Source organism: Capricornis sumatraensis, chromosome 19 (genome assembly GCF_032405125.1).
Source record: "Capricornis sumatraensis isolate serow.1 chromosome 19, serow.2, whole genome shotgun sequence".
NCBI lineage: Eukaryota > Metazoa > Chordata > Mammalia > Artiodactyla > Bovidae > Capricornis > Capricornis sumatraensis.
In genome coordinates, this window is record NC_091087.1 from 64,281,000 (window position 1) to 64,569,357 (window position 288,358).

The 288,358-nt window shown below is 46.7% G+C and overlaps 3 protein-coding genes, 2 non-coding genes and 2 pseudogenes across 5 annotated transcripts; 4 read left to right on the forward strand and 3 right to left on the reverse strand.

Annotated features, from left to right (window-relative positions):
- Positions 1-6,302: 6,302 nt before the first annotated feature.
- On the forward strand, positions 6,303-127,358 carry RIN3 (Ras and Rab interactor 3). Its single transcript, XM_068990986.1, has 12 exons — positions 6,303-6,409; positions 9,354-9,445; positions 34,168-34,231; positions 35,005-35,212; positions 53,902-54,019; positions 86,877-86,949; positions 93,250-93,341; positions 100,616-102,190; positions 104,656-104,964; positions 118,120-118,251; positions 123,104-123,267; positions 126,191-127,358. Exons 1-12 carry the CDS (start codon positions 6,303-6,305, stop codon positions 126,509-126,511), a joined length of 3,255 nt encoding a protein of 1,084 aa, XP_068847087.1. The 3' UTR covers positions 126,512-127,358.
- On the reverse strand, positions 20,036-20,154 carry LOC138095559 (5S ribosomal RNA). The gene has a single exon (XR_011146318.1). It is a non-coding gene; the product is annotated as a 5S ribosomal RNA (ribosomal RNA).
- Positions 127,359-132,864: 5,506 nt separating the features above from the next.
- On the forward strand, positions 132,865-132,936 carry TRNAY-GUA (transfer RNA tyrosine (anticodon GUA)). The gene has a single exon. It is a non-coding gene; the product is annotated as a tRNA-Tyr (tRNA).
- A 2,507-nt stretch (positions 132,937-135,443) lies between these two features.
- Positions 135,444-175,936, reverse strand: LGMN (legumain). The gene is made up of 14 exons (XM_068991092.1): positions 175,877-175,936; positions 165,264-165,431; positions 151,024-151,121; positions 149,843-149,924; positions 148,396-148,481; positions 147,208-147,283; positions 146,544-146,606; positions 144,401-144,467; positions 143,392-143,510; positions 143,215-143,304; positions 140,962-141,162; positions 138,933-139,103; positions 136,810-136,877; positions 135,444-136,519 (listed from the first exon to the last, which is right to left on the reverse strand). Exons 2-14 carry the CDS (start codon positions 165,399-165,401, stop codon positions 136,477-136,479), a joined length of 1,302 nt encoding a protein of 433 aa, XP_068847193.1. The 5' UTR covers positions 165,402-165,431; positions 175,877-175,936; the 3' UTR covers positions 135,444-136,476.
- A 44,785-nt stretch (positions 175,937-220,721) lies between these two features.
- LOC138095323 (serine/threonine-protein phosphatase PP1-gamma catalytic subunit A-like) lies at positions 220,722-221,663 on the forward strand (annotated as a pseudogene).
- Positions 221,664-236,352: 14,689 nt separating this feature from the next.
- Positions 236,353-237,103, reverse strand: LOC138095381 (pre-mRNA-splicing factor SPF27 pseudogene; annotated as a pseudogene).
- Positions 237,104-240,284: 3,181 nt separating this feature from the next.
- GOLGA5 (golgin A5) lies at positions 240,285-269,495 on the forward strand. Its single transcript, XM_068991326.1, has 13 exons — positions 240,285-240,396; positions 242,479-243,055; positions 248,329-248,556; positions 249,482-249,701; positions 250,157-250,280; positions 251,730-251,933; positions 257,576-257,746; positions 260,106-260,234; positions 262,426-262,524; positions 263,254-263,479; positions 265,458-265,563; positions 267,725-267,788; positions 269,089-269,495. The coding sequence occupies exons 2-13, from the start codon at positions 242,509-242,511 to the stop codon at positions 269,167-269,169; spliced, it is 2,199 nt and encodes a 732-aa protein (XP_068847427.1). The 5' UTR covers positions 240,285-240,396; positions 242,479-242,508; the 3' UTR covers positions 269,170-269,495.
- The last annotated feature ends 18,863 nt before the right edge of the window (positions 269,496-288,358 follow it).

A 288,358-nucleotide genomic window follows, 5' to 3' on the forward strand; every position in this document is an offset into this window, starting at 1 on the left:
GGGTCCCACGCTGTTCGGGGGTTTGAGGTTTTTTTCTAGGGAGCAAGTCCCTTAGTCTCCCTGGGCCTCAGTTTCTCTACCTGAAAAATGAACTCAGTAATCTCTAAGACCCTGCTCTATCTGACTCAGTGATTTCCTGAATTACTGGCCAACAGGCAGTAGAAGCTGGTATCCTGGAGTGATATGGGAGTGCCAGTTGGAGATGAGACAGCTCTTCCTTCCTCTGATGTTTCTTCTAGAACATACTTTCATAAGAAGCAAAGACCCAGAAAGGAGACTTCTGGGTCGTCACCCTGATCAAGTGCCTGGAAGAAAGTGTCTTTTCATTGGTTTGGGTGATTTTTGAAAAACTCATTTTGAAAAAAAAGTGTACTGGTTTGGGGAGCCCGCTTTGGGGAGAGGCCCCTGGCTTCCTGGTAGCACTGGCCGCCTGGTTGGTGAGTTAGGAAGGCTCCTTGGAGGGGCTTCTCTGAGTGTGAGTGGATGTGCGCGAGTGGGCCCTGCTCTGGCCCGCTGGTGTGGGAGCCATGGGGGTGCGGAAGAGGTGGCCGGCGAACTGGCGTCATGGGGTTCCTGGCTGGGAAGGCTGCTCCTGACAGGGTTTGAGAGCGGCATGGTCTGAGGAAGGGCTCAGGACGGGGGGCTGGACAGGCCCTTCAGCTGAGGGAAGGGACTCCCTGCTAGGCAGGCCCAGCCTCCTCGCAGCAACCCCACTGTTGCCGCGACAGAGCCAGGCTGTCCGTGTGCAGAAGGGAGGGAGGCCCAAGGACACACACACACAGAGTTACACAGTGAAACCAGCTCTTTGCCTCCAGCCAGGGTGGCCTTAGGAGAAAGGAGGTAGGTAGGTACAGAGGAGGCCTTCCCTTAGCTGGGGTGTCTACAGGGCAGTGGGACGGCCTTACTGACCCCATACCCGTGTGGCCGCCAGCCTCAGGCCTTGGATAGAAGGATCTGGAGGCCGCCGGCATGACTGCTGCCTCTGTCTCTCCCCACCTGCCATTGAGGCCCCCCAAGCAGCCTCATGCTGGTCCCGAGCCCAGAACAGCCCTGGTGGTCAAAAGCTCCGAGAGTGGCGGCAGGGCCCCTTGCCCCGTTTTGCCGATAGCTCCTGGGGGTGCCCCTAGCTCAGTCTGTAAGTGTTTGAAGACCCACCCAGCCTGCTGTGAAATGTCGGTTCCCTTTTAGAAGAAACAGCCTCTGGAGCGGTTGTGGTCAAGGTCTGTTGTTGCCGTCTGTGCAAGGCACCACCACTTGCTCAGGCCACATCCTATGGGGAAACCAAGGCCCCCTGCCTCCCCTACCTGGGGCCAGGCAGCGTGCGATTCCCCTAGAACCTGGCTCTACCCGCCAGCCTGGAGCCCTGGGAGGCTCAGGGTTCCAGGAGAGGGAGCCGGGAGCGGTGAGAGGCTGCCCTAGAGGGGCTCTCCTAGGGGACAGTTAGCTCCATGAACATGGCCCCCATTTAATCACTGACTCTGGGATCTTTATCAAAGCCAAGAAGTTTTTATTCCCTAGTTAAGAGATGGGACTTCAAACGCCAGACACCATCCCAACTCCTTGACTAACATCATTCAATATGAGGTGTCAGGGCTGATGAAAGGGCCTGTTTCCTCAAGGCAGAAAGAGAAGGAAGGGGGATGGAGAGGGACAGCCCAGTAGAAGAGGAGACCCCAGGGGTAGCAGAGATACATTCCCCTCCTGCATGGATTTTCCCAGAGCTGGGTTGTTTCCTGGGTTAATAAATGTGTATCTTTACCCACCTCCAGGGACCAAAGAAGTAAAGGACTTTGCATCTGAAATTCACAATCTGACGATCTCTGGCAGAGAAAGCTCTCAAGAAGGAATACACTGGGGATCTCTTTCCCCATCCACCGTAGCCCCAGCCCCCTTAGTCTCAATCAGTGACAGGGACGGATACTGTACATTTCCCCAGGGATGCCGCAGTTCAAGGGCTTCCCAGTGGTGCTAGCGGTAAAGAACCCACCAATGCAGGAGACATAAGAGACGCCGGTTTGATCCCTGGGTCAGGAAGAGCCCCTGGAGGAGGGCCTGGCAACCTGCTCCAGTATTCTTGCCTGGAGAATCCCCAGGGACAGAGGAGCCGGCGTCCTGGTGGGCTACAGTGAGTCACAAAGAGTCAGACGACTGATGCAACTTAGCACGCACGCATTGTGGTTCAAAGCAAAGACTTACCTCTCTACCAGTGGCACCTGATAACAGCATTTGTGATGCTTGCTTCTTTCTGTTCATGTCATTTTGACAGAGCAACTGTCTAAAATATATTCAGGGTTTTAACCACTGGGGAAACTAGTGAAATCTCAGCCATTCTCACCTATCCATCCATGCACCCAGCTCTCCATCTCTCCATCCGTTCCCCCACTACACCCATCCATTCAGCAAATATTGGTTGGACATCTAGGATTTTTCAGTTCATGTACTAGGGAAAGTAAGCGAAACATGCACCTAATTGTAGGGCTCTGTGTACAAAGGTGCTGAGGCTCTGTTACACTTGGCTGTGGTGAGCAGGAAGGATGCCCTGCAGAGGTGGCATCTGGATTAGGTCTTGAAGGATAAATAGGAATTTATGAAAAATGATTTGTTTATTTGCCTGTTTCTTTTCAGCGGTGCTGGGTCTTGGTTGCTTTGTGCAGGCTTTCTCCCGCGGTGATGAGCTGGGGCTGCTCTTCGTTGTGGATCACGGGCTCTAGGGCCTGTGAACTCAGTGGCCGCAGCTCCTGGGCTCTAGAGCACAGGCTCGGCAGTTTTGTGCACGGGCTTAGCTGCTCCACCGCATGGAGGACCCTCCAGGACCAGGGATCGAACCCGTGTCTCCTGTATTGGCAGGCAGATTTCTTTACCACTGAGCCTCCAGGGAAGCCCTGGATGAGTGGGATTTTAACTGAAATCCGGAAGGGTATCTTAGGAGAAAAGCACCCAAAGGGGAAGTAGAAAGGACAGGCTGTGCGCGGGAGCTCTGAAGAGCCTGGTTTGGGGACAGGGAAGAAGGGTTCTTTGTGCGATGGGCCTGGAAAGGGAGTCGGGGCCATCTGGCTACAGGTGGAGAACCTGAATTTGACCACAGGTCAGCTCTGCCTCTTAGAGCTGGGCAACCCTGGGCAAGTCACTGACCTGTACCTGCCAGGACGCCTTCCTCTTCCTCCTCTGCCAAGCAGAGCAGTGATCCCTGCCTCTCAGGGTTGTTACATGAGAGGATGTTCTTAGTTATTTGGGCTGTGAGACCAGGTAAGGGCTGCTGCCTATCTGTACATGGTGTGTGTGTGTGTGTGTGAGCCCGTGTGCACACGCATGCTGTTGATTTTCAAAACAATATTTTATATCTGAAAAAGTTCACATATACACATAAAAAATACTCAAATGTAACGCATCAAGCACATCGTCTTTTTGAGGCTACACCCTGTCCAGCTGCCTGTTTGGTTAATGTCCATCTCTGGTACCTGGTTTTGAGCTATGTGTATCTGTTTGTGTTTCTCTTTTTTTCACTGAGTGTTATTTCCTATACGTATTTCTGCATGCCGCACTCTGGAGGTTATGTTGCCTACCTATCATCTTTGATGACCTCATCATATTATGATCATATTAACGGTTGGAGTAGGCATAGACATATGTGAACTTTTTTTTGAAGTTCCCTCTGTTTTAAATAAAGCTCCTGAAAACTTTTATGGGTCTAGGGTTTGGGGACCATTTCATTGTCATCTGCCATCATCTTGCAGTATTTGAGTTCAGGGGTGAAGCAGAGCCTGTTGATGGGCCCCCTGAATTTTAGTTGGGTATAAATTTTTAGCTAAACATGTCCTAATTTCCTTTCAGCTAAATGTGGCTATGAGATTACATTTGGACAGAAAAATATATGGGGAATAATATTTGCTTGGTGATGTCCTTAAAGGGAAGGCTCATGCCTTTCTATTTTCCTCTTTCCTCTTGGCTGGAATATAAACATAATGGCTGGACTTGGGCACCCATTTTGGACTCTGGGGTGAATTTGAGAATGGAAGTTATGCAGAGTAGAGCAGCAGTATAATATATAAATACAGTAAGGCTCTCAGACATGTTGGTGTATCATCCCAGCCCTGTATTACTTACTCAGATTTGTGTATGAGAGAGGAATACATATCTACCTTACTTAAATCACTATTGTTTAAAATTTTCTATCACAGACAAACTTAATCCTGACACACACAAAAATTTATCCCTTGTCACATGGCACCAGAGTATATGCCAGAAACGCTAAGGCTGCTTTTCAGGGTTACATGCAAGCCTTTATTTCCTAGTGGAGGTGAGAAGGAGGAAAAGGGGGAGAGGGGAGAGACGTTTTGCATAGGCTAAGACTCTTATTTCAAGGACTAAATTGCAAACTTGTTTTTCCCATTGGGTGTTTGTGAGTTTTAGATTTCACCGGAAGCTTCAGACTAGTTGTTCTGGTTTAAGTTCTGACTCTCAAACTTCGTGCTTTGACAAGGCTAAATACTGCTGAGCAAGGCAGCCGTGTCTCTTCCCTCAGTCTCAGTTTCCTCATCTGTACTTTATTTCTTTCCAAATATGTTGGCTTTTAAAAAATATGTGTTTATTGGCTGTGCTGGGTCTTAGTTGCAGCTCACAGATCTTTGGTCTTTGTTGCGGCATGCAGGATCTCTAGTTGAGGCATGTGGGATCTAGTTTCCTGACCAGGGACCAACCTCTGGGGCCCCTGCATTGGGAGCCCGGAGTCTGGGGGCCTGCAAACCAGCACAAGAAAGGCTGGGGGCCTGCTCCGAACAGTGCTCGCTTGTATCCCTGATGGCTGCCACCGTTCATTCATTCTTTCCTTGCTGCTTTATTGAGCACTTACACGTGCCAGGCTGGCTTTGTGCTGACTGCTGGCCTCTAGAGGTCTTGAGTGGTCACCTCACTTCTCTGCTCAGCCTTGGGAAAGGTTTGCCCTGAGATGGCCAGGGCTGGCCTTCCCTTTCTAGGGGTAGCAAAGACCCATTTGGAGCCTGTAAGACCCTGCTCTGAGCTGCCCTCCCACAGCCCAGGATCATGCTGTCCGTCCACCCCCCAGGTATGGGGAGGCCTTGAGAACCTTGGTCTAAGAGGCCACAGGTATCCTGGGATTGAGCAGGGCAGGCCGTCTTGAAAGGCTATGCAATTGCTTTTGAAGTAGTTTGAAAGGCAGGCGGGGGCTTCTTTCCATGAGCCAAAGTGGCCCCATCCTTGGCCCTTGTATTGTCAGGCATCAGAGCTCAGTGTGAGTCTGGTGACCCCATAATCCAGCCTCTGCTCACAGATAAGGCTCAGAGAGGGGATGTGGTTGCCCCAAATTCTCACATCTGGACCCAGGCTGTTTCCACGGCTCTGTGCAGGTGCCTACGCTGCCCCTTCACGTGAGGCCCTAGAGGTGGGGGGACAGTCACATTGGCCGTCACTGGCTGCCTCTCCCTCCAGCCTCTGGGTAGTGCTGAGCTCTTTCCTGCCTCAGGGACTAAGCATACACACCCCACCTCCAGCCTCCTGCAAAAGCCTTCCAGGCTCTCTTGCCCCTAGGGCTGTTGCGTACAGTTGTGCAGGTTGCTCACTGCACAAAGGCACCTGCTGAGAGAGGAGCAAGGGGCCCCTGAAGTTTCACTCTCTTGCCAAGCCCTGTGTGATGTCAGGTGTGTGTGCGGGGTGGAGGAGGGGTTGTCTGTATCCATGGGGAGCAAGAAGCATCTTTTCCTAATTTACACAGAGGTACCAGGACACCGGTCAGCAAAGACCCATCAGCCCTGTCCGAGCCTCGCTTCTCACGCTGTCATGGTGTATTCTCTCTCTGTGGCCCTGCTAGACTGTAAGCTCTCCGGGCAGAGAGAGTGACTCCTCCTGACAGGTGTGGTTGCCAGATCCACACTGTCCTGGGCATAGAGTGCTTGACTCAGAGAACGCTCAAGCTAAGCAAGAGTAAGGGCTGGAGAGGCGTGTCCCACGCAAGGCTTTGTTGAATGAATATATGGCAGGTTAATGCCCAGTAGAGAGGTGGGGAGGGATTAACCAGGATAGGGGGCCTCTGGGAGATGGGAAGGGGCCTGCCAGGAGCTTGCAGAGGAGGCTGTGGCTATGCAAGCTTGAGCAGTAGGGTGAGGTGTGTGACTGGGCAGGCCTTCGAGCTCAGCTCTGGGTGGGAGGCCCTGAGGGTAGAGGCTGTGGCAGGAGAAACCTGAGCCACGCCTGGCCCGGCCCTGGCTCCGATCTGCAGGGCCAGGCCTGAGCAGGCTCAGCCCTTAGACCCCCACCCAGCCGAGTCCCAGAGCTCCTCTCCAGCCCGCATGGCGCTGGTCCGCCAGTTACCTGACAACTCACCCTTGTCCCAGGATCCCAGTCTTGTGGGACTGCAGGAGCGGCAGGCAGTGCAATGCTCGAATGATGCAGCATGGTCCCCTGGAGTGCTGGGGTCCCTGGCTGGCTCAGGGGTGTCCCACTCAGACTAGAGCACATCTGGGGGAGCTTTAGCGGGGAGGCGAGAGCTGAGCTGAGCTGAGTGACACCTGGGAGTTTCCCAAGTAGCCGTGGGGGATGGGGGAACCAGCATAGCCCAGTTGTGGGTACCACGGCCCAGTGTGCCTGGTGTTTGTGCTGTGCATGGACCAGAGGTGACCTGTGCAAGAAGAGGGGACAAGACACCTGAGGCTCTTAGGCTGGAACCTGTAGACCCTGGAGACTGAGACAGTCTCGTCCCCCCATTTTTAAAGTTGGGCTGTGTATTGGTTTCCTAGGGTGGCTGGGACAGTCTCGTCCCCCCATTTTTATTTTTATTTTTTATTTTTTTCCCCCATTTTTAAAGTTGGGCTGTGTATTGGTTTCCTAGGGTGGCTGTAATAAAGCAGCACAAACTGGGTGGCTTACAACAATCAGAGTTTGTTCTCGCCGTTCTGGAGGCTGTGTGTTCTGATCACGGTGACGGCAAGGCCGTGCTTCCTCTGAGACTCTGGGTGGAATCTTCCTGCCTCTTCTTAGCTTCTGGTGGCCCCGGCGGTCCTTGGGGCCCCTTCGCTTGCAGCTGCATCACTCCAGTCTCTGCCTGGTCACTGGGCCCTGTCCTCCCTGTGTGTTGCTCCTCTGCTTATAAGGACACCAGTCATATCAACTTAGGGTCCCTCCTGCCCCCTTTCTAAAATGACCTCATCTTAACTTACATTGGAGCTTCCCAGGTGGCACTAGTGGTAAAGAACCCATCTGCCAGTGCAGGACACCATAAGAGACGCAGGTTTGATCCCTGGGTCAGGAAGATCCCCTGGAGGAGGGCATGGCAACCCACTCCAGTATTCTTGCCTGGAGAACCCAATGGACAGAGGAGCTTGGCAGGACACAGTCCATGGGGTCAATCAGACACGGCTGAAGTGACCTAGCGTGCACATCTTAACTTACTACATTGGCAATGACCCTATTTCCAAATAAGGTCACATTCTGAGGTCCTGAGGTGCTGGGGGTTAGGACTTCAAGATGTCTTTCTAGGGATACAGTTCAACCCATAACAAGGAAACATTTATATGGAATAAGCCTCTTCTGTGAACTTTTCAATACATTCTGGTAAACGTCGACTGTCGGGTAACCACTACCGCAATCAAGATAGAGCAGTTCCATCACTTTCCGAAGTTCCCGTGTGCCCTTTGTAGTCAGCCCCTCCCCCGCCCAAACCCTGGCATCCTCACTCATCTCCATCCTTGAGTTTTGGTGTTTTGAGAACTTCACACGAATGCTGCCTTTGAGTCTGGCTTCTTTCACCTGGCTGAAGGCGCTGGAGACCCATCTGTGTTGTGTGTCTCAGTATTACTTTCTTTTTATTGCTGAGTGTATTTCATTGTATGCATGTATCACAGTTTGTTTACCCATTCACCCGCTGTGCCACATTTGGGTTGTTTCCAATCTGGGGCAATTGCGAATAAAGCTGCTGCAAACATTTATGTATAAGGTACAGGTTTTGCACAGGAATCACATGGATTGCTTGCATCGGGCTGCTGTGTGAAGAAGGGCATGGGGTTTGGGGAAGTAGTACATGGGGCAGAAGGTACTGTAGGGGTCGAGGTGAGCAGAGATGGAGGCCTGGACCAGGGTCTCGGCAGTGGGGATGGGGAGATAGGGCGCCCTCAGAGTGTATCTAGGATGGAACCTGGTGGTGGGTTGGGTGTGCATCATGGAGGCAAGCAGGCTGCCTTTATTACCTCCTGCCAGCCCGCCCTCCACCTGCCCAGGAGAAGGTGCCTGTTGTAGCCCAGCGTGGCTGTCTGGATATGAGAACGTTGAGAGGGGAAGAGTACAGCTTAGCGGTTAGGCCATGGAGCAAACCGTCAAGGTTCCCATTCTATTCTCTCCCTTAGTTTCCTCATCTGTAAAATGGGGTGCTAATAGTTCCATACTCTTAGAGCTGCTGTTGTATTACATGAGTTAATGCATGTAAGGAGCTTGGACAGAGTTTGACACGTAGTAGGTGTTCAGGAAGTGTGAAGCATGTCCCATGGTCTTTGGAAAGGCCTCAGTGCCTACCCTCTTGTGCACTCCACTTGTCCCCAGGTCTGTCCTGTCTTGCTGTGAGACCTTGAGCTGGCTCCTTGCCCTCTTGGACCATTGCTTCCTGCATTCATGCAATGTGGAGGCGCAGAGCCCCCACTGTGTGCCGGGCTCTGTGTGAAGCAGCACGTGGCCCAGCAGCCTCCCACAGTAGGTACTTCATGAAGACTTGGCTGTGGGTCCTGCTCACAATACTGTCAGGGGAGGCTGGTGAGAGGCTCTCAGGACACGGGTTTGGGGACTGCCAGAGGCTCCCCTGCAGCTGCTACAAATACCATCTTCCCCTTTCCCCGCCAAATCTGTTCTTTGCCCCTGACAGGAACTGCCCATGGTGGCAGCTGGGGAAGCCTCAGCAGCTGCAGGGTGGGTGCCAGGTGGGGGCCTGGCCTGGGCTCCAGGGCAAGAGGTATGCTGGGTCCCAGTTCAGATGGCACAGCAGCTCGCTCCCAGGCTGACAGATGCTGTGCTATGAGCAGGGTTCATGTCCAGGTGGGCCACAGTGGGGGCCAGCCTAATGAAGGGACGTTTGCACCCAGTCCTCATTACTCACAGATTCTGCATTTGCAAATTGGCCTGCTTGCTGAGGCTGATTCATAACCCCCAAATCATAGTGCTTTGGAAGTTGTTTACAGCCCTGCGCAGAGCGATGAAAAATCTGAATATTCTGACACGCACGTTCTCATCTGAGAACAAGGTGCCTTCTTGATTCCGTCCTCATCGTGGTCTGTTATGTTTTTCAAGTTCTCCTGCTTTGGGTTGATGGTTTCGCTGTTTAAAGTGTCCCCCAAGTACAGTGCTTCTCTGCTGTCTAGGGTTCCTGAGGGCGAGAAGGCTGAGACGGGCCCCGTGGAGAAAATATGGGTGTTAGAAGAGCTTCGCTCAGGCATGAGTTACACGGTTGGCCGTGAGTTCAAGGTTAATGAATCAACGATACGTATTAAATTAGGTATCTTTAAACAGAAACACACATAAAACAAGATGTGTCCTGATCAGTGGATGGAAATGTTGTGACTAGCAGTTCATGGGAACCTACCCCTGTGTTTTCCCCAAAAGCAGTGGTTCTGTTTCCACTAACTCAGTGTCTGTGGCGAACTTTGTGGCATGTACCGACCACAAATGCTCAGAGTGGACTGTGTGAGCATCGGGTAGATAAGTCAGTCCCAGTCTCTCTACTGCACTGTCTGAATGCCTATCAGCAGTTCATTCCTCTGGATTAAGAAGTGCCCAACTCATGCATGGTCTGTCTTTAAAATGCATGAGTCCTTGGGGGTAGGCATCATCCCTCTGTCCCCGGGCCTTGGTCCTCTCTCCCTCCAGTGAAATTCAAGGCTTGGAAAGAACAGTTTTCAAAGAGGGGAGCAGTCAGTGCTAATATGTCACATTCTGTGATTCTCACAGAAGCGTCCTTCTAAGGAGCAGAGTTTTGATCAAGGCATAAAAATCGGGGACCTGTGGTATTCATGCTGCTGCTAAGTCGCTTCAGTCGTGTCCGACTCTGTGCAACCCCACAGACGGCAGCCCACCAAGCTCCCCCCATCCCTGGGATTCTCCAGGCAAGAACACTGGAGTGGGTTGCCATTTCCTTCTCCAATGCATGAAAGTGAAAAGTCAAAGTGAAGTCTCTCAGTCATTCTTAGTGACCCCATGGACTGCAGCCTACCAGGCTCCTCCGTCCATGGGATTTTCCAGGCAAGAGTACTAGAGTGGGTTGCCGTGGTATTCATAGATGACACTAATAGTTACAGCAGTTATGTGAAGCCCCTTTGCTTGTTTGTTTTTGTTTTTTTTTGGTTACACCACAGGGCATGTGGGATCTTAGTTACCTGACCAGGAATCAAACCTGCATCTCCTGCAGTGGAGCGTGGAGCCCTAACCACTGGACTTCCAGGAAATTCCCCAGGCCCCTTTGCTAAGCGCTGTTTCTCAGTTAATCGTCACAGCCCCATGAGGCTGGGGTTGCAGTGCCCAATTTACAGGCAGGGAGACTGAGGCACAGCAAGTGACTCAGTGGAAGCCCTCAGCACTCTGTGGCAGACTCGGAACCTGAATCCAGGTTTATCCGAGTCCAGAGCCTCGGCCTTTGCCCCTGAATTCCCTGTATCCCTGTGTTGCATCCCAAGATTCCAGGACCTGCTGCCTGTCCTAGACCCAGGTGTGCCTGGTCCTGGAGGGAGGGATGCTGCTGGACCCTCCCCAGGCCTGCTGAACCCCACGGAGGGGGTGACCTAGCCCCCTCCCCAAGTTGGCCATACATGATGGACCAGGTGAAGAAACTCAGAGGTGTAGAAATGGGGGCCTGGCCCCACCTTCCAGTCTCTCCCTTGTCATCCACTGACAAAGTCACATCCTGTAACCCCCGCCCTTGGAGTTGCTGTTATTGTTGTTCCGTCGCTCAGTCGTGTCCAACTCTTTGCAACCCTGTGGACTGCAGCACACCAGGCTTCCCTGTCCTTCACCATCTCCTGGAATTTGCTCAGACTCATGTCCATTGAATTGGTGATGCCATCCAACCATCTCATCCTCTGCCGCCCCCTTCTCCTGGAGTCGCTGGGAGACACTTTAACCTGGGAGGGGTGGAGTGTGTTTCCTCTCTCCCCACCCCAGTGCCTCCCAAAGGTCCCCAAAGGTAATGAGCCGGTGGCCTTGGCCTCCTCCGCTCTTGAAAACTCACTGCGGCTAACTTCCCTTATGCTTAGGCATCAGGGACCGTGCACCCTGTAAAGTCTGATGGGGGAGGGGACCCAAGCCCTTAAAAGGACACGGCCCTGGAGGTGGGATTTTGGGGGCAGGGGGCGGGATGTCCATCTTGTTTTGGGAGGTGGGCCTGGGCCCAGGAAGCGCGCTGCCAGACAGCATCAGGACTGCCGAGCTGGGGCATGCACAGGACCCCGCAGAGGAAATGCGGTCACAACAGCTGTGAGGTGGGTCGCAGGGTGACTCAGTGTCGCCAGGGGCTGGAGGAATGTGACGCCGCAGCAGCTTCCTGCAAGGTGCAGATGTCCAGAGCCTGCCTCCTCAGGGTGCAGGCAGTGCCCCAGCTGGGCAGCGTCAGGGGTTGGGTCAGTGTTCACCCCTGAACCCTGGCAGGCGCTGGGCGTGACCCCACTTCTGGTTTAGAAATGGGGGTTCATTTTGTCAAAGCACACCCCTCTGACTCCGCTCATGTTTCACCCTTCCGGCAAGCCTCTGAAAGAGGGAGGGTGAGTATCCTTTCGCTTATCTCACTAGTGAGAGAACTGAGGCCCAGAGAGGGAGGGAGGCTTGCCTGAGGACACACAGCCAGCTGGTAGCTGAGGCTGGAACAGAGCCCGGCCGCCTTTCTGGGGCAGAGCGTTTCCTGCGCCGCTCAGAGCTGTCCAGCATCAGTCGTGTCCACAGTGACCACAGACAGAGCTGCTTGCTGTGAAGCTCCAGATGCAGTCGGCATTTTGTCCTCACTGCGGCCTTTCGGGGTCTGTTCTCAGTCTCATTTTACAGACCTTGAAAGGCCGGTCTCAGAGGGAAATTCAGTCAGGCTCCAGACACGAAGGGCGAGGGGAAGAGAAACTTAAGCGGAGGTCCAGCGGGAAGCCCGTGTCTCCCCTTCTGGGCTGAGACCTGTCCCCCATGGGGCCCCTGCTCCCTCCTCCTGCCTCTGGCTCCTAAACCCTGGGTCAGGCCCGGGAGGGGAGGGTTGTGATCTCCTTTCCATTTCCCCCAGATGATGGGGGAACCGCTGAGTAAGCAGCAGCGGGGCCAGAGGACAAGGTCACGGTGGGACTTGTGGGCTGCCACGTGGCGGGGGCGATTCCGGAGGGAGGGAGGCCAGCAGGGGCCAAGGACAGGCCTCCCCAGAACTGATGGGCCTCCTGTTTTCCAAACCTGGTCCACGTGGGAAGGAGAAGACAGCAGAAGGAAGGTGGGCGAGGACCCCAGAAGCTCTGTAGAGACAAGCCTGGGGAGGCCTGGGCTGGGATCCATGTGCAGAAGGGACCTTGACCTACAGCCAGCCATGGGGGCGTGGGCAACTCCTGAGAGAAGGGGACCTTAAACCCTGGAACAGACGACCGAAGACATGGTCTTCCTGAAGAACTTTCCAAATTGGGCGATGGCTAATGGTCATAGCACTGACATGTGTTGAGTTGTCTTTGTTTGTTTGTTTGTTTAATCTTTTTTCTTTCTGTCTAACTAAAAGCAAATCCCACACACAGTATATGAATTCTCACACACTGAAAAGATTTAAACGGTAGAAAAGTCTAGACCTGCATTGTCCAGTACATTAGCCACTAGCCTCATGTATCTGTTTTACAAATTAAATTAATTAAAGTGAAGTAACAGTTGAACTGATCATAGTGCAAATGCTCCAAAACCACGGGCAGCTGATGGTGACTGCCCTGGACGGTGCAGACATGGGACGTTTCCATCACTGCATTCAGTTCTTTCAGGCAGCACTGGCTGGACCACGAGCAGGGAGAACCCTGCCAGCTGAAAAATAAATTCTGGAATCAATTTGGTTCCTTTGGACCTGTTTTATGTATTTAACTATGTCTGGGTATCCACCTTTCCCAGACGCAATTCTTTCTGGTCTGCCCGGCTCCTTGGCCCTGTAAATAGACTGTAGCTGCCAGGCTCCTGTATCCACAGAATTCTCCAGGCAAGAATAGTGGAGTGGGTGGCTGTTTCCTGCTCCAAGGGATCTTCCTCACCCAGGCATCAAACCCACGTCTCCCGCATTGCAGGCAGATTCTTTACCATCCGAGCCACCTGTTAGGCCTCATGAGAATGATATTTTGCACTTTTTCCCAAAAGAGGAAACTGAGACTCAGAGAGCTAAGGGACAGGTTGGAGCACTTTTGTTTTCTAGGCACTTCCCTTGGTGTGTCCGGGGTAGCTGAGGGGCATCCAGGCTGGGGCTCTGATGATCTTTTCAACTCCCTGCACATTTCACTCAACTGTGTGTGAAGGAGAGACCCTGATGGGCACATCGATCTTCTGGGAAGTCTTTCCCCCGGCCATTTTAATTGTTTCCTCTGAAATGTTTGTCCATTATTTTCTGATTTTCATAGTAATACACACTGAGTGTAAAAATTTGGAATGTGGAAAAACAGTGTTAAGAAGGAGACAGAAATCCCTCAATCCCAAGATTAAGAACCGCTGCTGGACCAGTTTATACTCCCACAGCCAGAGCAGGAGCGTTCCAGTTCCTCCATGGCCCCGGCCCTTGGTTATGTAGGTCTGCCTCATGACAACCGTTCTCATAGGCTCCTGAAGTTTTAATTCCAGATTCTCTGATCTCTCTGCTCTTGAGAAGCTTTTCAGATGCTCCCTGGCCGTTTGGATGGTCTCTGTGTTAAGTGCCAGCTCAAGCCTCTTGCCCATTTTTCTATTTGCTCTTATTTGCCTTGTTTTTTTCCTTATCAACGTGTAGAAGTTCTATGTATAATCTAGTTCTGAGCACTTTGTGTTACAAGTGTCTTCTCCCACACAGGGCATAAATTTCACTGTCTTGATGGTGTCTTGATAAACAGAAAGTCCTCATTTTAATGCAGTCAAATTTAAAATTTTATTTAAGATTGAGGTGTGTGAGTGTGTGTTTGTGTGTACACTGTTAAAGAAGTCGCTCTTCCGTCAGATTATGAAAGTATTCTTTATTTTCTTCTAGAAGCTTGTTTTTGGTTTGTTTTGCTTTCTACATTTTATCAGAACAGAGTCTTCCTGGAACTGATTTCTGTATAAGCTGTGAAGAATGGATCACGTTTATTTTTTCCCCATGCAAATCGCTAGTTGTCTCAGCACATTTTGTTGCGAAGTTTGTCCTTTCCTCAATGCTCTACTGTGACCTCAAGTGACTGTGCTGGGGGATCTATTTCTGGACTTGCTTAGGCCACTGACATATGTGCCTGTCCCTGCCCCAATACCATACCTTCTTCACCTGTAGCTCTATCATAAGTCTTGATTTCCAGCAGCCCAAATCCTACCCCCTTCTTCAAGTGTGTCTTGGATGTTCTTGGCACTTTTCATAGAATACTTTTGGGGTTCTAATTGGAATTGCACCGATTCGTTCAATCAGTTTGCATAGGATTCATGCCTTGAGAGTGTTAAGTCTTCTGCTCTGTGGACGAGATCTGCCCTCCATCTCTTTCTTATATTGTATATTTATAATGTTTAATAATCATACATTGTGAATAAGAGTCTAGAGGGATTTCGCAGGGTGATTAAGAACACAGACTCTGAGATAGCCAGGGTTCCAATCTCAGCGCTGCCACTTTTCTGTAGCTTCAGTGAGTTGCTTAATTTCTCTGTGTCTCAGTTTCCCCCTCTGTAAAATGGGAGCAATAACCAGAGTTATCTCGTAGGGTTGTTTGAAAAAGTCAACCTATGTGAAGCAATTAGAGCAATACCTGGCACAGAAATCTCTGTAAACATTATTTATGTTCGAGTTGGTAAAACATTTGCAGGATTCAAAATAAATATATTTTTTAAAAGTCATGATTTTTTAAAATGGTTTAGGATTTAACTGGTTTAGGATTGAAAGGACATCTTTATAGAGGTTAATGCCACAGACTGCATCAAGGCTTTTTCTGCACTATTTCAATATTTTCATGTTTCTTGAATGAAAAACAAATGCAGTGAAACAGTATTCCCACCTTTGTCCCCTATGTGCCTGTTCCCACCCCTGCCCCACGAGTTATTAGTTTCTTGTGTGTTCCTTCAGAGTGACTTTTTGCAAATACAAATAAGCCTTAAAAAATTTTTTTTTCCAACAAGAGAGCACAGTCTAGACACTCTTCTGTATTTGCTTTTGTCACTTAACCACATATCCTGAAAGCCTTTCCATGTCAGTATACGGAGAGCTTCCTTATTCATTTTCTTTTTTTTTTTTAAGTTGCATAGTATTTACAGAGGCCTTATGTTTGTTGATTTATTGCTGTTGTTTAGTCACTAGGTCGTGTGTCTGACTCTTTGGCGACCCCATGGACTGCAGTCCACCGGCTCCTCTGTCCATCAGATTTTCCAGGCAAGAATACTGGAGTGGGTGGGTATTCCTTCTCCAGGGGATCTTCCTGACCCAGGGACTGAACCTGCATCCCCTCCATTGACAGGCAGATTCTCTACCACTGAGCCACCCCAAGAAGGCACAGTTCTCTAGATCTGTATGTACAGAACTCGGCTCAATTTCACATCTGAAACCCTGTTAACGAGAATTTTTTTTTTCAAAGTTCCAAACTGCTTTGATCATTTTTCAGATGTGTGATATAGTTCCATGGTTGAAATCCAAAAGGTGTGAAAGGATGTACGGTATTTATTGTTGGTCGTGCTGGGTCTTTGCTGATGCACAGCTTTTCTCCAGTTGTGGCAAGTGGGGGCTACGCTCTAGTTGCAGTGTGCAGGCTTCTCACTGCAATGCTCCTCTTGTTTCAGAGCACGGGTTCTAGTATTCCGTCTTCAATATTTGTGGCTCCCAGGCTCTAGAGCACCAGCTCAGTAGTTGTGGTACATGGGCTTCATTGCTCCGAGGCATGTGAGATCTTCCTGGACCAGGGGTGGAACCCACCTCTTGCATTGGCAGGTGGACTGTTTATCACTGAGCCACGAGGAAAGTCTGGCATCAGAGCACCTTAATGTGAACGTATCACAGAGATGCACGGGGCCTGTCCATTGCCCTTGGTGACTTGGGTTCTTGTCCCCACTGCTTTCAGCTTCAATCTCAGCCAGGAAGTTGGTACCCCAAATTCTGTCGTCTCTAGTAACCACTTCCATGTTCAGTGAAATTTCCCAGGAGTTTTTAAAGGGGCAGGGGAAGGGAGGGAATGTCAGTGCTTTTTTGCTGTGTGTGGCTATTATTGTAAGTATTATTGTGATAAGTCTAGAATGATGTTGGTCCATAGCAGATGCTCAATAAATTACTGGATGAATGAATGTATGATAATAACCTCAATGAATGTTTGCTGTATGCCAGGCACTATCCTCAACAATTCCATAAGGCAGTAATGCTTATATTTCCCATTTTAAATGTGAGGAAATTGAGACAGAATTGTTTGGTCATGTGCCAAGGCCAACATGCTGGGATTCCAACCCAGGCTCTCTGGTTCCCAAGCCCATGCTTAAACTGCTAGTCAGCATACCCCTCAAGGCCTAATCGCACATAGCACTGGGGCCAGAATGGGTATCATCACCTATGAACCAGGTTCTGACAGCAGACAGTCCTAGCCTAGGCTGGGATTGGGGGAGGGAGGTCAGCAGGATGAGCAGGCTGACCTGCCCATCAGGCTGGGTTCAAGGGCCTGGCTGGGGTATGGAAAGGGACTGGGACCCGTGAGCCAGAGGTTGCAGAGGGAGAATGGAGGAACTGTCCCCCAGTCCTGGGAAGGCTGTGGGCATCAGGCAGGCAGCCCAGGAGGCAAGGCTGGGAGCCAGGTGGGCCTGAAACACACCGGGCAGCAGAGGCCTGCAGCACACAGGTGTGGAAAGTTTGAAGGCCGTAGACCCGCTTGATCCCTTGATGTGGGCTGTGACGTGCGAGCTGAGACAGCCAGACCTGTTCTCAGCACTTCCGGGGCCCGGAAGACCTGCTCTAGCTGACTTCCCCTCAGCGAGGCTGTGGGCAGGGGCCCTCCAAGTCCGGTCCCAGCTTCCCGGGGGGCGCCCACCGAGGGTTGGGGACTTAAGGTGCACCCCATGCCCTACCTCATCTCAGAAGGCCTTTTGGTCTCCCGGTAAGGAGACACCTAGGGAGCTCTCTCACAACAGGATCCCAGGCACCGTTCTTGGAGCCCCAGTGACTGGGAGCCCACCAGGGCCTCATGCAGTTATCTGGCCCATGGAACCGGGCTGGAAGCATTGGTTGAGCATTTGCAGATGATATACATGTGAGTGATGCTGATTCTGCGACTGGCTGCCTCTCTTCCGTCTCCACGTGATTCCAAAGGCTGGGCCAGAAGTGGAACCACGCGGCAGCTGTGGCTCAGCTTTCACAGGTCCAGGAAAAAGCATTTGGTGGAGCGGAACCACAGAGAAGCTGGCCTGGCTGCCTACCTTCTCTCAGACTGTCTGCTGGGCCAGAGCCAGTCTGGCTTGGCAGAGAGACTTCAGATGGTATGAGCTAGGGGTCTGGTGAGTCGCAGAATCATGGAATGCATAGTGCTGGAAGGAACCCCAGTCTTAGGTCTCGTCCAGGCTCAGACAATGCATAGCCCAGTACCCAGCCCGTGGCTGACAACACTAGGCGATCCCAGCAGACTTTCTCTGCCGAGCCTTTAGTGTAACATTCTGGGCAGCTGCTGCCTATCAACTGGAGTTCACAGGGAAATTCAACCTACTTGCCATTCCAAATCTACAGCAGTCTTCTCATTTTACTGAAGAAGCCACTGAACCTGGAGATGGGAAGTGAGTGGCCAAAGGTCTCAGCGTGAACAACACAACCAGACCATGGTCTCTTGAGTCTGAGCTGTGTCATTTCCTTTGTGTTGTCCCTGTTATCCTGATGAAAACAGTATCTGCATGTAATTACTCATCCCCTAAGCTCTTTTTATCTCCTTTCATCTCCACATTGTGATCGCAACCTCAGAATTCAAAAAGGTTGCCCATAGTTCCCCAAGAATGTTGTGTACATAGCTGCAGAAAAGCTGAGCTGTCTTAGGTCATGTTAACAGAAGTAGACTGTCTAGATTGAGAGAGGTGATGGTCATGCTCCTTTATAAGCTGCTCAGGACACACCTGGAAAATTATTTCCTAGCTTGAGACTCTATATTTCAGAGGTAGAAAGACAGAAGGATACTCAGCACACTCAGGAGGATAAAAACAGTACAATGAAGGGGTTCAAAACCACTCCATAATTTACAGTCAATTGATTTTCAACTAGGGTGCAAAGAAGATTCAACAGGGAAAAAATCATCTTTACAACAGATGTTGCTGGGACAACAGGATCAGTTCAGTTCAGTCGCTCAGTCGTGTCCGACTGTTTGCGACCCCATGAATCACAGCATGCCAGGCCTCCCTGTCCATCACCAGCTCCCAGAGTTCACTCAAACTCACATCCATTGAGTCGGTGATGCCATCCAGCCATCTCATCCTCTGTCGTCCCCTTTTCCTCCTGCCGCCAATCCCTCCAAGCATCAGGTTCTTTTCCAATGAGTCAGCTCTTCGCATGAGGTGGCCAAAGTACTGGAGTTTCAGCTTTAGCATCAGTCCTTCCAAAGAACACCCAGGGCTGATCTCCTTTAGGATGGACTGGTTGGATCTCCTTGCAGTCCAAGGGACTCTCAAGAGTCTTCTCCAACACCATAGTTCAAAAGCATCTCCAAATGCAAAAGGAGGAGGTTGGACCCTATCTCATATCATATGCAAAAATTAATTCAAAATGGAACAAAGACCTAAGTGTAAAAGGTCTCAGAAGAAAACAGGGGTAAATCTTCATGATCTTGAATTAGATGTTGGTTTCTTAGCTATGACATGGAAAGTACAAGCAACCAAAAAGAAAATAGGTAAATTGGATCTCACCAAAATTAAAAACTTTTGTGTTTCAAAGGACACCTTCATCTTTTCATCGGGAAAATTAAAAGACAACCCATAGAATGGGAGAAAATATTTGCAAATCGAACACCTTATAAGGCACTTAAGCATATGATATATAAAGAACTTACGACTCAATAATAAAAAGATAATCTAATTCTAAAACAGGCAAAAAATCTGAAAAAAAAATTTTTCTAGAGAATATCTACAAATCATCATTAAGATTCTCAGTGTAGTTTTACATCAGAGAAATGTAAGTCAAAATCACAATGAGACATTCACTGAACTTTTGTGATGATCGTCTCATGATGTGAGTTAGCCAGATCATTATTCTGTACACCTTACACTTATATAATGATGTATGTCCGTTATATTGCAGGAAAACTGGAAGAAAAAAACACAATGAAATACAACTTTATACCCACTAAGATGGCTATAACAATAAAGATAGCTAATAACGGGACTTCCCTGGTGGCCCAATGGCTAAGACTCTGCACTCCCAATGCAGGGGCCCTGGGTTCAATCACTGGTCAGGAAACTAGATCCCGTATGCCACAACTGAGAGTTCTCACACTGCCACTAAAGATCCTACATGCCTCAGCAAAGAGCGAAGATCCCACATGCCACAGCTAAGATCCAATGCAGCCAAATAAATAAATAAATAAATAATATTTCAAAATGATAATAGCAAGTGTTGATAAGAATGTGGAGAAATTGGGACCCCGCCCTCCCCCCGCCCTGCACTGTCAGTGGGATGTAAATTCTTTAGCCATTTTGGAAAAAACAGTCTGGCAGTTCTTCACATGCTAAATATAGAGTTACCATGAAAGTCAAGCGACTCTTTGCGGCCCCATGGACTATACAGTCCGTGGAATTCTCGAGGCCAGAATACTGGAGTGGGTAGCTGCTCCCTTCTTCAGGGATCTTCCCAACCCAGGGATCGAACCCAGGTCTCCCACACTGCAGGCGGATTCTTTACTGACTGGGCCACCAGGGAGGACCAAGCCAACAGTACCTAGTATTCCCAGGAGTTCTCCCATCCAGGTACTAACCAGGCCCGACCCTGCTTAGCTTCCAAGATCAAATGAGATCGGGCGCATTCAGGGTGGTATGGCCGTAGACAGAGTTACCATATGACCCAGCAATTCTAGTCTTAAGTATATGCCCAAGAGAATTGAAAACAATGTCTATACAGAAACTCATACATGAATATCAGTGGTGTTATTCATAAAGGCCCAAGAGTGGATCAACCCAAATATCCATCAACTAATGGGACAAGTACCGTGCGGTATGTCCATACAATGGAATACTATTTGGCACTCAAAAGAAATGAAGCACTGGAGCTTCCCTGGCGCCCGGAAAGATGGTGGATTCGTAAAGAATCCACTTGCCAATCCAAGAGACGTGGGTTTGATTCTTGGGCCGAGAAGATCCCACATGCCGTGGAGCAACTAAGCCTTTGTGCCACAATTACTGAGCCTGTGCTCCAGAGCCCAGGAGCTGCAGCTGCTGAGCCCACATGGCCTAGAACCCATGCTCCACAACAAAAGAAGCCCTCACACCACGACTAGAGAGTAGCCCCCACCAGCTGCAACGGGAGAAAAGCCCGCACAGCAGCAAAGACCCAGCACAGCCAAAAATAAATGAATAAAATTTTTAAAAAAGAAAGGGAGGACTGAGGCATGATGTAAGTCGTGACAGCGTGAAAGTGAAAGTGTTGGTGGCTCAGTCGTGTCCGACTCTTTGCCACCCCATGGACTGTAGCCCACCAGGCTCTTCTGTCCATGGACTTCTCCAGGCAGGATTACTGGAGTGGGGTGCCATACCCTTCTCCAGCGGAGCTTCCTGATCAGGGATCGAACCTGGGTTTCCTGCATTGCAGGCAGATTCTTTACTGTCTGAGCCACCAGGGAAGCCCAGGTGAACCTTAAAAACATTATGCCAAGTGAAAGAAACCAAACATAAAAGACCACACACTGTATGATTCCGTATGGGGAATATCAGAAGGCAAACCTATAAAGACAGAAGATGGATTAGTGGTTGACACTGGCTGGGGCATTAGGAGGAAATGGGGAATGACAGTTAATGAGGACAGCATCCCTTGTTGGGATGGTGAAGATATCCCAAAATGAACTGCAGTGATAGTTGCATGATTCTGTGATTGTACTAAACACTATCTCAGTGTACACCTTAAAATATTACTAGAAAGCAAAGCACTCTGTATGCAAAGTCATGGAGACAGTGTGTGTAAACCAATGTGTGGCTCAGTGTCAGACACAAGGGAAAAGGTAAATGTTACCTATGGGTACCACAAGGAGAGGCGGGCTGATCAACCTGGAAAAGAGATGACCCTAGAGGATCGGGGTAGGAGTTGGGCTGGCCTTCTCCGCATAGTTGAAGGGCTGCGTGGGAATGGGGCGTGTTGTCCCAGCGGCCTTATACGGGGTAGAAAAAGAAACAAGAGGAAGGATTCAGAGGAACAGATTTCATCCCAGTGGAAACAGAGGACTGCTTCTCAGAATGACTTGCCCAGTGAGGTAGTGAGCTCCCTGTCATTAGAGGTCTTCAAACAGATACAGCTACGTATTGGGATGGTACAGAGAGTTCCCAGTGTTAGGGGAACCTCTGAGGTAGAGGACAGCTGATAGGCTTACAAAGTCTTGTTCAATATTCAGACATTTTAAGCTAGTTGTTAAATCATCGATAACTTCTTATTAGCAATGGTGGGAATACTTACAGCCATGGCAATCCTCATTCACTATACGTCAGGACTTTTGTTGTTGTTGTTGTGGACAGGTGCTTAATAGCACATCACTGATCCAAGCCAACTGCTGCAACAGGTCTTTTGGAGTGCTTGTTACTCAGCAGAACGTGGGTCCACTCACCCGCGTGCAGCGAAGTCGATCTACTGACACCCGGTTGTAGTGAAGGAAAGTACAGCATTTACTGCAGGTGGCAAGCAAACAGCATGAGCAGGTAGTGCTCCAAAGGAAGACCCGAAGTTCCAAGTGGCTAAGGCAGTATTGGGGGTGAGAACAGCAGCTCAGGGACTTCTGATTGGTTGGTGGTGAGGCAACAGGGTGCTGTTTTGGGAATCTTCATCATCAACCTGGTTCCAGCCAGTCTGGAGTCTCTGTGCTTATGTCAGCCATGTAGTGACCATCCTTTACCTGGGTGGCTGATCTTAGTTTCTGCAGAACAACTCAAAGATATGCATCAGATTGTTCCGCGTATCCCTTAAGGAGGGACTAGGACACTTTTTTTTAATCACTGAACTGCTAAGTTGTCATTGCTCTTCTTGATGGACTGCTTTCCCTTTGTTTCTGCATTCCTTCACTTCCCTAATTACTGACTGCTTAAGTCCGCTCTTTGGAACTCAGGGAAGGCCTAGGAGACCAAAGCCTTTTTCTACAAACAAGAAACAGGGCACAACAAGGGGCTTTTGTGCCCAGGAAGGCCCCAAAGTGTCCTACTTAGTTTCAGTTCCCCCATTTCTTCGATAAACCGCAATCCTGAGGTGAACAGGGGCAGGCCAAGAAAAGGAATCAAGTTTTGGATAGAGAGGTTAATCATAAACTCAGTGGGGCAACTCAGTTCCCGGGGGGGGCTTGGTTTCATGCTCATCCACCCCCAAAGTCCCCAGATTCTCCTCCTTCACCAACGGGTTCGCCTTCCCTGCCCTGTCCCAGGATCTGATGAGCCTTGACTTCTTCCATGAACAGTCTTGAGCTCTTCATCTCATCTAGGAGTTACCACTTAAGTGTCCACTGTGACTGAGTTCTTCCTTACCCTGTCCCATGACCTCTGAGGCAAGTGGTGTAGATGAAAGAATTAATCAATAATTGATCTAGGGGCTTCCCTGGTGGCTCAGCAGGAAAGAATCCACCTGCCAGTGCAGGGGACTCAGATTCAATCCCTGGTCCACGTGCTGCGGGACAACTAAACCCGTACACCACAACTACTGAGCCCACATGCCCGGAGCCTGTGCTCAGTGAGATGCCTGAACGCTGCAACAGAGAGTAGATCCCACTTGCTGCTACCGGAGAAGGACCTCATGCAGCGACGAAGACCCAGGGCAGCCAGAAATAAACACATCCCTTAAAAAAATAGTTGATCTAGAAGGAAATGAAATTTTTTATTTGAGCCGACCTGAGCATTATAATCCAGGAGGCTGTCTTTCAGAAAGCTCTGAGAATTGTTCCACTCTTTTAGAGGTCAGAGCCCAGGTATGTAAGTTTTTGAGAAAGGGCCATTCTCAAGTCATTGACAGGTTACACAGTCCAGATCTACACTACAAAGTGTGTAGCGGGTCTTGGGTGGCCCCTCGTGGCCCCTTACAAGATTAAAGAAGGAATGTTGTCACCTAGGAAGGTTTGCTTAATGAGGTTGCACAACATGCACTAAAGGGGAAGGAGGAGGCCCAAATCAGCAAGGAAAAAATTTATGTTTAAATTTTCTCATCTCGGGCTTCCCTGGTGGCTCACTGGTAAAGAATCTGCCTGCCAGTGCTGGGGACATGACTTTGATCCCTGGTCTGGAAAGATCCCACATGCCTCAGAGCAACTAACCCCATTTGCCACAACTCCAGAGCCTGTGCCCTAGGGCCTATGCTCCACAACAAGAGAAGCCACTGCAATGAGAAACCCCTGCATCGCAACTATTAATAGACAGTGGCCCCCATTCGCCGTGCAACAACGATGCAAAACCCTGTGCAAAAACCCTGTGCAACAATGATGACCCAGCACAGCCAAAAATAAATAGATCGGGTTATTTTAAATTTTCTCATCTTGCCCTAAAATATGAATTTTAATTTCATCAGTGGCCTAGGCTCCCTGTTTACACTGGGGGACACTGAGCCCAGGGTGGGTGTTTGTTCATAGCACTGGGGCCTCAGAAGGAGTTCTCCCAGCTCCAGATACCTGCAGCCAGTCTTGCATGTTCCTGCTGGCATCTTCACCTGTAGTCAGAACTCCAAGCTGTCTCTCACTCTGGCATCAGCTGCTGCTCCTTGGCCTAAGTCTTGTAGCTGCCACAGTGTGGAGTCACAGTCCCAGTGGCCTTCTCTGGCTTCTGCTGTGCTGTCGCAGCTGTCAGAAGATTTTCCTTAAAGTCCCCCACGGCCTGATTCTTTGGATGGACTCATCTTGATTACCTATCAACACAGGCCCTCGGGCTCCAGAACGGTCTTAAAAATGCCAAGAAAAACAAACGATGGGAGTCATCCCAGAGGAACTGGCCTGGCAGAAGGGACAGGCTTAGGTGTTCTTGTTGCAGAGAAGAACCAGGTCTGACTCCGTGCTGGAACTGTTTCTTTGACTTGCTTTTCATTGCTGCTGTTATGTGCATGCTCAGTCGCTTCAGTCATGTCCAACTCTTTGCGACCCCACGGACTGTAGCCCGCCAGGCTCCTCTGTCCATGGGATTCTCCAGACAGGAATACTGGAGTGGGTTGCCACGCCCTCCTCAAGGGAATCTTCGTAACCCAAGGATCAAACCCGAGTCTTCTGCACTGGCAGGCGGGGTCTTCACCCCTAGCGCCACCATTATAACAATACATGATGGCCTGCCTCGGGGGACCCTGCCCCTCTGCCTGACTGTTGGACTGTATGTGTGTAAGTCACTCAGTTGTGTCTGACTCTTTGCGACTCCATGGACTGTAGCCTGCCAGGCTCCTCTGTCCATGGAATTTTCCAGGCAAGAATACTGGGGTGGGCTGCCATTCCCTTCTCCAGGGGATCTTCCTGATCCAGGGACGGAACCCCATCTCCTGCATTGCAGGCAGATTCTTTACCATCTGAGTCACCAGGCAAACTCTGTTGTTGGACTAACTGTTAGCCTTTGTTCAGCTATTAGGAAGATAATCTGACCCTGCCCACTTGTGAATGGCTGCAGGAAAGAAGAGATTAACACACCCCTTCCACAGGCTGGCCTTTCCGGGAGATGTTTGGTAAGACTGATGGCCCTTTGTATTAATACTTCACTTCCTCACTGCTTCTCCCTCTCTATTCTGCCTTTTGACTTTAGTTCCTCACCCCTTCTCTCTCTGGTTCTATAAAAGAAGCTGGCATCCAGACCCCGACAAATGGTTATTTTGAGACATTAGTCTGCCATCTTCTCGGTCAGCCGGCTTTCTGATTAAAGGCATATTCCTTGTCTCAACACCTTGATTCATTGGCCTGTCGTGCGGCAAGCAGAGTGAGTTTGGACTCAGTAACATCCTAAGACCCCCCCCCCCCCCCACCACTCTACAATGCCTGGGCTTGTGGCAAGTTCTGGAGGACCTGGGGAGAAGGTGCGTGTTTCTGACATTTTAAAAATAAATAAATCATTGCAGAACTGGCCAAAGCCTCCTTCACACAGTTCCCAGATCCCATTTTCTTCCAGCTCCTCAGAGGCCACCATTGTCCTGGATTTGGTGTGCCTGTGTATTTACAAAACAACATAGAACTGTTGTGTACCCTTTTACACTTTATATAAGTGTTTTCATTCCTTCTGTAGTTTGCTTATTTCATTCAACATTGGGATTTTGGTTTGTTTGATTTTAAAGCTTCTTAACTTTTTCTTTTAAAATAACTTCAGACTCCCAGAAAAGTTACTGGAGTAGTACAGTGAATTCCTGTACAGTCTTCAGTCAGATTTACCAATTATGAACATTTTATCACATCTGTTGGTTTTCGCTTCACTTTTTCTGAACTTGTGAGAGTAAGTTGCAGACACTGTGCTTCTTTACCTGCACATATGTCTGTGAATATTTCCCAAACATGGACTTTCTCTGACATAACCTCAGCACAAGGATCAATATCAGGAAATTAACATCAATGCAACTGACAGGATTTTGCGATTTCACCCAATAGCAACTGGTTCCTAACTTTTAGCAGCTGTGTGGTAGTCCAGGGTGGAAGAATCACAACTTATTGATCATTTTCTCATGCCTGTTTCTCATGGATGGACATTGGTTGTTCCCATTTTCTTTCATTATAGGTGCTTCCATTATCAGTTGTCTCCTTATGCCTGCGTGTGTCCTGGGAGTGAGGCTGCTGGGGCCTGGCTACAGCATCCCTCTTTTAGATTTTGACAGTCTTTCAGAGCAGGTGCAATTGTTTTTGTTCTCATGGGGGTGCTTTTCCTCCTTGGTGTGCTGGTGGCATTCAGGGGGCTGAGCAATGGATTCTCCCCTATCTCAGGTCATTTCTCATGTTGGCATTCGTAGGAGAAACAGGGCAGGACCACATGTGTGGTTAGGCCAGCGAGAGTAGTGACATATTCAAGGTGTTCTTGTGTGCCAGATGCTGCTTCATGCACACGTGGCAGGGATTACCAGCTCCATTGCGCAGATGAGAAAACTGAGGCCCACAGAGGTGAAAAATCTCACCCTGGGTCACACGGCCAGATGTGGCAGGGCTGGGCCTGAAACTGCTTGAGTCCTAGTTTTCACCTTGGGGCTATGTGGAATGTGAAATGACCACCACTAATCGTAGTGAGAAGGTGGGTGGGCACAGCCACGAGTGACTGCCCCTCCCCTCCCCTGGGAGTGTCAAGGCTCAGCTGGTTCTCCAGGATCAGACACGAGGAAAACACCCCTGGGGCCTCTGGACAGTTTTGCCCCAGCTCGAGAAATAGCTGCCACTTCAAAAGGAGGGAGGCTTTGGACTTCTGGAAGCTCAGCTTGGGCATGGAAGCCCCACCAGGCAATTCAGTTATGGCTCTTAGAAGTTTGCTCTCAATCACTCTCAGGATAATAGCGCACAGTGTGCGCATCTGATCCTCTCTACTCCCGAGGGAAACCCTCTCTGCCTGTTATACTTACTCCCCATTTCACAGAAGAGGTGACGGGAGGTGAGTGTGGTTAGGCAAATAGACCTCTTAGCGAGTCAGTGCGGAGCTGGCTTTGCAGTGTGTGAAATGATCACCAAGCCGGCTCAGGAAATCCCAAAGCCACCAGCTCTCCACCCTGCATGCATTTATGTGACAAACCGGCGTATTTCTACACGTTGATTTAAGGTGATTTTAATCATAGAAGTAATGCATAATTGGCATAAAAATTTGAAACAACCCCCTACATGCACTTCTCAGAAATAACAGTTCTTACTGATGTCATACAGAGCCTTCAGGACGTTATTTCTGTGTATGTTTATATTTCTGTGTCTCTGTGTTTATATAAATTCCGAATGGGTCAACAAACTTTAATGAGCACTTTCTTTGCCAAGTACTATAAGGATACATACACATGGGAAATTTTCAAAGTTTCTTCAAGAACTAGAATAGTGTAGAGGTGAGTAGCCCAGACTCTGGGTTCAGATTGTCCAGATATGAAGCCCAGCTCTGCCACTTAGAGGCTGTGTGACCTTGGGCTTCCCTGATGGCTCAGCAAGCAAAGAATCCACCTGCAATGCAGGAGCTGCAGGAGGCCCAGGAACGTCGGGTTTGATCCCTGGATGGGGAAGATCCCCTGGATTGGAAATGGCAACCCACTCCAATATTCTTGCCTGAAAAACCCCCATGGACAGAGGAGCCTGGCGGGCTACAGTCCAAAGTGTTGCAAAGAGTCAGACATGATGGAGCACACGTGCACAACCTTGGATGAGCTGTTTAACCTTTCTGTGCCTCAATGTCCTCATCTTTACATGAGACTGTCAGGTAGATATGTTACTTTCCAAGAGCTGCAGCAGCAAGTCATCATGAACCTTGGAGCTATTAACAATAGAAATGTATTTTCTCATGGTTCTGGAGGCCAGAAGTTCAAGACCAAGGGGTCAGCAGGGTTGGTTCTGTCTGGAAGCTTTGAGAGAATAGGGCCATGCCTCTCTGCAGCCTCTGGTGGTAGCCGTCAATCCTTGGTGTTCCAAACTCCTAACTCTACTTTCTTCCCTGCCTTCATGTGATTTTCTTATATCTCTGTGTCTGTGCATGTGGGATCTTAGTTCCCTAAACTAAGAACCCCTGCCTCCTGCAGTGGAAGCTCAGAGCCCTAACCACCGAAGCCAGAGGATTCCTCTCTGTCTTTCTATGAGAACAGCTCTCACTGAATTTAGGGTCCACCCTAAATCCATAGAGCTTCCCTAGTGGCTCAGACAGTAAAGAATCTGCCTGCAATGCAGGAAAGCTGGGTTTGATTCCTGGGTTGGGAAGATCCCCTGGAGAAGAGAATGGCAACCCACTCTAGTATTCTTACCTAGAGAATCCATGGACAGAGGAGCCTGGCAGGGTACAGTCCATGAGTTTGCAAGGAGTCAGACACGACTGAGCGACTAACACTAAATCGAGAATGATGTCATCCTTAGTTACATTTACAAAGATCCTTTTTCCAAGTGAGGTCACATTCGCAGAGGCTGGGTGCTAGAATTTGGATCTGTCTCTTTGGGGGACACAGTGCTGCCCTCTCCAGTAGGCGTGAGGATGACTGTATGCCATGGGCTATTGAGGATGAGCAGGCACGTTGCTGCCCTGACTGGCATTTCCAGGGCTCGCCCCTCCCACCCTGGCCCCTCCATGTCTTCATGTACTCAACCCCTGTACGGAGTGATCGGGCCATCCCATGACACTGACTGCTGGGACCAGGTTTCTTTCTCTCAATAGGCTCACTTGGTCCTGGAGCAGGGGCCTGGTCAGGACTGCGGGTGGGACGGAACTGGCCTTTCCCCAGTCCTCCCCTTCCATCCCACACTCCCCCGCCACCCCCCGAGTTCCGGCCAAGTCTGCACAAGGGGGCCTTAGTTCTTCCAGTGATGCGTCATTGGAACTTTCTGAGCTGCTTCCCCGGGGCCCACACAGGCAGCCCAAGGCCAGCGTCCTCGTGAGCTGGGAACTAAGGGGCCTTCTCCCAGACAGGCAGCATCCAGCCAGGGGTCTGCACTCTTAGCTGACCCCACACCCAGGTGGGCCCCTCGGGTGGCCTCTCCACCCCAGAGCAGGGCTTTCCTTTCTCCTCACCAAGGTTTAGTAGGCCCATGACTCAATGCAGGCAGCATGCCAGGGTGGACACACCATGCCAAGTCCCTCCTTCCTGTGGGAGCTGGTGAAAAGGTCCCCAAATAAGCCAGGATGCCGAGCCCAGGCCTGGTCCCTGTGGCCCAAGGCAAGGGTTTTTCTTGGTGTCTGGCCACCCTGCACCTGGGTGGGGCAGCCTGGGTGTCCTCGGACAGCCCACCCCTTGAATTGAAAGGCTGTTAGGACTGCTGATTAGAGCCGTTCTCTATATTTCTCCTGTGCAAGCAGAAGGGAAACAAGTCATGGAATGATTTCTCTTTCCCGTGGAATTGCCCTGAAGTGTCTGGGCTCATTATTTTGTGCTAACAGTGCCATTCATTACTCGGGGTTCTGGTGGCTGCCTTCGCAGGGCCCTCAGCTGGAGCTTGGCTGGTGAGCAGGAGGGTGTGGGAGCTGGGGCGGTTGACTGTGCCAGCTGATGACATATTGGCTGTGGTGTGGGCTCAGTGATAGTCCCCCAAAGTCAGAGCTGGTGTGGCCAAGCTGTTTAATGACCGTGATCATGGCTCTGCAGCAGCCTGCACGATGCTGGCTCAGGGTGTTCGCACCTCTGCCATCCTGCTTGAGCCCAACAGTCCAGCCTGGAGCTCCAGCATCAGTTCCAGCGTTTAATAGTCACAAGCGGGCATCCAGAGAGCTCAAGTGACCTGAGGCTCAAGGTCATCAGGGACTCAGGGGGTAGGGGCCATCTTCCTGGCCCCATTACCCTTCCTTGGCCTTGTCAGAGCAGGTGTCCCTGCCACTCTGTCCTTCCAGGGCTCTGCTGCTCCTGTGACCTGGTGTAAGGCCCAAACCTCCCCCAGGCTCAGTTGCTCCTTCGCTAACTTATAGTCCCTGCTGCAGCCTTTGAAACTTAGAGTTTCCACTCCCAGCCTCCGATCCTGCCAAACCACCGCTTAGAGGGCCCTGAGCAAACCCTTGTTGCTTCCACCCTTGCCCACCCAGAGGGGAAGGAGAACATTGAACAGCTTGGACAATTCCTGGAAAGCAGCATCTTAAGAGCCTTTGGCCTCTTGAGTGTTTAGTCTGAGTGGCCACGCGTAGCCCCTTCAGTGCTCATCTCTGGAAGGTTTCTGCAGTAACCCTAGGTCTTATTTGTCTTTCCACCGGCAGAAGCTGAGCTCAAGTTACAAAAGGGATCCTCCAAGTTATTTGTTTCTGTGCCCCCAAATTGGCTTTTTTGTTCATGTCAAGCCGTGGTTCCCTAGCACTTGAACTTGGACTGGGATTGACTTGGGTATAAGATGAGTGCAATACACAAAGGTGTACCCCACTCTAAATGTGCTGAGTCCTACAATCAAGGCTGCAATGTGGGAGAACTATAGTGAGAAGAGGAAAATAAGAATTCCAATTAGCGAGCTGAAAAGAGAAGCAGTAGCTAGCATTTCCTGAATTGTGTGCACTCTGCCAAGTTCTTGACAAATGTCCCATCAAATTTTCACAATTATCCTATGAAGTATTTTTATACAAGTGAATAAATGGAAGCCCAGAGAAGTAAAGGATCTGGCCAGAGATCACACAGCCTGGATCCTAACCTAGGGCTTGCAGGGCCCTGAAGGATGGGAAAACTTTATCCCCAGTGGTTTGTTATAAAAAATACACTAGACATACAGAAGAGTCAAAATAATTTTGGAGTAAGCACTTACCCTCGATGTTTTTGTTTATTCCTCTGTCTCTCCACCTTATTTTTTCTTCTGCATTTTAAAGAAAGTTCTGGACACCCCAGAATATTTAGCACGTATATCACTAACTAGAGTTCAGTATTTCTTTATGGTTCTTTTTTACTGTTTTGGTATAAAATTTGCATATAATAAAATGTAAGTATACTTAGCTAAGTGTACCAGCTGAACTTCATATACATGGATACATATCATATGTATTTTTTGGCATCTGGCTCCTTTCTCTCAGCAGTGTTTTTGAGGTTTATACATGGGATTGTGTATATCGGTGGTTCCTGTTTGTTGAATTTTTTCCACTGTGTAAGGTACCACTTGTCTGCTGATTCTGATTGATGAATATCTGGACCAGTTTGGGGCTATTATGAATAAAGCTGATATGAACACTCAAGGAGAGGTCTTTTCATGGGCATACTTTTGCGTTTCTTTTGGGTACATATCTATGAATGGAATGGCTCAGCCATGGGGCAGGTGTATATGAAAGTTGATTTGAAAAGACTGCCTTTTTTCATAGTGGTCATACCAATTTGCATTCTCACCAATAAAGCATGAGCGTTCTGTTTACTTCCTATCCTTGCCATCATGTGATGTTATCAGTCTTTTTAATTTTAGCCCAGTGGTTGTGTCGTGGTATCTTATTGTGGTTTTAATTTGCATTTCCTTAATGACTAATGATGTCAAGCACTTTTTACCTGCTTCCTGGCCATGTCTTCTTCTTTGAAGCATCCTCAAAGCCCCTTTAAAAAATTAATTTGTGTGATCTCTATTAGATACATGCTTTACAGATATTTGCTCCTAGCCTGTAGTTTGAGTCTTCAGGGTGGTTTTTTATTTTTTTGAGTCTTCATTTTCTTCATGAGGTGTTTCCATGGGCACAAGTTTCAATGTTGATATGACTAACTTATCCATCTTTTCCTTTCTGGTTCTTGCTTTCTGTGTCCAGTCTAATGAATGTTTGCCTACCTGTTGAGAGGAAGTCACAGAGAATCTGAAGGCACTGCAGGTGGACAGAATAGCTGGAGCAAGAGTGTCAAGTGGGGATGTGCAGGTTTCGCAGGGGTGGTGGACAGCAGCCTCCTTCTGTGGGCTGGGGGCTCCCAGTGGGAATGCCTTCAGTATCAGGGACTGGATTGGACTCTTCCGGCAGTGGGAGCCATTGAGAGTTTTAGAGTGGGGCAGGGACATGATCACAAAAGGAGAGATGACACAGTCCCTTTGCTGGAGCCTGGGGCAGAGTTTCTACTTGGTCACCGTGAAAGCAGCAGGCTGTACCTCAAGAGGCAGGTGGGACTGCTGAGGGCTGGGGATAGGGGATTGGGTTCATGTCTGTGGGCCCAGAGGCCAGCCAGGCCCCACCACATCTTAACCAGTCCATTTCTTCTTGCCAAGAAAACCCAGGGGCTGGTGAGAGCAAGTTGCTAGCCGGAAGCCCAGGGAAGGTGCTTACTTATGTGGATTTAGAGGCGACTCTCCCAGTAGATCCAGAATCCTTAGAGAGAGAGAGACACACACACCCCCACCCCACCCCACTGTGGTCCCTGACCTCACCTTCTCCCACCCTCACCCTTCTACCTCCTGCCACCCCCAAGCTTCCTCGTGGTTCCTCCTGGACCAGGCAACTCAAGCCTGCTGCTCGAGGCCTTTGCTGCCTGAGTCTGGAATTTTTTCCCCAGCTGTCTGCATCCAGATGTTACTCAGTCTTTTCAATGAGGGCTCCCCTGACCCCAGCCCTTTGCTTGCCTGGCTGGTGCTCAGCACCATCTAACACCCCAGGGCACCCCTTCACCTTGTCTGTGGCCTGACTTCTCTCCCAGAGATGAGGGGTTTTTCTCCTTTTTAAGCTATTTTGTTCTCTGCTCTAACCCCATGCCTGGAACAACATCTGGTGCTTTCAGGCCCTCAGAAAATATTCATAGTATAAATGAATTCAAGGTGAACTTTCTCATTTTTTTCAAAGTTTGTTTGATCTTGGTTCCACAAGAGAAAATGGGGACCCTTGTCCAGAAAGTCCGGGTCCTACCTAGGCCACCTGGCAAAAAGAGGAGTCTTCTAGGCCACTTCTCCCCTGTGTACAGATGCAGAAACTGAAGCCCTAAGAGGGAACAGATGTTTTCACAGACTTCACTAAGCAACCTAAGCCTAGTTAGTGGCAGAGAGGAAATGGGAGCCAATTGCTCTCACTCCGGTGGCTGTTAGAGTCCTAACTGGCCTCTGAGAGGAAGCCTGGGGCCAAGCAAGAAGATTTTAGGATGATTATAAAGCCTTTTGGTGCCAGAAGATATTTTTGTGCTTCCAAGGAAGGCTAGAAGAACCTAGAAGACCAAGAATGTGTATTTCTGGGTGATTCTGGCCTCCGCTGTCTTTACTGCTTTCCCAGAGGAGATGTGGGCCATACTTCGGGCCCTGGGAAGAGGTCATGTCCGTATGAGCTGGGCTGCCCTGCTCTCAAACTCTAAATGAGACCCAGTTCCACAGCCTGTAGATGCCCCCCAGCTGCCCCTCCCAGCCCCATGACGCCTGCAGTTGCCTGGATACTACTGTTGGCCTGGTGACCTGGCACACTCTTGTGTGGACCCAGAGGAGAAATTCATAAGAACCCCTGACACACGCAGCTTCCAGGGAGGGAGGGCGGGCTTCTAGAAGGGTTTAGGAGTGAGGAGCATCAGAAGAGGGAATTTTTAGTACACTGACTTTGCTGGATCTCTCGCCATATATATCTTTCTAGTCTGGTCTCTGCAAAATCCAACACAACTGGACCTGTTTAACCTCACCTTCCCAGCCTCCCCACCACCCAGAGAACTGCCAGGACCCCTGCCCTCCCCTCTAGGGAATGCTGTTCCCTCCTCAGGACTCCTGGGTCCCCCACCTCCTCTGACCTCAGCAAATGGTTCCACTTTTCTGTGCTTCTAGCAGGGCTCATCCTGGCCTCATCCTACCCCACCCCCAGGTAGCTTCTTAACAGCAGATGCCGACCTGATCTCTGGTGCCCTTCGGCAGCATCTCAGGGATACAGGACAAAGGAAAGGCACCAGCTGCATCTTCCTGGTTTTATAACTACCCTTTTCTATCTGATTAAGGTTTTCACCCATGGGAAGTCCCTGGTGGTCTGGTGGTTAGGACTCCATGCTTCTACTGAAGCGGGCACGGGTTTGATCCCTGGTCAGGGCACAGCTAAAAAACAAACAAAAACAGCAACCACAAAGAAAAAGGTTTTCACCCCTGCAGATACCCTGAGAGATTTTGTTCCTCAGGTAACAGGCAAACAGACCACACAGCTCACACCCCACCCTACCCCCAACTCAGACTTTGAGGCCCCAAGATGCTGTTCCTCCTTTCCTGGAATCAAACTCACGTGCGTGTGTGTGTAGGGGGTTGGGTGGAGGAAGCATGTTGTGGAGAGTCTGGAATCTCTTGGGCCGGTCCTCTACTTGTCCCGCCATTTCTCAGGCCTGTGATGTTCTTCCTTTCCCAGGGACCCTGACCTGCTACATCCTCATCCTGGGGATTGACTGGGAGAGACAGGGAAACCTGGAAGTGTCTGTATCAGCATATCTAACCAAAATACAACGCAAGCGCCTTATGTAGTTTTACATTTTCTGGTAGTCACACTAAAAAAGGAAAAAGAAAGAGGTGAAATTAATTTTAATAATGTTCTATCTCAGTATGTCCAAAAATGATCATTTCAATACACAATCAATGTAAAATATTATTAATGGACTATTTTGTGGTCTTTTTTTTTATACCAAGTCTTTGAAGTCCTGTGTGTATTTTACACTTACAGTGTGTCTCAGTTCAGATGGCTGACTCTTAAGCGTTGACATGACTAGTGGCTATCATACTGGACAGCACAACTCTGTCTTGATCTGGGTGATGGTTACTTGGGTGCAGGCATATGTCAAAGTTTGTCTAATTGTATATTAAAGACTAGTGCATTTTACTGTGTGTAAATTACACTTCGGTTAGGAAGTTGTTTTTTTTTTTTAATTCTCTTCAGGTCTCTGCTCAAATGCCATTGTTTTCATGAACCCTCCCTGGTTTGGAATTGGCTCCTTCCATTGCACTGTCCTCTTGCTATATTTAGTCTGATCTTGTGCTACACCTGGTTGTGTCTGTGTATGTCTTACTCATGTTAAGTGCCTTAAGGTGAAGATCATGTCCATTTTTTTAACTCCCCTAAAGGCCCTGGCTATGCAGATGCTGAATAAGCAAGCATGATTTATTCAATCCAATAAGAATTGAATCCCCATTTGTTGTCAAGTCCTCTCTGGACCTGAGTCAGGATGCACTGATCATTCTGTTCTGTTCGCAGTCCTATTCCAGATGTTGGCAAAGGAGAAAGACAGGAAGAGGAGAAGGAAGACGGAGTGGGGCCCGGCCTGCCAGGCACTCCGAAAAACTGCCTTCCTCGCCGGGACATCAGCGTCCTGGAGAAACTCGTCAAGACGTGCCCGGTGTGGCTGCAGCTGGGTCTGGGCCGGGCGGAGGCGGCCAGGATCCTACACCGGGAGGCAGCCGGGGTGAGTGGGGTGGTCTCTCCACCTGGTGGCCGGTGGGCAGGTACAGCTGTACGGACGTAGCTGCCCTCTAGATGGCCGCCCATTTGCTCTCTTCTTAGGCTTATCAGCATTCCAACCAGAACTCAGGATTGAGGGACTGTTGGGCCATCTGGTTTCTGCTTTGGAGAGTAGGTGTCCCGCTGCGGAGCCTTGGGCAGCGTGGCTAGCGGGCTGTGTCTGGGCACTTGGGTGTCCCAAGCAGGACTGGCACTTCGAGAACTCAGCCAGGCATCCAGGGACTAGAGAATATCAGAGCCTGAGGAACCCGAGAAATCATTTTACATCCTCCTTATTTTACATGTGAGGATGAGGGGCTGTGGAATATAATCGAAAGGTTTCTCTTGTCTGAGTGGTTTTTTTTTTTTTTTTTTTTGGTTTTGAGTCAGGCTCTGTGAGTTGGGAAATGGCTTAAATTTTCTGAACCTCACTTGTCTCTTTGAAATGGGGCCATTAATAGTATTTTCCTCCCCACGGTACAAACGTTACAGAGGAAGATAGATAGGTACATAATAAAAGATGAGTCAGAGCTCATCAAATCCCACCCACTCTCCACCACCCCCATACATGCTACTTCCTTTAAATTTTTTTAATTTAATTTAAAAAGTGATATATATATATAGTAAAAAAAAAATATCAAGCTGGACAGAAATGATACAGTAAGAAGTAAAGTGTCTGATAAAGGTCTTTGCCACCTACTCTTTTTCCACCTACCTACTACCCAGAAGTCTTTTTTTGTTCAGGGCTTTTTAAAATTGAGGTGAAATTCACATAACATAAAATTAGCTTTTTTCAAGTGAGCGATTTAGTATGTGCACAAGGTTATGCAAGCAGCACTTCTATCTAGTTCCAAAATACTTCACTGCCCCAAGATAAAGCCCCATATCCATTAAGCAGTTACTCCCTATTCCTTCTTTGCCTGGCCTCTGACAGCCACTGGTCTTTAACCAGAAGTCATTTCTGCTGAACGTGTGTGTCCTGCTGATCTTGTGTTCAGACCCCCACATCTGTAATAGCTAGCATTCCCCAAAGGGTGAAAGGGTTAGTTGTTCAGTCGTGTCCAACTCTTTGCGACCCCATGGACTGTAACCCGCCAGGCTCCTCTGTCCATGGGATTATCCAGGCAAGAATACTGGAGTGGGTTGCCATGCCCTTCTCCAGGGGATCTTCCCAACCCAGGGATCGAACTCAGGTCTCCTGCATTGCAGGCAGATTCTTTACCATCTGGGCCTCCAAGGAAGCCATTCGCCAAGCACTTACTTATATTCTGGGCACTTACTTATATTCTGGGCACAGTCTAAGTTCTCCAGTGCAGGTTATCCTCACAACAGCCCTCTGAGATAGATGTTACTATTATGCCCATTTTACAGATAAAGTAACTGAGATACCATGCAGTTGAGTGTCCCCAGGTGGACACAGTGAGCCAGTGCCCGAGCTGGCATTTGAACCCAGGTGGCTGGGGAGCTCCCATGTACAGGTTTTATTTGACACAGATAGAATCACATCTTTCAGCCATTTGTGCTGGTCTCACCTTCAGGGTGGTATGCATCGCTACTCTCTGGGGAATAGTCCAAGCTCCTAAACACAGGAGACTCAGGTGGATAGTGGACTCATTTACCATGGAATGGATAAAAATCCATCAACTTGGCAGTTGTACCTGAACTTTGGAATTACTGGAACTTATGGAGAAGACAGTGGCAGAGGATAAGATGGTTAGATAGCGTCACTGACTCAATGGACATGAAATTGAGCAAAGTCCAGAAGATAGGGAAGGACAGGGGAGCCTGGCGTGCTGCAGTCCATGAGTCACAAAGAGTTGGACATGACTTAATGACTGAACAAGAACAGCAACAACAACTTGGGGCCTCTAGTAAAGTCCCACAGAGGCCCCTGCCGTAGTGAGTGGGTACCAGAGAGGCCTGAAGACCAAGCAGAATCCCGAGGGAGCAAAGGGAGGCCACCGCCAGCCTGTGGACCTGCCCAGCCCCACCACAGCACCAGGTCAGCCTGGGAGAGGGTTAGAGGGGGCAGGCAGGGAGACTGTAGTCCTCAGGAAACTAGATCTGTCGTTTCATTCCTCCCCCACCTAAAGGCTTTCCGTTTTGAACTGACTGAAGGCTTCAGAGCAGATGATGAAACTGCATAGAAAGTAAAATTGGAGACTCACACCAGCAGGTGTTCCGGTCAGCATTCCCAGGCTGCAGGCCTGGTTGGTTGTCCACTCTTCCATTAGGATCTGAGGGGAGGATGCAGCTGAAAAACAGGCCCAAGTGTAAGGTTGCAGTGGTGAGGGTGGCTGTTTTCTGGACCTTTCTGGGTCATCAGGAGAAGTGTGTCCAGGCCTGTGTGTAGATGGAGGTGGACCAGAGAGTGAGGACCCGTCCGAAGGCGAACTGCATTGGGTGTAAGTCATGCCCACTTCATCAAATGGTTCAGTCCTCAAAAAGTTTGCAATAAACCCTACTCAAAACAATAGTAGTGGTCTGTGTGGAGCATGCTTATTAATGTCAGGCCCTGTACCAAGTACAGTATAGTATATGATTGTCGTCTCATTGAATCCTCACAGCAATCCTGTGAGGTGGACTCTGCCATGATCCTCGTTTTACAGATAATGAAACTGAGGCTGGAGGGGGAGCGCCCTTGTTTGTGCTTCCCAAAGGCAAAACCTCAAAGGCTTCCCAAGCTGGGGATTTGATTGCAAGTGGTTTATTTGGGAGGTGACCCTAGTGACCACAAGTGGGGGAAATAAGACAAGAAAGTGGAGACAGATAATAAAATCAACCCTAACCCTAATAAAGGGCTTCCCTTGTGGCTCAGCTGGTAAAGAATCTGCCTGGAATGCGGGAGACCTAGGTTCAATCCCTGGATTGGGAAGATCCCCTGGGGAAGGGAAAGGCTACCCACTCCAGTATTCTGGCCTGGAGAATTCCACGGACTGTATTGTCTATGCGGTCACAAAGAGTCAGACACGACTGAGTGACTTTCACTTTCACGTTCATGCTGGTTACCCCGGGGGCACATGGAGCTGGCTTCTCCTGGGGCACTTTGGGAGCCAGGGCAGAACACATATCTCAAGGTCATTCCACCCCGAGGGCTGAGGGAGCTGGTGTTATTGACCACCTCCTGAGAGCCGTTGGTTCCAGGCAGTGGGGGTAATGGTTCATGTTCCAACACCTCCCTTCTGCTCTCAGTATGAGAAGCTCTGACTCTGGTCAGAAATAGCCAGTGGGCAAAGAGATGCCAATCTGGCTGTTGGAAGCAGGGCTGGGGTCTGCTAAAAAGAGTGGGTGGGACCCAGCAGCATCTGCCACTGGGAGTGAAGTCACCTGTCCACGGTCACACAGGTAGTGAGTTACAGGGCTGAGATTTGACCCCAGTCCTAGCTAAGCCAGAGCACACCCCTCACAAGGGTGAAAGTTAGTAGCAGAAAAGAAAAAGAAGTGACTTTCTGAGGTCAACCGATACCAGATGGGTGTGGGTATAAGACATGTATGAAAATGGGTAAACTATGATCTTAAACACATATGAAGATGGGTAAACTATGATCTTACCACTGTTTTCTCAGAGTGTCTGGGAGGGCGAGTTCTATGCATGGATATGAATGAGATGGCACGGGGAGGAGATGTCTGAGTGCTGTGTGAAAGGTAGGACAGCGAGGGACCTGGAAGAGGGAGGGAACATGTCCAGGTGGGCTGATCCAGGCAGACTTCCTGGAGGAGACAGATGCTGAGCCCTGTGTCCAGAGCCTTGAATCTGATCCTAGAAGTGAGACCACAGGATACTGTTAAGACCACAGGTTGGGAGCTGGAGGCCTTCCCACTTCTGCCCCCTCTGTGGCCACAGGGATTGGGGCAGCCCTGAAAACCACAGAACTGGAGGAGACGCCTTCTGTTCACTTCTCTGCCCTCCCTACTACTCCTCCCTGTGAGCTTCTGTATTTTCAAGCAGAAAGCAAAGCCCTAAGGCTCATGCTCTGATACAGACTTGTCCCACTTTTACCCAGTGTTCTTTGCATGATCTTATTGCTTACTCCTTGGAAGAAAAGTTATGACCAACCTAGATAGCATATTGAAAAGCAGAGACATTACTTTGCCAACAAAGGTCCGTCTAGTCAAGGCTATGGTTTTCCCAGTGGTCGTGTATGGATGTGAGAGTTGGACTGTGAAGAAAGCTGAGCGCCGAAGAATTGATGCTTTGGAACTGTGGTGTTGGAGAAGACTCTTGAGAGTCCCTTGGACTGCAAGGAGATCCAACCAGTCCATCCTAAAGGAGATCAGCCCTGGGTGTTCTTTGGAAGGACTGATGCTAAAGCTGAAACTCCAGTCCTTTGGCCACCTCATGCAAAGAGTTGACTCATTGGAAAAGACTCTGATGCTGGGAGGGATTGGGGGCAGGAGGAGAAGGGGACGACAGAGGATGAGATGGCTGGATGGCATCACTGACTCGATGGACATGAGTCTGAGTGAACTCTGGGAGTTGGTGATGGACAGGGAGGCCTGGCGTGCTGCAGTTCATGGAGTCGCAAAGAGTCGAACATGACTGAGCGACTGAACTGAACTGAACTGAACTGATTGGATTCTCACAGTGACTTCTTTCTGGTCGATGTTATTGGCATTTCCATTTCCAGATAAGAAAGTGAAGGCACAGAGAAGTTAAGTCACTTGCCTGAGGTCACACAGCTAGAAAGTGCAGAGTCTGCACGGTGTGATCTGCAGGGATGCTGGGAAGGCCCTTTGCTGTATAGTATCACTCTCAGGGAACTGTCTGAATTTCCATCAGTGCAATGGCTTCATAGTTTTTAAAGATTACAGACACTGAATAGCCACCAGGCTGTGAGAGTTCAGAGGGTCCTCAGAGATCACACGGCCCCACGCCTTCATGACACTGATGTGGGACAGTGCTTCCTCTGTCACTGTCTGGGGCCAGTGGTCAGGAGACTGGAGATCCCGCCCCTTTGTCCCAGTTATCTGTATAACCTTGACAACATCCCCACCCAACCACCCCCACCCAATCCCTCCCCATCTCCTGTAGCCTGCTTCTCTGATAAGGTGCTGGGAACGTATTGGCCCATTTTTGATTTGCATGGACTCAGAGCAAGGCAGTCAAAAGCCACCTTTATTCATTCTACACCCAAAGGGTGGGGTGTTTTTTCTTTTAGTTTTATTTTAGAAGTCTTCCGTTTACAAAGAAGTTGCCAAGATAGTACAGATAGTTCCCTTATGTGCTTCTCACCCAGTTTCTCCCACTGTTAACATCTAACATAAGTCTGGTACGCTTGTCACAGTTAATGAACCAGTATTGCTATGTTAGTATTAACTAGCACCCACGTTCTATTCAGATTTCCTGGTTTTTACCTAATGTCATTTTGTGTTTCCAGGATCCCCTCCGAGGCACCACATCATATATACTCACAAGTCTCCTTAGGTTCCTCTTGGCTGCATGTTTCTCAGACTTTCTTTGTTTTTGCGATCTTGACAGCTTTGAGGAGTACTGGTCAGGCGTTTTGTAGACTGTCCCTTACCTGTGATTTGTCTGATAGTTAGACAGGGATTCCCTGCTGGCTCAGACGGTAAAGTGTCTGCCTGCAGTGCGGGAGACCCAGGTTCGATCCCTGGGTCCGATCCCTGGGTTGGGAAGGTCCCCTGGAGAAGGGCATGGCAACCCACTCCAGTATCTTGCCTGGACAGAGGAGCCTGGTGGGCTACAGTCCATGGGGTCACAGAGAGTCGGACACGACTGAGTGACTTCACTTTCACTTTCACTTAGACGTGGGTATGGATTTGAAGGAGAAAGATCCCAGAGCCAAAGTGCCATTCTCATCCCATTGTGACTAAGGTACGTATTGTCAGCATGACGTCACTGTGGATGTTGACCCTGATCACCTGTCAGGTTCCACTGTGAAGTTACTCCTTCCCCTGCCCCTTCCGCACCGTCCTCTTTGGAAGGAAGTCGCTCTACACAGCCCGCACTCAGGGAGTGGGGACTTGGGCTGCCTCTCCCTGAGAGTAGAGCATCTATGTAAATTATTTGAAATTCTTCTGCACAAAGGATTTGTCTCTTCTCCTTCATTTATTCATTTATTCAATCAGTTGCCTTATCAGTATGGACTCACAGATATTTATTTTATGCTTTGAGTTTTAACTCAGCATTGTCATTGTTGTTTAGTTGCTAAGTCACGTCCATCTCTTTTGCAACCCTGTGGACTGTAGCCCGCCAGGCTCCTCTGTCCATGGGGTTTCCAAGCAAGAATACTGGAGGGGATTGCCATTTCCTTATCCAGGGCTCCAGCGGATCTTCCCGACCCAGATCAAACCTGCATCTCCTGCATTGGCAGGTGGATTCTTTACCACTGAGCCACCAGGGAGGCCCAATGTAGCCTCATACTACTATAATTATTTTGTTGCTCAAATTGTTTCAGCTTTGGCCACCGGGAGCTCTTTCAGTTGGTTCCTGTGTCCCTTTGATGAACTCCCATCATTTTGTGTGTGTTTTACTTATTTGTTTGTTTGGAGCACTTCCTCACTTTCTTACACTAAAAGATGCTCCAGACTCATATATTCCTTGCCCTAGTTCTAGGCTCAGCCATTTCTCATCGGAGAATAATACTGGAAACTAAGATCTGGGTACTCAGTGTTGCTATTGGAGTGTCATTGCTTCTAAACCTCAAGGTGGTCTTTTAATGAATGAAACCTCTTGTAAGATTGCTTTTTGTTTAGCAAGAGTTGCAGTAACCCGAGTTTTGATATGGACCAGCCACATTCAAGGCATCTTCCTCTACTGGGAGCCAAGGATACCAATTCCATTCAATATTAGTTTGGCAAAAGCATCAGCAAAGCTGTTTTCTCCCCTTGAGGGTGCTAGGACCAGGGAAGAAGACACAGCCAGCAAGTCTGCTGTGTTGCCAAGTACTATCTCTCATCTTTCCAACAGCCCGCAACAGGGGGCGGGCTCTCTATTTTATTTATTTTTAATTTTTATATTTTGGTCACACTGTGTGGCTTGCGAGATCTTAGTTCCCCAACCAGGGATCAAACCCTGGCCCCTGCAGTGAAAGCACCAAGTCCTAACCACTGGACCACCAGGGGATTCCCAGGGGCTCTCTATTTTATCAGTGAGGAAACTCACTTCTGACGTTAAGGAATCTGCCCTGAGTAATATGACTACTAAGTGATAGAGTGTGATTTGCACAAGGAATCTGCCCTGAGTAATATGACTACTAAGTGATAGAGTGTGATTTGCACTAACTGCCTTCAAAGACTTAAAAAAAAAACACCCACAATGTCTCAGCCTCATCCCCCCAAATACAGATTTCTTTGGTTTAGAGTGGGGCTCAGCCATCAGCATGGTTTTCAAGTTCCCTCGGTGATTCTGATGTGCAGCCAGGATTGAGAAACCCCGCTCCTTGCCAAGCTACAACCTCGTTGTATGTAAAGAAGGTGGGCTGCATGTCCAGACTGGGCTTCGGCCGCTGGACCCCCAACCTCCATTGGCACAGATGCCCCTGCACTTGTGGACTCCACGAAGAAGTAGCCACTTCTGTTTCAGCCCTGAAGAGTATGATTGGAAAATTTCCCCAAGCAACTGGAAAATAGTCCTAAAATAACAAAAGTGGAAAAGCAGACAGCTCTGGATTGACCGGGCCAAAAAGGGATAGTAAAAACAAAACCATTTATAGTGTATTTAGCTTTGGGTTTTTATGTATTTATTTGGAGGGAAGGAAGGGCATGCAGTAGCTGCATTCTCTCCCTAAGCATATTCTGTCCCAGCTGTTAACTGAAATCAGCTGGTCTTCCCAAAATTCATCATGCTGACTGAAGGTGGACAGGGAGGGGCTCGCATGCCAGCCAGGGGCTCAGCCCTCCTGGATTGCAGTGACTTACCTATAAAACTAACCCTGAGTTTTGGAAACATCCCAGGACACTGATGCTGGGAGAGAATCTTCTAGATGGAAGGAGTCCTGGACCCCTTTGTCCCTCTCCCAGACTAGACTGGAAAAGCCAGCTCAGAGAGGGGAAGTGACTTGCCGAAGGGCACAGCAAGCCAGGGTCAGCACTAGGAGGGACTCTGTGTCCTGCCTCATGGCCCAGGGCTCTGGCCACCACCCCGCTGTAGGCTTCAGGGGGTGGGGATGAGCGAATCCGAGCTCTTCAAAGAAAACTGGATCCTCAGAGCAGGGGGTGGACATGTCACCCATCGGTTTGTACAGTTGGGGGAAGAGGATTCTTCTACTTTTTTGCAAGTTCCTAATCTAGTGCATTGGGGGAGCTGACAAAAGGGAAATAAATAAAGAGGGACCAGAAGGAGTGGGCTGACTCAGATGTCGGCTCAACAAGGCAGCAGATGACGCTTCTACCCATAGAGGAGAGAGGTTGAGTGAGGACGCTGGGGCGCAGCAAGCTTTGGCCCTACTTAATCAGGGAAGGCTTTCAGGAGGACTTGCTCAGGGAGGGTCCCAGTGTGGGCATGAGTGTGACCTGTTCCATCCTAATAACCCTGGGCAGCCCACACGCAGGGATCCTGAAGGTAGACAGAGAAGGACTGGGGACCTGGACTTGTCACCTCGTGTTCCCTCTCTGCTCACCTTGAGCTCATCCTTTCACTCGGGGCTGAGACATGAAGTCTGGAGCTGCTAGTGAGGATGTCTTTCCATGTCCAAGGTGCCTGGTGCTCCGCATGTTACCTTTCTGACTATAGAGCCATCCATGAATGAGAGGATGGGAATGCCACCTCCACGCTGCAGGGGACTCTGAGGCAGGTAGAGACACCATACACTGTGTGCATGCTAAGTCACTTCAGTTGTGTCCAGCTCTTTGTGACCCTATGGATTGTAGCCCACCAGGCTCTTCTATCTATGGGATTCTCCAGGCAAGATTACTGGAATGCATTGCCATGCCCTCCTCCAAGGGATCTTCCCAACCCAAGGATCAAACGCAAGTCTTACGTCTCCTGCGTTGGCAGGCAGATTCTTTACCACTAGTGCCATCTGGAAAGCCCCATACCATATATTGGGTGCTTATTATATAGCCGGCACTCTACTGAAGTCACCTGGGCACTTTCAATAATCCTTTGAGGCGCTAGGTCATCTGGGAATGCTTTCAGTTCAAGTAATACCTGGCCTATGGTAGCTTCAACCATAAGGTTGAGAAATCTTACCTAATGAGAAATCTGGAGGTTTGGGGTCTAGGGCTAGTTTAGTAGTTAATGGATGACAGTGGCTGACTTTATTTTTGGGGGCTCCAAAATCACTGCAGATGGTGACTGCAGCCATGAAATTAAAAGATGCTTACTCCTTGGAAGAAAAGCTATGACCAACCTAGACAGCATATTAAAAAGCAGAGACATTACTTTGCCAACAAAGGTCTGTCTAGTCAAAGCTATGGTTTTTCCAGTGGTCATGTATGGATGTGAGAGTTGAACTATAAAAAAGCCGAGTGCCAAAGAACTGATGCTTTTGAACTGTGGTGTAGGGGAAGACTCTTAAGAGTCCCTTGGACTGCAAGGAGATCCAACTAGTCCATCCTAAAGGAGATCAGTCCTGAATAGTCACTGGAAGGACTGATGCTGAAGCTGAAGCTCCAATACTTTGGCCACCTGATGTGAAGAACTGACTCACTGGAAAAGACCCTAATGCTGGGAAAGATTGAAGGCAGGAGGAGAAGTGGACTACAGAGGATGAGATGGTTGGATGGCATCCCGTTCACAATGGACATGAGTTTGAGCAAGCTCTGGGAGTTGGTGATGGACAAGGAGGCCTGGTGTGCTGCAGTTCATGGAGTCACAAAGAGCCAGACACGACTGAGCAACTGAACTGACTGATGTCTTCAAGACCCAAGTTCTTTCCTCATTTCTATTCCCTCATTTTCAAGGTTGGCTTTCAAAGGTCTTGGGTTTGTCACCCCATGGCTACAAATTAGTGGCTGCAGCTCCAGCCATCTCATCCATTCAAAAGCAGGAGGTCATGGGCAAAAGGCTTTCTTCTCTTAGGATCAGTCTTTTTTTGTCAGGGAACAGATGTTTTTGCAGATACCTTATTGACCGCTCCTGACTGTGAGGGTAGCTGAGGAAGGGAGTGAGTGGCAGAGGTCAGTTACCAAGGAAAGGGAGGGGACTGGTTCTCAGGGAACTAACTCATTGTGACCATCACAGACAGGAACTATCATATTCCCATTTTGCAGAGCAAGGAGTAGCCCTGGAGCAGTCTCACAGCTCAGAGTGGCCAACTAAGGACCGAACTCTACGGAGTCTGGCTCCAGAGTCCATGGACTGAAGTCTTACACAGAAGGGCCCCAAGGCCCAACACTCTGGATCTTTCCCTTCATCTCTCTCTTTGCCAGTCCTCTGCTGTGCTGTTTTCTCATCTGTACAAGGGATAAAGTGTTCTAAGCCCCAGGGAAGGAGTTGCTGCGAGGTATTTAAAACCTTCAGGAAGGTGTCTGGCATAGAAACATGATCAGTTGCTACTTGGTGGGTTGGCTGGGTTGGAGGACACATAGGAGGTCACAACCCCAGCCTGAAGGTCGCTGGCCTTGCATTCTGGTCCTGGCTCTGCCACCAACAAGGATGTCTTTGCATCTCTGGGTCTTGGTTTCTTTAGCTGTAGAGTGAGGAGCTGAATACATCTGTAGCTTTCAAATTTCCCCACTGAGCTCTGGGGGCCCCTCAGTAGCACCTAATAGAAGGAAAGTAGGAGGTACCCAAAGGATGAGGTCCCATCTCCTCATACCCCACAGCTATACCATTACCTACTGTGGCATATGAACCACTCCAAGGTCCAGTGGCTTGAAACAGTCACCATTTGATTTTCTCAGGATTCTGTAGGTCAGCAGTGTGGGCTGGCTTCTGCTGAGTGGTTCTTCTGCTGGTCTCTCCTGGGATTAACCAAACAGCTGTAGTCATCTGGCCGTTTGACTAGGTCTGGATGGCCTGAGATGGCCTTGACCACCTGTCTGGCAGGTGGTGCCAGCTGTAGGCTGGGCCTCATGACTCCAGCAGACTCGCTCAGCCTTCTGCATATGACAGTTATGGTTCAAAAGGGTGAACATGGAAGCTGGCATGCCTTTTAAGGCCTAGGCTTAGAACTCAACACTACCACTGCTGCTGCATTCTTTTGGTCAAAAGCAAGTCCCAGGCCAGCCTACCAGGTGTAGGGAACTAGATTCTACCTCTTGATGGAAGGAGCTGCAAAGAATTTCTGGCCATTTTTAATCTGCCACATAGATGGTCTTTGCTTCTGTCTTCCTAGCTCTTTGTTTGGATAAAAAGATACATAGTAATAATCTTATTAATAAGTATCATTTATTTGTAAAATGAGATTGAAACTGAAAGTGTTAATCATTCAGTGTGTCCAGCTCTTTGTGACCCTGTGGACTGTAGCCCGCCAGGCTCCTGTGTCCCTGGGATTCTCCAGGCAAGAATACTGGAGTGGGTTGCCACTTCTCTAAGGGATCTTCCCAATCCAAAGATCAAATTCAGGTCTCCTGCATTGCAGGCAGATTCTTTACCGTCTGAGCCATCAGGGAAGCCCCTATTTGCAAATAAAAATCTTAGCATGTGGTTTAGTGCTCAGTAAATGGTAGCAGTCTACAATAATAATAATAAATATCTTTAAGTGCATACTCTGTGCCAAGCATTCATATACATGGTCAGCAATTCTCCTGGAAACCCTGAGAGATGGATATTATTATACTCAGGCTCAGATGAGGAAATTGAGGCCAAAGAAGTAAAAGTAGCTTGCCTACGGACACACAGCTGATAAAGATCAGAGCTGGGATTCAAGTCCCCCCTGGGGGTCTAAAAAGTGGGCTGCCAGGGGGTAGGCAGGTAGAAAGAGAAGTAAGATGGGCTTGGGAAATTTGCACATGGACCCCCCCCGAGGGTGCTGGAGTGGGAGCTCTGGGTGGCACACCCAGCCCATTAGCCTTCTGGGTGCTCACCTGCAGCAACCACTGTGGGCAGCGTCTCTGTAGAGGATGAGCAGTGGACACCCAGAGAGGATGAGGGGCAAGGGGAACATGGGCAATCTACTCAGATGCTCTTCTCCTGGTACCAGCTTTGGCTGAACTCTGCTGGATTGAAGCACAGGAGTTGCACCCTAATCTAGAACACTTTGCAGGAGTTCGCACTCTGCGTATGTTCTTGCAGTGAGTCATATAATGACACTGTTTTTGAGGTGCTATCTGTGAATACTTCCTGCAAGGGACCCTGTGACTAGCTGAGCAGCTAAACCTCCCCAAAGGGGAATGCAGAAGAGACCATCTTATTCCAATGGATAATGACCAATGCAGACCACTGACCGGGGTTCTGCCTAGAGCAGGCCCCTGTCAGTGTCCTCTCCCTCGCTGCCATCTGGGCAGGAAGGGTCAGAGGACTCCTTGAGCCTCCCTCCCTTCTCCCCCCTAACAAATTCAGCTCCCCAAACCGCTCACCCAGTGCATTATCTTAGTTTTTCAGATAAGAGGACTTGGCCATGGCAGAAGGAAGTGGCACAGGAGGCTCCGTGGCCATGCCAGAAGGGTGGGTGTTGGGCACTCAGAATTGGGAACCTGAGCCCAGCCTGGGGTACTTTTCCACCCCAGTCTGCACGCCTGCCCTGCAATGACTAGTTAACACAGACTCGATGGCAAGAGATAAGTGAGATGTTCTCGGCGACGCCCAGGTCTGCATCTTGCTTCTGCATTTCCTGTTTGCATGGCCTTGGGTTTCTTTAACCTCTCTGTGCCCTGAGTCTTCACCCATCAGAAGGAATGGTAATAGTGCCTACCTCACCCAGCCATGAGGGAACTGGACGATGCAAGGTGTAAGGTACCTGGTCCAGAGCACAGACGTCAGCTGCTGTTTAAATTTCTGCTCCTTACTTGCAGCTGAACCCCTTCTCAAGGAAATTCTGAGTCTTTTTCACAAGAAACACACGTGGTACACTGAGCCCCAGTTCTAGATGGAGCCTGAGACTGGGAGGTTGAGGAATGTAAACCAGCCATGGTCAGGAAGGCAGAAGCAGATGGAAAATTAATTCTTAGTGAGCATCGGTAGAAACCCTGTTACCCCACTGGGTGCCTCCCCACGTAGCATCTCAGTTACTCCTTCCAACACAGAAGGGCAGGGCTTTGGTTTCATTTCTTGTTTCTGCTAGGTGGTCATGGGTGTTATCCCAATTTACAGATAGAAACACTGAGGCTTAGAGAAGCTACAGAATGACCCAGGGCCACAGAGCTCATAACAGGCTGCACAGAGCCCTCTGGGAGCCCAGGAAAAAATGCAGATGGCGACAGATCTTGACTGTCAAATGCAGGTTTGACTCTTCCTGCAGCTGGAGGAGTTCCTGTTGGAGGGCTCTTATCTTCTTTCTTTCTCTCTGTGGAACAGGATGGTGGAGAACAGGGTCAATGTCTCAGCAGAGTAAGCAAATCTAGAAATAGTTACATGCTGGGTGTGAAAGAGCCAGTTAGGTTGCAGGGTGGCATTGCAGGAGGTCCCAGTTGAGGCTGCCAATGGTGATTTGTCACTGCAGTCACCCTAGGGTGGGATCGGTGGAGGTCAAATAGTCCAGGAAGAAGGAAACCATCAGTAGAATAAGATATCTACATTGGAGACTTCCCTGGCAGTCCAGCGGTTAAGATTTCGCCTTCCAATGCAGGGGGTTATGGACTCAATCCCTGGTTGGGGAGCTGAGATCCCACATGCCTCATGACCAAAAAACTAATCATAAAACAAACAATATTGTAACAATTTCAATAAAGACTTTAAAAATGACCCACATCAAAAAAATAAAAATTAAAAGATATGTTGTACTGTGGCCCTGAGACCCTCCATAGATCTCTCTCTCTCTCTTGCTCTCTCTAATAAAAAATTGTCCATCCTTCTGATAGGTATCCTTATTATCTTGTTTTGTTCTCATGTATTTTCTTTTGTTAAAAAAAAAAAAAAAAGCTGGCTGGTGGCATTTTCCCCAATGGGTCATGTTTGAAATCACTTCCTTGGCTTCTGTGCCATTCCTGACACTCCAGGATGGCAAGGGGCAGCTCAGCTATGTGCGTGTGCTTCTGAACAATGACCTGGGCTTGTGTCTCCTCCTGCCCCCACCCCAACACACATTTGTCCACCACCCTCATAAAGGGAGCTCTTGTCCTCCAAAGACAGAATTTATGCTAGCTTGGTTTCAGTTCAGGAGGGCACCAGCCTCAGCTCCTGCCTGGGCTCAGCGTTGAGGATCCAGCTTTGCTGTCTGCCTTCCCAGGGGCACCCCTGGCTCCTGCTGGGCATCCTTCCCATGCCCTGCCCCTCAGACCTCCAGGAGGGGAGCCCTGAGTCCAGTTCAGCCCAGAGTCCCCTCGTTCCTCGCTTACCCACCCCCACACACACATTCATTCCCCCATTGATGCACTTGTGGACACACTCACACACATTCACTCTGCGCTTGAACAGCTCTCTAATACCAACTGTCCTACGGTTGTAGGATGCCCTACAGTTCAGCTCGGACACTACCCAGAGTGAACACAGACCCCGTAAGTTAAAGGGAAGGTTCCTCCAAAGACTGCTCTTAACTGCAGATGCCACACACAAATGGGATCCCCAGGATCCTCACACTTCTGACTTGGCTACAAACATGGCCCCCTCTTTAGATCTGATAATTTGCTAGAAAGATCCAGAGGACTCACTGAAAGCACTAAGCTTGTGATGACAGTTTGATTATAAAACTCAAGAGCAGCTGAATGAGACACACAGGGATGAGGTCTGGGTGGGGAGGGCCACACGGAGCTTCCATACCCTCTCCCCGTGGAATCTGGGCACAGCACCCTCCCCACATATCAGTGTGTTCACCAACCAGGAGATTAAATCATTGCCCCGGACTTGAACTCAGTCTGCAGTCCCTCTTCCCTCCCCAGAGGTAGAAGTGGGTCTGTGTGTTCCAGTCCTCTAATTATGTGACTGTCTTTCTGGGGCAGCCCCTTCTTTAAGGTCCCACCTGAGCCACCTGTTAACATAAACTCAGATGTGGCCCAAAGGGGCTCTTTATGAACTGCAAAAGACCCCCATCATTCAGGGAATTCCAAGGGTTTCTGAATCTCTGTGCCAGGAACTGGGGACAATGACCAGATGTATTTTTTTTATAGCACCCACAGGCTTTTTCTCACACACACATACTCATTCTCTCTCTTTTTATCACACACACACTCACTCCCACATTGCCTCACACATGCTGGTTCCCATGGACCTGATAGGTATGAGGTACCTGGATCTTGATGAAATTGAAAGAGGAGAGTGAAAAAGCTGGCTTAAAACTCAACATTCAGAAAACGAAGATCTTGACATCTGGTCCCCCCACTTCATGGCAAATAGATGGGGAAACAATGGAAACAGTGACAGACTTTATTTTCTTGGGCTCCAAAATCACTGCAGATGGTGATTGCAGCCATAAAATTAAAAGATGCTTGTTCCTTGGAAGAAAAGCTATGACCGATCTAAACAGCATATTAAAAAGCAGAGACATTACCTTGCTGACTAAGATCCATCTAGTCAAAGCTACAATTTTTTCAGTAGTCATATATGGATGTGAGAGTTGGACTATAAAGAAGGCTGAGTGCCGAAGAATTGATGCTTTTGAACTGTGGTGATGGAGAAGACTCTTGAGAATCCCTTGGACTGCAAGGTCAAACCTAAAGTAAATCAGTCCTGAATATTCATTGGAATGACTGATGCTCAAGGTGAAACTCAATACTTTGGCCACCTGATGTGAAGAACTGACTCATTTGCAAAGACCCTGATGCTGGGAAAGATTGAAGGCAGGAGAAGAAGGGGTCAACAGAGGGTGAGATGGTTGGATGGCATCACCAACTCGATGGACATGAGTTTGAGCAAGCTCTGGGGGTTGGTGATGGGCAGGGAAGCTTGGCGTGCTGCAGTCCATAGGGTCGCAAAGAGTCAGACACAACTGAGCAATTGAACTGAGCTAATGCTGACCTATATCTCTGAAGAGGAGCCAAAGTGACCTCTTTTCTTTGAAAGGTGCATTCATAGGGGCAGTTCAGGTCCAGGTGGACATATCAGTTCAGAGATGTTGCTGCTCGCAGCAGGCGAGGCTGTGCCAGGAGTGCAGAGAGGCACCTAGAGGAGAGCCTGCCTCCTGCTAGGTCCCCGAGGAGGTGTCCTCCAGGTGGGGTGCCGGCACCCCCACCCACCTCCCATTTCTGCCCCAGAAGCCTCTCTACGGCCTTCCTCCACTCACTGGGTTCTCAGGTTCTCTCCAGCCTGCCCTGTGCGAGGAGAGGCTGGTAACCTCATTTCTGACCTCAGTTCAAGGACTAATGGGTGCCTTGTGTCCCTGCTCCCAGGAAGCACTCTCCCAGAGAGCAGATGCTTAAACCAAGAGACCACCCTCTGTGGGCTGGGCACGGGGCTCAGGATCTCAAGCTAACGGGCCTGAGCTCAGATCCCAGTCCCATCCTAAACAGCCTGGCGGGCTATGGTCCATTAGCAGAAAGTGTTAGCTGCTCAGTCATGTCCGACTCTTTGCGACCCCCTGGACTGTAGCCTACCAGGCTCCTCTGTCCATGGAATTTTCCAGGCAAGAATACTGGAGTGGGTTGCCATTTCCTCCTCCAGGGGATCTTCCCGACCCAGGGTTTCAGCCTTGGTTTCCTAAATTGCAGATAGATTCTTTACCAACTGAGCCACTAGGGAAGCCTCAACGGGTTATGGTCCATAGGGTCACAAAAATTTGGACATGACTGAAGCAACCAAGCATGCATCAACAATTTAATGACATTGAATTAACAATTCTAATACTATATCATTATCATCATAAATTTGTTGTTCAGTCGCTAAGTCGAATCCGACTCTTTGCAACCCCATGGACTGACTGCAGCACGCCAGGCTTCCCTGTCCTTCACTATCTCCCGGAGTTTGGTCACTTTCATGTCCATCGAGTCAGTGATGCCATGTAACCATCTCTTCTGCCTCTCTCTTCTCCTTTTGCCTTCAATCTTTCCCAGCATCAGGGTCTTTTCCAGTGAGTCAGCTCTTCGCATCAACTGGCCAAAGTATTGGAACTTCAGCTTCAACCACCAATCCAGTAGTAATCAGTTGCAATGGCAGGGAATTTGGAGCATCTCCCAAGAGGTGGTGGGACAGTGCCTTGAAGGGAGAAGGGAAGAAACACCATCTCTATGTTCTTGCAGAGCCACTTATGCGTGGGGCCATGTACTCTGGAGGTCCCAGTGGCCCTGCTTCCCAAATTTTTCTCAGCATCTTTGACCAGGCTCTTGGTCTTCAAAACTCCAGCCTGGGCTCTTGGGAGGGGCGTAGAGCCCCGGTTGGGGATGAGGTTGGAGGAGAGGGGGGACACGGTGACCAAGTCCTTTCTCAGGAAAGGAAGGACTGGCCCTACCCTGAGGGGAGGACCACTCTTCTGCCTCTTCCCCAGGGGGACGCCAGGCCCTGGAGGCTGGGGAGACTCCAGAAGGCCTCTGTTATCACCTGGAAGGAGGGATGAGCCTGAGTGGGGCCAATGGAGACGAAAAAGAACATTTTTAAAACCACAGAGGCTGTAAAGGAAGCAGGGGCTCCCTCCCCATGATGGCCTACTGGGGTTGGAGGCACAGCCCCAGGGCGGCTGTGGCTATGACAGGGGAAGACTTCAGAGTCACAGGCCCTTCAGCTGAGCAGAATGGCCGTCTGGAGAGGGGAAGTAAAATGAGGCATCTATAAACAGGCTGGCTCTGGTTTAGACTTCAGGTAATGCTTGGTTACTACAGCACGAATAGGTCCTCGGGGCTCAGAAGCATCATTTTCGACTAGAGTAAATCCACAGGAGAAGGACAAGCTCCCCCCAGGCGGGATGTGGGGAACAGAGAAGGGCTGCATAGCATGGTGTCCAGAGCATGGATACCAGTGACCTGAGCTGAATCCCAGCTCTACCCCATCAGCTGTGAGGCTTTGGCCAGGAACAGCCTTCAGGGTGTGTCCTGGGGCCCAAGCCCATACAGGTGTTTCCTCAGTCTGTCTTCACACCAGCCTGAAGAACCAGGTCCTGTTAGGATCAAGGAGCACCTTCCTTCATCTGTGAAGCAGGGATAACAGCAAAACTCACGTCACAGGGTTATCGGGACAATCAAGCAAGTAAACATATGCAGAGCATTCCTAACAGTTGCTGTCACAGCACAAGCTGTATATTAGTTATTTGCTATTTTTGTTTCCATGGGAAAAAAAATAGTGTGACTTGACTAATATCTATGATTGTTTCCAGCCTCCCCTAGAGCATATGTGCTAGGGTGTGAGTTGAAATTCAGCCGTTATGTTTGTGCTTTTCTAAAAGTAGTCCCCAGACCTCTACCTGTACCAGATTCAGCTGATTCCAGACCCGCCCCCACCCCCAACAAACCAGCATCTCAGAGGGTGGGGACACAGGAATCTGCCTTGATTCAGTTGACCTCCACTTCCATACACAAATGAGAAACTGAGGCTCGAGGATCCATGGCACAGGTACCAGGTGACACATGGCCCTTGGGACAGAACCCCTACTTGTCCTTGGGAATGCTAGACTCCACCACCCTGCCTCTTGGTTTCTGGAACCTTCCAGACGACTACTGTCTCACAGTTGTCCTTCCAACCTCCTGCTACATCTTTGACTCACAGAATGCCCTCTTCCTCCATTGCAGGCGTTCCTGGTCCGCCGGGACAGCAGCTTGAAGCACCTGGTGCTCTGTGTCCACTTCCCTTCCCTGAATGAAAGCTCATCCGAGGTGCTCGAATACACCATTAAAGAAGAAAAATCGAGTGAGTACCATCTTCCTGTTCTGCCTCCAGCCACACAGCAGCAGCAGATGCTACACCCTGTAACCACAGACACTCCTCTCAGGCCATTTTAGAAGGCTCTAAAATTAGAAGAAGAGGGGGAAGCTTTCATCTGCTGAAGTTGTTTGGCCCAGTTTGTTCTGAACTCAGGTTTATCACTCAAAGTCAACGTGTTTCTGCTCACCCGTGTCACAGCTCGATGGCTTTGCTTCCTCAAGGCCCCTGTGAAGTTTCCTTTTGTTTAGGTCATGCTGAAGACAGGGAAGGGAAAGAGGGGAAATGTCTGGGGCCCTGGATCCTAGTGACCGCTCAGCACACAAACTGTGATCTTGGACAAGTCACTGAACTTCTCTGAGACTCAATTTTCATATCTTTCAAATGGACAGAATAGTCTCTGCCTGTGTGTATCACACTGCCTTTGTGAGGGTCAAATGGGCAAGCACTTTGAAAAACAAAAGTGTATGCCCAGGGGTGCCAGGAGGCAGGCTTGGGCCTCTGTGGAAAAACCAATCAAGGGTTGGTTTGTGTGCAACTGAAAGTGTTTGGGCTTCCCCCTCCTCTCATGCGCCATGCCGAGTATTAAGATCCAAAAAGCTTAATAGAAGAAATCTGTAGACTACTCTGAGCACCAGCTCAGGTCCTCTTATAAATGGATCCAAGAGTGTGGGAAGCTTTTTATTCTTGGTTAGCAGCAGAGTAACGACAGTTAAAAAAAGATAAAATATTTAAGTGTTTAGGATAGAAATACATAAGGTAATCAAATGTTTGCATAATTGAATGTTAAATGTTGTTGTTTAGTCGCTAAATTGTGTCTGACTCTTTTGCAATCCCAGGGACTGTAGCCTGCCAGGCTCTTCTGTCCAGGGGATTTCCCAGGCAGGAATACTGGAGTAGGTGGCCATCGCCTTCTCCACAGGATCTTCTCAACCCCTGTATCTTATGTCTCTTTCATGGGCAGGCGAGTTCTTCAGCATTGAGCCACCTGGGAAGCCCAAATGTTATATACACACAGTAAATATTTTTAGAAATATTTATTCAATATTTTAGGGTGCTTGTTTCTTAAGAGACACTTGTGCCCAACACTGGGAAGATGCAAAGATGAAAAAAAAAGAGTTCTGGCCTCAAGGCTCTCCCAGTCTAGTTGGAGGGTGGGGGACATGGTGGGTGGGAGAGACACAGACCCCTGCCCTTGCTGTGCAGTGTGACAGTTGTAACAGGTAACCTCCAGCTCAGGGACACAGAGGCTGCAGACCATTGTGGGAAGGATTCTGGGAGGACGTGAAAGAGAAGGGAATACAGGCTGGATCCGGAAGAGTGAGGATGTTAATTTAATGATATGCTAATTTTCTATCTCAGAGACGGAGGAGAAAGCAAAAGCAGGGGCAGATTCTTGTTCTTGCCAAACACTGAATGGGTGAGACATCATCGACTCATTTGTGTATTTAACGATTGGTTATTAAGTGTCTCTGCATGGCATCGGGAGCTGCTGTGGCACTAGGGGCACAGCAGGGAACAGAACACAGGCCCTGCTCTGAGAGAGGAGACAATAAATGAGCAAGTGACTTAAGCTGATCATCCGATGGAGAGTCATGCTATGGAGGACATGTAAGTGGGAAGATTAGCCAGCTGCTGCAGTCACAACCAAAATTGGAATAGCTTGAGTTCAATCCCCGGGTTGGGGAGATCTCTTCAAGAAGGAAGTGGCAACCCACTCCAGTATTTTTGCCTGGAGAATTCCATAGACAGAGGAGCTTGGTGGGCTACAGTCCACAGAATTGCAAAGAGTCAGACAGCACTGGATGACCAACACTTTCACTTTCAAACTCAAAACTTTCCTGATCATGTGCAGGATTCCTGGTCAGTGGGGAAGGCTCATTCAGGGACCCCATCTTGCGCATGCAGGCTCCAGTTTCCTGTGGTTGCACGTGCATGCATGCTAAGTCACTTCAGTCTTGTCTGACTCTTTGCAACCCCATGGACTGCAGCCTGCCAGGCTCCTCTGTCTATGGAATTCTCCCGGCAAGAATCTTGGAGTGGGTTGCCATGCCCTTCTCCAGGGGATCTTCCCGACCCAGGGATCAAACCCTTGGCTCTTCTGTCTCCTGCATTGGCAGGCAGGTTCTTTTACCACTAGTGCCACCTGAGAAGCCCTCCTGTGGTTGACTCCATGCCAACCACATGGCATGCCTTCCACATGGTAGGCTGGAAGGGGAAAGGGGAGTCTTGTGGATGGGTCTTACCTCAATGCCTGCAAGTGGGTGAGACACTTGTGCTCACGTTCCGTTGGTTAGAACTTCCGCACGTGGCCACACCCACTGCAAGAGGGACTGGGGTATGTAGTCCAGACATCTGTCTGGGAAGGCACAAAAAGTCGGGATCTTGGTGAACTGCTCAGAGTCTGCTTTCTGGGTAAAGGGTAAGGAGTGTGTGGGGTTGTTAATTTATAGAGCAACCCATATGACTCCTGTCTTACAGCATCCAACAGGGAAGAAGACGTAGGGATCTCAGAGAAGAAGGAGAATGTTACAGTTTCCCCAGACCAAACAGATGATGACTACAGAGGCGTGAGGTTGTTTGGGGCACCCGGTGGCTACACAGACCCTGGGTGCACTTTTGACCTGGGAAAAAGACAGCCATCAGCCTTCCTGCTTATGGACTCATTTCGTCCTGCTTCTTATGAAGAGTAACCAGGCTTTTGGGGGCTTGGCTGCCCAGAGTACCTACAATTGTAGGAATCAAGTATGTACAATCCTTTAGAAACCCAGGAGCCAGTTGTGCTCTTGAATTTCAACACCAGCTTTGGGAAAGTAGCTGAAAATGGGGGTGTTGTGCTGAGGCGGTTACACGTCAGCACATGTGCAAGAAGTGGAAGGAGGGAGCACAGTTTCAAGGGCAGGCCAACCAGCGAGGCTTTGGGGAGGGAAAGGGAGTTGGGCTGGATGGATGGAATGTCTAGAAGCTCTGCTTTCTGAAATCCTTGGCCCCCGAGCTTCTTTTCCCACCTCGCTGCCCCATCTCCAGGGTAATCACTTCTCAGTCTTCCCACCCCAGTGACAGTCTGGCTGCCCCAGTCTTTTGGAGCTTGGTTGGGAAGCACGCACAAGGTCTAATCCATGGAACCAGATGTCACATCTGGTTGTGTGTCTCATTCTTGAGTAGGAGCCCAAGGAATACGCCAAGGCATTCGGGATGAAGGAGGCTTCCTTCTCTGATTTCATGTCTTCCTCCCGGGGCCACGTGGTAGAATCCCATTTTCCATTTTTAAACCTTTAAAAATGTATGCTCAGCTTAGCTGAAAAGAGCATCAAAACCCAAACCAAACATCCTTCGTGAAACATAACTCTTCTAAATCACAATTCGTATCCATTCCCTGTGACTGCGCAGATGTCGTCTGTACGTTTGTATGTGTTTCATTTTGCTTTTTTTTTTAAATTTTACTCCTCTGCTCCCTAAACCTCAGTCCTGAGATCTGACCCGAGAGAAACCAGACAACAGCAAGAAAGCAGCAAGGTGGCGTGTTTCTTTGCCACGTTGCTTCGCCGCTTCCACCTTTGTGCTGTTTTCCTGTGTGGTTGCTGCTCCTTAACATGATGGTCAAGCGCAGACCAGGGAAGCCGCACAGCCTGTGTTGGAATCGGAGTTCTGCCTTTAACCACCTGTGTGACCTTGGGCCCCTTGCCTAACCTCTCCAGGCCTCTAAGATGGGGATGATAATGGTGCTGCTCCCATAGCAGGCTGGAAGGAGGAGTTAGTGTATCTGAAGTGCTTAGGGTAGTACCCAGAGCACCCTAGAGGGTGATAACTGTGTTTGTTTTTATCACTCTTGTTGTTATTGCTGTTATTATTAAGGCTCCTTTAGGATTAAGGCAAAAAGGAGGAGTAGAATAATCCTGCACACTGGGCTCCAAGGTTCTGGGTATATCCCAGCCCAGCTTATGGGACCTGACCATAGTCCTTTGTGGGAGGAAGGAGCCACCAACCTCTTGCATCCTCCCGTGGCCATGGTGGCTATGGTGGGGGGTGGCCTGAGGAGGAAGTGGGCAAGGGAAAAGGCCCAGAGCCTGGACCTGGGACCTTTTGTTGGGATTCCCCACACAGAGCTGAGACAAAGGAAAGAGACAAGGGGATCTCCCAGGAAGTAGGCAGTCGGCCATATCTGTGGCCTCCCTCTGTTGGCCTTGAATGAGAGAGATCTCTGCAGACCCGCTCTGTGCTTCTGTGTGCTCGGGTCATCCTCTAGTTCCTTGTTAAGAGGTTTTTGGCGAAATCCTGAACCAGTCCGCTCAGGCTAGCTATGCTGTGGTGACGAACAGCCCTGCCCTGCAGAGGCTTCTCTACCCACACCACTGCACACACAGTAAGGTGAGTGTGTTTCTCACTCACACCGCATGTCAGCTGAGACTCTTTACAAAAACATTTCACTCTGCAGTCTGGGCTGAAAAAGCAGTGCTCAGAGAGGGGAGGGTGCAGAGGGGACGGAAAGAGATGGCAGGTTTATTCAGAGGTGGCAGAAGTCACTTCCCATCACATCTCATTGGCCAAAACAGGTTGAATGGCCAGACCAGACTCAGTGGGATGGAAAGTATGATCCTCCCGCCAGTGTGTGACTAGCACAGAGGGGTAGCGGCTATTTTGAACAACTGTTGTCACCTATTACATTCCCGATTCGCCTCTGTGCTGCTCCAAGGTGACAAGTGCGTCACCACTTAGCTTCATTAGGGACGCTCAGAGGCCAGATGTGTAAGTGTGGCGGGTAGCGGCTGAGAACTGGCAGAAAAGACATTGGCTCAGGGGATATAGGATGCAAAGGGACAGGACACAGGATGGATGGAGGTCTGACCAGCCTCCAGGTGCAGCCTTGCCCCTTTATGGCTGAAATTAACTAGCTGGCTGGGGGACACGAGCTATCTTTTTCATTAATCTGCACCCTTGAAGATGGCAGCAATGACTCCTTCATGTGATGGCATTTTCTCCTGGCTGATATATAACAGAAAGTCAGTTGGCCCCATCTGCAGAAGAGGAATCATGAGACAGCAGCGGATGGTGTGGTCTGGCTCCTACAGGAAGTGACTGCCCAGTACTCAGTCTGAGCCACTTGGCCTAGTTTCGGGGCAGCCCCACTTCCCTTCTTGCCTATCCTCTATTCCACACTGACCCCTGGCATTAGAAAGGTTGGCCTATTGAACTCAGTTAGGATTTCTTCTTGGTTTTGAGCAGATCTCTCACCCTTGGGCCAGTGATTTTGGGTCAAGTAGTTGAATGAGATAAGTACACTTGCACTTGGGAACAGAGCCCACCTCAGCGGTGAATGTTGTGCTGATTGGTACAGATGATCATCACCACTGGATTGGGGGACCTTTCAAACTAAGGAGGGGAGCAATTCTAGATGAGTCCTCCCAGGCAGTAGAGATCTGTACGTATGGGAGGGCAGAGTGTCACACAAATTGCCTTTGAGGTCCACACAGAAGATTTGCTTTGGTGCTCTTGGGTTTGACCCTTTCACAAACTGACCCACTATCCTAGAATGAGATTTCACCTGTATTTGGGCCAAAATATATTAAGTCCATAAAAAGGTAAGGAATTATTATGTTAAACTTAGGGTTGGTATGAAGAAGGCAAGCTCTTGATATTATGGTGAGTCATGTGCGTTTGTCAAGGCAAACCTCTTTTGAGATCATGAGCTTTGGGAAGACTGACAGTTCTAGGTTTTTATTCTGTCCCTGGCATCTTCTGACATTACACAAGTATCTTAACATCTCTGGGCTTCAATTTTCTCATCTGCAAAATGGGAACATCTGCAGCATGGCTGTTGGAGGGTTGATGGGTGAACACAGTAGGGATGAGAGGCAGTGCTGCCTGGCACATAGGAAGTACTCGGCCTTGGACCTGTGATATTGTGACCTACAATTAGAAATATACACGGTCTTCATTCCCATTCTTGGCACAGAGCTCCCTCAGAATTTTCTAAGTAATAAGAGCCATAACTGTGTCTTAAGACATGTAACAAACCCTTTCAACCACACCTGAGTTTATGTCCATGTGGTGACTTTGGGAAAGTACCTAAGGATGGGGGTTGGTTGCCAGGAAACCAATCATTCGATTGGAATGTTGGAAATTTCAGTTCCGCTCCCAACCTCTGGGAAAGGGAGAGGAGCTGGAGGTTGAGTATCACTGATGGCCACTGATTTGATCTATCATGTCTGTGAAATGAAGCCTCCATAGAAACCCAAAGGGACTGGGTTCAGAGAGCTTCCTGGTTTGTGAACACAATGGAGATTGGGGAGAGTGGTGTGCTCAGAGAGCAGAGACACTCTGGCCCCTTCCTGCATATGTTGTCCAGTGTGTCTCTTCCATTTGGCTGTTCCTGAGTTATATCTTTTAATACAAACCAGTGATCTTGTGAGTAAATGGGTTTCCTGAGTTCTGCAACCCACTCTAGCAGATTAATTGAACCCAAGTCATTAGAACCTCCAATCCCGTAGGTGATTGGTCACAAGCACGGGTAACAACTTAGACTTGTGATTAGTGTCTGAAGTGGGGTGGGTGGGAGAGTGTTGTGGGATCTGATGCTGTCTCTAGGTGCATAGTGTCAGCACTGAGTTAGACTGGGAACTTCCCTAGAGGTCCATTGATTAAGACTCTGCACTTTCAGTGCAACGGGGTGTAAGTTTGATCCCTGGTCAGAGAAACTAAGATTTCACATGCTGCATGGCTCAGCCAAAAAAACTATGTTTTTACATTTTTGAAAATAAAGAATTGAGTTAAATTGTAGGACACCCAGTGGGTGCTGGAGAATAGCTTGGTGGTTTGGAAAGCACAGACACTGGGATTGGTGTCAGAATAGAGGTAACTATAATATCCTAGTGTTTTCTCCTGGGCAAAATGAAGTCATGTATGGGGGAAAGCTGTCACAGTGTCTGAGTGTAGTAAGCACTCAATAAATTCTAGCAGTTATAATTAGCTGTGGGGTTGAGTAACATGCAGCTCAGACCTCAAAACCATCACTTCCTGCAGCGCCGTGCTCTTGCAGGACTTCTCTAAGAAGTTAATTCATTCTTTTTATCTCATATTGGTTATACCCATGCAGGTTTTGGCAAAAAAAAAAAAGTAACCGCAGTTTGTATCTTTCTATTTTCAGTAATTCCCCTTTCAGCTTCCAGAATTGAGGTTGGTCTAGGAAAAAATACATCATCAGATAATTGAACTCCAAGAACCTTACTGTAAATCTTTCGTGACTTTCTTTCTTTCTTTCTTTAATAGATTTTTGAATCATAGTGGTGCATATTTTTTAGCCTTCTCTTTTTACTTAAACATTTTATTATGAGCTTTCTCTGTGTTATTAAACATTTCATAGACTTTGCATCTAATGAACTGTGTGCCAAATGACGCTTAGGAAGGCTTTGTAAGACACGGCGCCTGACATTGGCCAACCTGAGCAGACCCACGTGCACTTAACCAGAAATGGAAGTCAGATGGTCATAAGAGCTAGAATGTTTACTGTGCACTTTGAGGGCACCAGCAGTTTGTCTGGCTCTGTGGACTTGGAACACCAGAGGAGGTTTTGACAGAGAGGAGAGAAAGATCCAGGACACGTGGCCTTGGAGGCAAGAGAAGAGGGAAGTGGGTTGTGGAGGGAGGGAAGTATCACATCGTCACCAGGCCCCAGCGAGTGGCCTCGGCCTGTGTGTACAGTGACTGCCACCTTCAGAGGCTTTGCAGCTTCAGAAGATGTGCCTGAGAGAGAAGACAGTCCAATTCAGTGGCTGCAGAGGGCCAGGGGCCTCTGCATAGCTACAACCCCTCTTTTCGGGGTGACTCCAGAGGGATTGGGCCCCAGGGCCTCCTGGGCCTCCTGTCATGGGAAAACTATGGGTTTGGATTATCAGTGTTTGTGTCTGGGGCTCCCACCTTCCTTTCCAGCTGTTTCTGCCTCCCTCTTCCACCTTCCATGAAAAACTGCTCTCTGGAAATTCTCTAGCCAGTAAACAGATTCATACTAACGTGTGAAAGACTAACACCATCATAAAGCAGTGCTCCCAGCCACAAGGGCGTGCATCTCAGTAGGAACAGTTATTGTACTGATAAAGGAGTGGAGCGCCAGGCATTGGCCAACAGAAGAGTGGGAGTTGGTTTGTCCTGGCCGTCCTGAAATAGCAGAGGAGGGGGGAACCTGCTTTCATTGAGGCTCATCTGACCTCCAGCATCCTCCCCATGCCCACCACCTGCCCAGGCCGCAGGCTTCCTGATGAGACTACTTAGGTGGACAGTGAAGTTCTTATGCGTCTGTTGCCTGATGGAGGCAGTTTCTCCCAGGTTACCCCACAACGAGGCCCCTGGAAACAACTGATGCTTGCATCCCCATCTGGCGCCACCTTCCTCCACACTCAGCATGTCACCCCGCGTCTGTGCTGTGCTGGCAGGGGGCTCGAAGCCCTCTCCTCTCAGCCAGTCAGCTGTACTCATCTACAGAAGAGTAGAGCTTCTGTCTGATACATCTGTTGTCCCCATAGCCTAGCAAAGGGCAGGACCACTGCTCAATCAGTTAGTCACACCCCACACTTGTGCAGAGAGTTTCTAGGACCCAGAGAGTGTGCTTTGGAACCCGATGGATCCAAACTCAAATGCCACCCTTAGGCGTTCATCAGCTGTGAGGTCTTGGCCATGCTACTCAATCAGCCACCTCAGTAAGCCTTGGTTTTCTCGACTGGGAAATGACCTCATAATCAGAGTGATGGCTAACTGAAACTACATAGAGTCGGTACTCATGAAAAGTTAATTGCTTCTTCCCCTTCTCTGCTCACCTTCACCCTTGACAGAGAGGTCTTGGAGTCGGAAAACCTGGATTAGCATTCATTTCTCCTGCTTGATTGGCTCTGGGAACTCAAGCAAGGTGTGACTGCTGGGCCTCACTTTCATCAGCCATAAATAGGGTTAAAGATGCCCCCAAGGAAATTGCTGTGGGGAATAAACATTCGAACGTACCTAAAACCTGACAGAGATTCTAGAGCTGCACACTACTGTATCCATCCATCCATCTGTTCCCGTGTATACATAACTAGCATCTATTGAGCCCTGGGCTCAGAGGAGACCAAATTCTACTCTTAGAAAGATCACTTGGGCAGCTGAGTGCATTGGAAGAAACAAGGCAAAGTGCTTTTTACAAGTGGCTTTGCAGTTCTCATGGTGTCCCTGTATGGAGCTTTGCTCTGGAAGGAGTGCCCCCAGTATTTAGGACTTCTTAGGGGTTGTTCCAGGGGAACTCAGATTTGAGGGTTTTTTTTTTTTCCAAAAGGGAAAGCTGATTGTTACCTCTGGACACTTTTTTAAAAATTTATTTGGCTGAGCCGGGCCTTAGTTGCAGTATTCGGGGTCTCAGTTGTGGCTTGTGGGCTCTAGATTCCTGACCAGGAATCAAACTCTGGCCCTCCACATTGGGAGCACGGAGTCTTAGCTACTGGATCACCAGCGAAGTCTACCTCTGAGGACTTCTGAAGCGCCTCACAGATTTGCCTGGCTCTGGAAGCTTCCAGGCAGCTTTCCCACCAGAAAGAGGAACAGCATCAGTGTCAGTTTATGCAAAACCATGTCAGATATCAATGAATGGGGTTCTAATCTGGCCCCACCAGTAATCTTCTGTGTTACCTTAAGCATGTCACTCAATGTCTCTGGGCCACCTGACCTCACCAGGCAAGAAATGGATATAAAATGCCTTGGAAAGGTGAAGCCCCATACAGAGAGAAGGTGCTATTCTTGGTTTGCCTGGCTCCAGACATCCCAAGCGCTAGGATAAAAAGCCTCACCACAGGTGAGGAAAATACATGTTCAGTGTCCCAGGCGACCGCACTGCCACTTGGGAAGCCACTGTATTATGCCTGTCCCATCAACTTCTCCTTTCTGCCCAAACTGCTTAAGGAAGCAGTCAGAGGTGAAACCTTCTGGAAAGTTCTGTAGAAATGGACTAGTGACTTCCATGATTTTGTGTGTGCGTGTGTCCGTCTCCCTGGATATCAAGTATCTGCCTGCGATGCAGGAGACAGAGGATATGCGGATCCAGTCCCTGGGTTGGGAAGATGCCTTGGAGAAGGAAGTGGCAACCCACTCCAGTATTCTTGCCTGGACATAAGTCTGGGGGTCTACAGACCATGGGGTTGCAAAGAATCAAACACGACTGAGCAATTACACCACCACCAGTTCCCTAAATCTGTTAGGAATCAGTAAATAGTTTGCATTGCGTTTATTGACAGTCCCGAGTCTGTTACATACATTCTGTTGTGCTTTTTGCTGTCTTGGCCTTGGTTTACACAGTGGAAACTTTCAGGCAACTCGCCACAGTGGAACTTCCCCTCTTGAGATGTTTCTTTAATGTAGTCATTGTTTGCAGTTCAAGACTGCCCTGGGAAGCCCCCAGGTGAGACTCAGTTCCTCAATGCTAGACCCTACCCTTGAAATCTTATATAGCCTTTGGCCCCAGCTACTGGGGAAACTCCCAGTGTACCCGACTGTGTACCGGACTCTCTGTGTACCAGGCATAAAGTGGTCTTCGTGGAAGCCATTCCTCATGTCTTTATCACAGCCCTGCGAAGCAGGTGCTGGACCCCCATTTTGCAGTGGAGGGAATTGTGCCCAAGGATGAAACGGACTGAAGCCAGGCTCTCAACTCCATGTTCAAAGCACCTTCATCTGAGCAGGTTGCTTCTTGTCTTGCCTCCCGTGGTCCTCAGGTGCATGGGACTCCAAGTTAGGGGGGCTTCAAGTTAGGGGTGGGGGGGGCACAGAGAGTGGGGCGTCAAGCAGACCATCATGGCGTATACATCAGAACTTTGAAATTACCCTCCGAGTATGTGAAAGCTGTTCAGTTGTGTCCAACTCTTTGTGACCCCATGGACTATACAGTCCATGGAATTCTCCAGGCCAGAATACTGGAGTGGGTAGCCTTTCCCTTCTCCAGGGGATCTTCCCAACCCAGGGATCAAAGCCAGGTGTCCCACATTGCAGGCAAATTCTTTACCAGCTGAGCCACAAGGGAAGCCCAAAAATACTGGAGTGGGTAGCCTATCCCTTCTCCAGGGGATCTTCCCGACCCAGAAATCGAACCAGGGTCTCCTGCATTGCAGGCAGATTCTTTACCAGGTGAGACTGAGCTATCAGGGAAGCCCACCCTCAGAGTATGAGGCTGGAGCTAAGAGTATACCCAGGTGCTAGTGCTTTATTTTCACTGCACAGAGCCAGAGCTGGAAGGAAAGTAGCAGACAGGGGTTGCTGCTGCTGCTGCTAAGTCGCTTCAGTCATGTCCGACTCTGTGCGACCCCATAGATGGTAGCCCACCAGGCTCCCCCGTCCCTGGGATTCTCCAGACAAGAACACTGGAGTGGGTTGCCATTTCCTTCTCCAATAGACAGGGGTTGGGTGGCTTCAATAAGGACAGCTATGGAGAGGAGCTAGTGGGATCACCTGAGTTCATGGCCTCTTAATGGTTCTGCCTCTTGATGACTGTCTGCAGGTGGGCTTGTCTCTGAGCCTCGGTTTTGGTGGGGTGCTGGAGCCGGGTCATTCCAGCCCGCGAGAGTTCACACTGCACATCTCTTCCCAGCTCGGTGCTTGAAATCAATGCAGTGGGAGCATTTACATCATGGAAATTGGAAAATGTCATAAAACTGGGGCTTTCTTTCCCTGGAAAGCTGGTTGTTAAACATTAGCAGCACACCACCATTCAGTTTCCTTGTCTATAAAATGGGGACGGTGCTGCCGACCTCATGGAACCATTGGGAGGGACTGTATGTGTGAGCATTTTGCAGACTAAAGCATGATGTGTTTTGTGTGTGTGTAGATATGCTGTGCATATTTCTATGTAGTTTGTTATAATTCTCACATGACAATCTGTGTCTTTAAAAGTGGTTGGGGGCTGTTTCTTTGCAGAAACAGGAAGTGGAATCAAGGAGTGGAACAGCAGGTGTGGTAGAAATTCCCAGAGAAATTGGGTGGATGATGTAAGACTGTAAGCCCATCCTGGGATAATGTTTGAGCTTGTGAGGTCCTTTCTGGTGGAAACCTGAGGGGTGGGACCAAACCCCTGTGAGTCATTGAGAAGATGTGATGGAGTATGTTCCACGGTTTCCTCTGTGCCAGTGGCTGTAGTAGAAAGAACCAACACACAGGCAGACTCCGATGTGAAGTCTGCTTTGTCACTTACTAGCTGGTTGAACCTGGCAAGCTCCAGAACCCTTTTTGAGCTTGGTTTCCTCATCTGTGGTATATGTGTTTGGGGAAACCCATGGGTTTTGGTGTCTGTGCACTGTGTGCTGAATTTGCGTTGGTTCTGTTCTCTCCTGGGCTCCTTCAGAACTCTGTTTTCAGCATCTGGGGATTCCAGGTGAACCCCTGGTTTGCAGAGTATAGGTCAGGGGTTGGTCCCAGAAGCTCCCCCTATGCAGCCCAATCTAGAATCTCTCTGCGCCTCCTCCTGTACTGAGTTATGACATGGAATATTTATTGAGAACTTGGCTAGGAACAGTGAGAGAATGCTAAGGAAGTAGGACATTGAGAACAATCATGCCTAAGCACTTTATGTGTTTTAATTCATTGAATCTGCACATCAGCTCTAGAATATAAACACTATCGCATGGCAGGTTGAAGGTGGATGTGCTTTTTTTGACACTCTTCCCATCAAGAAGTGGAAGCTATGCCCTCTCCCCATGAATCTGAGTCAGCTTGGACTGGGCGATAGAATAAGGCCAAAGTGACACCATGCCAGTTCCGTGTGTAGCACTTTTGAGAACTGGCAGCTTCTGCCTGGAGTCTGGGAGCCCTGAATTGCCGTGTAAGAAGCCTGATGACTCTGAGACCACCGTACTGGAGAAGCCTAGAGATTATATGGGCATAGAGAGAGGCCCAAGGGGGCCTGGCTGAGTCTCACCTTCCAGCTGTGCCTGCCAAGGCCCAGGCATGAGTAAAGGCTTCTTGGCCCCTCTGGACCAGACCACTCCCTAGCTAGTATCACTAAGTGACCTAGTCAGTGCTAGAAGGAGCAGAGGAATCTTCCAGCAGAGCCCTGCCCAAATTCACAACCGACAAAATCATGAGCTACAATAAGAAGGTGGTTGCTTTGTGCCACTAAATTTTGTAAGTAGTTTGTTGCACAGCAATAGATCCAGAACAAGTACGACCTCTGTTTCACAGATGAAGATACTGAGGCTTAAGGAGGCTAAGTATCTTGCTCAAGACACATACTAGTAAATGGTGGGGTCAGGATTTAAACCCAGGCAGCCTGGCTCCCCAGCACATTCTTGACACAATGCTGTACTTCTCTGGGGTTGAAAATAGGGCTCTGCTCTCAGGGAAACTTCTATCTACTTCGGGGTGCAGGGATCACATACACTACATAATTAAAGAATCACCTGAGACATTCAATTATTCGTTTATTCAACTTAAGGCCATTAAGCCCTAGGGATACAGAGATGATGATATTAAGAAAATGTTAGGATTTTACTGTACTCAGAGGAAGGACCCCCGACACTGGAAGGTGAGTGAGACTCCACGGCTCACCTCTGGGGAGTGAGGACACGTGAATTGTATCTTGAAGGATGACCAGAAGTGTCCTGTTTGAATGAGGGAGGAAGAGCACGCAAGGTGGTAGGACAGGACATGCAAGGATGTGGAGTTACAGGATATTGGGATGTGTCCAAGGGATGTGGTATCTGCTGGCACGTAGGGTGTGAGGAGGGAGGGACAGGCAGAGATGAGACCATTGGCCAGACTGGATCACAGAGGGGCATGTCCTGCAGCTCAGCCTTTATCCTAAAGGCCATGGGGAGCCCCGGCAGAAGGGTGTTAGGGGTGGGGCCTGGGTGGGGTGAGGCATGATCTGATGCACCTTTTAAACAGAAGTCCCTCACCACTGGGGGCAGTGTGGAGGCTGCAACACAGGGGAGACCCCAGGGGATCAATACCAGAGGGAGCTCAACTAGGAGGCAGCACGTGGGGCCTGGACCTGACAGTGACGGTCAGTGTGGGGAGGAGGGGACCAACCCAGAGACACCCAGGGGGAACACTGACTGCCAGTTGGCAGAACTGGCTGAGGAAGGAAGAGGATTCTGTGGTTCCTGGGTCCCCTGATGTCGGGAACCTGTTTCAGAGTCACCCCAGGTCCAGGGGAAGGCTGGTTGGACAAAGTGGCAGCAGGGAACACGGGGAGCCACCGTGCCAGGGAGGAAAGCCCACCACCATCGCCCCGGCGCCTGAAGCGGTGCCTGGCACATAGCTGTTCAGAAGGTACTTGATGAATGAAAATGAGTGAAGCCTTGGGTCCAGGCCTCTGGAGGGAGGGCGCAGCCCGAGGTAAAGCTCTGAGAGTCTCTGAGGGGTGAGATGCTAAGCCCACATCATCTCTCTGTAGTGGTCACCTCCTGTGGGGTCCAGAGGCCTGTTTCCACCTCTGGGCCTAGAGATCAATCCACTCTTCTTACTGGGCAGTAAAAATGCCACGTGGGGCCCTTCAACTAGATGACAGGCCAGAGGAACCCAAGGCTCTGTGAATCTGCTTGCCCAAGGACACTGAACCCTGACCCTGACCCCCGCAGGTCTCGAGAATGTCCCTGAGCCCACAGAGATGCTCCTCGGGCAGCCCCGCTGGTGTCCCTTCCCTGTTCAGGGGAGCACTCAGCCCTAGGCCTGCGGAGGATTTGGGAAATGGGGGCGGTTCTATAAATACCATTCCCTTTCTTCCACTCCTGCATTCAGAACCAGCAAGGGAATAAAGGATCATAACCTCAGCTTTCCTACCGATGGACTGATTGGAAGGATGCAGTTTGACCTACAGCCGAAATCAAGTGCCCTAGCATCACACCTCTCATTGAATTTGTTCCCTGGAACCAAAGGCCTCCTCCTGGCAAGGGCCAAGCCTGCTCTGAGATACTCACACCAGGGCTGGCAAGAAGCTGTGTCCTGAGCCCAGATGGCTGAGTATTTACCAGCAGGTGTTTCAGTAGCATCTCCAAGCAAGAGAAATATCAGTTGACTTAAGACTGGTCCCTTGTGTCTTTTTATAATTTATTTTTGGTTGTGCTGGGTCTTCATGCTACATGGGCTCTTTCTCGAGTTGCAGTGAGCAGGGGCTGCCCTCTAGTTGTGGTGCAGAGGCTTCTCATTGCAATGGCTTCTCTTGCTGCGTCTCCCAGGCTCTACAGCACAGGCTCAATCGTTGTGGCTCCCAGGCTTAGCTGCTCCCAAGCATGTAGGATCTTCCCAGATCAGGGATTGAACCTGTGTTTCCTGCATTGGCAGGCAGATTCTTTACCACTGAGCCACCAGGGAAGCCCTGATCCCTTGTTCTTGATTCCATACCCTGTGACTTGGCTGATGCAGAGGACGGGAATATGATTCCTGTGAGGCGGAGGTCCTGGGTTCTGAGTCTTGGTGGACCCTCCAGTCTTGCATTCACTTTCGTTCCAGCACTGATGTCAAGCATCCGCTGTGTGCAGGCAACTATAGTTGTGGCATCCACAGGGCTTCTGGCTCTTGCCGGTTGTCCCAGGAAGACAAGCAAGTTCACCCTCTGGTGCTGGGTTTCTGAAACTCAGCACTCTTGATATTTGGAGCTGGATCATTCTTTGCTCGGGTGGTGGTGGGGCTGTCCTGTGCGCTAAATTAGTAGGTTTAGCAACATCCTTGGAAAATCCCACGGACAGAGGAGCCTGGTGGGCTACAGTCCATGGGGTCAGAAAGAGTCAGACACGACTTAGCAACCGAGCAAGCACGGGCCTCTGCACACTAGATGTCAGTGATACCCCTCACCTTACCCCGCCTTGGATTCCCCTTAATAACCTGAGATGTGTCCACGCCCTGCCACATGTGTCCTGGGGGACAGATTTGCTCCTGGCCAAACACACTGCTTAAGGCTGTGCCATCTAGCTCAGCAACCTCGTGCTGCCTGAGGCTACTGAACACTACAGATGTGGAGTCTGAATAGACATGCTGCTGCTGCTGCGTCGCTTCAGTCGTGTCCGACTCTGCAACCCCATAGACAGCAGCCCACCAGGCTCCCCCGTCCATGGGATTTTCCAGGCAAGAGTACTGGAGTGGGTTGCCATTGCCTTCTCCAATGTATGAAAGTGAAAAGTGAAGTTGCTCAGTCGTGTCTGACTCTTAGTGACCCCATGGACTGCAGCCTACCAGGCTCCCCCGTCCATGGGATTTTCCAGGCAAGAGTACTGGAGTCGGGTGCCACCGCCTTCTCTGGAATAGAGATGAGCTGTAAGTATAAAATACACACCAGATTTTGAACACTGCATATGCAAAAAAAAAGGACTGTGATGCATCTCAGTAATTTTTTTATATTTATAGTTTGTTGAAATGATGCTGTTTTAAATATGTTGGGTTAAGTAGGCCATTACTGAGATTAATTTCACTTGTTTCTGTTTACTATTGCTAACATGAGTATGGGCAAAATTTAAATTGCACATGTGACTTGAATTATATTTCTATGAGACAGCAGGGTCTCAAAGAGCCAGTGGCCTGGCACACAGGTCGGGAGCCTGGGCTGAGTCAGTCTCGCTTCTGGTCACATCCTGGTACCACTTCCCAGCTCTGTGACTTTTGGTGAACCACTTAACCTCTCTGAGTATCATAGTTCTCATAAATGGCAGCCACTTTCTCCTAAACCACAGATAAGAGTTCTGACACTCTGAGGTGGGATGAACTTTATAAGCTCCTGAAGCTGAAGCTGGGTTGTTTTCTGGGCACAGTGGTTTCTTGCTGGGTCTTCCTGTGGCCCGTGGGGCTGTCCTGCCATCAGTGGTGCCCAGGGCACATCCTTTTCCTCCAGTCTTTTCTGTTCCCAGAGACAGCAGCGTCTTTTCATGATAGGTGCAAAGACGCCTCCCCGCCCCTACAGCCTGAGCAAAGGAGCTGGCGGATTGCTTTCCCAGCCTTGCAGCTCCTTCCCCGTGGATAACTCAAGCCCCAGGATGGTCAGCCTCTGCTCAGCGTCTCCCCCTACCCCTCCCCGTTCCTCCTCCCCCAACGCCTCCCTGTGGCTTTACTCTTTATTTAGTCTTCCCTGACACTTGACAGTTCGCGCATCTGTCCACTGTCTCCCCTTGTGTTTTGGCGTCTGAACCTATAAATAGTTCTCTGGCAAAGTCCCATCTGCACTGTGACAGCTCGTTCTGCGTTCCTTTTCCCACACTTAAATCCTCATCGACGCGGTTGTTAAAAACGGAAGTGTACTGTCCAAGAAAAAGGCAGTTTTTATTACAGTTTGGACGGTGTGGTGGCAGTGGCTGTGGAGATGGCTGCCAACGTGGATTCAGAGGAAATGCTTTCAATAATGGCAGGACCCATAAAGCATATGGTGTGATCCCGGCAAAGCCCTGGATCTGGGAAAGAAGGAAGGCCCGTCCCCCGCTTTCCAGAAGCTTTGGGCCAGCGTCAGGCCCGTGAACACATCGTGGTGTGGGGAAGTCGCGCTCTCAAGTGGAGTGTGTGTCCAGTGCTGGGCCAGAGGGAGAGGAGCTCGTTCTGCCCAGGAAGCCGTCTCCGAGGGGAACCCGGGGCTGGCCGAGTGACAGAGGTGAGGATGTGTGGTCCATGGGAAGGTGTCCCTGCTAGCTGACGGGTGAAGTCGGCACGCTCAGTGTAGGTATGAAGCCCTGGCATGCCCCTCCACCCTGCCGTATATCACTTCTGCTGAGCAAAAGGTGTCTCATACGCCAGGCTCCTGGGGCTGATGACAGCTGGTCATCATGACTGGGGCTATGCCCTCAGTCCAGTTACTTAAGCTCTCTGAGCCTTGGCTTAATTTGCTTATAATATGAAAATAGTGGAGTTATGATAGTTAGAAATACAGAGGCTAGCACATAATAGGCATGTGGTAAATAGTAGATGGTGTTATTGTTATTAAAACTTTGAAAATGATAACCCTCTATTACTAATCAGGAAGCTCAAATCTGGACAAAACCCACACTGTGAAGTTGGGAGAAGGAGGCAGAACAGCACCAGTCCAGGCTTAGAATCTAGGGTCCAGAGAGTGTCCGAATCTAACTCTAGGAAACACCCAGGCTAACCCTCTCTCATCGGATGATAATGTGCCTTCTCTGGACTTCTGTTTCCCTGTCTGTGCGATGAGGGAGGTTGGACAAGAGCTGTCTCTAAGATCCCTTCTGTTCTGGCCTTCAGTGGTTCCCCATCCATTGAGAGGCAAACTTACAGGTACTTGGATCTAGTCTGAGAAAACTAGGGGTCTGGTAGAGAACTCAGTAAGAAGGCATTGGTGCCTTTTTCATCCTAAAATTCTTAAGATGAAATCAAGAGGAGATGGCTCCTTATGCCAAGAACAACCAGCAAAGATGGCTGTGACTCATACCCAGGGCTGCCATGGACAGTTCCCCAGCTTGTGCACTGCCCAAAAGTGCCTGGTAGGATTAAATCCAGCTGGTGTTCTGCTTTTCCGGTTGTGCAGTTTTCTGCAGGGCTGCAGCCACCTGGAGGAAGAGGCCCTTCTTTGCTCGCTAGCCAAACCCTGCAAGGGGTCACTGGGAGCATGTGGAAATGGCTCCTGCTTGGACCCCCGACCGTGGCTGCCGGGTCCTCCCCTGTCCGTTTCCCACTGCTTCTAGTTAAAGGTGCACTGGGCAATGGCTTGCTGTGCCCCGCACCTAGTCCTGCCCTGGGAGTCCATATTTGATGGGGGAGACCGAGGGCTCAGAAACGATGATCTTACACTGAGGCTTCAGGGTTGCTTAGGACTTTACAGAGGGCAGGCCGGTGAATAGACGAGTGAAAGGACTCCAGGGCCAGCTAGTGAACCAGGGGCCAAGATGCCCACCCTGGACCATCAGTAACAGCCAGGGAGACAGAAAGGAAACTATTTTTGGCACGTTTGCTGATCAGCGTCCTCTCCCAGGTCCCTGAGCCTTAACTTGCGTCCCACCTACTCCCCCCTAGACCTTCCAGACCTCTGTGTCACCTTTGGGGGAGAGGCTGCTAGTCTTCACTCAAGGCCTGTCAGCGGGGTACCACCACTCAGCCTCTGCACAGCAGGTGCAGGGCCTGGGAGGGCCTCGGTTACTCAGATCCTCCCTTGGCTGTTAGAGAAAGCAAGTTTCAGAGACTTGAAGGCTTTGGTCTCTGGGCCCATGGGGGGTGGAACCAGGAGCTCAGGCCTGGTCAGTACCATAGGGGTTTGGGCTTTTCCTGGAGTGGGAACAGGCATTTGCTCTGCTCTGTGCTCCCGTCCTTGTATAGTCGGGCATCGAATCTGCTCTGAGACCACAGGAGATCGGCTGCCCGGCATGGGACTGTTTGTTCTCGCTTCTCTGGACAGCTCTGCCCTCTGCTGGAGCCAGAGCTTCCGGCAGCCCTAGTCCAGCAGCCTCTTCCTTCTGGAGGGGACAGGGCCGTTCTCTAGCCCCATGGGTGACCCAGATGCACTGCGGCAGCATCTGGAAGCAAGGCCTGGAACCACAAGGTCCTCTGGATGCCAGAGAAATTGCCACTCTCCTTAGTTCCACCACTGGGAACAGGGCAAGGAGTTCTCAGCTAACAAAGAAGATTGGGCCTGATGATAGTATGAAATAGTATATTTCCTCCTCTGTCACGTACTGTCTAGCTCATGGTTCCCATGGCAACCGTGGGGTTGCTGGGCAGCAGAGGTCCCTCCAGCCAGAAGGCAACTGTGTGAACTTCCAGCTGGGGAAGGCGCTGACGGCGGTGGGAGGGACACCTGAGAGAATGTGGGCGTGGTCACTGCAGGTGGGCCCCCCCCCCTTCCTGTTCCAATTAGAACCACTCCCCAGCCTCTGGTCATGTTGGCTTTTTATTCTCAGGCTCTGCACTCCTGACCTTTCCTATCAGGGACCCAGCTTGGCGATCTAGGATCCCTTTCAGGAAGCAGGATCAGAATCTATTAGAATCTGTCTGGCAACCCCTTCAGGGTGTTACATTTCAGGGAAGGTAGGCTCTGCAGTGTCACAGAAGTCTTTGAGGTGGGGGCCACTTCCCGGGCCCACCCAGATTCCCCCAGCCACTGAGGCCTTGATACCTACAGGGCTTTTTTTTAGATAAAAATCAATGAATATCCCTCCCACCCTTACCCAACCACATTTGCAATCCTCGAAAAAGAATGAGCGGGCTGTATTGAACCTCTACCCCTCAGGAGGGAGTTTCAGAAAAGTCCTGTGGCCTAAACCGTTGGCAAATTCCGCGTCACCCTGCTCAGTGCCAGGCTTCCTCTCAATTTCTAAATCTATTTCCCCTGATTTCTACAGAGCGCGAGCATGATAAATATTTGTCAATGGTTGAATACATAATGTCCTAGCTGAAGAGTAACTTGGACTCAGCCCTTCCAATGAGGGTCATACCTGGAAATTTATTAACGACTCCTGTTGTCAAAAGGAATGTGTTTGAACAGAGATCTCTTAGGTTGACAAGGCCGTCTGCCAACAGGGAAGACAGTTTACATTTCCTGAGTAATCTGTACATTTCACAGTGTTAATAACCTTGGCAAGGTGTATATTCATTCTTTTTGTGATGATGATCTTTTCCTCATCAGAGCCCAGGGTAAAGCTTAAGTGAACAGATGCTCACCTTCACTCTCCAGTAAAGACGAATCAGACTCTAAACAAGGCACCTGCCAACAGCCATCTCTTTTTAAAAAGAACATGCTGGAGAAGGGGTTCTCACTTGTCAGTTTCATTCACCTTAGTCACTGGGAGCATGTGGTAAAATTAAGCCAGTGTGGCTGAGGTTTACCTTTGGACCAACTATGAAGAAAATGCTTGCACAGGAACTTAAGAGTAAGATGGCACCAGGGACTTTGGTCTAGAGGAGAATAATAGCTGGTTAAAGACCCCCTCATACCTTAATTATAACAATTTGTCGTGGTGGTGGTTAAATTGCTGACTTGTATCCGAATCTTTGTGACCCTCTGGACTATAGCCTTTCAGGCTCCTCTGTCCCTGGGATTTCCTGGGCAAGAATACTGAAGCGAGTTGCCACTTCCTTCTCCAGGGAATCTTCCTGACCCAGGGATTGAACCCGCGTCTCCTGAATTGGCGGGTGGGTTCTTTACCACCGAGCCACCAGGGAGGCCCTAATTATAACAGTAGATATTACCAAATGCGAAGACGAGTTGTGAGTTCATTAAAGCAGGTGGACATATAACTATTGAATTATTTATGTGACACCATATGAATGCCTACTATTTCACAGATTTGGACAGTATTCTTTTTTTTTTTCACTCAAATAAATACTTGAAAGACCCTGTTCAAGGATGAAAAGACAAGTTACAACTGGGAGAAAATATTTGCAGATCACACATCTGACAAAGGCTTTGTATCTAGATCAGATAAGAACTCTCAAAACTCAACAATAAGGAACAAGCAACCCAAATAAAAATGAGCAAAGGATCTGAATAGACATTTTTCCAAATTCCATATGCAAATAGCCAATAAACCCATGAAAATATGCTTGACGTCATTAATCCTTGCGGAAATGCAAATCAAAACCACAGTGAGGGATATGTGTATATGTATGGCTGAGTCCCCTTCTCTGTTCACCTGAAACTATCACATCGTTAGTCAGCTATATACCCCAATACAAAATAAGTAAAAAACAAAAAAACAGTGAGATATCATTTCACACCCACTAAGATGATTCTAATCAGTAACAAAGTACTAGCAAAGGTATGGAGAAACTTATTTTTTTAATTTAAATTTATTTTTAAAACATTTTAAATTAAAAAAGTTTAAACTTATTTTTTAAATTTAAATAAATTTTAATTTTAAACCTTGTTTAATTTAAACAAACATTATGTGTTTATTTTTGTCTGCACCGTGTCTTCATTGCTGTTCACTGGCCTTCTATGATTGCAACAAGTGGGGGCTACTCTCTAGTTGAAGTGCGTGGGCTTCTCATTGCGATGGCTTCTCTTGTTGCGAGCGCAGACTCTAGGGCGTGTGGGCTTTACTAGTTGCAGCTCGGGGGCTCCATAGTTGTGGCATACAGGCTTAGTTGCCCTGAGCCATGTGGAACCTTCCTGGGCCAGGGATAGAATCTCTGTCCCCTGGATTGGCAGGTGGATTCTTAACCACTGGACCACCAGGGAATGAACGCCTGTGGAGAAGCTTAAACATCGTGAGTGGAAATGTTAAGTGGTGCAGTTGCTTTGAAAAACACTCCACCGGTTTCTTAAACATGCAGAGTGACTGTGCCTGCTGTGTGCAGGCTCCGTCAGTCAGTGCATCTGGCTCTTTACAAACACGTGGACTGTAGCCTGCCAGGCTTCTCTGTCCATGGACTTTTCTAGGCAGGAATACTGGAGTGGGTTGCCATTTCCTCCTCCAGGGGATCTTCCTGACCCAGGGATGGAACCCACGTCTCCTGCGGCTCCTGCATCGCAACCAGATACTTTACCACGAGCCACTGGGGAAGCCGTAGAGTTACTGTCAGGCAGTCAGTCCAGTCGCTCAGTCCTATCCGACTCTGTGACCCCGGGACCGCAGCACGCCAGGCCTCCCTGTCCATCACCAGCTCCCGGAGTCCACCCAGACTCATCTGCATCGAGTCAGTGATGCCATCCAGCCGTCTCATCCTCTGTCGTCCCCTTTTCCTCCTGCCCCCAATCCCTCCCAGCATCAGAGTCTTTTCCAATGAGTCAGCTCTTCGCATGAGGTGGCCAAAGTATTGGAGTTTCAGCCTCAGCATCAGTCCTTCCAAAGAACACCCAGGACTGATCTCCTTTAGGATGGACTGGTTGGATCTCCTTGCAGTCCAAAGGACTCTCAAGAGTCTTCTCCAGCACCACAGTTCAAAAGCATCAATTCTTCGGCACTCAGCTTTCTTTGCAGTCCAACTCTCACGTCCATATATGACCACAGGAAAAACCGTAGCCTTGACAAGATGGACCTTTGTTGGCAAAGTAATATATCTGCTTTTTAATATGCTATGTAGGTTGGTCATAACTTTACTTCCAAGGAGTAAGTGTCTTTTAATTTCATGGCTGCAATCACCATTTGCAGTGATTCTGGAGCCCCAAAAAATAAAGTCAGCCACTGTTTCCCCACCTATTTGCCATGAAGTGATGGGACCAGATGCCATGATCTTAGTTTTCTGAATGTTGAGCTTTAATCCAACTTTTTCACTCTGCTCGTTCACTTTCATCAAGAGGCTTTTTAGTTCCTCTTCACTTTCTGCCATAAGGGTGGTGTCATCTGCATATCTGAGGTTATTGATATTTCTCCCGGCAATCTTGATTCCAGCTTGTGCTTCCTCCAGCCCAGCATTTCTCATGATGTACTCTGCATAGAAGTTAAATAAGCAGGGTGACAATATACAGCCTTGACGTACTCCTTTTCCTATTTGGAACCAGTCTGTTGTTCCATGTCCATTTCTAACTGTTGCTTCCTGAGCTGCATATAGGTTTCTCAAGAGGCAGGTCAGGTGGTCTGGTATTCCCATCTCTTTCAGAATTTTCCACAGTTTATTGTGATCCACACAGCCAAAGGCTTTGGCATAGTCAATAAAGCAGAAATAGATGTTTTTCTGGAACTCTCCTGCTTTTTCAATGATCCAGCAAATGTTGGCAATTTGATCTCTGGTTCCTCTGCCTTTTCTAAAACCAGCTTGAACATCTGGAATTTCACGGTTCACATATTACTGAAGCCCAGCTTGGAGAATTTTGAGCATTACTTTACTAGTGTGTGAGATGAGTGCAATTGTGTGGTAGTTTGAGCATTCTTTGGCATTGCCTTTCTTTGGGATTGAAATGAAAACTGACCTTTTCCAGTCCTGTGGCCACTGCTGAGTTTTCCAAATTTGCTGGCATGTTGAGTGCAGCACTTTCACAGCATCATCTTTCAGGATTTGTAGGATCTAGCAATTCCACTTCTAGGCATACACTCAAGATATGCAAACATATGTCCACGTAAAAATTTGTACACAAATGCCAAGAGCAATATTATTTGTAGTAACCAAGGAGTGGAAACAACCCAAATATCTGTCAGTGATGAATGGATAAACAGAGTGTGGTATATCCATCTAAGAGAATACAATCAGACATAAAGAGGAATAAAGTGCCACTGATGGCACAGGCAGTGCCACTCAGTACTCTCTAACGACCTACATGGGAAAGAATCCGGAAAAGAGTGGATTTAAGTATTTGTGTACAGCAGAAACTGACACAACAATGTAAATCACTATAGGTGCCCAGTCGCTCAGTTGTGTCCCAGCTCTTTGTGGCCTCATGAACTGTAGCCTGCCAGATGTTTCTGCCGATGGAATTTTCCAGGCAAGAATACTGGAGTGGGTTGCCGTTTCCTACTCGAGGGGATCTTCCCCAATCCAAGGATTGAACCCCAGTCTCTTCCATCTCCTGAGATGGCAGGTGGATTCTTTACCACTAGCGCCACCTGGGAACCAACTATACTCCAGTAAAAGTTAACTTTAAAAAAAGAGAGTAGTGAAGTGCTGATGCTGACTCCTGCTACATGGACAAACACTGAAATCATGCTGCTAAATGAAAGAAGCCAGACCCACAGGACCACATATTGTATGACTCCATTTATACAAAAAGTCCAAAATAGGCAAATCCATAGGGACAGGAAGTAGATCAGTGGTTTCCAGAAGCTAGGGAGACGGAGGAATGGAAAGTGACTGCTGATGGGTATTGCATTTCTTTGGGGGGATAATGAAAATGTTCTAAAATTGATTGTGGTGATGTTTGCACAAATCTGTGAATATACTATCGTGCACTTTAAATTGGTGAGTTGTGTGGTGTGTGAATGATATCTTAATAAAACGATGTTTTAAAAAAATCCAACATTTGAAAAACTGTCCAATTAGAAAACAGGAAAAGACAGGAATAGACACTTGAGCAAAGCGGATGTACATGAGAAAGGGCATTCAACCTCTTTTTGAAATGCAAATGAAAGCCACAATGAAATAACACTCTATACCTAGCGGAATGGCCAAGATAAAAAATAGTGACCACACCCAGCTGGCAAGGATGGGGGAAGAAGCTGCATCCCTGCTGCATAGCTGGTAGAAATGTAAAATGGTACAGCCACTCTGGAGAGCAGTTCAGCCCTTCCATTGAAAAACAAAGGATGGCCTTACCATGTGACCCAGCAAATGCACTTTGGGGCATATTATCCCAGAGAAAGAAAAGTATATTTTCATGCAGAAACATGGACCTAAAAGGTCCACAGCAGCTTTGTTCATAATCACTAAAAACCAGAAACTCCCAGATGTCCTTCGGTGGGTGAATGACCTAGTTACACCCAGACCATTGGTTACTACTCAGCACTAAAAAGGAACGGGGTATTGATTCACTCAATAACTTGGATGACCCTTGAGGAAATGAAGCAGAATGGGAAAAGCCAGTCCCAAAGAATATGTCCTGTATGACTCCATTTATATGACATTCAATCATGTAATCACAGAGAGAGAAAACAGATTGTGGTTGCCAAGGGTTGGAGTGGATGTGATATGAAATACCTTGATAGAGATAGTGATTACAGGCAGCTGGGATTTACGCATGGGATAAAATTGCATAGTTCTCTACAAACGCACATTCATATGCATGAGAGCCAGTATAAACCTGGTAAGATCTGAATGAGCTCTGTGGATCACACAAAGGTTAGTTTCCTGGTTCAGATATTGTCCTCTAATTAAGCACCCTGATATTGCCGTTGAGGGAAACTGGATAAAAAGTGAAGAGGGCCTCTCTGTTTATCTCTGCAACTTCCTGTGGCCCTGTATTTCCAAAGAAAACATTTGCTAAAGAAATAGTTACATAAATATTGGAGAGCCAGCAATGTGCTAAGCACCATGCCTGGTGCTGAGGGTACCACGGAGAACAAAAGATACATACACCGTTCCTGCCTTGGCAGTTCATTTGTACTACTGAGTGATAAAATGGAATTTCCTAAAACATGAATCTTCCAACAGCTTTTGGTTCTTTGTGGATTACTCGTTTTGATGTTGAGATTGTAAAGGCCAGAAGCCAGGCTGGTGTGCGTGGAGCCGGAATCTCCACCTTGTCTTGACTCAGCCTTGATGGTGAGTCATGAGGTGAAAGGTTTCTTTTTCTCTAGGCAGGGGCAAGTCCCATTGTTGTCACCTGTTGTCAGCTGGGGACACAGCAGCTGGGACTAGCTGGTGCTGTTTTTTCTCCTCACTCTTTGAAAGAGAGATGGTTTAGACGGGGGTTGGTCTTTCCCACTGCTCTTTCCACTGAGGAGGCTGGAGGCTGTGCACAGTGGAGGAGTCACCGCTGCTCACGCTTTCAGAGGGGAGCAGAGGGAGCCGGCATTGTTGTTGGGAGCACCCAGTGGGTGACCCGGGGAGCCTGTCAGCCCTCGAGGGGCTCAGAGGGGAACCAAAGTAACATGAGCCAAGAGGACTCTGGAGACCAGTCAGCCCCTGAGAAACATTTACAGAGAAATTTAGAACATTCAAGAAAAATTTAGAGAATCTTCATAGTTTCTCTGCTTACAAACATCACATATGCTCATTATAAAAGTGCCAGAAAAACATAATACAGGAAGTGAAATTCAGTCCACTGTGTGTGTGTGCGTTTTCTTTTTTTTTTTTTAATCATGGCTTTATTGAGATGTATTTACTTCATGTATTCAGTATCGTACAATTAACCCATTTAAAGTGTACGATTCAGTGACTTGGTATATTCAGTTGTCCAGCCCTTACCAGTGTCAATCTGAGAACATTTTCAACACATCAAAAAAGAAGCCTCGTGTTGTAAAATGTGAATGTACTTAGGCCACTTGAGTGTTCTTTAAAAGTATTAAAATGCTAAATTGTATGTTTTTTATAGTTTGTGTGTGCTCACTCAGTCATGTCCGACTCTTTGTGATCTTGTGGACTGCAGCCTGCCAGGCTCCTCTGTCCTTGGAATTTTCCACGCAGGAATACTGGAATGGGTTGCCATTTCTTTCTCCAGGGGACCTTTCCGACCCAGGGATCAAATCTGCATCTCTTGTCTCCTGTGTTGGCAGGCGGATTCTGTGCCTCTGCACCTTCTGGGAAGCTGTATCTTGATAGAATACCCTTTTGCCAAGCATGCCATACAGAGAAGTTTAAGATACAGTCCTTGCCTTCAAGGCAAAAGACAAATGAGGACGATTAGCAAGGAAGGGCGAAGCTGGGTCCTCCTTGCCTGGGGAGAGAGCAGGAGCAAAGGCCTGGAGGCCAGCAATCCCAAGTCAAGGTGTGGCAGGGTTGGCTCCTCCTGGAGACCAGGGAGAATCTGTTCAGGCCTCTCTCCTGGCTGCTGGTAATAGCCGGCAACCCTTGGCTTGTGGCTGTATCTGCCTCCATCGCACATGGCTTCTCCTCTCTGTGTCTGTGCCCCAGGTCTTTACATGTTTTCTTGCAAGAACACCCATCATTGGGTTTAGGGCCCACCCCAATCTGGTCAGACCTCGTGAACTTGATTCCATCCGCCAAGACCCTGTTTCCAAATAAAGTCACACTTGCAGGTACCAGGGGTTAGGATCACAGTGTGTCTTTCTGGGAGACACAGTTCAACCCACAACAGACAGGTACTTTATTAACTCTGTTATACAGCTGAAGGGGCTTCCCAGGTGGTGCTAGTGGTAAAGAACATGCCTGTCCATGAAGGAGACATAACAGGCGCAGGTTTGATCCCTGGGTTCAAATGATGCCTTGGAGAAGGAACTGGCAACCCACTCCAGTATTTTTGCCTGGGAGATCCCATGGACAGAAGAGCCTGTTGGGCTACACAGTCCATGGAGTCACAAAGAGTCAGACACGAATGAAGCGACTGAGCATGCAGGCGCGCATGCAGCTGAAGAAACAGGCTCAGGGAGGATAAGCAATCGTGATGGAGATATGTTCACACTCAGGCCTCCATTGCACATGGAGGCCACCAGCCAGCGCAGGACACAGGGCTGTCCTGGAGTTTGAGCGCCTCCCCCACCCTCTGGAACAAAGGCTTGTCTAACTCCTACTGATTTGCGTTCACCTCTGCTCCAGAACAGTGTGAGGCTGCCTGTCGGGGCTCCCTCATGTCCCAGGTGTCCCTTTGGGCCCCTGGAGGGAGGGCATGAGCCACGTGGTGGGAGGCCTGAGACCCCAGCCAAGGCACCATGCCCCCCCTCACCCTGCCGAGGCCTCTGCTCCTCTGGGGTCCCTCTGCCAGACAGACTTACATGTTTTGAACTGTACTTTTATTCGTTTTTGGTTGCGATGAGTCTTCGTTGCTGCACATGGGCTTTCTTTGCGGCGAGTGGGGGGCTGCCAGGGTCCAGCCCCGGTGGATCCAGGGTGATTCAAAGGTGGGGACAGAATCGGCGTCCTAGGAAAAATCTTAATTACAGATATAGAGAGAGATTAGAAACGGATAGTGTAGTAGGAAAATTAGTGGAGAAAAAGAGGCTGAATAACTTGGTTTACGTGGAATAGCATCCATGCTCCAGATGGGAATTCAGCCAGAAAAACGGGGAGCAAGAAAGAAATGACATGGGGGAATCAGTCTTTCCAGAAACTGATCTGATTTCTTTATTTTTCAGGTTTGTTTATATACCTTTTTGTTATACATAGGGATGAATACAGAGTCACGCAGGGCTCAGCAGACCTGACCCTTGTCACAATCAGGTGCTTCATATAAAATTATACAAAGGTCTTATGGGTCTGACAGCATCTTCTGGCCATGAGACCTGCTGACATTTTATGGCCCTTTCTGATACTGGTCAGTTAAACAGAAAACTTATTTTTCCAGGGGTGATTTTTTCTTAAATCAGGCGCCACCCTCCAAATAAAGTTGCATTCCTATAGGGTGAGGGTGTAGTGAGTTACAACTAGGAAAGGAATTTACTTAGCCTAAGGTTTAACATGATTAATCTTAAAGGTTAATACTTATTTTTCCTATATGCTAGTTATATTCATTATAAGGGCAAGGAATATGGGGATTTAGCAGCATATATTGGCTCAACAAATGTAAACCCTTGACCAATGTTCCCCTTAAGATCTATTTAGTCTTAAGATAGTGATAAAGTTACATTTTTACATAGCAAGGACACAGTGATTTATAACAAAGTACAGTGATCTATAACAAAAGAGAAAATTCATTAACTCAAAATGTCTAGTATTGCCAACATCAAAAACTACTATGTTTCCTTTTCTATATTCCAAATACATTGATTAATATATTCCCAGGTGCCTAAGGATATGGAGGCCTGGCAGCAATCTCTGACTCAACAGTGAGAAAAGCCCTATGCTAATACTCCAAACTCTCCGTGCTGTTTATGGTTGAGAGGTTGTCACACAAGCTAGTCTGTCAGCAGAGAGGTTTGTCCTGAGACACCCTTGTTACACCCAGGGCAGGGAATTAGCAGTAATTATTGGCAGGACAAATGAAAAAACCCTTCACCAATATAATTTCTAATCAACCCACTATACTATACTAATAATTTTCTAACTTCTCAAAAGAGTCTGTATTTAGAAAGTTTTAAAGCATCTCATGCCTCTCAAGGTTGGGAGGCTGTAAACACTCACATGTGGCCTGACGAACCTGATCAGGGAGGCTAGAGGACCTCCAGAGGAATTTCTAAGTTGAAACACTCTTGTCACACCCAGGAATTTTTATTAACTGGAGCTGCAAGTTAACTCCTTCTCCGAGAGAAATGGTTATGGGGGAGAGCCCCCCGTAAAGTCAGAGGTGTAGGTGAGAGCATGAAACAGACTCTGGTTTTGGGGTTGGATGCTTGGGAACAGGGGGTTTCCTGAGGCTTGATCACGCCTTTGCGTATGCCAAGCCTCCTTCCTCATGACCTTTGCCATGGGCGGAGTTCCTCACGCTGGCCCCCCAGCAGGGGGCTACTCTCTAGTCGTGGGGCACAGGCTTCTCGTTGCGCAGCTTCTCTTGTCTCAGAGCTCTGGCTCTAGAGCGTGTGGGCTTCAGTAGCTGTGGGGCATGGGCTTAGCTGCTCCATGGGATGCTCCTGGACCAGAGATCAAACCCATGTCCCCCACATTAGCAGGCGGATTCTTAACCACTAGAAGAGCAGGGGATCCCCGATCAGACTTTTAGCAGACATTTATTATCTCCCAAACTGCATGCCACACAGTGTGCTAGGCCCTGAGGAGAGCTCAAGTGTGGGCAAAGCCCTGGCCCTGGCAGGGCAGGAGCTCCCCTGGGTGTGGCCTTGCTGTACTATTCCCACAAGCAAGATGGGGAAGTAGGAACTGGGGGCTGAGGGCGGGGCAGAAGAGGCCTGGTTACAAAGAAACAAACATGACCTTGACCCTCCCTTGTGCCTTGACAGATCTACTGTTTTCACTGTAAAAAGCGGACTGGGCCACTCTATCTAGAACTGTGCATGGCCCCAGCCACAAAAATGGATGAGCCCTGGTCCTTGCTCCTGAGGAAGGGACCAGAATGGGGGTAAACTAAGCCTAAAGGAAGTGAAGTCGCTCAGTCCTGTTCAACTCTCGGCGACCCCATGGACTGCAGCCTACCAGGCTCCTCTGTCCATGGGATTTTCCAGGCAAGAGTACTGGAGTGGGGTGCCATCACCTTCTCCAGGGAGTCTAAAGGAACTGTGGGCTTTATAGAAAGTCCCAGGGGCACAGGAGAGGAAGGGACTGCCTATCTTAAAGGTTTCATCTCTGTCTGCAAAGGTCAGACCATGTCTCAGTGGTGAAGGAAAACTGCTCATTGTTGAGCAGGCCTGGTATAAAGAGGCTCAGCTTTTTGCATACAACACCACTAATTCCTCTTGAAGGATTCATAAGAAAGGTTTACAGATGGAGCGTCCTCTCTACCTCTCCCAGCTACCACGGATCTTTTGACCCCAGCCTATAAATGGCAACCCACTCCAGTACTCTTGCTTGGAAAATTCCTGGTGGGCTGCAGTCCATGGGGTCGCAAAGAGTCGGACACAACTGAGCAACTTCACTTTCACTTTCCCTTGGCCAGTTGGTGCTGCTAAGGTCTGTGATGCACTGATGTGCCACTAGGTGGCGCTGTGGACCGCCTCATGTCCATTAACTCACAGAGGGTGGTAATTCCATGCCCTGATGTTTCTCTGATTTGTTGTTTATGGGCATCTTGCCAGTACCTCCAAGAACTGTAACCTACTTAATGTTTTTCTTTAAACTCCCTTGTAAAATTTTTATGTCTATCCTAATGAGAAACCGTGATCTCTTTGCTATAAATGAATGATGAATGTAATTCCCTGGTGGCTCAGGCAGTAAAGAACCCGCCTGCAGTGCAAACCCAGGGAGATCTGGGTTCGATCCCTGAGTCGCGAAGATCCTCTGGAGGAGGGCATGGCAGCCCAGTCCAGTATTATTGCCTGGAGAATCCCCATGGTCAGAGGAGCCTGGCGGGCTACAGTCCATGGGGTCACAAAGAGTTGCACAGGACTGAGTGACTTAAGCACGATCTTTTTAAAAAATCATGTTAACTGTTTAGAACTGTGCAGTAGCATGTAGAAAGAAGGGAAGTATTAAAGCTATTAGAACAAAAAAAATAAAATAAATACAGCTATTAGAACAAAACATGTTGTTTTGCGTATCGTAGATCACCAGTGCAGCAGAATGCTGTCCTAGGCTTTGGAAGCAGGCTGCAGTCAGCTAGATACAAGAGTGCTTATGGTTAGAAGGGCTCTTCCCTTTGCACATAGAGGAACTGGGGTACTGAGAGGGGAAGGGACAAACCCATAGTCATACTGTCCACCCCAGGGTTGGAGCCAGACCTGGGACCTGGCTCCGGCCTTATACCTCCACCCCACGGGTGCTCGGAAGAACCTCAGGAAGTTGGAAATGAAGTGTGAGGCACGCATGTTTCTTGGCCCTCTGAGGCCCGAGAAAGTTCACTGTGGGTCCCATGTGCAGAGAGCATCACTTGTCGGGCGCATGGAGCCCTGGGATGAGAGTCAGGCGGCGTGGGGGTGGGCGGCTGCCAAGACCCCTGGTGAGCAGCTCAGCATCTCTGCAGGGCATGATGTGGTACCATGCTCTCCTCTGGGCAGTCCACCCCGGCTTCGGGCCCTGACTGCCACATCCTGGCACCCTGCCACTCCAGGGAGCCACATCCCCCTGGGATGGGCTCTCTCTCCGTTGATCCTTCTTCCTTGTTAGAGCTGGAAAATATGGGTGTCACCCTCCCTCTTGGGTTACAGCCAAATCAAGTGAAGTTCTAACAGGCCCAGAGATTCTTGGGTGAAAGGCCAGTGGCCGCACTGGACCAAGGAATCTCCTGGAAGCTAAAGCAGAACAGGGACAAACCATCCTCTGCTGGCTCCCACAGTCCTCAGAACTGTCAAGTCAAGATGACCCTGAATGTTTAATTCGGGACGTTTTCAAGTTCTGCTTTTACAATCTAGAATCTTCAGTGTTATTTCGCTCAAAATGGTGCGTGTGTTATTAGTTAACACCAGTTGCTGTAATAAAGAGGCCTCTGAAATCTTGGGCTTCCCTGGTGGCTTAGGTGGTAAGGAATCCGCCTGCAATGTGGGAGACCTGGGCCTGATCCCTGGATTGGGAGGATCCCCTGGAGAAGAGAAAGGCTACCCACTCTAGTATTCTGGCCTGGAGAACTCCATGGACTACAGTCCATGGGGTCGCAAAGAGTCAGACACAACTGAGCGACTTTCACTAAAATCTCAGGATTAGCACCACAGAAATTCACCTCTCACCTCCCTGCGGTCCAATGGGCTGCTGATGTGTTTGTGACCGCAGCAGGCTGGGCCCTGCAGCAGGTGCTGTGACCCACAAGTGAGCACAGGGCAGACCCGCCCTCCCTAGGGACACCCCCTCTCCTGTGACAGGGACATTCATCCACGCCTCTGTTCTCTCCCCTCAGTACTGTACCTGGAAGGCTCGGTTCTTGTGTTTGAGGACATCTTCAGACTGATCGCATTCTACTGTGTCAGTAGGTGAGTATTCCTGGCCCCACGGGAGGGCATCTCATGGCAACAGATGTTCATGCATCTTGGGTGGGGGCGGGGGTGTCACAGGGGAGCCCCTGAGGGAAGGGTGCAGCCCACAGGATGCAGAGAGAGGGGGCAGTCCCCTGGCCTCGCCCTCATACCCATGAAAGGAGGGGTGCCCGCTCTCCTGCTTTCTTACTTTAAAGGTCCCTCCCTCACCTTCACCTTCCCCCTTGGCTCACTGCCCATCACCATCTTGTCTTCCAGCTTTCGGGACAGCTTGGGGTGGGTCCTGTGCTGATCCGACCCGCCCTGTTGTAGGAGTTCTAGAAGGAACTTCCTGTAGGGGCAACAGGAAGGGCTGATACTCTTCGTGGGAGACAGCGTGTGATTTTGAAGCAGCTGCTGGGTGGAGTGTGTGTCTGTAACCACCCTCAGAACTGCTCTGTTCATTCAGAACTGGTTGCAGGTCAACAGGAATTTAAAAATGCATTTTGCTGCCAAGAAGCCAACGGCTTAAGCTACAGGGATTTGACCAGGGCTGGGCAGGGTGTCTTGGGGCCCAGGGCCCCAGGCTCACCTCTCCCTGCTTCAAAGAGACCATTCATGCTGCCTTCACTCAAACCAGGACAGCCCTCCCACCTACCAGGACCCTCCTGGGCCCAGTGGGCAGAATCAAGGTGCTGATAATAAGGTGCTAAACGCTCTTACCTGTAGGGGGCTCTCCAGGTACACAATAAGGTGCTAGGGGTTTGTATCCATTATTTTCTTAAATCTTGCTAACAGTTCCACCCCGTTAAGTGCTCTTGTTAGTCCCCCACCTCCCTGGGTGTTTTTGACTGCTCTGTGCAAGACATGGGATCTTAGATCCCCAACCAGGGATCCAACCTGTGCCCCCTGCCGAGGAAGTGTGGAGTCTTAACCACTGGGGAGCTCTTATTAGTTCCATTTTACAGATGAGGAAGCTGAGACTAGAGAAGTAAGTTGCTCAGGGTCATGCACCTGGTAAATGTCAGGGTGGAGATTCAAAGCAGAGCGCCAAGGTCCGTGGTCTTTGCGACAGCCATCCCACTGTGTACATTCTAATTCTGATGATCTAGCGTGTCCTTCTAGGCCCACAAAGCCGAGCACCAGGGCTCCCTGGCCCTTTGTACATTATGACAGGTCAGGTTCTCAGAGTCAGGCCTTTTCCTGTTCTGAGAAGTTCTACCTTAGTGGAAGATGACAGCCTAGAGTTTGGCCCATGCTAGATCTTCCAGTGAGTGAATGAATGAATGGTGACATAATTGCAGAGCTCAGAATTTGAGCTAATCTTTCTCTCTCAACTTTCTCTTCTGTAAAATGAGAACACCACCCATGCTGCAGAGGCTGGAGAAAGAAATGAGATAAAGGGACAGCATACTACCGACACCCAGGAGGTGCTCTGGTTCTAATTCCGTGGGTTGGGCCACGGGAGGGTGTGCTCGGGTGGTGACGTCATCTGTGTGAAGCGAGACCCGGAGCTGTGGTCACCAAACATCACTGTCACCTCCCACTCGCTCCTCCTCTGGCTGCTGTTTCTCCACGTTCCAGAAAAGCAGATGCTTTTCACCTGCCCTCAGACACTCAGGGAACCCACTGGGAGGTCACAAGGCTCGGAGCCTGGAACTCCTGTGTTTGAGGGGAGGGGGCATCAGCTCCAAGGCCACCTCTCGGGAGTGAAATGTTGCCAAGGAAGGGCCGTCAACTAGCAGTGGAGAGCCCGTTCCTGGCTGTGTGACCTTGGGCAAGTCCCCCGACTTTTCCCGGCCCCAGTCACCTCACGTGTCAAGGGGAGCCAAGATGGAACCCCAGAGTGCTAGAGCTGTGTTCCTCTGTGAGGTCTGAACGAGCAGCCATCTTCAGAACCAAGTGCCCGGAGGTCACGGGAGGTGAGCCAGAGATGCACGTTTTAGGTGCCTTTGTGTCGCCGGCAGGGCCTTGCACAGGGGCGCGTTTTGAGATCTGCTAAACACCCAGGCAATGGCACCCCACTCCAGTACTCTTGCCTGGAAAATCCCATGGATGGAGGAGCCTGGAAGGCTGCAGTCCATGGGGTCACAAAGAGTCGGACACGACTGAGCAACTTCATTTTCACTTTTCACTTTCATGCATTGGAGAAGGAAATGGCAACCCACTCCAGTGTTCTTGCCTGGAGAATCCCAGGGACGGGGGAGTCTGACGGGCTGCTGTCCCTGGGGTCACACAGAGTCAGACACGACTGAAGCGACTTAGCAGCAGCAGCAAACACCCAGGTGATACACGCCAGCCCTGGCTTGAGACAGAGCCTGCTCCCCAGTGGGCCCTCGGGGCCCCTGTGGCCTCGGCGCCTGGCCACTGAGCACAGTCCCTGCAAGAGCGTGGACCAGCCCTGGTTGGGTCACATGGGCTCACGAGGGCCAGTCCTTCTCCAGCGCTCACTCAGGAGCGCATGCTGTGGTCCACCACAGCCTCTGCCCTCAGGATGGGAGGGCATAGATTCGGCTTCACGGTGTCCACCCCAAACCTCACTGGAACTTTATGCTCCTGGCTGGATGGTGGATGGTGTGAGAGTTCTTGAGAGTCTGAGTCCCATAGTCACCCAGGGAGCTGGTCAACGCTTCCAGGGCCCACCCTGGGGATTCTGACTAGCAGGTCGGTAGTGGGGCACAGGAATCTGCGTTTATAACACACACACACAATCTGCATTTATAATAAGCCTGTCTGCAAACCGAGGTTTGGGAACTGCTCCTAAGAAAAAGATACTAACAGCTTAGCCGAGGGCCTCCTGGGGGCATACTTGGAGAGGAGAATCCATGTGCAGGGGGCACTCAAGGACCTCTCCTGAAGGAGGAAGCCGCAGGGGAGTGGGGTGCAGGACAGGGACACGAGAGAAGTCCTGCCAGGGTCCAGTGCCAGGGTGCCTGGCCTCAGTGGGATCCCTCTCTCCAGCAGCTCCGGAGCACAAAACAGACCTTGGGTTCCACCGTAAGCCGTGGGGCTGGACTTCTGTGCCCTCAGGCCAGCACACCCAGGCACGTGTGGCTCTCTGTAGGGCCACTGGGGCAGGCACTGAGGCTCCAATATGCCAGGACAAGCCTCTGGGGGTCATGGGTGCCGGCCCTCAGGAGCAAACCCCACAGAGGCTGGACGATGGGTGTGGAGCTGGTAAAAAACACTGAAGTGTCTGGAGGGGGCGGCAGCAGTGACTGCTTCAGTCAGCTCCGTGGACCAGGCGTCTGTTGAGTCAGGCTTACACTGGGTGCTGCCCACAGAGCTCTCGCTAACCTGAACGGTGCTGCAGGATGGGGCAGGGGGTGTTACCACTGCAGACCCACTTCATGAGGCTCGTGACCCCTGTCCCATGCTGTGCCAAGGATCAGACCTTTGCAAGGAGCTTAGCAGAGCCCCTGGTCTGGAATGAATCCTCCAGGAGGCATCAAGCACGTTCTTCTTGCTGTTATAAACAAAGATGCTGCAGCTGGAGCTGGCCAGCCTCGCGTTACCCAGCTCAGTCCTGAGCCAGGTCTGAACCCCAGGTTGTCTGACTGCCGAGCCCAGCTGCCTCTGCCCCGGCATTCAGGGCCAGGCCCGTGGTCCAGAGGATGCCGGTCTGCTTTTCCTCCAGCAGCAGCTTCCCCTTCCACGTGCGGGGAGTCTAGGCCCTCTTGGTGAGAGAGGTGACACTGGCAGCCAGGCAAAGAGGGGCAGGAAGACAATTCAGGTAGAGGACACAGCGTGGGCAGAGGCCTGGCAGCGGGGCCAGCTGCAGGTTGCTTGGCAATGGCTTCCTGGGGAGAGCGGGACATGTGGGTGGGGGATAAGGTGCCTGGAAGGCCTGAAAAGCCGAGCCCAGGAGCTGCATGCAGGACTTCCTTCCCTGGTGCTGGGAGTTGCTGCAGCTCACAGACGGATTGCATTTGAGCAGAACCATGTGGCTGCAGGGGGTGGGGTGAGGGGTTGAAGCAAGGGGAGTGTGGACACCAGCTGGGCTCTGCAGCCACCCAGGCCCCAGGCAGGGGATGGGGAACCAGGCGGGGTAGGGGCGGTCACTGCAGGGAGGAGTGGGGAGGCAGGGGGAGCCTGGGGAACTGTCGAGGCTCTTATCTTGGGCACAGGCGCGTGACAGGTGTGATGGTTCCTGGAGCACATTCTGCATACCAGATGCTCTGCCAAGCCCCTTTTCAAGGATGGCAAGTTCTGATCCTCAGTACAGCCTGGGGTCAGGAGTCAGTAGCCTTGTGAAATGGGTGCCATTAACCGAAAAGAAGAAGTGGGGAGCCCCTTGGCCCTCCCGCCCTCTCTAGGAGGTGGCCAGGCACCCAGTGTTGTGACAAGGCTGTCACCCTCCTCTGGGCAGCTGGGGGAGGTGGACTGGGCCTCTTCTCTGAAGGCAGCTGTTACCACCGTGTCTGGATCTGCATTCACAGCCACCTGGACCAGGAGCCACGGTCTTGCCTTCTGAGTCCTGGTTAGGGGAACAGGAGGACAGAGGAAAGGAGCCTCAGAGGCCCCGAAGCACCCTTGACCGGAGCTCCCAGCAGGAGGGGAAGAAACAAGTTCCCACTAGGTGCTCCCCTGCTGTGCTGCGTGGTTTCTATAGTAACCCCATAGGCGAGCATCATGCCCCCTGTCTGACCAGGAGATGGAATGACACCCACCAGGAATGGCAGAGCTAGGGGTTTACCAGCGCCCTCGATTCCAGAATTCATGCTGGTTTTTTCTTTCTTCCTCTCACTTAAAGAAATTCTTTTAATGGAAAGGAATTCATGCTTTTCCCTCTACTTTCCTTTTGAAAGTGGTTGACTTTCAAAACCACAGAAGTCACCCGGGATGTGTGAAGAGATGGAGCCATGAGGCATGGAGGGGGTATAGACATGGTCTCATAGCCTTCCATTCTGGAAGCGCTCCCCAAGTTGCCCCAAAATTTAAAGGACCTGGACGGGGTAGGGGTGAGTGCCAAACCCTATGGGAAAGAGAAACTAGCCTGTGTGAGCTAATACGATATTAATAATATACATGGTGCCTGGTACTTTTAATCCATGGCCCACAACCCACTAGGAGGTAACAGGAGAAGAAGAAAATGTATCTGGCCTTAGTCTAGGTTCTGGACACAGAACTCTTAAATTCTTGGAATTTCCTGAGTTGACGGGGGTGTCTCTTGTTATTCATAATGAGCCCCTTTCTGTCACACCTGCGTTTATGCAAACCGATAAACAGGAGAGGCCCCAAATGGGGCTGGTCACCAGGAAGACCAGTGATCAAGGCGGGGAACTTCCAGCTCCACCCGCCCACCTCCCAGCTGATGGACACTTTGAGGTGCTGGGAGGTGCCGTGTCCAGAGAGGCATGGAGTGGAGCCCCTTGCCCTGACCTTGCCTGTGTGCCTCTTCCATCTGGCTGCTCCTGGGCTGCGTCCTTTACAATGAGCCAGGAAATGTAAGTGTTGCCCTGAGCCCCATGAGCTGTTCCCAGCAAACTGTCAAGCCTGAGGAAGGGGTCATGAGAACCCCTGACTTACAGCCTGTCGCTCAGAAGTACAGGTGACCTGGGACTGGCATCTGAAATGGTGGGACTGAGTCTTTAGCCTGTATTAAGGACTAGTAGTTAGTGCTAATTCCAGGCAGTTGGTGTCAGAATTAACTTGTAGGACATCCCTTTGTTGTCCAGAGAATTTGAGGATCGTTTTAGATAACATCCCAGAGGGGATCATAAAGGCCCTCTCTGACCTGTTTCCCCATCTGTACAGTAAAGGGGGGGAGGGTGTATAGGCCTTTTCTGGGGTGTCTCTGGAGTGGTCCCTGGATGAGCTGCCATTCAGACCAAAGGCAGCAGATAGAGCTGGCGGACTGTGTTGTTGGGGGCGCCTGTGTGCTCACCCGAGGCTGTGCACTCACAGTTTCGGGGGGAAGCAGGAGGTAGGGTCTGGCTGTGCGCCTGCTGCACACCTTAGTGTGGAATGGCAAGGCTCGGAGGAGTGGGTGGGTCCCTTGCCTTCCCCAGAATAGCTCCTTTAGAGGAAGCTGCGTGGGCTTCCCCTGCATGCACCACCCCGCACCATGCCCAAGGAGGGTCTCAGCGTCTCTGGGTCCAATGGAGACACAGGACTGGGATCCGACTGGTTGCTCCCTCAGCCTCAGGACTCCACCCTTCGGCTCCAGGGAAGTTTCCAGTCTGTGTGGCGACTGCAGCAGCCAGCGGGGTTGCCGGGTTCTTCCTCCACGGGCTGTGGATTGGGAGGTGGCGGGGCTGAGACTGGACACACAGAGCCCGCCCCAGACTTGACCTCCGACACCTGGTGTCTCCGCAGAGATTTATTGCCCTTCACGCTGAGGCTGCCCCGGGCCATCCTCGAAGCCCGCAGCTCCACAGACCTCGAGATCATCTCCAACCTGGGCCTGGGTAAGTCCCCTCCAGGGTCAGAGCAGGAGGCCGGGCTGTAGTAGGACTGGGGGTCCCGGGGGGCCTCTCAGGCTGAGCCCAAGCTGGATCCTGAGTCCCAGCTCCCACGGGACCACCCGCTCCCCTGCCCCAGGTGCTGAGCCGCCCTAGCAGGGAGACACTCCCACTTTTCAGAGTGGCCGCTTTAACAGCTGTCGGGGGGTGTCAGGCACAGCCTTGCTGGGTCTGAGGGAGTGGGGGCCGGTCAGGGCCCACACAGGCTGACCTGGTGTCAGAGCGTGACCTGCGAGAAGCCAGAGCAAACACCAGGCTCCGTCTCAGCATGACCGTGATCATTAACTGAAGGTGCCCCCCACCCCCTTGGCCTGCTCCCTACCCAACCATGTGACTTAGCACACCCACCCTGCCCCTTACCCTTCTGACCTTTTGAGGGATTTGGGGTCAGGGGAGTAAAAGACAAGAGTGTTTCTGATCCCAGCCCTTCTATGTAATAGTAAGAAGACCTCACACTTCCTGGGCCCTGTCCATGCGATGGGCTTCACTGAGCCAGCGCTGACCTCTGACATGGCCTCACCATGCTAGCCCTTCTCCGGAAGCCCATGCTTCCCAAGCTGGAGCCACCAGGAAGCCAGGCCGACCACCCCTGCAGGCCCCCATCCTAGGCAGAGGCCAGGTCACATTATGAACAAGCAGTTAACGAATCCTTATCAAGACTAAGCCATTCAGGGAATATAGTCAATATTTTATAACAACTTTAATGGAGTATTATTGTCTATAAAATTTTGAATCATGATATTGTGTACCTGAAACTAATATAATATTGTAAATCAACTATATGTCAACTTTTAAAAAAAGAAAACTCAGACTTCCCTGCTGTTCTGGTGGTTGAGAATCCACCTGCCAATGCAGAAGACGCGGGTTCAATCCCTGATCCCGGAAGATTCCACGTGCTGGGAGGCAGCTAAGCCCATGAAAGCGCAACTACTGAGCCCATGCTCCACAAGAGAAGCCACTGCAATGAGGAGCCCCGCACCGAAACTAGAGAAAACCCACGCATGGCAACAAAGACCCAGCACAGCCCAAAATACATAAGTAAATTTTTTTTTAAGTCTAAACCATACCCAGGAACCTGCACTACATAAGGCTGAGCCCACTGGTACATTTTCAGCAGTGCTGGTCAAATGGAAGAAAGGTTGGTGGAGCGGGCATGACCAAAACATAGATGAAACTAGAGGCAGACCTGGGATCCGAGGAGATGCCCCTTGGTTCTCAGGCTCGTCACTGTCCACCCCCTGGGGGCCGCCGCACAATAGAGAAAGAGCTGCCGCAAGGCGGCTCATGGTCAAAGGCCAGGAAGTTGGAGGAGTCCAGGCCCTCGGGTCTAATGAGCGATAACCATGCTCTACCCTCTTCGCCTGCCTTGACTCATCAGATCTCCAGACACCCCAGTACAGCAGGTTGTAATATCGTGATGCCCACTTTATGGCAGAGAAAACAGACACGAGGAGTTGAGTGACATGTCTAGGGCCACAGGATCCACAGAGGACTGGGCAGTTAGGCTCCAGCCTCCGCTCCTGGTGCCCCGTCACTCTATCCAGGTTCTCCCAGGTCTGGTTGACCCAGTTTATAAACTTCGGGGCCAGTTTGCAGTTGATGTTGGGAATAAACACTAAGCTTGGGCCCCAGACGTTATACTTGCTGGGCTCTTACTCTTCCAGAAGCTTGGGTGTGGGACAGGTGTGTGTGTGTGTATGCCCAGTCATGTCTATTTGCAACGCCATGGCCTGTCGCCCTCCAGGCTCCTCTGTCCGTGGGATTTCCCAGGCAAGAATACTGGAGTGGGTTGCTGTTTTCTTCTCCAGGGGATCTTCCCAACCCAGAGCTCGAACCCACATCTCCTTAGCTGGCAGGTGCATGCTTTACTGCTGAGCCACCTGGGAAGTCCATGGGATGGGTGAGCATCTGGTAGCTCATACAGTCCAAACGACACCCCTCCCGAGGGCTAAAACGGCAGAGGTGACACTCTCATTGCACTCTCTTGGCGCTGTCTTGTGTTATCCTTGCATTCCCATTTTAAAGATAGAAAATCAAGTCTTAGCACGGCCAGGAAACTTGTCCAAGATGTTCCAGGCAGCTAGAAGCACAACTGGGAAGTACACCGAGAGCTTTCTGACTCCCAGCACAGCTCTCCACTGCCCCTTGGCTGTACCTCATGAGCGTCTCAGTTGTTGGTGCAACAAGCAGTTGCTGGCTGACTTTGAGGTCAAGTTCAAGGGCAAGTGAGATGCATGCACTCCATCTGGGAGGCTTACCACCAAAAGGAGGGTTGGTTTGCAGCCTCACTACAGGTGGGTTGAGGCAGGTGCCCCTGGGATCCACTGCCCCAGGGACCCCCAGGTTTCTCTCACCTGGGGATGGAGTATCCCTGAACCCTAGGAACGACTATGGGGAAGACAAGCTGCTCCTCTAGGGAGAACCATATTCCTTTCTGGAATCAACAAGCCCTTCTATCCGGGCAAGCTTGACCTCTTTTGAGAAGTGGATTTAAATGAAACCCGAGGACATTGCAGCTTAGGAACCAGAGGGTTCTGATCAGGCCTGGTGTCCCCAAGGGCTGAAGCACAGAAATGAGGCTCACCAGGATAAGTTTTTCCTGGAGCCGAGGAAGGGCTAATTTTTCTGTTCATCCCCAGAAAGGATAGAGACCCAGAGCTGAAAGGGCACGTCCCATCAGAGACCAGAAGCCTTGGCTCTGAGATGACCAGAAGCCTTGGCTCTGAGATGAGCAGACTGCCCCGGACTTCACCTGCAGTAGCAGTGACAAATAAGCAAAAATAAGGGCCGGACGCCCCAGGCACGGTGCCCAGTGCATCACACATTCTAAGCAAGGCAAAGAAGTGAAACCAACTCAAAAGAGCTTAAGATAAAAGGGGATTTAGTGAAAGGAGGCCGGGGAATCTCCGCGATAGGAGCAGAGCGTCCGCCCAGCTTTGCAGGCAGCAGATGCTCTTCTCTGCACACAGCTCAGCCTCCTTAACCCCTGGTTCCCGCTCCTGACTCCTCCATCCGTGGGGCTCTGACGTCCGCCGCCACATACCCATCTGATGCCCTTGTCATTGGAATAAGTTTATGAGGCGTTTGTGTTTTCCGCCTCTAGTGTCAGCAATGTTTCTTTTTCTGGCCCCCTACTCACTTTTTACAAAGTGAATAGAGTGTCATAAATATCCAGATCATTGCACAAGCCTGCTCTTCAGACAGAGATGATGGTGCTGAAATGGGGTTATTGACTCACAAGCTCAGCACCATGTGATTGCCCAGAACGTTTGCTCCTAAGCTGATGTAAGAAAGTCTGAGCTTGGCCTTGGAAAAGCCAGCGTTCAAAAGGGTTCTGTAGGTAGAAGCTTGGGGCCACAGATTTAACACAGGGAGCGGTTCACTAAACTGTGTGCAGTTAATTCTTCTCAGCGCAAAAGGAATCTAGAGAAAGCAAGTTAGACTTGCAGAGGTTCTCAGACATGTTTGCAGTGCGTATATGTTTTATATTTCTGAAATATGTTTAAAAAGAGAATATGTGCTATAACTCTTCCAAGCTGGCCTGTAACTTGCTTTTGCCTTTATATTATACAATGAGAACTTTCCTAGTTGTCAAAAATTCATTGGAAAGTCTAGTTTGAATGATTGTCTTAACAGCCCACCTTTGCGATGTCACAGAAACCATTCACCCACTGATCTCATCAGACTTTCTAGCAGTTTCCATGGCATCTGGAACACTTGGCTGCCTTTATTCATGCCCTCTTTGTTCCTGGGGTTCCTCAAGTGTGAAACCTTTGTCGCACGTCCTCAGGGTCTAGAGCCCAGCACCTGGCCTGGCCAAGGCCCTCTGAGGACTATAGGTGTGGATGCCTGGCAGGAGGCATCTCCAGTTGAGACACAGGAGGCCACAGGGCTGGCAGGACGTCGGCCAGAGTCTGGGGACAGCACACAGGAGGAGTGGGCTTGGGCCCTTAGGGGAACTGTGGCCGCTGAGCCGAGGTTGGCCTGGTGCCACTAGGTGCAGACGCCCACGGCTGCACCAACCACTATGGTTGCATGACAGCCTTCTGCTTCTCCCCTGGCCTTGGCATTCTGCAGAGAAAGTTACCTACTTCCTTTTTTCAAAAAAAAAAAAGAAAAAAAAGGCATGAAGATCTTAGTTCCCTAACAGGCCCCCAGACCCCAGGGTGTAGCTCCTTGGGTCCCAGCTCTCCCACCTCTTGGAGCAGCCTTGGCTTTGAGGCCTCTGCCCTGCGGGGTGTAACCACCAGGCCTATCTTTGGGGCAGGGGAGCAGTTCCTAGTCACCCAGCCCCTGGACATATTTCCCTGAACCCCACTGTCTCTTCCACTCGTGTAGAAAGGCAGATCTGAGCGGTGGAAAATGTGTTCTTTTTTCCTGTGTGATGCCCGCCCCGCCACTGCTGTCCCGAGGTGGGTGGTCTGGCTGGTGGTCCATCACTTACAGAGCTCTTTGCTCTCCTTTTTGCCTTTCACCTCTCATTTTCTCACTTCTTTACTTCTTGTCTTTAGACACCTTCCCAGGCCCAGGATGAAACCAGAGGACAGTCCTAGGGTTGGTCTGTCTCATCAGTGTGTACCAGGGTAGGGGAACCAGGGGAGTGTAGGCGTGGCCTGAAAGTGTCAGGAAAGTTCCACCAAACTGGTGACATTTGACTTGGGTCTTGAAGGTTGAATAGGAAGGAGTTTGCCAGGTGGAGAGGGTGGGAAAAACATTCCAAGCAGAGGAAACATTAGCCAAGACCCAAAGGTGGAGCTGCCCATGGTGTGTTCAGGAAGGAGTGAGCAGCAGAGAGACTAGGGTGGAGATTCAGTAGGTGAAGGTGTCGAGGGTCAGATCCCACAGGGGATGAATGCCAGGCTGAAGGCTCGGAAGTGATTCTGAACAAATAGCAGTCAAGGGTCTACGATATGCCCAGCGTAGAGCCGCCAGGAGTAGAATGGATTGGAGGCAGAGTGGGGACACGGAGGCAGGCTATGGCCATGAGCTGGGTGAGCAGTAATGGGAGTGTCCAGGCGCAGGTGGGCAGTTCTGTTGATTGCCTGCCCTGTGACTTGTACCTTCTCCCGAAGGAAGGGTCTTTCAGGAACTTGGAGGTGAGCCTTGGGAGCCTCAGCTCACCTATGGGGCTGCTGCCCAGTCCCTTCATCAGACTGGCTGCCTGCTTGCTCCTTGCTAGGAAGCCTTCCAAGAAGACTGTGCAAAGTACCCAAGAGCATGGACAGGTCACAGAGGGGTCAGTAGCTGCCCAAGAAAGCAAAGCACAAGGCACAGGTGGCTATGAGAAACAGCCCTCCCCCCCACCCCCGTAGATGGTGGGAGAGCTTGAAGACACACCCTCCCACGCCAGGCCCCCCATGTCCTCTGGGAGTGACTGGCAGGGGCACACATTGGAAAGTCACATGAAAGTTTGTCATCTTTGATACAGTGGAGACAGCTGGCCAAAGCACTTCCAGACATGGGGTCTCTGTCCACGAAGGGGCTGCACCATGAGCCCTGCTCTGCTCCATCGCGATGGCCCCACCCCAGAGGGATGCACACGGCGCTCTCTCAGCTTCTCAGCAGCGCTGCTGTCCTGGAATTACGCATCGCTCACCTGGATCGGGTTTCTACCTCCTTGGCCAGCAAGCTGGTGAACACCCACATCCCTGAGAGTGCCCATCCCTTGGGATGAACACACACGCACACACAGCTGCCCTCGGCCATCTTGCAGTGTCTCCTTTCTTCCAGTGTTGAGAACCTGTTGTGTTCTTACCCCGACCCTGGCTCTGGGGTGTACGCCACCCCGCCCCTCCCTCAGGCCAGAAGAGCAACAAGGATGGGAAGTGTCGCAAGTTCCTATGAAGGGCAGCCATGCGTGTAACACATGGGCCCAGCACCCGGCCTTCAGAACTGGTGCGACCTAGTTCACACCCCAGCTCCTTCATTCCCTGACCTGGTGACCTTTCATCTCTCTGGGCCCCTTATCTTCATTTGTCACATGGGGACAACCTGAGGACTTACAGCCGAGGCCTGTGGTCAGAGACCCTGAGACAGTCCCAGTAGGGCAAGCAGCCCACACACCCAGGATCCAGCTCATGTTTGTTCCTGGTATTGTCTTTGATGCTATTTTTGGTAATTTTCTTACTGATGACTCCTTCCCGGAGGTAAAGAGCCTTGGGTGAGAGACTGGAGGCCTGGCCTCATTAACAAGGAATTGGCACTATCGATCTCTAAAATTAATAGCTTGAACAAGACCTGGGTTCCCTACTGCTCTCCAGCAGAAGGGACTGCTTGAATGAGTTCACAGTGACCTGCCAGCCCTCTGACCTTGTTCTCAAAATGTGCCCCTGGGGCCCTTCTTGGAGCATCCCAGGCTTTCATCAGGTTCTCCAGAGGGCTTGGTACCGAAAGGTCGGGACCTCCTATGATCTCATCAACCCCCGACTTGAACATCCCGTGCCTCTTAACTAGAACAAGCCTGGCTCTGACCATCAGTACCTGGAGAGGGAAAGGCCTGCTCTGGTGGCCTCAGCCATGGGCTGAGTCAAGAGAAAGGCGTGTGCTGGGGACTCAGCAGTGCAGGAGCTCAAGCTCTCCGAGCTGAGGGCAGGAGGGCATTTTCCTGCTTTAGCAGCGAGATTGACCAGAGGTGGAATCATTTTGCAGTGGGCAGGCATTCCCCCCCTTGGATGGTCAGGTCTGAGCTCACTGGCCACCATCCATAATTCATTATTCCTGCTCTGACAACTGCAGTGGCCAAAACCAGGCCCAAAGTCCCTTCTCTGTTGGGACCCCATTCTAGATCGAGGCCTAGGAAGGTCTGGAGACTTGATTCCGAGCCCCCAACTGCTCAGCAACGGGAGCTCTGGACTTCGTCCACTCCGTGCCCACACGTCCCTGCACCACAGGTCATGTGTGCCCCTCGGGCGGCTCTCACATGCCAGGGGACAGGACCGAGGCGCTGAGCCTATCGCCAGCACCGTCCTGGCCCCACCCCGGCACTGACACCGCAGGGGAGGACGGCGTGGGGCTTCCCCCTCCCGAGGCAGGAAGTGGTGGGAGAGGTTTAAAACAGTCCAGGAGGGGAAAACAACCTTCCAGCGAGTGAAGCAAACACCTCGCTGCCGGCCCTCCCTCGGCCCTGCCCCCACGCAGCCCGCAAAGACCACCCGGTGCGGTCCACGCAGGGGCCCGGCTTCGGGGACTGACCGCCTCTCCCCCTCTCTCTTCTCGGACAGGCTTCTGGGACTCCTCGCTGAACCCCCGGCGAGGAGGTGGCAGTCCAGCGGAAGCCCCGAGAGACCCAGCCCCCGGAGCGCCCCCCGCCTCCAGCCTCAAGTCCACCGCCCATCCCGAAAACTGCTCGTGTGAAATCGAGCTATCCATAGGAAACGGCCGCCTGTGGTTTGTGAATCCGATCTTCATCGAGGACTGTGGCCGTGCCCCGCCGGCCGACCAGCCCCCCGCTGGAAACTGCCCTTCGCGCCCGGCGCCCCCCAGCTCTGACGCTACCTCACCCACCTCCCGGTGGGCCCCCCGCCGCCCGGCGCCCCCTCCCCCGCCACTCCCCCTGCACCCCCCGGGCTTCAGCCGGCCTCCTCCTGCTTCTCCTCCCTCTCCAGCCAGTCCTTTGCCCAGTTCTCCCCCGGCGGCGGCTCCCTCGCCTCCAGAGGCTCTTCCGCCCTCATCCCCAGGACCTGCCTCCCACTTGGCACCCCATGCCCCGGGCCCCCCGGAGCTTCCAAGCCAGCCACCCATGACAGCTTGTGAGAGGCTCCCACGCCCCCTCACAGGCCTGGACCCTCTCAGGGAGGAAGAGATGAAGCCTGGGGCAGCTGCCAGCCCCTTGAAAGCCCCCGCTCCCCCAGTGGCCACGAAGAAGAGCCTCCCCACGGTTCCTCCCAGACGCCGCATCTCCGAGAAGGTCTCCCTGGAGGACCAGAGCGCAGGGAAGCCAGACAGGGGGCCGGCCACAGAGGGAGCCCCCGAGGGTCCTTACAGGGCATCCCCGCTCCGCCTGCCTCCCCAGCGGACCTCAGACAGCGCCGGGGACAGGCCTCGGAGAACCACAGAGCCAGGCCAGGAAGCATCAGCCCAAGCCAGCAACCCGGGCAGTGCGCCAGAGCCTCCAAGGACGATCCGACAAGCCCCAGTCCCGCCTCCCAGGAAGAAACGGGTCTCCCGGCAGCTGGCCTCTGTCCTCCCAACTCCCCTGGAGACTGCCGAGCTCTCCACAGCAGGGGAGGCCCCAGAGAAGCCCACATCTGGTCCCCCCCAGGGAGAGAACCAAGGTCATGCCTCCCCCGCCGGGGGTAATCAGACCTCGCATGCCCCAGCAGGGGCCCGAGCCCAGAGCGCTCCAGAGTTCAAGGGCTCCCTGGCCTCCCTCTCGGACAGCTCGGGCGTACCTGCCTCGGCCACTGACCAGGACTCATACTCGACCAGCAGCACGGAGGAGGAGCTGGATCAGTTCAGCAGCCCCGGCATGAAGAAGAAGCCATCCATGATCCTGGGCAAGGCGCGCCACCGGCTGAGCTTTGCGAGCTTCAGCAATGTCTTCAATGCCTTCCTGTCCAACAACCGCAAGCTGTACAAGAAGGTGGTGGAGCTGGCCCAGGACAAGGGCTCGTACTTCGGCAACCTGGTGCAGGACTACAAAGTGTACAGCCTGGAGATGATGTCCCAGCAGACCTCCAGCACCGAAATGCTGCAGGAAATCCGCACCATGATGACCCAGCTCAAGAGCTACCTGCTGCAGAGCACCGAGCTCAAGGCGCTGGTGGACCCCGCCCTGCACACCGAGGAGGAGCTAGGTCGGTCCCGGGCAGGGGCTGGGAGCGGGCAGGTGTGTGGGGGGGGCCGGGACAATCCCAGACAGTCCGCCCTCTCTGCAAATAACCCTTCTACTGCTCTGCCTCTTCCTTCAGAAGTCGGCTCACGGACCCAGATGGCCGGCCCCCACCTTCAGGATGCTCCTGGTTTCATTAGGGAGACAGTCGCCAGGAGCAATTAGCGGCCTAAGAAGCAGTAACATGTGAGGCTATTGGCCAGAGGCCGTCTCCGCAGGAGACCTGGTGGCTTGAGATGAAGGGACCTGAGAGGCCACCTCTTGTTTTGCAGATGAGGGGAAGAGGCCTGGAAGGGAAAAACACTTGGCCGAGGTCACATAGGAGCCAGAAGCAGTGGGGAAGCTGACCGCAGGTCCCTGCCTCTTGAGTCTCCACACCTCCAGCTGCAGAGGCTCCGGGGACTTGGAGGGACAGACAGGAGTGGGGTGAGGGAGGCAAGGACAGCCATGCATTCTCCTGTTGGCGAGGCTGGAGAGGCAAAGGAGAAGAGGGAGGCTGTAGGGTGAGGACCGAGACAGCCAGGACCCGCCCCAAACCCAGACATGAGCCAACTCTAGGCATGCCCTCTGCTGAGACTCAGTCATGGGAACAGAGGCTCTTCCCTCACTCCCAGAGATGAGGCAGCTCAGGTGTCTCTCTACAGGGACAGGACTTGGGACCTCTGCTACCAGGGCCAATAGCCGAGACCCTCCCCACCCTCACCCCCCGCCCCAGGAATTGAGTAGAGCCAAAAAGACTTCCCAAGAATATTTCAGTACTATCAGTCAAAGCTGAGCATTGCCTTGGTATCAGGTTGACCCGGGTTCAAATCCTTGCTCAGCCCCTAACTAACTGTGACCTGCACCAGCAGAGCCTAAGTTGATCCATCTGTTGAGTGAGAATTATGACATGTATGTTGCAGTGTTGTTAGATCAGAGATGACTGATTCTCACTCTACTAGCTGATCAAGATGCCTCTTGGATAAGATAGCGTTTGAACAGAGGAGGAATAAGCCATGCAAATAGCCATGTGCATTCCTCCAGGCAAAGGGAGTAGCAGGTGCAAAGGCCCCGAGGTAGAAGCAAACCTGGCAGGTTGGCAGAATAGCAGGAGGGCTGGGGTGGCTGGAGCAGCCTGAACACAGGGAGCAGGCAAGGTAATGAGTGAGAGGGGTCACAGGGTTAGATCACAGAGGGGCTTGTGGGCCATGGGAAAGACTTAGGCTTCTTTTGTGCATGAAAGAAAGAAAGAAAGTGAAGTCGTGTCCAACTCTTTGCAACCCCGTGACTGTAGCCCACCAGGCTCCTCTGTCCATGGGATTCTCCAGGCAAGAATACTGGAGTGGGTTGCCATTTGCTTCTCCAGGGGATCTTCCTGCCCCAGGGATCGAACCTGGGTCTCCCACATTGCAGGCAGATGCTTTAACCTCTGAGACAGCAGGGATTGGGGCAGTTACAGGGTTCTGAACACAGGAATATCATGATCAAACACATAGCACGATTATGCTGGTCTCTCTGTTGCTGTTGTTAAGTCGCATCAGTTGTGTCCAACTCTGTGCGACCCCACAGATGGCAGCCTACCAGGCTCTGCCGTCCCTGGTATTCTCCAGACAAGAACACTGGAGTGGGTTATCATTGCCTTCTCCATTGCTATGTTGAGTAAAGGACTAAAAGAAGTCACGGCAAGAGGCTATTAACATAAGTCAGGTAAGAGATGATGGCGGCTCAGGTCCAGGTGGTAGCCATGCAAAAGATGAGAAATCAGGTTTTGGCTACACTGTATTTTTGAGACTAGAGGCAAATGGATCTGGTAACTGAAAAATACATATGAAGAATAACTCTACTGGGACTTCTTTGGCAGTCCAGGGGTTAAGACTCCATGCTTCCACTGCAGGGGGCACAGGTTTGATTTGTGGTTGGAAAATAAAGATCCTAACCTTGTGGTACAGCCAAATAATAATAATTATTATATATATATATATATATATATATATATATAATTTTTAAAAAAGAGTAACTCTTTTTTTAAATGTCAAGCATTTACTACATCTGACATTTTTTAAATGTCAAACATTTACTGGGCCCTCAGGCCCTCCAGGTACAGTTGCACAGCTTGTAGAATGCACAACTCCCATGTGAATAGGACCCTCTCAGATTGTTTACTAACAGGCAGCCCTATGAGAGTTAGATCTGTGCCAGGCCCCGTGAAAAGCATTAGGACACCACATATGGGTCCTGGAGGGCCCCTGTGCCCTTAGCATTGTGCCTTTCTGCTGAATGTACTGCACAGTCTCACCTGGCAGAACTGTGGGCCGAACCTGCCAGGGCTGTGAATATGTCCTTCCAGGGACCAGGGATGGGGAAGCCACACTGTTGGGCAACAAAGGCCTGGGGGTGGGATCCCTGCCGCTGGTCTCCCCATCTCACCCTCTGTCTCTCACTCGCCTATAGAAGCCATTGTGGAGTCTGCCTTGTACAAGTGTGTCCTGAAGCCCCTGAAGGAAGCCATCTACTCCTGCCTGCATGAGATCCACAGCAAGGACAGCTCACTGCAGCAGCTCAAGGATAACCAGATGGTTATCCTAGCCACCACTACCACGGACCTGGGCGTGACCACCAGCGTGCCAGAGGTGCCCGTCATGGAGAAGATCCTGCAGAAGTTCGCCAGCATGCACAAGGCCTACTCGCCCGAGAAGAAGATCTCCATCCTGCTTAAGACCTGTAAGCTCATCTACGACTCCATGGCCCTCGGCAACCCAGGTAGGTGGGCAGCCAGGAGGGGCCCTGGGCTGTGGGTTCTCTCTGGGTCCCTGTACCAGTGATGCTATGTGTGGCTGTGACCCCTTCCCCTCAAGAACTCCAGAGCCATTGAGAGGCACGGGAGAAGCCGTCCCAGATTCAGAGATCTGTTAGGGTGGGCGTAGTGGAACTCCTGGGCACCTCTTGTGCTCCCTGGGAGCTGGGAGGAGTGCCGTGATTGGCAGCCACGCTGGAAGCAGTCAAGGAGTCCAGCCCACACTGTGCCTCTGTATGAATCAGGCAAAGGCACTATCTTTGTTTCCTAGGGCTGCCGTGACAGAGTTCCACAGACTGGTGACTTAAACGACAGAAATGTGTTGGCCCACAGTTCTGGCGACTGGCATTTTTGAGATCAAGAAATCAGCAAGGCCCTACTCCCTCTAAAGGCTGTAGGGAAGGATGTGTTCCAAGCCTTTCCTCTAGCTTCTGGGAGTTCTTGGCTTGTGGCAGCATCACTCCAGCCTTTGCGTGGTGTGCTGTCTGTGCGTGTATCTATGTCCAAATTTCCCCTTTTTATAAAGATGTCAGTCATACTGGATTAGGGGCCCACCCTCCTCCAGGATGACCTCATCTTAACTAATTATATCTGCAAAGACCTAATGTCCAAATAAGGTCCCCTGCACTGAGGCCTAGGTCTGCAACAAACGGATTGTGAAAGAACGCAGTTCAGCCCTTAATGGCCACAGGAATCAGTTACAGAAGTCAGTTGGGCATTTACCCTGATCTGGTTGGGTGCACCTGAGCTTGGTTGGGCTGGCTTGAGGGTCCATGTGAGGGGTCACTTGGAGGCTGGCTGGACTAAGATGGTCCTGCTTAAGTTTGGGTGGTTGATTGGTTGTTGACTGGTCTGGAAAGGGGGTGACTGGGCCACATATTTCTAATTCTGCAGCAGGTTAGCCCAAGCGTGTGCCCAACGGTGGTAGTTGGGATCCAAGTGGGCAAGTGCAAAGTCTCTCGGTCTGGACTTGAACTAGCACAGTGCACAATGAACCATTTCACTGACTCACTGAGTCACAAGACCAGCCCAGATTTAAAGGGTGAGGAATTAGACTTCCCTTCATGCTGAGAAGAGCTGCAGAGGAGCAAAGCAAGGGGTACAGATGTAGAGAAGGGAATCACTGGGATCATTTATAATCAGTTTACCACAGCGCTGCTCCCGGCAGACGAGGACAGGCATCACTGCACTGTGGCGCACACGTTAGTGAACAGAGTGTTGGCTGCATTTCATCCCCTGATTACCCCTTCAGCTTCATGTCCTTGTACAGTAAGCAACCTGTGTGACTGTACACGACAGCCATGGAAAGGGAGAATGGAAGGATTGTTACCTCTGTAGCCGTACAGATGGGTTCAGATTCCTGATCTGTCACTTACTACCCGTGTGACCTTGAATCATTTACTTAACTCCTTTATAGGACCCAGTTCCCTCATCTCTGGAAGCTGTTTTGCAAAGAGGTGAAACTCAGACCCCTAACATTTCAGAAGCCACACTTGGTTACTTGTAAATATTAGAAATAACGTGTGTAAAATGCCAGCCGGCCACACATGGTGCCTAGTGGGCTTTCCCAATGGTGGTTGTTTGAAGGGAGGGGTTATCCATCTGTCTTGCAGAAGGGCAAGCCAGTATGGCCACAGACCAACAGAAAGCATGTGTGTGAGACTAGGGTATGGTGCAAGGTTATGTCAGCGCTCTGAGCCTCAGTTTCCCCTATGTTAAATGGGCCCAACCACAATCACTTTATGGGGCTGTTGTGGGAGTTAGATTAGCCTGCAGTTTGCATGCAGCTCCGTGGCTGGCACTTGACAAGGACAATTACGTCCCTCCGTCTGAACTCATGTGGGCAGTCATTCTCCCTGCCGTGCAGGGGCTTGGCAAAGTCAGGGCCAAGGGCTCTACAGACCCTGAGATGTTATCAAGGAGGCAGCTTTGGGCCTGAAAAGGGCAGCTGCATCCTCAGCGAGTCCCCTGTTGACTCAGAAACCTTTAGCTTAAACACCCAGTTTATTGGCAGTGGCTTCAAACACCGTGAGTTTTGCTGACAGTGAATTTACTTACTGAAAACTTAGCAGTGAGCAGGGAATGGGGGAGGGAAAAGCCAAGTGTGAGGGAGAAGAAGGACAGTTGCTAGAGAGACGCAGTCAGAGTTCAGCCTGAGAAAGACGGAGCAGAACAAGGATGCTGAGAGCTTCCTTGTCCTCAGCCCTTGCTGGCGGGGGTGGGGCTGGGGGTGCAGGGAGACGGGAATATCTCTGCTGATTGAGAAGCCAGCTCCAGGCAGAAATTCAGGGCGGGGTCATGGCTCCGTGTGAAGAGTCCCCACCGGAAACAGCTCCACCGGGAGCAGATGGCTTTCTGTTCAGGTAGCCATCGCTGCCTGAGCACTGGCCACTGACCCAGTGGACTTTCCGTCTCCCCTGTGCCCTGAGCAGGGCTGGGCTGCCCCCCTCGGGGCCTCAGCCTCTTCACCTGGGAGGATGCAGGTGAAGAGAAGAGCAGGGATGTGGGGGGGGTTCAATCATGGACACGGGTTTGAACCCAGCTTCGGTGCTGTAGGCTTGGACTTGAATCTCATGGGGCCTCTGCTTGTGTGTAAAATGTAGATGATACGACCTGCCTCTCAGGTTGCCATGCAGGGCATTGGGAGAGGACCTGGAAATCACCCGGATGGCTCAGGCTCCAAGGAGGTACTAATCTTCCAGAGCCTCCATTTTCTCACTTACAAGGGGGCTGGGAACACCTCTCTCGGGACTGTGGTGAGGCTCAGATGCGACCAGATATGTATGTGAGCGTCCAGTGGATGAGAGGTTGCAGGAATGGCTGCCTAGTCACCAGGTTCACCTAAAACGTGGAGGCTGAACCCACTCAGTGGTTTCCAAGCTGGGTTCCAGGAGGCACCCCAGGGGCCACTAAAGGGACATGAGGCTGGGCTTGACCCTGGGCAGCCCTGCTTGTCCCTGTTTTACACACAGGGTTCCATCTGGGATTCTGTTTGAAATAACCCTTTCTGCTGCTAGACTTTTTAGTTTTTTTAAAAGAAAATCTTTCATTTGGAAATAATTCCAGACTTCAGAAACTTCAAGAGCAGGAATAATACATTAAAAGAGAAACATCCGCATACCCTTTGTGGACTGCTAATATCTTAAACGTCGTTTGCTTTATCATTTTGACTCTCTGTGCATATGTAATTTCTTCCTGAATCATGTGAGGGCAGGTTCACATACAGCTTGGCCCTTTACCCCAGGTACTTCTAAAAATAGGGGTATTCCCTCACATAACCACATTAAACTCGCCTGCTTCATAATTTTACAGCAATACAGTGTTTTTCTCCACAGCACCTTCTGTACTCCGGGCAGTCAGTGATCTCACGGGGCTTCCTTTAGCTCTTCCTCCTCCAGCTCAGGATCCAGGGGGAGGGCAGGGATCGCATTTCGCTGTCTCCTTTAATCTGGAACTTCACAGCCTTTCTTTGTCTTCTGTGACATCGACATTTTTAAGGAATACAGGTTTCCCTCCCCACCCCCCACCTCACTGTTTCTTCGTCATGAAAGTTCCTCATTTTGTGTTTGTCAGATGTTTCCTCATGATTAGACATTTTCAGCCAGATCTCTTAAATTCTCTGCTGACTTGGACCTTCCATGATCTTAGGACCAGGCCCTCTACCTCGGGCCTTCTGCTCACATCTACCCCAGCTCCCCACCCCCTACCCCACCCCGACTCCCCTCATCCCCATCCCCATTCAACCCAGAGGCTTCCAGCACCTTGCTACCCAGAGTATGGTCCACAGACCCACAGCGCCCCATGGAAGCCCTGGGGGGCATCAGCGACCCCGTGGAGGGCACACCTCCAGCTTGGGTGCTGCTGGCCTTCACCACTGACCCGCTTTTAGCTTCTCCCCATCCCCCCACATCCCCTACACCACACCCTGCCCCAGCCCCTTGAGTCCAGGGAGGAAGCTCCACCCACCTCTCTTTCCCATTACACGATGCTGGCAATAGTAACTGGTACCCACAAGGCATGGCTGCTGGCAACGTGCTGGGATGTAGGGGAAAAGATGGAACTTGGAGACATGAGGCCTGGGATCATGGACCAGGCCTTCTTTTCCAGAAGGCTGCTGCTGCTGCTAAGTCGCTTCAGTCATGTCCGACTCTGCGACCCCATAGACACCAGCCCACCAGGCTCCCCCGTCCCTGGAATTCTCCAGGCAAGAACACTGGAGTGGGTTGCCATTTCCTTCTCCAGTGCATGAAAGTGAAAAGTGAAAGTGAAGTCGCTCAGTCGTGTCCAACTCTTAGCGATCCCATGGACTGCAGCCCACCAGGCTCCTCCGTCCATGGGATTTTCCAGGCAAGAGTACTGGAGTGGGGTGGCATTGCCTTCTCCGTTCCAGAAGGCAGTTGCTGTTAATGCCGTGATACGGATGGGCCTGGATTCAAGGCTGGGATTTCCTCACTCCAGAGCCTGTGCCTCCAGCACTGTACCAGGCAGATCCTGGGAACAGATCCCAGAACTCATAAATCCCCATCAAGTACTTCTTCCAGTGAAGCTGGTTTAGGGCCCGTGTCAGGCAGAGTGGAGAGTTCACGGGGACAGATGGCTTTGGGTCGACCTGGCCCTCCTTTCTGCAGCCAGGAGCAGACTGCATGAGGCCTGGTGAGAGCAGTTAGAACTTCTAGAATCATCCCTCCCATTACTTTGATAAACAAGTGGTTGCCACCTCTTCAGTATCTAAGACCATACATTCAGGGCTAACCTTGCTGTTGGGAGGAAATAGCTTCAAGTCCAAGAACTCCTCCACAAGAGGAGGGGGAAGGAAAGAGAAATACAGTGTATGCAAATATGGGGGCCCTTTCTAAAAGAAAACAAAGAACCTTCTTCTAATATAGATAAAGAGCAGGCAGCATCCCAGAGGGCAGTGAAGGCCAGCCCCCGCTTCTTCCTCTCCTTCAGTAGTCTGGGGAGCTGGTTCAGGGAGACCCCAGGTGTGTGGAACAAAAGGCCCGTGACATCTACCGAGAGTAGAGAGGACAGAGACGGAGGGCAGGCTGTGGGTTTTTAAAAACCTGTGTTTAAAAAGTCTAAACTGATTTCTAATGACAAACGTCACTAATCGTTTATTACAGAAAAAGATGATTAGTATTGCGATAGATTTCTATCGGGTCTCTTTGAAATAGATATAGACAGGTAGATTAATAGATAATTAGTTAAGGAAATACTTTCTGCTGTAACAAACCCTGCAATCTCTCACTCAATACAAATTTATTTCTCACACATGTAGGTCCAATTGGATAGAGGAGAGGGGAGTGGGCTCCACGCCATATAGTCATCCAGGGATCCAGGCTGGGGGAGGCTTTCTAAGTCCCGTAGGCATTGACATGCAGGTAACAGAAGGGAGACACACAGACCGACAGAGAAGCTATGTGCCTGGCCTGGAAGCAAATAACAACCTTGTTTTTCTGCCCCACAACAGAAATGGGGTTCAGGACCTCTAAGACGTCATGTTCTGAGGATTGCGTGCTAAGTCACTTCAGTCGCGTCTGACTCTCTCTGACCTTATGGACCACAGCCAGTCAGACTCCTCTGGCCGTGGGGTTCTCCAGGCAAGAATACTGGAGTGGGTTTCCATGCCTGCCTCCAGGGCATCTTCCCCACCCAGGAATCGAACCCATTGTCTCTTAAGGTCTCCTGCATTGCCAGGCGGGTTCTTTCCCATTAGTGCCACTGAGGATTAGAAGTCACGTTACCCTCCTGTCTTGTATAATAACCATGTCTAACATTTCTCACGGTCCAGTAACCCAGCAGGTACCATGTTCATCACTTTCTGCCTTACTTGGGCTTCCCAGGTGGCTCAGTGGTAAAGAATCCACCTCCCAGTGCAGGAGATGCGGGTTCAGTCCTTTGGTAGGGAAGATCCCCTGGAGGAGGAAATGGCAACCCACTCCAGTATTCTTGGCTGGGAAATCCCATGGACAGAGGAGCTTGGAGGGCTACAGTCCATGGGGTTGCAAAGAGTCGGACAGGACTGAGTGACTAAACGACAACAATAACAACATTCTGTCTTATTGCTGAAACATCACAACCACCCACATGAGGCACGGATGCTGTTGTTATCCCCATTTTATAGTCAAGGAAATTGAGGTACAGCGAGGTTGAGCTTGAGCTCACTTGAGGGTCACAAGTGAGCAAGCCAGTGAGTGCTGACCCTGGGACTTGGATCCAGGTCCTGTGCTAAACTGCCGTGTTCCCCTGCCTCTCCAGGGCACCCTCAGGTCAGAGATGACCTCAGAGAGGCCACACCCAATTACAGTAGCCTCATACGTTTTCCAGCCAGTCTGGGACTTTCGGCTTCGGGTCTCTGCACCCACAGCCTGCGTGGTTGACTGCCTTGTGGGCTGAGCTCCCTAAAGAGGAACTCAGGAGGCCAGAGCGATTTCCTCAAGGATGTGGTGTTGCTCAAAGCAGAACTGAGACGTAAGCAGCCTCTGCAGAAAGCACAAACAGCCTAACAGGGTCGCTTTGGGAAGCTCAGTGGGAGAGAGGCTGGCTTCTCGTCTCACGTCAGCCACAGGCTACAGGGAACCTCCCTGCCAGGGGCTCCAGCTCTGTCATCTGTGCAGCTGGGAGTTCAGACTGGACTGGTGGTTTTCAAACTGGTCCCAGAGAACTCTCAAAGTGCTGGGGACATCTTGCAGGGGAGAGGAGAGAGGAGAGGAAATAGGAGGCCAGCCCTGCTGTCTGACTCTGATCAACCAGAGAAGCCAATTTCTGTATAAAATAACCCCTTAACCAAAGGTTTCCGCAGCAAAAGTAAGTTTAAAACCTCCTTTCTAGATGCTCTCTAGTTCCTGCCATCCTGTGTTTTTATCAGATAAATTCATTCATTCAACAGTTCAACAAACACTTACTGACAATATGAATGTTAACAGGAAAACCCAGCGCCTGTTTTTAGGATGGTCACAATTCAAGTGGAAGACATGGTGCATTCAACAGGTGACAACCGTGCAGTGAGATAAATGATGTTCATACATTCATTTAGCAAATGTTATTTATTAAACATCTACTGCTGTTGAGGGGGCCTCCCAGGTGGTGCAGTGGTAAAGGATCCCCCTATCAATGCTGGAGACACCAGAGACCCAGGTCCAATCTCTGGGTCGGGAAGATCCCCTGGAGTAGGAAGTGGCAACCCACTCCAGTATTATTGCCTGGGAAATTAACATGGACAGAGGAGCCTGGCGGGCTACAGTCCATGGGGTCGCAGAGAGTCGGACAAAACTGAGCGTGTGCACGCGCACACACACACACACACACACTGTTGAGGCATTGTATACACACACACACACACACACACACACTGTTGAGGCATTGGATACACACACACACAGACACACACACAGACACACACACAGACACACACACACACACACACCCTGTTGAGGCATTGGATATACATAGTCAGCACAATATGTCCCTGCCCTCATAAAGCTTTCATTCTAGTGGGAAGAAACAGATGCTTCCTGTTTCCTTGGAAATACACCATCAGTGCCGAAACAGGCTATCTCAATGAATGAAACAGGCTCAGGGGTCTGGGGAGTGTGAAGGAGTTTGCCGTTCTGGGTTGGGACATCTGGGGAGGCCTCTCCGAGTTAGTGTGTATTTGTTTTTCCATTTTTTGCAATGACAGGGCCAGCAAACCCATTATAAGGGCCCTGAACCTAATTGGTGGGGAGTGAGGGTCTTGGGTTAAAACCTCCTGGAGGAATGAAATGGCTTCAAGTGGGAATGGTGCTGGAGGGTTATGGCCAAAGCAGGTCATAGTCATGAGCTGCCCCAGGATTGTTGCACAACCAGTCACTTTCCCTAAGAGCCCAATCAACACACTTCGAGGGGCATTTATGATAAGGAGATGTATTCTTTCCTCTTGATCGGGGTCTGCAGGCCAACTCTGGCCCATCATCTGGTTTTATAGATAAATTGGTATTGAAGCAGCCACGTCCATTCATTTACGTAGCATCTCTGGCTGCTTTTTATACAATGGCTGAGTCGAATAGTTGGGACAGAGACCATATGGTGGTTGTTCAGTTCAGTTGCTCAGTTGTGTCCGACTCTGCAACCTTGTGGACTGCAGCACACCAGGCTTCCTTGTCCTTCACTATCTCCTGGTGAAGCATATCCCCTTTGCTCAAATTCATGCCCATTGTGTCGGTGTTGCTATCTAACCATCTCCTTCTCTGCCGCCATGTGGCCCACTAAAACAGCAGAACTAAGATACCTCCTATCTAGCCCTGTGCAGGGCTTCCCAGGTGCCACTGGTGGTAAAGAACCTGCCCACTGATGCAGGAGATGTAAGAGACTCAGGTTTAATCCCTGGGCGGGGAACACCCCCTGGAGAAGGAAATGGCAATCCGCTCCAGCATTCTTGCCTGGAGAATCCCATGGGCAGAGGAGACTGGCGGGCTACAGTCCAGAGGGTCACAAAGAGTTGGACACTACTGAAGCAACTTAGCATGCACAGCCCTTTACAGAAAAAAATTTGCCAACCCCTCTTTCAGAAAATGCTTCCTAGAAGACAAAACTTTGTTTTTAATCCAGCCACTCATTTGATGTCATCAGGGCTCTGAGTCACAGACTGAGTTTTGTTATTATTAATATCTCTGGTTTGCAGATAAGAAAAGTGAGGCTCAGAGGGCATGACCCCAGAAAGCACAGCTGGTTAAGTGGCTGAGACAGGGCCCTTCTAGTCCTCACGGTTTGTGTGACCCAGGTGTGCAGCTTCAACATATTTTTATCAGAGCTCTTCTCCAAAGTCTCCTGGCTGATGAAAACATGCATAAGACCCCCAGCCAGCTCTTCAAAATGTAATCGGCACCCCGCAACATCTACAGATGGAAAAGAGATGTGACTTTGGCAAAAAAGAAAGCCAGAATCAGCAGGAAATGCAGGCTGCAGCCCAGCGGCCCTTTCAGAGGCACAGCTTGATGGACTGGTCTGTGATCCATGCGAGACAGATGTTTTCATCACAGGCCAGTTGTTTTACAGCCGTGCCCCCAGCATCTCAGTCCTATCGCTTGAGGCCCCGCTGTGTGCAGGGCTGAGCCCCGAGCCCTAAGCCTTGGGCTCCAGGCTTTTAGGAAGGAGAATGCAGCACTAACTATCTCCAGGATATTGGCTGGGAGCCAGTGCCTTTAAATGATGCTTAAAAGTTGTGTTTGTCCACAAGGAGCTCTCAGGTCAGGGAGCCTGTGTGATTATTTCTCACCACATCAGGGAAGAGAGACCCAGATTCTACTGACCAACCATGGCACTTGGAGCAAATTTCTGTATCCCTGAGCCTCAGTTTCCTAATAGTGAGATTGGACTTGATGAATCCAAAGCCATTGGTGTGCTAAGTCGGTGATGGTACAAACCATCGCACGGAAGCTAGTCATCTGCGTCTCTTCCCTGCTCCACGTTCATATTGGTAGCTTGAAGCTGGCCACTGGGGAAATACTTACGCCATGATAATTGGCAGATCCTGCAAAGCAGAGCTTTTTTCTTTGGAGAACCCCTTGTTAACCATTCCCAGCGTACCACTGTCTAAGGCCCATAATAATGGATCCTGGTAACCTCGACCATGACCCCAGCTGTGGGAGAACAGAGTAGGGCCTGGTGGGAGGGCACGTGGGGCCAGCGCACTGTTGGTATCCTAGATTCCAAGCCCTGTGCTGGAGACTGGAAGGGCCATGATGGGGCAGAGGTTCAGAGAGGTTAAGTGATCTGCCTAAGCTCACACAGCCTCCATCCCTGCCTTCAGGGAGCTCACAGTTCACAAGAAGGGCAGGCTCTGAAACAGTCAAGGGTCTGGGCACTAGAGCAGGAACCATCTATTGAGGATGTGGGAGGACAAGAAGTTAGTAAGGGAAAGGAAGGGAGTGCGGCCCAGGCAGAGGGAACCGTGTGTCAAGGCGCAGGATAGTGAAAGCGCCCGTAGTGTTCAGCTGCGATTCAGCACAGTGGGGTGTTCTTCAGAGTGTGGCAGTGGGTTGCAGAATGTCATCCTGAGTTCCCCCTGGTGTGGAAAGGACTCCTGGAGTCTGTGCAGCAGCCCGTCTGAGTCAGTGCCAGGCTTGGGCTCTGAGATCTGGCTGGGAGCTCAGCATTCATTCATTCACACTTACCCAGCACCATCTCCTGCACACACCCTGCCTCTCGTTGCTCTGTGCATTGGAGAGACAGAGAGGAAGTTGCTCATGGATAGCTGGAGGGACAGACAGATATGAGGTCTAAAGAGTCCCCTGCAGTGGAGTGGCTGAACACAAAATCACAGGAACCAAGGAGATGGGCCCCAGAGCCCTTCCTGAAGATCAGCCGAGATTCTCAAGAAGAGCGTGGAAACAAGGAGAAAAGGGCAAAGCCTGGGGCCGCAGTCTGGAGGGTTCCTTCCCCTTCTCTCCTAAGTCCTCAGACCTCGGTCCAGAGCTGGACAGTCCTAGCTGAATGTTGCTGACCCCTCAAGCAGGTTTTCTCACCTCGGCACTGTAGACCTTTGGGGACTAAGTAATTCCTTTCTATGGAGGGCTGTTCTGTGCACCGTAGGGTTTTTAACAGCATCCCTGGCCTGTATGCCAGTAGCAAAAACAACGCCAGACATTGCCAAGTGGCCCCAAAGAGCAGAATCTCCCTGGTTGAGAACCACTGCTCAAAAGCAAATAAACTTTCCTGACTATTGTGTTTGGCGAGTTATCATTGGGCTGGCCAATAAGTTCGTTCAGGTGTTTCCATACCATCTTGTGGCCCACCCAATAATACAATACCAAGAAAAAACAAAATGATATTCTTGGAAGCAGAGTAAAATTTTGGTCAGCATGAGTTATAGGTGAATTCCAAAGGGCACAGGACTGTTTCACATCCCTGTTGCCAGACACACCCTTGTTCCCTAATTCATAAATCAAACAGGAAGAGAATCTCCCATATTCCAAGTATTCTAATAATTAAATTGTCAACATGGAAGACAACTCCTAGCATGAGGTACTGTGTCCCCTGGAACTCTTCAATTGTGTCTCAGGCTCAGAAAGGTTATGAAAGACTTTCTCCAAAACTGTCTGGTCCTGCGTGCAGAGACACAGGAAAGTTGAAAGAAGGGATCAGAGAGCCTCCGAGCACAGAGCTGGAAGAAGAGGAACAGTGTTCTTCCTTAGTGGGCATTTCCGTGGAGGCGGTGTCCGGGCACTCCGCTGTAATTCATTTCATAGAATTCTCACCAGAACCTCATAGGATGTCATGCTGTCTGTGTTGGTTCACATTTGGCCAGAAACGCAGGCTCAGAGAGGTAGAGCAGTTAGGTCAAGGTCACACAGCTGGTAGGGAGTGAGATTCATGCCCTGAGTCTGACTCTGCTTTTCAGTGCTGGGTGTTACCAACTCCACCAACCAGTTCATTTTACGGGTGGAAAAACTGAGGCCACCTCAGAAAGCAGAACAGAGGTGCCAAGAATAGCTCACTTTTCCACTGCACCCTGTGGGTACTGAAGCACTTTCGTATTCTTTCTCATTTCAGTCTCTCAAAAACCATGACAGGCCCTCAGGGCATCTGTTGGGCCCACCTCCATCTCGCTGCTTCCCCAAGGCATGCCAGGAGCTCTGAGCCCAGGAACACTTTCCACAAAGTGTGTGTGTGTGTGTGTGTGTGTGTGTGTGTGTGTGTGTCGCTCCGAGAAAGCACCTTTCAAGGCCACCACACCCTGACCATTCAGTTGTGTCTGACTCTTTGCGACCCCATGGACGATAGCCCTCCAGACTCCTCTGTCCATGGGATTTCCCAGGCAATAATACTGGAGTGGGTAGCCATTCCCTTCTCCACGGGATCTTCCTGACCCAGGGATCAAACCTGGGTCTTCCACATCGCAGGCAGATTCTTTACCACCTGAGCCACCGGGGAAGCGCCGCTCCCCTGCCCCCGCCCAGCCCACACAAAGCAGTGGTGATGGATTATTCTTTTCAGAGGTATTTATGTTTTAGAAGAAACCCTCAAGAAAGGGTACTGCTTAACCCAAAAGAGGGGCTTCCCGCTGAGGTGGCTAAGCAGTACAAGGATCCACCTGCCAATGCAGGAACTGCCAGAGAGGCTCAGGTTCAATCCCTGAGTCAGGATGATTCGTTGGAGAAGGAAATGGCAACCCACTCCAGTATTCTTGCCTGGAAAATCCCTTGGACAGAGGAGCCTGGAGGGCTACAACCCATGGGGTTGCAAAGAGTTGGACAGGACTGAGTGACTAAAAGACGACAGTAATAACATTCTGTCTTATTACTGAAACATCACAACCACCCACATGAGGCACGGATGCTGTTGTTATCCCCATTTTATAGTCAAGGAAATTGAGGCGCAGCGAGGTTGAGCTTGAGCTCACTTGAGGGTCACAAGTGAGCAAGCCAGTGAGTGCTGACCCTGGGACTTGGATCCAGGTCCTGTGCTAAACTGCCAGAGAGGCTCAGGTTCAATCCCTGCATCAGGATGATTGCTTGGAGGAGGAAATGGCAACCCATTCCAGTATTCTCGCCTGGAAAATCCCTTGGACAGAAGAGCCTGGCAGGCTACTGTCCATGAAAGAGTCGGACATGACTGACCATACAGCCCCAAAGAACGCAGGTTGGAGAGGGAGCTTCAGGCCTTGTGGCATCTGGTCGAGGGAGGGCTTCGCTTTTGCAGGTGGACAGGGAGATGTGTGCTCACAGAGGCAGGGAGCCTTCCCAGAAGACATCCACCTGAGACAGACAGCTGCTCCTGGGTGGGTCCCTGAAGTGTGACGTGAACTTGACTGAGGATGGCAGAGGGGAAGAGCTGGCAAAGGGGAAGGGGCTGGTCTTGCCTACCCAGCGGAGGGCACCTTCTTGGGGCTGGTCTTGCCCACCCGGCAGAGGGCACCTTTCTCGGTTCCCTCTTCCAAAACCCAGACTGTGTCTCAGGCCTTCTGACTAGGCTGATCCTAGGCTCGCCCTGTGTCAAGAGTCAGGAGAAAACAGGAAGGTTCCTCTTCTGGGGTGACCACCACCCACCCACCCAGCAAACCACTGATCCTTGCCCTGGGCAGGGAGCGGCTCCCAAGGAGAGCCTCACACTCACCACCTTCTGCCTGCTTCCTCTCCCAGGGAAGCCCTACGGGGCAGACGACTTCCTGCCAGTGCTCATGTACGTCCTGGCCCGCAGCAACCTCACAGAGATGCTTCTCAACGTGGAATACATGATGGAGCTCATGGATCCCGCCCTGCAGCTGGGGGAGGGTGAGTCACTGTGCCAGACCCATCTCCGGACTCCCGGGGCCGATCGCCCACCCCTGACCCAGCCACATCAGGGGCTCGCTGGGCAGCTCAACCCAAACCTCCTGGATACCAGATTCCTGGGGCACGAAAGGATACCTGACACATTCCCTGTCCCAGGGCAGCTCACAGACTAGCAGGGGAGTTGGGCCAGTAAAGAGACCTTCTCATCAAGGCTTGTCAAGGGAGGCCCTGAGGGTACCAGAGCATGGTACTTAGTCTGTGCAATCAGAAAAGGCTTCCTGGAGGAGGTGATATCTGAGCTGAGCACTGAAGGATAAACAGGGACCAGTCAGATAAAGAGGGACAAAAGGCCGTCTTCCCAGAGGGAACAGCTGTTGCTGGCAGTATAAACGATAAGGGAATGATGGTCAAGTTCTTAGACAGGGCTGGTCCTGGGGACGCTCAGGCTTTCACTCATCCAGTGCTGGCAGGAATAGAGTGATGCTGTGAGCAGGAGGCCATGCACTCTCCTAGAGGTGAGGATGGGAGCGTAATTTGTCCCACCCTCACTTTACCTTCTCCTTCCCACCACTTCCTTCCACCCACTTATTCTCGGCCACCCCTCCACCAAGAATCCCTGAGGGGCACCAGCCCAGATAGCAGCTCCAAAGGAGCCCCGAGCCGCCCTCTGAGACATCACCCCCAAAGGATGGAGCGAGACTCTCAGGCCCCCAGTGGCCCCTTTGGGCTTTGTGGTTCTTGAGATAAGCTGCCCCTCTTTGCATCTGTTTGCCTTTTTAGCTCGTGTTGGTCTCTGGGGTGACAGTATGACGTGTCTAGTCCTCTGAGTTCTTGGCAGCTCAGGGGAGCGTGTAAAGCCACAGAGGATTGGCCCAGCCCCGTGGACTGTTGTGGGAGTTTTAAAGACAGTGTCAGGGAAAGCCCTTTACGGAGTGGAAGGATGGGGTGAGGCTGTGGGGCTCTGCACTGGGTCTGAGCCCCGGCCGGCCAGGTCCCCGGCAGTGGTCAGCCATCCCCTGGCCACGTTGACTCCTGCTCCATCCATAGCCTCAATCTTTGCTGCCAGGCAGGGCTCCATGCCAGGCATGGTGGCACACAGTGGGGACAGGCCGGGGACATCCTTGACCCAACTACCCTCTACTTATGGACATGAACTGCCCCCACCTCAGTCGTGCCATAACCTCCTAGGATGCCTTCTTCCTCTTCCCGAAACCCACAAGGGGTTCGGGTGGGAAAGCTGAAATCACTCTGGGCAATTACAGGACTGATGGGAGACCCAGGCAGCTGCTGGGCACCTGGCTGGAGCCAGCTCAAAATTCAAACTCTCCCAGAAGCACCCTCATAGATTCCTTTACCCACATCCCCCCTGCACACTGGCTGACAGCTGGCCATGCTGAGCTAATAATATCTTAACAGACACAATGGGCTTTTTCCATCAGTAACACACTCTCCCTAAAGAGAACTGCTAAGCTGCTAAGTCACTTCAGTCCTGTCCGACTCTGGGCGACCCCATAGACGCCAGCTCACCAAGCTCCCCCGTCCCTGGGATTCTCCAGGCAAGAACACTGGAGTGGGTTGCCATTTCCTTCTCCAGTGCATGAAAGTGAAAAGTGAAAGTGAAGTCGCTCAGTCGTGTCTGACTCTTAGCGACCCCATGGACTGCAGCCTACCAGGCTCCTCTGCCCATGGGATTTTCCAGGCAAGAGTACTGGAGTGGGGTGCCATTGCCTTCTCCCGGCCAGCTCCAAAACTCACGTGCAGAGTCACCTGCCACCTAGTGGTCATGATGGGAACTGCAGAGGACCCCAAGTCCAAGATTAGTGGTCTGGGAGAGCCAGGAGGCTGTGGAAAAGCCCGTCGTGAGCAAGCAGGAGTGTGCTGGCAGGGCTAGAGTTCCTCCCTTTGCCCAAGAAGGTGGGGAACCTCTGGAGCACCTCCCTTAGGTCACGTAACCACCATGTGTTACTGAGCACTGCACTTTACGTGTGTTCATGTCTTTTCACTACATTTGAGGGGATTTGTGGGTGAGGAAATGGAAGCACAGAGGACACTAATTCACCTGAAACACAGGGCTGCCTGCTGAAGGCTGAAACCCGGACCCTGCTCTGTGGCTCCAAATCTGAGCATTCCCAGTCAGTGCACTGCAGTCCGTTCCCCACTTAACAGCCAGGGGGATGTGATCACCATGGGAAACACGACCGTGGGGAATGCCAGCTAGAGGACTGGGACTTTCGGCCAGCAAGGGCTGGAAGCAGCAGGCAAGTCTTCCGGAACACACGGGCTTTGAGCTGGGCTGGAATAGGAGGCCCATGGGCAGTCTGCTGGCCCGTCTCTGATACGGGACGCTAAGCCGAGCTCCGTGCTGGCCTTGATATTGGTTTTGATATTGTTTAGTTGCTAAGTTGTGTCCGACTCTTTGTGACCTCATGGACTGTAGCCCTCCAGGCTCCTCTGCCCATAGGATTTCCCAGGCAAGAATACTAGAGTGGGTTGCCATTTCTTTCTCTAGAGACTCTTCCCCACCCAGGGATCGAACCCACGTCTCCTGCATTGGCAGGCTGATGCTTTACTGCTGAGCCACCATGGAAGCCCTGGCCTTGACATGCCTGTTTCAAAACCTGTCTCCTTCCTGCACTGCCATGAAAGGGCAAGTGATCCTGTGGCCACAAACCCCTTTATCTCATCCCCTACTCACCCCAGGCAGACTATGAACTTTTCACATATTGGCTGTGGAATTTGTAGCAATATGTAGGCAGCTTCATCCAGTGTAGCAGTTAGGAATGCTTTGGGCTACAAATAACTCACTACATAACTAATAATGGTTTAAATCAGAGTAAGGGACTGGTTTGTCTCTTGCATCAAGAAGTCCTGAGGTTGGTTTTGTTTCTATTTTGTAACTGCCTTATTGAAAAGCAAGACCCCTTCCATTCCCGGCCTCCTCATATTGTAGGTGTTTCCTGCCAAATTGGGGGGATTATTTGTATTTTAATTTTGTAATCTGTGACTCTGAATTGTTGAAGGTTTCTCAATTCTGTGGGGTCTCCTTAGAATGTATGTGACTTTTCATGTTGCGATATCACACAGATGAGACAGCCCAAATTTCACTAACACAGCTCTTAATAAATGATCTGAATGAGAAAAAGAAGTCCTGAGGTAAGCAGCTGATAATGATGGCACTTTTTATCCCTGCCATCAAGAAATTGTAGACCCAGCTCTTTCCATTGTTCTTTAGGATGTGAGCCTTTGTCTTTGTGCCTATCACCTCTGATCACAAAACAGCTGCTGTGCCTCCAGGCTCACCTCTGTGTTCCAGACAGGAGGAAGGGAGACAAACCAAAACCTGACAAGATGTACCAACTCAGGTTGTCCCTTACTAAAAGCTTTCCTGGAAGCCCCACCCAGGGACTTCCGCTTATATCTGTGTAGCAGCCAGAATGGGGTCTCCTGTCCTGTACCTCAAACTGAAAGAGATTCTGGGAAGTGAGCATTTTCAGTTGTGTTACTTACCCGAAACAAGTAGAGTTCAATTAGGAAGAAAAAGAAGATGGGATTTGGGTGGCTCACTGGCAGATGACTCTCATGTCAAAAATCACTGCTTTGCTCTGTGATGACCTAGAGGGGTAGGATTAGGTAGGGGGTGGAAGAGAGGCTCAAGAGGCAAGGGATATATGTATACATATAGTTGAAACATTTTGTTGTACAGCAGAAATTTAACACAACATTGTACAGCAAGTATACTCCAATTTAAAAATTAATTTAAAAAAAATTTTAACTAAAAATAAATAAATCATTGCCCTGGTACCCAAAGCGCTAAGGAGAGGCCTGGTGAGTGGGAGGGAAGCCCAGGAAGCTCAGCAAGACCTTGGCCAAGTCACCCCACCCCCTCTAGACTGAGGGGCACTACAAGGCCTGTGCTCCTCGCACATTTTAACCAAAGCCTCCAACAAGCCAAGGAAAGTAAATTTATAAGTATATGTGCAAATTATTATCTTTAATCATAAAACTTCATGTAAATTTTTCAGTCTGAAGGTGGCACTACTGGTAAAGAAACTGCCTGCCAATGCAGGAGACATAAGAGACGCAGGTTCAATCCTTGGGTCTGGCAGATCCCCTGGCGGAGGGAATAGCTACCTACTCCATTATTCTTGCCTGGAGAATTCTATGGACAGAGGAGCCTGGCAGCCTACGGTCCATAGGGTCACAGAGTCGGACACAACTGAAGCAGCTTAGCACACATGCACAACATATTTCAAAAATTAAATTACCTTAGGAAACATTAGGCATTAGGAATATGTATGAATTAAGATAAAAAGAAATGGAGAAATGAAGGATGCAAATTTTTAACTTTATTAAAAGTTGTGTGTAGTCATATAAACATAATTAACATTTTTTCCACATATTTTTAAGTTTTTTTTTAAAATAAAATGTATATGACACCTACAGAGAGAGGTCTCCTGCCCACCCATGAGTCCAAGGCACTGCTTTCCCCACCCTAAAGACATCCGTAGCTGTTAGTTTCTTGAGTATCTTTACATTTTAAAACTAAAAACTCACTTTAAAGCCTCAGTTTAAAAATAAGCAAGAGTTGCGTCCTAAAGGGGAGCCAATGTCAAGCTTTGAGCCGAGCCGTGCAGCACAGGGCTGGACTCGAGGAATCTTTTGATTCTGCGGTGGGCGCGGCTCTGAAGCTCAGCAAGTGACCAACCACCTGGCCGCACATGCCTCGGGCCGGCGGCGGTGGGTGGGGCTTACGGAGGTGGGCGGGGCCGGCCAAGCCGGGACCAGCTCCCTGGGGTTGCGAGTGGGTGGAGACGTGGTCCAGGCTCCGCCTCCACACCCTTGCCTCCTGCAGGTTCCTACTATCTGACCACCACCTACGGGGCCCTGGAGCACATTAAGAACTACGACAAGATCACGGTGACCCGGCAGCTGAGCGTGGAGGTGCAGGACTCGATCCACCGCTGGGAGCGCCGGCGCACGCTCAACAAGGCTCGGGCCTCCCGCTCCTCCGTGCAGGTGCGACCTGGGACCGAGAGGGTGGGAGGGAACCAGGGGATCTTGCTCCCAGACCACCCCTACTGCCTGCCAGTTCAGGAGCAATGGCACTGAGCCCCCAGCCTGCCAGTGTGTGCCGGGTTAGGGGCTGGGGTTCAGGAGTTGAGGGCTGAAGAAAAGTTTCAGCGAGCATCGGCGTTTCAGTTGGGCCCACAAGATAGAGCTAGGAAGAAGGAGACCTTCACCCAGCATTCCTCAGCGTCTGTGATGTCTGAGCAGGCTGTCAGGGCTGGAGATGGGAACAGTGGTTTGTCCCAGTTAAAAAGCCCAGGAGCTGATCTTCAGCCTTGCCACTTGGTGCCCAGACAAATGCAGCAGCTGCCAAGGGTCCCCTGCCCCTAACCTGCTCACAGCCTGCCCACCTCCAACCCACCCACCCATCCTTCCCACTTCTGTCTGTACAGACTCAGTGTTCAAAAGTCACTGGTGGCCAGACTCCTGCCCCCACCCATCCCATTATCCCACACCTCCGAGGCTGCATCAGATCAGTTCATTTCAGTTCAGTCGATCAGTCGTGCCTGACTCTTTGCAACCCCATGGACTGCAGCAGGTCACGCTTCCCTGTCCATCACCAACTCCTGGAGCCTACTCAAACTCATGCATCAGAACAGCTATGAACACCCTGAGCTCAACTCCCTAGGGCTTAGCCTCAGCCCATGCTGGTCCGTCTCCCCTTCCTCACCAGCTGCCATGCCCAGCCTCAGTGTCTCCAACAGCCCCTCCTCTGAAAAGCCTTTGCTGACACCCCCCGCCTGTCCCCCCCATTCCCTATGGCATGGGTTAGAAGTGCTTCCTTCTGCTGCTGCCTCTATTGTAGTGCATATACCCTGTACTGTAACCAACTGTGTATAAAGCTGTAACCCTGAGAGAGCAGGCCCTATTGCTCACAATGTCTCAAGGCCTGCGCCAGAGTGGAACTGGGGAGTGTGCACAATGGCAGGAGTTAGGACAGTGAATCAAGCTGCAGTCCAGAGCTGTGACTAGGTCTCCAGACTCAGGTCCCTGGCACCCAGAGCACACTGGACCTGAATCCCATGCCTGGCTGCTTTCCACATGGCCTTTCTGTAACTGGGAGAGCCCAGGCCTGGGAGGCAAGAGGCTCACAGTATGGACCCAGCTCTGTGCTAGCTTGCTGCGTGACCCTAAGCCGTGTCTAACTCTCTCTGGGATGCGGTTTTCCTGTCAGCACAGGGGGACTCTGGCCCATTTGAGCTCTGCCTCCCCAGTACATGTTCTAACACCAGCCAAGCTGATGTCCCTCCTCCTCTAATCAGTGGTGTCCTGATAATGTTTAGTAACTGGTTCTCTGGGGAGAAAGAAAAAAAAAAAAGCCTCTGATCTTTGCTTCTGTCAATTTCCATGGTATTACTATAAATACTGCCACCGTGGCTGATTCCAAGCTACTAACTTGGCATCATGGAACTTGGAGTTGGGAAGAGATGTACACAGTTGGCTTTCTCAAGCTGGTATGAGCCAGTGTAAGTTGGCGAGTGCAGCTGCAGCACACCAGCATTCCCTCCTGCCTTCGGGGACAGCTGCCCCTCCACCAACTCTTGGAATGTGCGCACTCTTGGTCCAAGGGTGACCCTCGCATTCCTTCCTTCTTGCTTCTACCTCATGGATTCCCAGTGCTGAGCATCAGTGCGTCCCACTAAGGAGGCAGAGCTCAGGAAGAGGCTTGGGATGAGACTTATCAGCACTGTTTCTGGGGTCTGAGGAGGGCACCGCTGTCTGCCCCCTTCCCAGTGTCTCCTCTGCACCGCACACAGTGAATCCCTACCCTCCGGAGGGAAAGCCCAGAGCCTGAAAGTCATCGGATGTCAAGGGCTCTGGGGAGGCCTGCTGGTGGCTGAGGAGAGCACAGGCAGTCACCGAGACCCAGGGAAGTGGGCTGGGCTTTCCCCTCCCAGGAAGAAAAAAAGAAGTGATCCCAGGGACTCTTGGCACAGAGCCTGGCACTACTCTGTAGTCAGTTACTAATTATCTCCATTCTGAACTAGGCGGCCTCAGGAGACCGCTGTGCTGTCACCATCCTTCCACAAGGGGGCAGCCCCGCGCACACACTTCCTGCCCGCCCTCTGGGCCCTTAAGGAAAGGGGAATCGAACAGGCTCTGAGCTCGTTTTCTGTGATCCACCTCCAGGCACAGAGAAAGGACTGGTTTTATCCCCACTTTGCAGTAGTGGAAATGGAGACTCAGAGAGGTCGTCACACAGTGAGTGGGAGCAGGTTCAAAGCCAGGCAGGGACTCCTTCCACGGTCTCCGGGGGACTCAGGTGTAAATGTGCTGTTTTCTGCAAACACTCTCCATCTTTTCCCCCCAAGTCTTCTCCGCCGCCCTTCCCTGCCAGCCTGTTCCTCCTGGGAACACCACCCCTTCCATCTCCAGGCCCCTCCAGCCCTAGGGCCTGAACTGTTCAGCCTGCCTTAGCTGCTCCAGCTGAGCCATGGAATGCTGGGAATGGGTCTGAATCTTTGATTTTATTTATGCTGCCCCCTGTGCCCAGCAGAGTGCCTGGAATGCAGGGGAAGAAGAGAAAGTGAAAAATAGATTTTTTCAGTGACGGCAAGCCCGTGGACTGGCCACCAGGGGGCGCGCTCACTCTTTGTGTCCAGGCCAAGACTGACCCAGTGAGAGCTGAGGCTCAGAGAGGGAGGGTCTTTGCCTGAGGTCACACAGCAGGGTCAGCTGCAGGTGCCCCGACGGCCAGCCTCACGACCCCTCCTGCCATCCATCCGCTGTCTATGGAGAGGAATCGGGGGGCCCAAAGAGGACAAGGCCACGCAGCTTCTCCTGTCCAAGCTCCCAGCATCAGGGCAGGGGTGAGACAGGACGTGGGCTTTGCCCAGCCGGTAACGGTGACCCCCTCCGTCTCGCCCCGCAGGACTTCATCTGCGTGTCGTATCTGGAGCCAGAGCAGCAGTCGCGGACGCTGGCTTCGCGGGCGGACACGCTGGCTGAGGCGCTGTGCGCCCAGTGTGCGGAGAAGTTCGAGGTGGTGCAGCCGCAGGACTACCGGCTCTTCGTGCTGGTGGACGGCCGCAGCTTCCAGCTGGCCGACGAGGCGCTGCCACACCGCATCAAGGGCTACCTGCTGCGGAGCGAGCCCAAGCGCGACTTCCACTTCGTGTACCGGCCCCTGGACGGCGGCGGGGGCAGCGGAGGCCCGCCCTGCCTCGTGGTGCGGGAGCCCAACTTCCTGTGAGCCCGGGGCCGCGGCCCCTCCGACGGCAGTGTCCACCCAGGCGGGGACGCTGGCAGACCGGCCCGCACCCTCGATCCCCACACTCACACTCAGACGCACCCACTCACACATGCACACGCACAGACACTTGCGCGCGCGCGCATGCACACACACACACACACTCCCAACAGGGATGCCCACACGTTGCCCCGTGCTTGCAGCCTACTGAGGGCGCCTCGGCCTCCGTGGCAGGTCCATTGTATAAACAACGTGATCCGTGGCCCCAGCGTGCTCCCAGTGAGGAGGGCGGGAGCCGGGAGAGGCCACATGCTTCATTAGGCAGAAAGGGAAACGGAAACTCAGAAAGGACCCTCCAGCCCCCTGCAGCACACAAAGCCCAAGCTCACTCGGCCCCTGTTCACACGAAGCCCCTGAGGCCAGTCCGTCTGTCCCGCGCCACGGGCCCCCGCACCCCATGCCCACCTGATCCGATCCCCAGCCTTTCACCGGGAGGGCACAGGTTTTCCCAAGACCATCCTCAGGAGGAGTGGCCTGGCCACAGCTGCCCCGCCCCCCATGGAGCTGGAATGTGTTGACTCGCCCAGGGTCTCAGGAGCATCTCAGGGTGCTGAGGAGACAGGCCCCTCACCCCTGCCTCAGAGCCAACCCTCAGCCATCCGCCCGCTCCGTGCTGCCCGTAGCTCCCCAGCCCCTCCGGAAGCAGCCAGGTGTACAATGGGACCTCCGAGCGAGGCCAGCTTCACAGCTACGTGAATGAGCCCAGCCTTGGCCACGGGGGACATTGTCCAGGGCCCTCTCCTTCGTGGGCATCCCAGGACTGTGGCATTCATGGCAAGAGACACTGGGGAGTGTTTTAATAAAAGTCCTTTTGAAAATGGCATCTTCGTTTCTCAAAGGGCTAGAGCTCTGCTCAGGCAGCTAGGGCCCCCCCCACCAGCCACCAACAGCCTAATCCCCCCTCCAAGGTGGGGTTCAGAAAAGCACCTCCTTTCCACTGAGCGCCCTGGTTTGTTTTGTTTTGTTGTTTTTGGCAGAATCTATAGGTTCCTCAGGTGGCACTAGTGGTAAAAAAAAAACCTGCCGGCCAGTGCAGGAGACAAACGAGTTCAATCTCTGGGTTGGGAAGATCCCCTGGATGAGGGCATGGCAACCCACTCCAGTGTTCTTGCCTGGAGAAAGAATCCCCATGGACAGAGGAGCCTGGCCGGCTACAGTCCATAAGGTCACAAAGCGTCGGACACAACTGAAGCGACTTGGCACACACACATAGCATACTCTCAGGGCCCTGGGCCCCGTCTGCCCCTCAGCCTGGGCATTTCCTCTTCCTAGCACCCACACTTCCCATCATTCCTGCCTCTGCTGCCTAGCACAGCAATACCATTCTGTACAGTCTTTGCCTGGTCAAACTCTATTTTTCCCTCAAAGCCCATCTCCAGAAAGCCTTCTCTGACTTCCTGGGCTGCTGGCCAGATAGTCCTTGTCCATGTCCTCCAGCCCTGTGGGCTCATCTCTGTCACAAGAGATAGCTCATCCAATTGCATCTGTCTGTTGACACTTCTGCCTTCTCCACCAGATTTGGACCCTTCCTGTCTGTGTCCTCAGCATTGATTAAAAATATGTTTGCTGAGTGCCTGTTCAATGTCAGCACTCTTCTAGGCCCTGGGAGACAGTAGAGAACAAATCAAATGCAGCCCCAGCCTTCATGGCAGTGAGCCATGCCCACGGGGCAGGGCGGCTGGACTTCCCTGGATTATATTGCTGGGAAGCAGCCAGCTCATTCAGCTGATCAACAAACATCTGTCTGACTGTGGCTCCGGGCCTGCCCTGTGGCAGATGCAGGGATTGCTCCAGGATGCAGGCAGCCAGCCCTGGACTTTCCAGGCTGGGGATCTTTGTAACAGGCAAATACCCAGAAGCTGAGGTTAGCCAGCCATGATCCCAGGTTGCCCTTGCCTCTGCCACCTCCCTGCCCGCCCCCTGGCGCAGGCATTGTCCCCTTCCTGATCTTCCGATGCTCCCTGCAGCCCGCAGCTGAGCTGGCTGTGCTGCCTCGGGTCCCCAGCTGTAAGGCAGGGTGCCCACTGCCTCCCACTAGGCCTGAGACATGGGGATGGGTCAGACGGAGGTCCATTTACCCAAGCACCCTCTTGCCCAGTGGGGCCCAAACTTGGAGTGGGTTGGAATTCAGAGGGTGGATTGGGCACCAGTCCAGCCCTGGTGGGAGGCAGGGGGGTCTTCTGTCCAGCTCCCAGGGAATTAGCAGAGCCAGTCAGTGACCTGGACCAGGAGCACCACTGTAAGAACCCCACATGTGTGTGTGCGCGTGTGTGCTCGAGCGTGGGGCCCCTCCCGTCAGGAGAAGCCAGAGAGCAGGATGGATGGGGCTACCTGGATCCTGTGGTCTGGAGGCCTCTGTCCACAGTGGGGTGTGCGGGCCTGATCCAGGATCAAGAAATGGCCGTGCAAGAGCTGAGCCCTCATGAGTGCCTGGCACTGGTCAGTGACTCCTCTTGTGATATTTATGGATGAGAAGGTGAAGGCTCAAAGAAACGGGAAGAATTAGTCTGCTCCAGTGACCTTAACAAAAGTACCACTGATGGGCCAGCTTAAACAGCAAGACTTATTTTCTCACCGTTCTGGAGCCCGAAGTCTCGAATCGGCTGGTTTTTCCTTGGCTTGCAGACAGCTGCCTGCCCACACAGCCTTCTTTCTGGGCTTGAGCACCCCTAATATCTTCTTAGAATGCAGGTCCTATTGGAGCAGGGCACAGCTGTGTGACCTCACTTACCTTTAGTAACCCTTTAAGGCCCTGTCTCCCAAATGCAGGCACATTCTGAGATGTGGCTTAGGGCTTCAACACGTGAGCTTGGAGGGGACACAATTTAGCCCGTAACAACAGGGTGACTTGCCCAAGCTCACACAGCTGGTTAGAGGCCAGAGTGAGGTTTGAACTCAGAGCTGACCTACCCCAAAATTCAGGGCTCTCTTTACCCCACATGGCACCCCAAGTGACCTGTTTGTAGAAAACCAAAGTCAGATAAGCCTCACCTGCCAGATCCACTCCTGAGCTTGCCTGAGGGCATGGTGAGCATCACAGGGATGACTTGACCCAGAGGTCCAAGATGCAAGTGAAGCGACCTGGCCCCTCCACCGGCCCCGAGCAAGGAATCAGTGTGTCCGAGGGTGATGGGGTCACAGTCTGTGGCATAGAGCAGGGGCTGGGCTTTGTCTCATCCCTGGCATTCGTGCCCTGTGCTCTTGGCCGGCTGGCTCCTCCCTCTGCTTTTACTGGCCTCTCCCCTGGGCCAACGGTGCTGAAAGAAGCTATGAGAACATCTGCTGAGACCAGGACACAGCCAGGCCCTACAGCTCCTCCGTCCCCAGGTCCTAGCAGTGACAGCTGGGTGCAAAGCCCTGCCCATCATGAGCAGTCCCAAACCCGCCCTGCAGACACCTGGCCCATCATGGCCTCACAAGACCTTAACGTGTTGTACTGTGTTCTCCCTAGTTAGGAGCAGGTTTCCGCTGGGGAACAAGGGACCAGCCTGCAGAGGAAGTGGGCAGAGAGAAGCGGGGGGCCCTGAGTCGGGGAGGGACAGAGAGAGGCAGGGAGGGTCTTGTGGGTGCAGAGGAGATGAGCCCCCTCCCACTCCCCCCACAGCCCATTTCGCCAGTTTGCAGATGTGGGTACTCTGCGAGCACTCAGCTGGCCTGAATCCAAGAACTGGCCACCTCCTGTTCTTCCAGGTCATCTGGCCTGGAAAGCGGGGAGCAGCTGGGCAGGAACCAGGCCCTCCTTTCGCAGGAAGGTCATATGGTGCCTGGCTCTGGGGAGGAAAGCTCTGACTCACAGTGGCCATGAGTTTGCCTCATCCCCAGTTGTCACGCTATTTGCTGGAAGACAGCGGTTTCCTAGGAATGCCCTTCCAGGAAACATCTCTTTGCAGCTGACACAACCCGAGGCCAAAAGGGAACTCAAATCTGGCTTCCAAGTCAGAAAATCTGTTCAGCTGGAAGGCGGGAGGAACCGCGACTTGTTGTCAGGAGACCTGGGTCCCAGGACAGCTCTGAGCCCTCAGTGAGATGCTTCACATCTTTGGGCCTCAGTATCCCTGTTCTTAAAATAAGAATGATTCTTCCCCCATCTCCCAGGCATGTCTCAGGGATCACACCAGCTCTTGGGTGGCAGCAGGCAGGCAAAGCCTCAGATCTTTTGGTAAAGGGAGATAAATTCAGAGTTAGACATAAGGGCAGGGAAGTTGTTCACAGCCAAGGTTCCATGGCTGAAGGGACCAGGGAGTTAAAACCCAGGCTGGGCTCCACTTGTCACCTGGCACAGGACTGTGCCCACCTGGAGAAAGGGACACCTTTTCCACATCGTCATATGGTCTATAGCAGGGGTCCTCAACCTCCGGGCTGTGGACCAGTACCTGCTGTCAGATCAGTGGTGGCATTAGATTAGAAATAAAGCGCACAATAAATGTAGTGCCCTTGAATCATCCCCAAACCATCCCAACCATCCTCCCCATCCCCGCTCCATGGAAAAGTTGTCTCCCATTAAGCTGGTTCCTGGTGCCAAAAAGGTTGGGGACCACTGGTCTACAGAGAGTCCAGGTGAACTCACTCCTGGGGGCAGCTCTGCATATTTCTGGTTTAAGGAGAGCAGTCAGCACAGGATGTGCCTGAGGGAGTGGAGGGCATGTAACCCACCTGGAGGAAGCAGATGGCTTCCTGCCAACGAGGATGCCTGAGGTGGGTCTTGAAGAATGAAGAGTTGGCCTAGAGCAGAAGGGAATCGAAGGACCCCTGAAGATTGCTGGAACTCTCCACGGTGCTCTTGCATGTCTGGTGAACACTCATTGACAGCTTCTATTCCAGACTATCTTCTTAACAGTGTTTGGCTAGGGACTTCCCTGGTGGTCCAGTGGCTAAGCCTCTGAGCTCCCAATGCAGGGGGCCTGGGTTCGAGCCCTGGTCAGGGGACTAGATCGCACATGTGCAAGTAAGGATCTTGCATGTCACAATAAAGACCAGTGATCCAGCATGCTGCAACTGAACACAGTGTAACAACAACAAAATAATATTTTTTAAAAAGAGTATTTGACTAGCCTTGGAGGATACAGTTGCTTCCTCCTGAAAAGAGGGCAATTTTTTTTTCCTGACCAATATAACAAACTAGCGTCTCTCACTTTGAAAAAACGTGTCTACCCCGACAGGGCCAAGGTGGGACAGGCCTGCTCACAGCCTTATTCCTAAGCCGGACATTCCTCAGCCGGATCCAGACACACTGTGTGCACAGCATCTACCAGGGCCCGCCTCCGCATGCCCCTCAGGGCACTCGGCAGGCCAGGGGAGGCAGCAAATAGGAAGCACGTGTACCTGGGTGCTGAGGGCTATGAAGTCCTTTGTGGTGGTCCCAGGAGTTTCATATCTCCTCCACGTATGACGTTGTGCAGGTGACCTTGTTAACGTGCACATGGGGTAAAATCTCTGACTCCTGACAGTTTTTGACAAGGAAGATGGAAGAAAGTGAAAAATCACAGAAAATGAAATAGGAGTGTGCTGTATGCAGGCTCACTGGTCATTAAAAGATTGGGTGTACATAAAGCCTGAAGCAAAGAGTAGAGGGAGGTGAGGCCAAAGGGGCGGCCGGCCAGGTCTTTGAATGGCCCTGGTTGGCAGCACAGAGAGTCTGGAAATTCTGTACCCACATAGAACAGAACTGGAGGGGATGGGCTGGGCTGGAGGCCGTCACAGAGAGCACTCCTAGCATTTAGACTGTTGTCTTGAAAGACAATGTCTCGTGGAAAGATGCCAGAGTTTCCTGGAGAAATAGCTGATCCCAGCTTTGGGACAGCTGGAAATGTAGAATGAAACATTCTGATACACTAGGTAGGAAGGAAGCGGTGGAAGTTTCTTAGCGTCCTGTCAAAAGGGCTTGGGTGGTTCAGTCGCTAGATCATGACTGCAGTCCCCTCTGCCTACCTCCCTGAAACCACTAACCTACTTTGATGTTGTTCAGTTGCTCAGTTGTGTCCAACTCTTTGTGACCCCATGAACTACAGCACGCCAGGCCCCTCTGTCCTTCATTATCTCCTGGAGTTTGCTCAAAGTCACGTCCATTGAGTTGGCGATGCCATCTAGCCATCTCATCCTCTGCCGCCTGCTTCTCCTCCTGCCTTCAATCTTTCCCAGCATCACTTTCTTTTCCAATGAGTCGGCTCTTCACATCAGGGGGCCAAGGTATTGGAGCTTCAACTTCAGCATCAGTGCTTCCAATGAATATTCAGGGTTGATTTCCTTTCGGATGGACTGGGTTGACCTCTGAAAGGGCTTGGGAGTCCACCAGGACATCCCTGGTGGCTCAGCTGGTAAAGCATCTGCCTGTAACGCAGGAGACCTGGGTTCGATCCCTGGGTTGGGAAGATCCCCTGGAGAAGGGAAAGGCCACCCACTCCAGTATTCTGGCCTGGAGAAGTCCATGGACCGTATAGTCCATGGGGTTACAAAGAGTTGGACACAAATGTGTAACTTTCATTCATTCAGCCAAAAATGGACAACTTGAGCTTCAGTAGAGAAGTGCAATGGATCAAAACCCAATAGAAATATGTAAATCCTCTGGATCCAGCTGCTGACTTGTAAGAGACTTGGGCATCAGAAAGACATGCTGAGCAGCAGCTTATGTATGCAATCAGTGAAGTCCAGACTGAGAAACTCCACTGATCTCCAGCCTGGACTCTTTAATGGAAATTGGAAGGGGAAAAAAAAAAAAAAGATGAGAGAATGTGTAGAATAAAAACTGTAAGTGCCTAGGGATGCACACTTGTCCTAAAACCACAAAGAACACAAGGAGGGTAGTTACTTTGGGAGGGAGGAGCTATGCCTGGGATGGAGTACAAGCAGGGGCTTCCAGGGTGGCCAGTGTGATGGTTGACCCTCTAAAACATGGGTGGTGGTGGTGATTTAGTCGCTAAGTCGGGTCCTACTCTTGTGACCCCATGGACTGTAGCCTGCCAGGCTCTCTGTCCGTGGGATTCTCCAGGCAAGAGTACTGGAGTGGGTTGCCATTTCCTTCTCCATGGGATCTTTCAACCCAGGAAATCGAATGTGGGTCTCCTGCATTGCAGGCATATTCTTTACCAACTAAGCTATGAGGGAAGTCCTTAGTAATGTGGGTGGGTCCTGTCCAAACAGGTGACGGTCCTAGGAGTGCAAAGACCTTCCCCGAGCAAGAAGGGATCCTGCCAGCAGGGGGCCTTTGGCCTGGACTGCAGTTCTTCCTCTGGGTCTCCAGGTTGTAATTTTCCGTTTACCAAGCCTCCGCAGCCACTGATTCCTTCCGGTAAATGTCTCTATATGTGTACATATCCATTGCTTCCATTTCTCAGGAGAATCATCACTCACGCATCTGCTAAAGTTCTATTTCTTGACTTGGATTGTAATTACAAGGGTATTTCATCTTATCACTCATTAAGCATTGTACTTGTTTTCTGGATCTGCTTTTATTTTATAGTGAAAAAGTAAAGTATCCTTTATATGAAAGTGAAAGCAAAGTCACTCAGTCGTGTCCGACTCTTTGTGACCGTGGACTGTAGCCTACCACACTCCTCTGTCCATGGGATTTTCCTTTGTATATAGGTATGTAAATATGTAGAAAGGGGATTCTAATAATGAATACAAACTGTTTTTTGGGATTGGGGGTGGGGGGATGGGGAGTGGCCATGTTTTGCTTTGAAAGTTTCTGTACCTCTTACAATAGAACATGTTTTGGATGTAACCAGGGAAACAAAATGCTGGTCCTGGTTGTGACACACAAGGAAAGGACACCTTTCTCAGAAATCTAATAGAAAATGGCTTATAACCTGAGGGATGGAGAGTTGCTTCTGCTGGGGACCTAAGAACCACAGGAGGAGGAAAAAAAAGTCAAGGCGGTGTGACTTAGGGAACTGTCATTTATTTGAGAAAATGAACAAGCCTCTTTTAACCTCCTGCGCCGTGAACATTCAAGTTTCTGCACTTGTTAAATAGTTAAATATATTTTTGTTCTACAGGGAGGACAAAGAAAGAGAGGGAAGCAGGGTTATAAGCGTAGGTAACGGTTCTAGAAAAGAGAAGGGAGTTTTTTCTACCTGAATCTTGAGGTGTTTTAAGAGACTCCTTTTAAAAATTCTACTTTTTGAACATCAGTCAGCCCTCAGGGTGGCCCGTTCTTGAGCTTTAGTGATAAACATTTAAACACCATATGCTTCTTGTACTTGTTAAAACCCTCAAGCTCCCCTAGATTCGTAGGACAGTTAAAAGTTCTTTATCCTGGTCACGCGATTGACTATATTAAGACAGCCTCTCAGAGAAAGGATAACCTGATTAAAAACAGGCCCATTAGAAACAGAAGCATCACCCTGGAATTAACCCTGTTTGACAATATCTCTGCCTTCAGTCTCTACCTCCAAACTTTAAAGGCATCTGCCACTGCTAAAGAAGACATCATGTACACACAGGTGGTCACAAGTGTCCTGGTTTAGTGTTCCTTTTTTCTTTGTTTTCTTTCTATTTAAAACAGCCCATCTAGCTATATGGCTTAGTTTTAAAAATGCTACTGAAACATAATTAGCAAACCATATCATTCCATTTGTTGTGTACAAGTCACTGGGTTTTAGTACATTCAGAGTTGCATAACCAACTACTATCACGATCAGCTTCCAAACATTTTTTATCACCCCCCAAATAATCCACACCCCCATTAGCACTGACTGTTTCCACATTTCCCCTCCCCAGTTCCCAGCATCATGCATCTATTTTCTGTTTCAATAGACTTGTTTATTTTGGACCTTAAATACAAACGGAATCATGTAATACAGGGGTCTTAGGTAACTGGCTGCTTTTCCTGGGCTCAATGCTGGAGCTGTATCAGAGCTTCATCCTTTTTTGTTGCTGCATAATATTCTACTGCCCGGGGAGAGTTAGTGCTCCTTTTAAATGTCTTTCACAAAGCTAGGGTGGGTATCACCCCTTGTGGGACACCAGGCCAAGAGAAACAAGGGTAACACAGGCACCCTCTGCCCTCAAAGATAACCTCCCAGACCCTGTGTGTGGTGTATATGGCAGACCCCAACACATGCTGGAAAAGACCCAAGGGAAGTGCAAACGCCAACAGACAGAGGAGAGTAGGAAGTTGAGGAAGACAGGGCACTTTCAGATACACCTTGAGGATGGGCCAGATGGAGGGGCAGGCACTCCAGGGCACAAGGCACAGCCAGGAACAAAGGCACAGGAGGCTGAAAAGTACAGGAAGCTGGGGGAGAGGGGAGCTGGCAGGAAGAGCCAACCAGTGGGATGGGGAAGGGGATAGGAGACAGACAGACAGGGGGAGGGCTCCACCAGGAGGGGCCAGGAACATAAATGAAAACGTCAGGGACCTGAAATTAATACTCAGGTTCAGTGATAAATCTTTATTTTTTAGACTTGTCCATTACTGCCAAATAAAATATAAAACAATCCAAAATTATGCTATTTTCTAAAAATAGTTTTGCATTTGGAGAAATTTATGTCCCTCTTCCAGAAAATCATTTGAAGACTTAAGAGGTTCTGACATCAGATTCAACAGAACAAAGACTCTTTCACTGGCTATAGACGTCCCAGTGAACTTCTCACTCCTTAAACGTCATGGGCAAAACACCCTCTTAAAAAGCAAATACACCCTTCTCAACACAGAGCTTCCCAAATCTCTGGGCTTTTCAGAGGATCACACAGGACCTGTAGGTGCTGGGGGAAGTAGGTAAAGGTGAGCAAGCCATCCTGGGAGAGGCCTGGAGCGTGGCTCCGGTGGCCCGACAGCATCCCTGGGAGGACGCAGCCGCTGGGGCTGGGGGAGCGGAGCCTCCCTCAGGCTCCAGCTGTGCAGTCTGATTAGCACACATTCTAAGGGACGGTGATCACATTCAGTAAAGCTTCAGGGAGGCAGTGTTTCAGTAGTAGCCATGGCACACCTTGTTCATGGACAATTTTATTCTGTAAGAAACCGGAAGAAGGAAGTGGTGAGCCGGAAGTTGTTCAACTCGGAAAAAATGAAAACAAAGAGAACCCACCAGGGAACAGGGAGTCGTGTATGACAGACCCACCCAATCCAGCACCCCTGGGGATGCATCTGTTTTGAATTCCTCCACAGTGAGAGGCAGAAGCAAACTACCCGCATGGAGAAGGGGACAGCAGAGCTGCATACACCCTTCTACTTTCAGAAGGACCCCACCTCCTCACCTTCCCACCCCCACTGACCCTTTAAATGCCAGGTGCTGGCTTACCTGTCAATTGGATAAGGGTTTTCACAAAGGTTGACCAGCACGTACAAACGTCTCAAAGCATACTCGTACTAGAGGAAAACCAACCAAAAAGACACGATCAGACATCATCACTTTATAATATGATCAGCTCCTAACTTGGGAATACGTGCAGCATCTAGACCAGTGCTTCTTGGGACTTCCCTAGATGTCCAGGGGTTAGGATTCTGTGCTTTCACTGATGAGGGCCCAGGGTTTGATCCCTGGTGGGGGAGCTAAGATCCCATGAGCCATCTGGTGCAAAGCCAAAAAAAAAAAAAAATTAGGCCAGGGAGTCAGGGATTCCCCCCTCCCCAACTTTGGATAATCTGGTGTGATTTATAGACCATTTCCCAGGAAAAATGCACACACACAGATTTGCAGCACTCTACAGCAATCCTATAGCTCCTTCAAGTCCAGGTAAGGACTCCTGGATGAGAAACTCCTGGCCCTGCTCCCCTCTGTCAGCTCAAACCTCCTCCGGCAGCCTGGCTTTGGGTCTAGAACAACTGACGAGGGAGACGTATGGTAAGTGAATGCCAAACCAGATGGCAACCAAGACTGAAATAACTTGAAAAGCACTTCAAGGGAACCTGCGACCTCACAAGAGGAAGAAAGAGGAGATTTGCTTTCTGTGATTCCAAAGGGCAAAAAAAGTAACATTCTATGATAAAGTATTTTTAAAAAATGGAAAACTTAAAAGTTATTAAATAAAAAGACTGCTTTGTTAAATAAATGAAAAATTAAACTGAGATTCTCTTAATAATGGAGAACCATCTCCTGAGTATAATATTGCCAGGTGGCTCAATCTGGACAAAAAAGATCTGCCTGCCAATGCAGGTAACTCGGGAGATGCTCGTTCAATCCCCCGGCTGGGGGAAGATCCCCTGGAGAAGGGAATGGCAACCTACTCCGGTATTCTTGCCTGGAGAATCCCAAGGACAGAGGAGCCTGGCGGACTATAGTCCATGGGTCGCAAAGGGTCAGAAGTATCTGAGGGTAATCATGGTCTGCATATCACAGCCCAGACAGAACTTTCTGCAATGATGAAAATACTCTGTAACATTCTCAATTCAGTAGCCACTAACCACATGTGGCTCCTGAACACTTGGAATGTGGGTACTGCAGCTAAGGCACCGAGTTTTACATTTTGTTTCATTTTACTGAAGGTACATTCATGTTTAATTAGCCACCCACAGTGAGGCTATAGACTACTAAATCAAAGAGCACAAGTCTAAAGCAGGATTTGGCAAACTTTTCTGTCATGGGCTGGATAGTAAATATCTGAGGCTTTGTGGGCTGTCTGAACTACTCAACTCGGCCACACCATGAAAGCAGTCAGAGATTCTGAGTGACTGAGTACAGCTGTGGCTGTGCTTCAGTTTAAAACTTTATTTATAAAACACACAGCTATGGCTGCATTTCAATAAAACTTTATTTATAAAAACAGGCTGTGGAGGGAAAAAACTCAACAGTCTGTGGGCAGGAACGGGCCTGTGGGTCACCATTTGCGAATAACCCCTTCCTTGAAGGATCCAAGCATCACCTAAGTGCTGAGCAAAGCGGAAGGGTTTTTAGGTACCTTCCAACCCTGACATTCTACAATCTGCAGAAACCAGGTACTTTCTTCTCCAAGCACTAGGGCCTGACTTCAGCAACAAATCCTGGGAAGAGGTCAGAACAAACCCAAAAGGGGGAAAATCTGTGTGGCTGGTGTGAAGGGCAGGGGTAAGGGTGGAGTCTGGCAAGGAGAGCACAGCATGAAGACAAGGAAGTCCCCTTCAAAGGCCAACAGAAACGCGAGATGAATAGTCTATAACTGGTAAATTCTCCCAGCCACCGGGACAGTTAAGAGTGTCTGCGACCAAGACTGGGGGGCAGTCAGTGAATCTGGACGACCTTGCCCCTCTCACATCCCACCAAAGGCCACAGAAGGGGTCTGCTGCTGTTTCCTTCCACAAGACGGAACCTTCTACAAGGCAATGCACCTGGTGTGATACCCGTGGACCATACTAACTCGGGTTACTATGAAGGTGCAGAGGAAGGCCAGGCTAGCTGGCCACGGAAACCTGGGAGCAGAGGCCGGCGGCCCCGGGGTCTGGGCTTACCGTGGGGTTGTGCCAGTTGAAGCAGTGTGAGCGGAAGTGCGACACGGCCTTCTGGTAGCATGCGTGCTTTGTGAGCGGGGCTCTCTGGGACAGGAGCCTGTCCACCTTGGTAACGGAGCCCGAGACCAAGGTGACGATTTCCCGCACTGACTTCTCAATGATGTTCATGGCCTGTGACGTGACATTTTTGTTTTTTTACTTAACACAGTCTCTCTTAGAACCCTGGACTGGTTAGATGCTTCTTTCACACTGCCCCCACTCCACTATGTTCAGAGGTGCCAACAGATGCTTTCTGCAGCAAAAATTGTGCACGCAAGGCTTCTTTAAAGCTAGAAACCTCCAGAAATACCTTGCCTCTTAGGGATCTTCTAGCATGGCGGGAGCATTTAAATCTAAATACCTGAAGGGCAGGTATGGCCCAGACTGAGGCGGCGGGGGTGGTGGTGGGGGGCTGCATAGAAATTGTGTCCCAAAATAGACTGTGGTCCAAAAAATGGTGCTGTGTGTTCACAGGCACCTCTGTCTGTTCTAGAAACCAGCAAATGCTTAGACAGAATGATCATTTTCTTCCCGGATAATGAAAACCAGCATTACAAAGGGGCGGCTGCTTCCACATCAACCAAAACATACAACTGAGTCCCCTGACCCTCCCATTGCCCAGCCGGGGTTTGTTCCACTCATGCCCGAACATACCCTGCCCTCTGTGTTTTAGACCAGCAGTTTTCAACTTGTCTAGGACCACGGGGGTCCCCCAGATTTCTTGGGGGCTCCATATGTCCTTCCTTTCTCAGCTATGTATCTGTGTGAGGCTACACTTTCTTTATATATTTCAACCAGAACTACAGAGCCCAACAGAGTGAATGCAGACACAGGAACGGGGACCAAGCTATCTTCTATTATGCTGGACACAAAACAGATTTGCAAAAACATGTTGTGATGCCACTCTTCTAACTCACATTCTTTTGATCTTAGAAAATAACTCTTTTTTATAGAAAGTATATTAACACAAAATGGGTTTATTATTATTTCTAAATGAGTTAATATTTTACAAATCTCAGTATTCATTTCTAAAGCAGTAAATACTGATATAACCCACATAAACAAAAGCTCTTTGGGATCAATACTTTTAAGAGTGTATAGAGGTCTAAGAGGAAAAAATATGAGAACTGTTGTACTACACTGTGATAACAACAACAAAAGAAACCATCCTGAGGTAGCTAACTGTCAGAATCATGAGATATATGCATTTAAGACAGTTTACATAGATTTTTTTTTTTTTTCATTGTTAGAAAATTCAGGCCGTGTCCCAGCACATCAGTCTCTGGGCTGTGCTGATTGTGGGGTGGGGGTGGGGTAGGGGAGGGGAAAGTGGGGTAATGGGCAAGGTGGGCAGAGTCAGCACAGCTGGCTTTGTTGGAAGGACAGCCAATCTCTGCCAGGTGCCTCGAGAGTACACGCCTGGTGGTTCTACTCACACAGCTCGAATTTGAAAAGAAATTCGACCAGTTCCAGACAAACTGACGAGCTACTGAAAACAAACCTAGTTATCATAAAAGATTGCTCAAGCATTTTAGGAAGAATTTGGGGCAGTGACTATGATTTCCTAAGTCAGCAGAAATTTTTTGTGGACTGGACTTTTTTTTTTTTTTTTTAATATGATTAGCCACTAACTCACCAAGCAGCAAAGTAAAAATGTCTCCCAAGCAACTAGGGGTAAATAAAGAAACATCCATGTGCCTTGGCTTCTTGGCAGGAGACAGGTCCCCTCCTTTTGCTTCCTGCTTCAAAGAGGTCAAGGCCAGCTTATCAAGGAAGAATAAAGCTGGCCACTCTCCTGCTCATTTGTGTCCATTTCACAGTGAGTAAAGGAGGGTTTTGTTTCCCATATATTCCCGGGTGGTAGGAGGAGGGTGACCCCAGAGCTCCATCACCTGGTTCCCACCAACATGGAACTATGGTCAGCAGGCAGAGACGGGGCTCACGCACGCTCCGTGGTGAGGCTGGGGCCTGCAACTTCGCCACCACTTACCTCCAGAAGCCTGTCAATCTTCTGGACAAGACGCCTGGCCTCCTGCACATCATTGGTGCTCATCAGCTTCCTTTTCATGATGGAGAGAGGCACCTCGGGGCTTGGAGTGAGATCAAGACGACTGACGGGGGGCAGCGAGATGGGAGAGCTAGCTTTGTGTTTCAGACCCTGAAACTGCATCAGCTTCATGGCAGAGATGGACTGGGGAGGGAGAAAGAGTCGGTTTGAGTGGGAGGAGCAGAGATGCCAAACGTACCCCGGGTCCTGGAGTCCACAGTTCGCCCAACATGGTTTTGGGACCATGGGAGGGTCACAGTCACAGCCTGAAAGCACGAGTTCAGTCCTCAGCAGTGGGCGAGGTGATGCATTTGAGCACCTGAAATCCACCGATGTTGAACTTCGAAGATGCCTGACACCCTTTGCAGCAGAACTGCCCCAGTTCCGCCCAGCTTGGACCAGAGTCATTTCAGCCACAGGTGACGCTGGGTGGTGTCACCATCACCCCTATGCTCACCTGCCTGCCCCTAGTGACAGAAGGAAGGAAGGACAATGCATAGCACCTGGTGGGTTAGAGCTGAGGTCTGAGTCCACTGAGATGGGAGAGCTAAAGCCACAGAGTGGGGGGCAGACTTGGCATCAGGGTCTAACCAGTGGGCCCGACTGCCTGGCTCTGTCTGCCCACAGAGGTCACTGCAGACTGGATCCCAATTAAGAGGAAAAGAAATGCTGCAAGTGAGCATGTTCCTAAACCAAGCAACACTAATCACTAATTACCAAAACACTAATTTAGAAACAGTTCTAAAACAAAAAATAAAATACATGTGTGCATGCTAAGATGCTTCAGTTGTATCTGACTCTTTGCAAGCCCCTGGACTATAGCCTGCCAGGCTCCTCTGTCAGTGGGATTCTCCAGGCAAGGATACTGGAGTGGGTTGCCATGCCCTCCTCCAGGGGATCGTCCCAACTCAGGGATCGAACCTATGTCTCTTTTGTCTGCTGCAATGGCTGGCGGGTTCTTTACCACTAGCGCCACCCAACACAGGCATACATATATAGAAATATAATGCTTAGAAAAGATCCTTCAGGGGACCTCCATGGTGGCCTAATGGTTAAGACTTCACACTCCCAATGTGGGGGGAATGGGTTCAATCCCAGGTCAGGGAACCAAGATCCTCCATGCCAAGTGGCACACCCAAAAAATCAAAATCCTTCATACCTCCTCAACCAAGAGCAGACATGGCCAATGCTAAGGAAACGGCAGAGAGCAGAAAGCCCAGGGCAGAAGAGCTGCTGCTGGTAACTTCCCCTCCCTCCAATCCCCCAACGAAGCCAGGGTGGTGCCATCTTTGACCCTGCCTCCCCCGAGTCACCCCTCCCTGGCTTCTCTCCACTCCTCCCCTCCACTACCCTCCTCTCAAAAGCCTGACCAGGCCCACAGCCTCCTGAGTGCACGTCTCATGGCCTGTGACTGGCTCCAGGACCCTCCCATCCACACACTGCCCAAGAAGTGCTAAAGGTAATAGCTGGACTGACTGGCTCACCAGTTCTTCTAGAAGGTCAATGCTTATGTGGAAGGAATTCCGGGGTGAACTCTCAGATGGTGGCAGGCCACTGGAGTAGGGCAACTGGCCATACAGACTACTGGGAGCACCCCCCACCCCCACCCCCTCCTCTGCACATCCCAAGGGCTGGCCCCACAAGCGGTACTTGAGGCCCAAGCCTTCAGCAGCCACTTAATGTGACCTCTGTCAGGACAGCCCTGATGGACTTACCTATTTGACCACCTAGGTCCTTTCATAGCTGGAGGGGATAAACGTCTCTAATTTAGAGCCTACGGGTCAAGATAACATCCTGCAAGTGCAGGAAGGCTGGACACAACCAGGGTTCCAGGGGGCAGAGCCACAACGCTCGCGGGAAGAGCTTATTCGCTAACCTCTCACCAGGTGCTAGGTCTGTGTTTAGTGCTGGGGATGTGCCGCCAACTTTTGGCTCCCAATCACCTTGCGCGCTAGGGCTCAGACCAAAGAGGAGACGGAGACCTGGAGAGAACAGGTAGGTGGCCCAAAGCCGCAGAACTTTGTGAGTTTGAACCTGAGTCTGATTCCAAAGCCTGGGCAGACTCTCCAGAACAGTTGGCCCTGAGAGACAGAGCCAGTCCTGCCTCAGCCATTCCTCACCCTCCTGGATCCCGGTTCTCTTTGCCAAGTCAGCCTAAGACTGGGGTGTCGTCAGGCCTGTGAGGCCCCTACTCACCTTGTTCCCATACTGCATGACGTGGCTGGTGTTGGTGTGGGATTTCACCACCTGGTACTGCTTGTGGAGGGTCTCTTTGGTCAAATCCTCCTGCAAAAATGAAAACGTTTCAAGCCCTCTGACCCTCGCAGCTGACAGCTAAGCCTCCACTGAGCAGCTGGCCCCCTGACGGCTCACCACGTCTGAATCTTCCATCCAGTTGACGCTGTACCAGTCCCCCAGGAACGTGGCCCGCTCGTCATCGTAGTAACAGGCGAAGGAAAACTCCGTGGGGTTGGCAGCCGTAGTTGCATAAACTGCAAGGAATTAAAGACATCTGTCAGTCATGTTTTATCCTCAGCTGTCTGAGGATTCCCCTGGAAGCTTGAGTTCCTCCTCCTTTCCTGGTGCAATCAAAGCACGTCCCCTGTGATCAACTCAAGGAGAACAGGGAGACCCCCCTACATCCAGCCCTGTTCACTCAGTTATAGTAACTCGTCTAAAATGAAAGGTGGAAGAAAGAGAAGCCAAATGATAGACACTTGCTACAATGAGCAACCAGGCCTGCTTAATGGGACATCAAGCTGCTTTGGAAAACTGCTAAAAGATCAGAATAGCTGAATCTTGAAGGATATGGACCTCATTTCATTTCCAGAGAAAAAGAACATTTACTAATATTAGAGAAACATTTAGGTTGACTGAATCTATGAGCTACCACTTACTATCTAGCTACCATGGACTCAGAGCTATGCTGGATAAATGTCATCACTTAAAATGTAACTCTCCAAAAAAAAAAAGTGTAACTCTCCCACCAGACACTGTCTTTATCCCCATTTTACAGATGGGGATAACTGAGAGTAAAAGAGGATAAGTCATCTGTCCAAGATTAGATAGCCAGCAAACAACACATTGCAAAGGACAGAGGCCAGTCCAGAGACTGTAATTGTGGACTTAGGCAGCCCTACTAGACCCTGGCAGAGCATCACAGAGCAATATCACATCACCCCCTGACCACTAATCCTCCAGGAGTAGAAGCCCAGAGCTGCCCACAGGTATCGCCCTACTTCTAGGCACGAGGCTGCCCTCGGCCCCTGCTTCTGTAAGACACTTGGTTCTTCCCATAGGCAGAATCAGCAAATGTCCATTTTCACTGCGGAGCACGGTGCTCACCCAGCCCAGCTCAGAGGTCACTGTGCCCACCACCTACCATTGATGTCGGGTGGCAGGTGGTTCATCATGGACCCAGACTCACAGGCTTCAATGTAAAACACCATCTAGGAGGCAAATGGGACAAGTGAACTCCCCCCGACCAGGCACAGACCTCTCACCAAGGCCACCTTGGCTCTGTCCACTCTCTTGACCCATTTCTCAAGAGACTTTCACTTTGGGGAGACACCTGTGCTGTAAGTCTGACACTGTTTCCGCTGTTTCCCCATCTATTTCCCATGAAGTGATGCCATGATCTTCGTTTTCTGAATGTTGAGCTTTAAGCCAACTTTTTCACTCTCCTCTTTCACTTTCATCAAGAGGCTTTTTAGTTCCTCTTCACTTTCTGCCATGAGGGTGGTGTCATCTGCATATCTGAGGTTATTGATATTTCTCCTGGCAATACCGCAGATGGTGATTGCAGCCATGAAATTAAGACGCTTACTCCTTGGAAGAAAAGTTATGACCTACCTAGATAGCATATTCAAAAGCAGAGACATTACTTTGCCGACTAAGGTTCGTCTAGTCGAGGCTATGGTTTTTCCTGTGGTCATGTATGGATGTGAGAGTTGGACTGTGAAGAAGGCTGAGTGCCGAAGAATTGATGCTTTTGAACTGTGGTGTTGGAGAAGACTTTTGAGCGTCCCTTGGACTGCAAAGAGATCCAACCAGTCCATCCTGAAGGAAATCAGCCCTGGGATTTCTTTGGAAGGAATGATGCTAAAGCTGAAACTCCAGTACTTTGGCCACCTCATGCGAAGAGTTGACTTATTGGAAAAGACTCTGATGCTGGGAGGGATTGGGGGCAGGAGGAGAAGGGGACGACAGAGGATGAGATGGCTGGATGGCATCACTGACTCGATGGGTGTGAGTCTGAGTGAACTCCGGGAGCTGGTGATGGACAAGGAGGCCTGGGGTGCTGCAATTCATGGGGTCGCAAAGAGTCGGACAGGACTGAGCGACTGAACTGAACTGAACTGTGCTGTAAGAAGCTGCTGCCAGAGGCTATGGATGCTGCTGTCATACAAACCAGAAGGACTTAAATTTGGTATGGCTAGTAGCAGCAGTAGTGGTTGCACAGTCCTGTCTGACTCTCTGCAACCCCACAGACTATAGCCCACCAGGCTCCTCTGTCCATAGAATTCTCTAAGCAAGAATACTGGGGTGGATTGCCATTCCCTTCTCCAGAGGATCTTCCTGACCCAGGGATCGAACCCAGGCATCCTGCACTGCAGGCAGATTCTTTATCATCTGAGCTACAGGGAATATCCTTGTGTGTGGCTATAAAGTAACATGATCTATCCGTTGAAATAATGAAGGAAAAATGGAGCCATACATGATGCTAAGGAAAACTGATTTTCCATCCAATGCAGTGTACAATTTTCAGGAGCAGAACACGTTACACAAACATGCCAGAGCTATGCAGATTCCATACAGGGTGCAAAAGGGGCTAGAGAGGGCCAAATGGAGAATAAGGTGTTATTTTCCTCTCCAACTACCCCAGACTGGTGACAATCCTAGAAAGAGCAATCTCCAAAGTGTGGTCCCTGGGCTAGGAGCATTGTTGGAAAAGCAGACCTTCAGCCAGCCTTCCCCCCCAGAAACACTGAGCCAAATGCTGGGGGTGGGGTCCATACTGTGTTTTTTGTTTTTTTAACTTATTTATATTTTTGACTGCACTGGGTCTTTGTTGCTGTGTGCGGGCTTTCTCTAGTTAAAGTGGGAGGGCTTCTCATTGCAGTAGCTTCTCTTGTTGTAACGCCTGGGCTCTAGAGCTCAGGGCGGCAGTTGTGGCACACACACTTAGTTGCTCCCAGGCACATGGGATTGTCCTGGACCAGGGATCCAACCCATGTCCGGGCAGTGGCAGGCAGATTCTCAACCACTGGACCACTAGCAAAGTCCCCACCCTGTATTTTAACAAGATTGCCAGTGAGTCTGACCTAACAGCTGAAGCTTTAAGAATCATAAAAAGGTTATTCCTGGGAGACCAGAGGTCAAGAGTGACACAAAGGACACCTCCCTCCCCCCCCCAGAAAACACAGCCAATCCAGAGTTAGACAGCCCATCACAGCACCACGGGCTCTGCTTCCACTGCCTCCCTCACATCCCTTCCCCAAGGCCGCCCCAAGCACTGACATTACCTTTTGGTACCTCTTGTGTTCATACATGTAACGGATGGTCTTATTCAGGTCCTCTACATGAAGCTGAAAGGTAAGAATACGGACACTCAGACCAAACACATCAAGAGAAACCATGTGCTAGATAACCCACTAATCAAGCCCTAGTGATACCTTATAAATTCTTATTTAGAAATCCTTAGAGATAATCATGGTGCACAGCATCATCCCTGAGTGGCATCAAGGGCTTTGTTTACATGCAGAGGTACTTCCTTATCACTTTGTCCAGAGCACTCAGGGGCTGTGTTCTACGACTGCGTCTCGTGCAGGCACCCAAGTTCAGGGACAGCGACTGATACTGTGATGTCAGCAGACACACAGGGAAAACTTGCCAGAAGAGATGCCTCTGGATAGATTTCAAGCTGCTAAATGCAGCCCCACACTCACCAGCTGCACACAAACCACCCCGTAGAACATTAGAGACACACATCACAGGTGTACTGCCAACACGGAGGTTTTGTTTCCCATTCTCCCTGCTTGCCTTTTTTTTTTTTTGGCTACCCTTCTCAGCTTGTAGGATCTTATTTCCCTGACCAGGGATTGAACCCGGGCCCTTGGCAGTGAGAGTGCAGAGGCAGAACCTCTGGGAGTACCCCATGGCTTGTTTCTAAAACATTAAGAAACTCACTTCTTCGTCAGGAAACACCAGTATTCCAGTGGCTCCATGATCCGTGAAGTAAACAAACACGTGGTCCTTGGGGCCACTGCCAAGAGACACATAGACAAGCATGAGAGTCGAAGCGGGCCATTTCCTATTTCTGCCTCTGTGTCTCTGAAAAGTCACCCCAATCAAAAAACTTAAGGAGAAGCCTGGGGATCACAGTCTCTCAACCAGGTAGGAGGAGGAGCACAAGAGACCGCTGTCTGGCTTGTTCCCTTTGATCCCACTGAATACTACTCTGAACCAAGAGGCATATCCCAGAGCCTGGAAGGCCAGGACTCAGCAGACAGCCCAGGGTGGTCGCGAGAGTGGGGGCCTGTAGCCACTGGGCCTCACCCCAGGCAGCCACACTCTCCTACTAGACATCCCCAAAATGAGTACGGGAGCCAGGACCTGCCGCCAAACGTGGTCCTGCAATTCCGACTGCCCTCCAGGGCCCTCAGCCTGCACACAGCCTGGGACGCCCACTGGTGCTCCCTCACTTAAGGGCCCTGTTCCAAGATGGCAGAGATGTAAGAACTCACTGGGAAGCAACCTGGTTCATCCCGCTCAGACATCCCTCTCTGCTCTAACTCACACGAGCTACCCATGTCCAGGTCTCCCCTCAGATACGAGGGGAGCAGCACCAGCTGCCTAGTATCTGAGACTCTGAGGCCATGCTCCTGAGCTCCCTGACATTACGTCAAAATGCTTCATAAAGAGATGCTACACGAGACATCCCTCACCCACGGAGAGCAGGGCAAGCACCGAGGTGAGTTTTCTCCAACATGGAGGTTTATCAATGTCCTCCTCCCACTGGGCTGACCTGCCATCAGAGCACAAGGTCGGGGGGAGGCTGGGTGGGGGTCCTGCAACCTGACTGGCCGCAGAGCTTCACACTGGTCTCAGGGTGTTTCAATAGACTGGTAGCAGGTTTAAGCGATGGGGAACACTTCATTAAGAGTAACAAGGGACCCTGGATCATAGGGTTAATTTGTTACAGAAATGGCTGCCGAAAGAAGCCACAGGTTCTGTGCAGGCTGTCAGGACAAAGGTCCCCACGCTGCAATCTCTCACCAGTAAACAGGCCGGAAGCAAGAACAAGGCCTGTATGAATTCTCGATTCTGGAGTACCAGGTCATTCAGAAAACAGGGTCAGCCATAAACAGACGTTACCTCTTTAAGACCTTTCCAGATCCTATGCCCTTCACTGCTTCTGCATCACCTCTCAACACAGCAAGGAAATTCTCCGGGGTGACATTCTACGAAAAATTGGGAGTCGAAATCAGATGCAGCAGACACTTCAAATCAGTGCGGGTGCTGAGTCTGTAGCAGAGGGCCCAGGCCATGACCACACACCTCCAAGGCTTAAGGATGAAGGGCAAATACTCTGCCACCAAGAAAGACCCAAAGCAAGGTCAGTGTTCCTGGCACACGTGCATGACCTTGTCTCAAGCATTGTCTTGCCTTTGGCTGATGCAGTTCAGCAAGCCTGCCATTCCTTCTTGACCATTATCAAGTCCAGGAGGAAAAACCCAAAGATCCTGGGAGGGAGGGCCAAACAGCAGAGGAAGAACATGTGGCCTCAGAGAGACAACAAAGATGGAGACGGAAACTTCAGTGCCGACCTTTGCAACTGGCTTGCCTCCTCAAAGGCTGAATCCCAAAAACACCCCTTGAAGGCAACTTTGTAAAATGATATCTGATTATTAAAAAAAAAATTACAGAAAAGCACAGAGGAAAGAATATAAATCACCAGAAATTCCACCATGTAAATTTTGGACATTTCCTTAAATAAGTCTATGGAAACAATTTCATAAAAATGGGATCAGCTATCTCATATGAATGATGCATCTGATTTAATTGTTCTTGAATTTAAAAGAGAAAAATAAAACTGGAAGAACTGCCAAATTTCACAGAAATGTTTCTCTCTCACAAGGAATATTAGTTCCTAAAAGATTACACTGAAATTAAGAAAAAGAGGGTATGAAATCCAGGAGGCTAATGAAATTATAGTGTTTTAAAAAATGTACCAATGTACTGAGTTGGCCAAAAAGTTGTTTGGTTAAGGAATATATTGTTTAATAAAGTTCACTGTGAAAATAAAAAATGTCTTTTATTTTTATTTAAACCGAACAAACTTTTTGGCCAACCCAATATATACCCTCAATCAATTGGGAAGGATACAATTCTTTGGAAGTGATATACTATTATAATAATGGTGGGAAACTATCTCAGCAAAATCCAGAGATACTACTTTGCACCAGGGCTGGCATTTGAGAAAGCTGATTTTCAGAAAAGGACACAAATAATTTATAATCAGATTAATGGCAGTATCTTAAGAAAATCAGGTATTATAGAAAGAAAACTATTGAGATTTAAAGTATAATAAAACTAGAAATAAAAGATTGGTAGACTACCACTAACACTTTTTTTCTTTTCTCTCTGCTTTCTTTCAAAATTCACAGAAATTATGCCTCAGGCACAAATCTCAATATAAACACAAAACGTTGGCCAGAAATCCGTCTAATGAGGTTCTGATTCCAGAAGAACAAGAAAGAGGGGGAAATCATCATTGAAACAAAGCAGACCCTGCCGGCTCTGACCCCGAGCTCTGTCTCACCTCGCCCGTGTAGTCCTTCGGCACCCCGTGGTACACGTCTGAGCCGTTGGGCCTGTTGATCACAGTTCCCGGGGTGGGATTCCTGAAAATCAAAGGATGCAGTGAAGCACACAATTCTATATATCTCTGAAATCTGCGTCTTCATAAATATGTTCCGGTTATGCATAAAAAGACTAAACAGTCATGACTGTCACAGACACTTCTCATCACCCACCCAGGTCCCCAACATGTGGTTTTAGTAGCCCGAGGGTCTTGGGATCCCACAAGTCCTGGCCGGAGCAGTGAAGGGCTGAGCTCTGTAAACTGAGGACAGGAGGCCAGGCCCCTGTGTGCCTGGCCTCCTGTTGGACACCAGCTTGCATCTTGGAAGGGAGATCTCATCAAGAGATCTCTCAGAGAAAACCTACTTTCAGAGAGAGAACAGAAAACAAGGCTTTGATGCAAGAGCTTAGGCATTAAAGCTCAGAATGGGTTAAGAACAATCATGTGATCATCGGAAAGGCCACAGTTAGGAACTGAGGAGCTGTGAGACTAGAACAGGTTAGAGTCAGACCTGTACCTGCTGCTGCTTTTTTTTTTTTTGGCGGGGGGACGAAAGGGTGAGCCACTTGGCATGTGGGATCTAGCTCTCTGACCAGGGACTGAGCCCCCTGCACAGAAGCTCGGAGTGTTAACCAATGCACCACCAGGGAAGCCCCCATACATGCTGTTTCTGATCTCAAGAAATCAGATAAGCAGGCATGAGAGAACAGTCTGGAAAATTAAATTCAGCAATTTTTTAAAAAAGGAAATAGGTATAGAAAGAAGGGTGGGAGGATCTAAGCTACAAAGGAGCCTCTTGTGTACAGGCCTCCAAGGCGCCCCAGCACAGAGCTCAGGAACAAGTACCGCAGAACCTAGTAATGAGTTAGTTCTCTAAGCCGAGAGGGAACCCATGCGTTAAAGCCTTGCAAAGCCCGAGCCTCAGCACCTTCACTACCATTTGCTATGTCCCTGTCATTGCTGGGTTCTACCAAGTTATGGTCAAAGCTCTACATGAAGTTGGTGGGTGGAATTTCAGCTGGGACTCAGCTTACATTCTAATGTGAGGCTGCCCAACCAAGAATTCCTGAGAATCCATGTGTATTTTTTAAAACGCTCTAAAGTTCCTCACCATCAAGTTCAAAGCCCTCCATACTCACTGGTGGGAGTTGGCGATGTCGTCATACATCATCACGATGACCTGCTCATCAGGGATCCCGTTTCGGTGAACGATCTGGTAGGCGTGGCATGCATCTGCCTGGGAGAAGGGGTTTGTCAAGTGTTAGATTTTGCCCAGAAGAAGCCAATTTGAGCGTTTTCACGAGCAATGTGTTCTTTCTCATGGAAGACGTGCTGTGTCCCACTCCCTATTGGTCAGGTCTTTAAATCAGTTTAAAACACATTCATTCATCTTTTTCAGTGCAATTTTTAAAAATCCACCCTTCACCATGAAACTCTCATCAGGCAGTTAGTGTAAAATGTGGACTACTCTCTCACACACACACACACACACACACACAACTACCACCACCACCCACCACCACCACATCTACAGGAAACAAGGGCTTTTGAAAGTCCTGAATAAGTTATTTTCATTTTCCACACCCTAGAAAAGTCTCCTGAAAGCACTGATTTAGGGCTGAAGAACAGAATGACAGAATGATGGACCAACAGATTAAAAGCTTAGTGGTTAGTTCTGTATCACACAGGATTCTGCTGGTTCCAGTAACCTTAACCACCACAGTTGCTGTTCAGAGAACTGAGTGAAAAACTCAAAAATTCAGCTCAGGAACTAAAATGAGGAATGTGTTCTTTAGTTTAAAAAAAATAACAAGGGTGACCATAGTAAAGGTCAAAGAAAAACTTTGCTAATGAGATTCCTTGTCCATAAAAAGGCCAAGACAATTTTTGCTTCCTTTTTGAGATGATACAGACTACACTCCATGACATGTAAATCATTTGAGGGCAAAAGAGGAAAATGTTACCCAACGTTCTGCTTTTATTTAATTATGTCTTTCCTAGGGCAGAGTATAAAAGAAATGCCATGCCCAGTTACTTGCCTCTCTAAAGAAGAGGGCTTCAGAAACTGGATGTCCACAAATCACGTTCTAAACAGCTCTTAGCAGAGCAACTGAAATAAAGCTCACACACCACCAAATCCAGCATTCTGCCTGTACATGTCCAAAACTTTATAGCAAAAATAGGTGCTCAAAATACAGTTGCTAAATGTTGTGTGGGTGAGTCCAAGACCTGGCATTCAAGAGCTATTAGATGAATATGAATTAGATGAATATTAGATGAATAACAGAATATGAAAACTCATACATTTATGGACTTTGTTCTACCTGCCAGGTACTATGCTCAGACTTTCTATGTACCATCTCATTTAATTATCATCACACCCCCTTGTGATAATGATTCCAATTTCACAGTGAGGTCATCAAAGCTGAGGGAGGGGAGGTGACCTGTCCAAGTCACATGGCTCAGAGTGAAAGATCCCAGGCATTCTGACTCCAGAACCTGATCTTGCTTTCAGAGAATACAGAAAAATAAACTGTCCGATGTTCGTATAATGGGAGTACCATAAAGATCACACAAATGGAATACCTAAAAATGAATGAAATACAACCTATGCTTCAAGATACATGAATCTCAGGAACATAACGAGAAAAAGAACAAATGATAGAAAAAAAAATATTCACTATGATTACATTCATATAAAGGTCAAAAGAGGCTAAAGTAAACATTATGTTGTTTAGTTAAATACACAGATGGAAAACTCTAAGTGAAGCAAAACAAATCTAAGGAACTTGCCCTCTGGGAGGGTCAAGATTGGACCAGACAGGGAACAACATACTAGTAATTTTCTTTTTCTTCAGTCAGGTACTGAGAGAGTCAATTCCTAGGCAGGTTGATAAGAAGTCCGGGGGTCCCCAAGGAGAGAGGGGTCTGGAATTCTCAAGGAGAAAAGGACAAACTTTTTTTTCCCTCTACATTCCTTAGTCTTAGTCACATAAAACGGTTTTTTTATACACAACAAACAACTAAGTTTAAACTCTGTGCTAAGGATTATATAACAACAATGCATCCTGCTTGAGGACAATTTCTCCTTCCTAAAAACCTTCTGGCTAATCCTGTTATCAGGATTCAGATGTAAATTGAAGTAGGGAAAACCACTAGACCATTCAGTTCTGTTCAGTTCAGTCGCTCAGTCGTGTCCGACTCTTTGCAACCCCATGAATCGCAGCACGCCAGGCCTCCCTGTCCATCACCATCTCCCAGAGTTCACTCAGACTCATGTCCATCGAGTCCGTGGTGCCATCCAGCCATCTCATCCTCGGTCGTCCCCTTCTCCTCCTGCTCCCAATCTCTCTCAGCACCACAGTCTTTTCCAATGAGTCAGTTCATCGCACAAGGTGTCCAAAGTACTGGAGCTTCAGCTTTAGCATCATTCCTTCCAAAGAAATCCCAGGGTTGATCTCCTTCAGAATGGACTGGTTGGATCTCTTTGCAGTCCAAGGGACGCTCAAGAGTCTTCTCCAACACCACAGTTCAAACGCATCAATTCTTCAGCACTCAGCCTTCTTCACAGTCCAACTCTCACATCCATATGTGACCACAGGAAAAACCATAGCCTTGACTGGACAGACCTTAGTCAGTAAAGTAATGTCTCTACTTTTGAATATACTATCTAGGTTGGTCATAACTTTTCTTCCAAGGAGTAAGTGTCTTTTAATTTCATGGCTGCAGTCACCATTTGCAGTGATTTTGGAGCCCAAAAAAATAAAGTCTGACACTGTTTCCACTGTTTCCCCATCTATTTCCCCTGAAGTGATGGGACCAGATACCATGATCTTCGTTTTCTGAATGTTGAGCTTTAAGCCAACTTTTTCGCTCTCCTCTTTCACTTTCATCAAGAGGCTTTTTAGCTCCTCTTCACTTTCTGCCATAAGGGTGGTGTCATCTGCATATCTGAGGTTATTGATATTTCTCCCGGCAATCTTGATTCCAGCTTGTGTTTCTTCCAGTCCAGCGTTTCTCATGATGTACTCTGCATAGAAGTTAAATAAGCACGGTGACAATATACAGCCTTGACGTACTCCTTTTCCTATGTGGAACCGGTCTGTTGTTCCATGTCCAGTTCTAACTGTTGCTTCCTGACCTGCATATAGATTTCTCAAGAGGCAGGTTAGGTGGTCTGGTATTCCCATCTCTTTCAGAATTTTCCACAGTTTATTGTGATCCACACAGCCAAAGGCTTTGGCATAGTCAATAAAGCAGAAATAGATGTTTTTCTGGAATTCTCTTGCTTTTTCCATGATCCAGCGGATGTTGTCAATTTGATCTCTAGTTCCTCTGCCTTTTCTAAAACCAGCTTGAACATCAGGGAGTTCATGGTTCACATATTGTTGAAGCCTGGCTTGGAGAATTTTGAGCATTACTTTACTAGCATGTGAGATGAGTGCAATTGTGCGGTAATTTGAGCATTCTTTGAGCATTCTTTGACCATTCAGGTATGACCTAAATCAAATCTCTTATGATTATACAATGGAAGTGAGAAACAGATTTAAGGGACTAGATCTGATAGATACAGTGCCTGATGAACTATGGACGGAGGTTCGTGACACTGTACAGGAGACAGGGATCAAGACCATTCCCATGGAAAAGAAATGCAAAAAAGCAAAATGGCTGTCTGGGAAGGCCTTACAAATAGCTGTGAAAAGAAATGAAAAGCAAAGGAGAAAATGAAAGATATAAGCATCTGAATGCAGAGTTCCAAAGAATAGCAAGGAGAGATAAGAAAGCCTTCCTCAGCGATCAAGGCAAAGAAATAGAGGAAAAGAAACAGAGGAATGGGAAAGACTAGAGATCTCTTCGAGAAAATTAGAGATACCAAGGGAACATTTCATGGAAAGATGGGCTCGATAGAGGACAGAAACGGTATGGACCTAACAGAAGCAGAAGATATTAAAAAGAGGTGGCAAGAATACACAGAACTGTACAAGAAAGATCTTAATGACTCAGATAATCACAATGGTGTGATCACTCACCCAGAGCCAGACATCCTGGAATGTGAAGTCAAGTGGGCCTTAGAAAGCATCACTATGAACAAAGCTAGTAGAGGTGATGGAATTCTAGTTAAGCTATTTCATTCAAATCCTGAAAGATAATGCTGTGAAAGTGCTGTACTAAATATGCCAGCAAATTTGGAAAACTCGGCAGTGGCCACAGGGCTGAAAAAGGTCAGTTTTCACTTCAATCCCGAAGAAAGGCAATGCCAAAGAATGCTCAAACTACCACACAATTGCACTCATCTCACATGCTAGTAAAGTAATGCTCAAAATTCTCCAAGCCAGGCTTCAGCAATACGTGAACCGTGAAATTCCAGATGTTCAAGCTGGTTTTAGAAAACACAGAGGAACCAGAGATCAAATTGCCAACATCCGCTGGATCATGGAAAAAGCAAGAGAATTCCAGAAAAACATCTATTTCTGCTTTATTGATTATGCCAAGCCTTTGACTATGTGGATCACAATAAACTGTGGAAAATTCTGAAAGAGATGGGAATACCAGACCACCTAACCTGCCTCTTGAGAAATCTATATGCAGGTCAGGAAGCAACAGTTAGAACTGGACATGGAACAACAGACTGGTTCCAAATAGGAAAAGGAGTACATCAAGGCTGTATATTGTCACCGTGCTCATTTAACTTCTATGCAGAGTACATCATGAGAAACGCTGGGCTGGAGGAAGCACAAGCTGGAATCAAGATTGCTGGGAGAAATATCAATAACCTCAGATATGCAGATGACACCACCCTTATGGCAGAAAGTGAAGAGGAGCTAAAAAGCCTCTTGATGAAAGTGAAAGAGGAGAGCGAAAAAGTTGGCTTAAAGCTCAACATTCAGAAAACGAAGATCATGGTATCTGGTCCCATCACTTCAGGGGAAATAGATGGGGAAACAGTGGAAACAGTGGCTGACTTTATTTTTTGGGCTTCAAAATCACTGCAAATGGTGACTGCAGCCATGAAATTAAAAGACACTTGCTCCTTCGAAGGAAAGTTATGACCAATCTAGACAGCATGTTAAAAAGCAGAGACATTACTTTGCCAGCAAAGGTCCATCTAGTCAAGGCTATGGTTCTTCCAGTAGTCATGTATGGATGTGAGAGTTGGACTATGAAGAAAGCTGAGCGCCAAAGAATTGATGCTTTTGAACTGTGGTGTTGGAGAAGACTCTTGAGAGTCCCATGGCCTGCAAAGAGATCCAACTAATCTATTCAAAAGGAGATCAGCCTGGGTGTTCTTTGGAAGGACTGATGCTAAAGCTGAAACTCCAGTACTTCAGTTCAGTTGCTCAGTCGTGTCCGACTCTGCAACCCCATGAATCGCAGCACGCCAGGCCTCCCTGTCCATCACCATCTCCCAGAGTTCACTCAGACTCACGTCCATCGAGTCCGTGATGCCATCCAGCCATCTCATCCTCGGTCATCCCGTTCTCCTCCTGCCCTCAATCCCTCCCAGCATCAGTCTTTTCCAATGAGTCAACTCTTCTCATGAGGTGGCCAAAGTACTGGAGCTTCAACTTTAGCATCATTCCTTCCAAAGAAATCCCAGGGTTGATCTCCTTCAGAATGGACTGGTTGGATCTCTTTGCAGTCCAAGGGACGCTCAAGAGTCTTCTCTAACACCACAGTTCAAAAGCATCAATTCTTCGGCGCTCAGCCTTCTTCACAGTCCAACTCTCACATCCATACATGACCACAGGAAAAACCATAGCCTTGACTAGACGGACCTTAGTCGGCAAAGTAATATCTCTGCTTTTGAATATACTATCTAGGTTGGTCATAACTTTTCTTCCAAGGAGTAAGCGTCTTTTAATTCCATGGCTGCAGTCACCATCTGCAGTGATTTTGGAGCCCTCCAAAAAATAAAGTCTGACACTGTTTCCACTGTTTCCCCATCTATTTCCCATGAAGTGATGGGACCGGATGCCATGATCTTCGTTTTCTGAATGTTGAGCTTTAAGCCAACTTCTTCACTCTCCTCTTTCACTTTCATCAAGAGGCTTTTTAGTTCCTCTTCACTTTCTGCCATAAGGGTGGTGTCATCTGCATATCTGAGGATGAGATGGCTGGATGGCATCACCAACTCGATGGACATGAGTTTGAGTAAACTCCAGAAGTTGGTGATGCATGGGCAGGCCTGGTGTGCTGTGATTCATGGGGTGCAAGAGTTGGACTGAGCAAATGAACTGAACTGAATCCTGTTATCTTAAAATGTAAATTATGGGAGTGGGTCTAGTAAGATCTTTACAACCTCCAGACATTCTTTTGATTCATTGTAATAACTAATTAAAAGGTATTTTACTGCATTGTTAACACTAGCCAGGGGACACTCTTTCTGTCCCCTTCTGATGTCTCTGTCAGAAGCTTTCTCATCACTTTTATACTTTAATAAAACTTTATTTCACAAAAGCTCTGAGCGATTTAGCCTGTCTTTGGCCCCAGATTGAATTCTCCTCTGGAGGCCAAGAATCCCAGCGTCATTCGTGGTTCAGCAACAACCTTTCAGTACAAACTACATAGGTATTCATTTTATTATTATTCTTTACATTGAAGGCACATTATATAGATATTTGTTTTCTATTTCATAAGAAAAAAAATCAAACCAATATTATGTCAGATTTAACCTTCTCAATGAAACTGGAGTGAGCAGGCACACCCACCTACTCACCTCAGTGCAAACTGGCCTATTAGCTATCTCTCCTGCTAGACACCAAAAAGCAGGTTCACCAAAAGACAAAACAACTTAGGAATAAACTTAACAAAAGAAGTGCAAGACTTGTAAACTGAAAATTATAAAACTGCTGAGGAAAATTAAAGATCTAAATACAGAGAGATATCTCATGCTCATGGATCAAAAGACATACCACACTTAAACTTTTTAAAAAACTAGCTCAGTCAGTAAAGAGGCTACCTGCAGTGAAGGAGACCTGGGTTCAATCCCTGGGTGAGGAAGATCCCCTGAAGAAGGAAATGGCAACCCACTCCACTATCCTTGCCTGGAAAAACCCATGGACAGGGGAGCCTGGTGGGCTGCAGTTCATGGGGTCGCAGAGTTGGGCACAGCTGAGCAACTAACACCACCAGTGGATAAGACTCCACACTTACAGTGTCTGCACTGCAGGGGGCATGGGTTTGATCCCTGGTTGGGGAACTAAGGTCCCGCATGCCCTGCGGTACAGACAAAAGATTTTTTAAAAAGTTAAAATACCTCTCCTCTCCCCCTCAAAAATTTTTTAAAAAAACTGATCAGCAGGGATTTCCTCAGAAATTGACAAGATAATGCTAAAATTTGTACATAACTGCAATAGATATATATATATACTGAAAAAGAAGAAGAAAGCTGGAGAACTTTCACTTCCTGTTTTCAGAACTACCCTGGGAAAGGAGAATCTTATCAACAAATGGTGCTGGGAAATTTTGGATATCTACATGCAAAAAGATGATCTTAGACTCTCTCCTCATACCGTATATGAAAATTAACTCAAAATGAATCATACTCAAATGTAAGTGCTACAACAACATTTTATAAGATAACACAGGAGAAAATCTTTGAAATCTTCAATTGTAATTGCACAGATGTCATAGATATGACACCAAAAGTGTGGTCTATAAAAGAAAAAAAAAAGGTAAACTGGACATCAACAACATTCAAAATCTTAGTGCTTCAAAAGACATCAGTAAGAAAGTGAAAAGATAAGCAACAAGAGTGAGAAAAAAAGTTTGCAAAACACATATCTGAGAGAGGATTTGTATGTAGAATATGCAGAGAACTCTTGTACCTCAATAAAACAACTCGTTCAATCAAAAACAGATCAAAGATTTATATAAACATTTCACCCAACTAGATATACTGAAAAGCACATAAAAAGATGTTCACAATCATTACTTATTAGGGAAATGCAAACTCAAACCACAGGGAGCTACCACGTCACAGCAGACAGACAATAACTAGTGTTGGTGAGGATAAACCAGGAAGCTTCATCCACTGCTTGCGTGAATGTAAAATGATGCAGCCCTTTTGGAAAATGGTTTAAGTTTCTTTAAAAGTTAAGTATAAATTTACCCTAGGACCTGGGAATTCTACTCTTAGGTATCTGCCAGGAGAAGCAAAAACATTAACCCACACCAATATCTGTACTCAAATGTGCTTAGCAGAATGCTTCAAATAGGCAAAAAAAAAAAAAAGAAAAAGAAACAACCCAAATATCCACTGAGTGGTAAACAGACAAAATGTGATGTAAGCATACAATGGAACGCTATTTGGCAATAAAAGGAATGAAGTGTTGACATGCACTATACAGATAAAGTTTAAAAACATGGCCTTAAGAGAAGCCAGACACAAAAGTTCACATTGCACGGCCCCATTTATGTGATATGTCCAGAAAAGGCAAACTTACAGAATTACAAAGTATACTAGTATACTAGGAGTTGCCTCCAGCTAGGGACTTGAAATTGGCTCAAGGGATCTTACTGGGGAGATGGAAGTGTGCTAACACTGATTTATGGTGATGCTTGCACAGCTTGCTAAATGCACCAAAACATCACTGAACACTTAAAATGGGTGAATGATGTACAATCTGTAAAACACGCTTCAATAAGACCATATATTTCAGAAAATATATTCAGCCTATCCAGTTAGTGCTCCCCTATATTCCTGGGCTCCTCACCACTGCCCTGACAGGCAGACTCTGTTATGCCCATTTCACAGATGGGGACAGGCTCAGGAAGGGCTCAGGGCTTCCCCCACCACAGCGGTCTCAAAGCCAAGCAGAGATCCTCTCTTGGGTCCTTGGAGTTACTTGGTTTCTTCCCAACCTTCTCAATTCAAAAGGGCTTTTGGTTGGAGTCAAGCACTCACTAACACCCAAAAGAAATAAAAGTAAGGTTAAGTCAAGTCAAGTGACTTGGAGACAGTGCTAAAGATTACTTGAATGACTTTTCTGGAGCATATCTTATCTCTGTGCATTTTTTCCCCTTAAAAACAGAAATGCCATAGGAGAAATGCCATGTGACAGGAAGGTATTGAGCAAGACTTGACATAAAGGGCAGAGCCCTCTGGGCCACACTGAACAGAGACTGCTGACTCAACTCTCAGGAGTAAGGAGTTCAGATGGGATTGCTGATACATCCCGTGATTTCCTGGTGGAGGTCACTGTCCAGTCACTGATCGTGCCGCCCTACCTCAGGCCAACTGTAAGCTGACTAAGAGCAACCAGCCTGGGGCAAAGGCGAAATACTTGTTCTTGAAATACTTGGCATGCTCTTGAAATACTTGGCATCACTTGGCATCCACCTTCAAGCCAGCTAGGGGCTGGGAAGAGTTCTCATGGGCTGCTCATTGAGAGGAATAGGTATAGTACCCCTTCCTGGCACATGCTCTGAGCACTGCTAAGCCCTGAGTCTGGGCATTGGGTGGGGGCGAGGGGGCTGCTAGCTCAGCTGGTAAAGAATCTGCCTGCACTGCAGGAGACCTGAGTTCGATCCCTGGGTTGGGATGATCCCCTGGAGAAGGGAACGACTACTCACTCCAGTACTCTGGCCTGGAGAATTCCATGGACTGAGTGACTTTCACTCACAGAGCCCACCACCACCTCAGATTTTCCAGAGGAGAATCAAGAGGTTTGGAGTGAGATTACATCATTTGTTCAAACTAATACAGCAGATGCGGGAAGAACAGGAATTACACCTGGGGGTGTATGCAAGTCCACAACCCACAGTCCGGACCGCCCTGCCCAGCATCTGGCTTGTACAAGGACAGCCCTCCTGGGATAACTGCATTCCCCCAGTTCAGTCCTGCTCAGCTCTGCTCTCCATCTGTTTCTTTTCTTAAAATATAAGAGTGATACTTTGTAACAAGATGGATTAACTATAAAAACATAATGCCAGTGAAAGAAGCCAGACACCAAAGTGTCCACCTTCTATGATTCCATTTATGAAGTTTCTGGAAAGGGCAAGACAATAAAGACAAAAGGCAAATCCTTGGGGACAGGAGGCTGGGACGAGTACAGGCACAGGGGAACTTTCTAGAATGATGGGCGTGTCCTAAAACTGAACTGTGGTAACACCTGCACAACTGTCTGAATTTACTAAAAATCACTGTACTATGAGATAGGTGAATTGTATGGCATGGAAACATACCTCTTCAATAAAGCTGTTTCTAAAAAGTGGTAATAACACACACCCTTAAATATATAAAGTGAAAGGTGGTTATTCAGAAGTATAATGACTGCCACTAGACCCTCTATTATCCTATCTTTTCCTCCCAACTTCAACATGTACAAGTTCTGGACTTTTCCCTCTCCCTCTCTGCCTCCTCTTGGCCCCGTGGATACTCTTAAGGAGGCTTCTGAAGCCTTCCCAGGAAAAGGTGGCACTCCCTTCCTCTCCACCACAGCCCCCAGCTTGAGACCAGCAGAGGGGAGGGGGCGTCAGCATTCTCCCAGCTCCTCACCTCTTCTGTTGCCAACACTCCAGACCTTCTCCTTCAGAGCCCCACTGCCCAGCAGTGACCTCAAAACTCCCCTCAAGCCCCTTTCTCCCAGTGACTCCTGGCTCACATCTCCTCTCCTCCCAACACCCCCCCATATCCCAACATCCTCCTAATGGCTTGTGCAATGGTGAACTTCACCTTCAATCCACCTAATTTTCCTTCTCAATGCACTCAGATCTCTATACTGGAAGAAACCTTCCTCTAGTCCCAGTCCTCCCCTGGTGACCTGTGTTCTTCTTTCTCCCCCTCACAAGCCTGTGTGGTTTGCACCAAGGGACCTCTTCCTCCGTCACCCATGCATCGGAGTCTGGCTCCTGCCTCCACCACTGCAGGAACTTGTCCTCCAGGACCTTCCAAGCCCATACTCAAGATGTAACATATCCCACTAGCATCAGCCCAGACCCACCAGTTCCCTCGCTGTCATCCGTTCACCCCAGCCCCAAATGGAAAACGGAGAAAGCCAATTCAGTGTAACCAACACAGGTTAAATAACCAGCATAAAGCACAGAAGAGTGCTCTGCAACGATCTAAGTGTGCCCAGTATACTAATCTTCTCTAAACAAATTTGTGATAATGAGTGCTATGTTCATGCAAGGAAAACGTAAACCTCAATAAAAATGTAAGTCTAAAAGACTATGCAGAAAAGAAAAAGTCTATGTAGGTTCCATGGGAAAAGCTCTTTCAAATGCTCTTTTGTTTCCCCCTACACTTTGAATTTTCTATTTTGTACTGGGGTGTTAACTGGCTATACCTCAAACACTCTTCTAACGCTCAGTTTCCAAAGTCAAGACAGCAAGTGTCGGCAGTTGGCCGAAGAGTGAACTTGGCCGGCAGGGATATGAACTGAGGCCAACCATGATTCAGCAGCCACGCTTCCCATGCCCAGCTTTAGCACCAGCATCTGCCCTTCTTTAGGGACAGAAATTTCAGTCTGTGCCCACTTCTTTTTGCTTTACTTGCTTCATTCCATTTTGATATGAAGTAGTTTACCCAGGGAAACTAGCAACACTTAAAAAAAGTTTCCTGGGAGCAAAGGGTAATCACCTATACTGAATAATGTTTAACCAATACATGCTTTTTAAAGTTAGTTGTATAAAAACCAGGGTGTCTGATGAAGCAGCCAGTCTGCTATCAGTGACCCGTATTTAATACCCCATCTTTCTGACTCGTGTTGAGAGGCAGAGGAGAAAATTGAGCTGGGTAGTTAATACTCGGATTACTTCTCTCTAACTGGGTCAGGTCTGTGCGTGTGCTGTGTTTAGTCACTCAGTCGTATCCGACTCTTTGTAACCCCATGGACTACAGCCCGCCAGGCTCCTCTGTCCATGGGATTCTCTAGGCAAGAATATTGGAGTGGGTTGCCATGCCCTCCTCCAGGGGATCTTCCCAACCCAGAGATCGAACCTGGGTCTCCCATATTACAGGCGGATTCTTTACCATCTGAGCCACCAGGGAAGCCGGGGTCAGGTCTGGGTTAAGTATTAAAAAGGTATCATACTGCCAATGAAAATAACTTTTTAATCAAGCCAAATTTCCTATTCAGCTAGCAGATAAAAAGCATTCAAGAACTAAGTCATTCAATAAGCATCAAATTATAGAGCTGGTTGCCTGGAAAATCCCATGGACAGAGGAGCCTGGTAGGCTACAGTCCATGGGGTCGCTAAGAGTCAGACACAACTGAGTTGACTTCACTTTCACCTTTCACTTTCACCCACTGGAGAAGGAAATGGCAACCCACTCCACTGTTCTTGCCTGGAGAATCCCAGAAATGGTGGAGCCTGGCAGAGGGCGGGGCGGGGGGGGGGGGTGCGGGGTGCAGCGGTTGCACAGAGTCGGACTCGACTGAAGCGACTTAGCAGCAGCAGCAGCAGCAGCAGGGAGTTCACCTAAACCAACCCCTATTTAACAGATTATGAAACTGATATCCTGGGAAGGAAACACACATGACGCAGCCCTGTTAAGCCGTCACAAGCACAGATGCTAGGTCTAATCTGGCAGCCGCTGGCCACACTTGGTGACTAGGCACTTCAAAGGTGACCAGTTGAGACAGAAAGTAAACATAAATAGGGAAAAAGAACTGGACGGACTGCACAGAACCCCACAGTGGGGGGTCAAATGAGTTCACTTGTGATTGCCTGTGCATCTCGTCTCTGAGAATTGAAAGATTCAATGACTTTTTAAATAACAACGTTATTAAGGTATATAATTCACATATCACACGTCAACCTTTTAAATATACAATTCAGTGGTTTCTAGTATGTTCACCAAGTCATGCAACCATCACCATTCTCTAACTCCAGAGCCTTTTCATCATCCCTAAAAGAGACTCCACACCCAGTAACAGTCATTCTCTGTCCCCTCTTCTGTGTACACCTTGTCAACTACTAATCTACATTCTGTTTTCACAGAGTTTTCGGCGCTAGACTTCCATCTATAAATGGAATGCTGTGGTCCTTTGTGACTGGCTTCTCTCACTTAGGATAATGTTTTTAAGGTTCAGCCCTGTTGAAGCCATGCATCCGTCCCTTGTTCTCTTTATGGCCAAATAATAACACCTTGTGTGGACAGACTATACTTTTTGTTTATCCATTTATTGGACACTTGGATTGTTCCCACTTTTAGGCTAGCATGAATAAAACTGCTATAATCATTTGAGTACAAGCTTTTTTGGGGGGGACGTACATATTCTTTTTTTTTTTTTTTTCTGAATATATACCCAAGAGCGGAATTGCTGGGTCACACGGTAACTCTGTGTTTAACCTTTTGAGGAACTGTCAGACTGTTTTTCAAAGCAGCTACAACATTTTACATTTGCACCTGGAGGTTGCACTTTTAACATATTTACAAATGTAGATTCTTTCCTCTAATTTCTGCCAGGCTGGTTTGCTGAGAGTGCCAGGAAAGAAGAGGGGGAGGGGTGAAGGCAGAGCAGCAGGGCGGGGGTGTGGAGGGCAAGGAGACTCTTGACGCTGCTTCCAGAGTCCTGTCTGCACCAATTCGGCCTCACGCAAGTCACCTCTGGTCTTCAAGTCTCAGTTTCCCTATTTACTAAAATGAAGGCACTAGACCAGTAGGTCTCAACTAAGGACATATGGCAAAGTCTGGAGACAATTTTCGTTGTTACAGTGGCTGGGTGATGCTCCTGGTACCTAGAGGGCAGAGGTAGGGATGCTGCTAAACATCTTACATGGTAGGACAGCCCCCAACAGTGAAGAATTACCTGGGTGGACCCAAGTGTCAACAGTGCCAAGGTTGAGAATCCCTGCATTAGACTGAAGTGACCACATACGGGCCATTTTGAGGAACAGCCAAAATGGTTCCCAAAAAGACTGTACCACGTTATAATCCACTCAGCAATGGGGATGGTGGGGTGTGTGTTCCACTCTCCACATCCTCATCAACACATGTATTTTTGCCAACCTAAGAGGAGCATCTGTTCTACTTTTGGTTGCTGGGGGGAAGGGATAGTTAGAGAGTTTGGGATGGACATGTACACACAGCTACATTTAAAATGGATACCCAACAAAGACCTACTGTATAGCACATGGAACTCTGCTCAATGTCACACGGCAGCCTGGATGGGAGGGGGGTTTAGGGGACAATGGATACATATACACGTACGGCTGAGTCCCTTTGCGTTCACCTGAAATTATCACAATACTGTTAAATAGCGATACAAAATTAAAAGTTTAAAATAAATAAAATCTTGATAGCTTCAATTCCATCCCAAAGCAAAACCAAACCAAAAAACAATAAATAAAAAGTCTCTTCTAATAACAATGTCCAGGATTGTTAACAGACTGCCAGTGTCATACAGGAAAAGGTGAGTCATTTTCTTACCTGGTGCCTGTAATTATCCCAGCCCTGTGATCCTGCGACAATCACCACCCAGTGCTTGCCTCCATCCTCAGGGTCCTCCAGGGGAACAGCAGCAATTCCCAGGACCAAGCTGAGCAACACAGTGACTTCCCAGATCATCCTGCCCCCTTGGAGTTCCCCTGCAGAAATCTAGGAAGAAAAAGGCAGAGTCAAGTGAAAAAGGAATGACCAAAACAGAAGAACACTGCTGGACCCAAAGACAAGATCACAGAAAATGGGCCAAAAAGATACGATCATTTTGTCATCAGACAGAACTCGCTGAGGAATGACAGGCAGAATTTTATTCTCAGCGCTGCTGCCGTTTCCCTGGAGCGGAGCAGGGGGTTGCCCACAGCGCCCCACCTTCACTACGGGCTGAACTTAGGAGAATAAACCAAAGAATATTGAGGAAGCTCTTGAGGCAACTTTTTAAAGCTTTTGTCACAACCTGGAATACGGAAAACAAAATTCACTAACAAACTTCACTGTGTCGGAAAAATATCTACCACATACTATGAACTGTTTTAAGAAAAGAACAGAAATATAATGTGTGCAGAGCAAAATGTGGAAGGTAGACAAAACCTAACAGTAGTTATTCTTGGGTGGTAGATAGGTAGAATTAAGAATGACCTTCTTTCTTTTTGTCTCTCTTTACTACAAATAATATATATTACTTATACAATAAAGCTTGTAAAAATTCAACATACACTTGATGTAAATACTGAGGGACAATGTGTGTGAGCTATCGGGGTAAGCTATAGTCTAACACTGGTAGCCCAAATGAATGTCTTTGTATAATGCTTACAACCCATTTTCATTATTCTGTAGAAGAGGCTGGGCAAACATTTTAATCCTTGTTTTACTGGATGGGGAGGTTGAAGCAAGAGAGAAGTGACTTACCCAATATTCACTGGCCACAGACCAGAACCCGTGCCTTCTGAATTCCTGGTCCACCCTTTCTGCTACATAGTTCTGCATCTCAAGACTTTATTCTTAAGGAACTACATGCCCAATTTTACACTTCACGGCCAAAACTTTAAAGAGAGTTTTAAAGCACAAAAGGCAGAACTAAGGCTGAGTCCTGGCCACCCTGCATTACTCAGACAAGTATGCTATTTTAATGCCCTGTGTCCTGACTATGTTATTTTTAAAAAAGCCTTCCTATGGCAGAAGCCAGGCCTGTCATTCTGAGATAAGAGGAAAAACAGTCATTGAGATGTAGGGACTCAGAACAGAACAGTCTACGAGGCTAACCTCTGCCTCTGATGCTTTTTGACAAAACAGTGCTCATTTACTCACTCATTAATGTTTTCACTCATTCATTCACCTTCTCAGTCAGAGTCTCCTGAACTCTGACCCTGCCAGAAAAAGCGCTGGGGGCCGGGAACGCAGTAGGGACAGGACGAAGCTTCTGTCCTCAAGGACTGCAGAGCCAGCTAAGTCACGAAACACCTTGAAGTCTAGGAAACCATCCTCAGCATCTGTGCCTAGTTCAGTTCAGTTCAGTCGCTCAGTCGTGTCCGACTCTTTGCGACCCCATGAATTGCAGCACGCCAGGCCTCCCTGTCCATCACCAACTCCTGGAGTTCACTCAAACTCACGTCCATCGAGTCGGTGATGCCATCCAGCCATCTCATCCTTGGTCGTCCCCTTCTCCTCCTGCCCCCAATCCCTCCCAGCATCAGAGTCCTTTCCAATGAGTCAACTCTTCACATGAGGTGGCCAAAGTACTGGAGTTTCAGCTTTAGCATCATTCCCTCCAAAGAAATCCCAGGGTTTATCTCCTTCAGAATGGACTGGTTGGATTTCCTTGCAGTCCAAGGGACTCTGAAGAGTCTTCTCCAACACCACAGTTCAAAAGCATCAATTCTTCAGTGCTCAGCCTTCTTCACAGTCCAACTCTCACATCCATACATGACTACTGGAAAAACCATAGCCTTGACTAGATGAACCTTAGTCGGCAAAGTAATGTCTCTGCTTTTGAATATGCTATCTAGGTTGCCTGTGCCTAAGACTGTGCTAAACCTCAAAATGATGGGATTTCCTCCCAAGTGAAAAAACAGGAAGCCCTGAGTTTTACCAAAGTTTTAAAAAGTAAAGGCACTTTGGGCCAGCACTTCTCCAACTTGACTTATATGCCCAGATTGCCTGGGGGGCTTGTTAGAAGGCAGAGTCTGACTCAGTAGGCATGGGCAGGGCCTGAGACTCTGCATTTCTGACAAGCTCTGGGTGATACCCAGGACTACACTCTAGTCAGCTCTGCCCAGAAGCCCAGCTTCCTAGTTAAGAAACCGTACTACTCTAGCCCCGCAAGACTTCTCCCAGGAACTCAATGCTTCATATGTAAGAATTAAGAATCTGAGGTGGGAGGACTTCCCTGGCAGTCCAGTGGTTGAGACTCGGAGCTGCCAATGCAGGCAGCAAGGGTTCAGTCTCCCGTCAGGGGACTAGGATCCTGCACTCTACACAGCATGGCCAAACAACAACAAAAAAGAATCTGAGTTAGTGCTCGATCCAGGTTTCTTTAGCTCCACTACAAAGTCATGGATGCATGGGTAACTGCAATAACGTGCCCCATATTTGTTTCAAGACTGTCTTCAAATGGTCAAGGTGAGTCACAGATGAGGGCAGTGGACTTCCCAGGCCACCCAGCCCCAGAACCCGCTGGTCTATTAATATGTCAGTGTGTATGGACAGGATGTTTTCTCATGTCCACTTGACCTGCCCAGGGCTCACCGAGGGATAATAAAAGGGGAAGTAATACAAAGGTATGAATCAGCAGCAGTGAGGTCAGGAAAGAGACAGTCAAGCTCCCACCCCCAGAGCTCTGCAGGGGCCCCCACACTGGACGGGTAGGTGAGCCAGTGATACTGGAGGCCATGCAACCAGCAGCCTCCTAGCTGCAGGCAAGCCTCCCAGGGGCAAGCCTTCTCTTGGGGCAAGGGTCAGCAAAGCCTCTGTAAAGGGCTGGAGTGTAGGTATTTTCAGCTCTGCAGGTCACGTCATCCCCATCGCAACTCTTCCGCTCTCCGATGGTATCACAAAGCAGCCAAAGACGATACAGAAACCAGTGAACACGGCTACATTCCAATGAAACTGAAACAGGTGGTCTCTGTGGCCTGCCCTCAGGAGCCAGAATGTGTTATCAGCCCACAGGACAGGTACAGTCTGGGGTTTTTATCATCTTTCATCAACAATCATAAAACAGGCTCCCTGGTTTGCATACCATTCTTTCTGAGTGTCTATCGTGTGACTCAATCCTGAAGCGGCTGATCTGTCTGGAGGCACTAGTGCCTGACTTCTTCTTTTCTTTCTCTTTTCTTTTCTTTTTTTTTTGTTGTGCCTCATGGCATGTGGGATCTTAGTTCCCCTGACCAGGGGCCAAACCTGTGCCCCCCAGAAGTGGAGGCTCAGAGTTTCAGTTATTAGACTGCCAGGGAATTCCCCCTTTCATATTTAAATAAAATATACTAGAGTCGAATGGTTGGCCTGCCTGAGCAACAGAATAGACACCACCAGCTCAACTGCCTAAATCAGCAAACAAAAAACACCACCAGGTTATTTTTACAAATTCCAGTTTACCTTTCATTCTTCTGCTAAACACTAGCAAGTTACTCCTCAGTGAGGGAAAGTACCTTATTCATACACAAGGGACATTTTCAGAGTTAACATTTAGCGATGTTCTTGTCTATCTTTTTTTAAATTATTAACACAGAGTTGTGGTTCCTTGAATACAATGCCAAGTTACAAGCCTCACCATGTGACACTGATTGGGAAATGCCACTTAAAAAACACATACACTAATATGTTGGGAAATGTGTGGGGCCAGGGGCGAAGGAAAGATATGAAGTAATATAATCCTTCCATCACCCTTAGCAATGAACACATCTCAAAACAGCAGGTTTCAGATGGCAATTTCCTGGTCAGCACTACTCTTGACGAAGTCAAGCGCAGAAAACAAAGTCACAAATCATCTTGCAGCATATCTATGATTCTCGTTTCAGCAGAGAGAAAAGTTCACGAATAAAAAGTAAACAAGGACCCCTGGGACTTCCCTGATGGCTCAGTGGTTAAGAATCTGCCTTCCAATGCAAGGGTCGCAGGTGTGATCCCTGGTTGGAGAACGAGGATCCCATACGCTGCAGGGTAACTTGGTCCACAGGCTGCCAACTAGACAAGCACTGCAATGAAGACCCAGCGCAGTCAAAAAAAAAGAAAAAGTAAATGATCCCTGCCAAACTGGCCCAGGAAGACCGCTATTTCTTGCCCGTGGCGCTCCAGGGCCCCAGTCACACAGGCGCCGTCTTCTGCTTCTTCCTGTCTACTCACCCGTCCAACACACAGGGCCTGAACACCCACCAGGCGCTCACAGGGGCTGAACAGGGAGCCAAACTGGCGAAACCCTTCGCAGAGCTGACATTCTAGCAGGAAGAGACAGGTTGTACAGTGGTGATGAGTGCGGGGGAGGAAATAAAGACAGAAGAGGAAGTCCCGGTGGGAGTGCCAGGTATCGCTTTTCAAAAAGGGAAGATTTTAAGAAGGTGACGGAGATCACCCATTTGTAGCAGAAAAACCCCAGAGGCAACATAAATGGTCATTTACGGGGGTTGTCTGTTGTTGTTGTCCAGTTGCTAAGTGGTGTCCATCTCTTTGCAGCCCCATGGACTGTAGCACACCAGGCTCCTCTGTCCTCCACTATCTCCCGGAGTTTGCGCAAATTCATGTCTACTGAGTTGATATGGTTTTTCCAGTAGTCATGTGAGAGGTGGACTGTGAAGAAAGCTGAGCGCCAAAGAATTGATGCTTTTGAACTGTGGTGTTGGAGAAGACTCTCAAAAGTCCCTTGGACTGCAAGGAGATCCAACCAGTCCATTCTAAAGGAGATCAGTCCTGGGTGTTCTTTGGAAGGAATGATGCTAAAGCTGAAACTCCAGTACTTTGGCCACCTCTTGTGAAGAGTTGGCTCATTGGAAAAGACTCTAATGCTGGGAGGGATTGGGGGCAGGAGGAGAAGGGGATGACAGAGGATGAGATGGCTGGATGGCATCACCGACTCGATGGACGTGAGTTTGAGTGAACTCCAGGAGTTGGTGATGGACAGGGAGGCCTGATGTGCGGCGATTCATGGGGTCGCAAAGAGTCGGACACGACTGAGCAACTGAACTGAACTGAGTTGATAATCCGATCTAACCATCTCATCCTCTGCCACCCTCTTCTCCTTTTGCCTTCAATCTTTTCCAACATCAGGGGCTTTTCCATCTACAGGGTACTATTTATCAAATCAATTATATGTGTGTATATGTGTGTGTTAGCAGCTCAGTCATATCCAACCCTTTGCGACCCCATGGACTGTAGCCCACCAGGCTCCTCCATCCATGGGATTTTTCAGGCAAGAATCCTGGAGTGGGTTACCATTCCCTTCTCCAGGGAATCATCCCAATCCAGGAGTCGAACCTGGGTCTCCTGCATTGCAGGCAGACTCTTTACCTTCTGAGCCACCAGGGAAGCCCTAACTCAAATATAATACATCCTTATAACGGGATATAGTGACAACTTTAAAAGAAAAAGGTAGTTCTTAAAAGTGCCAAGAGTGGGAAGGCCTCTAAAAGGATGCTCAGGGGTATGTGTTTAGTCTGCTAACCATTTGCAGGGAGAAAATGATCCAAGGCAGCTGTTGCTCTAACCAGAGGAGAGAGGAAAGTCCCCAAGAGTATTCTGTTGTTGCTATGCCACACAGGAAGGGAGGGCGGGATATGTGTGGGTATCTATGAACCATGGAGTGTGCGAGGCACTTTCCCATCCTCACAACAGCCTGTGAGCAGTCTCATCACCCCCTTCAGCTGAGACAGACTAGGAAAGGTAGAGAAACTTGGTAGAAAATGGCACTGCTGCGTGACACACAGATCTGCTTCCAAAGATTGCTTCTTCTACTACACCACCTTGCTTGTCACACCAAAAGAGCATTGTTTTTGTGAATATCTCAGAGGCCCTGTAACCACAGGTGGGAGGGCTACACCCTACACTCCGGGGCCTCCAAGTTTCCTCCAGCAGCAGGATACCCAACATGCCTGCTCTTCATCACCCCACCATTTTAAGACACTTGTGGGTAATCGGTTATAAAAAGGTCTTAGAAGAAGAGCCCATCAAAGGAGAACTTGAACCACACAAAGTCAAAGTCAATGGACAAGCCTTTACAAATGAATTTTACCAGCCTCCAATGCCAGGTCCTCGCTGCTCCCACTGGTCCAGCGACCCTCTCATGTTACAGGGCTACATGAAGTCACTGATTCAACTGAAGGACTCCACTTCAGACAGCACCATCAAGTGGGATCTGATCCAATAGGGGAGGTTTGGGACAGACCCGAGTGCACATACCAGATCAACTGTCACCAGCAATAGAAGTAACAAGGCTACAGTTAGAGGACCATCTAAATAGCAGGATCAAATTCAAATCTAGGTCTGACATCAAAGCCCAGACCTTAACCACCCCCGTGACCTCCCACATCAGCCCTGTACTTGCTACTTGCTCTGGGTTAGCAATAGCGAACCATTAAAGCCAACCAAAGCAGCTGGGCAGACAATGACATCTGTGAAGAGACTTCCAAACCTACAGGTTTTAGATCTTGCCCTCTGTTCATTGGGGTCTTACAACAAAATCATCATGCAAGTGGTCCCTGGCTGGTAACATGCAAAAGAGACAAGGACAGGAGACAAGGAGCCCTCTTTCACCGAACTGAAGTCAAGTTCCTCTGAGCCCTCCTCCCGACAAGACTTTGGCCCACTGAGCCCAGGTTTAGCAAGAATCCTGCAAGAATCTCCCATCTTTGGCATCTAATCAAGCTTCTCTTAGCAATTTTTCAGCCATTGTCCCTCCCACTCTGCCTACTGGCAATAAATCTCAGTTGTCCTTGATGTATTTGGAGTTGAGCTCAGTTCTATATGGAAGACTTTCTCCTCTAATACAATAGCTAGAATAAAATCCATCTTGTCATTAAAAAAAAAAAATGGTTACATTACATGGCACGTGGGATTTTAGTTCTCCAGCCAGGGATCAAACCCGGGCCCCATGCACTGGAAAGACAAAGACCTAACTACCAGACTACCAAGGAAGTCCCCATCTTGTCTTTTTAACATATGTCAGGTGAAATTTCTCTTTAATACAGGACAGTTACTAAGTTACTACAGTTCCTAAGTCCGGGGGACCCTGCCTCACCTTAATTGTTCATCTGTCAAATGGGATGGTAGAACTAAATTATTAATGGCCCATTCAGTTCCCATATCCTTTGATTTTCTGTTTCAAGAGTAAAATTGGGGAAAAAAAAGAAAGAAAGAAAAGAAAATCCAAGTAGTCTTATCTCAAATCTCAAAAAAATGGATTTTGTTCAAGTGAGAGAATCAATGTTTTTTCATAGGGAACATTTATGATTCAGTAGCAAAGCACATTCTGGATTAGAGCATGTCCTTCAAAGTTACCGAATTGTGATTCTATGGAGGACTTCCCTGGTGGCTCACTTGGTAGAGAATCTACCTGCAATGATTCTATGGAACTTTTTTTCCCCACAACTCTGTAAACTGTAGATACTAGAAATGAAAATAATTATTGTCTAAAAACATGCAAATGAATTCTATTAAGTGGAGATGCAAGCGATTCCCCCTTTGAAAGAAAGAAGCCAGCTTTTCCATTGCACATTTCAGTATTTCTATTCTACAAATGTACTTTGTACTTGGAATCTCCTTTCAGCTGACAGTAATACATAGAGAGTGATGTTGTTGTTCAGTCACTAAGTCACGTCCAACTCTGCAACCCCATGGACTGCAGCTTGCCAGGCTTCCCTGTCCTTCACTACGTCCCAGAGTTTGCTCAAACTCTTGTCCATTGCGTTAGGGAAGCCTTCCAACCAGCTCATCCTCTGTCGCCCCCTTCACTTTTAAAAAATTATCTTTTAACATTTCAAGATGTACAAGCAGCTACAACATATTTCAAAATACACATAGTCAAGAAAGATTTTTTAAATTTACCAATGTCTAGAAGAATTTGATTTTTGATTAATGGTTTTTCTACACTTTTATTTTCACTGCTTATTTGGCATTTGAATTTCTTTAAGTTTCTCCCGAATTACTATTTTTTGAAATCTAGGATTAATAATAGTTTGTAGTCTTTCCCCAAATGAATGAGCATGACTTTTATAACTAGATGTAAATTCTTAAGTTTAATTTTGCTACAACTTATATTTTAAGAAATTGAAGGATACACGTTAAACTACAGAAATGTACAAATATAATATAAAATACCTGTTACCGTCATACAGATCAACTGTTAATATTTTGTAAATCTGTTAAACCTCTTTCCCCATAAACAAATAAAACATTACAGATAAAACAGTCCCTCCATTGTCCTGTCCCATTCTCCGAATACCACAAGGTAACCACTATTGTAAATTACTTCATTCCAAGCAATTTATTATACTTTAAAATACATATATCCACTTTATAAACATTCTCCTACTAACAAACATGTAGGTTGCTACTTTTTTTTTTTTAACTATTAAAATGTTGCAAAAGCATTCTTACACTCATCGCCTTGTATACAAATGTCTCTCTGGTACTTTAGGAGTAGAACCACTGAGTCTTAAGATATACCTATTTTGCTAGCAGCTGTACTGTCCTAAAATATACTTCCCAATATCTGATATCTTTCAAACAATTAATATTCTTGAGAGTAACAAACTTTCTAATTTCTAATCTGATAGATATAAAGTGATCTAATTATGGGTTTAATTTGTATCTCCTGGATTACAAGATAAATTGAGTCATATGTCTAATCATCCAGATTTCAACATCCTTAACATTTGTGATGATTTCTCCTTCATAAAATGGGACTCAAATTTTGACCTAAAGCAATGTCTGTAGTTTAAGGAAAGAAAAAAAAGGCTTGTCATTTCCTTAAAAAAGATAGTCAGTCATAGGTGGAAAACTCAAGAGACAGCATTCACCTCAATATATTTTTAATACTAGGTATGGTGTTCACTTACTTAAGAGTTCACAACCTTTTACTCATCTCTCCTCTCATTCAAATGCAATTGTCTTTAAAATCCTCAGCAATTCTCCTGGCAATTACTGCAATGAGCTCCCTGGTGTGGCCTCTTTCCAACACTTTTCCACATTAGAGAGTATCTAAGGTACACACTGGGCTTCCCTCATGGCTCATTGGCAAAAAACCTGTCCAGCAATGCAGGAGACTCGGGTTCTATCCCTGGGTTGGAAAGATCCCCTGGAGAAGGAAATGGTAACCCACTCCAGTATTCTCCCTTGGGAAATCCCATGGACAGAGGAGCCTGGCTACAGGCCATGGGGTCACAAAAGAGTCCAACACAACTTCACGACTAAACAATAGCAACAACAAAGATACACATCTACTAAATTCGGTTTCTAGGGCTTTCAGGGCAAAATCCAAGTCTCTTACTGCAGCACAGGAGGCTTGCAAGATGCACCTCTCTTGTTTTCCACTATCCACAAGAAATCCCTTGCTCCAACCAGGCTCAGGACTCCGGGTCCAAAATCAGTGCTCTTTTCCTGCCTTCATCATGCTATTTTCCAGGCGAAATGCTCTTCTCTTTCATCTCACTAGCTCCTGCCCATCCCTCAAACTCCATTCAATTATTCCCTTCTCTGCAAAGTCTTACCCCTTCCCACAAGCAGGGTTACATGCTGCCCCTGGAACACTGGAATGGTTCACAATAAACTGCCTCTCCCCTTTATGAAATAATCCCTGCTTTAAAAACTTAGTAAGCCTCAACCAATGTTTGCGAACTAATGCAGTAAAGACATTACTGCCTGGAGCAAAGAGAGCTGGGCCATGCCACTCACTACATACCATAGGGCAAGTCTCAAACCATGGACATTTATTTTCACAAAATTTCCTTCTCCCAGCCCCTAGATTCTTGGCCCTGAATACCACGTGGGTAAAACCTCAACTATAATAGAAGTAGGGGACCAAATCCTGCTAATTTTCACTTCCATGGTTCACGTGAATCATCCTGTTAACTCCCACCAGCTCAAACCTATGAGAAGTGGCGCTTTTATGATTTCTCAGAAGGGATGTTTTTATACCTTTGGGTATATTTGCTGTTGTGGTTAACATAACCCCTTCCCCCTTAGGCTACCAAGAACTAACTGGAAACAGATGCAACCTCAGCATTACAAACCTCAACAACCTGAATTGTTTCTAGATTGCTAAGACAGGACACAAGAGACCCCTCCTGGCATTCCCTGGCTATAGGACCTTAGCAAATGTGCTGTCAGCTCGCGCCTGTTTCTCTCTGCTCTCGGAGAAGCCTGGGCTTCCAGCGAGCTCGCGCAACAAAAGGAGCCCCAACTCACCAACCCCACGGGATGCAAGGCTGAGAGAGGTCATCGGAAGTCATCGTTTGCCGAAAACTCCCTTTCGCCCGATGAGAAATGGATTTACTCAAAAAAAAAAAAAAGGCCGGGGAAACTGAAAATCCCAGCCATGAAGCCAAGATCTGCGGCAGACGGGCGACTCTGGTCCGGGGCGTTGGGCCGGGCCCCAGTACCCTGCCAGGGATATTGATTACCTGCTGAGGGACCGTGGGAACTCCTCGCGGTGCGCAGCCTCAGAGCAGTCAGCCGCCCGCGTCCTCCCGGCACAGATTGCTGAGCTGGGTCCTAGCTCCTTGCTTTGAGGGTTGGCTGCGCCGCGGCGATTGGCCGAGCTTCGGGGAGGAGCGTCTTCGAAAGCCAATGGGAGGCGAGAACGAGACCGGAGAGTCGCAGGAACTACGAGTCCCAGCGAGCCTCCGCAGGGCCTTCTGATCCCAGAGGGCAAAGGAACGCAGGGAGGACGGTATCCAGTGAATTAGGGCAGGATGGGGTGAGGGTGGGAGGGTGGTTCTGACGTGTGTGGAACCAGGGGCACAGTGATTCGCCGGAAGGATCGATCCCCAGCGCGCTAAGCCGTTTGACACTCTGCTTCTAAACTTGTACACAAATTAGAACCACGTAGGGTAGTAGCTTCGTAGGTACTGATGCCTCCGCCTCTCCCTAAAGATTTTGAGTTCTTTGGTTTGTCTGCCTGTGGCCTGGGTTTTGGAGTCTTTAAGGAGCCCCAGGTGATAGGATGTGCAGATCCGTTTCATCCTGGTAACAACCCTAGGAGAGGAAGGCACTTGTTAATGTCATCCCAGCTTTACACACAGGGCAACTAAGGAAAGTTATGTCAGGGAGGTTAATTTTCGGAAGATCACATACCTCTGAAGTGGCAGAGCCAGAATTCGGAGCCAGGCAGTCTAGTTCCAGAATCCGGTGCTTTTTATCCGTATGCTACTTCTCAAACATTTGGTATTATCTCACAGGGAGAGAAAAGCAAAATACTATACATACAAGTACCATGGCGCGGAGCTCAGAAAGTTGAGTTGAATGGAGTTATTATGAGGGAATAAGTCCCGTCCTGCCCGAGGACATCGAGCACAAGATATATAGGACTTAGATTCATGGGTTGTCTCGTTTCATTTTTTTGTTTTGGCTGTGTTGGCTTGTGTCAAATTAGTTCCCCCACTGTTGCAGGAAAGGGGACCCCTACCAGGGCCCAAAATTGGGCTCTTGTCTAACACTCGGAAATGAATTGTCCGAGGAAGCACATCTGCTGACAATGCAAGAGATTTTATTGGGAAAGGGCACCCGGGTGGGGAGCAGGAGGGTAAGGGAACCCAGGAGAACAGCTCTGCCACGTGGCTCGCAGTCTCCGGTTTTATGGTGATGGGATTAGTTTCTGGGTTGTCTTTAGCCAATCATTCTGACTCAGAGTCCTTCCTGGTGGTACACACCTTGTTCAGCCAAGACAGATGCCAGAGAGAAGGATTCTGGGAGGTAGACATGTGGTGTCTCCTTTTGACCTTTCCCAAACTCTTCCGGTTGGTGGAGGCTTATTAGTTCCAAGTTCCTTACCAGGACCTCCTGTCGTAAAACAACTCATGCAAATGGTTACTGTGGTGCCTGGCCAGGGTGGGTGGTTTCAATCAGTGTGATTCCCCTAACACCACCACAGTTTAACTCAGGCCCTCAGCAGTGAAAGCAGAGTCCTAATCACCGGACCACCAAGGAACTCCCTGATGTCCTTTCATAATTTTCTTTTTTAACTGCAAATCATGGGTCTGTGTACTACCCTAGGCCTACTGCCAATTTTGTGAATAAAAGTCTAGAGGAACACACCCACACCCATTGGTTTAGGTGTGACTGGGAGAACAAGGCAGAGATGAGCTATTGTAGGAGAGATCGTGTGGCCCACGAAAGAATGTGTATACTGTGTGACCGTTTACAGAAAAGCTTACCCACCCTGAGTCAAGTACTTGGCCCAAGATCACAGCTTGGAAATGACCAGGGCGTCAAGTTCAGGTCTGTCCAAGCCTAAAGTCAGTTCTCATGACTACTGTGCTTTCACAGTCTTCCTCAATGGGGAGCATAAATGTTATGTGCCAGGTGTATGGGCTTTAGAAACGTTCACAACCCAAAAGTTGAGTGTGGAGGAGCTGGAAGGCTTTAAGCAAATACTGAAAATGTATTTGCTCCACTCATGACGAAGGATGGAAGTTGGGACGAGCATACCAAAGGGTTATGAGCGTTCATTGAGTGCCCAAGGCTGGGAACGGATCGTGAAGGGTCATACGCCTGGCCTTGAGGCATTCGGAGGCTTCCTTCTGACCACCTGTTTCTGGGAGCAAGGACTGTTGTTTCATGATAAGACTCCCTTTAGAGTTTCGCCAAAGGTATGTTATGTCTTGGACGGTGAGAACTGTATTTTATGCTTGAATGCTTTGATGTTTTATCGAGAAAGGCTATGTGCAAGTCTGCTTTATGCTCTGCTCCCTGAGACCATATATCTGTGAAGCTGGATAATAAAATTTGTCAGTCCACTAGAGGCTGTCCCTGAATGTCCTTTCAGAGCGCAGTTCTCCGAGCCTTACAGCTGAGGATTATGCTTTATTCAGTGGGAATTTTTAAGACTCAAGTCCAGGGGATAGCACCTCAAGTAACCCTGAGAGAAGTGCTCCAAGGAGGAGCCAGGCTATATAGAAGTTTTGCAATAAAGGACAAGTTGTCTGAACATAAGAAGGTTATTGTTAAAGAAAACCAGATAACCCAAGTTAAGCAATTTAGCACTTTTCTAGGTATAGGAAGATGCAAGCATCTGGACTCACTGAAATCAGTTCTTTGATGTTGCACCTCACTCAGCACAGTATACTGTTTTCACATCCTGAGCTTCCTCGGGGCTCACCATAGGGAGTGGCTGCTGTCTGATGTCTGCTGGATGGCGGGTATTTTTCCCTTCCTGGGTTCCCTCAGGGCTCACCAGCTCACCATCTGTAGTGGCGGGATTGCTGGTGACGTGACATCCATATTTACCGATGTGTTGTGTCAGGAAATATTCCATTTCTCAGATGTAAATGATCATAGAGAGAAATAGGAATCGGTTCCTTACACTTGAGAACTTACTGTCTAGTAAGAAAGGCAGAGCATCCTTAACCACTCCCTCTGTTCACCCAGAATAAGTGGCAACCTCTGGCTGGTTAGGCTTTCACACTTGGAATGGAATGAATGTGGTGGCTTGGTGCCAGGCATGTTTAGGCAAACAAAGGGCCCAGGGTAGTCCCCCCAAGTCTTCCTCAGCAGCAGTGTGGGCTCAGGGCTCAGAGTTGAAACAAGAGAAGGTGACTGAAAATTGAGGGGTCCCTGGTGTTGGTCAGATGAGCCTCAGAAGATGCTGTAAGGTGGCTAACCTAGGCCAGCTATGGGGAGGAGGCTGAGACGCAAGAGGCTTGGCATGGGAACTTGGACATGGTGTGCTCTCTCATCAAGTTATCTGGATCCAAATTCCAGTTTTACCATTTATAAGCTGTGTGACCTAGGCAAGTCACTTAGCATCTCAGTGCCTGGGTTTCTTCAACTGTCAAACGGGGAGGGTGAGGGGTAGGGGGAAAGCACCCAGACTTCCCTGGTGGTCCAGGGGCTGAGATTTCACACTACCAGTCTCCCAATGCAGACGGCCCAGGCTCCATCCCTGGTCAGGAAACTGAATCCCACGTGAGGCAACTAAGACCTGGTGCAGCCAAATAAATAAATAAAAGAATTTAAAAAAGAAAGAAAGAAAGAAAAAACAGTACCTACTTCATAAGATCTCTCTGAGAATTAAATTAATCCAGTACTTAGCACCAAGTAAATGCCCTATTAATATTAGCTACTCACTGTGTTAATAAGGTGACTGTAGCTCCTGAGCTATGAATTAAGACCCCCAATGAGGAAAAGAAGATGGGGATCTGAGTTTCAGCACTGTCTGGGCTCCTGTACCCCCTCACAGAATGTCACCCAGGTAGGGAGTGTGCTCTGCCAATGGCAAGCACCAGGAGCAGAGGTCAGCGCCGAAACAGCACACAGGCGGCAGGAAGATGGCAGGCCCCCTGGGGACACACGGGCATGGGGATCTCCCCATCAAATGCCCCTGGCCGAATTCTCACGGGAAAAGTCACCATCTGGGAACTCTGGCCACCATACCACATGCTGCTGCTGCTGCTACTAAGTCACTTCAGTCATGTCCGACTCTGTGTGACCCTATAGACAGCAGCCCACCCAGCTCCCCCGTCCCTGGGATTCTCCAGGCAAGAACACTGGAGTGGGTTGCCATTTCCTTTTCCAATGCATGAAAGTGAAAAGTTAAAGTGAAGTTGCTCAGTCGTGTCCGACTCTTAGCGACCCCATGGACGGCAGCCTACCAGGCTCCTCCGCCCACATAAGCAGAGGTTAATGAGGCTCAGCCGGATATGGACGCGGTGGATAACTGTCACCGCAGATAATAACACTGAGGAACCATGGCAGGTTCAAAGTCTTTTCTTATCTAATGGTGGGAGATTAAGTAAGAGATTATGATTATAAAACAACAAGAGCTGGGGAGAGTGTGAAAGTAATGAGTTAGGTCTAGAGCAACTTTCTCAATGCTTCTCAGCATTAACATATTTGAGGCCCAGTTATTTTTTGTTGGTGGGAAGGTGGAGTTGTCCTGCACATTTTAAGATGTTTAGCAGCATCGCTGGTCACTACCTACCCAATGCTAGCAGCACCCCTCTCTCAAGTTGTGGCAGCCAAAAATGTCTCCAGACTTTGCCCAAAGTTTCCCCCATGTTGAGAACCTCTAGTTTAGAGAGAGAGCAAGCTGCATATATCATTCACTCATTCCATTTGATGTGATGGTTAAAGGCCTAGATGGCGAATCCAGACCCCCTGGGTTTCAAGCCCCTCTCCACCGCTTCCTGACTGTGTGATCCTGGACAAGGGCTTCACTTCTTTGTGCTTCATAGAGCTGTTGTAAAGATCAAGTGAAATAAGAGGTGCCGTGTGCCCGGTCTCTTCCGTCGTGTCTGACTCTTTGCGACCCTATGAACTGTAGCCCGCCAGGCTCCACTGTCCATGGGATTCTCCAAGCAGGAGTACTGGAATGGGTTGCCATGCCCTCCTCCGGGGGATCTTCCTGACCCAGGGATTCAACCTTCATCTCTTATGTCTCCTGCATTGGCAGACGGGTTCTTTATCACTAGTGCCACCTAAGGAAAAAACTTAGTTCAGATTCCAGCCAAGTGTCAGCTATTCGCTGAGTGCATGATAAGTCCTGAGCTCCGAGGGTCCCTACATTCAATTCCTTCCACCACAAACAAACTGAACTTGTTTTAAGCTTAACTATTTCAATGAAAGTATAATATGCATAGAGGAAAATGCACAAATTATAAATGTACAGCTCCGTACATTTTCACAGAGCAAATACGTCCAGGTAACCAGCCCCTGGATGAAAACCTGAGCTTGGCCAACACCCTAGAAGACACCCTTAGGCCTTCTTCAGATGGTCTTTTTTTTTTTGAATGGTCCATACCCTCTCTTCCCCTAAGCGTTGTTTTTTGTTTTTTTTTTTTTGAACAACATAATTTTATCTGTTTGTTTGTTTGTTTCTATTTTATAACTGTGCTGCATAGCATGTAGAGGTCTAGTTCCCTGACAAGGGAATCAAACCTGCGCCCCCTGCATTGGAAGCTCTGAGTCTTAGCCACTGGACCATCAGGGAAGTGCCCACCCCCAAGCAGTCAATTATACCGTTCCCTCTGGCTCCTGACTCTCTTGTTTTCACTCTGACCAAGTACTGCTTATTCTTTTTTTCCCATTTTTTTATTGTAGTAAAACATATATAACATAAAATGTGCTTATTTTAACCATTTTCATATGTGCAGTTCAGTGGCAGTAATTACCTTCACATTGCGTGCAACCCTCACTACTCTCTATTTCCAAAACTTTTCATCATGATTTTCAGCTTAAAAACCATCCCATCCTTCCAGAACAAAATTCCCCTGGCTCGCATGGCCTTACTCCTACCTGTCCCCATGACCTCACTTCCTGCCGCATAAGTTACTCCTCTCCAGCCTAATGGCTTTCTTACCTTTGTGTATGCAGCTCCCTCTTCCAGGAATGCCCTTCCCCTTCCAGACACATAGCTAGCTTCTGCTCCAATGGCAGCACCTCCTCAGAGATGCCATCCTGGGCCCGCAGACCTATAATAGTCACACAAACCTCCATCATTCCCTAGCCTTTTACTTTGCTTCACAATCTCACTTTATATATTTGTTAGTTAATTTCCTGTGACTCCAGTAAAATTTAAACTGCTTGAGGGACTTCCCTAGTGGTCCAGCGGCTAGGCTTCCATGCTCCCAATTCAGGGGGCCTGGGTTCAATCCCTGGTTAGGAAACTAGACCCCAAGTGCCACAGCTAAGACCTGGTACAACCAAAGAAATAAATATTTTAAAATAAATACACAAGCTGCTTGAGAGCAAGACCCAGTCTATCTTATTTATTTCTATATCCACAGGGTCTAAAAGCATAAGCTGTCATGTAACAGATACTCATTAAATAAATTTATCAATTGAATTAATGACATGATACAGGTAAGTGCTCTTTGTTGTGCTCCTGTACTCAGGGGAGCCCCTGTGTCTTCCTGGTTTTTTGTTTTTTTTTTTTAAGGATTTCCACTCAAACAATAAGCATTTATTTACCTGTATGGTAGGCAGTAGTCTAAGAACGACCCTCAATCAAATCTAATCTGCTCCTCCTTAAGTATGTGTGAAACCTGGTTCCAAATAGGAAAAGGAGTCCATCAAGGCTGTATATTGTCACCCTGCTTATTTAACTTCTATGCAGAGTACATCATGAGAAACGCTGGGCTGGAGGAAACACAAGCTGGAATCAAGATTGCCAGGAGAAATATTAATAACCTCAGATATGCAGATGAGGAACTAAAAAGCCTCTTGATGAAAGTGAAAGAGGAGAGTGAAAAAGTTGGCTTAAAGCTCAACATTCAGAAAACTAAGGTCGTGGCATCTGGTCCCATCACTTCATGAGAAATAGATGGGGAAACAGGGGAAACAGTGGAAACAGTGGCTGACTTTATTTTTCTGGGCTCCAAAATCACTGCAGATGGTGATTGAAGCCATGAAATTAAAAGACGCTTACTCCTTGGAAGGGAAGTTATGACCGACCTAGATAGCATATTGAAAAGCCGAGATATTACTTTGCCAACAAAGGTCCATCTAGTCAAAGCTATGGTTTTTCCTGTGGTCATGTATGGATGTGAGAGTGGGACTATGAAGAAAGCTGAGAGCCAAAGAATTGATGCTTTTGAACTGTGGTGTTCAAAAGCATCCTTGAGCGTCCCTTGGACTGCAAGGAGATCCAAGCAGTCCATCCTAAAGGAGATCAGTCTTGGGTGTTCATTGGAAGGACTGATGCTGAAGCTGAAACTACAATACTTTGGCCACCTCATGAGAAGAGTTGACTCATTGGAAAAGACTCTGATGCTGGGAGGGATTGGGGGCAGGAGGAGAAAGGGACGACTGAGGATGAGATGGCTGGATGGCATCACCGACTCGATGGACGTGAGTCTGAGTGAACTCTGGGAGTTGGTGATGGACAGGGAGGCCTGGCGTGCTGCGATTCATGGGGTCGCAAAGAGTTGGACACGACTGAGCGACTGAACTGAACTGAACTGAACTGAGTGCTAGAGAAAGTTGTTGGCTTGAAGGTAGAAGGGCCACCAGCATCCAGGGAGGTTGAGGAGCTGAGAGTGGTCTCCAGCTGACAGCCAGCAAAGGAATGAGGACACCGTTCCTACAGCCACAAGGAATGTAATTCCGTCAACGAACTGAATAGCCTTGGAAGTGGATTCTTCCCCAGAGCCTCCAGGTAGGCATTCATACCAACCGACATCTTGATTTCAGCCTGTGAGACTCTAAGTGGAGAACCAAATGGAGTTCACTGCTGATGGCCACGAGGCTACATAAGTCTACCCTTTCTCCAGACACTGTTTGAGAAAGAGAGGAGGAAATAAAAAATGTGTTAATTAGAATGCAGGGTCAGCTCCTATGCCAAAGACCAAAGTGACAGTGACACAAAAAAGATGGGTTTGTCTTGTGAAGCACAAGTGTTGGAAGCCCAGCACTGATAGATTGCCCGGTGTTAGGGACCCAATTTCCTTCTGTCTTGAGCATTTTCATTCCTAGGTTGTTGACTTTATGTGGTCCCAAGTGGCTCCACACCATGTCACATTCCAGGCCCCTGGCTGGAAAACGTACATGTACATTGGCCAGAACTAAGGCACATGGTCATACCTGGCTTCAAGGGAGGCTTGGAAATGCAGTCTTTAGTTGGGCAGCCGTGAACCTGGCTAAAATTCAAAAGTTCTATTGCAGGAAGTAAGAGAAAATGGATATTTGGGGATATCCAGCCATTTCTGCCAAGAAGACAGCCTGAAAAACTAATCAGTTTCCCCCGCCCCAAATCTGAAGGAAAGTGACCTAAACCAGAAGAATCTGAGAAGCCTCTAACTGTCAACTTTAAGCCATCCTCTGCCCTTTCTCCTGACAAAGATCCAGTTGGAGGAAGTAGAGATGTGGGCTCGATCCCTTGGTGGGGAAGATCCCCTGGAGAAGGAAATGCAAGCCACTCCAGTATTCTTGCCTGAGAAATCCCATGGACAGAGGAGCCTGGTGGACTATGTCCATGGGGTTGCAAAAGAGTCGGACATGATTTAGCAACTAACAGCAACAACAGGACCTGTTAACAGAGTTTATCATTTAGTGCCCTTTAAAGGATTAATTAACTAATAAAATCTATGGAGTAGAGGCTGTAACTATTTCCATTTTACAAATGAAAAAGTGAAGGCTCAGAAAAATTAAATAAATGGCCGAAAGTCTATAAGGGAGTTTCGCCTGGAGAGCAGGGGTTAGGAATCAAGCTAATCTGGGGCTTTTCTCCTCCAAGGATGTATCAAGGTTATCTTCATTACCTGGTGGGGTATGGTTTTCAGAAGGACCAAGGTAGGAATGCCTCTTGATGAAGGTGAAAGAGGAGAATGAAAAGGCTGGCTTAAAACTCAACATTCAGCAAACTAAGATCACGGCATCCAGTCCCATCACTTCATGACAAATAGATGGGGGAAAAATGGAAATGGTGACAGACTTTATTTTCTTGGGTTCCAAAATCTCTGTGGACAGTGACTGCAGCCATGAAATTAAAAGACGTTTGCTTCTTGGAAGAAGAGCTATGACAAACCTAGACAGCGTATTAAAAAGCAGAGACGTCACTTTGAGAACAGAAGTTTTTATAGTCAAAGCTATGGTTTTTCCAGTAGTAATGTAGGGACGTGAGAGTTGGACTGCAAAGAAGGCTGAGCTCCAAAGAATTGATACTTTTGAACTGTGATATTGGAGAAGACTCTTGAGAGTCCCCTGAGCTGCAAGGAGATCAAGCCAGTCAATCCTAAAGGAAATCAACCCTGAATATTCATTGGAAGGACTGATGCTGAAGCTCCAATACTTTGGCCACCTGATGGGGAGAGCCAACTCACTGGAAAAGACCCTGATGCTGGGAAAGATTGAAGGCAAGAGGAGAAGGGGGCAACAGAGGATGAGATGATTAGATGGCAACACCAACTTGATGGACATGAGTTTGAGCAAACTCTGGGAGATAGTGAAGGACAGGGAAGCCTGGCATGCTGCAGTCCATGGGGTTGTAAAGAGTCGGACATGACTGAGTGACTGAACCACAGCAACAAGGTAGGAATTCTGACGGTTCTTTTTTTTTTTTTTTGGCTGCCTTAGGTCTTATCTGTGCCCGTGGGCTCAGTAGTTGCCATGTGCAGGCTTAAATGCTGACAAGTGGGATCTTAGTTCACCCAGCAGGGATTGAACTCGCATTTCCTGCATTGGCAGGGGGATTCTTAGCCACTGGACCACCAGGGAAGTCCCCTGACAGATTTTAATACAGTGGGTTCTTTAAGGGGAAATACTGAACTATATAAATGAACATGTGTGTGTATGTGTGCTAGTAAACACAAGGGTTATTGTGAAATCTGTGACCCACCCAAGGGAAACCCACAGTTTTTCAGATTCATTTCTGGCCACATTGTATGTCACCACCATAGTCCTTTTTTTTTTTACTTCCACTTTTTTTTTCTTTCTCTAAAATCACTCTTTTAATGTAAAAACATGGGCATGGGAGGAAAAGTCTTGGTTTTTGTGGAGTCAGATTCAAGAGCAATGCCATGTGTCTCAGACCACCAATGCAGAAAAAAATATGTAAAGGTCCTTTGTATCAAACCAATGCTGTGGACAGTGAATCACCTGACCCTTTTAAGATGACTTTCCATATAATATTTTGCAAAACAAATCAGGATATACTTCGAAGACAGGGACAGTCCATAGGAACTGTCATAGGTCAGTTCCCCAGAGCAAAGCCTGAGAGGCGATCCTTGTGCAAGTGCGTTGTTGAAGACGTGTTCTCAGGAGGAACCTGAGGGGAGTAGGGGAAAGGGACAGGGCAGAGGAAGGAACTCTGCAGAGATGTGGCTTCACGAAGAGGTGATCTTCAGCCTCATTCCATGGGCTCTCTGAAGCACACCTGGTACCAGAAAGGTTGTTCTACCCAGAGGCGAGAGGGCTGAGCTGTTATATACCTACATTGGCCAGTTGTCGGTCATGAAGAGGAGTATAAACTCCTGGGCATCTCCTGATGGGGGACAGCTTCCCTTCACCAAAGGCAGAGTGGGAACCAACCTAAGAAAGATGCAGAGTGAGTTCTTAGCAACCAACACGTGGTAGTCCATTGGCTGAGTGAGGGGATCCTGGCAGGGCAACAAGAGCCCTACGCTTGGAACCGTCACAACTTATGCATAATACTTAAGTCAGGTATATACGATAGTCTCTCGGTGTGCTATTCTGTTGACTTATTTATTTAGGTTATTTTTTTAATTTTGTTGTATCTTAAAAAAATATTATATATTTATCTACTTACTTGTATTTGTCTGTGCTGGGTCTTCCTGGCTGCATGGGATTTTTCTCTACTTGCGGCAAGTGAGGTTACTCTCTAGTTGCGTTACACGACCTTCTCGTCGCTGTGGCTTCCTTTTTGTGGAGCACAGACTCAGGCACACAGGCCCAGCAGTTCTGGCGCACCATCCCTAGAGCACAGGCTCAGTAGTTGCGGCGCGTGGGCTTAGTTGCTCCGTAGCATGTGGGATCTTCCCTGATTAGGGATCGAACCCATGTCTCCTGCATTGGCAGGTGGATTCTTTGCCACTGAGCCACCAGGGAAGCCCCTATTTTGGTTATTTTTGGTAAACTTTACTTTTTAGAGTAGTTTTAGGTTCACAGAAAAATTGAGAAATACAGAAAATTCCGTATACCCCACAATCAACATCTTGCACCAGAGTAGTGCTTTATGACAACCGATGAACCTATACGGACACATCATTATCACCCAAAGTCCATAATTTACATTAGGGTTTACTCTTGGTGTTGTGCTGTCTATGGATTTTGACATATGTACGGTGATATCAATCTACCATTATAGTATCATACTGAAACCATACACGACGGTTTCACTGCCCTAAAAATTCTCTGTGCTCTGCCTGTTCATCTCTCCCTCCCCTCAACCCTTGGCGACCACTGATCTTTTTTATAGTCTCCATGGTTTTGACTTTTCTAGAATGTCATTTAGTTGGATTCCTATATTATGTAGCCATCTTTCACTACGTAGTGAAAGAAACCAATGTTTCTTAGTAATATGCATTTTTTCCCATATATTTTCATGGCTTGAGAGTTCATTTCATTTTAGCACTGGATAATATTCCATTGTCTGAATGTACTACAGTTTATTTATCTGTTCATCTACTGAAGGACAGTTTAGTTGTTTCCAAATTTTGGCAATTGTAAGTAAAGCTACTGTAGACATCCATGTGCAGACTTTGTGTGGACATAAGTTTTCCCTCACTTGGATAAATATGAAGGAGTGCAATTTCAGCACCCCATGGAACAGGTATGTTTAGTTCTGTGAAAAACTGCCAAATTGTCTTGCAAAGTAGCTATGCCTGTACCATTTTGCCTTCTCCCCAGTGATGAACAAGAGTCCTTATTCTATATTCTCACCAACTTTTGGTATCTTCAGTGTTTGGGATGTTGGCCATCCCAATAGGTGAGTAGTGATATCTCATTGTTGTTTTAATTTGCAATTCCTTACTGATATATGATGTTGAGCATCTATTCATATATTTACATGTCATCTTTATATCCTCTTCGGTGAGGTGTCTGTTCAGGTCTTTTGCCCATTTTAAAACTGGGTTGTTACTTTTCTATTGCTATGCTTTAAGAGTTATATCTATATCTATATAGAGATATATATATACTAATAAACAGTTATATAGATGTCTGATAAAGACTATAATCCTTTTTATCAGATATGTCTTTTGCAAATATTTTCTCCCAGCCAGGGATTGGAATAGAATGGGGAGTGACTGCTAACAGGTACAGAGTTTTCTCTTTGGAGTGACAAAAATTTTCTTAAATTAGATATTGGTGATAGGTGCACAACTGTGACTATATTAAAAACCACTGAGGGAATTCCCTAGTGGTCCAGTGGTTAGGATTCCACCCTTCCATTGCAGGGGTCATGGAGTCAATCCCGGTTGAGTAATAAGACCCACAAGCCCTGAGGCATGGCCAAAAAAAAAAAGAGGGACTTCCCAAGTGGTCCAGTGGATAAAATGCCAAGCTCCCAGTGTAAGGGGCCAGGGTTCAATCCCTGGTCAGGGAACTAGATCCCACATGCAGCAACTAAGAGTTTGAATGACAAAAGGTCCCGCATGCCACGGCTAAGACCCTGTGCAGTCAAATAAATAAATTTAAAAAAAAACCAGATATCTAATTTTGGGAATTCTCTGGCAGTACAGTGGTTAGGACTCTTCTCCTTCATTGCTGAGGGCAAGGATTCGATCCCTGGTTGGGGAGCTAGGATCCTCCTAGCCGTACTGCACAACCACAACCAAAACCGAAACAAACCAAAAAAACCCTGAATTCTACAGTTTAAAAGAGCAAATTTTATAATATGTGATATATATCACAATTAAGTTTTAAAAAATTCGTGTTCTAGACCTAAGAGGTATAAAAATTTTAATCGAATATTTTTATAGTCACTTGTAACAAAATGTTGGGTTTCAGGTCAGAACATGACTGCCATATTTACATAACTTTAGTGTCCCCCTCCCTCTTTTTAAACTGTTTTAAAATTGAAGTATAGTTGCTGGATAATATTATATGAGTGACAGGTGTACACTATAAAATGTGTGTTAGTCACTCAGTCAGGTCCAACTCTATGCGACCCCATGAACTGGAGTCCAGCAGGCTCCTCTGTCCCTGGGGTTTCCAGGCAAGAACATACAATATTATATAAGTTATAGGTGTACAGTATAGTGAGTCACAATTTTTGAAGGTTATACTCCATTTATAGTTACTATAAAATATTGGCTTGATTCCTTGTGCTGTACAGTAAATCCTTATAGCTTATTTTATGCAAAATAGTTTGTACCTTTTAGTCCTCTTTGCTTATACTGCCCCTCTCACTTTCCATCTTTCCACTGGCAAACACTAGTTTGTTCTCCGTATCTGCGAGTCTCATTCTTTTTTGCTATATTCACTAGCTTGTTGTATTTTTTAGATTCCACATGTAAGTGATATTATACAGAATTTGTCTTTCTCTGACTTACTTCACTTTGCATAATACCCTCTGAGTCCATCTATGTTATTGCAAATGACAAAATTTCATTCTTTTTTAAGGTTGAGTAGTATTCCATATATATATATATGTTTTTGTTATTAATTATATGTGTTGTATATATGTGTGTGTGTGTGTTGTTGTTGTTTGGTTGCTTAGTCATGTCCAGCTCTTTGTGACCCCAGGGACTGCAGCACACCAGGCTTCCTGTCACTCACCATCTCCCGGAGGTTGCTCAAACTCATGTCCATCGAGTTGGTAATGCCATCTAGCCATCTCATCCTCTGTTGCCCCCTTATCCTCCTGCCTTCAATCTTTCCCAGTGTCAGGGTCTTTTCCAGTGAGTCAGCTTTTTGCATCAGGTGGCCAGAGTATTGGTGCTTCAGCTTCAACATCAGTCCTTTCAATGAATATTCAGGATTGATATCCTTTAGGAATGGCTGGTTGGATCTCCTTGCAGTCCAAGGGACTCTCAAGAGTCTCCTCCAACACCACAGTTCAAAAGCATCAAATCTTTGGTGCTCAGCTTTCTTTATAGTCCAACTCTCACATCCATACATGACTACTGGAAAAATCATAGCTTTGACTAGACAGACCTTGTCAACAAAGTAATGTCTCTGCTTTTTAATATGTTGTCTAGGTTGGTCATAGCTTTTCTTCCAAGGAGCAAGCGTCTTTTAATTTCATGGCTGCAATCACCATCTGCAGTGATTTTGGAGCCCAAGAAAATAAAGTCTGTCACTGTTTTCATTGTTTCCCCATCTATTTGCCATGAAGTGATGGAACCAATGCTTTGATCTTGGTTTTTTCAATGTTGAGTATTAAGCCAGCTTTTTCATTCTCCTCTTTCACCTTCATCAAGAGGCTCTTTAATTCCTCTTCGCTTTCTGCCATATGGGTGGTGTCATTTGCATATCTGAGGTTATTGATATTTCTCCCAGCATCTTGATTCCAGCTTGTACTTCATCCAACCCAGCGTTTTGCATGATGTACTCTGCATATAAGCTAAATAAGCAGGGTGACAATATACAGCCTTGATGTACTACTTTCCCAATTTTGAACCAGTCCATTGTTTCATATCTGGTTCTAACTATTGCTTCTTGACCTGCATACAGGTTTCTCAGGAGGGAGGTAAAATGGTCTGGTATTCCCATCTCTTTAAGAATTCTCCACAGTTTGTTGTGATCCACACAGTCAAAAGCTTTAGAGTAGTCAATGAAGTAGAAGTAGATGCTTTTTCTGGAATTCTCTTGCTTTTTCTATGATTCAGCAGATTTTGGCAATTTTATCTCTGGGTCCTCTGCCTTTTCTAAATCAAAATTGAACATCTGAAAGTTCTCAGTTCATGTACCGTCAAAGCCTCACTTGGAGAATTTTGAGCATTACTTTGCTAGCATGTGAAATAAGTGCAATTGTGTGGTAGTTTGAACATTATTTGGGAATGCCCTTCTTTGGGACTGGAATGAAAACTGACCTTTTCCAGTCCTGTGGCCACTGCTGAGTTTTCAAAATTTGTTGGCATATTGAATGCAGCATTTTAACAGCATCATCCTTCAGGATTTGAAAGTAGCTCAGCTGGAATTCCATCACCTCTACTAGCTTTGTTCGTAGTGATGCTTCCTAAGCCCACTTGACTTCACATTCCAGGATGTCTGGCTCTAGGTGAGTGATCACACCATCGTGATTATCTGGGTCATTAAGATCTTTTTTGTACAGTTGTTCTGTGTATTCTCGCCACCTCTTCTTAATATCTTCTGCTTCTGTTAGGTCCATACAGTTTCTGTCCTTTATTGTGCCCACCTTTGCATAAAATGTTCCCTTGGTATCTCTAATTTTCTTGAAGAGATCTCTAGTCTTTCCTATTCTATTGTTTTCCACTATTTCTTTGCATTGTTCACTTAAGGCTTTCTTATCTCTCCTTGCTATTCTTTGAAACTCTCCATTCAGATTAATATATCTTTCCTTTTCTCCTTTGTCTTTCACTTCTCTTCTTTTCTCAGCTATTTGTAAGGTCTCCTCAGACGATCATTTTGCCTTTTTGTGTTTCTTTTTCTTGGGGATGATTTTGATCACTGCCTCCTGTAAAATGTTACGAATATACATCCATAGTTCTTCAGGCACTCTGTCTATCAGATCAAATCCCTTGAATCCGTTTGCTCACTTCCACTGTATGGTTCTAAGGGATTTGATTTTGGTCATACCTGGGCTTCCCTGGTGGCTCAGATGGTAAAGAATCCACCTGCAATGCCGGAGACCTGGGTTCGATCCCTGGGTTGGGAAGATCCCCTGGAGGAGGGCATGGCAACCCACTCCAGTGTTCTTACCTGGAGAACCCCATGGACAGAGGAGCCTGGTGGACTACACTCCATGTAGTCGCAGAGAGTCAGACACAACTGAGTGACTACGCACAGCCTATAGCATACCTGAATGGCCTATTTAAGCCTGAATTTTGCAATAAGTAGTTCATAATCTGAGCCACAGTCAGCTCCTGGTCTTGTTTCTGCCAACTGTATAGAGCTTCTCCATCTTCAGCTGCAAAGATGTGTGTGCATACACACACACACACCCCACATCTTTCTCCATTCATCTTGTTCTATTCTTCAGTTTCTTCTGTACCACTTTCTCTTTTAATTTACATTCTCTGATTTAATGCATCTTTAAAAGGTACCGTCACTCCTTTCTGGACTTAAGACTAGACATAAATAAAGAAAGACAATGCCTGATTCATCTTTGCACTCCCCGAGCGCTTGATCTTTGAGGGTCTGGACATTTTCACAAATGCCTTTGCAGTATATTTTCAGCAGCAAGAGTAAAACTGAGACTATGGTGCTGAGGTCCAGCCCCAGGGGTTGCAAGTCACAGGTTCACTCAGCTGGTCTTGGGGAAGTCCCCTTATTTACCAGCACAAGTGGTCGACATCTCCTTTGGCCGATCAGCCCTTCTTAGTCGTTTGGCAGATGCACTTCACGACTTTGACTGTCATGTGCCAGCGTGGGCTGGTCTGGGTCACGTCACTGATCCAAACTAATTGAGCTCAGTGGAGCCAGGCATTTCGCCTAGAACTATGTCCTGGTTGAAACCTCTTAACATTTTGATCTTCCAAGAATGTCATACGTTGGTTTGCACTGATGGGCAGATAGATAAATTCTTCACTTGCTAGAATCAGAAGGTGCCTTGGAGGAGATAGTGAGAGTAGAAACAAAATGAACTACCCAGAGACTGGCTCAGTTCAGCTCAGTCCAGTTCAGTCGCTCAGTCGTGTCCAACTTTTTGACCCCCATGAACCACAGCATGCCAGGCCTCCCTGTCCATCACCAACTCCTGGAGTCTACCCAAACTCAAGTCCATTGAGTCGGTGATGCCATCCAACCGTCTCATCCTCTGTTGTCTGCTTCTCCTCCAGCCTTCAATCTTTCCCAGCATCAGGGTCTTTTCAAATGAGTCAGCTCTTGGCATCAGGTGGCCAAAGTACTGGAGTTTCAGCTTCAGCATCAGTCCTTCCAATGAACACCCAGGACTGATCTCCTTTAGGATGGACTAGTTGGATCTCCTTGCAGTCCAAGGGACTCTAGCTAGGCAATCTTAAATGATATTTCCAGTGCCATAGGCCTCTAGCACTTTTTCATCATGAAAATGAGAGGGCTGAACTCAGGGATCCCTAAGACTGCTTGCAGCTATACTGATTAGCTGGTATACAATTTCCAAACTCTTGGATTTCACAGATCATTACATTTCCCACAGACTTTCCAGAAATGACACAAGATGTTTACTTATTGCTTACCAAGGAAGGACAATAAAAAACCCAACTACTATTACTGCCATTTTCTATCACATCACTTCCAGAAAGAAAGGATATATTAATTAAAAAAAAAATAGTGAGAAGGAAATAATCTCAAGATAAAAGAGTCTTTGTTAAGAAAGGGGACTGACAGCTTTACCTCAACATGTGCACTGTGTACTCGTTATGTCTTTCTTGTTCTAAAAAACAGCTTTATTGAGATATCTACATGTCATACCATTCATTCATTCTAAATGGACATCTCAGTAACTTACAGTAAATGTAGAGAGCTGTGCAACCAACCCCACAATCCAACATTTCCATCATCCCCCAAAGACCCCTTATGCCTATTTGTAGTCATTCTCTGTTCACAGGACCAGGGCCTAGCAACCACAAATATACTTTCTGTCTCTAGATTTACCTTTTATGGATATTTCTGGCTTCTTTCATTCAACATAATATTTTAACAGTCCATCATGTTGTAGTATATCCCAGTAGTCCATTTTTTTTCCTGTGGCTCAATAATATAATATTCCTTTATAATATAATACGATACATGTTGTAAGGATATATGCACATTTTGTTTGTCCATTTATCAGTTTTGGACATTGGGTTGTTTCTACTTGTTGGTTATTATAAATAATTCTGCTATGACCATTCGTATATGAGTTTTTGTGTGAACGTATGTTTGCAGTTCTCTTGGGTATAAACAAACCTAGAAGTGGAATTAGTAGATGTGATAAGCAGAGTGCATGCGTGTGTGCTAAGTCGCTCAGTCGTGTCCAGTTCTTTATGACCCTATGGACTGTAGCCTGACAAGCTCTCTGTCCATGGGATTCTCCAGGTAAGAATACTGGAGTGGGTTTCCATGCCCTCCTCCAGAGGATTTTCCCAACCCAGGGACTGAACCCGTGTCTCTTATGTCTCCTGCATTGGCAGGTGGGTTCTTGACCGCTAGCACCACCTGGGAAGCTCCAGTAAGCAGAATCAGTCAGTTCAGTCGCTCAGTCGTATCTGACTCTTTGTGACCCCATGGACTGCAGCTCACCAGGCCTCCCTGTCCATCACCAACTCCCAGAGTTTACTCAAACTGATGTCCATTGAGTTGGTGATGCCATCCAACCATCTCATCCTCTGTCGTCCCCTTCTCCTCCCACCTTCAATCTTTACCAGTATCAGGGTCTTTTCAAATGAGTCAGCTCTTCATGTCAGGTGGCCAAAGTATTGGAGTTTCAGCTTTAATAGGCAGAATAGTAGCCCTCCAAAGATGTCTATGTCCTGATCCCTGGAGCCAGTGAACATGTTTCCATACATGGAAGAATAGATTTTACAGAGGTGATGAAGGATCTTGAGATGGGGAAATTACCTTGGATTATCAAAGTGGGCCCAATATAATCACAAGGGTCATTATAAAGGAAAGAGGGAGGTAAAAGAGACAGTGTCAGAGTGATGTAGCTTACGAAAGACTCATCTGGCTGTTGCTAGCTTTGAAGATGGAAGAGTTCATAACCCAAGAAAGGCAGGCAGCCTCTGAAAAATCAAGGAAACAGATCACCCCTAGAGCCTCCAGAAGGAATGTAACCCTGGCAACACCTTGATTTTAGATAAGTGAGACCTGTTTTGGACTTCTGACCACCAGGACTAGAAAAGAATATATTTGTGTTGTTTTAAGCTACAAAGTTGGTGGCAATTTGTTACAGCAGCCACAGGAAACTAATACAGTAGGTCATAAGCTAATCCTAGCTCTAGTTTTGGGCTTTCCTGATGGCTCAGATGGTAAAGAATCCGCCTGCAATGCGGGAGACCTGGGTTCAATCTCTGGGTTGGGAAGCTGCCCTGGAGGAGGGCTTGGCTACCCACTCCAGTGTTCTTGCCTGGAGAATCCCAGGGATGGGGGAGCCTGGTGGGCTGCTGTCTATGGGGTCAGACAGTCGGACTCAACAGAAGTGACTTAACAGCAGCAGCAGCAGCAGCAGCAGGGAAATATTGGTGGTTGGAATTAAGCGCGCAATTTGCCAGACGTATGGGTTCAGATTCCAACTCGACTACTTACTTGATATGATCTTTTTAAAACATAATAAAATTTAATTAATTAATTGATTGATTTTTGGCTGTGCTGAGTCTTGTTGCTTCACAGGCTTTTTCCCTAGTTGCGGAGAGCAGGGGCTACTCTCCAGCTGTCGCGGGTTTCTCATTGCGGTGGCTTCTCTTGTGGAGCACGGGCTCTAGGGTGAGCGGGCTTCAGGAGTCGCCGCACGTGGGCTCAGGAGCTGTGGTTCCCAGGCTCTAGAGCACCGGCTCAATAGCTGTGTGCACAGGCTTAGCTCTTCTGCAGCATGTGGGATCTTCACAGATCAGGGATCAAACCTGTGCCTCCTATATTGGCGGGTGGATTCTTTACCACCGAGCCACCAGGGAATCACCACTGTATGTGATCTTGAGTGAGTTTTCTTAACTTTCCTGTTCCCCAGTTTCCCCATCTATAGTCAGGTTAGTAGTACACCTTTCTTACCGTCTGTTATGAGGATTAAATGACTGGGGCTTAGTACAGTACCTAGTATATGGTATATACAGAATCATTTACTATTATCATTATTTACATTGTCTTCCCAGAACAAAGGACCAGCTATAGCCTGTCCCAGAAATGGAACCAAAAATTTGCTTAAACCTTTCAAAAAACTGTCTCCCCCGCACCAAAACCTCAAAGTTCTTAAGATCAGGTTTCCCCTAGAGCAAAGATAGTAGTTTCAAGAAAGTTCCCTCCCTGGAAAATTATTTTTGAGACAGCTTTGTCCAGCCTCCTAACTGAAGAAGACAATGACGTTCTGCCAAGATGTTCTTGGCAGAGCTGGTTCCCTCCACCACATCTTGCTCAGAAATCCCTGCTTGGTCCACGGACAACTAGCTGTTATGTGTTTTTATCCAGTCCCTCAAAACATTGTAAACAGTTTGCAAATGTTGGCTGAATACCAAATGAATGCATGAGAGTTGACCAGAAGAACACTATGGTTTCTACTTCTGGTGAAATTCTTTCTAGATTAAGTGAGATCCCTTTCTGACTTTTGGATGTAGAATAGCTCTGGAGGTGATAAAGCCCAGGGCCCTGATTTTGCCAGTGAAGAGACTGAGATACTGAAGGAAACATGGCAGCTAAGATCGTACAGCAGGTTAGCTGCAAAGCAGTCTTGAACAGAGCTCTTCTGGTTTCTAGCCCAGACGTCTCTCCAGATGTTATACATCAAAGAGTATAATATTTGGGTCTGAATCTGGGCTGATCTCCAGCCCGCCCCGAAAACCACTTGTTAAATCAAGTTCCTGGTATCATAGTGTCTCATTTTCTTATACTTTCTTTCCCAAATAAAAATTCTTCTCCAATTTCAGTGTTTAGTAAATAAAAGAAATGCTATCAATATTTTCTCTCCTTACACTTTCTTTATGTAGTCCCAATGAGCATGAAAAGACATGGGCAAAAGTCACTATTATCTTTGGCCTGTATCCCAGAACTCATGATTTCCCCAAACTAAGGATGAATTGCATAAATAGTGAGACCTGCTTGTGACGTTCAGCAAAGCACACAGATAGCAATTAACGTGATTTCAAAAGTAAACCTAGTTAACCAGAGTTCCTCTTTTTCTTCTTTCTCTATAACAAAGCACTTGGTTAAAAGTGAGATTGCTGAGTGAGGAAATTAAAAAAAGAAGCAGTAAATGGCTAACAAAGCTTTGTACTCAACAAAAGACTGCCAGACAAGTTCATGCTTTCATAAATGAGTGAACAGACCCTGAATCGATGAAAAGTTTTGCAGAGTTGTGAGTAGATTTAACATTCATCTGCTTAGGGATTCTTTATGTTCATAAACTCACAGGGCTTCTTCTTGTTTAGTTGCTAAGTTGTGCCTAATTCTTTGAGACCCCATGGACTATAGCCTGTCTATCTATGGGATTTCCCAGGCAAGAATACTGGAGTGAATTGCTGTTTCCTTCCTCAGAGGATCTTCCTGACCCAGGGATCGAACCCACATTATCTGCTTGGCAGGCGGATTCTTTACCACTGAGCTACCAGGGAAGCCCTTCCTTCATCCATTCAGAGAAAGACCTCTGGTATCTTCATACTAGTCCTGCTTCTGAACAAATGCTCTTTTGTTACCAAAAAAAAAAAAAAATTCTTTACCCAAGTCCACTCAAAGATCTCACTATTTCAAGCACTCTGGCATATATTTGAATCTTATTTAGTTACACTGACTAGGAATTTTAGTACAATATTAAATAGCAGTGAGTATCCTGGCTTTTTGAAAACCTAATTCACTGTGTTTTTTTGAAATATTTCAAATGTAAGACAAGACTGTACAATAACACGTGCCCATATATCCACATTCCAGCCTTAACAAATGATAACATCATGTCATATTTGTTCTGATTCTTAAAAAAACTTGTATCTGAAGGTACCTCTGTCCCTGCTTCCTCAGCCCAGAAGTAACTACTGTTATAACTTAATGTTTATTATTCCTGTAAACTTTTGTACTCTTGATAGGCATGTATACATCCATAAAAAGTATGATTAAAAGAGAAAACAAATGCATAATAAGTGAAAGCAACCAAACTGGAATGTCTACATACTGTACGATTTTAACTATAAGACAGTCTGTGGTTCAGTCGCTAAGTCATGTCCAACTCTTGCAATCCCATGGACTGTAGCCTGTTAGGCTCCTCTGTCCGTGGGATTTTCCAGGCAACAATACTGGAGTAGTTTGCCATTTCCTTCTCCAGGGGATCTTCCCAACCCAGGGATCGAACCTGGGTCTCCTGCACTGCAGGCAAGTTCTTTACCGACTGAGCTATCAGAAGTCATTCTGGAAAAAAACAAAGGTATGGAGACAATCAAAAGATCAATGGTTGCCAGGGTGGGGTTGGGGGAGGTGAAAATGCAGAGCATGGAGGATTTTTTAAGGCAGAAAAATACTCTGTATGATATTGTATGATGGTTTTATGTCATTATACTTTTGTTCAAATCCATAGAATATACAACAACAAAAGTGAATCCTATGGTGAACTGTAGCTTTTCAGTGATTATGATGCATCAGTGTAGGTTCATCCTTGATAAAAATTTACTCTTCTGGTGACTGATACTGATAACGGGGGAAGTTATGCATGTGTGGGGACAGAGGGTATACGGGAAACCTCTGCCTTCCTCTTAATGTTGTTATAACCCTAAAACTGCTCTAAAAAGATAAATGTCTTTTTGCAAATGACTCAAATTCATTCCTTTTGATGGCTGAGTAATATATTGTATATATGTATCATATTGCAGGAACTCAGCTTAGTGCTCTGTGTGACCTTGATGGATGCAGTGGGGGTGGGGTGGGAGGAAAGCTCGGGAGGGAGGGGATTGTTGTTGTCCAGTCGCTCAGTCATGTCCAACTCTTTGCAACCCTATGGACTGTGGCATGCCAGGCTTCCAAGTCCTTTACCATCTCCTGGAGCTTGCTCAAACTCATGTCCATAGAATCGATGATGCCATCCAGCCATCTCTTCCTCTGTGGTCCCCTTCTCCTCCTGCAATCATTTCCAGCATCAGGGACTTTTCTAATGAGTCAGCGCTTCACATCAGGTGGCCAAAGCATTGCAGTTTCAGCTTTAGCATCGGTCTTTCCAATGAACATTCAGGGTTGATTTCCTTTAGGATTGACTGGTTTGATCTCCTTGCAGTCCAAGGGACTCTCAAGAGTCTTCTCCAACACCACAGTTCAAAAGCATCAATTCTTCAGAGCTAAGCCTTCTTTATGGTCCAACTCTTACATCCATACACAACTACTGCAAAAACCATAGCTTTGACCTTCAATGGCAGAGTAACGTCTTTCCTTTTGAATACACTGTCTAGATTTGTCATAGCTTCACTTCCAAAGAGCAAGTGTCTTTTAATTTCAGGGCTGCAGTCACCATCTGCAGTGATTTTGGAGCCCAAGAAAATAAAGTGTCTCACTGTTTCCATTGTTTCCCCAACTATTTGCCATGAAATGATGGGACCCGATGCCATGATCTTCGTTTTTTGAATGTTGAGTTTTAAGCCAGCTTTTTCATTCTCCTCCTTCACCTTCCATCAAGAGGCTCTTTAGTTCCTCTTTGCTTTCTGCCATAAGAGTGGTGTCATCTGCATATCTGAGGTTATTGATATTTCGACAATCTTGATTCCAGCTTGTGTTTCATTCAGCCGGGCGTTTTGCATGATGTACTCTGCATATAATTTAAATAAACAGGGTGACAATATACACCCTTGATGCACTCCTTTTGCAACTTTGAACCAGTCTGTTGTTCGGTTCTAACTGTTACTTCTGGACCCACACATAGGTTTCTCAGGAGGCACGTAAGGTAAGGAGAGAAGGGATATGTGCATGTATATAACTGATTCACTTTGTTGTAGAGCACAAACTTAACACACTGCATAGCAGTTATACACCAATCTGGCCCTAGCAGAAGCAGAAGATATTAAGAAGAGGTGACAAGAATACACAGAAGGGGTACTCTTTCTACCCCCTTCTGATGCCTATGTCAGAAACTTTCTCTATCTCCTTTATACTTTAATAAAAACTTTATTACACACACACAAAGAAAAGAATACACAGAAGAACTATACAAAAAAGATCTTCATGACCCAGATAATCACAATGGTGTGATCACTCACCTAGAGCCAGACATCCTGAAATGTGAAGTCAAGTGGGTCTTAGGAAGCATCACCATGAACAAACCTAGTGGAGGTGATGGAATTCCAGTTGAGTTATTTCAAATCCTAAAAGATGATGCTGTGAAAGTGCTGCACTCAATATGCCAGCAAATTTGGAAATCTCAGCTGTGGCCACAGGACTGGAAAAGGTCAGTTTTCATTCCAATCAAAGAAAGGCAATGCCAAAGAATGTTCAAACTACTGCACAATCACTCATCTCACATGCTAGTAAAGTAATGCTCAAAATTCTCCAAGCCAGGCTTCAATAGTACTTGAACCGTGAGCTTCCAGATGTTCAAGCTGGTTTTAGAAAAGGCAGAGGAACTAGAGATCAAATTGCCAACATCCACTGGATCGTGAAAAAAGCAAGAGAGTTCCAGAAAAACATTTATTTCTGCGTTATTGACTATGCCAAAGCCTTTGACTGTGTGGATTACAATAAACTGTGGAAAATTCTGAAAGAGATGGGAATACAAGACCACCTGACCTGCCTCTTGAGAAATCTGTATGCAGGTCAGGAAACAACAGTTAGAACTGGACATGGAACAACAGACTGGTTCCAAATAGGAAAAGGAGTATGTCAAGGCTGTATATTGTCACCCTGCTTATTTAACTTACATGCAGAGTACATCATGAGAAATGCTGGGCTGGAAGAAACACAAGCTGGAATCAAGACTGCTGGGAGAAATATCAATAACCTCATATATGCAGATGACACCACCCTTACGGCAGAAATTGAAGAACTAAAGAGCCTCTTGATGAAAGTGAAAGAGGAGAGTGAGTTGGCTTAAAACTCAACATTCAGAAAACTAAGATTATGGCATCTGGTCCCATCACTTCATGGCAAATAGGTGGGAAAACAGTGGAAACAGTGTCAGACTTTATTTTTGGGAGCTCCAGAATCACTGCAGATGGTGACTGCAGCCATGAAATTAAAAGACACTTGCTCCTTGGAAGGAAAGTTATGACCAACCTAGACAGCATATTAAAAAGCAGAGACATTACTTTGCTGACAAAGGTCCATCTAGTCAAGGCTATATTTTTTCCAGTAGTCATGTATGTATGTGAGAGTTGGACTATAAAGAAAGCTGAGCACCGAAGAATTGATGCTTTTGAACTGTGGTATTGGGAAAGACTCTTGAGAGTTCCTTGGATTACAAGGAGATCCAACCAGTCCATTCTAAAGGAAATCAGTGGTGAATATTCATTGGAAGGACTGATGGTGAAGCTGTAACTCCAATACTTTAGCCACCTGATGCGAAGAGTTGACTCATTTGAAAAGACCCTGATGCTGGTAAAGATCGAAGGCAGGAGGAGAAGCGGACGACAGAGGATGAGATGGTTGGATGCCATCACCAACTCAATGGACATGAGTTTGAGTAAACTCCAGGAGTTGGTGATGGACAGGGAGGCCTGGTGTGCTGCAGTCTATGGGGTCACAAAGAGTCTGACACAACTGAGTAACTGAACTGAATTGAACTGAACTGAATCTGCTTACTGTCTCTGTAAAATTGCCTATATACATCATATAATGGAATCATGCAATATGTGTTCTTTTTGACTAGATTCTTTAAGCATTTAGCATATTTTCAAGGTTCCTTCCCATGTAGCATGTATTTGAACTGCATTCATTATTATGGCTGAATAATATTCAATTGCATGGATATGCCTCATTTTAAAATCCCTTCAACGGTTGATGGACATTTTGGTTGTTTCCAGTTGTCTCTTATAGGTAATGCTGTGATGAACAGTCATGTACAAGTTTGTTTGTGGACACACATTTTCATTACTCTTATTTATACACTGAGGAGTAGAATTTCTGGGTTATTATTGAAACCCATTTAGTTTTCTTGTAGCTCTTTTTTTTTCTGACTGTTCCATATGGCTTGTGTAATCTTAGTTCCCCAACCAGGGAATGAACTTGGGCGGGGGTAATGAGAATGTGGAGTTCTAACCACTGGACCGCCAAAGAATCCCCTCTTGTAGCTCTTTTTGTTCTTAGTGTCTGTGGGAATGTGCTGTCAAGTTACTTTGCATTAAAGTGACTTGAAATAGTTTCTGTTTGAGTACTTATGCCACAACTCAATATATAGATGTATTTGTTTTCCTTTGATATGGGGATTTATTTTTGAACAATTTTGTTTTATATTTATGTGAAATATTCATATGGACTTCCTGCCTACCTTCTTTGCTTCCTTACTTAATAACCCAGCTGCGAAGTGACTGAATAGGTCCAAGTGAGGAAGGGAGCCAAGTTTGGAGGTGCCCTAACAGTGATCAGGGTTCATACAAGACTATAGGCCCAGGACTTCCCCTGGTAGCCCAGTGGTTAAAAATCTGTCTTGCAATGCAGGGGATGTAGGTTGGATCCATGGTTGGATAACTGAGATCCCACATGCGTCGGGGCACCTAAGCCACACACCACAACTACTGAGCCTGCATGCTCCAGAGCCCACGCAGCACAAGTAGAGAATCCATGCATTGCAACGAAAGATCACATGATGCAACAAAGATCCCTCATGCTGCGACCAAGACTTCATGCAGCCAGATGAATGAATAAACATATTTTGAAAGATTATGGGCCCAGCAGGTCAGTGCCCTGGCAGTAGAGTCTTTGGCAAAGAAAGTGGCAGAACTGGGCAGTGACAAAGCAGGGTTGGGAGATTACTTATGTAAAGTGGGATTGAGGAAATACACAAGAATATTGAGAATAATAGATAATGGAAGGCAGGTTTCTCATTGTCAGAGGGGAGAATTAGAAATATGAAAACGGGAAGTTTAGAATGAACGTTATGCTGATGGTTTGGAATTGGAGGTATTGGTGTCAACTGGTGGTTCTCAAAATACAAAGATGTAGAAGTAAAGAGCAAGTAACAATGAACACACCTAATCCCCAGATCTTGGTTTCTAAATCCTATTTTTTTTCTAGCAAAATGAAAAATTACTGATTTTACAAGGGTGCAGAGAGTATAAAATGAGCCTGAAACATTTTGTGGCTCCAGAAAGAAAAGAGATGCTTTTATAGAGACACTGCAAAGGACAAAAAAGTCAGATTCTTGGCCAATTTGAACATCAATACAGTTAATAAGAGTAGCAGATTATATTACATTGAATAAAATAGGAATCTATGCATCTACATTGATATCAATAAAAGAATGAAGTGAAAAGAAAGCACTTACTTGCAGTAGAATGCTAACTATTAAGTGTAGAAGGAATAAGGGAATAATCAGAAAATCATTATTTGGCAATCATCATAGCAATAATTGGGGCTTCCCAGGTGGTTCAGTGGTAAATAATCTGCCTGCCAAGCAGGAGACGCGGTTTGGAAGATCCTCTGGAGAAGGAAACTGCTACTCACTCCCGTATTCTTGGAGAAGGCAACGGCACCCCACTCCAGTACTCTTGCCTGGAAAATCCCACGGACTTAGGAGCCTGGTAGGCTGCAGTCCATGGGGTCACTAAGAGTTGGAAAAGACTGAGCGACTTCACTTTCACTTTCCACTTTCATGCAATGGAGAAGGAAATGGCAACCCACTCCAGTGTTCTTGTCTGGAAATCCCAGGGACGGGGGAGCCTGGTGGGCTGCTGTCTATGGGGTCGCACAGAGTCGGACACGACTGAAGCGACTTAGCAGCAGCAGTGGCAACTCATATTCCTGCCTGGGAGATCCCATGGACAGAGGAGCCTGGCAGAGGATCCATGGGGTTGCAAAAGAGTTGGACACAGCATAGCGACTAAACAGCAGCAATAGCAATAATCAATTTTAGGTAAGATACATCAATGAATGTTAAATCTAGCAGATGAATATAGGTTGAGAAATTTACATAGGATATTTACATAGTCTTGAAGTACCTCCCCACAAAAGAATAATTTCTTCTAAAGGAAAAACAAGTAACTTCATGATGGAGAATCTTAGCAGAGAACATTGTCTTTCACTATGAGAATGGAGCACAACTTTCTCAGCTACCCAGCTGATGGCACTTTGTGTGGTTTACAGTCTTTTCCTATCATAAATAATTTGCAATGAATATTCTTGTATATGTCTCCTTTTGTATTTTTCTCTGGGCATTGTTTTTGCGAGGTAATTTGACTTCAGGACCCCACCCAGATAACTTTGTTTAGGATTAAGATGATTCTTTTTTTTTTTTTCTTAATTTACTGAGCATTGCTCTAGGTGCTTTTGAGTTTGGAAATGAATAAGAAAGCAAATTTCTTGCTGCCAAGGGGCTTGCCTTCTAGTGTTGACACGGAAATAGCAGAATAAGGGAGTGGTGCATGATTGGAACGTCAGGATAGGGAGGCTGAATGAAGTCAGCAGATTCTGTGAAGATCTCCAGGCAGAGAGAACAAACGCAGTGGCCCTGAGGTGGGAGTGAGCTTTGTGCTTTACTCTCCTCTATGGAGTGATAGTGAAGTGGCTCAGTTGCGTCTGACTTTTTGCGACCCCCTGGCCAGTAGCCTGCACCAGGCTCCTCCGTCCATGGGGTTTTCTAGGCAAGAGTACTGGAGTGGGTGCCATTTAAATCAGCAGAGGCTCTGCTATTGGTGGAGGTTGCTTTCAGCCTGCGGATCTAGCACATTTTTCCCTGAAGAGCTCCCTTCACCAAGTGCATTTTCATGGGATTTCACAAACCACCCGGGGATGAAACTGGACCCTTCACAAGGTGAACAAGATGCTTCTTGTCCACTCAATGCCTGTTCTGTGGCTTCTCAGCCAAGATTATGATTCCTCCAGCATGCTCAGAATTCTTTCCCAGCACTGACTCACTCACCCCTTCAGCAAGCCTGGGAAGGCAGGAGACCCAGGGAATAAGAGACAGAGCTGGGATTTCAACCAGGGTTTGGATGAGATTTCTACTCTACAACTCGGCTTTAGAGCCTTCATGTTCTGCCTTATGTCCCGTAACAACATCCATCACTGAGTCAACAACCACCATCTCTCCCCATTACGGTCTTTACTGACATCAGAACCAAACTCCTTGCTCCTGACTCATTGTCAGTTTCTCCTGCACAATGCCTGTCATGATTCTCAATAATTCCAGTATACCCATTGCTAGTCCTTCCAACATCCTGAACCCATATTTCTATGTCATACCCTAAAGTAAGTAGATCGTGTCATTACCAGCGTTATCAGTCTGCTCAAGCTGCTATAACAAAATACCGTACGCAGAGTAGTTTAAGCAATAAAAATTTATTTTCTCATAGTTCTGAAGGCTAGAAGTTCGAGATCAAGGTACCAGCTGATTTGTTTTCTGGTGAAAGTGTTCCTCTGGCTTGCAACCAGCTCATCGTATCCTCACTGGGTGGTGACATGAGGGTAGGGAGGAAGAAAGAAAGCTCTCTAGTTTTTCTTATAAGGATGCTAATCCTTTATCATCAGGGCCCACCTGTATGACCTCATTTAACCCAAATTAACTCCTTACAGGCCCTGTCTCCAAATATAATCACATTGTGGATAAGGGCTTCAGTACATGAGTTGGGGTGGGGGGGACACAATTCATAGCAACCGGGAACTCCCAATCCTCCACAACCTCAATGTCAAGCATCCCCTTCTCCACCACTTCTCCCTACCTTCTGCTTCATTCTCTCCAGGACCTCAGCCCTCACCATCCTTGTAACCCACCAGACTCTACAATCCATTTCACTCCTCACCATGTTTCCCTGTCTGCTACTTACCTTGTGCCCTCACAGCCATTAACCCAGTTTGAATTCCATGACCACTTTCATAGGCTCTTTCACTTCCTCACGTTTGCTTAGCTGAACATGGTTAATCCATTGTTTCCCCTGCTTGGCCCAGGGCTTATGAGGCAGAATGTCACTGCAGGGCATTCTGGAACCAGGCTGCTATAAATTCATGACATCCAACTGTAAGTGGGCCCTGGAGATTGTCCAGAAATCACTCAAACTCTCTTAGTTAAGTTTCCAGTCTGCCAAATGGTGCTTTCACAGTGTCATTCCTAAAACCCGTGACCTTCTCCGCAATCATCTTCAGTTGGTAATCTCATTTCCTATTTTTCTGAGAAAAGTGAATCCACGTGAAAAGAACCTCTGCAAGCACCCCCAGCACATCCACCCTGCTACGTGGAGGAGCTGGAAGGCTTTGAGCAAATACTGAAAATGTATTTGCTCCACTCTTAATGAAGGTTGGAAGCTGGAACGAGCATAACAAAGGGTTATGAGCGTTCACCGAGTGCCTGAGGCTGGGAATGGATAACGAAGGGTTGTACTGTGGAAGTGCTGCACTCAATATGCCAGCAAGTTTGGAAAACTCAGCAGTGGCCACAGGACTGGAAAAGGTCAGTTTTCATTCCAATCCCAAAGAAAGGCAATGCTCAAACTACCGCACAATTGCACTCATCTCACATCCTAGTAAAGTAATGCTCAAAATTCTCCAAGCCAGACTTCAGCAATACGTGAACCGTGAACTCCCTGATGTTCAAGCTGGTTTTAGAAAAGGCAGAGGAACTAGAGATCAAATTGCCAACATCCGCTGGATCATGGAAAAAGCAAGAGAATTCCAGAAAAACATCTATTTCTGCTTTATTGACTATGCCAAAGACTTTGACTGTGTGGATCACAATAAACTGTGGAAAATTCTGAAAGAGATGCGAATACCAGACCACCTAACCTGCCTCTTGAGAAATCTGTATGCAGGTCAGAAGGCAACATTTAGAACTGGACATGGAACAACAGACTGGTTCCAAATAGGAAAAGGAGTACGTCAAGGCTGTATATTGTCACCCTGCTTATTTAACTTATATGCAGAGTACATCACGAGAAACGCTGGGCTGGAAGAAACACAAGCTGAAATCAAGATTGCTGGGAGAAATATCAATAACCTCAGATATGCAGATGACACCACCCTTATGGCAGAAAGTGAAGAGGAGCTAAAAAGCCTCTTGATGAAAGTGAAAGAGGAGAGTGAAAAAGTTGGCTTAAAGCTCAACGTTCAGAAAATGAAGATTATGGCATCCGGTCCCATCACTTCATGGGAAATAGATGGGGAAACAGTAGAAACAGTGTCAGACTTTATTTTTGGGGGCTCCAAAATCACTGCAGATGGTGACTGCAGCCATGAAATTAAAAGACGCTTACTCCTTGGTAGAAAAGTTATGACCAACCTAGATAGCATATTCAAAAGCAGAGACATTACTTTACCGACTAAGGTCCATCTAGTCAAGGCTATGGTTTTTCCTGTGGTCATGTATGGATGTGAGAGTTGGACTGTGAAGAAGGCTGAGTGCCGAATAATTGATGCTTTTGAACTGTGGTGTTGGAGAAGACTCTTGAGAGTCCCTTGGACTGCAAGGAGATCCAAGCAGTCCATTCTAAAGGAGATCAGCCCTGGGATATCGTTGGAAGGAATGATGCTAAAGTTGAAGCTCCAGTACTTTGGCCACCTCATGCGAAGAGTTGACTCATTGGAAAAGACTCTGATGCTGGGAGAGATTGGGGGCAGGAGAAGAGGACGACCAAGGATGAGATGGCTGGATGGCATCACGGACTTGATGGACGTGAGTCTGAGTGAACTCCGGGAGATGGTGATGGACAGGGAGGCCTGGCGTGCTGCAGTTCATGGGGTCGCAAAGAGTCAGACACGACTGAGCGACTGAACTGAACTGATACGCCCTGCTTTGAGGCATTCGAAGGCTTCCTTCTGACCACCTGTTTCTGAGAGCAAGGACTGTTGTTTCATGATAAGACTCCCTTTAGAGTTTCACCAAAGCTATGTTATGGCTTGGGTAGTGGAACTGTATTTTATGCTTAAATGCTTTGATATTTATCTGAAATGGCTACATGCAAGTCTGTCTTATGCTCTATTCCCTGAAAATTATAAAACTACACAATTGGATAATAAAACTTTGTCATTCCACTAGAGGCTGTCCCTGAGTGTCCTTTTCAGAGTGCGGTTCTCTGAGCCTTACACTGCTACCTACATCTGTGATGGCACAGTCTGCTTTGCTTCCTGTTAGGACGTGCAAAGCAAGAGCAAACAGCGTCTCACCCTCCATTTAAATTTACCGAGATTAACCCGCAGCAGCTGCTAACTAACAGGGCACTTGAGCTTCAGACAAAGAGATGATGGCAACAACAGGATGAAGCACTCTGTGCTGCAGATACAGGAAACGAGGATGACAACAGACTGCTCTGAGTTTTGGACAAACAGGTCCTTAGACAGTCAGATGCATGTCAGGGAGAATTCTTATGAACCCTGCCTCTTACACCTTTTGTGCATAGAAAAGCACATAACCATTAACTTGAGGTACCTGTTCTTTTTGACTAGCGATAACATTTTGCCAAGATGTATGCTGACTGAGTGTATCCCCTCACAACAAAAATCACATAAAAACTAGCTTTGCCTCGCTTCTGTTAAACATTACTTGTTTATTTGGCTGTACTGGGTCTTAGTTGTGGCTCCTGGGATCTTTGATCTTTGTTGCAGCACGGGGAATCTTTAGTTGCAGCATGCAAACTCTTTTGTTGCAGCGTCTGGGATCTAGCTTCCTGACCAGGGATCAAACCTGAGCCTCCTGCATTGAGATTGAAGAGTCTTAGCCACTGAACCACCAGGGAAGTTCCCTCCCTGACTCTTTGGAGCAGTTACTCAGAGCTATCTGAGAGACTGTCTCCCAGGCTACAGTCCTTAGTAAAACCTGAATAAAACTTGACTCGCAGACCTCACACTACACTTTTCTTTCAGTTGACAGGTGGACAGATTCTTCATGTTCCTAGCTAAGGCATCCATCCCCCCCCACCCCCCACCCCCCATGCCCTATGTGTACCATCCCCTCTCAGCAACTCAAGGGCATGGCTTCAACTTCCCTCTCTCTTTTGGATTATCATTTTTTCTTCCTCCTTTGGAGTTTTCTTAGAAAAGAGAAAGATCTGTTTTTTTCTCCAATCTTTAAAAAAAGAAAAACAGGGAAAGAAAAATCATCTCTTGACCCCACCATCCCCTCTAGAAGCTGCCCATTTTTCTTTTCCTTGACAACAAAATTCCTTAGAAGAATGATCAGACTCCCCCTCTTTCTCTCTACATAGATAGATAATAGATAGGTATAATGGAATACCATAAAATAATGAAATTTCCTCATGCAACAATGTGGCTAAATATTATGCATTACGTTGACAAAATGAGCCAGATACAGGAGAAAACATTCACAAAGACTCCGTGGATATAAAGTTCATAAACAGACAAAATTAAACTAGATGATTCAGTTCAGTTCATTCGCTCAATCGTGTCCGACTCTTTGCTACCCCATAAACTGCAGCACGCCAGGTCTCCCTGTCCATCACCAACTCCCGGAGTTCACTCAAAACTCATGTCCATCGAATCGGTGATGTCATCCAGCCATCTCATCCTCTGTCATCCCCTTCTCCTCCTGCCCCCAATCCCTACCAGCATCAGGGTCTTTTCCAATGAGTCAACTCTTTGCATCAGGTGGCCAAAGTACTGGAGTTTCAGCCTCAACATCAGCCCTTCCAAAGAACACCCAGGACTGATCTCCTTTAGGATGGACTGCTTGGATCTCCTTGCAGTCCAAGGGACGCTCAAGAGTCTTCTCCAACACCACAGTGCAGAAGCATCAATTCTTTGGCTCTCAGCTTTCTTCACAGTCCAACGCTCACATCCATACATGACCACAGGAAAAACCATAGCTTTGATTAGACGGACCTTTGTTGGCAAAGTAATATCTCAGCTTTTCAATATACTATCTAGGTTGGTCATAACTTTCCTTCCAAGGAGTAAGCGTCTTTTAATTTCATGGCTACAATCACCATCTGCAGTGATTTTAAGTGAAGTGAAGTCGCTCAGTCGTGTCCAACTCTTTGGGAGCCCATGGACTGTAGCCTACCAGACTCCTCCCTCCATGGGATTCTCCAGGCAAGAGTGCTGGAGTGGGTCGCCATTTCCTTCTCCAGGGGATCATCCCGACCCAGGGATCGATCCCGCGTCTCCTGCATTCCAAGCAGACGCTTTAACCTCTGAGCCACCAGGGAAGCCTTTTGGAGCCCCCCAAAATAAAGTCTGACACTGTTTCCACTGTTTCCCCATCTATTTCTCGTAAAGTGATGGGACCAGATGCCATGATCTTCGTTTTCTGAATGTTGAGCTTTAAGCCAACTTTTTCACTCTCCTCTTTCACTTGCATCAAGAAACTTTTTAGTTCCTCTTCACTTTCTGCCATAAGGGTGGTGTCATCTGCATATCTGAGGCTATTGATATTTCTCCCATCAATGCTGATTCCAGCTTGTGCTTCCTCCAGCCCAGCATTTCTCATGAGGTACTCTGCATACAAGTTAAATAAGCAGGGTGACAATATACAGCCTTGACATACTCCTTTTCCTGTTTGGAACCAGTCTGTTGTTCCATGTCCATTTCTAACTGTTGCTTCCTGACCAGAGGCAGGTCAGGTGGTCTGGTATTCCCATCTCTTTCAGAATTTTCCACAGTTTATTGTGATCTACACAGTCAAAGGCTTTGGCATAGTCAACAAAGCAGAAATAGATGTTTTTCTGGAACTCTCTTGCTTTCTCAATAATCCAGTGGGTGTTGGTCATTTGATCTCTGGTTCCTCTGCCTTTTCTAAAACCAGCTTGAATATCTGGAAGTTCACGGTTCACGTATTGCTGAAGCCTGGCTTGGAGAATTTTGAGTGGTATAGCAATGCAAATTTAAGAGTGCCAACTAAAAAAAAAAAAAAAAAAACCACAGTGTGCAAGTTATGAATTAAGTTTTATTTGGGGCAAAAGGATGGCTATAGCCTGTGAGACAGCATGTCAGATAGCTCTGAGAAACTTCTCCAAAGAGAAGTAGGGGAAGGTCAGTATACATGTGATTTGGGTGAAGGGGAAGTACATGCAATCAAGCACATATTTTTTGCAGGAGGTTATTGCTAGTCACAAGGAGCAGGCATCACCATGAAGGATTTCAGTGCTTTTTTAGATATGAGGAGGTACAAGAATCAGGCTCATATTAATAAAATTGCCCCATATTTGAGACAATTTTGAGAAAACTTGGTTCATATTAATAAAATTGAAATATCTGAAAATATCTATCTGAAGACCTGTTCTGCTAGTTTTTTCTGTAAGACTGCTGCTAAGTCACTTCAGTCGTGTCCGACTCTGTGTGATCCCATAGACGGCAGCCCACCAGGCTCTCCCGTCCCTGGGATTCTCCAGGCAAGAACACTGGAGTGGGTTGCCCTTTCCTTCTCCAATGCATGAAAGTGAAAAGTGAAAGGGAAGTTGCTCAGTTGTGTCTGACTCTTCGCGACCCCATGGACTGCAGCCTACCAGGCTCCTCCATCCATAGGATTTTCCAGGCAAGAGTACTGGAGTGGGATAACATCGCCTTCTCCATTTCTATAAGACAGAGTGCCTCATTTTCGCTCTTACCCTGAACTCATTTCGGGACGTCCTGAAAATCAGCAGCTGCAGAGGCTCATAATTTTAATCCTTGTAAGGGTAGACGGCCAGTGCCGATTTGTAGGTGACAGGGGATAGAACTTTCTTTGTTGTTCTGAGACCCAATTTCCAGTGCCTATGGAAAACACATACACACACAACCTAAGAGCTGTGAGCTGGGTTTTATTCAGGGTTTCACTGAGGATGGTAGCCTGAGAAACACCCTCTTGATATCTCTGAGGATCTGCTCTGAAAAGGTAGGGGCCAGTGTATATATGAATTTTTTTGTCTAGGAAAAACACAAAGTCAAGCAAACATCTTGGTGAAGGATTACTGCTCATCACAAAAGAACAGGAATCTCAAGTTAATGATTTTAGTGCTGTTCTATGTATGAGAAGATGCAAGAATCTGGGATCACTGAAATTTTTCCTGAGCTATGTGTCTTGACTACACAGGGGACTGTTTTTAAGGATCTGGAACCTCATCCTGTTTATCCAAAGCCTTGGATGCCTTACCTGCTTTTCCATTCTGATTCCCCTCAGGGTGAACAGTCAGCGACCTCCTGCAGTGGGCTGTGAATTAACTCTTTGCATAACTGGAGGATGGGTGACAGTCTTTGTTCCTTTTTCTACACCAACTTGGGAGCGGGTGTTCCTTGTGTAACAGTCAGTTCTCAGACACTCACTGGGTGTCCTGTAATTCAACTCAGTTCTGGCCCTGTCTACCTGAAGACAGCATCGGACTCTGCAGGTCAAGATTTCAGTCCTACAAGACTGCCCTTCACCCCCCTCAGCCCCCGATTTCAGAGACCAGTCACAAGTCCAAGTTCTTATCTGTCTTTGCTTCTTCTGACCAACCAGCTAAAGATTGGAGCTTCCAACACCCTTCTGTGGATTTCAGATGCTAGTTGCAAGGCCAGGTTTTTAACTGGACTTGTTAGCAAACTGACAATCAATCAGAGGTTTTCAAAATGCCCTTCTTGGTAAATTTGTTAGAATTCTAGCAGGAAGGGGAAGCCCTTCCTAGGGCCCAAAAGTGGGTTCTTGTCTAACACTGAGAAATGAATTGTTCGAGGAGACACACATGCTGATGAAGAGATTTTATTGGGAAGGGGTCCCTGGGCGGAGAGCAGCAGGGTAAGGGAGCCCAGGAGAACTGCTCTGCCATGTGGCTCACAGTCTCGGGTTTTATGGTGATGGGATTATTTTTCTGTGTTGTCTCTGGTCAATCACTCTGACTCAGGGTCCTTCCTGGTTGGGTATGCATTGCTCAGCCAAGATGGATTCCAGCAAGAAGAATTCTGGGATGTTGGTAGGACATATGGACTGGTGTCTTCTTTTGAAAGAAAGAAACTGAAAGTAAATTCACTCAGTCCTGTCTGACTCTTTGAGACCCCATGGACTGTAGCCTGCCAGGCTCCTCCATCCATGGGATTTTCCAGGCAAGAGTACCAGAATGGGTTGCCATTTCCTTCTCCAGGGGATGTTCCTGACCCAGAGATCAAACCTGGGTCGGGTCTCCTGCACTGTGGGCAGACTCTACCGTCTGAGCCACCAGGGAAGCCTTGTGTCTTTTTTTGAACTTTCCCAAGTTCTTCTGATTGGTGGTGGCTTATTGATTTTGTGTTCCTTACCAGGACCTCCTGTCTCAAAATCATGCAAATGGTTACTATGGTGCCTGGCCAGGGTGGGCAACTTCAGGCAGTGTTTCCCCTAACAGAATGGCCCACAGAGAGACATATTACTTACTGGATCACTAGTTTATTGTGAAAGGGTGCAACTCAGGAAAAGCCAGATGGAAAACTGCGTACGGTATTACCAAACCTAACTTGGATCTGCTCGCCCACTATGCAGCATGGCCGATGGACTGACTGACACCAGGTTATAGTGAAGGAAAGTCAGCATTTATTGCAGGGCCCAGGGCCAAGCTCATGCTCAAAGACTCACTCCTCCGTGGCTTCCAGGGAAGGGGTTTTAAAGGCAACTTTTGGGGTGAGGGCTGCAGGGTGTGTGATGTTTTTCTGATTGGTGGTGGTGAGGTTGGTGTTGCAAGATATCTTAATCATCCACCTCCTGGTTCAAACCAGTCTGGGGTCAGCATGCTGTGGTCAGCATGTGGCCACCATTAGGATGCTGAACAGGGGAAGAGGAGGTGGGGTGTGGTGGGGTGGGCTCTTCATTTCTGCAGAACAGCTCAAAGACGTGTCAGATTGTTTTATGCGTGTATCCCTTGAGGAGGAACTAACACTGTCTCATTGCTATTGCTGAACTATCGTTTCTTGATTGTTTTCCCTTTGTCTCTGCATCCCTTCACTTCCCTAATTAGTAACTGCTTAAGTCTGCTCTTTGGAACTCAAGAAAGGCCTAGAAGACTATGCCCTTTTTATACAAACAAGAAAGAGGGGACACAGAGGGGCTTTTATGTCTAGGAACTTCCCACAGGGCCTTCTTGTGTAAGTTCCTGCTAGTCACAAGGAGTGGACATCACCATGAAGGATTTCAGCGTTTTTCTAGATATGAAGAAATACAAGAATTGGACTCATAAAATCGTCCCCTGAAAATATCTATCCGAAGATCTGTCCCCCTAGTTTTTCTCCCTGAGCACAGAGTGCCTTATTTCTGGCCTGAACTCCTTGCAGGGGGTGTTGAAAGTCAGCAGCTGCAGCAGCACATGATTTAATCCTTACGGAAGCAGACAGCGAGTTCCCATGGCAAGTGCCAACTTGTAATTGACAGTATCAAGATGTACGCATACAATATATGTTCATATAATAAAAACCACAGGGAGGCATCATTAGACACCCGCCAAGTTGACAAAATTTGTGAGGTTGGACAAAACCATCATTTTAAATACAAAAAGGAGTTAGAAAGAAAATTTTGAAAAGTGTAAGAAATCTGCTAATGGCAAGGTCAAAACCAGATTCCAGAGGCAAATGAGCCTTGAGGTTAATGACTAAAACTGACAGAAAGAAAACATGCTCTGGGAGGAGAAGTAAAAAGCTCCTGGGAGAACTGCAGCCTGTGGCAGCCCTCACGGGGCCTCCTTAAAGTTTTTGCTCTATGCGCCCCCCCTGCCCAAAACAACTTCTGTCCAGATCACCAGAGACCTCCACACTTCTAAATCTAGTAGTCATTTTCAAGACCTGTCATTCTTGATTTCTTATCTTATCATTGGAGAAGGAAATGGCAATCCACTCCAGTATTCTTGCCTGGAGAATCCCATGGACAGAGAAGCCTAGTAGGTTACAGTCCACGGGGTCGCAAAGAGTCGGACACGACTGAGCGACTTCACCTTCACCTCTTATTATGCTTATCATGCTTGATTGCTCACAGAAATTTTTTTGACGTGAAATTCACATAACATAAAACTAATAATTTTAAAGTAAAGTTCATGGCATTTAATACACACAATGTTGTGCAAACACATCTCTGTCGAGTTTCAAGACATTTTCACCACCCCAAAAGAAAGCCCTCTATCCAAATCAATGCTCACTCCCCACTCCCCACCCATCTGCTCTTTGTCTTTATCTATTTACCTGCTCTGCATATTTCGTATAGATGCCATCATGCCCTTTCCCCACAATTTGATGCAGCTGATCACTTCCTCTTCCTTTAAACATTTTCTTCATGAGGCTTCTAGGATCCCCACACATCCTGGTTTTCCTTACCCTGATCTCTGAACATTGGAGGTCCAGGGCCCAGTCCTATACCTCTCCTTGTCTCTGTCCCTACTTAGTCCCTGACTGACTCATTGTGGTTTTAAGTCCCATCCAGACGCTGATGACCCCAAGCTTGTCTCTCCAGCCAGGACTCTCCGCAGAACTCCAGACTCTCACATCCTATTGTCTACTTGACACCTCTGCACTTGGCCTGTCATACTTGCCCAGATCAAGACTGAGCCTGTGACCTTCCCCACCCAGCCTGCTCTTCCTGATTCATGTCAAGTCCTCCTTCGAAGTCCTCTAGCAGAAAACCTTACAGCCTTCCTCCCTGACACTTCCCTTTCTTTCCTTAAAAAATGTATATTGTTTATTTGTTTAGGCTGTGCTGGGTCTTTGACGCTGCGCATGGGCTTTCTCTAGTTGCAGCGAGCAGGGGCTGCTCTTCGTTTGGTGCATGGGCTTCTCACTGGAGTGGCTTCCCTCATTGCTGACCACTGGCTCTAGGCACCGTGGGCTTAGTAGCTCCGTGGCCGGTGGGATCTCCCTAGACCAGGGATCGAACCTGTGTCCCCTGCATTAGCCTGTGGATTATTAACCACTGGACCCCCAGAAAGAGAAGTCCCTTCTCTTTTATTCCCTACATGATCTGTCAGCAAGGTCCTACTGATTCTCTCCAGAACAGCTCTAGAATCTGACCACTTCTCGTCACCCCCACACAGCTATCATTCTGGGGTGGGCACTCTCCTTTCTCACCGGGGTTGTTACAGTTACCCAGAAACTGTTGTCCTGCTCTTGTCCTTGGTCCATGTCAATCCATTCTCAACACGTCATCCAGAGGGACCCTGGGTGTATTGGTCAGGGTTCTCCAGAGAAACAGTATGTATGTATGTATAATAAAGATATGGAATTAATTCATGCAGTTATGAAGGCTTGAAGTGCCATGATCGGTTGTCTTCAAGTTGAGACCCAGGAAAGGCAGTTAGCTTTTCAAATGCTAACTGCATCTGGAAACACCCTCCCAGACACACTCAGACAGTTGAGCCAGGTATCTAGGCGTGCCCTGACCCAGTCATGTGGACACATAAAATGCACACCGAATTGCTAAACAAATTAAAGCATTTCTCTGCTCAAGATTCTCTAAGGGCTTCCTAACGCTTTTAAGATAAAATGCAGAATTCCCACATGGCCTAGAAGGACCTGTGTTATCTGAGCCCTGGCTGCCTCTCCACCCTCACCTCCAGCCTCTCTGCCCCTTATGCCCCTGCAGTCCTGGCTCCCTTTGCCCCTGACCCATGTCTCGACACTCACTCTCCCTTCTGGCTGCAACACTCTTCTTCTTCCCACCCCATGTCCTCTGGGCTCATTTCTTTATCTCCTTCAGGTCTTTACAGAGCTGTCACCTCATTCAGCCTTCCCTGACCACCCTATTCAAAATTGCAACTTCCTTTCCAAACACCACCCCCTCCTTCCCTGCTCTATATTCCTCCATAGAACTTACCACTGTCTCAGATGCCAGAATTTGACTTTTCTGTCTTCTCTCATTAGAATATAACCTTGGTCCCTTTGGTTCCTATCCCCAGTGAATAGACTTGTACTAAGTGCATGTGAGAATGTTAGTCACTTCAGTCGTGTCTGACTCTTTGCCACCCTATGGACTGCAGCATGCTAGGCCTCCCTGTCCCTCACCATCTCCCGGAGTTTGCCCAAGTTCACGTCCGTTGCATCGGTGATGCCATCCAGCCATCTCATCCTCTGACTCCCTCTTCTCCTTCTGCCCTCGATCTTTCCCAGCATCAGAGACTTTTCCAATGAGTCATCTGTGTGCATCAAATGACCAAAATACTGAAGCTTCAGCTTTAGCATCAGACCTTCCAGTGAAATTCAGGGTTGGTCTCCTTTAATGCTCAATAAATATTTGTTGAATCAGTCAGTGAATGAATTTTCCAAAAGCTAGTTTCAAGAAAGAAAAGGAGTTTGTACTGACCAAGAGAAAAATTTCTTATTGTTCATAGAAAGGAGAAACTTTTAAGAATTCCGCTTCTAAGTCTCTGCCTTAGAAATCCCACATGTATTCTTATCAGAGAGTGCCACGATCTTGTGAATTCAGTCCCAGACCTGTGTGTGCTCCTACCCATTGATAAGATGGACATAAGACTGGTCACACTGTTGCAGGAAGGGAGACCTTTCCTAGGGCCCAAGAGTGGACTCTAGTCTAACACTCAGGAATGAATTGTCCATGGATGGTCACACTGTTGCAGGAAGGGAGATCTTTCCCAGGGCCCAAGAGTGGACTCTAGTCTAACACTCAGGAATGAATTGTCCATGGAGACCAATGTGCTGACAAGCGACTTTGCTGGGAAGCGGCACCTGGGGCGGAAACCAGCAGGGTAAGGGAAGCCAGGAGAACTGCTCTGCCATGTGGCTTGCAGTCTTGGGTTTTATGGTGATGGGATTCATTTCCAGGTTGTCTCTAGCCAATCATTCTGACTCAAGGTCCTTCCTGGTGGCGTGAGCGTCTCTCAGCCAAGATGGATTCCAGCAAGGAGGATTCTGGGAGGTTGGTAGGACATATCAACTGCTGTCTGTGTCTCCCCCTTGGGACCCTTCCCAGATTCTTCTGGTTGTTAGATCTGCATTCCTTACCCAGGACCTCCTGGTGTAAGATAAGTCATGCAAGTGGTTACTATCATGCCTGGCCAGGGCGGGCGGTTTCAGTCAGTATTTCTCCTAACAACACAGTGCAGTGGGGGCCACAGGACTGAGTAGATTGAGGTGTGTTTACACAACCAGACTTACTCATTAACTCACCAATCTATTCATTCCTCAGGTCCCCCTGTTCATAACTGCCAGTCACCTTATCTATCCACACAGACTTTGAGCTCCTTGAGAGCAGATGTCATGTCTTCTTACTGCCTCGCTGTGCCTGGCATAGACTAGACAACTCAACAAAGATGGAATTGGGTGGTGAATGAAAGACAGTGGGCAGAGTGAAAGAAGGCCAGAAGCTGGGGAGTTCACAAGGCTTGTCTTCAGAATGGTGGGGACACCTGTCTGGATAGAGCAGAGGGTATCTACTGGGGAAATGACATTGGGTGAGTGAATCTGGGCACTGAGTCCCTGCTAGGCTACTGCGTTCCCTAATTATGGGAGAATAAGCCAGTTGAGAGGGACATGAGTTGAAACAAGCACCCATTTATTTGGCTACCCCACTTGCGTTCAGATGGCAAATCCCCAAATCATGATTAACAGTCAGTTTACAAGGGAATGATATGAAGGACCAGCCGTGCCCCCTTCCTGGGCACCATCATGAGGCTCGGGCATCCTTCTCTCTTCCTCTGCCCTCTGTGACCAGGGAGCCCCACTCACTATCCCTCCATCCTGAGACCATCACCTCCTTCTCAGCCTCCTGGCTCCTGAGGCGAGGGGGCTGCGCTGGTCCTGCCCCTTGGTCCCTCCCCCAAATTAACACTCAATTGCAAAGGTGATGTCTCCCCCACAGAGTGGTGAAGACCCCTCCTCTCAGACCTGGGGAACTCCACCAGGTTTTCTATGCTTGTATGTCAGGAATGCCTCCAGCATTGCAGCAGAGGTACCACCTCCATGTCCCTGGGGTCCTGGAAAGCCAAGTAGGGTAGCTACTTGAGATGAGTTTGGGAAGGAAGGAGGTAGATAGGCCTTGTGGTTTAGGCAGGCTGGCATGGAGGGGTATGGGGAGACCATGGCAAGGCCCACATCTTCATTCTGGATGGAACTAGGACTTCAGATGTGGACGGTGGATGGAGAAGAATAAGTAGAAGGTCATGCAGGGGAAAACTCAGAAGGACATAAAAATCCTGCTTACCATTTATTAAGCCCCTGTTGTGTGCCAGGTATTATACTGGATGCTTATATATGCAATAGGTTCTTTCTGAGATACCTGCCTATCTCATGGAAGCAGCTCGTCTAATCCACAGGGTGGGACCACTGCAGTCATTCATTTCACAAGTATGGAAGCACCTACCAAGGACTTTCTGGGTGGCGCAGTGGTAGAGAATTTGCCTGCCAGTGCTCTTCCTGCTTGAGACACAAGAGACACGGGTTTGATCCATGGGTCAGGGGGATTCCCTGGAGAAGGAAACGGCAGCCCACTCAGGTATTCTTGCCTAGGAAATCCCATGGACAGAGGAGCCTGGCGGACTACAGTCCATGGGGTCGCAAAGAGTCGGCCATGACTGAGCATGCACACGCAGAGCAGAGAAAAGCATCTACCAAGTAGAAAGCCCTGTCCCAGATATTAGGTACACAGAGAAAGATGCGGTCTACGCCTTCATGGAGGCGAGATGGACACTAAGTAAATAAACAACTGGACATATATACACACTATACAAATTATTATAAATTTGCATAATTATAATTGTACAAATTATACTAAATGAAATTAGCATAAATATTATTACGGGAAAGAATGAGGTACCATGTGGAGAAGAACAGCAGCTAGCTGACTCCGAATGGCCAGGGAAGCTGCCAGAGGGGAGAATTTTATACCAAGATCTGAAGGATGGGAAGGAACCGGCAATATGAAATGGGAACTGTGGGTGGTGGGAGAACAGGGGACGTGTGGAGAGGAAATTTCCAGGCAGTGGGAACATCAAGGCCAGTGTTCTTGAGGGTGGGATGGCCGGACGCTGTGAGTCTAAGGAAGAGCAGTTCCAGATGGAGCTGGTGAAGGCAGCTTGGGCCAGATCCTGCAAGGCCTTTGCTGCAGCAGAAATAGAAATGAGACTTTTCTCATAAATAAGGGAAATAAGAGAACAATGAACAGGCTGGAGAAACAGCTTAAACAGGACCGAAAGAGTTAAGCAACCTTGGTTACTCTTTAGCTGTTACTGCTAACAAACACATGTAGCTAGACTCGTCCTTCACCAGGCTAATCACTCTCTGAGTTTATGTGGTTTCTATCCTGCACTTGGCATTCTTTTCCCCCACACCCTCCTTTGTAACACTACCTTGTAACACTACCTTGAAACATTCTTCATTTCAGAAGGAACTTCAGGAACAGATCACCACAGAGAGGACCAACCCCAGTTATGCCTGATGCCAGCTGTGGCTGTTTTGAAATTTTGCAAAAGAAAGAATGGAAACCTGTCACTGCCTTGAGCCTTATTTCCTTCTCCAGACTGCAAGCCCTGACTATAAAATTTCTCACTAACTCCTCCAGGGCAGGCACAGTTCTGGAACCACTAGCCTGCTGTGTTGCCTCTTTGCCTGGCAAAGAAATTAAGATACGCCTTCTCTTTCCTCCAAACCTCTGTCTCCATATTTCTATTTGGCATGGGTGCATACAGAGCCGAGATTTTCAGCAACACCTTGTGGGCCAGAGTAGGGAGGCTGGGTTTCATTTTACACACTGTTATTTGATGTGTTGATTTTTAAAGTATACATAGATTATTGAATCACATAATCTAAAAATAGTTTGATAACTGTATTTCAATTGTTTCCAATCTAGTTTCTTTTATCATCCTGTGCATGTTATTTCATGCATCAGAAAACACAGTTCTGCCTCAGGATTCCAATGGGGAGAGAAAGAGGATGCAGGGAATGCAGCCACAGGAGGGTACCCACTATGTCTTCTGTCATCACCTCCACCACCACCACCACGGCCACCTCTGTGCTCCTGGCCTTGGGAAAGGAGGTATAAATCCCCAGGTGTGAGCCCAGGCCTGCAGGAGGGTCAACTGTGAGCAGGTGATGGCAGGTACAGATAAACTCAACATCAACAGCCTCAACCAATGACTGCTGCAAATGAGACGGTCTAAGCCACACAGGGATGTCTGGCTACAAGGAGATCATAAAAAGAGAACCGTGCTTAAAGTTCCGCCAAATCTTTCTCAGTCTGCCCATCCTACTAGAACTTGAAGCATTGCTCAAAATAGTGATGATACCCACAGGCAATACTTGGATTTGTCTCAACTTTGGGAGTATGGTGGTTTCCCACTAGAAAGCGAACTATAGTGGGGGACACAGACTTTGGAGACTATCTGCCTTTTATTGGCTAAAGAAAAAAACTGATTATCCAGAGACTTTTTTTCTTCTCAGAAGAAACCACAAATGCGCCAGTATCAATAGAATGTATGGATTTTGTGATGAATGTAAAAGATAAAATGTTACACTATGGAAAACATGTTTCACAGACTGCTTTAACTGTTTACCAGTAGCAGCCTTCGTGGTCAAGAAAATACTCTGCTGCCCTGGAGGTTTGTCAGCAGATCCTCAATCTGTGGAGCCGATTTGGAAAACTATGTGACCCTCTGATGGACCAGATCAAGGCCTTCTTTGTGACCTTTTGCGATGTGACCTGGGTAAAGTTGTCTTAGGATAAAAATGACAGAGGAGTGTCCTTCACACTTGGTGCAGAAGTGGTTGTCAAATTTCTCCGTAAGTATGATTTGGATCTTATATGTAGAGCCTATAACGTGGTAGAAGATGGGTATGAATTTTTTTGCCAAGAAGCATTTGATCACTCTGTTGTCTGCACCCAATTATTGTGGAGAGTTTGACAACGGAGATACCACGCTAAGTGTGGAAAAAGTCTTTTTCAGATTTCAAAACTTGCAGAGAAAAAGAAGCTAAATGCCAGGAGATCCATTAATATCTCCAAGGGGTATGATCACAAAGCAAGCAAAGAAATAGGGTCATTTTGACAGTGCTTAATTGGGACTTGTGATATAGAGTATATGACCTTCATTTTTTAAATTATGTGGATTGTTCAGCTTTCTCAAATAGTGTTGGTGAGCCTGCTCCTTCCATTTTTGACTTAATGAATGATATTTGCTTGTTATAACAGCAAATAGAAAACTCTCCACACCCAGGAAAAAAATGTTTTGTTTTTTTACAGTTTTGCTTTGTTTTTTAATTCTCTGTTCCTTTTGCAAACAACTATAATGATGGTTTTAAAGCTGAAAATCTCGGGACAGTTTATCCCGTCTAGGAGGTTAGTGTACAACAGATCTATTTTAAATTCACTACAACCCATGAATAATGTGAATGTTCGTTTTCTTTAGGATATAAAGAGAGCCCTGGGGTGCTCAATCTGTACAAGTTATCATCATAAAATGCATACTGTTGATACAAACCACTATGAAAAAATATTTTTGAAACTTTGTTTCAAAAGGATTGCTTTTTATCTTACTGTGTTATCATGTACACACATTTTTATAGCTGTCCAAGTTGGGAGTAACTTTCAACCTTGCCAGCATCACTGGCATGATATGTATTTAATTAAAGCACACTTTCCCTTGTTGTTGTTGATTAGTTGGTAAGTCATGTCCAGCTCTTTTGCGACCCCATGGACAGGTTTCTCTGTCCATGGGATTTTCCAGGCAAGAATATTGAAGTGGGTTGCCATTTCCTTCTCCAGGGAATCTTCCCAACCCAGGAATCAAACTCGCGTGTCCTGCATGCAAATCCTGCAGGCGGATTCTTTACCACTGAGCTACCAGGGAAGCCCTATCATACACTTAAAATGACGATTAAAGTCATTATTTTAAATGTTTCTGTCTTCCCTAAAGCCAAAGCTTTTGTTGAACATTGAGTGTCTACATATTGACAATCCTCTGAGTATAAATAAGGTGACTTAATTGTGTACACATGCTACTTCCTGAGGATTCAAAAACAGGTTTTTGAATTTGCATAGCAATTAATAACATAGTGCTCCTTAAGCTATTAATGATTAAAGTTAATAACCTTTTTTACAATTTCACTATAGCCTATTCATTAAGTAATCCTGTTACACCAGGTCTGAACCTGTCCATTTAGAAAGCTTCAAATTACGGAAATAATGCTGTTCTAAACAAGTGACCAATTATGCTTTCTTTGCTTTACTTTCTTTATTCTATAGTGAAGTTGAGGCTTATAAATCAAAACAAAGGAACCAACTTACTATCCACTACTTTATACAGAACTTACAATATCTATGACTTAAAAAACTGTGATCTGTTAAAAAGAATTGTTTCAGCAGATGACTGTCTATAATATCATGTGATGAAAATGAATTCAGACTTCTTAAATGATGAACTTGTTAAAAATAAAACAACGAAGACTTCCCTGGTGGTCTAGTGGTTGAAAATCCTCCTGCCAATGCAGGGGATATGGGTTCAATCCCTGGTCTGGGAAGATTCCACATGCCTCAGGGCATCTAAATCCGTGTGCCACAACTACTGAATCTCACGCACCCCAGATTCTGTGCTCCGCGACAAGAGACGCCACCACAAGGAGAAGCCTGCACACTGCAATTAGAGAGTATTTCCCACTCACCACTAGAGAAGGCCCTCTTGGGTGCAGCAACAAAGACTCAGCACAGCCATTTTTGTTGCCCAGTTGCTAAGTCGTGTAAGACTCTGCGACCCCATGGACTGCAGCACACCAGGCTTCCCTGTCCTTCCCATCTCCTGGAGTTTCCTCAAACTCATGTCCATTGAGTCTGTGAGGCTATCCAACCATCTTATCCTCTGTTGCCCTCTTCTTCTCCTGCCCTCAATTATAAATAATAAAAATTTAAAAATAGAAAAAAATATTTTAAAAAAAAGATAGCCACACAATTCTGCTAAAGGGTTCCTGGCACAAAGAATATAAGATGTAGGTCCCTCCCCTGCACCCAAGCAGGACTAGTCTTCCACAGAACCCCAGAACCTCAAAGTGAGGCTCTTAAAGAACACCCAGGTGAGAGGGTAACAGGCAGGAAGGCCAGGGGTCTCTGTAGGGCTCAGAGAACCGTGCTCTGAAAAGGACATTCAGGGACAGCCTCTAGTGGACTGACAAATTTTATTACCCTGCTTTCGTAGATATATGGTCTCGGGAAGCAGAGCATAAAGCAGATTTGCACGTAGCCTTTCTTGATAAAACATCAAAGCATTCAAGCATAAAATACAGTTCCCACCGCCCAAGCCATAACAGCTTTGGCGAAACTCTATAGGGAGTCTTATCATGAAACAACAGTCCTTGCTCTCAGAAACAGGTGATCAGAAGGAAGCCTTGGAATGCCTCAAGCCTGGGCATATGACCCTTCGTCATCCATTCCCAGCCTTGGGCACTCGGTGAACGCTCATAACTCTTAGTTATGCTGGTCCCAGCTTCCAACCTTCGTCATGAGTGGAACAAATACATTCTCAGTATTTGCTTAAAGCCTTCCAGCTCCTTCACAGGTCTCCAAATGGAGGAAATAGCCTGCAAGTGTCAGACATTTTTATCTCTCTTAAGCGGCAGGAGGAAACAAACTGGCGATATTTTTTCCTTCTCTATACAAATTTTAAAGGAGGTTTCTCTTAAAATTCTGTGTTGCCATAATGACACCTGGTTTCACCTGAAGTTAACCAATGCCTTTCTCTTATGGAAATGTTTATCTTAAGCTATGCTAGTGTAATATGCATTTACCGCAAACTCTGTCTTCAAGTTGGTTCTGCCTTTTGGCTCAGAACCTACTTGATAAACCAGTATGTTATTCTCCAATATTGTTCCTCTAACCAGTAACGCTGAAGAAGCTGAAGTTGAATGGTTCTATGCAGACCTACAAGACCTTTTAGAACTAACACCCAAAAAAGATGTCCTTTTCATTATAGGGGACTGAAATGCAAAAGTAGGAAGTCAAGAAACACCTGGAGTAACAGGCAAATTTGGCCTTGGAATGCGGAATGAAGCAGGACAAAGACTAATAGAGTTTTGCCAAGAAAATGCACTGGTCATAGCAAACACCCTCTTCCAACAATACAAGAGAAGACTCTACACATGGACATCACCAGATGGTCAACACCGAAATCAGATTGATTATATTCTTTGCAGCCAAAGATGGAGAAGCTCTATACAGTCAACAAAAACAAGACCAAGAGCTGACTGTGGCTCAGATCATGAACTCCTTATTACCAAATTCAGACTCAAATTGAAGACAGTAGGGAAAACCACTAGACCATTCAGGTATGACCTAAATCAAATCCCTTATGATTATACAGTGGAAGTGAGAAATAGATTTAAGGGCCTAGATCTGATAGATAGACTGCCTGATGATCTATGGAATGAGGTTCATGACATTGTACAGGAGATAGGGATCAAGACCATCCTCATGGAAAAGAAATGCAAAAAAGCAAAATGGTTGTCTGGGGAGGCCTTACAAATGGCTGTGAAAAGAAGAGAGGCGAAAAGCAAAGGAGAAAAGGAAAGATATAAGCATCTGAATGCAGAGTTCCAGAGAATAGCAAGAAGAGATAAGAAAGCTTTCTTCAGTGATCAATGCAAAGAAGTAGAGGAAAACAACAGAATGGGAAAGACTAGAGATCTCTTCAAGAAAATTAGAGACACCAAGGGAACATTTCATGCAAAGATGGGCTCGATAAAGGACAGAAATGGTATGGCCCTAACAGAAGCAGAAGATATTAAGAAGAGGTGGCAAGAATACACGGAAGAACTGTACAAAAAAGATCTTCACGACCCAGATAATCATGATGATGTGATCATTCATCTAGAGCCAGACATCCTGGAATGTGAAGTCAAGTGGGCTTTAGAAAGCATCACTACGAACAAAGCTAGTGGAGGTGATGGAATTCCAGTTGAGCTATTTCAAATCCTGAAAGATGATGCTGTGAAAGTACTGCACTCAATTTGCCAGCAAATTTGGAAAACTCAGCAGTGGTCACAGGACTGGAAAAGGTCAGTTTTCATTCCAATCCCAAAGAAAGGCAATGCCAAAGAATGCTCAAACTACTGCACAATTGCACTCATCTCACATGCTAGTAAAGTAATGCTCAAAATTCTCCAAGCCAGGCTTCAGCAATACATGAACCGTGAACTCCCTGATGTTCAAGCTGGTTTTAGAAAAGGCAGAGGAACCAGAGATCAAATTGCCAACATCCGCTGGATCATGGAAAAAGCAAGAGAGTTCCAGAAAAACATCTATTTCTGCTTTATTGACTATGCCAAAGCCTTTGACTGTGTGGATCACAATAAACTGTGGAAAATTCTGAAAGAGATGCGAATACCAGACCACCTAACCTGCCTCTTGAGAAATCTGTATGCAGGTCAGGAAGCAACAGTTAGAACTGGACATGGAACAATAGACTGGTTCCAAATAGGAAAAGGAGTACGTCAAGGCTGTATATTGTCACCCTGCTTATATAACTTATATGCAGAGTACATCATGAGAAACGCTGGACTGGAAGAAACACAAGCTGGAATCAAGGTTGCTGGGAGAAATATCAATAGCCTCAGATATGCAGATGACACCACCCTTATGGCAGAAAGTGAAGAGGAGCTAAAAAGCCTCTTGATGCAAGTGAAAGAGGAGAGTGAAAAAGTTGGCTTAAAGCTCAACATTCAGAAAACAAACATTAATATCAAGTTTTTAACATTGAATATTTCCCAGTTCACATGAACCTGGAATTTATTTTTTAATTTAGAATTACTTGATTTGTAAGCGCTTACCTTTTTTTTTTAAGTCAAATAAATAGAGCCCATATACAAATTAACCTCAAAAATATTACCCAGAGACAGAGACATACCAAGACATATTTAGACAGACACAGTGCAAGATCTAGCTTCAAGTTTTGTTTTTTTTTTAATTTCTACACTGAGGTCATGAGTGCGCATCTTGACCTTTTTAAAATTATCAGTAACCAAGGATAGAGGTGTGGGGCTAGAATGGTGTTGCCCCATCGTCCCTGGATCAGTCACATGTTGGTAAATTAACACAGACAATACGAACAGCCACACAGACAGACAGAGAGACAGGAGAAATACACCTCCGGGAGTCCGGAGGCAAAACCGAAAGACGAGAACCTGCGGTCGTTCAGCGGGAGCGACCCGCTATCGTCTACAGAGAACAGGGGCACTCTGTCCCCTCTGAGAGGGTCGGGGATGTCTCCCAACGACCCCCACCGGTGACCCGTCGGCGCATCCGCCTGAGTCATATACCGGTCTCAGAAAATAGGCCCTGCCAGAAACAAAAAGAAAGACAGAAAAAAGCCTACCGGCTGCAGATGACTCTTCGGATCGGTCTTCCCGTGGAGCCGGTGGGAGATCCTGGACGAGCCCCCAAATGTTATGCTCAAGTCCCAAAATCTCCCAATGACCACCAGGGAGCCGGTATCCAATGCAAAAGCAAGAGAGTTTTTATTACCAAGCTCGAGCTGGGGCTCCCACAGTTACCGACACAGCGGCTAAGGAGAGGAGCCCCAAGTTTTGGGTTACACTGCTTTTATAGGGAATATCCAGGTAAAAGGGTAAAAAGGGGGTGTTCAGGCTGAAGGACAACTGATTGGTTTTTACTTTCAAGGTAAATCACAAGTTCCTGAACGTAAAGTCAGGAGGTTTAACCTAAGGGCCGATTGGCTCATGGGCAGTGGGGCAAGGTTGGGTAATATCCAAAGTCTAAGTCTGTTTGCCTGGAACCTTTACAAAATGGAGTTCTTTTACAAGATGGAATAGCTTAGGCTCTTCAGCATCACCACACCAGTATGAGAGCCTCCTCTGGTCCACTAAGAGCCAGCGTTACCAAAGGAAAAAAAACCCATTGCAGTCCCAATCTGAGTAACCTTTAACTTCAGAGATGTTTTGGGGGCTAGAGCTCTATTTAGTTTTTGAACTTTTGATTTCTAGTGAGGTTAGGTGCTTTCTTGACTACCAATCTAAGTTTGGGAACTAAGCCACAGTACACAGTAACAGTATAGATCACAAGTCCCTTGAAAGTCTAAGATCTGATAGATTAGGTTAGTACTTCTAATTTTTAAGGAGTTATGAAATGGTCAAAGAGACCGAAAAGTTGGACCGAGAAAGGAGAGTTCAGTCCACACGCTTTGCCCATTTCTGGTCGGTTCCCAAAGGAGACATTGGGTGCCTCTTGGCATTGGCAGGTCGGTATAAACCCCAGACAGGTTTCTGCCATAAGCCATATGAGATCACCATGGAACCGCAGAGCAAGGCTCCTCACTTGCTTCGCGCAGGGCATGTCATTTATTCACACGAGCACACTGTAGAGTTAGTAAAACACAGCAGAAAAAGTGTTCACTCAGAAACAAAGAACTAGAGCTCCAAGCATCCTTACCTTGTCCTGAAGGATCCCGGATGAGCCCCCAAGATGAAAGGTTGTTGTTGAATTATGACGCCGGGATTTTTGGCCCCCTGAGGAGAAGAATTCAATCCGGGGCCAAAAGACGAGGCTTGATCGCTCAGAGCTTTTGTGTAATACAGTTTTATTTAAGTATAAAGGAGATAGAGAAAGCTTCTGACATAGGCATCAGAAGGGGGCCAAAAGAGTACCCCCCTGCTAGTCTTCAGCTGGATGTTATATAGTCACAAGCAGCCTGTTAGAGAAAGAAAGGAATGTCTCAAAACTCAGAATGGCACCAGGCCCCTCACCCATAAGATGTATTTTGGGATAATCTTGGCACCAAATGGTTAATCTTGGCACCAAATGGTTTATCTTGGGCCATAAAAGGATTGACTTGAATCTTGAAGAAGGGCAGAGCACCATACAGATAGTGTCATTTACATAGATGAGAGGAACAATATGGGAGTATAACACGCTGGTTTATCAAGTAGCTTCTGAGCCAAAAGGCGGAACCGACTTGAAGACAGAGTATGGGGTAAATGCATAGTACACTAGCATAGCTTAAGATAAACATTTCTACAAGAAAAAGGCATTGGTTAACTTCAGGTGAAACCAGGTGTCATTATGGCAACACAGAATTTTAAGAGAAACCTCCTTTTAAATTTGTATAGAGAAGGAAAAAATATCGCTGGTTTGTTTCCTCTTGCCGCTTAAGAGAGAGAAAAATGTCTGACACTTGCAGGCTATTTCCTCCGTTTGGAGACCCTTGGCCTTCCTACCTGTTACCCTCTCACAGGGAACCCCTTAGTGGTCCAGTGGTTGAGACTTGACACTCACTGCCAAATCGGGTTCAATCCTGGTCAGGGAACTAAGATCCCACAAGCCTTACGGCATGGACAAAAAAAAAAAACAAAACAACAAACAAACAAAAAACACCCAGTACAGGTGCAGAGACATTTTGAACTCCCTAGGAGCTACATCAGGAGCTTCTTGGTGGGGCATGGGGAAACACTGGAAGGGGATCTGCATATCCTCTTCCCATCTTCACCCTCTTCATCTACAGTCTTTAATCAGGAGTGCTTCACTTGTATGCACTTTATGTATGAAGTATAGACATAAGATTTCCTGTAAAGAAAGAACACCATGGTATAAAAATCACTCACATACACCTTCAAAACCACTAACCACCCATTTTACAGATGAGGAAAGTGAGGCCCTGAGAGAGAAAGGGAGTTGTTATGACACCAAAGCAAGGCACAGAATGCTGTTTGTTGACTCTCAGTCATGTGTTATTTCCAGGAAAATTCAAAGCCTCTTCTCCAACCAGCCCTGCTGCCCACATGGGGTCAAATGGGGGTGGGAGGCCTCTGGGCAGAAAATGCTCATGACATGCTGAGAATGTGGGGTAAATGGGGGCCTAGGAGGTTTCATCAGGAGTGCCATGGCAGAGGGACTCGTCTCCAGGAGCATCTTAGCATTCCAGATGACATGGAAATCACCAGGAATGGCCGGTCAAGCTGGAGGAACTCCCAAACAGGTACAGGAATATGAAATTCCTGGGTGTCATCTAGGGCTGATTCATGGAAATATTACATTCTGTGCTCTATAAACAAAACAGTCCACCAATCCTCATTTTACCTGTTAATCCAAATATAATATGCACGTACATATTTTTAAGTATTAAGTGCCTCCTGCTGCTGGAAGATAGAAATGCAGAGAGGTTCACAATTTCATCCTTCAGAGCTGCTTAACAAGGAGTAGAATCATAAAAACCTGGAGTTGAAGGAATATAGGAATCTTCTAATGAGGGTCACAAAATCCCTGGAGAAAGCCTGCAGGGCTGGGCAGGACACATAAATGAAGGGTGTCAGGTGGTACTGAGAGGCAGGGCTATGAAGACCAGGGGAGTGCATTAGGCCTCCAAGGATGTTCAAAGTTAAGAATTGTTTTAATATTAAAAAAATACATTCTTATGGTACAGCATTTAAAGTGTGCATATCAAAGAGGATTCACTGAAGAAAAAACCACCTTCTCCCGTGTGTTCCCCAGCCAAGTTTTCCAAGGAGGCAAAGAAACAGATTTTACTCATAAAAGATATTTCTACACAAATGATAGCATATAAACACCATTTTTTTTTGAGCTTCTTTTTTTTTTTTTTTAAACATTATGTGTTGTTAAAATCCTGGAGCTCTTTCTATATCCTTCAGTTCAGTTCAGTTCAGTTCAGTCACTCAGTCGTGTCTGACTCTTTGCCACCCCATGGAGTGCAGCATGCCAGGCATCCCTGTCCATCATCAACTCCCGGAGTTTACACAAACTCATGTCCATTAAGTTGGTGATGCCATCCAAGTATCTCATCCTTTGTCAACCCCTTCTCGTCCCACCTTCAATCTTTCCGAGCATTAGGGTCTTTTCAAATGAGTCAGTTCTTTGTATCAGGTGGCCATAGTATTGGAGTTTCAGCGTTAGCTTCTACGTAGAAAACCCTAAAGACTCCACCAGAAAATTACTAGAGCTAATAATGAATACAGTAAAGTTGCAGGATATAAAATCAACATGCAGAAATCCCTTGCATTCCTATACACTAATAGTGAGAAAATAGAAAGAAAAATTAAGGATACAATTCCATTCACCGTTGCAACGAAAAGAATAAAATACTTAGGAATGTATCTACCTAAAGAAACAAAAGACCTATATATAGAAAACTATAAAACACTGGCGAAAGAAATCAAAGAGGACACTAATAGATGGAGAAATTTACCATGTTCCAGGATCAGAAGAATCAATATAGTGAAAATGATTATACTACCCATAACAATCTATAGATTCAATGCAATCCCTATCAAGCTACCAGTGGTATTTTTAACAGAGCTAGAACAAATAATTTCACAATTTGTATGGAAATACAAAAAACCTTGAATAGCCAAAGCAATCTTGAGAAAGAAAAATGGAACTGGAGGAATCAACCTGCCTGACTTCAAGCTCTACTACAAAGCCACAGTCATCAAGACAGTATAGTACTGGCACAAAGAAGAAATATAGATCAATGGAACAAAATAGGAAGCCCAGAGATAAATCCAAGCACCTATGGACACCTTATCTTTGACAAAGGAGGCAAGAATATACAATGGAGAAAAGACATCTCTTTAACAAGTGGTGCTGGGAAAACTGGTCAACCACTTGTAAAAGAAAGAAACTAAAACACCTTCTAACACCATACACAAGTAAGACCAGAAACTATAAAACTCCTAGAGGCAAAACACTCTCTGACATAAATCACAGCAGGACCATCTATGACCCACCTCCCAGAATATTGGAAATAAAAGCAAAAATAAACAAATGGGACCTAATTAAAATCAAAAGCTTCTGCACGATACAGGAAACTATAAGCAAGGTGAAAAGACAGCTTTCAGAATGGGAGAAAGTAATAGCAAATGAAGCAACTGACAAAGAATTAATCTCAAAAATATACAAACAATTCCTGCAGCTCAATTCCAGAAAAATAAATGACCCAATCAAAAAATGGGCCAAAGAACTAAATAGACATTTCCCCAAAGAAGACATACAGGTGGCTAACAAACACATGAAAAGATGTTCAACATCACTCATTATCAGAGAAATGCAATCAAAACCACAATGAGGTACCATTTCACGCCAGTCAGAATGGCTGCAATCCAAAAGTCTACAAGCAATAAATGCTGGAGAGGGTGTGGAGAAAAGGGAACCCTCTTACACTGTTGGTGGGAATGCAAACTAGTACAGCCACTATGGAGAACAGTGTGGAGATTCCTTAAAAAACTGGAAATAGAACTGCCATATGACCCAGCAATCCCACTGCTGGGCATACACACCGAGGAAACCAGAATTGAAAGAGACACGTGTATCCCAGTATTCATCACAGCACTGTTTATATAATAGCCAGGACATGGAAGCAACCTAGATGTCCATCAGCAGATGAATGGATAAGAAAGCTGTGGTACATATACACAACGGAGTATTACTCAGCCATTAAAAAGAATACATTTGAATCAGTTCTAATGAGATGGATGAACTAGAGCCTGTTACACAAAGTGAAGTAAGCCAGAAAGAAAAACACCAATACAGTATACTAATACATATATATGGAATTTAGAAAGATGGTAATGATAGCCCTGTATGCAAGACAGCAAAAGAGACAGATGTATAGAAGTCTTTTGGATTCTGTGGGAGAGGGCGAGGGTGAGATGATTTGGGAGAATGGCATTGAAATATGTATAATATCATATGTGAAATGAATCACCAGTCCAGGTTAGATGCATGATACAGGATGCTCAGGGCTGGTGCACTGGGATGACCCAGAGGGATGGTATGGGGAGGGAGGTGGGAGGGGGGTTCAGGATGGGGAACACGTGTACACCCATGGCAGATTCATGTTGATGTATGGCAAAACCAATACAACATTGTAAAGTAATTAGCCTCCAATTAAAATAAATTTAAAAAAAAAGAGTTTTCTCCTACACCACAGTTCAAAAGCATCAATTCTTCAGTGCTCAGCTTTCTTTATAGTCCAACTCTCACATCCATACATGGCTAGTGGAAAACCATAGCTTTGACTAGATAGACCTCTGTTGGATATGTCTCTGCTTTTTAATATGCTGTCTAGGTTGGTCATAACTTTTCTTCCAAGGAGCAAGTATCTTTTAATTTCATGGCTGCAGTCACCATCTGCAGTGATTTTGGAGCCCAATAAATAAAATCTGTCACTGTTTTCACCATTTCCTCATCTATTTGCTGGGACCAGATGCCATGATCTTAGTTTTCTGAATGTTGAGTTTTAAGTCAATTTTTTCACTCTCCTCTTTCACTTTCATCAAGAGGCTGTTTAGTTCTTCATTTTCTGCCATAAGGGTGGTGTCTTCTGCATATCTGAGGTTATTGATATTTCACAGCACTTTCACAGCATCATCTTTCAGGATCTGAAACAGCTCAACTGGAATTCCATCACCTCCACTAGCTTTGTTCGTAGTGATGCTTCCTAAGGCCCACTTGACTTCACATTCCAGAATGTCTGGCTCCAGGTGAGTGATCACACCATCGTGATTATCTGGGTCCTGAAGATCTTTTTTGCCAGTGTCCAGCTCAGGCAGCCAAGGAATCAGCCTGCAGGGGTGAGCTGTGTCAGCAGACGATGATGTAGTCTCTGACATAGTACAGAACTACATGTTTATTTCAAGCTTCAGGTTCTCTTTTATACTTTGACAAAAGCATTAGGTCAGAGGTTTGACATTTTTAGTTTCCCCCACCCAGATTTACTGTACTTAACTTGTGATTACATTGTAACTCATGCTACATTCCTCAGTTTATTTCTTATCTTTCTAAATCCTAGCATGTTTGCCCCTAGCATCTTAAGATCACTATCTCCTAAAAAGGCTTCTAGCTATTCTTCAGTTAGGAACCTGGAATGTCAGGTCCATGGATCAAGGCAAATTGGAAGTGGTCAAACAAGAGATGGCAAGAGTGAACATCGACATTCTAGGAATCAGCGAACTAAAATGGACTGGAATGGGTGAATTTAACTCAGATGACCATTATATCTACTACTGCGGGCAGGAATCCCTCAGAAGAAATGGAGTAGCCATCATGGTCAACAAAAGAGTCCAAAATGCAGTAGTTGGATGCAATCTCAAAAACGGCAGAATGATCTCTGTTCGTTTCCAAGGCAAACCATTCAATATCACGGTAATCCAAATCTATGCCCCAACCAGTAACACTGAAGAAGCTGAAGTTGAACGGTTCTAGACCGTACAAGACCTTTTAGAACTAACACCCAAAAAAGATGTCCTTTTCATTATAGGGGACTGGAATGCAAAAGTAGGAAGTCAAGAAACACCTGGAGTAACAGGCAAATTTGGCCTTGGAATGTGGAATGAAGCAGGGCAAAGACTAATAGAGTTTTGCCAAGAAAATGCACTGGTCATAGCAAACACCCTCTTCCAACAACACAAGAGAAGACTCTACACATGGACATCACCAGATGGTCAACACCGAAATCAGATTGACTATATTCTTTGCAGCCAAAGATGGAGAAGCTCTATACAGTCAACAAAAACAAGACCAGGGGCTGACTGTGACTCAAATAATGAACTCCTTATTGCCAAATTCAGACTCAAATTGAAGACAGTAGGGAAAACCGCTAGACCATTCAGGTATGACCTAAATCAAATCCCTTATGATTAAACAGTGGAAGTGAGAAATAGATTTAAGAGCCTAGATCTGATTGATAGAGTGCCTGATGAACTATGGGATGAGGTTCGTGACATTGTACAGGAGACAGGGATCAAGACCATCCCCATGGAAAAGAAATGCAAAAAAGCAAAATGGTTGTCTGGGGAGGACTTACAAATGGCTGTGAAAAGAAGAGAGGTGAAAAGCAAAGGAGAAAAGGAAAGATATAAGCATTAAATGCAGAGTTCCAGAGAATAGCAAGAAGAGGTAAGAAAGCCTTCTTCAGCGATCAATGCAAAGAAATAGAGGAGAACAACAGAATGGGAAAGACTAGAGATCTCTTCAAGAAAATTAGAGATACCAAGGGAACATTTCATGCAAAGATGGGCTTGATAAAGGACAGAAATGGTCTGGACCTAACAGAAGCAGAAGATATTAAGAAGAGGTGGCAAAAAAAAAAAAAAAAAAAAGAGGTGGCAAGAATACACAGAAGAACTGTACAAAAAAGATCTTCACGACCCAGATAATCATGATGGTGTGATCACTCATCTAGAGCCAGACATCCTGGAATGTGAAGTCAAGTGAGCCTTGGAAAGCATCTCTACGAACAAAGCTAGTGGAGGTGATGGAATTCCATAAACTCACCAGTACTTGGTAATTTCCGTCTTTTTAGCACTTATGGTGGGTGTGTGAAAGTATTTCTTTATTGCATGGCTCTAATATCATTTACTTCTGTTCCCATCCAGGGAAAAAGGAATATAAAGAATCTAGGGAATGAAACACCTGCATGAATGAATCAGTGATTAAATAAATGTTTATTTAATTTATATCTCCAAAAACCTTATTGATCAAATTCAAACACACAGACAGATTTTGGAGTTTTAAAGGGATAGTGCTAAACCTTTTGTTATTAAGACATTATACATCTTTCATAATATTTTGATGTCAAATGTATTATTTTTAAATCTAGTGGAAAGATGGTGGATATTTTCGGTGATTATGAGGATTCCATTTTGGTGAAAACATATAAGAAAAGTTTATCAGCTATTTTTTTATGTACCTCTGTGTTTGAAACTTAGTTATTTAAAACATATGTCTGTAAAGTCTATGCTCAGCTAAAAAAAGAACAGTATTTCTTTCTGATTTTCATTTTGCATTTCTCTGATGACTCATAAATAGTGTTGACCACTTTTTCCTGTGCTTTGACCAGTTGGATATTTTCTCTTGTGAAGTACTTATTTAAGATATTGGTCCATTTTGGTTGGGTTGATTGGTCTTTCTTATTAATTTCTCAGAGAGCTTTATATATTCTGAATAGAAATGCTTTGTCAGATATATGTATTATAAACATGTTCTACCAATCTTTGACTTGCCTTTCATTCTGTTAATGTTTTCTTGTTTTTTGTTGTTGTTGCTTTTGCTTTTTTCAGATGGAAAGAAATTATTAATTTTAACAAAGTCCAAATTGCAGTCTTTTCTTCTGTGGTTAGTGTTTTTTGCATGTGTCTTGTACAAGGCAAAGTCGTAACCTCTTTCTGTTGGTTGTGCTGTTTCTCTAGCTAATGTAGCCCAGTCCCAGTGACTTCTGGTTGGTAGGTCTGTATATGCTGACTCTTAAGAAGTATGGGTGGGAATTCTTGAAACAGTGGGGTAGCCTGCCCACTGCCAATTTTTTTATATGGGTGATCTGACTTGAATTTCATTTGAATCATCCTTATCCCTTCAATGATTAACAATATTGTTTCTGAAGTCACACTGATACAGGTTTGAATCCCAGATGTACTACCAACTCCCTGCCTGACTTCAGAAAAATTACTAAACCGCTCTGAATCTTAGAGTCACCATCTGTTAAATGGGGTGTGTATTCATCAGATTTCATTAGGTAAGGCTGTATAAGAAACCATTTCAAATCTTTTTTTTTTTTTCATGTTTAAGTTTTTTATTTTGCTAAAATGTACAAATAGAATACAACTACCACATTTTATGGTTTCTAAACATATAACCACTGATGGTTTCCAAAAGATGCTGATGTTCCTCATAGTTAAGATGCCTGATCTTCTGTGAAAGCCCAGCGTACCTTCGTCTCTACCCACCGAGCCAGTCTATTTCAGAAGTCTTGCCGTATGTTTTTTTTGTTTGCCTCTCCGTGTTGCTGCTTCATTTGAAAGAGCTCATTTTCTAATTGTACAATAGTCCTTTCAATCTCATAATTCTTACTGACCAGGGATACCCAGGTTGACTCCATTTCTCTTTATTTAGATTCAGCTGTGAGTTGCATGTTCTTTCGTTGCCAGTTTAAGTCTTGAATATGTTTCCTTAACTTCTGAAGCTCTTTCTGTGCGTGCTCAATCATATGAACTAGATTTTCATTATACACTTTCCAGGCATTGCATCCATGCTGGGACATTAGTTCCAGATTCTCAATTCGAACTGCCTGATGCTCTAACTGCGCCACAGAATTGTTTACACACTCTTGCCATGCAGTGATGTCATTTTTCTGACCAGAGGAAGGGGCTGGAAGTTCGTGTCGTTTCATACTGAGCAATTCAATTGGTTGTCGAGCAGCCAATCTTTCAAATTCATTTCTCATTATGTCTGAATCTGTCTCAAAAGCAGAATAATCCGGGGCCGTCAGGTAGCTTAGATAGTTCTTCGTAGGTCGGTATCTGCGAGTTTCCTCCTCCACCAACGCCGCAGCCGCTTCGCGAACACCAGGCGCTTCATAACCCTGATCAAAATACGGCAGCGCATCCACCACAACCTCCCCGGCCACCAAACCAGTGCCCGCCATCCTTAAGTTCACTGGAGTTTTCTAAGTCTGCGCGGGCTCAGGTTCACTTCGATACTCCAGTCCATTTCAAATCTTTAAAAGCAAAGTTTTCTTTTTTTGCTCATGTGACTCATTGGGCTTCACATGTCTTTCCTTCCAGAACCCAGGCTGAGGGAGCAGCTCCATCTGGGACAGGGCATACCCATGAGAGAAGAAAAAGATCAAGAGTGCCAGTAGAAATACATAATGGCTCCTAACACAACTACTTGGATGTGGTGAAAGATACTTCTAGTCACATTCTATTGGCCAAAGAAAGTCACATGATCAAGCCTGACATTCCTAAGGCTGGAAAGGACATTCTTCCTACAGGATGCATTGCAGCCACATAGCAACAGGTGATGATGTATAATCCTTGTTGACCTGAAACTACGCTACCAGGTATTTCTCCAGCAAAGACGGGTTTATTTGGGATCCATAGAGAATTACAATGTGCGGTCTACAACCATGGTGAGCCACTTGCAAGTCCCCAAGGGAAGGAGGATACTTTTATAGAAAAGGAAAAAAAAGTTGGAGGGCTATAGTAAACAAACACCTTTTCATTCGCTGAGCTGTTGTTAGGACAGAAAAGGGACCTTTCTATTTGTCGTTGGGCTGTGCTAGGTCATGGCTTGGGAGAGTTCCCCCTCTGGTCTCCCAACTCTATTTAATTCAGGTTTCTGTTTCTCTTTTTACATTCTTAACAGGCTTTTGTTTCTTAATTTTTTACATCCTTAACACTCACTTAAAAGCTAGGAACAACAATGCCACCTGAGTTCAGTTCACTCGCTCAGTCATGTTCCCCCACTCTTTGCAACCCTATGGACTGCAGCACTCCAGGTTTCCTTGTCCATCACCAACTCCTGGAGCTTGCTCAAACTCATGTCCATCGAGTCGGTGTTGCCATTTAACCATCTCATCCTCTGTCATCCCCTTCTCCTCATTCCTTCCATCTTTCCAGCATCAGGGTCTTCTCCAATGAGCTGGCTCTTTGCATCAGGTAGCTTTGACTAGACGGACCTTTGTCAGTAAAGTAATGTCTTTGCTTTTTAATATGCTGTCTAAGTTTGTCATAGCTTTATTTCCAAGGAGCAAGCTTCTTTTCATTTCATGGCTGAAGTCGCCTACCACAGAATAATAACAACTCCTTTCTTATGGCAGTTGTGTAAATTAAATGAGGTGAAGCATGTCTGATGCTTAACAGAGTATACTGTGTTATAAGGGCACAATAACTTAACAAGTGCATACTCAGTCACTCAGTCACGTCCAGCTCTTTGCAACCCTATGGACTGTGTGTAGCCTGTTAGATTACTGTGTCCATGGGGCTTTCCCAGCAAGAATACTGGAGTAGGTAAAAATACGTTTTTGTTTAGTTGCTAAGTTGCGTCCAACTCTTCGAGATCCCATGAACTGTAGCCTGCCAGGCTCCTCTTTCCATGGGATTTCCCAGATAAATATACTGGAATGGGTTGCCATTTCCTTCTCCAGGGGATCTTGACAACTCAGGGATTGAACCCAAGTACTTTGCTGACAACCATACAGTCAAACTATGGTTTTGTCAGTCTTCATGTACAGATGTAAGAGTTGGACCATGAAGAAGACTGAGCACTGAAAACTGATGCTTTCAAACTGTGGTGCTGGAGAAGAGTCTTGAGAGTCCCTTGGACTGCAAGGAGATCAAACCAGTCAGCCCTAAAGGAAATGAACCCTGAATATTCATTGGAAAGACTGATGCTGAAGCTCCACTACTGTGGCCACTTGATGCAAAGTGTGAACTCACTGGAAAAGACCCTGATGCTGGAAAGACTGAAGACAAATGGAGAAGGCAGTGGCAGAGGATGAGATGGGTAGAAAGCATCACCAACTCAATATATATGAATTTCAGCAAACTCCAGGAGACAGAGAGGGACTGAGGAGCCAGGGATGCTGCAGTCCATGGGGTTGCAAAGAGTCAGACACAACTTAGTGAATGAACAACAAGCTTAATAAGGGCACAATTACTATTACAAGCTATTATTATTATTTCCTGATGCTGAAAATTTTCTGTTTACTGGACTGGACTAATCCTGACAAGAAGAAAAGAAGGAGCTATAATTACTCCCAATATTTAATTCGGAGACAATATTAACATTGAGTCTAAGGGCACAGGCTTTGTAGTAATGTGGGCTCCTTAATACGGGGCACATGATCTTAGACAAGTTATTTAACCTCTAGGGTCTTTTGGACTATGTTATAGACTTGCAATTAGGGCCAAATTAGCCAGATCCTATATACAACGTGACTTGCCTGGTGGTTCAGACGGTAAAGCGTCTGCCAACAATGCAGGAGACCAAGGTTCGATCCCTGGGTCGGGAATATCCCGTAGAGAAGGAAATGGCAACCCACTCCAGTATTCTTGCCTGGAAAATCCCATGGACGGAGGAGCCCAATAGGCTACAGTCCACGGGTTGGCAAAGAGTCGGGTACGACTGAGCAATTTCACTTTTACTTTCTTTATATACAAAGTAAGTGCTGAGTATTTGTTGAATTACTAAAATTTTAGACTTAATTAAAATATTCAGTGAACAGCTTGCATAAGATAACTACAATACACATGTATGAAAAGTCCTTTACTGGCCATTTCTATCTTTTGGGTCTCAGCTCAAATGTTTCCTCCTCAGAGTAAAACCGTCCCTGACCACATCATTTAAATCGCTTCTCCCACCTCCAGTCACTTCTCATCATCTTGTCTTTGCAGCTCTGGTAAAGCTCTGAAACTTATTTTCTTTTCTCCCACCTCCTGCTCAACACTGTCTTTCGTAAATCTAGGCAGGAGGAGGAAGACCGGTAAAAGTAAACGACAGCAGGGACATCAGCGTCTCGGTCCTGTTAATTCCTTCAAGGCGAAGGACCGCCCCCGCCATCTAAGAGGCCCGCAGAGGGGACCACCCCCTTGCGGGCGTGGCCTCCAATGTTGTGTCGGCCGCGTGCGGGCCGTGGTCCCAGGGAGGCGAGCAACGTCACACGCACGCAAGCCCTGCCCCTTTCCTGTCTTGCCACAGGCGGAGAAAGGGCGTGGCCAGGCGCGAGGACCCCGCAGCTGGCGGCGCTGCCGCCTGAGTCGCCTCCAGGTGGCTGCTCTAGGTTCTTGGCCGCTCAGGCAGCTCGGAAGGCACTCTGTTTTGGGGTCCTCACTGCTCTTCCACGTCTCCCGGAAGAGTAGCTGGGCCGTGGCAGGTCCGGGATCGGGTCTACTCAACCTGAGCCCTCTCCCGGCCTGCTGCTGAGGAAGGGCGGCCCGGGAGGGTGATCTGGCTGCGGTGCAGCCGCTGCAGAGCCCTCAGGTGAGGCGGCCGCGGGGGCCCTACGGCCCGATGGGTCCCTTTGGGGCGTTAACGGCCTTAGAGGCGGGGGCGGCAGCCCCTTAGCAGAGATCCTGGTCTCGCCGCCCTGCTAGGGGCGCAAGAAGAGGGCAGGGAGCCCCCCTGGATCTCCACGGACGTGGCTTGGTGCCCTCCCCTTTCCTGCCTCCGCGACCTCAGCCTAGTTTGGCCCGTCTTCCCCCTCCGGAGGCTCAACGAAGTGGGTGGGAAGCAAAGTTGGGGGTCTGGACTCGCCTACCCAAGATCCCGACAACAGACTCAAGGGGACCGACCAGCTGACCCCCAGCCTCCGTTCCTCCGTGTTGACACCTGGCCGGCGAGCAGGCCCTCCCCCCGCCGTCGGCCGACCCGTCCCCGCCCCACGCCCTCTCGCCCTGTTTCTTCCCCTCGGTGTGTGCCGTTTATTTACTGGGCAGAATGACCTCAGAATTCTCCCTCGGAAGTCGGCTAGAGTTTTTCTTTTGTCCATGGAGGAAAGGCCCAGGGTCCGTCTTAACCTTTAATTGGGTACTCAGTCCTAAGGCACAGGCTTTTGTTTGAAAGCCCTTTAAAAGTTTAAGATGGGAGGCAAGATGGAAGAAATTATTAAGTATGTTTTGATCGCCTTATCAGGAGAGATAATTTGCCCCCTAATTACCACCAGTGTTTACTTGGGAATAATAAATACTTTGTAGGGAGTTTTATATGTTTGGGAGCATGTCACTTCCATTTTCATTTGATTTACATAAACTCTGTGAAATACATGATCATGTAATCATCCCATTTTGTAAGGAACAGGTTTAGGGGTGAGTTTCTTCTTGAGGTTATTCAGATACTGGTAGGCTAGATTGAGAAGGCAGGGGTTAAAAGTGGGTTTGGCTGACTTAGATTTGCCTGTTTGAGCTGCTGTCTAAACTCTGGGATCTTTCTCAACCTTCCCTCCACCTTTTTTTATGGAAAAAAAAGGGGGGGTACTGCTACTTAACACAGAATGTGGTTGTGAAAATTATGTGTGCTAAAGATAATGTTTGCAGGGCATCTAACAAAAATTAATTCTATTCAGCAGTGTTTATGGTGCCTACAGTATGCTGAGAATTCACTGGTGAGCAAAAGACATGACCTTTATCTACCCACCCTCTTCCTGTCCTTTCCCAAGAGGGGGGAAAATACATATAAAACATGAAGGGCTGTCAGGGAAGAGAATGGTGTGTGTACAGACAATGATAGAACCTAATTTAGATGGAAAGAAAGAGCTGGTTTTGAAACAGATGACATTTGGGTGAAGACCAAGAACGAAAGAGTTAATTGTGAAAGAATGCCAGCACCACAGGCCAAAGAAACAGTGTGCACATTCAAGAGATGGTTGTTGACTTTTTTAATATACTACTGTCCTATGTCATGGAAGCTAGTTATTTCATTATTTTGATTCATTGCGGCACTGGATAAGTACTCAAGTATATGTATCAAAATGGATGGCTATGCTATCATCTTGTTTTATTTGGAACTTAGCCTAATGTGCATATGGTAGGTACAGAGAATCCAAACTGTTGGAGGTGTGTTTTAAATGTGTATATGCACATCTAAATTATCCATGATAGTGTTGCAGTTTAACACTGAAGTAGCTTTTGTGTTAATCAGAAGTTTCTTCAAGTTTTAGCGCTTTACAACAAACTTCAGAAAATTATTTTTATTTGGTTATCCTGGGATTTTGCCATATTATTTGACATTCAGTGGCTTTTTTACATCAAGATTTACACATCGTTGAAATAGGAATGGTGGTAGTAGTGGTAGTTGTAGTAGCAACAGCTACTAAAATGAGCGCCTACTATGTGCTCAGCATTTTCAAAATGTTTTTTAGTGTATTGTTTCATCTGAAAACCATCCAGTAGTATAAGTACACTTATTTTCCTCATTTTCTAGGTGAAGTGTTTCGGTTAAATAGTTTGCTCGAAGTTACGTAGTAAGAAACCGGTTAGGCTTTCCAACCTGGGACTGTCTTGACTCCAGAGGCTGGTCTTAGCCTCTGTGTTCTGCCACACTGATTCTTTTACGTCCTTTTTACAGGTTCACCAACAGGATTATTCTGCTCCCATCATGTCCTGGTTTGCTGATCTAGCTGGAAAGGCAGAAGATCTTTTAAACAGAGTTGATCAAGGGGCTGCAACAGCTCTCAGTAGAAAAGAGAACACCAGCAACATCATTTATAGCAAAAATACTGACTATTCTGACCTTCACCAGCAAAATACGGACTTGACTTACCATACGGGATCTAAAACTACTTACATTTCCTCAGCAGCTGATAACATTCGAAATCAAAAAGCCACCATCTTAGCTGGGACTGCAAATGTAAAAGTAGGATCTAGGACTTTGGGGGAGACCTCCCATCCTGTTGAAAATGCATCTGCTCCTAGGCCTTCATCCCAATTTGTTCGAAGAAAAAAGTCAGAACCTGATGATGAGCTGCTGTTTGATTTTCTTAATAGTTCCCAGAAGGAGCCTACCGGGAAAGTGGAAATCAAAAAAGAAAGGGCCAAAACCCCTGTCTTGCAGAGTTCTCAGACATCCAGCGTCAGTTCTGTGAATACCAGTGTAACCACCGTCAAAGCCATTGAAGAAAATCCTTCTGGGAGCCAAACCCACGGTAGTTAATTAGGCCTCTGTTTGTTTTAGAATTAACCAAACTGGATGTGTTATAGCCTAAAATGTTCTGGCGGCATTTGTCATCATCTGGGAGGATGACGGGAGGCACTTGTTACCTCCCTGTTGGTAGAAGGGCAGGCTCTCTGAAATGTGTGGCATGAATAAGGGAGAGAGCATGGAACACTGTTAGTCAATATACAGTTATAGTAGGGACTTTCAAATGTTGTCTGTGGGTAACTTTACCGAGAACATTTTGAAATCTGGAAGAAAACGTATAATTTTGGATTTGGAAATGTCTCCAATTCATTTCTCTTTGTCATTTGTATTATAAAAATGACAGGAGGCTGTACTTCACTTACATTTTGGATTGTGAGTTTTTTGGTGTGTTTTTCCCCCTGCCTTCCCTGAAAGTAAAGCATAAGAAACTGAACTTTGATCCAAGTTGGAGAGTTGAAGGCATTGACCTAGTAGTGAACTAAAAACTTAGAATTCTGGTTTTCAGTTGTTTCGTTTGCTATGAAATTACCTCAAAATGTACACCTTCTCACCTGCAAAAATGATATTTACATGATGATTTGGCTAATTTGTATACCTAGGAGACATTTTAAAACAACAATGAACATGATAAGTTCTTGCAGGGATTCTTTATAGAGCTGATAATTCATGGTAGCTTCTTGTGTTCTTAAATGTTAAAGCCTCTTACACAGTCTTGGGCTTCCCTTGTAGCTCAGTTGGTAAAGAATCTGTCTGCAATGCAGGAAATCTGGGTTTGATTCCTGGGTCGGGAAGATCCCCTGGAGAAGGAAATGGCAACCCAGTCCAGTATTCTTGTCTGGAGAATCCTATGGTCAGAGGAGTCTGGCAGTCTGCAGTGGTGGGGTCTCAAGAGTTGGATACAACTTAGCAGCTAAACCACTACCACATAGTCTTGGCTCTTAGTGAACAAAGTGTTTCTTGTATTTCAAGACAAAAAAGTGGTAAAGAGATGGGTTTTGGGTTTTCAAGACAGACACATGCACTGGCAGTTGATTTAAGTACAGTTCCAGTTCAGTCGCTCAGTCATGTCCAATTCTTTGCGACCCCATGAAATCGCAGCACGCCAGGCCTCCCTGTCCATCACCAGCTCCTGGAGTTTACTCAAACTCATGTCCATTGAGTCGGTGATGCCATCCAGCCATCTCATCCTCTGTCGTCCCCTTCTCCTCCTGCCCCCAGTCCCTCCCAGCATCAGGGTCTTTTCCAATGAGTCAACTCTTCGCATGAGGTGGCCAAAGTATTGGAGCTTCAGCTTCAGCATCAGTCCTTCCAATGAACACCCAGGACTGATCTCCTTTCAGATGGACTGGCTGGATCTCCTTGCAGTCCAAGGGACTCTCAAGAGTCTTCTCCAACACCACAGTTCAAAAGCATCAATTCTTCAGCACTCAGCTTTCTTCAGAGTCCAACTCTCACATCCATACATGACTACTGGAAAAACCATAGCCTTGACTAGACGGACCTTTGTTGGCAGATTTAAGTACAAGCAGTCCTAAATTTCTTCTCAGCTATTTTTTGATTAATTTTATAAATGCTTATTGAGACCCTAATGAGCCAGTGTACAGAATTGAATGGGTTATAGTTTATTAGATGAGATATACTTGTACACAGATAATCTACATGTAGTGTAGTAAATGCAGCAGTTGAGATACAGTCAGAATATTGTGGAAGCATTGTCTTTATTGCTTCATAGATACTCTTTATATATGAAGGTATATGACAATTCTTTCTTCTTCTCCTCCAGTTTTATCATATGTTTTTCCTCTTTCTATGTCTCAGTGAATAGAAGTTCTTGATATAGGCTATTCTTGGGGCTTTTGTACTTCCATATGCATCTTAGAACTTGCCAAGTTCCACAAAAATTCTGTGGTCTTTTTATTGAGAGTCCATTGCTTCTACATAGATAGTTTGGTGAGAATCAGCATTTTTACAATGTAGAATCTTCTAACTTGTTAACGTGGTATAATTATTTTTTAGATGTCTTTGGTTAAGGTTTTGTTTCTTCCATAAAGGTCTTGCATACTTTTGTTAGTTTTATTCCTGAGTAGTTTATATTTTTTAAAACACTTATAAATAGTATGCTTTAAAATTTTTTACTTTCTGTTGGTTGCTACATATCGGTTTATGTAAATATGCTCACATGCATGCACACATAAGCAGCAACCTAGACACCTCTTAGGCTTCATATTTTTCTGTACATTCATTTAAATTTTCAGCAACATGATAATATCATCTGTGAATAATGACTTTTCTGCTTAACCATTTTATCTTTTTAAAAAATCTTTTTCTTGCCTTATTACATTGGTGAGTACTTGAAAACCAACTGTGTGTGTCTTGTTCCTTGTCTTAAAAAGAATGCTTTCACTGTTTCAGTCTGTGTTAGGTTTTTCTTAGGTACTTTTTATCAGGTCAAGGATGTCTTTCTGTATTTCTAGTTTGAGTTTTTATGTTGAATTTTAGCAGTTTTTCCTGTAAGTATTGCGATATCACAGTCTTTCCCCTTAGTACTGATATGGTGTACAGATCAGTTGGTTTATTTTATTTAAACCTAATACCAAACTTACCTTTCAGTAAATGTGTGCTGAAACTCACTAGTGAAACCATTAGGGTCTGGGCTGTTCGTAGTGAAAGATTTAATTATTGATTCAAGTGATTTTCCATTTCTTTTTAAATGTTTTTGGTAAGTTACATTTTTTTTCCTAAGAATTTGTCTATTTCATATACTTTGGGGAGGATTATATTTATTGAATTTTAGGAAAATAATGTGGTCACAGCTGAAATTTTAATACAGACACTAATCATTTATAATAACCTTGCAGAAATCAAAGCTTGATCACAAATACTACCTGAGGAATACCAATATTTGGCACTGTGCTAAATGCTTATTTTTTTAAACAGTGCTAATGAAGTATAACTGATATACAATAAATTACACATTTTTAAAGTGTACAGTTTGATGGGTTTCAGCATCATGTAGATTTAAAAATGTATTGACAATGTAGTTTATAGTGTTTCTCTCAGAAAATTGTTTTTGATCATGTCAAGCCTCTCTAGTATGTTTCTTTTCTGTTTTGTTAATTTCTGGTCTTTATTAATTTCTGCTTTCTTTAGGTTTATTTTGCTGTTTAATTCTTATGATGGGTGCATAACTCATTAATTCCTTTTTTTCATTTTTAATATAAATATTTAAGGCTATAAATGTCCTTCTAAATACTGCTTTAGATATATCTTATAGGCTTGGATATATACGTTATATCTTTTTAAAATCTTATAAAATTGAAAGTAACTTTTAAAACTCTCTCATTTTTTATTCATTAAAAATATCTTTATTTTGGAGATTTCAAGTATATCAAAGTAGAGATTGATCATTCCCCTCCACCACCATACAACAGTTTATCCCATGATGATAATCAATAGCTTATAGTCATTCTGGTTTAATTTATACCCTCTCATTTTCAATGTCTTTCTTTACTTCTACCCTCCACAGAATTATTTTGAAGTAAATCACAGATCTCATATCATTTCTTCTATAAATATTTTATTAACTCTAAAAATATAAATTTTAAAAACATTCACACCATTATCACCATAAAAATGTAATAATTCCTTGTATGTGTGTTAGTTGTTCAGTCATGTCTGACTCTTTGTAACCTCATGAACTGTAGCCCACCAGGCTCCTCTGTCCATGAAATACTCCAGGCAAGAATACTGGAGTGGGTTGCCGTTCTCTTCTCTAGGGGATCTTCCTGACCCAGGGATAGAACCCGGGTCTCCTGCATTACAGGTGGATTCTTTATCATCTTAGCTACCAGGAAGCCCCAATAATTCCTTAGTATCCTCTAATACCTAGTCAGTATTCAAGTTTCCTCTGTCTCATCATTTTTACATATACTGGAATGTGCAAATCTTAATTGTATTAATTCAAATAGCTATACCTATGGGACTCACACCTTTATTGTGATTAAGAACATTTCCTTTGCTACAGAGAGTGCCTCATGTCCTTTTCTAGTTAATCTCCCCACCCGTCCCTCAAGCACCCACTGTTACCATTTCTTTTACCTTAGATTACTTTTTGCCTGTTCTGAAACTTTGTATGTTTGCCAGCAAAAAGTGAGATCATACAGTGTGAATACTTTCTTACCTGACTTCTTTTATTAAACGTGTTAGTGAGAGTCACTCATGTTATTGAGTATATTAAATTTTTTTTAATTGTGTGGCATTTTACTGTAGTATGGATACACCACAGTTCATCCACTCTTTTTTGGACATTGCAGTAGTTTCCAGTTTTTGGTTTTTGTGAATAAAGGTGGCTGTGAATACTTTTGTCCTTCTCTTTGTGGGAAAATGTTTTTATTTCTCTTCAATAAATACTCAGGAGTGGAGTTACTGGGTCAGGTGGTAGGCACATGTTTAATTTAATAAGAAGCTGGGGAAACTTCCCGTTTTCCCCAGCCTGTCGCTTATACTGCTGTCAACAGTCAGTCTGTGAGTTCCAGTTGGTCCGTATCTTCACCAGCATTTTGTGTTGTCTTAATTTTAGCCTTCTAGCAGGTGTGTATTGGTTCTTGTTGTGGTTTTAATTTGCATGTCCCTGATCACTAAAGATGTTGAGAAAATTTTTCATTTAGATACGGTTCATTTTTTTAGCACATTCTTAATTTTGGGGGAGCAAGTGAAAAGTGTATTTGCATCATATTTAGTAACAAATTAGAAACAAGATAAATCCAAAACAATGAGTATCTGAATTGACAAGTATATCTTTGGGTAAGGCCATGTAGATTCCAGTTTGGTGTGTAACAGTTTGTCCTGAGCTGTTATTACTCACTGCCTTGAAACCCACAGCTCTGCTTGTATTCCTTTCCATTATTTTTCAGTGTTGAAACTTCATCCTTGTTTTCAAAAATGATTCATAGACAAAAAGGAGACCAAAACCGTTTTTACGTAAACCCCAGTACATAAATTATCTCTGCTTTTCCCTTTCCCAGAACTGTATTCTTCTATCAGTTCTTTATCACTATTCATTCATTGTATCCATTGAGGGGCCTTAGAAATCTAGAGACTCTATGTGTGAGAATGAAATTTCATCACAGGGAAGTCTCTTAAGAATTTAAGCTGATTTTTTTATGGTGTTTTAGTGTAGCAGTTAACTTGAACCAGAAGATGTTCTACCACAGTAAGCTATGAATGCATATGTAAGGAGTGTTCCAATGTTACAAAGATGTATTTGCTTTCTTACAGCAGCCTCTCATGATTCAGATTCTGGCCATGAGGCCCACGAAGATTCTTCAAAGGAAAATGTATTATCAAATGCTGCCTGTACTGATCCCAACCCAGTGCCTAATGATGATGGCAAATCGCATGAACTGTCTAACCTTCGCCTGGAGAACCAGTTGTTGAGGAATGAAGTTCAGAATTTAAATCAAGAAATGGCCTCATTACTTCAAAGGTCCAAGGAAACTCAAGAAGGTAGAGACTTCTCTAAATTATCCTGGGTTAGGAATGTAGCATTTCAAAAAATATACTAAACACTTGATTGCATTCAAACGGTTAGAAATATCCTGGATGAGACTTGTAGAATAGTATTTTCATGGAAATAGAGAGCTCAGATTTGGAAGTGCTACATGTTATTCACCTGAATCAGAACACTGGTTTATTTGGTCATCCTTTAGAAACCGTGAATAGGAAGATGTATTAAGACTTGTTAAACTGACTTCAGAAGCTTCACTCTTTCCCAGACTAATTTAGGCGTAGAAATATTTCCCAGAGACCCTGTACAGTTTGCTTCTGTATTTAAAACAAAGTGATTTTTTTGCTCTCAGGCTTACAATTACAGATGGTGCATAGGGTATGGAGATATATATTGCATTGCTCTTTCTGTACCACCAGTTTTCTAGATTCAAAGCACTTTTTTTTTTTTTTTTTGCCACAGTAATGGAAAGAAACAGATTCCTTTCCAGTGTCTATCTACAGATTTTTTGTTTCTTTTGATCCTATTGGGATATACATTGTCCACCCTTGATTTGGATTTGCATTCTTTCATATCTATAGCAGAACTCCAAAAACCCACTGACTGTTTTAGTCTTGTGAGCTCTCTACTGTCTACTGTTTGGCTTCCAAATGCTTGACGAAAAACACATTTGTAAAAAAGCAGCTAACTTCATGTCCCTTTCCAACCAACTAACTATAATATAAGATATGAGTATTGGCCTTGAAAAATGGAGATCCCTCTTGGAGCAAAAAATTCAAATATATTTGTAAGCTCCTAATTTTGGCAATAGGTACTAAAGGGATTTAAAGGAAAATCTGTGTGTGTCTGAGAAAGACATGTTTACTTATATGGAGACATTTGCTTCTTTCTTTTCATTTCTTTGTTTGTTTGTTTTTTAAATAGAATTAAACAGAGCAAGAGCAAGAGTCGAGAAGTGGAATGTTGACCATTCAAAGACTGATCGAATAACTCGAGAACTTCGAGCCCAAGTCGATGACCTGACTGAAGCGGTGGCTGCAAAGGATTCCCAGCTGGCTGTATTGAAAGTGAGACTCCAGGAAGCTGACCAGCTGCTGAATACTCGCACAGAAGCACTGGAAGCGTTACAGAGTGAAAAATCACGGTAGCTAATTCTATTAATAATGAAAAAATGAGCTGGAATATTTATCAGTGGACATAATGATAAACATGGTAGTCATACCATACCATCTTGTGAAATTTTCACTTTGGAAATTTGCAAGAGGGGAAAATGTAGCTTTTGGTTAATGCTGGAATGTGTGTGATTAAAAATGGTATTTGAATCTTGAGATGCACTGTTAGCAAATTCTGAATTTTAAAATATTTGAGGAGCAGTGTCATTAATCTTTTGACATACAATAACATGTGGCATGTGCTTGTATTTGGATGCCTAAAAATATAGATTACAGTCCATTAAAGGGGAAAAAGACTTCTCAAAGAATGTTTTAGTCAAAACCATCTTTGTGTGTGTGCTAATTTGCTGATGCTCTAAAAATTATTCTGCCTTTTCGCTTGTATACTGTGGAAATAAGTTATTTCAAGTGATGTATTTTCCTTTAGAATAATACAGGATCACAGTGAGGGTAGTAGCCTGCAGAATCAAGCTTTGCAAACTCTTCAGGAGAGACTGCATGAAGCGGATGCCACTCTGAAGAGAGAACAGGAGAGCTACAAACAGATGCAGGTTAGAATGGGGACAGCGGGGCTCTGTTTTCTTTTTTAATATTTTTATTTACTTATTTATTTGGCTGCACTGGGTCTGAGTTGTGACATGTGAGACCTTTAGATGTGGCGTGTGGGATCTAGTTCCATGACTGGGGATCGAACCTGGGCCCCCTGTATTGGGAGTGGAGAGTCTTAGCCGATGGACCACCAGGGAAGTCCCACGGCTATTTTATTATTTGAAGGAGGAATCACTTTATACCATTCATAGCACATGTACTGTAATAAAATTCTACAGTGTATTTCAGAAAATTTTGTTTCTGTGACAAAAACTAAGTATTTGAATATTTATCTTGATCCTTGCTAAATGTATTTACTTTTATATGTTGAAAATTTAAAACACTTTGTGTTCATTAGATGCATACATCTTTTCATTTAATTTGATTGTGCAACAAGCATTACCAGTATTTGATTAAAAGCTAATTTGAGGCATCTCATTTATTCTTTTTATTTAAGCTTTTTCTGATTCCAAGTTAATCTGATTCTGTTATTATAAGAGAAAATTGTACATCATGTTTATTTAGAATTATACTCTTAAGTGAATTTTTGCATCTAGTTTAGTGATTTTTCAGCTCTAAGTCAGACAGTAAAGAATTTGCCTGCAATGCAGGAGACCAAGGTTTGATCCCTGTGTTGGGAAGATCCCCTGGAGAAGGAAATGGCAACCCACTCCAGTATTTTTGCCTGGAGAATCCCACGGACAGAGGAACCTGGCAGGCTATAGTCCATGGGGTTACAAAGAGTTGGACATGACTGAGCAACTAACACACACACACACACAGCTTTTGAAAATAAGGATAAAATATAAATAATTCTCAGAACTAAATTTAGGCTAGTAAGGGACAGACCTTGTGTTCTTTAGAGTGTGCTTTTAAAGTTTCTTATGCTAAAAAAAATTACATTGACTAGTTTAGTAGACAGTTTGAAATAAAGGAAAAACGTTAGCCATGATATTAGAGAAGATATAGCTGTGTACCTGTGTCTTCCATTTGTTTTCTAATAGACTTTTTAGTTTTCTGTAGACCTTTATTCATTGATCAGTTAGTGTCAGATCAGACCTGGTATTCAAGTGATCAGATTCACCTGGGTAACCAATTAAAAAACAGATTTCTAAGCCCAGTCTTGGAAATTTCAATTCAGTTGAGCCCAGGGAAGGCCTTGGTTGGCTGTTTCTTTTTTTTTTGGCTGTGTTTTTAACAGACTTCCTCACTGATTTTGATGCATTGCCATGTTTGGGAACCACAGCCTTAGAGTTCCAGTGCTTCACTTCCTGACAAATGAAGAACTTTATTTTTTTTTACCTCCCTATTTCATGGGCTGAGCTAATAAATCCCATAAGATATCTAAATGGATGGTTGTAAACTCTCTCAAAGCAAAATGATAGTAAGTATGATATAAAAATTTGCCACAGAGTGAGTTTGCTGCACGCCTTAATAAAATGGAAGTGGAACGTCAGAATTTGGCAGAAGCAGTTACGCTGGCAGAAAGAAAACACTCAGATGAGAAGAAGAGAGTGGATGAGCTACAGCAGCAAGTCAAAGTGCTGAAGTCCAACTTGGACTCCTCTAAGCAAGAATTAGCTGACTACAAGCAAAAAGCTACTCGAATACTCCAGGTGAGCCTGAGACGCACATGTGTGAATGTTAAGGCGGGCCAGTTGACGGAGAGGCTCCCTGAAGCGCTTTGTAGATCTGTGGGGTGCTTTGGTCCTTTTGGCTGCGTTGGCTTACTTCAGGTGTCTTGTCCTTCTTAGAAATATTATAAAAAAGATGAAATGTTTCCTGCTCCCACCACTTTTGTCCTTTTAAGAAAAATATTCATCCTTCCACTACCTAGTTCAGGTCTTCAACCTGTCACCTTAATCACCATGATAACATCAGTGTTTGTCTTTAACAGTTATTCGATTCTCCCTTGTTGATTCTCTTGAATTTTTCAGAGCAATTGGCCTAGGCCTCCTCCCACTCTCAGATCTCCTCTCCCACCTTTCCACCTTCCCTTTAATTAATTCGACTGTAGTTTGCAACTTCTCTTTCCTTTGCCTTTCATATCAGAGGGAAGACATGTCCTTTCATTTTTTACCCCTCTTGGGTAATTTTTCTGCCTGTACGTTGATTCCTTCCACCTCATTTAAGCCCATTCTCCATTAAGTCTGTCCTGTGTCTTCCTCTGTGTCTTTGTCTCTGCTGCCTTCTTCTGGCTCAGCTTGGTCAAGAGCATGTGGTTACTTAGTGGAAGAACAAAGACCAGATCCTGAAACCCTCGTTACTACCTATGGTGGAAGAAACATCACTTTTGGCCCTTTTGATCACTTTGGTCCATTTCTCTGTCCTCCTTCCTTTTAATGCCAAACTTGTCAGAATTAGGGCTTCCCTATTGGCTCAACTGGTAAAGCATCCACCTACATTGCAGGAGACCCCGGTTCAATTCCTGGGTTGGGATGATCCACTGGAGAAGGGATAGGCTCCCCACTCCAGTATTCTTGGGCTTCCGTGGTGGCTCAGCTGGTATAGAATCTGTCTGCAATGTGGGAGGCCTGGATTCAGTCCCTGGGTTGGGAAGATCCCCTGGAGAAGGGAACAGCTGCCCATTCCAGTATTCTGGCCTGGAGAATTCCATGGACTGTATTTGTATAGCCCATGGGGTCACAGAGAGTTGGACACGACTGGGTGACGGGATTAGTGTTCTCTCTCCTCCATTTTAGAACTATTAACTTTAACTCCTTCATGTAATTTCTGTCCCCACTACATTTCTGAAATTGTCTTCTCAAAGTCTTTAATGACCTAAATATTTTCTGTCCTCCTATTAGTTTCCATCCACTTTGATTTTGGTAGAATGTGTTGACCCTGTGAACCCTCCTATCATCTTGAAAGTCGCCTTGTAATTTTACTTGTACGGCCTCGGCTCTGTCTTCTCTTTACTGCTGTTTCTCTTGGGTGCTCTTCTTCTGTCCTCTTTGGCTATTCTTTCTTACTTTGCTGTTATTCTTCCTAATGTTGCTTTGTCGTATACTCTTGCTTCTATCACTTGATGTGACTTCAGCATGGCTCCAACTCTAACTTCCTACCTGGTTTCTAAATGCCTGCTGTGCTTCTCTACTTGGGATATGGTATTGCAAACCCCAAATCAGCTTTCCCCTCATTCTCCTGTTTTGGTAAATAATATTGCTGTCTTCCTAGAAAGTGAAGCTTGAAACCATAGTGTCGTTTTGACTTTAGCCCCTGCTTGCTATTGGCTGGGAACAGCTTTTTTTTTCTACCTCTATGAAATATCATATCTGTCTCCTTCAAACTCTTCTATATATAATTATCTGTGTTCAGTTCAGTCGCTCAGTTGTGTCCGACTCTGCGACCCCATGAATCGCAGCACGCCAGGCCTCCCTGTCCATCACCAACTCCTGGAGTTCACTTAAAACTCATGTCCATCGAACTGGTGATGCCATCCAGCCATCTCATCCTCTGTCGTCCCCTTCTCCTCCTGCCCCCAATCCTTCCCAGCATCAGAGTCTTTTTCCAATGAGTCAACTCTTCACATGAGGTGGCCAAAGTATTGGAGCTTCAGCTTCAGTATCAGTCCTTCCAATGAACACCCAGGACTGATCTCCTTTAGGATGGACTAGTTGGATCTCCTTGCAGTCCAAGGGACTCTCAAGAGTCTTCTCCAACACCACAGTTCAAAGGCATCAATTCTTCAGCGCTCAGCTTTCTTCACAGTGCAACTCTCACATCCATACATGACCACTGGAAAAACCATAGCCTTGACTAGACGGACCTTTGTTGGCAAAGTAATATCTCTGCTTTTCATAAATGTAATTTGTTAATTTATTTAAAGGGTTCTTAATTGAGCACTTAACTGTTCACTTGCACTATGATAGGTGCTGAGGATACTGAGCTCAAAAGATGTGTCCTCTTTCTTAAGGGAGCATTTGATTTAGTGAGACGACACTGAGGCAGTTGATATAATGAAATTATTGATGCAGCACTGTGGGAGCTTGAAGGAAGAAGCCCTTAACAACTGCCTGGAGATGTCAGGGATCACTGGAGATCTGTATGAAGAGAAACTTGAAGGACGAGTAGGGGGACTCGTGATCGAGCAGAGATTTCAGATAGAACAGCCTACGCCAGAGTAAAGGGGGCCCAAGGGAACATAGTATGTTTAAGGGGCTACACCTAGTTCTCTGTTGCTAGAGCAACAAGCATTAGAGATCAAGAGACAGGAGGGAAGACTCAAAGACAGCCGATGTCAGATTGTGGGAACCCTTGCCTACCAAGCAGAGAAGTTTTGATTTTATCCTGTAGGTGATGGTAGGGGGTGAGAGGTGTTAGAGAATTTGAGCAGCATGATCAGATTTGGGTGTAAGAACTGTGGCAGCCGTGAAGAGGTGATGGGAGAGTTGACATCTCGGATGGTATCTAGGATGATTCCAGGTTTCTGGTTTGAGTGTTCCCCTGTACTGCCAAAGGGAAAACAGGAAAAACAGCAGGTTAGGGTTGAAGAGTATGATAAATTACGGTGAGTTTGCAAAGCTGATGTGGCATTGAGATGACAGTATCAAGAAGGCCATCAGAAATGCAGGTCTGAAGCTCAGTAAAGAGGTCTGCTTATTAGCCACATGGAGGTATGGAGATACAGATCTAATCCTGTTTGTTATAAAAAATTTGAAAAATGCAGAAAAGCTTGCAGACATCACCTGTAATTCTACCACATAAAAAGGAGAAACTATTTTTGATGGAAGAGAGTTAATATTAAAGGTGAAGGAACCAATGGTCCTTGCTGTTACTGGCCTTAGATTACAGCACTTTTTCAACTAGTCTTCCCACCTCAAGTCTCTTCTTCCAACTCATCCTTATACTAGGGATCAACAAACTTTTTCTGTAAAGGGTGAAATAGTACATATTGTAGATTTTGAAGGCTGAATCTGGTTTCTGTCACATGTTCTTTGTCTTTACTTTTTTATAATCCTTTGAAAATGTAAAAACCATCCTTAGCTTAGTGGGCTGTACAAAAAAGGTCACAGGCCAGACCTGGCCCATCAACCATAGTTTGTGAACTGCTGCCTTAAACCACTCCCAGGTTGTACCCTCCTCAAACGCATCTCCGGTCATAGCACTTCCTTATCCACTTCCTGGCAGTTGGTTTTAGACTGCCAAATAAAATTCAAACGTTTTAGCCTGTGATCTGAAGGCCCCCCAAAATTGGTCCTAACATGCTATCTGACCACATCTCAGAATACTTTCAGGCTCTCATGCTTTGGGGTTTTTATGCTTTGTCCTCTGTTTTCTGTACACCTTTTAAAATCTTAGCCTTTTTCCAGGACCAGTAGAAGAGCTGTCTTTTGAGTAAACTCTTCTCTTCCCCAGAAGTGGTTTGTCCTGCTCAGAACTCCGCAAGTAATCTTCCTCCATCCAGCCTTCTCGCAGCTTGTGTTTACTGCCTTCTGTTGGATATTTGCCACTTCTCTTTTATTGTTAAGGCAAAGGGTACTATCTGGAGTGAGAGACATTATTTTTATCACACAGAACACTTAGCATAGTTGCCGGGGTCCAGCCCCGGTGGATCCAGGGAATTCGAAGGGTGGACGGCGTTGGCGTGGAAAGACTTGTTTATTTATTAATATAAGATTAGATTAAGAAACTGTAGTGCAGTAGGAAGATTAAGTGGAGAAAGAGGGCTGAATAGCTTGGTTTACGCGGAAGACCAATAAAATTCCAGACAAGGAATTTGCACCATCTACGTTGGGCCACCGGTGCCCGCTTGAATATCTAAGGGTGCCTCGCCTTAAGCTCCCTTTCTCGCGGATCTTAATAACCAGGGCAAATAAGTAGACCTGGAGAGCCTCCGCGCCCCAGATGGAAATTCAGCCTGAAATTAAAGTAAAGAGCAGAGGGAAGAAAAGGGAGAGAAAATGAGAGAGAGAGAGACACGGGGGGAGCCAGATTTCCGAGAAACCAGGCCGAGACTAGTCCGAGAAACTGGTCTGAGAATCTGGTCCGAGAATCTGGTCCGAGAATCTGGTCCCGTCCTTTATTGTTCAGAAGGCCTTTTATACTTTTGATAAAACATGGAGATCAATGGGTAACACAAAGTTATGCAGCGTTAGCAGTCCAGACTCTTATCAAAACCAGGCTTTTCTCTCTGCATACCTAATTGTATACACAAGTCTTAGGTAATTTACATCATCTTCCAACCAAAAGGGCCAATTTAACATTTTACAGCCTTTTTTCTGATAAGGGTTTGTCAACCACAAGACTTATTTGTGTTGATTTTCCCAAGGTCTGGTGCCACTCTCAGAAAGCACTAAATAAAGTTACATTCTTACACAGCAAGGATACAGCAACTTATAACAAGTAGAGGGAGTACAGTGATTTACAGCAGAAGAGAAGCAATTAACTCAAAAGTCTAGTGTTGCTAACATCAAAACTACTATGTATCTTTTTCTACATCCTGCTTACATTAACATCCTTCCAGGTGCCTAAAAGATAAAGAATAAGGAGGTCTGGCAGCAATCCTTGAGTCAACAGTGAAAACCCTCTACCAATATAATTTTTAACTCTTTAGAAAAGGCTCTGTATCTTTAAGATGCTTTTAAGCTTTGTGCCTCCCGCGGTTGGGGGGCTGTAAGCAATTCACAAGCTGTAAGAGGTCTGGGGAACCTGTTAGGCAGGCTAGAGAGCTATCAGAGGGGTTTAACTGAAACATCCCTTTCAAATGCAGAAGACTAAAACCCTGAATTGACTTTTTCCCAGAGAATACCAGAAAAGCAGAAAAGCAGAGCACAAAAGCCGGCAGATTTTTGTTGGGGTACATGCTTAGGAATTTCCAGAGGGGTCCCTGAAGTCTGAGCACGCCTTGCGTATGTCAGCTTCCTTCCTCATGACCTTGTCACGGGCGGGATTCCTCACACTGGCTCCCGGCATATAGTGCGAAACCCACTGTAGATGCTCCATGAATATTTGTTGAGTGGAATATAATGGGAGGGAAAAAAGCATAAGAAAGAATGAAGAGAAAGTTTGAGAATACTCTTGTTAATAAGTTTTCAACACTGACGTGGTCCTGGCGACTACAGTCCAAGAACACTACACAGCAAGGCTCTGTTTCATTTTTATCCCTATGGATTTAACATTCTGTGGACTTTTTCTGATGGAGAATATAATTGAAATATTCCCATCGTGGTTTAATTGGAGTGTGGTAGATGATATTCAGTGTAGAAGCTAATCTCTGCTTTGCTTATTTATTCTTTTTTTTTTTTTTTTATGACAGTCTAAAGAAAAACTGATTAACAGCTTAAAGGAAGGATCTGGTTTTGAAGGCCTAGATAGCAGTACTGCTAACAGCGTGGAGCTAGAGGAACTTCGGCACGAGAAGGAGACACAGAGGGAGGAAATACAGAAATTGATGGGTCAGATACATCAGCTGAGATCCGAGTTACAGGTAAGAATCATCACAGTGCAGCTTCACAGACAGCTGTTTACCCCCAGGTATTAGTAGTTTGAGAGGTGACAGCTTCTGTATCTGGGGGGAACGGTATTAGTAATGTGTGAAACTGTGGGGATATTAGTTACCTGCTAGAAGTGAATCTAAAGCAGCAGGCTTCTTGTCCATTGGTCGACTTACAGTTACAGGAATAAGAAACGTAGGTCACCTGACTCATTCATTCAACAAATACCGAGTATTTGCCGTGTGCCATGCATCTTCTAGGCTTAGAGTTACACAGGGAACCAGACAGAATGTTTATTTTATGGATCTAACATCCTAGTAGTTAAAGTAGATTTGGGTTCACTGCTAAAACAAGGATGCTTTCTAATATTAGGATGGGCTTAGGGCGATCTTTCATAGTTTTCTTATAATTCACTGTTTATGTCTAATTAATATATTTAATCTAAAGGTCAAATTGGGCCACTTATTTATCTTAAACAAGGGTCTTTGACATAGGAGGGGCCTCTGAGGATGAGAAAGAAAAAGTATGGGATAATGAGCCTTCTCATCAACTTAGGAAATTATTGATTTTTTTAGGATGTACATGAACAACAGTGAAAAGTGTGGAAGTGATAAGAATGGGCTGGCTTGCCTAGGGTATAAGCTTGGCTGTCCGATCTAGGTGCAGATCCTGTATCCAGGCTTTGGCACCTAATAGATCTGTTACGTTGCAGCACTGCCCCCTCTCACTGAGCCGTAGTTTTCTCCTCTAAATTGCAGATGAGAACAAGGTTCTATGGGGAACCTATGTGTAAAGGGCCTTACGTTGTTCCTGACACATAACAGGCTCAGTAAATAGTAGCTGCTGTTATTTCTGAGTTTTTTTCTTATTATCTTTTAAACTGTAGGATTTTTTTTCTATAAATAATTTTGAATTCCAAAGACTTCAGTCCCATGAATTTGAAATTGAATAAACACTAAACTTTTGGATATTTTCATGTATATTTTCCATATACTCCATGTCTTTTTGGTGAGGTGGAAAATATGATTTGTTTTAATATCTCATCCCTACCCCAGCATCACTGATGACATTGACACATCTCTACCCTTTCTCAAGAAGTTTATGAAACTGATAATAAGGACCACAGTATTGGGTCTGGCAAAATGGAAGAATGGCTGGTAATTGTAGTAGCTGTCATTTGCTGAGCACTTATAGTGCCAAGCACCGCACTGAGCACTCGATGTAAATCCTTTCCTTTCTTCCTTCTTTTAACCCCTTGAAGGAGACGACGGATTCTCATTCTACAGTCTGAAGAAATCTAGGTGTGGAGAAGGAAAGTAGCTTGCTGTGACTCGTAAGGTGGCAGAGCCAGGATTAGAACCCTGGTCTGTCTCATGCCAGACTCTGTACCCTTAACCACACTGCCCACCTCTTAAGAATTCGTCTGATTTAGTCAAATTGATAACAAAAATTAGTCTACTTTCTACTAACCCCAAAAATGGTAAGGAAAAATAACTTAACTTACTGCTGTTTCCTGCTACGTCCACACAGTTGTGTGAAAGAGTATTTTACCTTGATTATCTGGGAGTATCATTGATCTATCAGTTATTTCCAAATGATATGTGAAGTGCAGAGTTTGTGGAGATGAGCATATATTCACAGTGTAACCAAAAGATAAAAAGCAAAATTGAGAAGCCAGTTTTTGTCTCATGTAGTACTATATGAATGGACTTAGGCTTACCCCATAGAGGGAAAATACAGAAACCTAAAGCAGGGTTCTTTGCCGCTGGTGGATTTTGCAGACAGTCTAGAAGGTGGTTTTGTAATTTGAAGAAGTGAGAATAGTGACACCAAAGGAAGAAGTTAGAAAGAGAAATATGGGAAGATGTGAAAACAGAGAATAGTAATAGAGCTAAAAGAAAAAAAAGAAAGTAATATGCTAATCTCATGATATGAGGGAAAAAGTTATATTTTTACTGTGAGTTGATTTCTGATACCCACACATATACAAAAACTAATTATAATCTACAGTTTTAGGGGACTAAGGCACTGAAGTCCTTCTTGATGTTATATTTCTATTTCTCTTGAACTTGTTAGCTTTTGAACAGAGGGAAATCTCCCAGTGAGCCGCAGTCTGCTCATGCGCATTAAACTGAACGGTTTCTGCCGCAGCGTCCTGTTCATTTCTCCCACCGTTTGCCGTGTTACATAATGAAGGGTCAGTTTATGTGCTCCTTCTAGGCTGTGTCTGTCTCATTCATCTTTATCCCTCCAGGGCCTGCTGAGCCCCGTTTACGGCACATAATGACCACTCAGTAAATATTGAGCCAAACAGTTCATTATTGCTTTCACATGTAAGGTTCATCTTTTTAGGATATGGAGGCTCAGCAGGTGAGTGAAGCAGAATCAGCAAGAGAACAATTACAGGATCTGCAAGACCAAATAGCCGGGCAGAGAGCAGCTAAACAAGAACTAGAGGCAGAATTGGACCGACAGAAGCAGGTACGGATTCTTGATTGAGGATTCCCAAGGAAGACTGTTCACCAGCAGTCATAGGAGGTGATTTCTAGTAAAGCGGCTTACTGAAATTCTTAGAGCCTGAGCTCAGAGGTCCCTCCGACCTTATTACTAACCCACCCTCCTCATTGTTTGTTTGTTTTAACAGATGAAACTTAGAGACATAGAATGACTTTGAGATTTGCCTAATATCATTCAGCTAATTAGAGAACAGAATCCAGGATTCCTGTCCCAGAGTCCAAAATTCTTTCTACTGCTCTGTCTATATTTTATTGTATCTTCTTGTCAGAGTATGTATGTTGGAACACTTAATGACATCAGTTGATTTTCTTATTTTACCACATTTTTACTTTCTAGAAGCAACAGTAAATTTCATTTACTAGAAATGGAAATACAACATTAGTGCCATTATAGACTCTTCTTTCTGTTTGAGAAAAAAATGCTTGTCACAGGCTGTTTTTACAAATCATGCTTAAAATTATATTTCATTATTCAATTAGCAGTTGTCTGCTCTCCAAGCCAAATTATATTACTTTAATGTACTTATATGATAGTTTCAGTAATAGCAGAGCTAAACATGTTATAGCCACATTTTTACAATAAGAATCTATATTTAATATTCATAATATTTGCAATTTACTGAGTAACATTATTATTATAGGTACTTAGTATACATTATCTTATTTCATCTTCACAATGAAATCACTATGCTTTTCATTTTACAAAAGAGAAAGCTGTTTGTATATTTCTCAGTGCATCACTTATAACATTTCCAGCTTTGCCTATTTATATTCTTTTTAAGAATTTTTTCATTAGGATTTATCATTTCCGAAACTGGTTCTGTTCTTAAAGATGTGTATGTTTTTATTATGAAAGTGATTGTTTCCTGAGTAGTAAGAGAAAAATTCACTGAGTAACAATCTGTAGGATACATCATAGCCTGTCTTAGATAATTTAGTTATAAGATTAGCGGTCCTTCCAGAAATTGCATTTTAATTTACTTAAGTCTATATTAAAAGGCAAGAATTTGATGTTCTTGATGGTTAGTGAGATAACTTTCATTTCACTGTGACCGATGGTTTTACCACTCCACCCCTAGTGCCCTTTTCTAAGATGAGGGAGTTAAGTAGAGGAAAGCGGAACAGAATGTAGCTCTAGGCTGTTTATTTAGTAATCAGATGTTCTGGATGGGAAGTACTTAAGCTTGGGATCAAATAGTCCTTAAAGTAATTTTAGTACTCTCAGCCTTAAATTTTGTGCTAGCCTAGAGCTTAAAGGAAACCAGCAAACCTTCTTGTAAATTGCAATTCCCCTACCTAAATACCTTCCTCATTTTTTCTTCTCACTTACCTCAGTTTTCTCAACCTGAGAAAACTGCAGTGAGCAGGTTGAGTCCATATCCCGTGTGCTTCTTCATTCAGCCCCCTTTGCTTTGCTTTGTCTGCAGTTAAGTAATGCTTCTGAAGGTGCCTAGTTAATGATTTACTCTTTCTTCCCTATCATCGCTTTTCTCTTTAATTCTGACCTGACTCTTACTGATTGTGTCCATTGTACAAACTAGTTCAATGCAGTTGTTAGTGAATTTGGAGGTATTTCTTTTTTTCCCTCTCTCGTTGTTTCATCAGTGATGGAACAAAACAGTTGCAGGATACTGCCTAATAAAAATAAGCCCCTGAAAAGCTGCTCAAAATCATCAGGGAAATGCAGATTGAAATCACAGTGAGATTGCACTACACGCCCCCATAATAGCCACCCTTACAGAGAGCAGCACCTAATGTTGGAAAGGATTTGGGAGAACTGGAACTCTCTCATCGTCCTGTGGGAATGCAAAATGGTACAGGTATTTTGAAAACCATTCAGAAAATAGTTTGGCAGGTTTTCTTCCGATATGTTAGGCATTCACTTATATGATCAAGCAGCTCTGTCTCTACATAATCTACCCAAGAAAAAAGGAAACATATGACTAATAAAAACCTGTGCTTAGATAGTCCATCACACACAGATGGCTGCATCATGCTGAAGGGTTAACTTTTCATCGAATCTCTGGAAGTCTGTTCAGTATATAGGCAGCACATATTGCTGGAGTGCTTACTTTGTGTCGGGCACTGTTCCAGGTACTGGAGATGCCATGGGGAGCACTGGTTTAGCTTTTGTTCATTTGTGCCTCACTGTGTAGGAATTCCACTACATAGAAGAAGATCTGTATCGAACAAAGAACACATTGCAAAGCAGGATTAAAGATCGAGAAGATGAAATTCAAAAACTCAGGAATCAGGTATGAAACAGTATTCACAACTTGGGAAAAGGTATCATTGTAAAACATATATTTTTTTAAGGATACATTAAGACTTTCCTCCCCCACATTTTCACCTGAGTCCTATTTTTGGAGTCATGATATGTTATTTTACAACCTGATACAGAATTTTCATCTAATACCATTTGACTCTGCATTTGCTCTATTCTTCAGCTTGCTTCTTATACGAGTATATTGTAACCAGTCACCCGAGGAGCGATTAATTACTCTAGAGTTTCGTATCTTCTAACCTCATCGGTGGTTTTGCTGATTGCCAGTATTATAATTGTGGTTTCCTAAGAAAAATCCAATGATAAATCTTCTTACTATTAGGTCTTTCATTGAAGTTACTGACTTTTTTTTTTAGCTGAAAATGCAAAACATAAAAAATAACATGTGCCTCCCACTCACACGCACTTATGCATATAAAACCAAAACAGAAGTTTCACAAAATAATACCCTATGTGCCGTGCCCTCTATGTACTACTCTGTTCTATTGTTATTTTTGTAAGTGGTGACTGTGACCTGCCAAACTGATTTCCTGACCCCCTGAATAGCAGTTAGAAAATCACTTCTTTAGATGGTGAAAGAATGTAGAGTTTTGAGGAACCGCTGAGTGCCATGGATTCCCTGCGGGAATGCAGTAATGCGGTCTCTGCGTTCTGTGCCTCTCGTTTGCTACAGTAATCTTATGAACACCTTGCCTTTCAGCTTACCAATAAAACCCTAAGCAACAGCAGCCAGTCCGAGTTAGAAAACCGACTCCATCAGCTGACTGAGACTCTCATCCAGAAGCAGACCATGCTGGAGAGTCTCAGCACAGAGAAGAATTCTCTGGTCTTCCAGCTGGAACGCCTCGAGCAGCAGATCAACTCTGCTGCCGGAAGCAGTAGTAATGGGTCTTCTATTAACATGGCTGGAGTTGACAGTGGAGAAGGTAAAAAACAGGGGGGCATGGGGTGGGGAATCTCCAAGGAATATTTCATTGCTTTAATTTCCAACCTTGCCAATTCAAACATGATCTGAACAGTTACAGAAAGACATTTTTGTTTAAAAATAAGTTTTATCCAGCAGAGCACCTGCTTTTCTCCCGATGTGACTCTTGGTCTATATGCTGTTTGATATGATCGTTAGAGAACTGGACAGGAGGCTGATTAATATCCCTCACTCGTTTGGAACCTGGAGAAGAAGGTCCAAGGACACTTCACAGGCTGTCAAGGACAAAGAATTCACCTGAGAGGGGCTTTCTGGACCCTTAAAGTAAAAGTTGCTTTAAAAAACCATAACTGTGAATATTAAAGTTAATATATAGTCAGTCACATGAGTATATCCATGCTCTATAATTTAAGTAGAGAAGTGTATAGATTCTCAAAATACATGATCAAGAAGAATGTTGAAGATTTTAGTATAAACTTCAGTCAAAGTGCCTACTCAGTATCCGGTGCTGTGGCAGAAATACAGTCGTCAGCAAAAGAGGCCCAAATCTCTGTCCTGTAGATCTTACATTCTGGTGTCATGGGGGACTGCAGGGGAGGCGACATACAGTAAACAGGTTATGTGAGATGGTGATGCATGCTAAGACAAAAGTTAAACCGGAAAGATGTACAAGGTGCCAGGTGTAAGGATGGGGTAGTAACTCAAATAGGGCAGTAAAGGAAGACCTCATTGAAAAGGTGGCATCTTATTGAAGTCTCAAAGGAAGTAAGGTGGTAGACTATGAAGAGATGCAAAAAAAAATATTCCAGGCAGAAAGAAGAGCAGGTGCAACGGCCCTGAGGCAGCAGCATAACTGGCCCAGAGCAGGGGGCAGGGCAGCGGGAGTAGGCTGAGCGAGCGGGGCAGACCTCGGGAGGAGGCTGTTGAGGGCTGTGTCAGGACTTCCCCTCTGAATGAAATAGGAAGCCATAGAAGGGTCTGGAGAGGGTTGGCTGAGCTGGCCTGTCTATTTTAACAAGATGTCTCCGGCTGCTGTGCCAAGAATAGACTGCAGAGAACGAAGCACTGAGGCCGGGGGACCAGGGAGGGGCCGTGGTGTTAACCCATGTGAGAGATGTTGGTGCCTCAGACCAGAGTGGGGATGGTAGGCATGAGTTCAGGATTTATCTGAAGGGAAGCAGATAGAACTGCTGGCAGATGAGATGTGGAGTTTGAGAGGAAGGAGTCAAAGTGTTTGGAAAGATGGAGTATGTGCTTAGGCGGGGAAAACTGCAGGAAGAGAAGGTTGGCAGCAAGGGCAAGAAGTCAGGATGATAGTTTGGGGCGTGCTAGGTAGAGGTGTCCACCAGACATCCACATGGAGATGGAACGTGTACTTGGAGGAGTCTGGAGTTGGGAGTGGCCCGGGCTGGAGATACAGATTTGGGAGTTACCAGCTTTGTAGAAAGAGTGCCCAGCCTCATTTTTGCTGGCCCAGGAAGAAAGTGCCCATTAGTGCTGCCTCTTGCCAGTACTTGGTAAATGCTAATTTTTGATCATTTCATAGGAAAATAATTTTCTTAGTTTTTAAATTTTGACTTTTGTGGATATGGAAGTTCAAATATTTTAACTTTTTAAAAAATGTTTTCATCTTTGGTTATATCGCTTAAAAGTTGGCCTTAAGAACTTCTTCTACATGTAATATAATGTATGAAAGGGAAAGTATTAGTTGCTTGATCATATCTGACTCTTTGTGACCCCATGGACTGTAGCCCACCAGGCTCCTCTGTCCATTGGATTTCCCAGGCAAGAATACTGGAGTGGGTTGCCACTTCCTCCTCCAGGGGATCTTCCCGACCAGAGACAGAACCCAGGTCTCCTGCATTGCAGGCAGATTCTTGGCCATCTGAATCACCAGGAAAACCCGATATAATTCAACTATAATTTTGTTAGAAAATTGATTTGGTGTCTGTACATTAATTATTTTCTTATTTAAACAGGCACACGTCTGCGAAACGTTCCTGTTCTGTTTAATGACACAGAAACTAATCTGGCAGGAATGTATGGGAAAGTCCGCAAAGCTGCTAGTTCAATTGACCAATTTAGGTAAGCTGTGCCAGTATCAATGAGCAACGGACCGTATTTTTATAACATTTTCCAGTGGCTTCATAGTGAGTCCTGTCCAGCAGAGTTGATATAGTTATTCATTTATTTACCTACTTACTTAATTTACTTCCACACCACTTGGCTTGTGGGATTAGTTCCCATTTCAGGGAACCCACACTTCCTGCGGTGGAAGCATGGAGTCCTAACCACTGAGCTACCGGGGAATTCCCAAGCTGATGATTAAAGTGATAATTACCTTACTCCTTTCATGATATTTCAGTGTCATGAAATTTCTTTAACAGGTCTGCCAGTGCCTGTATTTTATTGGAAGTGATTAACCCTGGCCATTTCTCTTCTTTCTATAGTAAACTCTATTTAAAAATTCATTAAGTTTCATTGAGAAAGCCTCTGTCCTGTGAATACATCCATTTGAACATTTTATCTCCTTTATCATATGATAAGAGTAAAAGATACTATATATACAAATGAATAGTACTGATTTTAATATATACTATATAAATAGCATAATTTATATATATATGTGTTATATATATTTATAAAAAAACCTTTTTATACTAGCAGTCATCCACCTTATAAAGAAAATGTTTTGCCAGTGTATGTGTATCACCTTGAGAAAGTTCATGTCTAAATAACCTGCTAAACTCTGTGGCCTTTTAGTTTTTGTAATTAACATAGTTTAAATGAATTGTTGCACAATAGAGCAATCTTTTCTTACCTTTTTGTGTCAGAATGGAGCTATGGTGTTAAAAATAAGGAGGATGATTTACTGATTTGAATTCCTGAAGCTATGGCCTTTGGATGCCATAGTTACTATCTCCAAATTATTGAGCACATCTATTTCAACTATTGAGTAATTCAACATACATATTAACGTTTAGAGAATATATATGCAAAGCATTGTGCTAAGAATGATGAAAGAAGCAGAAGGTCTTAGAAGAAAGGTGTATTTGTACATGTATTTGTCTTAGGGAAAAAATGTTGCAAAAAGACATGAGCAGTAAGGGCTGAATGTCATAATGCTTCCCACTCTTACTTGAAGTGTTTACCTGGGTTTCTGTAATTTTGAACCTTTTACAAGTATACTGCTGCTGTTAAGTCGCTTCAGTCGTGTCCGACTCTGTGCAACCCCATAGACGGCAGCCCATCAGGCTCCCCCGTCCCTGGGGTTCTCCAAGCAAGAACACTGGAGTGGGTTGCCATCTCCTTCTCCAATGCATGAAAGTGAAAAGTGAAAGTGAAGTCGCTCAGTCGCTCAGTCGTGTCCGACTCTTAGCGACCCTGTGGACTGCAGCCTACCAGGCTCCTCCATCCATGGGATTTTCCAGGCAAGAGTACTGGAGTGGGGTGCCATTGCCTTGTCCATGCAAAAGCTCCCAGATTAGCTATATAGAGGTTAATTCCAACTAGACTCTTTTTTCCTGTTCATGTGTTCACACTTGCCTTTGGTTCCTAAAAGAAAAATGATTGCTAAAGGGACTAAGTTTGCTTTCTGCAGCTGTAGCTGAAGAGAAGGGATAAACAAAATAGATCTAGCACTTTCCTGGCGGCACAGCGCATAGCAGTCCATCTGCCAACGCAGAGAACGAGGGCTCGACCAGAAAGATCCCACATACGGCAGAGCAGCTAAGCCTGCGCCACAAGTACTGCGCCCACGTGGTGCAACTGCTGAAGCCCATGTGCTTACAGCCTGTGCTCCGCAGCAAGAGAAGCCGCTGCAGTGAGAAGCCCTCGCAATGCAACAAAGGGTAGCCCCAACTCGCCACAACTAGAAAAAGCCCACGCAAGCCAGCAAAGACCCAGCACAGTCAGATAAATAATTAATTTGAAAATAATTTTAAAATGTTTTATGAAAAATAAACAGATCTAGAATATTAATATCGAAAAAGAATTAAGAGAAGTAGCTTGTGGTAAAAGTTTAGCAATTGCCAAATAACGACAAAAGTATTTGTTCACTACTATGATATTTTATATGCTTATTACAAGTAATCATTTAACAGTCTACTATAAACAAAATTAATCTTTCTCTTATGGTGGCCACACAGTTTAAATGAGTAAAGTTTTAAAAAACACGAGACATTATCACAGAAACGTGTTTTGAGTGTAACTCTCTCCTCTCTCTCCACCCCCACCCCTTGCTCAGCATCCGTCTGGGAATTTTTCTCCGAAGATATCCCATCGCACGAGTTTTTGTGATTATATATATGGTAAGTAAACTTGTTTGAGGAAACAGTGCTGCATTTGATTTTTAACTTGTTTTTTTCAGCTGCTCATCTTTTTAACTAAATATTTAGCAATCAGTTTTGAAAGCATATAGAATTCATTTCTGACAACTTTTTTTCTTAAAGTATGCAAGTAAAGTCAATAATTCATTATGTCTAAAAAATAAATTGCTCAAAGGCTTTTCCTGTAATAAAACTGTAGTGCAGTTTAATAGTTAACCTTTATTTCTAAGCCCCTCGAATGATAAAAATACAATGCAAAACAATTGACTTCATTTTTATCTTGAAGTAAAGCTTATTTCTGTAAGTTCTGCTTTTTTTCCTAAAGGGATCTCAAAGTTAGTATATATTCTTTTAGATTTCTTCTCTCTAATAAGATGCTTACCATAGTTTGGGTTGCTGTGTCTTATCTTCTGTGAGCCTACTAATTGTTCGGAGTGGGGTTGTCTAAAAGTAGTTGAACTGAATTAAGACGGACAGTTTTCTTGAGAAGAAATCAAAGCACAGCTAGAAATTCCCTTGTGTCCACTAGAGGGAAGAGTTACTCCTTCAAATAAAAAGTTCTTAATAGGAGAGGCACGGGTAGTAGAGCAAAAGGAAAAAAAAACTGAGTAACATCAGAAAGGACTCAGAAGATGCCCACATCTGGGTGGGGAGATCACGAGGGTCACAGGTGCCCTCTGGAGCATGAGATGCGATGTTGCCCATCTGGTGTGCGAGGCGCTTCGTCGTGGCACCTCCTCGCGTCAGCACCACTCGGGGGGAGTTAGTGAAAACTGATCAGCAGGTCCTATGCTGGACCCTGAGTCAGCCTCTGAAACCTGACACTTTATTCCCATCTCCTCTTCACAGATCGTGGCTAAACTCCCTCTCAAAATAGCAGCCATAACTCTGTTATAACAGAGACCCTTTCTAACCAACGTCATGTATATCTAGCACTTTTAATCAGGCCATCTGCCCTGTATTTTAATCTCCTGATGGGTTAGTTGTGTGTACATGTGCGTGTTATAAGTGTGTTCACGACTTTGCTCCTCAGCTGAGAATGCCGTCGGTATCGTAGCTGTCTGTCACCCTGCATTGCACTTATTGCTCACTTGAATGTGCGTTTGTTTCTTCCTTGTTTCTCCAGTAAGCATGTTCTGAGTGCCTGCAGGGTTGCAGACACAGTAAGGGCAGGAATACAGCGACACACAAGACACGCTTCTGTACTCCGTGCACTGCACGGTGGGCCTTTGGGGAGGGTTGATTTACTGGCTAATCCGTAGGTGGTTTTTTCTTTCTTTAGGCTTTGCTTCACCTCTGGGTCATGATTGTTCTGTTGACTTACACGCCAGAAATGCACCATGACCAACCACGTGGCAAATGAACTGAGCCTGCTTGATTCAGTGATCAACCTTTCTCCAGACTGGGGGTCTGCGGAAGGGTCACTTGCCTAAAATTCCTGAGAGGGGTGTGCAACATTATTTTATCACTACAAGTATTGAACTTTTTAAGTTATTATACAAGTACTCTGCTACCCAAATTTTCCTCTGATTTCCTTCAAATGGTAAGAGTTTCTGAAACAAAAATAACTTAGCAAGCTCAGCTCTACTTTTTCTGAGGTCAGCGGCACGGTGTATATATGTACACATAGAGATGCTGGGGTTGGACGCCTCTGTACAGGGTTCCTGTATTTTAGGTGACACTCATTATGGATTATAATCAGGGAAACTAATTGTATTTAGTGATATAAATAAAATGTTTTCTTTTTGATAATTCAGTCTGCCTTGTATTTTCATATATTTAACTTTGCAAATGTAGATTTACTTTTTACATGTTAAAGACCTGATTGGTATAAATCTTTTTATAAATATGTGAATAAAATTGACTGTGCATTTTTCTTTTTCAAAATAATAGTATTTCATCCCCATTAAACAAGGCCTTTCTAGATGGGCATTCATGAGTAGAGCCAGAAATCAGAGCCAATGTCACTTGGAATTGCATTAGTGGTTTATACACTCTTTCCTCCTTATCCCCACCCCACGTGCTGTCTTCCTTTTATTTTTCTTTTTAAAAAGCAAATCGTTTCTTTTTAAACTTTTTTTTTTTTTTTTTTGGCCAATCAACAGTGTGGTGACAGTTTCAGGGGACAGCAAAGGGACATCCAGACATATACATGGGTCCATTCTCCCCCAAGCTCCCCTCCCATCCAGGCTGCCACATAGCACAAAGCACTCCCTGTGCTCTGCAGTAGGACCTCACTGGTTATCCATTTTAAATACCGTGGTACGTACATGTCGATCCCCAACTCCCTAGCGGTCCCTTCCCCCAGCCCCGCCCCTCATCCATTGTCTTCCTACACCCCTTTTCCTTTTGTCCATTCTGTATCTTGGTTTAGCTTGGGACATCCATCAAATTTGGTTTAACATCACTGCACTTTTAAAATACTCCAGTGCAGAGACGGTATGAAATTTTTCTTTAAAAAGGGACATTCTCTTTGCCTGAAGTCCTGTATGATGTCTCTTTTGGCTTTCCTTCCTGTGTATATGTCTGAACTCACATTTTGTCCACGCTAGGTACCGGTGGCCTCTCTTTGTACATAAGTAGTGTATGGAGATCCTGGGCTGGGCACGGGTATAGGGCTTCCTATCAGGAATGTTACTGCCTTTGCAGTAGCCTGCCAGTGCCTAACCAAACACCTGACCAGTTCTATTCTTAATGATATTGATACTATGACTTTAATTGTCCTATAAATTCTTCAAAGGTTTTGGTATACTAGCTGTGGATGTTTTCTTATTTTTTATCAGAATGAAGTTTTAAAGGTCATGTTAGGTGTGTTTGGGCTTTTTTTCCCAACCATGAATAAAAAAGAGTTCCATGTCATCTAAAAGTGGATATGAGATTTTGGAGGGTGGGGTAGAGATGTGTTACTAAATCTGTATGTCCTGGTTCTTATTCAGATGTCATAGCCTATCAGTCTGAGCTAGAAAGTCAAGTCTGATGTCAGAGTACAGTTTAGACTTATTAATATCTTTTAAAGGGTTTTTTTTTTCCTCTTCTAATTTGGAAACATTTCTGGAAAAAGATTAAAACCAGGTTACATACTTAAAGTGGAAAACGGCACATGCCTCATCATCTCACATGGCCAGACTTCCCGTCTCCGCGTGTCCTCCTGGCTTTTGTTGGGGCAGCTCTAAATCTTTCGTTGAGTTTTTACACATTCTTGGCTTTGGAAATAGTTTGACAAAGTGTTTCCGAGATTATTTTTCTGCAGTTGCTTAAATCTTTAATTGAGTTTCAGTTTCAGTATTCTTGACCACTGACACACCAGGGGATTTTTAAAAGTCTTCCATTCACTTATCCTCAGATAACACAAAACCTTCTTGACCTACTTAAAAGGATTGTGTGAGAGCTGAATTTTTTTGCCTTCTCAATGTACGGCTTTGTATTTATGGCTGTCAGTTGGAAAATAAGATTATTTTCTTATTATAAGGAAATTTCCCTTTCTCTAGACTTTGTGCTTGCTAAAACCTACCATTTCTCTTGCTGCAGAACAAAACTCCAAAGGAAAAGTATGGGTTTCTTTAAAGTGTGGGACTAGGTCTACCCTGGTTAGTTTTATAGTCCCAATAAGGGAATAAAGTCTAGGGCTGGACAGTCTAGCCTTCATTTAGAGAGACTTACGTATAGTCAAAGCTATGATTTTTCCAGTAGAAATGTAAAAGTTAGACCATAAAAAAAGCTGAGCGTTGAAAAATTGATGCTTTCAAATTGTGGTGCTGAAGAAGGCTCTTGAGAGTCCCTTGGACTGCAAGGGACCAAACCAGTCCATCCTAAAGGAAATCAACCCTGAATATCCATTGGAAGGACTGATGCTGAAGCAGAAGCTCCAGTACTTTGGCCACCTGATGCAAAGAGCTGGCTCACTGAAGACCCTGATTCTGGGAAAGACTGAAGGCAAAAGGAGAAGGGGGCAGCAGAGGATGAGATGGTTGGATGTCATCACCAACTTAATGGAATGCGTTTGAGCAAGCTCTGGGAGACAATGAAGGACAGGGATGTCTGGTATGCTACAGTCCATGGGGTCACAAAGAGTCGCAAAGAGTCAGAATGACTTAGCAACTGAATAACAACAACATACAACTCACCCTGGAGGAGAAAATCCAAGCTACGTGAGTATGCCTCGCTGGGCTCCAGCTCTTTACTGCAGGAGGTCAGCTGTACTGGAAAAGGCCCATATGGGGATCTGGGTCTGGATGGAAGTAGACGGACAGAATGGGTAAAGCCAAAAGAACTGATGGCCTGAAGCGCTTCAGTTTGTGATTGGTCAGAAGAAAGAAATGACAGAGTAGTGTCTTAGTGGTTATTCTGAACACTATGAGGCTCATATTCCTAGGAACTCTTTCCTGAGTGAGAAGACTGTGGATTGAATGGTTCTGAACTTCCACAGTTCTAACATGGGTTCTGTCTTCAGACATAGACTCCAACACAAACACCTCAAAGTAAACGAAAAGTTCTTTTTTGTACGAACGCTTGTTTGTCAAGGGTATTACGTACAGAAACCTCATTTGTAGAAGATGTCTCAAAGAAAAAGAGCGGTGGTACAATAATTTTAAGCCATCACAAGATAGGTCAGATTACGTGCCCCTTGTGCTGGCCCCTTCTAGGAACTGGGAACAGAGTGGTGAACAAAAGTCCTGCCCTCACGGAGCTTACCGTTGAGTGAGGGGTGGGAAGACCACAAACGTATGCATAACTTGTCACTCAGAGTAAAATGCTGTGATTAAACGAAAATGAGACAGAGGTATAGAGGGAGGTGGGAAAGGTGGAGGGAAGTCCTGCCTACAGGAACGACACTGGTGCAGGGCTTGAAGAAGGTTACAGGCCGTGCAAAGTGGAGCGGTTTAAGTGCAAAACCCCTCTAAGAGGAACGTGCTTGGTGCAAGCAAGGAACAGAAGGGTCAGGAGGCCGGAGTGGCTGAACACAGTGAGGGATGTGAGGGTTGGGGGTCGGTGTGGGATAGAGACCTGTAGACCAACGTAAGGACTTTAAATCCCATTTCGTTTCTCCTCAGTAGCCCCTCTGTCCCTGAAGTACCACCTTATTTAAACAGGGAAAAGCTTTAAAAATCTTATGTTTTAGAAATCTGCAGACTTACAGGGACTTCCCTAGTGGCCCAGAGGCTAGGACACCATGCTGCCAATGCAGGGGGTTGGGTTCCATCCCAGGTCAGGGAGCCAGATCCTACATGCCACAACTAAGAGTTCACATGCCACAACCATTGATCCCACCTGCCACAACTAAGACCCAGTGCAGCCCAATAAGTAAATAAATATGTTAAAAAAAGAAATCTGCAGATCACAGTTGCTCCATATGCAAATGCTAAATTTGCTGAGGCGAGGACAGGCCGAACAGGAAGGGGTGATTTTCCTGAGCAGTTATAGAGAATACCAAGTCAAAGAATTGGTACTTTCCAACATAACTCCTTGGTCTCCACATTCATAACTGATGCCTCATCTTAGTTCAAGGACAAAGAGAAAAGTGAAATCCAAGAGCAGAGCCCTTCATGTCTAAAGGCAAATGTCTCCCAACCTTTGATCAACCAGCCTTAGCACAGCTCACTGTCCGGTATTACCACTCTGATGCTATCAGAACTCATAAAATGACATTTCTGATCCTGTGAGGACAAAGATGTTATTGTTTTGACCGCACCACTCATCTTGTGGGATCTTAGCTCTCCAACCACAGACTGAACCTGTGTGTTTGGTGGTGAAAGCACAGAGCCTAACCACTGGACCACCAGGAAGTCCCAAAGATATTATCTTTTTTATCCACTATTATATCCTTAATGCCTAGAGCAGCGCCTGACATAGAGTCGGCCTGCCTTCAGTTGCTCACTGAACTTCACTGACATTTAGGCAAAACACTAAACTAACATATGACTCCTTTAGAGCTCCATGGGCCTTCACTAGCATCTGCCCTGTTCATGCCGCATCTCTAGTTTCCAAAACTGGAGCAAAGAACAGAAACTAACCAGCCAGGTATGTTGCTAGAAGTGAGGATTTAGACTGGGCAGCTTGTCAGGGTTTTCACAAAGAAAAGCCATATGAGTTTAAAATACAAAAGCAAAAGGTGACCGGCGGATACTGCTAAATCCTAGCTGTCCATAGTCAAGACCTTTAATCATCAGGGGAAATTCAGTCATGCTTAATGACTCTCCCCTGCCCAGAAAACAGGCAAGGCTGCTTATAGTGGAGAAGACTTCTGACAGTAAGAAGATATTTAGATTCAATTTTTGAAAGTTCTGCGAAGCAACATGTAGATACCTTTAGGTTCTTTCCTAATGTCAAGTTTCCTCTCTACTCCATCGGACCTCTCCTCTTTAGCTGATGAACTTCTTGCTTGGTGGCGCTAGTTAAACTGAGTTCACACAGAGTGATAAGATTGATGCATATAGACCTATCAACTACTAGCAATTTGCTTTAATTCACAAATGTAGCTTAAGTCAACTGAAATCAAGATTTAATTAAAACCTGGACTTCCCTGGTGGTACAGGGGGTGAGAATCCACCTGCCAACGCAGGGGGCACAGGTTCGATCGCTGGTTCAGGAGGATCTCACTTGCTTTGAGCAACTAAGCCCATGCACCACAACTGCTGAAGGCCAAGCACCTAGAGCCTGTGCTGCACAAGAGAAGCCCATCCACCCCTGCTAGAGAGTAGGCCTCGCTTGCTGCAACTAAAACAATGAAGACACCACACAGCCAAAATAATCATAATAATTAGTTAATTAAAACATTAAATGTAATTGGGGCTAGAATATGCATACTCAACATGGATTGATATCACCTCCAAGGGGGTGAAAATTGATTCTTAGGTGGGGAAAAATATTGTTTTTATATACAAAGCTCAGATATACATGCAGTTTTTTTTTTAATCTTAGTTCACTGATTCCTAAAATGTTGATGTTCACTCTTGCCATATCCTGCTTGACCACATCCAATTTATCTTGATTTATGGACCTAATATTCCAGGTTCCCATGCAATACTGTTCTTTACAGCATTGGACTTTACTTTCACCCCAGGACACATCCACAACAGAGTGTCATTTCCGCTTTGACCCAGCCTCTTCATTCTTTCTGCAGCTATTTCTCTGCTCTTCCCTAGTAGCGTTGGGAATATTGGACACCCACTGCAGATGGTGACTGCAGCCATGAAATTAAAAGACGCTTACTCCTGGGAAGAAAAGTTATGACCAACCTAGATGGCATGTTGAAAAGCAGAGACATTACTTTGCCAACAAAGGTCCGTCTAGTCAAGGCTATCGTTTTTCCAGTGCTCATGTATGGATGTGAGAGTTGGACTGTGAAGAAGGCTGAGCGCCAAAGAATGGATGCTTTTGAACTGTGGTGTTGGAGAAGACTCTTGAGAGTCCCTTGGACTGCAAGGAGATCCAACCAGTCCATTCTGAAGGAGATCAGCCCTGGGATTTCTTTGGAAGGAATGATGCTAAAGCTGAAACTCCAATACTTTGGCCACCTCATGCAAAGAGTTGATTCATTGGAAAAGACTCTGATGCTGGGAGGGATTGGGGGCAGGAGGAGAAGGGGACAACAGAGGATGAGATGGCTGGATGAAATCACTGACTCGATGGACGTGAGTCTGAGTGAACTCCGGGAGATGGTGATGGACAGGGAGGCCTGGCGTGCTGCGATTCATGGGGTCGCAAAGAGTCGGACACAACTGAGCAACTGAACGGAACTGAACGGAACTGACCTCGGGGGCTCATCTTCTAGTGTCATATGTTTTTGCCTTTTCTACTGTTCATAGGGTTCTCAAGGCAAGAGTACTGGAGTGGTTTGCTATTCCCTTCTCCAGGGGGCAACAAAGGATGAGATGGTAGGATGGCATCACTGACTCAATGCACATTAGTTCGAGCAAACTCCAGGAGATAGTGAAGGACAGGGAAACTTGGCGTGCTGCAGTCCACGGGGTCACAAAGAGTCAGACACAACTTAGCGACTGAACAACATACATATAGTATGTAACAGTATATCTGTGACATTAAGATTTTATTGGGGTGTGGAGTAATAATGAAAAAAAAAGGTTGGGACATTCTGGACTAGAAAGGTAAAGCAACCTAGGTCCTGCCCTCGTGAAGCCTACATTCTATCTAAGGAAACTGTATTTTGAAGTCATACATGATCTGCCTTCCCTACCTCACGAACTGCAAGCCACCCCCCACATCTTCTCTGACCCTCCAGTCTTTTTTTCTTTTTTTGACCCTCCAGTCTCGTACCGTCCTAGTCAATTGCTGTTCTGATTATTCACTGCCTCTTCCTATGGAAAGATTTAATTTCCTGTCCGGCTAATGTCAGCCTCGGCCACATAACCTGTTTTGATTTGGTTGGTGAAATGTGAGTGGAAGGGACGTGAACCATTCCCAGACTTTAAGTATCAGCTTGTAGTTTTACCCCCCAACTTTTTCCTCCACGATGAGCCCAACATATTCTAGACAGGGGCTACTTCTTTGGTCTAGATCCTAGAATGAAGAGGACATGGAGCAGAGCCAAAACATGGCACGTGTCCACAGTGGACATAGAGCTTGAACAAAAAGTACAACTTGGCTTTTGTGAGCCCCCCTGAGATTTTGGAGATTGGTTGTTAACCTCATCATAACTCACCAATAGATGACTAATGGACGTACTGATGTATCCTGCTTTTTCTTCACCTCCAGACCTCCTCTAGGCTTAGGACACTTTCCTTCTTGGTTCCTGGCCTTTCCTGCTGTCAGTTTAGATGCCTCTTTCTCTATTAAGTCAGAGTTCCTCCCTTCCCCTCCCCAGCAAAAAAATACCAGGCTGAGTGTCTCCAGTAGGCAGATTAATGGCCCCCTGTAAAGTACGTCCATGTCTTAATTCCCAAAACGTATAAATATGTTATGGCAAAAGGGACATTGCAGATGTGACTAAGGATTATAACAAAAGAGATTATCTTAAATTAACCAGCTGTGCCTGAGTATAAACATAACGATCCTTAAAAGATGGAAGAAGAAAGCAACAGAGTCAGAGATGCCATGTCAGAAGCAGAAGTCAGAAGGACTGAATTGCTGGCTTTGAAGATGGAGGAAGGAATGCAGGCAGTCTCTAGAAGCGAAAAGGTGAGGAAACAGATTCTTCCCTTGAGTCTCTACTAAGGAAGAAAGCCCTGCCAAGACCTTGATTTAGACCCAATGAGACCCACTTCAAACTTCTGAGCTCCAAGACTATAAGAGAGTAATTTGTGTTGCCTTTAGGCACTAAGTTTCTAGTAATTTGTTATAGCAGTGTCCTTCTCTGGTTATGAACCCCAAAAGCACAGTAGTTCCCTAAGCATGATACTGATGTTGACTTGAACTGTCTCTTCACTTTCCATCACTCCATCATTCTGGAATGAACAAACAACCAGGACTAATGAGGAACAGCGATGGGTGGCAAAGAAGTATAAACCTAAGGCTGGACGCTCCTACTTTCTGGTTTGCTTAAATCAGCTGTCCTGGGCAAGGCACTAAACGTTTATGATCCTCAGTATTCTCATCTTAAAGAATGGAGAAGCTGAAGAGAAGCACAAAGAATTTTCCCCAGGTAAAAGAGCATTTTCTAAGTTGCAAGTGTATACAAATGTTCGTTTGTTTTTTTTTTAATCTGATGCTGTTTATTTTAAAGATGGATGGGACTGAGAAAATGGAAGACAGCCCTACTGACATCCAGTCAGCCATGTTCCCAGCCAAACATGAACAATGCTCAGAACAAGACACTGGCAAAGTCACTCTGGTCAGCCCCCAAATTCCCAAACACCCCAACGCACTCTCTGACATGCATTCCTCCTTTCTGAGAAATTGCTGCTGTTTCAGCCAGTAACAACTCAAGCCCCATTAAATCTCCTTTTAGATGACAATCACTTAAGTGCTCAGTCACCCAGTTGCCCCTGCTTCTTGACAGCATTCAGCAAAGGGTGACCCACTCCAGTGTTCTGGCCTGGAAAACTTCATGGACAGAGGAACCTGGCAGGCCACAGCCCACGGGATTGCAAACAGAAGGGCACAACTAAGTGTGCACACACACACACACACATACAAACCCAGAGGAGGCCCCTGATCTTTAACATACCTTTGAATCATTGAATACAAACCATGGAAGAAGCCCCTTTCATCTCCCCTGCTGGGACACTCCCGAGGACACCTTCTCCTTGGCTACAGCAAGTTTGGTAAACCTAAATTTGGGAGTCTGTGTTTTGTTTATATGTTTTGACTTCAGGTGTGGTCTTTGGTCCATTGGAAGCTCTTCATAATTAATTTTAAATTCACAGACAAGCAAACAGATTAGGAGACCCATCAAGGTCCTGCAATTAGCTACAAAAATGAGATCAAACTTGTCTTGTGGTTGTTTTCATATCACCATGAACTTGGGCTATTTGATTACTGAACATGTCAACTCACCAGATCTGTCTGGCACTCAGGCTCCTATTTCTCATCGTGGCTAGAACCTTCCAGTAGCTTTTAGTCACTGGAGAAAACCTGCCGTATTTTTTTCAAATAACGCTTAGTCCTGGGCCAAAGCCAGATATTCTGATGAGAGTTAATTGTTCTTTATGTGCATGAGAGGAAGCAGGTGTGTGTTCCCCGCTGCCATCTGATTTCTTCCGTTGAGATCTAGAAGCAGACACTCCATCAGCTGCCCCAGCAGGAAATTACCCTTCTGTAGAAGGTAAACAAGAGGGTTTGCTTTATTTTTAGTCAGAATATTGGACCTAAAAAACATTTCCAATCACTTGCTTTTAAAAAAAAATCTGATTATTAGAGTAATATTCCTGTTGTGAAAAATACAGAAAGGTGTAAAGAAGAGGGTAAACAAGTAAGTCTTCACATTTGGGCCTGTTTCCTTCCAGTCTTTTGTTGTTGTTGCTGTGTATGTGTGTATACATGGAGTGATCCAGAAGTGGAGAAAAAACAGCTTATAGTGGAATTTACACCCTATATACAATTTTCAATTTTAATCATATTTCTAAAATATTTATTACATGCTCATTATAAAAATTATAAGCAATACCGTGTGTGTGTGTGTGTGTGTGTGTGTGTGTGTTGCTCAGTCATGTCCAACTCTTTGCAACCCCATGGACTATAGCCCACCAAACAATTCTGTCTGTGAGATTTTCCAGGCAAGAATACTGGAATGGGTGGCCATTCTCTTCTCCAGGGCATCTTCCAGACCCAGGGACTGAACCCAGGTCTCCTGCATTGCAGGCAGATTCTTTACCATCTGAGCCACCAGGAAAGCTCAGAGCAATACCATATGCAGAGCAAAAAGCTCTAGTACACTTTTAGCACTTTGCCATCCAGCCACTTCCCAAGGATAACTCCTCTTAAATTAGGAGGGAATGGTTTCTACTGCTCAATTGTAAATACTCAGTAAATGAGGATTTAGGGGTGGGTAAGGGTAGGTGTGGCACTTGTATTTATTTATTTTATTTTATTTTGGCCACAGCACGCAGCATGCAGAATCTTAAGTTTGTCCGCGAGGGATTGAACCCAAGCCCCCTGTGAGGGCAGCACAGAGTCTCAACCACCAGACCGCCAGGGAAGTCTCAGTGTGGCAGTTTTAGAATGGATTCTTCTCATTCCTCTTCTGGCAGACAGACCGTAAGTTGGCCAATGATTTCCTGTCTCCTGGTGTCCATGCCTTTGTGTAATTCCCTCCTCGTGAGTACAGATGGGATCCATGACCTGCTTCTAACAAATAGAATATGGCAAATGTAACAGGATGTCCATCCCTTGATTTGATTACATGATAAGGCAAAGATGGTTGGGTGTGTCAGCCTCATGATTACATTACATTATATGAGATTCCATTTTAGCAGACTGGATTCTCCTTGTTGTCTTGATGAGGTGTCTGTACTGAGGAAGCCCATGTGTTAACAGAGAGTGTGTAACACACATAACCTTTAAGACCTGATGGCAGCCTCCCAGCTAACAGTCAGCAAAAAGCCAGGTCCTAGATAGTACAACTGCAAGGAAATGAATCCTGCTCCCAGCTTGCACAGACTTGGAAGCAGATTCTTCCCCAGTCAAGCCTCCCAATTAGCCTGGCCAACATCCTGATTATAGCCTTGTAAGACCCAGAACAGAGCCCAGCTAATGTCCTGACCCACAGACATTTGGGGATAATAAATGCATATTGTCTGAAGGTGCTAGAATTGTGGTAATTTGTTACACAATGATAGGAAAGAAATACACCTCATCTATGCATTTCCAGAGCATAGGGCTAGGACTCCTTGGTTGCAAGCAACAGGTACCGGTTCAAACTGGTAAAAGGAAAATCTAAATGTTCACCCACTTGATGCCAAGAGCTGATGCCCTGGAAAAGACCATGATGCTGGGAAAGATTGAAGGCAAAAGGAGAATTGGGCAGCAGAGGATGAAGTGATTTGATGGCATCACCAACACAATGGACATGAATTTGAGCAAACTCTGGGAGATAGTGAAGGACAGAGGAGCCTGGCATGCTGCAGTCCATGGGGTCCCAAAGAGTCAGACATGACTTAGTGACTACACCACCACCACCATTAACACAGCCAATAAATTTAGCACTGTGCAAGGATATTATTTAATATCCAGTCCATATAGACATGCTTATAATAGTCCGAAACATGTTCTTTGTAAGCTGTTTAAAATTTTTTCCTGATTCAGAATCCAAGATCCAATCCAACCTTGCACAGAATTACCCCAGCCCCCAATCCCTTTAATCTGGAACAGCCCCCTGTCCTGTCCTCTCCTTTGGTCCTTCTTGCATTGATATCTTGAAGAGAGTGGCATGGTTTTCTTGTCGAAGGACCTACAACATAGATGTATGTTTCTTCCCAGTTAGATTCAGGTTTAACATTTCAGGGAGGAATTCTTAAGCAGACGATGTCAGGTCAATATATCAGTTCAGGAGGCACCAAATGTCAGTGATGCTAAGTTTGATCACTTAGTTAAAATGTTTCCTGACAGGTCTCTCCATCATAAAAGCATATTTTGCCTTTTTTGTTGCTGTTAATAGGTATTTGGTGGAGTGATACGTTAGACCATGCAAAGATCTTATTCCCCAATAAACTTTCAATAGTTATAGAATGCACCAGCAAAAAGAAAAGACAAAGCAAAAAAGAATGTGCAATCCTTACCTGAATTATTATATTAGTGGTTACAAAATAGCAATTTTTATTAATATATCACCATTTTTCATACCATTGTGTGCTGATCTTTTTCTTTCCCACACTTTTTAAAATACTATTATTGTATACTTATGAATTCCTTTTTCTAAAAAGGTATTAAAATCCAATGTTGTCATTCTTGTTGATATTTAAACTACCCCAGGTTTGGCCAGTGGAAGCCCCTCCAAGCCAATTCCCATGTCCTTTCCACCTGTCTCCTTCATCTTGGAGCACATCTTTGCTTTGCAGCATGCCAAGATGTTCCAGTCTAACATGGAACATTCCCTGCCCTTGACCTGGAATCAGTCATTTCTGCAAAAAGCGTTCCTTTTTGAGGAGAATGATAGAAACCAAGATCTCAACATAAGACCTCTGAGACAATTTTTCAAGTTGCTAACCCTAATGGCAGGAAGCAAAGAGGAACTAAACAGCCTCTTGATGAAGGTGAAAAGGCTGGCTTAAACCTCAACTCTTAGCTCCTAGAAAGCTAAGATCATGGCATCTGGTCCCATCACTTTATGGCAAATAGGGAAAAAAATGAAAAGAGTGACAAACTTTATTTTCCTGGGCTCCAAAGTCACTGCGGACAGTGACTGCAGCCATGAAATTAAAAGATGTTTGCTCCTTGGAAGAATAGCTATGACAAACCTAGACAGCACATTAAAAAACAGAGACATCACTTTACTGACAAAGGTCCATATAGTCAAAGCTATGGTGTTTCCAATAGTCATGTATGGATGTGAGAGTTGGACCATAAAGAAGGCTGAACACCAATTCAATGCTTTCGAATCGCGATGCTGGAGAAGACTCTTGAAAGTCCCTCAGACTGCAAAAAGATTAAACTAGTCAATTCTAAAGGAAGTCAACTCTGAATATTCACTAGGAGAACTGATGCTGAAGCTGAAGCTCCAATGCTTTGGCCACCTGATGTGAAGAGCTGACCCGCTGTAGAAAAGACTCTGATGCTGGAAAAGATGGAAGACAGATGGAGAAGGGGATGACAGAGGATGAGATGGTTGGATGGCATCACCAACTCAATGGACATGAGTTTGAGCAAGCTCTGGGAAATGGTGAAGGACAGGGAAGCCTGGGTTACTGCAGTCCATGGGGTTGCAAAGACACAGACACAACTTAGTGACTGAGCAACAACAACCGCATAATATTTCCAGCAATGATTATATTACCATTTAACTATTCCATTAATACTGGACACTTTGAAGAGAAAAAATCTTCCACTATTTAAAATAACACTGTGATGAAACAACTTGGACACAAATACATTTTTTGAACTAAGAATGAGTGACTGAGGACATACCCCAGAGGGGAGTCATTGGGTTAGAGGGAGTGGCACTTTTCAGATTCGCTTGGCAAATTGCCCAAGTGCCCTCCAGGGAGACAGTGGCCAGCTTGCTGCCCGCCAGCAGTGGATCAGATTCTTAGTGCACTCTCACCTGCAGCAAGTGTTAGACTAGCAAAGCGGGGGACTTCCCTGACGGTCCAGTGGTTAGGGCTTGCCCTTCCAAAGCAGGGGGTGCAGGTTCGGCCCCTGGTTGGGGAGTGAAGGTCCCATGTGCCTCTCAGTCAAAAAACAAAACATAAAACATCTTACCAAATTCAATAGAGACTTTAAAAATGGTCCTCATAAAAATATATATATCTTAAAAAGAGAGAGCAGTTCTTTAAATCTGATGGAGAGCATGGTATCTCATTGGTTTTCTATTCATTGATTACTGGTTAGGCTGAATATAATCCGGTAGGATATTTTTCATGTTTATTATTTGAATGTGTTGTATAAAATCAGGCCATTTTAATAGGAAGAGCTGACTCATTTGAAAAGACCCTGATGCTGGGAAAGATTGAAGGCAGGAGGAGAAGGGGACGACAGAGGACAGGATGGTTGGGTGGCATCATCAACTCAATGGATATGAGTTTGAGCAAGCTCTGGGAGATGGTGAAGGACAGGGAAGCCTGATGTGCTGCAGTCCATGGGGTCCCAAAGAGTTGGACACGACTGAGTGACTGGACAACAAGTCATCCAGCAATAGGCCAGCTGCTTCCAACCAAGCCTCTATAGACAGAAAGGCTTTGATCACATGCAACATAGTGTACCTTTAATGCCACCATTGTTTCAGAACTTCTGTAGTGGTCTAGCGGTTAAGACTCTGTGATTCCACAGCAAGGGGCATGGCTTTGATTCTGGGTCAGGGAGCTAATATCCTGCATGCTATGCAGTGCAGCCCAACATTCCTTTAAAATGTGGATTAAAGACCTAAATGTGAGACCGGATACTATAAAACTCCTAGATGAAAACATAGGCAGAACTCCCTCTGGCATAAATCACAGCAGTATCTTTTTTTGGTCAACCTCCCAGAATAATGGAAATAAAAACAAAAATAAACAAATGGGACCTACTTAAACTCAAAAGCTTTTGCACATCAAAGTAAACAATAAACAAAATGAAAAGACAGCCCACAGATTGGGAAAAAACATTTGCAAATAATGTGACTGACAGTGGATTAGTCTCTAAAATTTACAAACAGCTCATGACACTTACCAGCATCAAAACAGACAACCCACTCAAGAAATGAGCAGAAGACCCAAATAAACATTTCTCCAAAGAAGATGTACATATGGCCAATAGGCACATGAAAAGATGTTCAACATTGCTAATTGTTACAGAAATCCAAATCAAAACTACAATGAGATATCACCTCACACCAGCCAGAATAGCTATCATCAAAAAAATATCCACAAACAATAAATGCTGGAGAGGGCATGGAGAGAAGGGAACCCTCCTACACTGTTGGTGGGAATGTAAACTGGTACAGCCACTATGGAGAGCAGTATGGAGATTCTTTAAAAAGCTAAAACTAGAGCTTTCATATGCCCCTGCAATCCCACTCCTGGGCATATATCCAGGGAGAACTATGATCTGAAGGATACACGCATTCCAACGTTCATTGGAGCACTGTTTACAATAGCCAAGACATGGAAGCAACCTAAATGACCATCAGCAGAGGAATGGATAAAGATGTGGGACGTATTTACAATGGAATATTACTCAGCTATTGATAAGAATGAAATCATGCCATTTGCAGCAACATGGATGGACTTTAAGAGTGTCATACTGAGTGAAATAAGTCAGACAGAGTAGGAGAAATATCATATAACATCCCTTATATGTGAAATCTAAAAAGAAATTATGTAAATGAACTTGCTTACAAAATAGAAACAGACTTGCACACTTGGAGAATGAACTTACAGTTTCTGGGGGGAAGGATGGGGGGAAAGGATAATTAGGGAGTTTGGAGCGGACATGTATACATTGCCGTGTTTTAAATGGATAACCAACAAGGACTTACTGTACAGCAAAAAGCCCAAAACAACCCACCACTGTTTCAAAGTAGTGAAGGAGTGTAAACAATAATTCAAGATATCTGCAGCAATTAGTACAATATCAAAATATCTGTGACTTTCGTTGGAAACAAATTCACAGGTATAAATTTGTGGTTGGTTGTCTATTTTCATAATTAAAGGAAAAGGCTAAATTTAATTCAAAAATAATGATGTAACTTTCCCCATTTAAGTCCACGGGTCCCCTGAATTCTATGCATAGACCTCTCAAGGGTCCAACAGTGGTTAACAACTTCCGCGTGGATGGAAGGACCCCAGATCCCTGGGCCCCTGCTAAGGCCACCTGATGACCACCCACTTGCTTTGAGTGAATGATAAATGAATTCTTTTCCTATTGGGCCACTGAGATTTGGAAGTTGTCTGTTACAGCAGCTAGCATTGCTTGTTCTGGTGGTGGTTTAGTTGCTAAACTGTGTCCAACTCTGCAACCCCATGGACTGTAGCTCGCTGGGCTCATCTCTCCATGAGATTCTCCAGGCAAGAATACTGGCGTGGGTTGCCATCTCCTTCTCTGGGGGATCTTCCCCACCCAGGGGTCAAGCCCAGGTCTCCTGCATCACAAGCAGATTCTTTACTGACTGAGCCACCAGGGAAGCTAGCATTCAGTTCAGTTCAGTTCAGTCACTCAGTCGTGTCCGACTCTTTGTGACCCCATGAACCGCAGCACGCCAGGCCTCCCTGTCCATCACCAACTCCTGGAGTCCACCCAAACCCATGTCCATTGAGTTGGTGATGCCATCCAACCATCTCATCCTCTGTCATCCCCTTCTCCTCCTGCCCTCGATCTTTCCCAGCATCAGGGTCTTTTCAAATGAGTCAGCTCTTGGCATCAGGTGGCCAAAGTATTGGAATTTCAGCTTCAACATCAGTCCTTCCAATGAACACCCAGGACTGATCTCCTTTAGGATGGACTAGTTGGATCTCCTTGCAGTCCAAGGGACTCTCAAGAGTCTTCTCCAACGCCACAGTTCAAAAGCATCAATTCCTCGGCGCTCAGCTTTCTTTATAGTACAACTCTCACATCCATACATGACCACTGGAAAAACCATAGCCTTGACTAGACAAACCTTTGTTAACAAAGTAATGTCTCTGCTTTTTAATATGCTCTCTAGGTTGGTCATAACTTTCCTTCCAAGGAGTAAGCGTCCTTTAATTTTATGGCTGCAATCACTATCTGCAGTGATTTTGGAGCCCAGAAAAATAAAGTCAACCATGGTTTCCACTGTTTCCCCATTTATTTCCCATGAAGTGATGGGACCAGATGCCATATCGTAGTTTTCTGAATGTTGAGCTTTAAGCCAACTTTTTCACTCTCCTCTTTCACTTTCATCAAGAGGCTTTTTAGTTCCTCTTCACTTTCTGCCATAAGGGTGGTGTCATCTGCATATCTGAGGTGATTGATATTTCTCCGGGCAATCTTGATTCCAGCTCGTGCTTCTGCCAGCCCAGCGTTTCTCATGATGTACTCTGCATAGAAGTTAAATAAGCAGGGCGACAATATACAGCCTTGACGTACTCCTTTTCCTATTTGGAACCAGTCTGTTGTTCCATGTCCAGTTCTAACTGTCACTTCCTGACCTGCATACAGGTTTCTCAAGAGGCACTTATTCTAACTACCACAGAAATCAAGCCTTAGATTCAAGAAGTTTAATGAACCTCAGAAAGATGTGCCGGGATGAGAACCTGGCAGTCGTATGCGGGGGCCAGTCATTTAATGCCCCCCCACCCCATTATCTTCCTGGCCATGACCCTGGGAGTATGAGGCCTGGGTGTGTGGCTTTGTGCCCATCGTGATGTTTCTGAGCTTCAGATAGGTTAGCCTTCTGTTCTATTAATAAACTAATATAAGACTAAGACAAAACAGTACTTGGAAATGTGTTGGAGAAATAAAAAGCACAAGTTCAAGGTTAGAGTAAAAAATAATATCATTAAGACCATTCCTCCAGAAACAAGTAGTGGGAATTCTGGGCCTGCAACTCAGGCACACCTGGCTCTGCCACTTGCTCAGCAAGTCACTAGGACTCTCTGAGCCTCTGTCTTCTCATCTGTAAAATGGAGACCCAGCCCCCGCAGTGAGTGCAAAGATTAGATGAGATGGTGTAGGCTACTGGATCTGATTCTGCCTGGCATACAGCAGGCCATGGGTATCCTCCAGTGTCTCCTGTTCACTGGGAAAACCCCAGGGCTTGGAGATAGGAAGGCTTGGAGCAGTTTCGCCAGGCCACCTGATGAAAAGAGGGCATCTTCGCAAGCTTCGCTTCCTCACTCAGTCTATGTGGACTGCTATTTTCTGCCAAGGCTTAATTAAATCCTGGAGCAGTGAGCACAGATAATTAACGGTGAGGCTCGTTAGGCGTGACTTTGGTTAATGTCTATGACTGTGGAAGATCCTAGTCATGGGCAATTAGTATTTATCATATAATTAGAGAATGTTCAGTTGGCAGGAAGAGGGTGAGCAGCTTGTCTGTCTGGGGCGGCAGATGGAGGCATGGGCCTCGCCTGGGCATAGCAGGCCGGAAACGGGCCGGACCGGGGCAGGAGTCCTGGGAGAGGCTGTGGCCAAGCTGCTGTCTGTGCATGGAGGCCACACAGACAGTTCAAACCCTGAGCAGCTCTGCCTTCAGCTGGCAGCTTTCAGCTCAGGGTGTCAACAGTAGAAGCTGGATTGGGATGCATATGAACTTTGAACTTTGAGTTACAATAAAGTGGAAAAAATTATATACTGTTTAAAATTTACATTGCATTTATTTACATTCTGAATAGGTAATACAGTCACACAACATTAAAATGTATGAAAAGACCAACTGCAGAAACCTTCTTCCCCCAGCCCCTATCTGCCCAGTCTCCACCCATCCACACCAAGGGTGACACTGGTCTCTACTGATCCTAGGATTCTGATCCTGGGATTTCTTTTTCCAATGTGGTGCTTTGCATGTGTAAGCGAATCCAAATACTCTGTTCCCATTTGAAAAAATGTTAGCATATAAATATATTGTTTTGATTCTTGCTTTTTTTTTTTTTAACACTAAAACTTTTCTTTGGGGCAGTGAAACTGCTCTGTGTGACACTATAATGGTAGATAGGTGTCACTAGAAACACGTCCAAACCATGGAACGTCCAAACCATGGAACGTACTGTAGACTCTGGTTGATGATGTATCGGTGTAAGTTCATCAACTGTAATAAACATACCGCTCTGTGTGGGTATTGATGGTGGAGGAGACTGTAGACTACAGGAAATATCTGTCCCTTTGGCGCAGTTTTGCTGTAAACCTAGAACTGCTCAATGGCACCCCACTCCAGTACTCTTGCTTGGAAAATCCCATGGATGGAGGTGCCTGGTAGGCTGCAGTCCATGGGGTCACGAAGAGTCGGACACGACTGAGCAACTTCACTTTCACTTTTCACTTTCATGCATTGGAGAAGGAAATGGCAACCCACTCCAATATTCTTGCCTAGAGAATCCCAGGGATGGGGGAGCCTGGTGGGCTGCCGTCTATGGGGTTGCACAGAGTCGGACACGACTGAAGCAACTCAGCAGCAGCAGCAGCAGCTCTAAAATATAGTCTATTACATTTTTTTAACTGCTTTTTTTTTTAAAAGCTGTATGGAATTCTAATGGGTATGCTGTATCAAAGGATTGGTTATTGTTCAATTGCTAAGTTGTATCCAACTCTGTGACCCCACGGACTGCAGCACACAAGGCTTCCATGTCCTTCACTACCTCCCAGAGTTTGCTCAAACTCATGTCCACTGAATCAAAGATGTCATCCAACCATCTCATCCTCTGTTGCTACCTTCTCCTCCTGCCTTCAATCTTTCCCAGCATCAGGGTCATTTCTAATGAGTCAGCTCTTCACATCAGGTAGCCAAAGCACTGGGTCTTTGTGCTTTGATCAGCATCAGTCCTTCCAATGAATATTCAGGGTTGATTTCC

Coding starts and splice junctions, on each gene's coding strand:
- GOLGA5 (XM_068991326.1), top strand. CDS start 242,509: ATGTCCTGGTTTGCTGATCTAGCTGGAAAGGCAGAAGATCTTTTAAAC. Junction 249,702..250,156: donor TTACAGAGTGAAAAATCACG/GTAGCTAATTCT, acceptor ATTTTCCTTTAG/AATAATACAGGATCACAGTG. Junction 251,934..257,575: donor AAGCTACTCGAATACTCCAG/GTGAGCCTGAGA, acceptor TTTTTATGACAG/TCTAAAGAAAAACTGATTAA.
- LGMN (XM_068991092.1), bottom strand. CDS start 165,401: ATGATCTGGGAAGTCACTGTGTTGCTCAGCTTGGTCCTGGGAATTGCT. Junction 148,482..149,842: donor CGAAGGACTACACGGGCGAG/GTGAGACAGAGC, acceptor AATTTTTCGTAG/AATGTCACCCCGGAGAATTT. Junction 136,878..138,932: donor TCAACTGGCACAACCCCACG/GTAAGCCCAGAC, acceptor GTTTTCCTCTAG/TACGAGTATGCTTTGAGACG.
- RIN3 (XM_068990986.1), top strand. CDS start 6,303: ATGGCGCTGGTCCGCCAGTTACCTGACAACTCACCCTTGTCCCAGGAT. Junction 35,213..53,901: donor TACACCGGGAGGCAGCCGGG/GTGAGTGGGGTG, acceptor CCTCCATTGCAG/GCGTTCCTGGTCCGCCGGGA. Junction 123,268..126,190: donor CCTCCCGCTCCTCCGTGCAG/GTGCGACCTGGG, acceptor CTCGCCCCGCAG/GACTTCATCTGCGTGTCGTA.